Source organism: Cygnus atratus, chromosome 13, assembly GCF_013377495.2.
Source record: "Cygnus atratus isolate AKBS03 ecotype Queensland, Australia chromosome 13, CAtr_DNAZoo_HiC_assembly, whole genome shotgun sequence".
Lineage (NCBI taxonomy): Eukaryota > Metazoa > Chordata > Aves > Anseriformes > Anatidae > Cygnus > Cygnus atratus.
In genome coordinates this window covers 18,569,370-18,857,727 of record NC_066374.1, presented here as the reverse complement: position 1 = coordinate 18,857,727, position 288,358 = coordinate 18,569,370, and the positions used below count along the sequence as shown (strand labels likewise).

Below are 288,358 nucleotides of genomic sequence, written 5' to 3'. Positions count from 1 at the left end.
GATATTCATTAAAAAAAGGCAACAATATGTCACTGAAATTCAAAACTTGGTGAGATCCAAAAAGAAATGGGCTTTTATAGAGAAAGAAAACATCGAAAATATAATAGCAAGTCATTAAGTTAGACACAAGGTCTTGTGTCTTGGGTTTCAAACGAGTATTTCAATAATAATATATATATAGAAATGTTTTTTATATCTGTTTTTCAGAGTATCTCATCTCGCCCGTGTCCATGACTGTATGGATATCAGATCTCCTTTGGTGTGCAATTTTCAGGTGAGGATATCAGATCTCATTTGGTGCGCAGTTTTCAGCTGAATACTTTTTGCATTCCAGACCCTTAATTTGTTCAGCAAGTTCTACTCATTATGTTCCACAGCATGTTGTTGTGTGATCAGCATGACATTATAACCTCTTTTTCCTCTGCTGGGTACATTTATTAGATGAAGATTTCAAAGTAATCAGTTTCTAAATATTTATTGATTTTAAAATTAATTCTATGACAAGGCAAAGTTGCTGAGAATACTCTTTTACCTACTCTAGTAGGAAAGGAATTATAATAATAATAAACAGGATCTGCAGCCAAAATTCAGTCTGTTCAGTGTCAGTAACATGAACTCTAATCATTCAGTTGTCCTTTTTGTAGACCTCACAACTGTGGCCAACTCACAGCATCCATGCGTAGCTTGCTCATTCAGTTTCTCTGAAAGTATCAGTCATACACTTGAAAATATGAAGAACAGATTATTTATGAGTTAAAAATATCCCTGCAAATTTTCTGCAGATGATTCCTAGCAGTACTAGGAATATGCCTTCTCAGAGAAGCATATTACAGAGCTGCAATCCCTCCTAAGTTTTTTGTCAACCTGTGTCAACCTTGTCCCTAAACAGGATTATTTCAGAAGGATCCCACAACCTTTGTGTTCATTCATCCAGCGAGTTTTCCAACAAAGGGAAAGTAAGAATACTATGATCAGGCCAGTTTCTTCTCTTCCCCTCCTCCCGCCAGTTAATGATACTGGAATCCGAACCATGCTAACCATGGCAAGTACAGCACAGCTCCACCCTGGAAAGCAAAGCAGAAAAAGCAGTGTGAATATAGGAATACGTGAAGAGTATCTTGTTCAGCAAGATCTCAGGAAGGAAACTATATATAAAGAAAAGTTTGAGCAAACTGCCCAAGTCAAGACTGAAGATTTATTTTGAATATACTGCAATGGTAAAGCCCCTGAAAGGGAACAAATGCAAATTCAGTTTCTGTAGATTCCGTTCAAGGCAGGATATGAACCCTAGTATCGATTGTGGAGGTGGTCTAGGGGAGGATACAGTTAATTTCTTAGGGCAAGTTTATTCAAATTCTGAATTATTTCACCTTTAATCTTTTGTACAATTCAACAACACTTGCACTGTCTGAGCAGTACAACTCTTTCCTATTGTGTGGCTGAATTTACGTGGGTACAAAGCACGCTTCTATTAGCATGACTCGTTCTCATTCAAGAAGGAAAAAGAACTGTCCTGATGCACAGAAAATGTTTAGTTGTGTGCTTGTGTCTACACCAGAACTGTTCCAGAGCAGGAACTGATGTGCACAAGGGTCAGGCAGTCCAGAGGGTGGGCTCTCACACTGATGTAAGACAGTGCAGTGTTTTCATTCTCAGTCCAGGGTCACGGTTGTAGCTATTAAGCTGTGGAGATAATTTACACACAGCATAAATCGATCTGGTCTTAATAAGGCAAATATTACAGCAAGATTTTCACAATTCTAGAAACTAATATAAAAATACTAAACATTTCTATGTATTTGGATTAAGTTATGGAAGAGTATCCTGAGAAAATCTTCAATCGATATTGAGTTAGTCTTAACACGAAATAGCGATGTGAGAGTCTGTATCCCATCCTGTATATACTGATATTTAAAAAATGTGAATAAAGACAAACTCATGTATGTATTTAGAGAACTGTGGTATAAAATATATTATAAACAGCTTCATGTTGTTAAACAGTTCATTATGTAGTATGCCCCATCCTACTAAGGCAAGAGAAGTCAATTATGTGAAGAAACAGCAAGAAACGCTTTTATATTCATTTATGATTATATGAAGGACAAGTGAAGAGGCCCTTACTGAACTCCTGCTTCAGCATTATGATTGTATTTTTCCATCTACATCTTTTGTACTTTTGTAGCAAGTTTTTAAAAAGCTTGTTTACAGATAAAAAAAGCAGACCAATTTAAGAGATGATGCTCAAGTTCAATGCCTTGAGAAAGATCCTTGATACTTGCTATTTCACTCTCACCATCAAAGCATCACGCTTTTCTCAGGCTATTACAGAATAGTAGCCAGCTAGCCCCACAGGACAAATTTAGCAACAAGTTTTGCCACTTTCATCCAAAATGAGCTAAAAAAGGATCTCGGACAAGCAGAAAACACAATGAATTTAATCTCTGCTGATCAAGTTTCATCAGGAAAAGGGAGTAAAAACTATATAGGCACAGTGAGTGAAACTCCTGCTAGATGTTTTTATGCTTATCTCACTATTTTTTTTTTTTCACTTAACACTTTGGACTTGCTCTTCATTTCAAAATGCATTTTGAATTCAAATACCCTACAACATAATATTTTTGCAGAACTGGATGAATCCTCCAGACCAGCCAACTTACACATCTCAGAAGTTGTATACTGTCAAACCAAAAGCTACTTACAGTGAAGTTAAAGACCCAGTGTCCTGTCTCTTGCCAAGAAAGTGGATGCCAGACAGAAAATACAAACAGGGTAAGCAGTAAATAACAATACTTTTCCAGAATTTGCTTTCAGCCTCCAGCCATTCAGGTTTCCTGAGCCCTGGGTGGTGTCTTGTACTGAATAGTCTTGATGGATATTTCTTCCATGAATCTGCCCAAATCCTCCTGAATCTCTAAATTTTTAGCAGAGATAATATCTCACAAGTTCTTCAACTATGCCTTATTTCAAAAGCTCGCTTTTAGCCTACTCCTTAGTTTTATCCAATGTTCCCCAGCTGCACTTTGCAATAGAGAGGGATTAAGCACCCTCTCCACATCGGTCGTGATTGTATGTATGGTGTATTTCCCACCTGCATCATCCTGTCATCCTCTTTGTTTCCCGGGCTGAGATTCCTGGGCTGTTTAGTCAGTTGTGAACGAAGGGTGGGGAAATTCCAGTTTCTCTTACACATTTTCACTAGCAATGTGGAAGTAAATATTAAATAGCTACCAATAGCGTGCATGAATTACAAAGGGAAAGGTAAGTAATGAGCAGTCATTAGCTATCGAAGTCCTTTGGGGAATGACAGGCGACTCAAAGCAAACTACAGGCATACTACGAGGACTGGGTAGAGAAGCAGTGATCTGGTAAGGAGGGAGTTTGTTTTGCATCCACAAGGGCCACTGCAGAGATGGAGACTGAGGCTTTGTGTACAGTTTTGGAATCTGAGCTTGGCAAAGCGCAGCAGCGAACCACAGAAATACTCCAGCCTCCACCTAAAGATTGCAGTGGAAAACCTAAAGGCCCAGCTATATCAAACCTGATTATAAGTGCTCATCAAACAAGAATCTCATTGGTAGTTCTGTTCTCTTTCCAAAAGCTACAGAAGAAAACCAAAGCAACTATATTTCTCATATAAACACCTCAGCTGAGCCAAGCCAAACACAGGTCAAAAAAGTAATTAAATACTGCAACCAGTTACCACAGCAGTCTGAACACACCAAGAAATAGCAAATTTACCATAAGCAACTGATCCTTTTTTTTTCTTTTTAACTGAATCTCACATACTTTTGCATTTTCCAAAACTTACTCCATTATTTTTCTTCAAACCTGTTTAATCCTTGAAACTGAAATGAAATCAGAGAAATCTGGCTTGAATTTGCTGTGAATTTTGCCTCAGAGCACAGAACAAACCATCATGATGTTCCAACATGCAAATGTATCAACAATGATGAATGCTTAAGGAATTGATTGCATCTAAAATCATCATGATCTCAGTCTCCAGGGAAGTTTTTGTGACAGCAGGGGTGTTACTTTTGAAATGATACAGAACCAAAGCTGTTGCCAGTCCCTAACTTTAGCTAGGAGCCCACATATCATGCCTCAAACTAGTATCCTAATCATCTCAGGTGAAAAATCTTCCCGTTTTGGAAGATTATAATTAACTTCCTACTGAGCCATGCTTAGAAGAATGTCTCAACCTGGAAGATTAAATAGGGACTTAGTATCTGTCAGCAATCATTCAGCAGTAGCTGTTTGTGTCTTGCAGCATAAAGATACTGATTTAACATATTATATTTAGAAAATGTTTTCTCCTTATTGTGGAACAAAAGGACTTGACTGCATGAGTAATAGATGTATTACTGGGAATACAGAGTAGGTCGCTGAACACCACTTCTGCCATATTAGTTTATACCTTTAGATAATTGCTGTAACAGCAGTACTTTCAGAATCCCCACTCCTGGAGAAAGAGAAATCACCATGCCTTCCCAACCCACTGATATTCTCTGAGTTTCTGTGGGTCAACATAACTCGAATTGATTGCTATTTTTTCTCTGCTGTTATCAAGGTTATTTCCAAGCCGTCTTGACTTTGCTTCTGTTCCAATTAGGGCATGACTTGACTCATCAGTTCTTTATTTGGAACACACATCACATTTCTTCACTTCATCACTTTTCCTCCCAGTGAGGTCACTTGTTTGTGGCCATTCAATACTTCATTCAGGTGCCGATTTCTCAATTTAATTCATTTTCATACAATCCTGTGCAGAGTCTTTCTTAAAGCCACAGTTCAGCAAAGTACCTATTATGCAGAAGGATAACTTTGGATTTAGCAGGATATAAACATATGGGAAAAGCTGAGGCCATTCTGAAATAGGTTTCAGAACCAGTATCTGAAGCCCAAATTCTTTTTCCATTAAAAATGGTGAAAATTTTCATAATAATTTCAATGGGAACATGATCATTCTCTAAGTAATTGCTATCAGGAATTTAATTTAAACCTCATTTGACTGACATTTCTTGTTTGCAAGATAGCTATTTTAGGAACAATGTCTTGCTAGTATATCTCTCTTCATCTTAGTCATGACTGATAACAGAATAATCATCTCAACTACTTTCCTTTTCTTTTCCTGCATAATGGCTTCACTGCATTTTCACATACCAAACACACAAGAATAGAAACAATTAGAAAAATAACAGTATTATATGCAGACGAGCAGGTAGGTGAAGAGAACTTGCTTGAAACTATCCTGGCCAGGGCAACAGGCTGAGAACCCTTCATAGTCACATACGGTTTGTTTAAAACACTAAGGGAAGATGCAAGGTTGTCTCTGAAGCATGCCTGTAACTCACATTACTCTAAACTGACGTTACATCCACATATTAAATACAGAGTTCCTGTGTACCGTAACTCCTCCCTGCTCATTCCTTGTCTTTCTGATTTAACATGTTGTTCTGCAAGAGTTAACTGTTTGGTCCTGCCAATGCTATCTGATAACAGGACACCATCAGCAAAGTCAGAACTATTTATCCCAGTCACATTGAGCTTTCCCAGGACGAATCTGAAGCAGCTATCACAATTGTAATTTATTTTTAAACAGCATATTTCATACAGGGAAATGCCACAAAAGGCTTCACCGTTCATTTCATTATCTTGTTTCTTCTACTGCTTTAATAAGAGACAGCGGTCATAGGGCAGCTGAATGCCAAGTTAAAAAAGAACATTACTTGTGACTGTTTCCAGTTCTTTGTAATATTTTCTCATTTGCCATAAATCTATGAGGACAAGAGATTACAGAGAGTTTTCAACGAGTTGACTCTGACACTGAAAGAGCTGCTTCTCCTTTTAATGATGAGTTGTCACAGGCATCGATCAGTAGCCATGGCAGAACAGATGAAAGCAGTAAAAAATGACGGACAAACAGACTTCTTAACGATAAGGAAAAAAATATAGTCCAAACCGTCTGAGAGGCAGATTTTCATTGGTCTTAATGGGAGGGCTGTTTTTTTTTTTTTTCTTTTTCCTTTTTTTTCTTATTTTTTTCCTTTTTTTTTTCTTTTTTTTTCCTTTTTTTTCTTTTTTTTTTTTAGTAAGCGTTGTGTATTGGCTTCAGTGAGAAATGGGAGCACTTAACAAAGGAAGCATCTAATAGAATGAGGTCAGACTTTTAAAGAATGGCTATTACCCAACAAAGCAGAACATCAGCAGGTCACTACAGAGTAAACAATAAATAACTTTCTATTAACAGGAAGAATAATGCTAGGAGGAGGTACCCTGAAAATCCTAATGAAGCTACAAAGATCAGCTTCGGCCTGCTTTAAGTTCACAGCATTTCACCAGCTAGTGGTGCTTCAATGAGAATAAGCAAATTAGAATTAAGCCCTGTAGCTGATATGACAAGGCTAAAAAAAACAGCAGAAAGGAGCTGGATGTAGAGCCTTGCTGCCAAAGCACTGCTGTTACCCAGACAGTCTTAAAGGGAAAGGGAAGGAGGCAAAGGCTGCGTCAAAATTAAATTCTGTAGCAATGATCTGGCAATGTTATTTCTCTTTAAATTTCAGTAACTTCATAAACAGGCTTGCTCCTCTTCTAGCAGTGCAGGCACCATGTGATTACATTACCTTCTTGCAACAATAAAACCCCCAGTTTAGGTCTCTCTGCTACACCCCAGGGAAGTGCTCTGGGGCTGGTGTTGCACCTTTTCCTCTTTTGAGCTACATGGGTAGCTCGGCTGATCCTGACACCATCTCATAAATGGATGGACGCTTAAAACCCTAGAGTTTAGAAACACAAGTGTATCTTATAGCTGGGGAAATAAAATTCTGCTTTTATTAAATGCTGGGCTTTTAAACTTGTAATTCTGAGCATCAACATTTATCTAATAAAAGAAGAGCTGCTGGTATTTTTTCCTGCAACCAACACAACCTAGCACCAACTTTGGAAGGGCAGTGAAGGCAATGAAGCAGGACTCTTAGAAAGAGGAGGAACTGATTTCTTAATACAAAAATTAAAAAAAAAAAAAAAAAAAGACTCACTTTTAAAATATGTTAACTGTAATATAAAGAAAAAAAAAGAAAGAAAGAAAGAATGCTGGGTTTGTGTGGGAAGGAAGCATATTTAAATCTGAAATGAATGATGTACCTTGTAATTATAGGAACCATTGAAAGAGATAGTCAGAATTAAAATGCTTTAAATATCCATATTGAAATATGAATTTAAAAAATTTATGTATGTATAAATGCACACAAACAGAGGTAGATGACAAAGGGCTGAAGTTCAAATCAACTCAGAGAACAAAATCAGCCCCGTTAAGTGAAAGCTGAAGCCGCTGAGCTCAGCAGGAAGGGCTTTAGGAAGGATGCGGCTGGGACAGTGCTTCTGGAACTTGGGATTTAAAGCTAAATTAGGGTCTGTAGAGTACCGTAACTGCCTCCCAGTGATTCTTTTCTACAGTACATGAACTCTGAGAACTCTTAAAAATTAAATCAAAACACCCTTCTAAATTTTGAATTACCAAACAATGGGTGATTAAGCATAATTATTAAGCTTGCAGCAACAGAAGTAACATATTTCTTCTGTTATGACAAAGTTCTCATTGCTTAATGTGCTTTTATAAGACAGTTATAAAGTATCTCATGGTATTACAGACATTTTACATCCGGCTATTAATATTGCTTACTTAGCTCATGGGATGGTACGTATTTTCACTCAGAGATTATTGTATCTGTTTTAACAGCTACAGATAAGCCCGTGTGCCCATTTAACACTGAGAAATGGCATTTTTCAAGCAAGGAGTATGCTTATCTGAGCACAGAACCAGCACAAGGCACCTGCAGAGGCATTACAAAGTTAGATAGGCCTTCAGTGGGACAAACGTGTTGGATTCTCTTTCTGTAGAGGAGAATATTTTGCCGTAAAGTTTTTTTCATAAAAGATTTTTCTTTCATAAAGCATCACGCTGAGTGCTCAGCATTTCCTTCCGACTCCCCTCGAGTCACACTGACAGAGCTGCGTAACCCACAGATAGACACGGAAAGCTCAGGGGAAATGAAAATTGTCCTCCCTTGTTTGTTCGACTGTTCGTTGAACATTAATCCAGCACTCCTGGCTTTTTCCAAAGTTGTTCTGAGACTCTGGGAACACTTGTTTTAATGCTATTGACACGTCAAAGTGACATCTACATTTCATTATACTCAATACAATTTGGAAAAAGAGAGATCACCCGCAAAACACCTTGGCTGCTGAACCAGCATTTTACCAAACAGTGCCTCCAAAGAGGGTGATTAACTTGCACAGGTTGGTGGTTCAGTCTGAACAGCACCTGCCAAAACTGCTGCCAATGCATTTCACTTCAAAATCGTTTAAATATTTGCAAGGAACAAGGGTTTCTCCATGGCATCAGCTTCTCTGTGGCTTGGACACCTCCACCTCTCTCCTTTACCCATCAGTGACGTGAGGGACACCGGGCCAAATCCTGCCTAAGCAGCCCGCCGTGTTCACCACCGAAGTGGATAGGTTTGAGAGACTTCATTTCATTATCAAATCCTTCTCACTTTGGGAAGGGTTAACTTGGAGAACATTTCAGCTTCTTGCTCTGCGTGTGGGTGAGTGTGGGGGTTTCTGTTTTGTTTTTGAGCAGGAAATCATATTTTGAGCTTTTACTGAGGGCCTTAACCCCCCAAACGACAAGCATGTTGATTGGCCCTAATGCAGTCCCAAGCTCTTCTGTGTTTTTTTCTTCATCCCACTCTCTATGTAAATCATCTTTCTTCTGCTTTGTCTCCGTAGACTGCAATGCCTCTCAATTTTTGTTTTAATTTCTTATCGAGTGTGCTGAAAATTATTAAGCACATTGAGTGCTACCGAGTCAGCTGTTTTGCCTCCAGACTGTCCATCTTTCAGCTGGCATCGATTTCACAGAGAGCTGCTAAAACCTTTTTGCATGGCCCTCCAGTTCCTGAGAGATTCAAAGTCTTCAGGGACCTCAAGAGCTCCAGTCTGACACGTGGGTTATTATAATCCTGGTGTGGTGTGTCCAGAAAGCTCTCAGAAACAGCATCTGGGCAAGGTCTGCTTCAGCCAGGCTGTCCCTCTGCAGCAGTCAGCATCGCGCCCGACCAGCACTGCACAACGCCGCTCCGTGGCTCCCAGCTGGTTCTTGCAAGAGCCACTTAGAAGTTAAATTTCTTCCTTTTACTACAAATTAAAAACACACATTTACAAGCTCTCATTATATTTGAATGACTAATACATTGAAGGAGTCACCAAAAAAGTGTAAATTAGAGTTATCAGGTCAGATCTGGATAGAGGAAGTTGGTACAACTCTCTTTATTTCCGAGCATGAGGTGAATTGATTCAAGATCTTTTTCCTTGAAAAAGACATACTTTCAGAAAAAATACTCATCATTTTGAAATTGTTAGGATGTGGAAACCAATATGTAACCCAGCATCAGTACTAGATAAGTGTAAATACAGCCTTTAAAACTCCTCCTGATCAGGAGTTTTACTAACTGATTGAATTTCTACTTTTAATTACTGTATTGCTTTTAATACAAATTATTACTTTGTGCACACGTTTTATTTTTACATGTAATACAGTTCTAAAATGTTTTAATTTTTTTTCCCTTATTGAGCCCCAAATCAACTGTTATTATGTCCCACAGATACACCTACAGGCCACTTCATCAAAGAGGTGTGTACACATACAACACCAGGACTCATATTGAGGATGCTGCACCTCCTTGGTGTGTGCCAGGCTGAATTTGTGCAGTCCTGGGTGACACGCTTATGTTCGGGTGACTTCTCCAATCATATTTCTAATTTACAGTGTGAATTTCACTTCAGCATCAAAACTGACTGGTCCATGTTTTCAGGAATTGCACTGAAGCATTTCGGTGTTACTCAATAGTTTTTCTTAATCCGTCTCAACAACAAGTGCTGGTAAGGGACAGGCAGCAGGTAATGGGTTTGCCACTTAGCTCTTAAATGCTGACTGCTGCCTTTTTTGAAGGCAGCAGTGAAGATGATGCCCCCTGATTCCCTTTGCACATCTCCCCCATTCTCTTCCCTTGCCCCGCTGCCGTAGCCCTTTGGTGCCACCCCAGAAAGGCAGATGGGAGAGGGAAAGGCAGCGATGGCCAAGGTCAGCTTTGACTAAACCCCAGTGAGGAGGCTCCTGCGGTTTGGTTCCAAGTTCCTGCCACTCTTTCTTTCTCCTCCAAGACCTGTACATGTGTCCCTGCCGTCTGGTACATCTGCAACCTTTCTCCATTTGCAGTGAACACTAAGGCAAATGCTTCACCTCCTTTGTGGTGCTCCGTCCTTGCTGTCAATAAGCTGCTCTTCCTTCCACAAGTCCATTCATGTACTCAAACCCTTCCTTAGACTGCATTTGCATGTCTCACGCAGTTGCCCTTTTTTTACAGGCTTCTCTTTCTCATTATGTATTTACACTGATGTCCATCGGTTAAATCTGGTTTTGTTACCCGCAGTTCCCAGCTGGTTTGGCTGTTTGGTTATGGTCCCTGTGTGGTCTCCTGCCGCTGCTTACACCCAAGAGACAGATACGATGAGAGTTTGGGTGATCTTGGAACCAGGCTTTAAATTCAAACCTAAATCACGACGGTCACAAACTTTTGTTTTATCTCCATTCTTAATACACTTGACAACTTGTCTTTGCCTCAGAACAAGGGAGGAAAACTGCGTTGCCTAAGCTTTGCTCATGCCACACCTCAGGATTTCGACAAGGGCGGCTCCTGTATGAGAATGACAAAGCAGGGAGGACAGGAAATCTCCCTTCTTCCAAACTTGTCCTTGCTCCTGCACCAGCAGAGCCAGCTTGAGGAGTGACTGCATCCCCATGACCAACAGCTACCACATCTAAACTGCGTTTGGCACCACATCCTCTGAGGTGGGAGGCCATCCCATCACCGCTAGCAGCCCCTAGGAGAGCCGTGGTGGCCAGTCAGTGACACTGAGCTCTGAACAGTGAGTGTCAGGTGGGAAAGATGCTGAGGCACCACAACGTTTCCCAGAGAAACAGCAAATAATATGTATCTTGCCGAGCTGGTCACTGCCCCTGTATTTTTGAGAAAAATCTGAAACCGATCTTTCATAACTGCATGTGGTCAGGGTGTTAATTTGAGCTCTACCCAAGAAACCCAGTGCAGGAGATAAACCAGCAACTCGAAGGCTGTGCTGAGATGTTGACGGTGCCGTGACTCACAGAGGTGCCACCCACCGAACCTCCAGCAGCCTCCTTGGATGAGATGCAACAGATACACACGCTTCCCTTCCCGTGTACACATTTTCAATTCACACAGAGACCTATGAGTCTGTATATATATATATATACACACACACACACACACATTATACATCGACATTTAAATATAATATACTGCCAGAGTTATGATTTTTTAAATATCTGAAGGATGTGGTATCTTGGAAACCAATTGCTTCGAGCTGCCCAAATCAATTACAGAGTGAATCAACATACTGCCTCAGCGTGGGAGAAGCGAGCAGCCGGCACTGCCGCCATCCCCGTCCCGGGGGCTGCGGGGCTCTGGCAGCCCCCGATGCCCCCGTTCCCCCAGTACTGCACCCAGGGCACCAGCCACGGGGACTGCGGGCACGGAGCCAGCAGCTGCAGCAAGCCTTTGGGTGTCATCATAGGTGGTGGCTTCTTCAGAAAGGTGTAAGGGCCTCACAGCGGGAGCAGACCATTTACACAGGTGGCTTAACTCTTTGCTGTGAGTGCCTGCACAAATGTGGATTTTTTTCATTTCATTTTCAATCATTATCGTTTGATAGTTGAGCAATCAAACTAAAACACACAAAAAAGAGTGAGCATCATTTTCTGTTGTTTTTTTTTTTTTCCCTACATATGCCATTTAGACAAATAAGCAACACACTTTGAAAATTAAGTGGCGTGTGTTCAGCCTGTTTCCCAGTGAGGAAATAGACCATAGCAGGCAGCGAGTGAGCTCATAGCCCACTGATGGCAGCAAGAAACGACATTTTCAGGGAAGCGCTCAGGGTTTGTAAGGAAAAAAAAAAAAAAAAAAAAGATAACATTTTAATGAAACTAAAATCAGAAAAGGATATTTCTGAAGTGCGACTGTGACGTGTGAGGTGTGACGCAACAGGATATCCATCCATTTCTTGTGGCTTTTAGCTCAGCTGGGAGGCAAAAGGCGTGCTCCGAAGGGGACTGGCACTTTGCTACGCAGTGACGGTCACCAACACTTATTGTGATCCTCCAAGTTCTCAGAATTTAGTGTAAAAGAGCGCATTGAGCTAGTTATTGCAAAAAAAGAAAATGGTCAGTGCTTGCTTCGGAAAGAGCGAGCAGTGGAAATTGCAGGGCTCCACTTCCCTGAAGGGTTACAAACAAGGTCCCTGTGCCAGGGGTCCATGCACCCAGGGAGGGGGAAAAGGAGGGACGGGGCTGGCCAGGGCACGGGGCAGGTTAACGGCGCACACAGGCTTCTTGATTTTAGGTTCAGTCCCTGCTGCTTGCTCGTCCAAATTGCATGTGAGCAGTGACTACCACGGTCCACAGATAAGAGCTGACCAAGTTCGTTCGTTTTATTCCTCTCAGATCAGTTTCGCTTCTTTGGCCAGCTCTGTGAAAATGCTGAAATCTTAAATAATGGTCCAAAAATGGGATTATGTAGCTAGGGGAGTGTGGGTTGCTGAGAGAAGAGATTGCTGAGCTAAATATTTGGCAGAATTAAGAAAAGCAGGAAAGACATGTGGGCATAAAGAAATAATTCAATATTACATTTCTGGCAGAATTCATAAAATCTGTTTATAGTTGAGATCACAGTGAGCCATTTACTTACTATTATTGGAAATAAGGCCCAGCATCGGAGGGATTTTGCTCGCAATGGTTTTGCAGATATTAAAGAACAAAAGCATTAAGAGAACATTTAAATACAGGCAAATTCCCTGGCGGTCTCTGCGGTGAGAACCTGCTCGCGGGTGCCGTGGCGGTGCCTCGGCCTTTCGGGACGTGCTCTCCTGGTGCTCGTAGCTGCTCTCGTGCTGCAGGCTCAGGTTGTCTTTTACCAGGGGGGTACTTGCTGGTCGGGGGGTTAATTCACTTTTAAGTGCCTCCATACGGGTTTGTTCTTGATCTCCACCTCCACCGGCTTTTTCTTGAGTCTTGCATAATTTCCCACTTTGTTCAGTCTCTTTTCATTCCCTGTGAAATAGGGAATAGCAAAAGGGGGATAGAAGAGGGCTTCTGCTCACTGCATGCTGTGTAGCACGTCCGGGCGTTTTGCTGGGTAATTATTTAAGCAACATAGGAGAAGCAAGGAGGCAGCAGCCTGGGCAGAAGGATCACCTTCTGTTGGATTCACATGGATCCGACAGATGAAATCCCAGGAACGATGCTGTTTTCTGGGATGGGGCTTTACACACAGCTCCCCTTGCCCTGAAACCCTGCTTCCCTTCAGGAAGGGGCAGATGACACAGCTGGCCTCCTGCCCAAATACTAACAGTGCATTTTTGTTTCCAAGGCCTCCCAGGCCAAGCGACAGGGCTGGTTCAAGCAAGTGCCAGCACAGGATCCTCCCCTCTCCCCCATCCCTGTTCTGTGAGGCCAGCTGTACCCAAAACACTGCTGAAGAAAGAGACCAGTAACAGACCACTAACTGAAATTTCACATTAAACAGAGAAAACGGTTGCAGAAAGATCGGGACTAGGGAAAACTTTACTTTCAAAAAAATTAAAAATCAGATTTTATTTTTTAGAAAAAATAATGTGGCCAAAGATTACTCCAGATTTCCAGTGCGAGGGAAAAATATCTAAAAATTCAGATAAAATCACAGATGAGGTCAGGATATTTTCAGTTCTCTTTGGCAGGAATAACAGCCTCCCTTTCCTCCTTGCTTCTTCCCCACTAAAATGAAACAAACAACTGCAAGTAAATAACCAGAAAACACTTTCTGATTTATTTTTTTTCCCTTATCCACTGCCTGTAGGCAAGGCCAGGGAAGAGCTGCTGGAGAATATTTTGGACGTGGATGAAGCTGCTGCATGAGAAGAACAAACGATTGTGTAAAAGTCCTTGTATGCTCTGTTTGGCCACATCAGAAAGAGCAAACCCAGCACTGCCCACGCCCACGTGAGTATTTTGGTTTGCAGCAGTAGCACAGAGATGGAGTGAGCGGCCCACTTGCTGGGGGGGGGCACAAGAACAGAGGGCACAGGGAGGCTTCTTACCATCCTGAGCAGTATCTGGCATCACAGCTAGAGCTTCCAGGCATCACTTCCTTCCAGAGCAGCTCCCTGGGCACCCTACGCCTGCTTCTTTCCTGGTGAAAAAACCATCCCTCTGCTGAATGCCAGCTTTTATGCAAGTTTTCCAGACCTTTTTCTTGAACAGTACCCGCACTTTACACACACAACTCCTCAGTACTCCTCAGATGACTGCAGATAATATTTTATCTTATTTTTGATAGCTTTTCTTTTACAGGCATTTGCTGTAGAAACACAAGGTTCTGACAGGGAAGACTACAAAATAGCTGGAAGGCTCAGCATCATATTGCAAGTCCCTGGATGCTTGATTTCTGGGAAGAGTTTCCTTCACGTTGGGACAGAACCAGGAAATTTGGTTTACCTGATACACACACATGCTTGTTCTTTACGTGCTCAGCAAAAATACTGCTATCGAGACTCTTTAGATATTATCCTGAAAGTCCTATTTAGTTACTACTTCTGTACTGCACTGGATTTCAAAAACATTGAAGTAGGACTGACTTGGTTACGTTAACGCACTGGCTGAACTTCGGCAGGTGCTTATGAAAAATTAGAAACAACCAAATCTGAAAGTATCCCGAAGGCTCCGGATCTCCACACCAAACCCTCTTCTCTTTCCAGCTACGCGCACGTGGTGCTGAGCAGAACGTCCACGGACGAACGGGGGGCAGAGCTAAGGCTGCACATTCAGCCTGGTCTCGGTCTCCTGATTTTTAAATGCTTGATTCCTCAGTTTAATACTGCATTTATTTTTCATTTAAATTAAGAGTTACTCGTGAAAAATACAGTGCGCGGACAGCTTAAGGCATTTTTTCCCAATTACTAGGTTTTCGCCGCCAGGTGGCAATGCAGCCACAGCCATCGCATCTTTTCCTCTCTTCCGCCCCCCAAACATTCAATTTCAGTCACCGGCAAATTTGTTACTAAAGCTTTTGTGTCTGACATACTTGCTTCCTCTTCATTTATCTGCTTTTCTCTCTCAAACTTTTTTAATCTCCTCCTCTCCATCCTTTTAGCCCCGTAACTGCGCTCCGGCTGCCACCAGGAGCACCAGGCTGCGACGCTCGTGACCTCTACAGCTTTTCGGGGGGGGGGGGGGGGGGGGAATAACTGGAGCTGTGCGGCTGTGTGTCAGTGCCAGAACGCAGGTTTCATCATCTCAGTTTTTGGCTTCCACCTTTCTCAGAGCTGAACTCTCAAGCCTACAAGCCCCCGGTTTGGGTTTGCCCCAGCAGGGAATGGCCACACAAGAGCTGCTGCTGTGGGCACGCTCGGTGCTGAGCCCTGCCCCAGGGTGTGTGGGGACATGGAGAGAGAGGAGAAATGCCTGAAATACTTTTTCCTGAATGTCTAGACCATAACAAGTTAGTCCTTCTAAAGCACGACTTAGCCCCTCTTTGCTACTGGCAGGGGCTTATTTGTAATTTTGAATGTAAAGAGTTTTACCCTTGCAAAGGCCAGTTTTTTGAGATTGGATTGGATCTTAACGCCAAGTTTTGGATGAACTCAGTTGGCTTCAGAGGACTGAGAATTTTACTAACAAAGCCTCTGTAAATGAACAGTAATCAGGCTCACATGCACCTGCAGCTGCAGAAAGAGGTGAGCGCGTGTGCCTACACCCTACAATGCATGCGTATGTACGCAGCTAGACTGCCACCTGGCAGCATTTGTGAACACGAGCCCTCTCAAATAAAACTGATCAGGCGGATGGATGGGTGCTCATGGAGCCTTGTCCCAAACAGCGCCAGCAGGAACTCGTCCTGGAGGGGTTGCGGGCTTGTGCCATGCGTGGAAGCCAGCTCCCAGGAACCAGAGCCCTTTTACACAGCATTTCCTGCAGCTGTTTTTCTCTCTTGCTAGTCCTGGTCTTGAACTCATTTAAGTTTTTCGCCTTAGTCCTGTTTTTTGCAGCACAGCACCACGTAAGCTCTCCAGGACAGCTGTAGTGTTTTATTATACTCATCACCTACACTTGCTCAGACAGCAAACAGTAATTGGCACCTCCAAGTTTTGGCAGATTTCTATCACCGAGTCAAACCAATTATTTAGATTCCCAGCTGAAGTCAGAGGCAAGTGCATTTAACTCTGAAGATTAAGTGCTAAGACCTGGTATCAAGATTAGCAGCAACTTAGAGCTGACATTTATCTTAAAAATAAATAATTTAAAAAGCACTTTAAACATTAATGGTTCACCTGAATTAGCGTGAATTGTTATTTTTTGTATGTTAATAACTAAGCCTGTAGCTCCCTGCTAATTAACGTATAATTTATGGCAATGTGTAATGTAATGGAAAGGGAGAACATTTTAAAAAGGGTTTCAAGACAGAGGTTTGCAAGTTCCGTACAGAATCCCAAAGAGCCTCTCTATAAACTGACAGCGGTTAGCTGAATGCTTCACCACCCAACGGCTAACCCACGGGAAGGGCCGTACCTTTCCAGGCCCTACCACATCCATCCCTCTTCATCTTCACAACGCAGACCTACACGGACATCCGGACTGATTAAGGAATGAGGTTCCACGAACGCAGCGTCCAGTTTTATGCACATGAACAGTAAATATAGAAACTGAGAACTTCATATAGGAAAAGGAGTTAGTTAACCTTTATTTCATTTCTCCATAGTCCCAAACTTGACAGATGTAGAAAAATATCCTTGAGTCTAGTAGACAAATTTACCAATGCTAAATAGCCCTTTGCTCTGACCATTTGGGCCATTCTAGATACATTTTTACAAGCATTACTTCATTTTTTTTTTCAATGAAAGGTTTTGCTAAACTATAAACAATAAGCTACAGAGAAAAAGCTTGTTCTACCAAAGCATGCATATGAAGATATCTTCCAAAACTTTACAAAAAAAAAAAAAAGGAAAAAAAAAAAAAAGAAAAAAGCATCTTGACACACACTTGGAGGAGAAAACAATTTAGAATAATTTTAGGAAAAAAATAATAAAATAAGTCAAAGCAAATTCTGTAAACCAGCTGTGGATAAGTTAAAATACCTATAGCACAACTTTTCACAAAAAAAATAAAAATAAAAAAAATAAGGCAAAGACCAACATTTTATATAAAAATAGCTGAGCAGGCTTCTAAAGAAGGAAATAAGCATTTCTTATGATGACTCTGTTAATACAGATTTATAAATACCCTTATATATACAGAACAAAAATATATATAAATGAATGGAATATTTCACTAGGCATCCATCTCTCAAATAAGCCAAGATCATCCGTCCTGGACTATAGCGGAGGTACTTCAGTTTAGGATTTATAGTAGTTTCTTTGCTACACATACTGTTACAAATAATAAAAATGCAATATAAATACTGATTTTTCACAGAGAGTCATTAATACACTCAGGTTACAAGGCTTGACAGATTGGCCCAGAAAGAAATCATACTAGTTCTAAGCTGGTCAGTTATGTTATGCTTTGTAAGCTGATGAAAACATCCATGATACAGAATAATGTTTAAACTTTGAGAAGAAAAAATAAGTCAAACTAATACCTTTAGGGAAATTAAAACACAAACTATCCTAGCAGGAGATTCATTACCTCTTCATAAATACAGCAGTTTGTTTATATGCCAAGAGCACTTAGAAATACCATTTTTAGGGGCATTTCAACACATTTCCAAGCCTAAAGTTACCGGTTTTGCAGAGTTGAACTCTGTTTTGTACATCCCTATTTGTAGGGATGTATTTTACTCCTTTTTAACCTTTCAGAACTATGTAATCAATATAGTAAAACTTACAAAAATGAGAGCAAATCAAGTATATTTTAAATGAATTACATTAGTATTTTAAGTGAAAATATCTTTGTAGGTGCTAATAGGTTGATCGTGTTCATTATATCTGTGCACATTATAATTATGCATACATATATTCATATACACTCTCAGTAATTCTAAAAATCATAGAAATTACTTCCCGTTAGAGAGCAATATTTTCCCCAACACGATTTAGTGGATTCTCCAATGACTTTATAAGCTGTACTTCACAAAATCAGAGATAAAGTAGAAGCTCATATTGTCCAAGGTGTAGAATTTTTTCTATTTATTTATATATATATATTTTTAATAAAATCCCCAAGACCTTCCTTGCTGCCATTCAGCTGAAATGCCTCCTTGTATCTCATTCCCTCCCCAAAGCCACAGCCTGAAGAGGCTTGTTCATTCTGTCAACCTCCCCCCATATATTTTGTAGAGAGAGATGGGATGGGGAAAATTATAGGGACCTTGTTACAAAACATGATCTACATTTACATATAAGCCTTAGCTTGCTACTGACTCATTTTAACTTAACACTTGCTTACAAGCAAATCAAAATAGTTCCTACAAGATCTTTATGCATGTTGTTATGAAAAAAAAAAAAAGATAATAGCTGGCACTAAAAGAAGAGAACATTCTTATGAAATGTTTTATCTCAGAAAATGTAAAATCTTATTCCTTCTCATTACATTGCTGAGACTTGTTATTTGCCTGATCTCTCTGATAAATTAATCTACGACGTATTAAGAAACATTACGACAATCATTTAGTACCAGAGTATTTCTAAAGTATAATATCCATTTCTTACAACAGCTATACCAAAAATTGTACAGCTACAAAAATTTACTGTATCACCCTTGAACTTTTATATAAATATTTACTACTGTTAACATATGCTAATCTTTTTTCCCCAGTATCACATCTTTATTACTTCCCTGTCCACAGACCGTGTTTAAGACAAGTACATAAAATATACTAAAATTACAAAAAAAAAAAAGAACATACCGCACAACTAAAAAACAAGCACAAAATTGAAGAATGTGTGTTGGAAATAATTTATTGCCTATAAAAACTTTTTTAAATTCACATTTTCTGTGTGGTTTTAAAGGTGGTGTTATGTTTCAGAGGTAGTGTGTGTAAAACGTAATACAGAGTTGGACAAGATTTACTTAGTTCCGTCATACAGTAAAATGTTCACCATAACCCAAGCACTGACCTGAAACCATTTTCCTTACAGAAACATTCTTAAGCATCATTTATTGAAGAGGATTGCTTTTTTGTCTAAAAACAATAACAAACAACCACCACGAGCCCGAGTTTCTGCCTCTTTTCTGTGTTGTCTTCTGACCAAAATGTCAGTCACTATCTTAGAGAGACAAATACTCTTTAGTCAAGAGTAAAAACCCTATTCTACCGCAGAAAGCATTTTGTAGTACCTTTCTTCTTATTTTTTGCTCATAACTTTCAACATTTGGCCAATGTACTGAAGTATTAATTGGTCAGATAAATCAAACGCTGTAAACCAGCTCCTGTTTTCTCTAATAACTAGCTGGAGCTTTCTTACCATCCTCTAACTTTGGCCAGGCACCTCACAATTGATAACTTAAAGTGTTATGATTATTTTTGGGCAGAAAAGGTAGAGTCCTGAAATGAAAATTGAGAGTTAGACAGCTGCTAGTTCCTCCAACAAGGAAAGCAGCCTTGTAATTCACGGGCTGACCTGAAGGATCTGGGCAGCAGGACTGGAGGTAGTAAATTACACTTTTGGTTGCAATATTACAAGTTACTAATTCTTCATGTTTCAGATATTCTGTGTGCTATTCCATTTAAGCATATTATTTTCTTATCTTATTCTATCAGTATCCTGAGACCAACAGTCAGCTACGACTATAGTACCTATGGAAAAGTTAGTGCTGTGCATTATCTTCTTTTTAACATTACTAATACGGTAGTGCAATAGAGACCCCAAATCAGATAGCTGATGAATTTTAACCAGTGATTTCCACAATAAAGGTGTGCATGATCTGGTTGATTTGTCCTATCATTTCAGCTCTATAACCACAACGGTACATATTACTGTCCCCATTTGGTTAATAGACCTGACAAGCTGCTTCCCAAATTTAGAAAATGAAGCTTTTTTTTTTTTTTTAAACCCAGAGGACTGCAAAGCCCATGATCTGCTTGTCATTTTCAGACTTTTTATTGCCTTAGCGAAAAAGAAACACTTGGAAAGATTAAAGTGCAGTGCTGCTTCAAGAGCCAAGTACTCAAGAAAATTGACACTTGTATGGTACATCTGTTCGCGTACTTTTAAATCTGCCAAAATTAACCTATTAGAATATTTACTATTACTCCTGTTAGACCTCTACACTTGACAGAAGCAACATCTGCAGGGAAATGAAAAGAGGCATAGCTTCAGGAAGCAGCTTTCTTAAGAATTAGCAAGCTTGCTAGCAAAGAACTGCACTGCTCCTTAAGAAAGGAGAGCGCCCTCTTTCTGTTGTAAAGAGTCTTTTCCGAACTACCTTTTTCCACTTTGGTTTCTTCAGAAAGATTGGCCGTTCATATTCCAACAGATGCATTAGGAATAAACAACGCCTGCCAAGTCATCTTCCATGGACAAACAAATGAGAGCCTTAGCAGCAAGACAATGAAAACATCAATACACAGCACTTCGGCTGCGGCGGTGATTCAAGTTGAAGATCTAAACCAGGGAAACAGCAAGGGGGACTTATTTCTTTCATCATGACACAACGCGACATCAGCTTTCTCTGTCATGGAAAGTCTGTGCTAATGCTGAACCAGCTAATGCGTGCTTTTGTGCTCATCCTATGAGCAGAGGAAATAAACACAAACCAAAACCCTAAATATGTCATGGGCCCAGAGAGCTATCACTATCATTTTCCATCACCTGAAGAACTCTCGGAATGGAAATGAGCATCCTGATGACTCCACAGTAGAACCTGATGCTTCTCAGCACAATTGCTAAGACAAAGCTGGTCAGGAATACGGATGGCAACAACGCCAAATTCCATCATCCTGTTCCAAGGTCCAGCTGAACTGATACAAGTTACCAGGATCTGGACGTAATCTGCAAATTTGAGGGGCACATTAAGTCTGTTAGGGACACAAGCAAACCCAAAAAAAACGAAATCACAAAGCCATAAAGCATGTGTGGTGCTCGTCTATTCTGCAATACTTCGCTATGTGCTTTCCATAACTCTGAAGGACCGTTACACTTTGTGTTACGAGCGCGTTGCTTTTCAGCCACTGAACTGCAAAACTATCGTTGCTGCAACATTTTAAATAACCAGCAACGGTAATATAGCAATAAGAGTTTTGTTTTACCTATGAGAGGAAATACATACTGATATTGGACAAAGTGCGCAGAACAGCTGTGCAGTATGATCTTACACAGTACGTCATTACGCAGGAATATAATTCATACCTCTTCCTCCTGAATAGCCTCTAATAAAGTAGTCACACGTTTGTGACTACTTCACTGTGTTTTGTCTTGTCACCCTACAGCAGAAAAGGACCAAAGAACAACATGTCCGAAGGGACGACGGAGGTGGTGACTGCAGCTCGTATTTTAGCTGCACATCCTAAAGACGATTCCCACTTCCTTGAGAAAAGGGACTTGCGTAATTGCTTGAATCTGACAGTAGTTCATTCAAAACTATTTACTTCAATTTATTTGGCACATCAAATAAAAGCAAGACAGGGCAAATACCAGTTATTAGCAATGAAAGTTTTCTTGTATAAAGGTGGATAACTTAACTGACCACAAAATCAAGAACTCTCCGTAAGTGTTTCCTGCCCTTTGTCACGGGAATTTAAGCAAAAGCAGCAAGAAAACAGGGTCCAAATAGTGGCAAATCTCAGTACTATTTTTTCATTATTTCAGCAAAGCTCACAGGAAACAAGAGGCTTTATTGTCAGGGGCACAAATTTCCTATCTCAAGAGAACAGTAATAGAGAGCATTGTTAACTCAGTATAAAAAACCCTTTGTAAAATATTTTTTCCACAGTGAGCAGAATTACAGTTGAGCTCTATCTCACATTTGAAGGATAGTATTGTGATCTTTGCTCACGAACCTTAATTAATTTTAGATTGGTGGTCATTTCAGCAGGGATGTAAAATATTGTTCCTCCTTTGAGTAAGGATATGAGGATGTTTCTGGCAGCCAGGATGGGATATTTCAGCTCAGGTAGCGAGAGGGTGAACAATGTGCCCCTTACACACTGGTTACGCAGAGTGCCTTCTCTCCCTCATGGGCTACTACGTTGAGTTTTATTATCTAAACTCAAATACAGGCCCAACAGCATCCTTTTGTGGGGTTACTCTGTATAATAGATGGCAAGAGGTCTTTTGAGGACCAAATACTAACTGAATTGTAGAGTAATCAGAACTGTGAAACCTTTTTTGTTTTTTTCTCTAAAAAAACTTTTAAAACTGCTACTATCCTTTATGCAATTGGCATTTAACAGTACAGTTACAAACTCCCCATGTCCAAGGACAACATGGAAACAGAAGAAAAAAAAAAAAAGAGCTCACTACAGATACTAAGAAGAGAAAATCTGCAGAAGTAATTAGGGAGGGCCAGACCAGACTGAGAAAAAACTGAAGTTGGTGAGTTAATCCCAGTATTAAATAAAAAAAATGTTTTTGTCCCCACTCCCACCCACCCAACACTCTTGAATTTTCTGAGCTACACCTAGGACCTACCACTGAAATTAATGGGATTACTTACTGTACTGCATGAATAGGGATTCACCAGACTAAATCATTATTTGATGTAAGGTATGTTTCAAAAATGCTTGCTGAGGAATATTCACATTAGAAATTATAGAGCATTAATAATAGGAGCATGCACCTACATGCCCTGCGAAGTTTATCTGAATGTGTCTGCACATCCACTTTCAGATGAGTGAAGAGATTCAATGTGAATGACAGCTGGGAAAGGAAGAATTCATTTCAGTCACTGCCTGCAATCAATCTCACATTTTAGAGATGGCAACGGTAACATGGCACTTGCCAAAAAATTCGTCAGACAGGGACACTTATAAACAGGTCACATGAAGATCTGCAATGCTCAGTTCCAAATACTTAAATGCCTTTCAGGACACAATGACAGCTGTGGATTTAAGACAGTGTCTTGATAAAAAAGAGTAAAGTTTGTTGAAAAATAAATAAACGATACTTAAAAACAATGAACTTTAGCATTCAGACTTGAAGAAAATCTGTAACTACATTCATAAACCCCAAGCAGTAGTGTAAACATATCTAAACCCATTGCTATTGTGACAATATCAGAAAGTCACATTCCACAGCTCTCAGGTTTCCCACAATCTAATTTGTTACAACACGTATGGACTGCTTCTGTACATTAATAATTTATTGATGGTAATTCAAATTATTCAGTTAGGCTTTCAAAGTGTTTTCAGCTATTTTGGTCAGAAAATAGAAGATTCAATAATCTGAAGTCATGTAATGAAGAACACTTTAGTTTAATTTCAGATTTTCAAAGGGTTCAAGCACAACTCAAAAAAAAATCATTATTTTATTTGGATTCCCAATTTTTAGTCCGCCTACCTGAGTAAAAATGGAGAAAAATATTAAAACTGGGACTGGTGAGCAAGCTACTCTGAAAAATTAGCTGTCTGTATAATAGGATATTTGTTTTCCATTCTTGGATCCCTGCTCAAAAGGACTTCGCTACAGAGCAAGGGTTATTCTTGAAAGTCAGAAGTTATCCTAATCAAGGCCAAACTGCTAAAAGTGAAACATTTCCTCACACGGTTCTTTCATTTAGCAAAAGCAACACTCGAAACTTCTTGACACTGCAAACTGCAGCCATTACGTACTACAGTCATCCTTCAGGCAGGTCTACTTCACCTTGGGCTTTCTGTTTTGGACTGAAGAACAGTGGATAGCAAAATGCTGTTCTCTTGAAACCTACACGTTACACGGGGTTTCTTTTTGTCAGTTAAAAATAATTGAAAAAAAAATCACAAACTGTCTGAGGCGTTTTTCTCTGATAAAGACGACAAGCTGAATGAGGTATCATCAGGCTCTGGGGACGTGTGATTGAAATCCATTTCTTCTAATTCAGGAGGTAAGTCTGAGAGCAGTGCCTACAATTTAAGAAATATTACAGTGCAGTATTAGGTATATGTTTTATATCAGCAATTAAATATCTTTCAAACATATAGTGAAAAAACTGTTGAGCTTTTGGGTCAGCATTCATATTGGATGGTTTAAAAACAACCAACCAACCCCCGCAAGGTCAGTACTGACAGATACTGAAAAGAAGAACATTGTCCAAGACGAGCATCTTAGAACAACAATCCCATAAGTTACTTAAGTTGTTCTCTAAAGAACTCAAAATATTTTTTCCCCCAAACTGGACAAAACCACATGATCTATATTCATTTATTTTATTCAGATATTTCGGACATGCAAAAGCTTTAATGTACCTATAATCATGCTATACTGTGGGCATGCAAGGGATAGAAATAGATGTTGTGTACAAGATCTTTACTGTTACATTATTTATCTCAAAAGACTTCAAGTTCACTTTTCTTTATATTCAGTTCACGTTGGTTTATGAAAGAATTATAAAAACAACTAGAAGACAAATTTATTTTGGAGGTGTTCTAAGTTTCTTTCTCGCAAATTATAGTTACTATTTTTACACCTGAAAAATTGCAGACTGTAAAGGTGAAGAGAAAAAAAAGGCAACAAAACCCCTTAAAAAAAGAAAAAAGAAGAGAACATTAGTCATACAGGACATGATCCAACCAAATATTACAAGAAGTGCTAGGTATGAAATGCAGTGCAGTAAAACTGAAGAAGTCTGGCTTTTTTTCCTAGACCCATCTCACAACAGATGAATCAAATTCGCTCAGTGTATGCTGTTGCACTGGTTGTCCCTTTGTAAAAGTAATACTTTCCCCATGTCATTGTTTGTGTAGACTGTGAGATGTTTCTTTTATACGTTCAACTTTTCTTTGTCTGCAAGACGTTCAGCACAATGCTGCCCTAATCGTAATTGGAGCCTCTGGGCACTAAGGAATAAAAACAAGGAAATGACAGAACACAAAATGACAAATACCTCCCATTACTAAACTCTACTTTAAGACTCACCTGCTGCTGTTCTTTATCATCTGATTTAATAGCAAGTATCAAACTCCGAGTAAACGTCTGTAATTCAAAATACTTCTGTTTGTGATTCTCCAACTCATTTTCAATGAATCTGACTTCTTCATTCTGTGGGGGAAAATTACATGAAGTTCTGGAAATAATAAATACTGAATAAATAAGTACTGTATCATTGTAATGACACCTAAACATATTTGTATTCAATTATTTTTAGTGAAAATAGGTAAAACTGCATGTTATGATGCCTGCCAAAATCAGTACTAAGTGAAAAAATGGCACATGCCATTTCGCTTCTCACTGCCCTCCAAAACAGATGTGTAATGGCAAATCACATTACAAGCAGACAAGGCATTTCAGAATTACTGCGTTCATTACTAGCATTTTCTAGTGCAGCCCAGCTTTGTATCATGAAGCAGCAGCTTACCAACCTCCCCAGGAACTCTCAGGTTACAGAATAAATAGCAACATATGTACAAAAATGGAGTAATATTAGTAATCTCTATATAGTGTGGATGAAAAGACATTTTTTCCAACCTTCATATAAATATACGTCACTGTGCATGCAAATCACTTCTTTTATACAGAAATAACAAACATCTTGATTAAAAATTCAGATTTGATACATACTTCAGTTTATCACAAGTGTCTCTTTTCCTTCAAACTTACCAACTGATTGGTATGTAAGATTCAAATGCTAAATCTATCTGTTGAGCAGAGTAAAGCTAAAATTAATTTTCTCCCTTTCAATATGAAAAGGAAGTAGGAAAAAAAAAGCAGTCCCTTATTAGGCAACCACATGACTAATTAGGTTGGCAGTGCTGCATATAAAATGTTCCTTGATGGCTGGTTTTGATGGCAGTAAATAGTTACATAAACAGATTCTAATACTGAACTTACAAAAGTTAACATTTTGCTTTAAGAAAAATATTTTTGTCATAATACAGAACGATGCTCTGATAGTCCTGCTTCCATTTGCTAGACTGGCTGTAGTTCAACTTCAGTTGGTAAGAAAAGGTGAAAGTGGGTGATGAATGGTAAGTGTGTAACAAGCCTTCAAATGTAGTTGTTGTTTGTTGTATTTCATCCTGAAAATTCAGGTGTCTTCAATCAAAACATTGCTCACCGTACTGTTTCAGGTCACAACAGCTCTGAGAGTAAGGGATAAATATTTGGGCTCTGATTTTAAGGCATTCATAAGGAAATCAGCTTAATGTCTTTCTTTTAGATAGAAACTCTTCTATCTTTTAGATAGAAACAAGTTGCCTATGTAGCAATAGATTTTGGCCAGCCAAAGATGGGATTCAGATTTATGCGCGAAACACGTCGCCACAAAGACTAATCACCAATGTCAAACAACAAAACAACAAACAAGATTCTGTAGGGCATGCTGTCACAACAAGCCTTTCAGCTTGGTGACAGGTGACATTATGAAAAGGTCATTCCCTATCCATATTCATTCTGCACTGCCCTTACCAGGAAAATCATGCTTGAGGGAGTAATTTTTGTTCTGAACAGATGATCTATTTATTATCTTGATAACCGATTATCATTAGTAGAGCATACCTGTACCTAATGGAAAAATTTAGCTAGATGCATAAAAACCCGCTCAATACACAGTACAGAACTGTGGCAACTCGTCTGAGAGCAGTAACACACACACAACCTTTACCATTTGGCAGAAGACAACAGCTGTCAGGTATCCAACTGATTTTCCTCCAACCCACAACTACCACTTACAGACACGTCCTGCACTACACTGTTAGGATAACTTATTTCTCTGTTCCCTCCATTTTATTAGAGGATTCCAGCTGTTATGTCCCTTTCCAGAGCTGGCAGCAACATGCTGCATTTAAAATCATGCCATAGCGCTCCAAAGAACAATTCTGGCACAGGAAGATAAAGTTTTGTTTTAGATGCTAAGGAAACTGCTGCTTTGTTTTGGGACACGTGGCAGGAGCTGCAGATGGCTGCAGCTCTGGTAGCAGAGCTGCTCCACACAAATGGAGTTTCTCCTGCCTCCCTCTGCACTAAAATTAGGGTAAACTCCCCATAAATGGGACGAGGAGATGTGATTGCGGGGATGATGTGTGGTGCCATGGCTTCCTGACAGGGGAGCTGCAGGCTCCCACAAGCCTCTGCAGAATTCCTCGCAGACGGACCTGTCAGCACCTCCTGTGAAGGACTAGCCTGCTGAGCATCTCGCAGCCCAAATTACTCACCTTATAATCCAGAAGAGAACTCATTTGATCCACTTCAGAATTACTTATCATATCACTTTCTTCATCATCTATAATTTCTATTTTCTGAAACAGAAATAGAGGGTTCATTCCAAATACGCAATGTGTAAATCAGCCAAGCAACCTGCATCTCGAACTGACGGGACAGGATGAGGGGAAGAGGACCTGTTTGCTCATGAACAGTTCTGAATTGTGAAGCACCCATTAGGTGGCAATCATGCACCTCAGCCACAAGAGGAATCCGAGCTGAAGCTGTGCTAAGAGCTGCTGCCGCGGTGACTCGGCCGTGTGCAGAGGAGGAGCTAAGTGCCACCACGATTTTGGCATTAAATCGCATACCGGCTCACTATGGCCTGCATTTTATTCCATAAGCCGTTGATGAAGACTTCCTAGAGAGCAAAAACTATCAAAGTTTATTCCTCTGGAGCAAAAAAGACATTACAGCAAGTGACAGGCAAGTCCTAACTGACCTACTTCTTGCCAAAGAAATAGAAGAGGTGCCCTTTTGGCCTACTTTGGTCATAGGGCAAGTCAAACGCCCTAAAAAGTGTAAGACATTGATAAAGAAGACAGTCCCAAATGCATAAACACGGACATTTTCCCTTAATTTGCAACAATTCTTGTGAGATTTTTATGTTGGGTTTTCTAAAGATATCTAAACTAAAATGTTAAAGGCCAACTTTATGCTGTTTAAAATATAGAAATACAACATAACCGTATCTCAAGTTTTAAAACATTCACTCACTTCTACACATCATGCTTTTTCTCCCCAGAAGACGGACTTCTTATGTGAGAAAATTAAAAAATTATTTCCGTAGGAGAAAACACAAAAATTACATGTTTTTAGTGCACCTGTAAGATTTTTATTTTTATTCATATCTAAATTAGATCTCAAACAGATGGAACAAATTTGAATTAAATAGCAACAAGAGACTGGCATTTCTAGCCGAGAACTCAGAAGGATCACTGCTCAGATAAAACTACAAATTTCACTGGGTCTCTGAGAGGGGAAGCAGTGGCAGTGTAAGAAGAGGGGGTTGGCTGTTTTGTTGTTTTTACTATTTTTCACTGTTTTGGTAGCTGTATGCTTATAATAGAGACTGCATATAATAGATTAAAGTAATTTTATTACGTTATTTAGTATGCTGTGTAATACAATGTGGGTGAGGGCCCACACTGACACAATACCCTCTGATCATTAGTTCTTGAGGTATTATTTCAGAGAAGCTTTCGTCACTACATCATAGATGTGTTTCTTCTACCATCTACCTGCAGACCTGTCATTGGAAATTTCCTTCTCATCGCCTGTGAGAAATCCATAAAGAGAGGTTATCGCTCTCACTAGCAGAGCCCACCAAGCTCACCAGCATGTGCTGAAGGGAGTGAGGGAAAAACACATTTTCTGTCCTTCAGCGTCTGACAACCCAGCTGAAGTGACAGCATTTCAAAGGCTTAATGTCACAAAGATCTGCTGCTGTATCATACACTGAGTAACACTGTGATCTCAATATTTTTGGTTTTAGACTCAGCTTGAAGAAAAAGTTTCTAAATAAATGCCAAACAGTCACACTGTCTTATAATTATACACTTTAAGATAGCAGGGGAAAGAATGGATTAGAATTTCAAATAAGAAAACTCTCTTAGCAATTCCAATTTCAATAGCAAATATTTAAAAAAAACAACTTAGTGTTTTCAAAACAGAGTATGAAAAAAGTAGTCATCTTTTTTGCTCCTCTTATTGTGACAAGTTATATAATGCTGGAGTTTAGGTAGACTGGAGAACTGAGTCTCTTGGACATCACCTTTGCAAACCTTTACCTTTGTCATTTCACATTCTGCATCTCCATAGCAAACACAGCAGCCTGAGTGATTATATCTAGGGTCACAGCAGGCTGCTAAGGTAAACAGAAAGGAAAAAGGCTGCTGCTTCTATTCAGACAAGCCACAGAAAATACAGCTGTGGGATTTCGGTTTATCCAAAAGATGATCTTACAGTAACAAAAAAAAAATTAAACATTCTCCTTAACATATATATATACACACACATGGAGGAAAGAGAAAGGAAAGAGAAGCTCCTGTTCATTTCCCCATTTCAGGTTTTGTGTGATTAAAGTAAAACAAATGTTTTAGTCATGTTCTGAGCTACTGTTGTCTCTGACTGCAATAAGAGTGTTATTGGGAACTGGAACCATCCCCTGTTCATTCTCTAGATAACTTTTTAAGATAAAAAATACCCTACCACTTGGGGTCTTCTCTCCTCTTCCTCCTCTCCTTTCTTCTAATTTGAGAGAAGGCAGGCTAAACAAAGGGACATATTGCATTATTTGCCATGACTCCTCCCTCTGTCTTTCCTTCCTAGTCTCACTGCAGTCAATTAAAAACAGCAAGAACAACTGTGTTTGAATTAAGGCGAATGCAAGTGAGAAAACAACAATCATCTAAGTAATGCCCTATCGAGATTATGGGAACGAAGAGTACATATCACCCTGGTTTATCTCACAGATTCAAGGTTAGGTATAGAGAGGAAGCACTAGCAAATATCTGACTTTCTCAAAGCTACAGAAAACATTTTCAATTTTTATTTTTATTTCATTCTTACTGTTTTACTATGCTATATACTTATAGAACACTACTCAAGCATTGTGCTTTGCACTCCAGAAAAAGAACACCAGACTGTTATAATACAGAAACATCTGCAGTATTCAATTTCTACTGAACGTGCAAAATTCTCTCTTCTAGTACTTTAAGTACAATTTCTTTTAGCACTCGAGCAATAAGGAAGGGTTCTCAGCACACCCAAACGAAGTTTTCACCTAGTGAAAAACACTGGTGTTGGACAGCAACCTCAACATTAGACATTACGGAGGTCTTATTAGTGGAAAAGGAAAGGTATACATACCACATTATCAGCAGATACTGGATTCTGATCATCTTCTTTGTGATGAATTTCTTCATTTTGAAGACCTTCATTTGTCTCTTCTGCAGAAATAAATCATTTTTCAGATTTCATTCAATTTAATGCTTAAGAAACATTAGTAGTCTTTACCACTAAATATGTCACATCTGCTAGATACAAAAAGAAAGTCATTATCAGTATCTACTCAAAAAAAATACCGTATATCTCATTAAACGAGACATCGTATCATAAGTTTTTCAGGCTAGTCATGACAATCTCTGGTTGAAAAGACAGAAAAAGTATCGGTTACTCTCTTGCAACCTTCCAAACTGTTCTTAGTTTTAGGTTCACATTGGAATATTCAAAGTTGATGAAGTGTTTCACATCAGAGGTGCCCAGAACTTTTAAAAAAATAAATTAATACATGAAAATTCCAGCATGCCCTGTAATTACAGGGTACATGTCAGAATCCCACCCCCTTCTCGCAGGCGCTGACTACTTCTGTACAGAAAACCAATCATGCAGATTATTTCATTCTTGTATGGCAAACTGTTAAGTCCTAATAAATGTAGGCTTGTCTCTTATACGTAAAAGTAAAGTACGCACTTGAAGACAGCAAATCTTAACCTTCAGTCCCAGCCACAAGCTGAGATGATTCTATCAGCCCTGACTATGGCCAAGAGGAAAAGTGAGAAAAGCACATTTGTTCCTACGATTAAGTACGTTTCTCAGATTTACTTTAGTTCCTCCCCATTTAATGTGCAGTCCGGAAGAAAGTGGTTCACAGAAACAGCAAATTGGGAAATACACCAAAACACAGAAGTCAGAGTGCTCTGCGAAGAACCTTAAATGCCACCATTCACAGGAAGGCTACTCGGGGGAAATGCACGGCAGAGCTCTCGTCATAGGGCCACTGGCCCAGCTAGCAGGGAGCAGAGGAGAGGCGGCGTGGAGGGCGCCTACAATGCAACCCGAAGTTGTTTCAGCTAAATTTCATCTGCCACTGCCGTAACTTCAAAGCAAAACTTCTGCTAGAAACAAAAGCAAGTGGTGGCAAAAGGGAGAAGTGTGAAGCAGGAGCCACCCACAGCCACATGGCCACCCTCACAGGACGAAGATCACCGAAGAGGCGCTCGCAGGGACTGCAGCAGCCCTAGCACCAGCGGCTCCGTCACCCTGCCTCACCCCTTACTCCATTTGGCTATTGAATCCAGCTCCCTGCAGCACTTCAAAGTCTTTAAAAATTCATCCTCAGCTAATACAAACCGGCAGAGCTGTAATGGCCTCCACAGAGCTGTGTTCATTTACACAAACTATGGATTCAATTAACGTACCTTTAAAAAAGGCAAGGCGTTATGAGAATCTTAGCGCTTAATTTTGCCTCAGAGTACAGCCTTTTTTTTTTTTTGTTCTTCTTCTCTTTTAATATTTACACACTACTCTTTAAAAGCTAGTGTCACCAACACTGGCAACTAAAAATATCCTTTCTTTGAGAGTTGGGGGGGTTGTTTGTTTGTTTTGTTGTTTAATTAGGACCAAAAGTTATATTACAATCAATCACGCATCTGTGGCTGAATAGCATACAAGATTATTGCTGTAAGTATTTTCCAGGAAGTTCAAAACAAACTGAACTGCAGTAGTAAAACCTACTGTTTTCAGCTGCAGGAGCAAACAAACAGTTCTTGTGGTAGAATGAAAGAGGGGTTTCTGGATGCTGTGGAAATCCTATAGGTTTCTTACACTTCCTTATGTCTTGTAGCCATCTATTTATTCATAGCCTTACAGCTCTGCCCTGTTTTAAGAAAGTCTTTCAACAAATATGGTGTTATTTTTCACTTTAAGCTGCAAAAAGCTCAGATTCTTCCCCCACTACCATCTTCTTCCAAACAGATCTGACTACATCAGCTCCTTCTACACCTCAGGCAAATCAAGGACTCAGATTCTGCATCTCACTTGGCTTTCAATCATTTGACCCATTTCTTTATCATATTATTCTCTTTACAGTGCAATATGACAAAGCTATCACAAATTCATTCCCAGCAGTTCTCCATTTTCTAGTTCTTTCCTTTAAATTGTTCGGACAAGATGACAAGATCAAGTCTGGCGTATTAAGCTGAAATAGCATGCGCTCGATCAGACTTTCTTTCAGTTTACAGAGCAAAGGCTTTATTGATCTCTTCTAATCAGAAGCACTGGGAGCAATTAGTTGAGCTTGTGAAGCTAGTGAAACGTGCAGAGCAGCAGTTCCTCGACCCTAGGCCCAGAGCACCAGTGTACAAGAGGGGAAGGGAGAGATTTAGCCAACGTGGTCATGCGGTTCTGAGGTGGAGTAAAAAGGGAATTAAGTTCAAGACACTTATCAGTCGAGATCATGGAATTTACCGTGAATAAACACGCACCCTGTGTGTGCAGTTCTAAGGCTTCCTGAACGGTCCCCTGCTACTGACTTTGATCTTTTCGGCAGATTTGTGTTTGCTTGCCAGAGACCGTACACACGCCTCAGACAGCTTAATGACACCTTCCGCCACGCTCTGACGTAGTCTGAAGCTCTTTCAGTTCAAGCCCAAGTTTGAGCCAATATATTTTCCGAGCATATCTCATCCGCATGAGTTTATTATGGAAACTGTAATTACATAGTTCTGGTCACCTCCGAGCTAGCAGGTTCACACCCATCAGTGCTTGTTAAGACAAGAACTGCTGATGAGGCTCACGCTAACACGAACGGATATTCAAGCCGGCAGAGCAGAACTGGCAAGTTAGCAGAGAGCATTCTTCTTAAAACCCAGCTCCTTAAGGAAGTGAGACCTGTACATTTGTACTGTGTGCATCTCTCAGTTGCTCCAGCAAATTGCGAACTTGGTGATTAACTTCTGATGAATCTGGCAGAAACATAGGTCTTATGAAAAAAGGCTTCTGCAAGCTTTGAGATAAAAATATCAACAAAACTCATACAGAAGTAAAAGAAGAGACCAAACAATACCTTCAGCACAGCCAAGGTACATAACTTGCAACTGTTAGACACTTTTAGACATTTTTGACTGTGTACAACAGAGAATCCAAAGCATGCACACTGCATAAAATTAAAAATATATGCACAGTAGGAACTGCATTGTCAAATACCTTGTGAGCTTCCTTCAGATAAGCAGATTGATACTTCATCATTCCTATCATTATCATCCCCCACTTCAGTAGCAGTTTCCTCTCCTGGATTAAGTGCTGATTTAGAAACAAATTCAGATTGATCAGAGAAATCAGCAGGACCTCCTCTAGGGGGTGGGACCTCAATCCCCATTAAACGGTATTTCCGTCTTCGATTCCCAATCCACGTCTTGCAAGAGAAATAAACATGAATGATATCAGAAACTATAACAAAAGCAACAGGCCCACAACCAAGTGAAATTAGCACATCTGCACTCTAAGAACAAGAGCATAGCCAGCAATCCAAGGGAGGTGATTATTCCCCAGTATTTGACCTTCATGAGGCTGCTTCCTGGAGTACTGCGTTCAGTTTTAGTCCTCCAGGACAAGGGAAAAGGGAAAGTTGTGCAGAGCAAGAGAAGAGAGGCAACAGCTGCAGGTGTCACACAAGGAAAATTCTGATTGGAATTAAGAAAAAAGAAAAAGTTTTACAGTGAGGGTAGTTCAGCACCAGAACACTTTGCCCACAGTTTTGGAATCGCCAACTTTGCATGTACTCAACACCTTACTGGACAAGGTCCTGAAAAACCTGACCTCACTTCGAAGTCAGTCATGCTCTGAATAAAGAGTAGGATTAGGTGACCTTGTAAGGTCCACCCCTACCTAAGTTACTGTATGAATTTAACACACGATCTTTGATTCAGGCTCTCTCACTCCACAACTTCCAGCGGGACTAAAGCATCCAGTGACCCAAATGGCCCATCTATTCTAGGATTTCCTACAGCATACAATAAATTGTCCAAGGTGGTAGCTCTACATCACTCCACTTTGATGAAGGAACACACTTTGGCAGAAGTAAGCCCAAAGCAACATTATCTTTCACTCCTCTTTGACTGGAAGACGAGTCTTTAAGAAAATTTGCTTGCAGTAAGGTATAACAGTAGTGGGAGATGAAACAGGGCCAGGACCAGGCAACTTGGAAACCCCCATTCATGACCAGATAGGTATGCATGCTCTAGGTTCATTTTACACCAATAAATCTGACTTGCTTTCTCTGATAAATTCTAAAGAAAAAAAATTATGCTAAAATTATTAAAGACTCAAAATAGAGTTTAACATGATGAAGGAAGAGTTGCCTGTACCTCTACCGCTTAACTCTCTTCCTTTTGTTGCATTACTCAGGCTTCTGATATCTCATCCAGTTTCAGCTTTACTTATCAGCTCCTGTTCCCCGACACTTTACTCCAAAGTCAATTCTTCACTGGCATCCAAAAGTCCTCTCACAGCCAGGAAACAACTTCTTTGCTTATTTTAACTTCTAGTCTTCTTGACCTGGCTCTCCTCCCCTTCCACAGTGTCTATGAGACGACAGGAGCAGTGCCGAAAAAAATGACATGCTTAGCACATTTTTGCTTTCCCGACTCCAAATTTCCTCAATGATGAATGCAAAACAAGCACACAAAAAGCTAATTCTCATTATACCCCTAAAATATTACCTCCTTAAAAACCTCAAACATCTGTAAAATACATGTAATCAGACTCACTAAGCCTACCTAGAGCAGCCCATCATGAACTCAGCAGCAACTTCCCCTGCTTCATCTGAACAGATGAGCAGCAAGAACTGGGGAAGAAAGGGCAGCGTCCTGGCAGAAGCAGCCAGCAAATGCCCTGTGCAACTGTAAGCGATCAAATCCAGTGGAACTCTGCATGGTGGCAAAGTTTACCTTTCCAGTAATACTGGTATGTTCATAGCACTGGCAATCTTTAAAGCAAGCACGGGGTCATAAGGATCAATCATTTGTACTTCTGGAAAAGCAAAGTTTATCTGGCCAAAACCAATGAATTTCCATTGAAAAAGCTATTGAAAGGGAAAAGTGGAGACGTGCATTTAATTGATTTGAAGCAAGATACAATAGGTATATACAACTATTTTACATAGTTATGTAAATATGAAATGTGTAATATAAATTTATATGAATGTATAAACAATATGTTTCTAATACATACCTTATATATATATATATACTTGTTTTGTGTGTGTGTGTATATATATATATATATATATATATATATATCTATGTTTCTGTGTTTATTACTATTTTTACTTTCATTTTGTTACGTCAGAAATGGAGAAACAGCTGCTAGTTGTACACTACCTACCTAAAACTTAAGGTGCAGGGAAATACACCCAAAGGCAACAAGGCCTGTACCTTTACTGAAAGTGGGGAGCTTTTTTCCAGAAGAGTCTCTTAGTGCAACTCTTCTTGGCTGAGCATGGAGTACAGAGCACAGACTTTATGGCTCTCTCAGGCCTCAGAATACATCACCGCTGCGTCCTGACTATGAGAAAGCAAGCACACTGCACTCTAATCTCCAGACATTCGTGTTCCCTCCTGAAGAAAACCCAGGCTGGCACATAAGGAAAGAGGCATAATATGTTGTGCCTACACAGAGCCCGAGACAAATTTAGGAGAGATTCCACAGCACGTTACGGAAATTTCCTATCCACATCTGGGACGCACAGTGTGCCTTAAGAGGACCAACAACAGGAAGCACTGAAGATCACACATGCCCTGTAGCATAAATTCAGCCCTTAGAAACAAACAAACAAAAAAAGCGCAGCATGATGCAGGACCAACCTAAATCTCACTCTAACTTCTCAAGTCTGTTATAGAGAGGAACCACAGGCAGAGGTAGGTCAGATACTGGTAACAACAATCAGCTACTATGAAGAAAGGAAATCTTTTTCTTTATTCATTCATTCATACACACCATAGACTTTTATGGAGTTATCTGAGCCTGGTACGTCTGCCCTGAAGACAGAAGCATTGAAAGATGTGCACAGAGCTTCGTACTGCCATCCTCTGTGTGCCAGTAAGGATGTTCTTAAGGAAATAAAGTAATGGAGGCTAAGAAAGGGTGTCAATCCTCCTGTCCTATTAGTAAGGTACTATAGAGCTGGGAGTCTATTTTGAGACGTTTTCAGCGGAAACAGGTTCACCTTTCAAAAAACAAAAGCTCGAAAAATATGGAGAAGCTTTGTTCTCTAAAGATAAAAAAAAAATAATACTTCTAAACCTCCAAAAAATGAAATTTAATTTTTTCTTAATTCAGATTCGCTTAGGAAAACACGCAAATAAATAATCAGATCAGTGTTCAATACTGAAACCAACTCTGGTACCAGTTTGATATATCTATCCAACAGAGATGGCCACAAGAGGAGTTTCAAATAAGGGCTCCTACCTCATCTTTTGCTTTGGTAGGTGATTAGGACCTTTTACGTATGACCTTTTATGTATGAAAGCTTTATGTTCTATTAAATAAAATTACCATGCATTTTCCTTATATTCCTCCTATATTTCTGAGTAGTTTACTAGTTGCCATCCTGTCTTTCTCAAATAACGGCTCCTATCTCCTCTTCTGCTTTGATGTCAAAATTTTGAGGGAGAGGTGGAAAAAGACGACAAAGGCTGAAAGGACTAGTCACAATCGTCATGCCCATTATGATGGGAAGGGAAGACTAATGACATTTTTGTACCAACTGCAAAGACAGTCAGACTATTTTCTGAAGAACAGAAGCACTGAGTGAATAAGTCACAGATTCAGAGTGGTGATGTCTGGTAATTGTGAATAGAGTGGCAACAACTGACACTTTAACAAACTTCCCCACCTCTGGAGCAGATGATGTGGAGTGATTCTCAGGAAGCAGGTCATCGACGCTAAAGCTGTAAATCCTAAAACAACCCTTTGTTCTTTTATGTATGTTTATTTTTCCCTATCAGCATTAATGGAAAAATATTTTTCCTGTATTTTTAGAGAGGTTTCTTTGAATCTTAATCACAATAGAAATGATAATGGTTTTAATTCTTCTAGGATATCTCCAAAAACATTTATCACATTTACTCAAAATCTCACTTGAATCTAAAGAGAATGTCAAATGGTTCATAGTGCTACTCCCACTGCTGATCGATAAGGCTCTTACCTGAGGGCTTTTTTCTATATATAGACTGCAGAAAGAACAAGAGAGCACTTCCCAACATGGTCATTCATTATGTAATACATGAAATCTATTTCAAGCTTCCTCATGAAATTTTTAAAAGCTTTCATCTGTCCTATTTTTGCTTCTGCAACAAGATAGGGCAAGACTCCAGATTTCTTACCCGCACTATTTCACAGTCAACATTTAATTCCGCAGCAACAGCTTCAATTTTCTCTCTGCAGACTGAGCCCAGGCTGGTCATGCCATTATCCCAGTATTTCTTCAGGGTAGCTAAGTCTCGGTCACTAAATTGTGTGCGGTCCTGTAACTGTAAGATAAACAAAACAAAAAAAAACACTGTTAGATTTAAAAGAAGTCCTTACACTGTTCATTTAATTTCCAGAGGTCTTGCATACAGTAACACGTTACACTGTCTCCATGGCTCTTCTCTTTTTACTCTCCCTGAAGATTTTTTTTAAGTGCTGTTTCCCATCCAGGCTAGTAGAGAGTTCCCTGGGATTTGCCTGAAAGACAGTGCCAGTGCTAAAGCAAGTCCAAAGCACTTTAGCTTTGTTTCAAACTCCACCTGATTTTTTAAATTTGTTTTATCTCACTCTATAAGGCCTTACTGAAAATAACTGTTTCCCCTTGTGCTGTTTACTCTCTCCACCCAATTTATGCAAATTATTCCTTAAGGCTTTTCAAGTTTCTCACCCTCCCCCCCTAAAGTTCTTTTATCTTACTGCAAACTACAATGCATGCATAATTCAAAGGATTCTGGGTTCCTAAAGGGAATACTTTACTGTTTATTCGGTAAGCTTCAGAGTTTAAATTGGTTCTACAGTTTATTTGCAAGTTCCCCAGCTCTTTGTGTATATTTATCAAAATACGGGATAGTAGATTGCTGATAATAGGCAGTAAAACTGAGAAACGAAGCTAGATTTCCTACTGCTTCTTCCTACCACTTTCATGGGCATACAGTAACATTCTGTTAATAGGACTTAAAAGCTTTTTCAGTAGTTTTTAGCATAGAATTGTAACTAATATTTCCAGTTTCTTTATTATAACCCGTGTTTGTCATCTTTCCTGCTATTAGGCAGGCAATGCAACCACAAAGTGCATCAGTGGTTGCCACGTGCTTAATTTGTCATTATTTCAACAGCTAATTTTGTAAGAAATGATTGTGATTTCATGTCTGAAATCTAGGTTTGCTCATTTAAAAGCTGTTAAGAGTTAGAATGAAGTAACTTTAAAGTGCGGTAAAAAGAAATTTTGCAGAACTAGAATAATTTGGATCATGTACAGTTATCAATTTCAATCTTTGTTAGTCCTCAGAATATGGCAACCGTTACAATATTCTTCTTTCAAAAATTGCATTGTATTTCTCAACACATGAGAAGCACCTGAGTCTCCTTAATACTCTGGTATGGAACAGGGGTGGCAGAACCTTGGCTGCACTTTCACACATTCAAGTAAAGAAGCATAGGAGCCGTCTCCATCCCTCGCACCCAGAAGCTGACACGTTAGGCAGGGGTGCTCAGGCCGGCAGCTCCTCCTACCTACAAGCCACCTTTAAAGAAGGAAAGCAGGGTTATTTCCCGAATCACTGTGACAATCTCTCTTTTTATGGCTGTTGGCAAAACAGACTGCAAATTCTGAAAACGGCTGGGAGAGTTCTCCCTTGTTCTGCATGGAGCAGTCGGGGAGAGGCAGCCGCGCGCTGAAAAAAGGGAAGGCAGGAAGCAATGTCACAGCAATGCTAAACCTACAAGGAGAAACAAGTCACTCTGGCCTCCCCAGCTTTCCTGAACAGGCAGGTAGCTCAGGGCAACTCCACCTTCTAAAGCACATTGAGTGTTTTTTTAAAAATGAACAGCGCTTGTTGCTGCTGCTGGAGAGGTCATTGACAACACTCCTGCTACACTCAAACAGCATCGTATGAGCTTTACTATACTTAATATGCAAAGAGAACTTCGAATTTTTGTTTTACCTCGTTCTCAGAAATACTCCCTAGTGTTTAAGATGACAATATGTTTGTGCTGCTCTTGCAGGGACTGTCACATCGGGTACTTCACCTTTTCTCTCGGTGCTGAAGGACTCGTGCAGCAGCACATGAATCACGCTGATACTGATCATAGGTCACAGAAGGAAATGGAGAACAAGCTTTTTCAGTCAACTGATATGAAAGGACAGACACAAAGCAAAACCAAAAGCCTACGACACATACTACGTGAGAGAGTCCAGACAGCAGAAACAAAACTGAGAGGAAAAAAACAAGTTCAAGTAAGCAGAAGATGGTATTCTTCAAAAATAAATAAATAAACAAAATGTGCAGTAGGGAACAGTTAAAAGCTATAATGAGGAGTCAGTTCCCTCTCAGGGCTGAGGACAGCAGCCTTACTGTGATGCAGGACTCAGCCCACCCCAGCAAACTCAGTGTATTCTCCAATTCCGATCTCTCATCCCGCTTTAACTTTTCAACTCTTGAGTCCGTATCCGATTTGTGCCATTTTTCCCCACCAAGCTCAGCGCTGAACAACCTGCTACAAGCAGCCAAGCAGGTGGGAATCGAGCCTCCTCTGAACAGCCCCAAGCGCTGCCTTCAGAGAGATTCCTTCTGGCAGCCGAAGTAACGGCTTCATACAGCTAGGCGCTCTGCAGCAACGGAAAGCAGCATCCATCACCGGACTTGAAACGTTACCAGTGCCCCAACAGGAAGACTCCTGACGTTTGGGGGCTCAGATTCACCGGCAAGTCAGCGAGAAGGCAGCAGGTTACTGCACATTAAACAGAGCCCAGTAGCTGCCTGCCTGCACTGCTGCTCCCAGCACATGTGCGCTGCGTTACGCTGCTTCAGAGGGAGTAAAGGAGGAACGTCCTTACGCTGCTCTCCCGTGCTGCTGGGATCAGCCCCGACCCCTAGGCACACCAGATGTAAATAACACTTCGGCTTGTCCACAGTTTAGGTCCAGACTAACTCCTCTGCGTGACTGTGCCATACACCTTTTCACGAATTTCTTAGAGGAACTACATTCAGTTACACGATTACGCCCCTGACAAAGATGGTACTTGGACTCCTGCACTCTGTGCTGCTCAAACATTACATAATGCTCTCAAAACAATCAAGGTCTTCTGTAAGAAAACAAAGGGGAGAATCCCTGCATCAGACATATAACAGCACTTCCATCAGTTTAGTTAATATTGATAACCTCTGCAAGCTTCGTATCATCAGAGGAACTGAGGAAACAAAGACCCACAGTCCTACAAATCCTGTAACAGTGATGGTTATGCATCGGTTTCCACAGGGTATGAAAAAATATCAAAAGATAATACTGAAAAGCTTCATATTTAGGATAATACTTTTTGTAGCTCAAGACAAGTCAGGAATTCAGTTCCTATTTTTACTTCGTTATAACAAATATTATGAATACAATTCTCATTTCTTCTCTTCGGACCCCCTACTTGCTGATTTGAGGCTCGGCTTTACCCTTGGGAGCGTTAACTGTCTGCAGAACACTTTACATTTATCACTTCTGTTGCCCATGTTTTGGAAAGCCGAGAGAAGCTCCTTCCAGCAGAAAACAGACCATCAACTCCCAATGAAAAGCAATCCTTGTGAGCAAATTGAATCAGCAGTTCTGCCAAGCTGAGGGTTAAACCCTGCTTATCCCCTGACCTCTCAAGTGTAATGACAACATTCTTAGAAGAGATGACCCAGTTTATTACAGGCACTCCTGGCCCTTGGCCAAGCCCCTCGTAATACCCACTGTGCACGCAGCATTTGTGGTGCAAATCTAGTGGCTGTAATTGGTAGGAATAATTACATTTCAGCGGAATGTCCTTATCCTGTCTGTCATTAAAGCCTGCTTTTAGATCAGTTTTTATGCATCAGTTGAAAGCGTTTCAGGCCACACGTGCAAAAGCTACCCAGAATCTTCAGATTATGAGGCATGTTCTAAACTGAAAGAACTGGAGCTTTAAAATAGATGCAATGACATTTATGCTGCAGCTGAGTTACATACGTTGTTACAGACAAAAAGATGTATTAAAATCCCACTGGAATTATATTAACGAAACCAACAGCTCAGTTGTGATGCTCTGTGATGAAGTATTCTAAGGTCACAGTTATTTCTAGCAAACAAACTTCTCGTGACAAATTTTAGTTGCTACCACTCAGCAGCTCTGTCATGAAGAAACAGCAAGAGAACTCACAGCATGATTCTTTTTTTTTTTTTCATGCTTTCAAGGTTCTTCTCTGGCAGCCAAATCACACAATATCTATCAAATTCTTTACCTAAGCTAATCTAAATAGATCTGCTTTTGAGCCAATCTAACACTAGCTTCATTTGATGCCCATTCTTACGCTGGAATAAATGAGTCTGTACTTGCTCCTCCACACTTCTCATACTTTCAAAGATCTCCATCACGCTCCTCCACCCCCTCCTGGTCACCTATTTTCAGGTCTGAAGAGATGCAGCCCATTTGGCTGTTCACGGCACGGCTATTCCATGCCTTTGATCACTGTCACTTTGATCACCGGTTTGATCACTCTATTATATTTTGGGAAGAACAGGATGATCAGAACCGCAAACAGCCTACGAGGTGTGACCAAATCCCAGATTTTCTGTACTTCTAACATTATTTTGCTTTGTTCCCCGTTCCTAATGATGTCAGCATTCAGCTCTTTGAACTCTGACACTTCTAATTGTCCAGCTGATTTTTTTCCCAGAGAATTATCAAATCATTTGTAAAGATCTTATTAGTAAGTAGGAAGTTATTTCTGAGTTAATCATTCTGTACATATTCCTGCTTTCTCATCTGTACCATTTAATATTACTCTTACTCTTCAGTTTATTATTTCTTAATTTCATTACCCAATAAACATGCCAAGTTTCTTACTCCCTAGCAAACGTCACAATTTCTTCTCCAAAGACTAATATAGTGCATCCCTTTATAGAAAGGATAAGCCAGTCTTCAGTCAGACACGACTCAAGCGATTAGAACTTGTTTTACTGTTACGTCACTCCGTAATTTTGATGGTCTGTATTTTCCCTTAACGCTATCAGCACATTTAACCTTATTAATGCTACGCCAAATTACACGTTCCTTCTACTTGAGGTTTTAAGCTTGGATCTCAAAACTGCCTCCCACTTTGGTGACAGTCCCGTGACTAATCCTGCTGTGCTGGATAGCCACTGATGTGCATACACAGCGCAGCTGCCCACGCACAAACAGTGCAGCCCAAAGCACCCTTGAAGAGCCATGTGTGCTGCAGACAGGTACACTACGCGCACTTCCACCCTGTAAGACCATACACGTTTCTCCCCTGAGAACACAAAAACATAGAAGGCAGCTAGTGGCCATAAATACCAGAACAATCCTGGTTGGTTTCTGGGCACAGCCCTTCCCCAGGACGTGACAGTTCCTTTCTCAACGCATGGGCAGACAGCTACTCATCACAAGACACTTCCAATCTTCTTAGGATGTGGAAACATACCTGAAGGCCCCTAGCAAAACAGCTAGCACGGCGTTGTTACTGCCAGCTTCATTCGGAGCATAACACCTGGAGAAGACTGCAAGCTGCACAGCCTTTAGACAAAAACGTGTCTGAAACAGACGACAAGGAAAAGCAGCATCCAAAGGCACCCTTAAACTATTACAGCTAACGCAGCACTAGCACACAAACATACACTTCCAGAAACGAGACTTTTTGCATCTTTTTCCACTACGTTGGCAAGCTTTCAGTTTGCTCCGAGTGAGGCAGGACTGATAAATATTTTAATATTGGCATGCAGTTTTAAAATAAAAAGGTACAACTGAAGTGCACTTCGACTGCAAGTAGTTTTAATCCCTTGGGGGTGTTCATTTTACTTTAAAAGCTGCTTGAAGACACATTTTCTCCAGTGCATGTTGGCTTACTCTGGCAGTAGGAGTTTTCATGAGGCTTTCAGAGCAGAGCCCAAGGAGGTCCTTTCTTCAGTAGGTGTAGCGATGCACCTACCCCACTTAGTGTGTCCACACATAGCAGCTGTCAGCGCCCTGCGCCCAGACGTGCCAGCATAACTGGTGGCAGGTCTCACAGCGACCTGGAGTTAGATCTGGTCCTCTACTCGATTCAAAGTGCGTTTACCGTGTTCCTTCTGTGACAGGCACGACTCTGAGGGGAGCGTTGTAATGCCTCCATCTCCAGAATTTTATTGAAATAGTCTGTATTAAACCAGGAATTTAAAATCAAAATGCAAATGTTCAGGAGAGGAGCCCTGGGGGACTCCCACATTTTGGGGGAAAATATCTGCACACCAGTCTGAGAGGTCAGAGAATGCCAGCTGAAGCTCTAGGCAGACTCAGCTAACCAACCTCCAGAGGCCTCACCAACCTGAGAAGCACACTATGCAAGGTATCAAAGCCGTCGCTACAATGCAACATTATTCCAGGTGGAAGGGAAATACAAAAATCAGTTCCCTTTTGAGCCTTTTCTACTGAAGGCGATGTCCCCTTGAAACCTTGCATGAGCTAGCCCTGACATTAACATGAAAGGCGATAAATTTCACTGAAAATCCCAGCCAAAATACACATGTGCTGCATACTCGATGATTTACTATGTCTGCTTCTGAAGGATGACGGGCTGAAATAATTCTAAAACCTTAATCTGTTGTCTTAATATGAAGTCTGGAACACAAAGTCACTAATACCACTAGAACTATTTCTAAATAGAAATTGGGGGAAAAAAAAAAAACTCCCTCCCACACACACACAAAAAAGAAAAAAATCCACAGCCCTTGGCTGTCCTCCAGAAACAAAACTCCACAGCTAAGCCAGACACAGCTTACCTAGAGTCAGCACCTGTGAAAAATGGTTTCTGTTGTCAGCACACTAAGTTACAACATGCCTTCCACATTTGATATATTATTAACACTAACCATTCTGTTAAGACATCAGACGACACGACTTAAGAACAGTTAATACACTTAAGACTGAAATGTAAGGAGAAGAACAAGATAAAAGATATTTTCCCCTTTTTTATTTAGCCAGTTATCTTCATCGCTATCTTTGAATCCTCGTCCTTCCACCACACTGTGGGGAAAAAAGAATAAATCAGTGTATTCATACAGGGCAATGCACTGCACGCACCGTAACAGTATATGGAACTCCACATTTTCCAAGGACATTCTCATGAATAACTGAGTGATATTTCTAGACTAATATTCATTAACTGTCAGGATTACATCATCTTAGAGCATAGCTGAGCAGACTAGCAAGTTTCTGCAGACCTGCACTGATAGCTCTTATTTGCCTCTTGATGCAGTTGAAGGACAGGGCAAGGAAAACAAAATATCAAAGCAGAAGATTAAAAAAAAAAATCAGATCATCTAAAAGACAATCTTCTCCATTTTAGATAAAATACAGATCAGCCTTTTCACTGTTTGAATGGCAGTAATTGCTGTAATCGCAGCCCTACAACTCTATCCATTCTAATTCTGTTCCCTCATGCTCTTTCTTCAGAAGAATTTCACGTTTGAAAATAAAGTTTCCTAGGAAGTAGGAGCTTGTTCTCCCTTTTTAGTTTTCTTACACTCATGTTTATACATCAGCTCTGGAGTGCCAACTCCTAAACTTTCCTCCTCAAGAAGAACAGTTATGCATTCAAATTGGAAAAAGCCAATCCACAAATCTGGAAACAGATGCTGTTGAATTGGATTATATTAATCAACAAACCGCAAAAGCTGTTGGTTAAAAAAGACACAGGAGAGAAGGTCTAAGGAAAAAGAAATCCCTAATAATCATCCTTAACAAATAGGCATTCCCAAATCCTCAAAGGTCTATACTTATCCCAGAAATCCCTTCTATAGCTTGTGTCAGATGTCTAGCGTGACCACCACGCCTCAACAACCTATCCAGTGCTGGGAAGAAGAGGACAGTATCACACTGCTCTACGGGACAAGAACGTCACTTACCAAAAAGCTTTTCCAGACAGCTTGCCCTGGGTATGTTACCCATCATAGTATTTAACAGCACAAAGGGTAATGGCCCCAAACACAGCCCCTCAATTTAACACACCACCCAAGCCTCCCATCTTCCCTGCGAAAAACCTACCTGCTCTCTAACCCTACCTGCCCATTATCATTTTCCTGGTCTCTTGTAAAAAAAAATACTCTCACTACCAGCCCACCATAAAGCACAAAGCATCCAGTTCCTCGATCACCAGATATTAAGAAACTCACAACCCTGTCTGGCTCACCTTCTACATAGATTCACCTAACAAGTCAGACATCCAAATGTAAGTCAGATGAGGGTAAACACTGCCCTAAGAAGTAACTTATCTGGAGCGCCTGACAGAAAGGTAGGATCCTTTCTGCCCTACGCAGCAAAGGAGATACACCGTTTGCGATTCACTCTGTGCTGTGAAGACGGCTGCCTTGAAATTCTATCTGTTGCCTTCTCAGTCATAACAACCTCCCTGCAGCAGCCACAGCAATTGCTTACATCTGCATTTTCCAGTTGGGTGCATCCCCATATGGCAACGCAACCTTGGTAGAGCAAAAAGAGGAGAAAGAAATTGAACAAAACCAACCGCCCCCCATAAGTTGCATACTAACTTTCTAAACAATCTAAGTCGGGTGTTGCAGTCTGGCTGGCAGAGGAACAGGAGAAGTAATGAGAAAAAGAAATGATTTCATTTACACAGGGACTTCAGAGCAGAATGGCTTGGAAAAAATAGTTTACACTGTTAAACAGGTGATTAAAGTTATGGTTTAGGGAGAAAAGCGATGCTAATGCAGCTGTTGATGTTAATGGAAAAGTCTTCCCTTAGGTGTTCCAAATATCTAAAGCTCAAGCTAGGGAAGTGTCAAGTTGTAATGCTTACCTCCAAATAAGAGTGGGAGTACTACTGTGGGGAAAGGCAGCTATAATTAAAATGCCAGAAGAAAGCGGAACCACCAGCCCTTTCCCAGGAGACACTACCCCTGGAGAGATTTCACTTGTAAACAGAGAGCAGCCTGGCACAGTAACTTCCCTTACTACAGAAGGAATTAGTCAGCAAATCTGTAGTTCATCAGGAGGTAAAATGCCCCAATTCTCTGCAAAAAGATATGCCAGCTGCAGCTCAGAGGTGCTCCTGTGCCTTCCCAAGCAGCAGAGAATTCCACCCCCACATATACTTTCTCTCACCCTTCCCCACCATACACACACTGAACATACACAGGCCTAAGCGGCCAGCCAATTGCCAACGTTCATAAAATGCTTCGTGACACATTAGTTGGTACACACAGAGAAGTAGAAACTGATAGGAAAAATGTAATATGCTCAATCATTATTCAGTACTGAAAACCATCTGAATTTAATTCAGCCTGAGATGAATACAGAATGTCTCAAAGTCTGAAGGAGCAAAGAACAGATTACTCTGTTCAGAAACATGAACTTCTGAATTACCAGTTTAAATACTGTGAAAAGTTCAAGATGTCCTGCCTAAGCATTATCCACTGATAATAAAAAAAAAAAAACGGAGAGACAACAAGGGATTCGGTGCTATTCTTAACAGTCCTGCAGGGCTCTGCACTAGGCCAGGACAGAATCCGCCACAGACGGCCAGAGCCAGCACCAGGAACTCTGCTGTCAGCCACCAGGTCACTGCTCCCAGCCACAAGCTCCTGCTGCCTACTTGGAGCTGGCTCTGGCACTCACCTGATCCCAAGTACGTTCAGCTCACTAAAAGCAGGGGAAACACAAACTCAGCAGAAGAAAAATAGATCTGACAGGTCAGATGTTCGACCTGGAGTACCTTGCAATTAGATACCAGCACCAGTGCCATGGCTGAGTGTGGGTGGGGGGGAAACTTCCCCTTTCGGCAGTGAAGTGCTGTGAAATCAGCTCAGCCAACTAGCGAAGCTGTACCCTGGGACACTGACCAGCTCGATGTCTTAAATGAGAGCAGGAAGGTGCCTTCCAGAAAAAGGCTACGTTTACAAAAGCTTACTCAAGAAAGCTTGTACTTGGAAGGGACAAAATCGATGGAACGACCAACAGGATTGCTGTCACCTTCACCTCAACGAACAATTTTGTACAGCATTTGTATAAAAGGAAGAGCATCTTCCTCTGGAAAGTGCTCTTCTAAAGTACTCTCTATATAAACAGAAATAAAAATGATACTGTCAAAGTCTGAAGAAACTAGAAATGTGCCACTGTTGAAACCTAGCAGAAGTCTGAGAGAAAACAATTAACATCAACAAACAGCCATGGGTACGCCGCAGGGAAGAGAAGGCAAGGCAAGGCTCTTCCATTACCTAGACATCATTACCAAAGCAATAGACATGACACAGCTCAATGGTTTGTAGTTCGGTTATCATGATAGTCATCTCCCTGACTATTGCTTCTGATATAGTTGGACTAACACGTAAACGCCTCTTGAGAGCTTAGTTTGTACCACCCAAGCTGCAGGTTTTGGGTCCGTTTTCACTGTAAGCAAGCAGATTCTACATGCTCTTCAAAGAGAAGTTCACAGGCTACTCTTGAACCAAAATGCCGAACAGTAACCAAACAGAAGAGTCAGATACAGATATTTTCCTTACGAAAGCTGATTCATACCTTGTATCATGCTTGGAGTAATTTGTGAATTGAAGACACCAACCTGGCTGATTCTGCCTAACGTAAAATGACACACGGATAAAATGAGATTTGAGAAAGTTACTACAGATAGCAGGGACTAATTCTGTGAATGTGCACAGAGTAAGTGAAAAGAGTTACTCGCGGGGGCATTTCATTCTCTCTCAGACAGAAACCATTCCATTTCAGCTAATAGCACAATTCATATACCCGGGCATCACATTACTTGACTTGCTTTTCAAGATCAACATCAGCTTCATGATAACTGAAGCATTGTAGCTGTAGATTATGCTTTGACTAATACAAACATTAAGGGAAAAAAAAACACACCCAAAAAAGCACACAACCTAAACCAAACTGAAATTTTAAAAAATGCATTTGCATGAAATTTTATTCCACTACTTGATACATTACATACTTGAATGGAAATATACTTACTGCTCTTTTTCTGGAACAACCTGTAATCCAAGGCACAGTAAGGTTTCCTGAAATCTGTAGAGGGGAAGGGGAAAAGAACAGAAAACAACAGTTTAGGTTGCTACTATAACAACAGTGAGCAGCTTTCAAAGACTTCAATATTGTGCATTTGGTTCTGACAGCAGTGTATTTAAAACAGTTTAGGATGTAAAAGCAAAACACTCACACTTGCCTTACAAACTTAGTCTTACAAATAAGACTAACAAACAACTGGTTCTTCGGGTGAGAGTGACAACACAACCGCAACTCAGACCCTTCTGTACTTCTGCTATCTCAAAGCATGTATTTTAAAAATTAAAGTTTTCATCTTCTATCTGTCACAAAGCTCGTGAAATTAAGCAAACCGGAGTTAGGCGAAGGCCTAATGTTGACAGAAGTGCTGTAATATATTTTTCAGTTACATCAGTTAAACTTTCAGAAGAAAAATACTAGGACATTAGTAACTGAAATATTTAACATCAAATGTTAAGAATTTGTAGACTATCAGAAAAACGAGGGACATTAGGCTGGAGAAGGATGGGGAATGGGTGTGAAGGTGAAGGTTAGGTTCCTTGATTCCTATTGCTCCCCCACCATTCCCAGAGCCAGGCTTATCACAAATAATCTTGTATTATTTTCCCTGGACATGGGCAATGTTTCATCGCCTGGAATATTTGAGGTTTATTTAGGATTTCATGTTCAGCTTCTGCTGCAGACAAGCAATGCTTCAGACTAAACATAGCTCAAGAGATTAATCAATCTCAAGTTGTTACACACACTATGTATGAGGAAGAAAGACCTACTTGCTTCTGATGACTATATCAAGCTATGCTAATAGTTGTTGTGTTTGGGAAGGGCTCTAATAATGCATCTTTCAGCATGAGTATAACCAAATACAGAATACCTGGTACAGTTTGTCCATTGTACAAGCACATAAGATACTTTTACTCTTCAAGCTTTTAGCTGAAAGCGCTTGAGGGTTACCTCATGTCACACACTTTCCCATTATAGCACAAGGAGGGCTACAAATGAACACCGTCGCCTCCTAAGAGCAAGTCTGCACCAGCTTTCTTGACTAAAATATCAATTTCTTACTTGCACACATTTTAGAAACCAAGCAGAAACAAGGTATGTCTGTTACAATTTCCCACCCCACACAACAGCTTCGCACAACAGAAAAGCAGTGCGAGTATCCACACAATTTGCTCTCCTGAGTCCTCCTGTTTATGTTTTATTTTTTTCCTGCTAAGTTAACCACGAGGTTAAACTGAATTACTTCAGCAATGCATCAGACCCAACGCTGGTTTATATTCTTATTCCTCAGAAGACCAACAAATTTAAAGAGGGGCTATGGAAAAAAAAAATGCTGTTTTGTGTAAATAGAAGGATTGGTCTGGCAGAGCATTAACAGTTGATTGGAACACAAACGTACACCAGTTCTGACAGACATGATGCCAAATACAATAACGGTTAACTATTTGAAAGACTGTATATGTGAAAATATTCTAAACTGGCTCTGTGAAAAGGCAGAAGGTTTTTTCTTCTTTGGTTGTCTTCCTGCAGCAGCGAGAGTCCAGACGCCCGCAGCTGTAACCCCCAGTCCTGCTCCAACGGGAACAGCGACGGTGAGTTGCAAAAATGGCAACCTAAAGCAGCTGTTAAAGAAAATATATTGTGTCTCAGAGGGAACAGAGACTAAGAGGAAACTCTTGCAGATGCTCCAGAAAGCCCCAAAGTACTGCAACACTAGCGTGTTACCAGTTCTGTATCTTCAAGCGATTAGGCAACACAGGTCCCCGCATAACCTCCTCCCAATTCACCGGGACGTCACTGTCCTAGGTTCAGTGCCCTGGGACAATTGCAGAGCCCCAGCCAACACCTGGGTGCTGTTTCCTGGGGCTACGGGAGGCCCCATGCAGTGCTTTAGCAGCCTGCTCACTGCCGCTCTCCTCCCCAGCAGGCCCACGGGTTCGCTCTGCTCGTGCTGCTGGAAGCAGTTCGTCCCAGAAATAAAGGGCAGACACCAACTGTGACAAATGCAGCTCTGCTTCTGTTACAGGAACGAGCGTCAGGAAACACTTTGCCCAAGACTCTGCAGAGAAAACCATGTTGTTGGCCCCGCAAAACGCCGTGCTGCCCAAAATTAACAAGGAAGTCCTCCTCGCGTCTTCAAAAAATCTCTAAGGGAGTAAACGAACCACTCCGACACATTCAATAACACAGAAGAGAGTTTGGGTTCTAGTTCCTTAAATAAAGCAAACTTACAGCTCATTCATATAAAGCAGTATCCTTAAAGTGGATCTCAGTAATAAACAAACACAACTTATATATATCCTCCTCTGCTGCACTGGCTGCAGCGTTTAGGATTTTCCCTAAAAGAAGACAGGACTAAATTAGATTAACCGTCCTTCAGCGTGTAGAACAAAGTAATTAAAAAACCACACATACTTTCCACAGGATTTTTGCCCCTTAGGGTTGCAGGGGGAGGAGACCGAGAATAAATCTGCGTTCAGCCTTGAGGAGCAGTAAGAATAGCCTCCCTCATTCGGGGAGCTGAAAGCCAGCCTAACAGAAGTACGTAGGTTGAACAATTTGCTTAGCAAAACTGCTCAGGCATTAAAATTGATCATTTTATTAAATTTATTCTTAGGTTACACTAACATGAATTTGATTAATTGAACCAGTAAGGAAGCTATAACTAATTGCTAATTAGATGCCCCACCAATGTACAACAGTAATCACTTCATCAAAACACCAATCACGCGTTCCTGCCTTTAAAGAAGCATCTGCTTGGCTGCTTAACTACTCTAACAATCCTGCAAACTCGGGTTTAATCTATTTTTAAATTTAGGAAAATGCCCTTAAGTTTAAGGATCTTCATTCCTAGGCTGATAAATTGGTTAAACATGGGCATTAACAGTAACAGGAACTGACTATGCACAAAAGAAGTGTGATCTTGTACACGTCTACAAGAAGTTAGACAGCACCTGAAAAAAAATAAGCTCTAGAGAAGAAAAAAAAATGAATTAATACAGTCATAAAATACAGTCTCTGGAAGTTTAATATATAGAGGCTATTAAGGTGTAAGTAAAGGGAGTGTCTGCAAGAGATAGCAGTCATACTAGACTTGGGGTTTTTTCTCTGGCTTCCCTTAAATTCTGGGAAGCAAATGAGTACTTAATACACTCTGCCCAACCTGACCTGAGGACCACAGACAACCAAACCACAGCAAAGGAGTGCATTGGGTACGGAGAGCTGTTCTTTCCCCTTTTTCCCTTCTACTTGAGCTGAGAAAGGTCTGCTAAACTCACAGAATCACGGAATCACAGCCAATTCAGCCAACAGAAAAGTCATTCCTCTGAATTCCAGCTTTCAGCCCCAAACTGGAACTACTCTTCAATCCACGTCTAGAGGAAATAATGCCTCAGGGGAGCTGTGTTCCACCGCAGAGCCAGGGGGCAAAAACACAGCAGGAAAGGAAAGGGGAAGCAGTGGGCTTCTTAACTGAAACTCAGTATTTGATCGGAGCAAGCCTTCCTACAGTCCTAAATGGCCAGAAAGGGGCTAAAAGGAGGGCTGACAACTCATAATTTTAAGAGGAACACTTGGGGAAGGAGGGAGTGAAAGCTGCGCAGGCCTGATGATTTCAATAAAATGTGTTATCAGCCTATTGGGGTGCGCTACACTACAGATAACTTTGAAGGTGGCAGGTGAACGTTTCTTGTAAAAGTGAGGTGAGTTTTGGAAGTGAGTCCCTGTCATGCACTGACACGTCCTAAGACACAGACCTCACTGTTGCATTGTTCTGTAACACGCTAAAGACTCTTGTCAAGGAATGCAGTGATGTGGAGAAATCAGCACCACCACTTCCGCAAGGCTGCACGGATCTGCCCAGGCTGTAGGACACTTCTCTGCAGTTGCTACAGAGCCGTGATTCCATACGCCCTAACCCCACAGCTTTTGTCTGCTCTCACAAATTTTCTGATACTGACAAGTATCATCTCAGAGTTTCCCAGCATGGATGCTTACAGCACCAAGTCAATTAACGGCGACCTTCCCAGTTTTTCCAAGGCTTAAGACTGGGAAAGGCAAAGGATGCCACAAGAAACAGAATTTCCCCCAGCCCAAGCTGCATTCCCAAAATCCATAGAACAGGGTTTGTTAACGACAGGCATGGAAGTCAAATGGAGTAAAAAACTCCTTACTTACCAAACAGGTACATCTTTATAACGGGGAAAAACAACAAAGAAACAACGACAACAAAGTAAGTTACAGAGATGTCCTTGTTCTCATCCACACCATACCACTTGGATAAAATGTCACCTGCCATGAACCATTCCATCTATACAGACTCAGCCCCTACACCCCCAAAATATCCCAAATCTAAGTTATTTCAAATTTCTAAAAGAATTAAAATAATAATAATTAAAAAACAGTAATACAGCTCACTGATGCTTTTTTCAAGAGTGAAATAAAGTACCACGAGCACACAGCTGGAGGTATCAATCCTGTATTTCACTATGTGAAGCTTAAGAAAAGTTTCCTGAACTGTACTGTATGTGCTTCTGCAGCGTTACCAACCCTTTATAGAACAGATGCACACATTTACAGCTTTCTTCTCCCATGAAACTGAAATTCCAGAAGTAAGCAGCATTTAATGAATTTTGTAATTCGAGAACAGTAATAGCAAACACTGACAGACCATCTGAGAGCGGATGGGAAAAACAGCTCATCCGAATTATTTGACTTAAAAAAGGCCATAAATAAGAATTGCAGATGTCCCATCTACTACACAGAATCTAGTCCAGAGAATAAATGTTCCTCAAGCCTCAGGTTTGCCAAGAAAAGCAGTAATCCTGATGATTTCTGGTGAAAAGTAGTACGCACTTGGACTCAAAAACTTTCTTTCAAATCCTCACGAGATAGGAACATGTCAGGAAGAAGAGGAAAAAAAAGAAAGAAAAACCACCACAAAGTATTGCTCCCTACACTAGTGAGCAATGTACAAGAAATGATGGTATGTTTTTATATGGTTCATTTTGGGGATAAATTTGAAAATGTAACAGACAAAAGCACAGAAGTAACACGGGTAATATAACATCCTGTCAGCTGTAAGACTTATCTCAGTGTCTATAGATTATGGCATGCCAGACTGCACAAAAATCCATTAAAAAATCAATTTGGATGTTTCCTGCACGATTATCTCTCCCTTGTTTATAAAAAAATAAAAAAGGTAAGTGTATCTGTGTTACAGCTTCTTCTGAAGATCTCGTAGTTGTTCAATTATCTGCATTTAATTTTCCCCTCTCGATATCCTTGAATGGGCTCTGTTGTAGGACGAGGAAATAACAGGACTGAATGTAAAACTGATATTTGAATTAGATGCTGTGGGAGAGGAAGAATATTTGCTTGCTTAGTGTCTTCCATCATCTTATCTAGCTTGAGAGAGATCTAATAACTAACAAAAAAACGGTCCAAGGTATTGGCAACTGCATAGTGGGTAAAGGCAGTGCTGATGGAAGAGCTAATCCAAGCTGACATTAATAAGGGCAAGCAACTGCACAGCACACAAATGGCAGCATGATCCCATGTTGTGCCCTCTGCCACATGCAAAGTATGCCTGCAGAGGAACAACCAAGGGAATAGCTGTGACATGCACTGGCAAGCCAGGTCAGGACAACACAGACTAGCGTGCATCAGCAGTCATAGGTATGAGCCTCTTGTAAACAAACTTTACCTATTAAAACCATAAAGCCCCTACTGATCCTCATTATATGGCTGCCCAGTACAGCCACAGGCTCGGCTACACAGCTAAATGCTACCATACTTTAGTCCTCCCTTCACTTCTGTTTAAGAAGGAATCGTCGCTGCTGAAAGATGTAAATCGAGCACAGCTTGCAGAAATATGAACCTACCCCTTACCAGCTACCAGCTTTCAAAGAATACAGTACTTATCTATGACCTGGTCTTCAAGGTTTGAAGATGAATATATTGACAGATTACCTGGTAATTATTTTGGTTTTGTGACAGCCTCAGTTGACTTGAAGATGTAAAATGAGGAGAAAAAGTACTTCTTGATGGATTAGCACTGCTATATAATGTACTGGATGTTGTATGCAATGAGGTCCGTGCAGGCAAGTGGTAGTCTCTGTTATGATACAGAACATTGTCAGGCACGTCCCTGGCATTCACCATCTGAGAACTACAGCTCATGTTTCTTCCTGGCCCCGGCAAGGCCGCGCTTTGGTTCTCTACTCGAACAGAACTGCTACTTTCACAGTATCTTGAATAGCTTTGTATTTGTGCTCCCATGGATGCCAGTTCTTCTTCTCTAGCATACTCGTCATCCACATCTCCAGTTTCCATCGCAATGGACAGACAGCTGCCTTCCCCCGAGCAGTGCTTCTGTGCCGTGCTTCCTCCCACAATTCTTTGAGGTTGATCTGTAACCGCCAGAGAAAACACTTCACGAATTTCCAGGTTTTGCGTGTTACAAGAAGGGTCCCTAGTATTAGCCCTTTGTCCGGGGGGCACATGCGATGCAAGAGCTGCATGTTCCGGTTTTTGTAACCTTTGACATCCCACGGGTTCAGCTTTACAAGGTCTGTGGCATATCATCGGTTTCTGAGGTAACACCAACTCTGCGGTCTGCACTGACGAGCCACCATAGCTTTTTTTAGTGTGGCTATATATGGAGTTCGCAGAATTCAGTACGCTTGTTTGTCTAGATAAAATAATAGTCTTTTCCCCTACTAATAGGGAAGCATTTTTACAGTGTGGTACTTGTCGTCCTATAGGGATGTGCTGCTGCTGAAAGTCTGTGTCATTTTTTCCCGAGAGTCTTGGAATAGAGGTTTTGTGTATCTCTGCCATTGAAGCATTTGTCTGCTTGGTGGATCCTTGCCTACTGGATGAACTAGCAGGACTGTATATACCAGTAACTATTACATCGTTATTAGAAGAGGTCCAAGAAGACTGCTGACTTTGGGATCGAGCAATATTTACCACATTTCTAACTGCTGCTTCTGGAGGTACTGAGGGAGTAGTAGGGGCAGTCCCTGGGGGAGTGCCTCCAGATTCTACAGCACTCTTGCTGCTCATCTTCCTTCTTTTATTGCCAACCCACGTCTGCAAACAACAAACAACAACGACAACAAACACAAAACAAAGCATTAAATAAGCAGAAAAAAATAGGCATTTTTTTAATCTTTAAGCAGATCTGATGAAATGTTAAGTGTTCAAGTTGAGACCTAAGTTTACAAGCGTGTAAGTCATTTGCTGATTATGCAGAGTCTGAACAATGCAGGGTGGAAATCCATGTCTTTCATGCTTGGGATTCACACGGTAATACACATGAGAATCCCAGTCTCAATTCCAAATCCCTAGTTTCTCAAAAACCCTAATAGACTGTATCATGCTTCCTATCCCAAAGCTATCCTTAGGATTTATTTCATTGGCACCCCTGGATTAGTTCCCCCAAATTTTAGTTTTTATATTTAGCACCGTGGGATCCCAAACCATCGCTGAAATATATGGATAAATTTCTAAAAGATGTAAGATTCCTCAAACAAATAACTTGACAGACTCAACTTTCAATACTGCCTTGAACAGAAACTGCTAATTCTTGATTTTAGATGAGAGGAAGAAAACAAGAACAGGAACATTTCTTTCTGTTAGAAAATTATAAAACAATTTTGTGAAGTATTTAAACCTATGGACTAATTCCTCTTCTGCCAGCTACATGAGTCAAGATCTGATGTCAAAAACTGCTCTTGAGAGACAAGATTAGGACTACCAGGGTTGGATTCCAACAGAAGTTTCCTATTATGGACATTTCTGAAAGTGACAATGACAATATACGGATTTGTGTAAAAGACGGTATTCCTTTTTTCAGGCAGGTATTTTTTTCCCCCTGCTATGGGGGTTATACACATGACAAAATATACTGCTGTTTATTTTAAATAGACAGGAAAGCCTGTCCAGCAAGTAATAAATTAAGATATAGCTAAAAGAACTTAAGGGGAAATATTAGCTTCAGTGTTTCAAGATAAAGAGAATTAATCTGGTGGAAGCATCAGCTCTAGCACTGGAAGTGTAAGCACTGCCTAACTGCTCCTGGGAACTTACAGGATCCGTGAGACAAGACTTGCTAAATTCTGTCACCACAATACGTTTGTACTGAATGTGACAGCATATGGGAACAAGACACAAGCACCAAAGAACTAAAAATAAGCTTTTGCATCAGCTTATGTTGGTTACTGAAAAGAATCAGACATGCATATATAAATATAGTGAAACAGTTTTCTGTACCACTATGGATATCATCTGCTGCACACCTAAAACCAAACCAACACAAGATCTCAACACTGAGCAAGCCAAACCAGTTGATTTAATCAATAAACCACCTCACCCCACAAGAACCAACTGCACCAAGTACCTGTCTTGGATTTCCATCTCATCGCATGAAAGAAGGCAAGCTTTCTTCACATACTGACACCTACTAAGGAAGTAAATAGATTTTCTAACGCAAAATATGCACTCCTGTCATACAGAAATATCTTGAAGTCTCCAATCCATTCTACTCATTTTCATTGTCAAATTTTACAAAGCGCCTAATCTGAGGCATGATTCATTGTATGCAAAAAAACCCTCAGTTACTAGTGATAGAATTTAGCTTCACAAAACCAAGTTTAAATACACAAAATTACAGCCACAGGTCTCAAGTTATTGTCTTTTGTTGCATAAAACAAATTTAAATGATCAAATTTGTTTTTCATTATTTCTTCTCAGTCAGTAAACTTTCAAGATAGAAATTATAACTAGAGACACTGCAAATTTTGGGCCGGGAAGAAAGGTCTCCCACCCCTAACTTCTCCAACCGTATTAAAATAAAACCTGAAGTTTATCTCATAACTTTCCTAAAAAGGAATCAATGAAATAAAGAAATGCAAATAACTAACTAGTACTACTATTCACTTGGGACTGAAGTAAAGTTTCGTAAGACATCCCAAGTCAGATTTGCCACTGCTCAGAGTCCCATTCTACTGACTCTGTCCCCAGGTTCTTGCTCACACCATATAACCTAAAGCACCCACCTGAATGATCTGTGGGTGTAACTCCCCAAAAGGGTATAACACATGCTCCTCAGCATTCGGTGATAACTACGAAAAATCGTCAGAGAACTTCAACGAGACATACTGCTTATACTTACTGCAAACACAAAAAGCAACCAAGAGCAGAAGTATGCTAATATTAATCAACAAAAACATACTATTCAAACCCTATATAGCTCAAATGCATCTCTATCAAATTTGAAGAGGGTTAGGTGATTTTCCCAGAACTCACTTTTCCACATTTCCTAATTTTAAAAGGGATAGGCATAGTTTATGTATTGTGGTAAAAAAAAAAAATCTGTAGATGTTTACACCAAATCATAAATAAGACTCTTCAATCCATCTAAAGATTAGAAAGACTGGATGTAGTTCTATGGGATAAGGTTATAGAAATCCCATTTTGGGAAATTATTTATCTGTAGAGTTATGACATTTCAATTATAACACACATTTAGGTAATTCACGTTCCTATTACAGTCTTATCTACAAGTGTCAGCTGCAACCTATGCATCACTTCGTTAGACACTGTACAAACTACTAATCCCTGCCCAACAGTTCTACAAAAAAAGAGAGGGGTGGGAATTCAGAGGCAGAAAGGAGAGGTATGAAAAAGAGAAAGGTAAGATCATTAAAAGTAAGACAAGCGCAGGACAAATACTCAGTCTGTTTCCATTGCGTTTCACAAGCAGGAAGAGCGTATGTTTTGCAAAGAAGGGCACGATAAAGGAAGAGAACTAAAGAAAAAGGCTATGACACATTATTGCAGTAAGGGAAAGAGAAAAGGGAAGAGTAATAAGGTGGATAATGAATGAGGACTGCAAGCAGAGCAGACTAGCTGCCTCCTCTAGGTCCTTCAATCAGAATAAAAATAGAAAAATAGGCCCGACTGCATCATCAGCATCCAGATTTCTGTGACAACTGTTTGTCCCAGGGAGTCTGAATTTCTGGCTGACTTTCAGAACTTGCTGAGCTGAGAAAGTTAAGTTTAGTATTTCCAGAGCCTTTTGAGGGAGGGGAATCAAGAATTAAGGGGCAGGAGGAGTTGTCATTTTCAATATACCACACGCAGATACCTAAGAACTAGACTGGTCTTACTTCTTGCTCCTTTATGCCCAGTGTCACAGTAACTCCTAGCTCCACTCCCACTGTTATTTTTTCAGTTAATGCTTCATGATTTCTATTTCTGCTCTAAGACAACAGCCATTTTATTGTCTAGAGTTTCATAAAGAGATTATTCTTTCCCTTCACATTGAATTCACAGACTTTGGAAAAGCTCATGTTAGCACTATTGACATTCTTCTTCTCTAAGAAAAGAATGTACTCCCTGTAAATAACCACGCGTGAGCATAATATTTATGATTGTGACATGGAATACAAATGTGGCAGTGTGTTAAAAAGAAAGACTTCCACATTTTTTCCCAAATACATTAGGTTACAGAAATTGGCTTAACTTAAGAATAGTTTCCTAATAACATGACCTTTCTTTGATACAAGACATTGCGCAAAGCTTCTATAGGGCAATTCTATTTGCAGTTCAATTGAAAAAAAACAAAACAAAAAACCACAACAAAATACAAACACAACACCACCAACAAAAGACAAACAAAAAGAACAAAATAAAAAAGAAACAAAAACAAAACAAATACTCCCTGTGCAATCCAGGCTCCTGCTTAATACAGCAACCATGTGATGACATTTCAGAGCAAACAGACTATGAAAAGGCTCACTGGAAAAAAGCGAACATTATACAAGCGTGAAGTCTGATTTAGAGACATGTATGAAGTTAAAGACTTCAGCCCTCTGAAGATATTTTATGTAAAGAAATGAACGTGTACAACTTTAACATACAAATTTGGAAGGCCTCAGTACTTACCCTGACTACACTGAAGTCCAGCTTAGTTTCTTGTGCACACTGTAATATGAGCTGAAAGCAATTTTTACTTTGATTTGTCATTCCATTTTCATAATAACGCTGTAATATCCTTTGTTGTTCTACAGTAAATACAGAACGCAGATTCATCTAAAAATAAAAGAAGATACTCTGAAAGTTGGAATAAAAACTGTAATGCTCGTAGAATGCACAGGCTCTTATTTATGCTTGTGGTAATGCTAAGTGCTGACATCTTTAAGGAATCCTTTACCCATACTTTTACTTACTTTCAAAAAAACTAAAAAGACAATACTGGTACAGTCAGCATTAGTGACTCCTTTGTGAGGGACTCAAGTTGAGCAGGTGAACTACATGTTTGGAACAACACTGACAGCCTTTCATAAGCAAGTATTACATTGAATCGCTAAGCCCAAGAGCCTCTGGTTTCAGACAAAGAAAAAAGTTTCTCACTTGAAAAAAGGAAAAAAAAAGGCATTAGGCAAAACAGAGTAACACCAGCTGTTCCAACAATATTGGCAGATTTGCGTCCCCTCCCCTTACAAAAAAAAAAAAAAAGAGACAATCTGAGATAAAATGAAGGTTACAGTCTGGCACGAGTAGTTTCCACCGTCTCTGACTTCAGCAAATCCTACACTCCATTACGGCCAGTCAATCCCACTCCTCCTGCTGTGTCAGCACCCGTACTTTGCAGCTGCAAGGTTGAAAAGATCAAGGACCAGAACTGAAGACCAACTCGAAAGACAAAAACAAAAAAGCAAACAGAAAGGCTTTGGGGGTTCAGTCCAGCCCACCGCAATGCTAACGCAGTAACATTAACACAAAGGAGGGACCACACGAACCACAGCCTGCATTTGGAAAGGTGAAAGATACCATGAAACTGTACCCTAAAGCAATATCTTTTTATTTTTTTAAAAAGAATGCCTAAGGATTGTTTTACAGTGGTATAAACCAGTGCTGGATGCAGAACGGAGCCCAGCACCACAGCCCTCAGGAAGTGTTTCTGCCCCATGGCTTTATCCAAAGCGGTGCCGAGTTTTCCAGCCCACTCAGCCAGAACCAAGACCCCCCCCCCCCCCGCTCCCTCCAGAGCTCATGGGAACCTGGCAGCGCTTTCGGGTCTTGCCTCCAGCACTGGGTCTCCCCCATGAGAGACCCTTTGCAGCCGCACAGGGCCTGGGCCACCCGGGGCAGCTGCCCCAGGAGCGTGCCCACAGCCCCCCAGGCTCCGTGGCGCGGGTGCTGAGGCAGCCTCCTCGGCTGCGGCCTGGTGGAAGCGTCAGGCCAGGCGCAGCCTCCTTACGAGTGAAATTCACACCCGGGACTGCAAAAGGCAGACAGCTGGATGTTGCCAAGTGCGAGCAAATTACTACAGAAGGGACTCCATACCAGCAAAGTCGGGTTTCGCACTTGCTATACGCTCTACACAGGCAAATAACATACAATCCACTGGCTATCTAGCTCCAATTAGTATTACCAAAACTGGTAGGAAAAGCCCCATCACCACAAGATTTCCAAAATGAGGCCTTTATTTTGTCTCACACAGAAAGCTGCCAGCTGAGACAAATCAAGGCACTGTCCAGGAACGGCCTGCATCTGACTCAGTGCTTCAGAAAAGGAAAATGGCACCAGCCACAAGTTACTTTTAATACTTTCAGTATTTACATAAAAATAATGCAGAACAAACTAAAGAATAAGAAACCACACTGTCACCTTGCAGGAAAATAAAGCTATGGGGGGAACCCTTTGTAGCTACCAAGTTTTAATTATTGTTTTTGGAAATCTCAGACGGAAAGGAGAAGAAGGGAAACATACATAATCTTCACAGAACATCTAACAGCAAATAAAGAAAATCATTAAGGGGTCACAAGCAGGAGCAAACACCCAACACCTTTCATGTTATTAAGATAATTATGCTATTTAATGGTAATGGACACTTGAGTTCGCCAGGCCTCCAAGAAAAAACACTGAAGATGACAGGACAAGATCCAGTTTCTGTCCCAGTACCAGTGGTCCTGTTTTATTTAGCTGAGATCAGCACCCAGGAATGACCTCATCAGAAATAGTTATGAACCTTCTGTCTTTCCTGATGCAGAAGATGAAGCCTGTCATCCAATAATAATCCAAAATACACACTGCATGACAGACTTCGCCTACCTACACTGAGAAGAGGTCACAGCCTGGTTTATTAACCATCACATTTTTGTGGTGCCTTTCAATTGCTTGGACATTACACCTGCCACTAAAACATTGGTAAGATTCCTTAGCTCCTTTTGCCTTCGAGTCTGATCAAGTACAGCTCAGAGTATCTGTGCAGAGGCAATCAGGAATGGATTTAAATAAATAGATTGCAGGACACTACCAATACAGAGTTATGGAAGCTGAGTCATAACTTTATTGTCAGAATGTAAGCTCAACTTTCAAAGGAGCACGCAATAATTTATTAATGCTTTTTGCATTTTATACTGAACCCGAGGTCAACAGAGAGCCCTGTACTGCCTCCCACTGCCCAACCCATCCACACACATTTACCGAAACTACAGAAAGGACAAGAAAATACTCTTATTTCCAGTTCCAACTGATAAAAAACCTCACTAGCTATCCTACTCTGTAAGACAATCTTATTCATTCTGTTCTGCCAATTAATTCACTGCATATCCTGAGTTGGAAGGGACCCACGAGGATCATTGAGTCCAACCCCTGGCTCCACACAGGACCACCCAAATCCCACACCATGTGTCTGAGCGCGGTGTCCAAACGCTTCTCGAACTCCAGCAGGCTTGGTGCTGTGACTGGGGAACAGGGAGCCTGTTCAAGGAAGTTTTTAAAAACTGCCTGTTATCAGGCGCAACAAAAATGTAGGGCTAAATAGCAGAATAGTGGGCTTGTGCTGGCAGCTGTACCTGCCCAACAGAAAATGAGGTTCAAATTCTACCCAAAGCCAACCGACCAATTCCGTGGTGCTCCACTGCAGCATTTCTCTTACACCCCACAGTACCGTCACCTAAACTATAGTTGTTCAGCATAACACCATCACTAACAAGCAGGTGTTAAGCTCTAGAGTGTACAAGGGATAGATAACCTCAACATACACCACTGATGTCTGGGATGATGCCCAAGAAACCCACTCCGTCTCCCCAAGAAGCTGCAGTGGTTTTTGCTGTTTGGATTGCAGACGTAGCAAACCTCGCAAGATGTTCATAGCTGGGCAGGAAATGCAACTTCTCGTGAAGATCTCAAATTACAAAGAACAAGAGGAAGGAAATCAGGAATCACCTTAATTTCAGATGGTAAATTGTTGGGCTTTTTTGTTTCTTTGCTTGTTTTGATTGCCTACATAGTTTCTAACTAGGAATAAGAAATCACAAGATTATTACTACTATTTCTACTATGACTAATAGTAAACTTTCGAGTACTCCACCTCAATAGCATAGGACAAAATAACTTTCATGCTGTCTTCACACAAGAATGCAGGGCATTTAGCAATACTTCTTCTCTTCAAGCCTTAAAAAAACCACCACCACACTGATAGCACATTATCTGTAAAGTCTAGATGGAAATCAGTTTGCCATCAGCAGCTCTTAAGCACTTATTTAGGATATCTTGAACAGTACCCTGTGCTGAATAACCCAATTACTGAATGTTTGGAAACTCCATTAGAAAGCCATATATACTCCCAAAGCATCAAACAGACAGCAAGCTGAGCGGTGCAGTTGATAAAGCAGAAGGTAGGTTTAGACTAGATAATGGGAAGAAATTCTTCACTCTGTGAGCAGTGAGGCCATGACCCAGGCCGCCCAGGAGCTGTGGCTGCCTCAACCCTGGCAGTGGCCAAGGCCAGGCTGGGTGGGATTTGGGCAGCCTGGGCTGGCAGGAGGGGTCCCTGCCCATGGCACTGGGGACTGGGTGGGCTTCAAGGTCCCTTCCAACCCAAACCATTCTGTGATGATCATGTTAATTCACGAGGTGTTGCCCCTGCACATCCCATCTTCACAGGCAGGTTTTGCTTATTCCCATACGTGTCAGACCTACCACTTATCTACACTGAGTACACTGAGCATCCGCAAAGGGAAAACGTGACTTGGAGACTAAAACCATACAGGGTATATTCATCAAAGTATTACACTGAGGCTTTTTTGAGAAGTATTACTGATTTTGCATCAGTTTCCATAGCTATTCAGAACTGGATATTAATTCTTACACTTCCTCACTGGAGATCCCCGGCTGCCAATGGAAATATGCACAGACTGGAGATAACTTACAAAGTGCCGACGTCGCTAAGCAGTAACGCAGCCCCACTAGTATCAAGGTAATCAGAAGTTCACATGCCTTCACAATGAACTCAGTATCATTCAGGAGAATCTCAGTAACTTCAAAGAGAATAATCTCCTTTTCCCAAATCGTGTATCCACAAAGCACTGCAGTTTCTTCAGATCTCTCACCTCTATCCTGAACCTCAGACTCTGAGTTAGAAATCCACATGGGTTCTTATCAGGATTTAATTTTTGATGTTTGACTTGCCAAGTTTAGAAAACACACATTGGAGCTTTTCGGAAAAACAGGTGTCCAGCTGGTGGGCAATACACTGAAACTGAAGAGAGATTGTTACAGAACTGAAATTGCATGAACCTTCAGCAAAAGGTAGGGGTAACAAAGCAGTATTTTTGGAGACTCGACATCCACCTGCTCTGCTAATAAAATAAGGCAGCTTTGGCAAGTATGCTGACGTCTAAGCGACAGTGCTGAGAATAACCTATGACAAGTGAAAAAACAGGTTTCCTCTGAGTATTTCCTTCACAACTGCTAGATGTCCTAAGCCAACAAACATCATTCAGCTTCCCAGTCTGGTTGTCTCCCACTCCTCAGTCTTTGGTGAACCCATCAAGATGAAGATGTTGATCCTCATTCCCCTTCTAAACTGAAAACTAATTGAAAAAAAAAAAAAAAATATATATATATATATATATATATATATATATATATATATATATAATAGCACCAGAAGAACCCCTTCTGTATATGCGGCAGTTAGGGAGATGTAAATAGCCCAAGTGCTGAAGTCGGGCCCTGGGGATGTAAGGCTTGTGAGAGGTAAGGACCAAGATGGGAACTCCATGCCCTTCAGTTTCTCCAAGACAGCTGAATAGAAGCCTCAGGAAGGACGATCCTAACACACTTCAGCCTGTCACGCTGGCTCCTCGTCAGATGAGATCAAGGTTATTCTCATGGCTGAACTTCTGTAGACAGCATTTGAGCAACTTTTCCCAAAGTATCCATCTTTTTGCCCTTTCTGTGGCAAGAGAGCACAAGGGGAGAAGGGAGAATTAAAGCCAAGCTGGCTTCTGAAGTTTGCTTCATGCAACTTTGCATTTGCTTTATGAAACAAGTACTTAACGTAATGACAATCCCAGTTTGCCACAACTGCCTAGTTCTTCCGCTCTAGCTGCTTTATTCAGCTTCCAGAATTAAAAATCTCTCCAGGGAGACCTGGTGAAGGCCAGAGATGTATTTTTAGAAACTACTGAAAACAACTTGGTGTCAAGGAGCATCACAAGAGAAGGAACAACTGTAAGAAAAAGGGAATATTCCTGTACTGATGATTCCTTATTAAAAAAAACGAAGCAAAGTGCTCTGCAATGACTACTTGAAAGGTCTGGGGGAAAAAAGTAAATGTAAAAAGAGAAGCAGCAGCAGAAGGAAAAAAAATAAATATATGTCTATGGTCTGAAGTGAGTCTACAATGTGTAGCATTATAGACATCAACAAGTCTCGGAATGTTAAGATTGCTGAGCCAAGTAAACTTACAAGGTAAGTCTTTGTAAGATGCTACGTTAAAAATACCAATTCATTTGAAAGATGGGAAATAAAAACTTCAGGATATCCTTCTCATTTCAAGCAGTAACAGAAATCAGTCTTGGAGTTGAAATTACGCTTAAGAAGATTTTTACTCAGAGTACGAGCCACCACAAATAACTGTAAATTTTTCTTACACTATAAACCATTATAAAACTGTCAGGGATTAACACAGTGATAAAAGGGAACAAACAGTTTTGTTTTGTTGTTGTTGCTTTGTTTTCTAACCTCAGCACCATACAAGAATTTGTTTGGAAAAAAAAAAGTCACCTTGTAAAAGCCTCTAAGCCTACTGCTCTTCCAGTCTGCCCATCCTCAACAGGCGCAGTAAGAAAATCAGCACTTTCCTCATTTCATTTCTCCTTTCCATCCACAGAACTCCAGTGGTACAAAATAACAAGACTCAGTGCCAATACAAACCCGAGACAGAACTGCAACTATAATAAGGAAGCTACTATATATATAAATAAAACAAGACCGCGGTAGAGACACTATTAACTAGCTTCAGAAACCTGACCTGTACTAGCAATCGGTTCATTCACTTCCCATGTCCGGCAAAAACTGAGTTTTTTCGCACGTCCCAAGGAGAAAGTTAAGAAACAAAACAAAAACACAACAATGAACCTCCCCCACACACACACAATCGCACAGTGTGCGTGAAGGTAGCAGACATCCAGCACGCAGCAGCAATGTTTAATACCCTGCACTTGTAGGTTACTGGTCCTTTCCCATGCAGGCCATACCAGCTGCAACTACCTGACCGCGTGGCAGATCACGCTGATCCACGGGTGAGAGCAATACACTGCCTGTCCCACAAAGCTACTTTAAGTCTCCATGACTTCCAGCACAACTGCTTCCTTATCCACTAAGTACAGCATTTGCAATCTGGTATTAGAGTTCTGCTTATAAAACTCAGCCCTTCGTTAGGGACAAATTAGCTCTCAGAAACTTGGTAACATCATGACCTATGCCATCTGCTCTGCAGGTTTATGCATCCCATCCAACTTCACGCATGCAGATGAGACTTTGGGCTTCAGCTGCATTAGCTACGTTTTAAATCAACCGCGTACACCAGCATTTGTAAGGCCCTTATCAGAAAAGGAGTCACTTTTACCCTGGGGACATCAGTTGCTTCAAGACTCCAGTTTGGAGGATGTTGCACTACTTCTGGTTGCCACTTAGTAAAAACTTTGTAAGGCATAGGGCTTTTTGAGTAGACCTCATGGATTATTATTTGAGTACTCAATTATTATTTGGGTAGACTTGGGTGGATTATTTCTAGTAAGACAGAACAAGAGCACGAAAGGCCCTTGCAGCACTAACTTAGGCAACCGTACCGAACCCAGGGAACTCTCGAAGACGGTTTTACTCCACGACAACACACTCGGTGTAGGACACCTCCATCCTTCAAGTGCTTGCTCCAACCACCCTCCACGGGGCGCGGGTGCCGAGCGCCGCTGGCGCAGCCGTGACACGGGCGGGAAGGGCTCCGTGCGCCGCGCTGGTTGCGCTCACCGGGCGTCGTGGAGCCGATGCCCACGCGCACTCAGCGCGCAGAAGCATCCGACTCCAAACCCGTCTCGGTGCTTCGTCAGCAGCGCGTGCCCCAAAGCGCAGCGCTCCTTCACCACACGCCAGAGGAAGGGGGAAAACCCCCAACACCCACCGCCACGCTAGCGAGCTGAGTTGGGCTGAGCGGCACAGCGCTCTTTAATTCACACGTGTGGTATTTTTGTACGTGCGGAGGCTCCGAAGCGCTCAGTACAACCCAGCCCGGGCGCAGCTCCGGGAGCCGAGGCCCCCCGCGGCTCCGAGCCGCCCCCACAGCCCGCGCCCCCCCCTCCCCCCCAGGCCCGGCCCGGGGCCGCTGCCCGCGGATCCGGGGCAACGCAACCCGGCGGCGGGGGAAGAACGCGCTCTCTGCGCATGCGCCCAGCCCGCCCCGGAGCCGCACGGCGCACGCGCAGCCGCCCTCCCTCCGCCTGCCGCGGCTTTTCCCCCCCCTCTCACGCGGCGGCGCGGAGCATGCGCGCGCGGCCCCCTCCCGGCGGCGCGGCGGGTGCGGGCCCGCCGGGGGAGGCGCAGTGCGCGTGCGCGCCCGAGGCGGGTCTGCGCGCGCCAGCCCGCGCGGCGCCCCCCCCGCGGCCCCCCCTCTCCCGCCGGCCCCGCGCCGCCTCCCGCCCGCCCGCCCCGCGCCGCCCGGCCCGGCCCGGCCGCAGAGCCCCCGGGGGGGCCCGGGCCGCCCCCGCCCTTTGCCCGCCGCCCCCCCCGGGCGTCGCCCGGCCGCCGGCCCCTCGGCGGGCTCACCGTGCTGCGCGGGGCTGCGGCTGCAGGCGGCCGGGGCTGGGCGGGTCCCGGCGTCACACAATGAAATCAGCGGCCCCGATCAGCCATTCTCAGCATGATCGTGACGTCAGCGCAGACAGCGGCCAATGGCGGCGCGAGATCAGCGCCGGCCGGGACAGCGCGCACCCGCCCCCCGCCCGGGGGGGGGGGCCCGCGGCCGGGCTCGCTGCGCGGGCACGGCGCGGGGCGCGCGCACGGCGCGCGGGCACGCGCCCTGCGGCCTCCCCTGGAGCGGCGCGTCGCGCCCGGCGGCACCGAGCGCGTGCGGGGCGAGCCGTGCCCTGGGCCCCCCCCTGCCCCTGCCCCTGCCCCTGCCCCTGCCCGGCCGCGGGGAGCTCGGCGCCGGGCTGCGCGACAGCGAGCCTCGAAGTCACACAGAGCCCTTACCTGGCACGGAGTCGCCTCGTGGCCGGGCGGGAAGGAGCTCTGGAGATCGCCCCGTCCAACCCACCAAGCACCCCGAGCGCAGTGCGCGGGATGGCGGCCAGGCGGGCTTTGGATGTCTCCAGAGGAGGAGGCTCCACAACCTCCCTGGGCAGCCTGGCCCAGCGCTCTGTCACCTCACAGGAAAGTCTCAGGTGGATGTGAGGCCCCGTTGTGTTCACCACAAAACCTCCAGGCACGCCGTGTTCCTATCCTGAACAGTTCACGCCACAATTCCCCACATTATCAGACACGGTTAATCGCGTGCCATGGTGTTGGGCAATCTGGCCTTGTCCAACATCTCCGTAGGACTGAAATACAAGAATGTCACTGGTAGGCAGCAAAAAAGCGGTCAATATGCGCGTATACTCAACTTACAATAAGTTATTAGTCATGTTGAAAGACCTTAAAACCAATTTTAGACGTACTCAACTTCCACCGTCTTGCCTATGGGTTCCCATGCAGCAGCAGGATGCGCTGCGTGTTCGCTCGCTCACAACTGAAGTACATCCTTCGCGAGTAGCCTTTCGTAGTTGAATAGTAGTTTGTGTTCTGTCCACGTTTTAATTACATTTCCTCCGCCGCATCGGAAAATCGATCAATCAATTAATAAAGCTTAATTTAGCTAAAGATTTTATGTTACTGATACTGTTTTCAGCGAAGTGCCAGACTTTACTTAGTTTTACCGCTTTATATGGCAGAAGATGGACCAAGGCAGCTGATGAGCCTCCAAGAATTCCCCCTGGTACTGCACATCTCCCCTGGGGTAGCTGATGCTGACCGCTCTGCGCCTCCTGACCAAGAGCCACGGAAACCCCAGCCGCCAGCTGCGGGTGAGGAGCCCACCAGTAGGACCATGAACAGGCTGAGGCACGACGGGGCAGGTCCCCTCAGGCCTGGGTGCTGGCTCTCATTTTCTTCTCACATTATCTGGGGTTTGGGAAAAAAATGGTTAAGACCGTCTCTCAAAAATCCTCTGAAAAAGATAGTGATATTTGGTAAAATGCAGCTTATTAAACTTTTTAAATGCTGAATAATAGAAAGTAATACTTCAAGGGCTCTTGTCTGACTAACAATGGGCTCACAGGTGCTCTTTCTACAGCTTATATCAAAAAGTCACAGAACCATTCTTAAAGGAGACATCAGCTGTGTACTTACATTATCAAAGAATCTAATATGCAGACGTGGGACCACATAAAAGATTTATGGATCACAGTAACAGGAATTTGTCTCGGTATAAAAGGTAAGACTGAGCTTAAGCAGAAAAGTCTATATTCAGCAAGGAGAAGAGGAAAGGAAAAAAGGATAGTTGAAAAATACTGTAATGCTAGTGGTAGGAGTGGGGTAGAGGAGGTGCGCTCCATAATACATAGGAATTACTTTAAAATATAGAGGAGTAAACTGAACATACAGGCTAAAAAAAGGTAGGAGACAGACAAGCAAGTCAAAGGGTTCCTGCTCTGAAAGTGCTGGGACAGGCTGGAAGCCAGGAGCTGTATCTTGGGGACTTTCGCTCAGAACATCACGTCAATGCTTTTAGCAGAAAGCCTTAAAACCACGCGGTGCCTGAGGTCGCTGTTTACGGCAGCTGAGTGACAAGCTCCCAAAGAACTTCACACTAGCTACTTCCTTCCCTGGTAGCGCCTCTCAGTGAGACAAACCTTGAGGGAAAAGCTCTGACAGGATGAAATAAAACAAATATTCTTCTATTGCAACCAGATCCACATGCTTTCTCTTTCATTAATAACAGATTTAAATTAACAGAGGCTGGCAAATTGGTCCAGTGGTTTAAACAGTAGCCCGGGACATAAAAGGACTCCGCACACGAGGGAATTAGCATCAAAGAGAGACTCTCTGATGTAGCTACTTTGTATTAGCTCATTAAACTAATTAGCTCAGCTTACTATTAGTTACTTGGCTCAATACGGGTTGCTACTTCTACACGGTGGAGAAAGAATTCCTCAGAAGGACGGCACTGGGCTGAGTCTCCAGGCGCTGTGGCTGCGCATTCCCTGCCTTCAGGGCAGCCACTGGGCGCTACTCTCACGCTGTTCCCATGAACAGATCAAAAGCCCATTTTGTATTCCACAGCCAGGAACCAAACTGTAAAATCACACCAATCTTCCCACCCCCCATCCCATGCTCTTCTCCCTTTTCCCAGCAGCTCATGCCACGTTCAGATTCCTAACAGATCATGCAGGTCTCTGTAGGGATGCAGAAGAAGCATCCCATGCGGAGGGGCTGATGTGTGGCCCCAGCAGCTACACCAGCTGCTCCACACCTGGACACATGTGGCCACACGCTTTAGAACAACTGCTACCACCATTTCTTGGCTTTCTGTTGAATCTGGAAAAGAACAGGAAAGCCAAGTGAAAAGGAACAGTAAAATGTACCACCACTAATTTGGGTTGCAGTTTGGTATAATGATTCCTGATTGCAAATGAGTAATTTGCCTTTTACCTTGAAGTAAGGCATAAAATCTTGCAGTTACGTAGCATCAGCCCAAAAAGGGACCTGATCCTGTCATTAAATTTGTCCTCTTGTCCCCCCAAAAAAGTGTCAAACTTGTGCTTGGGAAACTGTATCCAAGAATCAACAGTGAAAAGTGCAGTTATCCCAGTGCTTGACAGTCCTTCCCATTAGAAAAAAAATTGCTAACATTCATCCTGAATTTTCGATTAAGTTACATTGAACCCACAGAGCAGATTTATTAAACTTCAGACTGGTCACGGTAAAAAACTCATTCACGCCTTTCATTTTGTCAGAAAACTATTCTAACAGTTTTCTGAGCAGTCCTTCAACCAGTTTGGAGGCTTTGTTTCCCCAGCTTCACTGTAAGAACACTGACAATGCCAAAAGCCTGGCTAGAGTCAAGATATATGACATTCACTGCTTCATGTCTCCACAAGGCTCATTACTCTGTCAAAGAGGAGACTTGGATTGTTTTGACATGATTTATTTTGGAGAAATCCAAGTTGCCTGCTATTTATTTACTTGTTTCCATCAAAATGTGCGTGCTGTTCTTTTTGTATCAATGCAATCAGCTTTGCACAGGTGGGAGCAGCTCAGAAAAACAGGCCTTGGGGGTTGGTTGCCTGCCTTATCATGGATTTCCTTCTTGATGAGCAGTCACTTGAAATGACAACGGTGGTAGCTGTCTGTTTTACAGATACGTTGTAAAGGCACACTAAAAATTGGGGGGCATAGGGGTGGAATTAAAGAACTGCTAAATCAGGGGGTTCCTCGTGAAATAGTGATGGAGAAATGATTACAGTGTGTGAAACTTTGTAAAAATGTTGATGTGGAAAATTCCATACAGCACCTTGTCTTGCATCTACAAACACAGCCAGAAGTAGTGGTCCACTGAGATTTACAAATTTTCCATCTTCTTTGAACTTGGTTTTGCCACATTAATTAAAATTAACTGTTAATCCTCACCCAGTGCATAAACAAAGCTCCCATAAACTGAATCTGCAAATATGTCCCTTATGCTCATATGCAAAAAACAGCTGGTGCTTGAGGAAAAAAAAAAACACACAGAGGAGCCTGTCTGTGTATATACTTTACAGATTTGTTCCACTTTTTTACTTCTTGGGATATTTTTTATGAAGATCAAGAATGCGGTTTCTTTTTATTTTTATTACCTTTAAGTATTTTTCTTGCGATGAGCCATGCAAATTATCAACTTGTGGAACACATAAAAATGCTATGCACCAAAAGTGAAGAGAGAGAGAATTATTGAATACTGGCTTCCCACACATTAGTATTAATAGCATAGATGTTTTAATAGCACAGAATTTAAAATAAATAAATAAATAAAATATTTAAAAATAAAAATGAAAACCAAACCAGTGGGGGCAGGAGGAAGAAAAGACCTGGGGAGGGACCCTATTTTTTTTTTCCTGCCTTTGATTCCTGTGCAATTGACCTGTTTTAAAAAGCCTTTACAAACGAATCCCATATTCTTCTGGACTGTGTGGCACAGAATCCGCCAGTCTACTGTCTCAGACTTCATTACTACAGACTTCCCAAAAAGAGGGGCATTTGTTTTCCAAAGTAATAAAAAATTGTACCCCACAACCAGTAAATCTTCTTGAAGCCAATCACTCTCCTTTGGATGCCTCCATTTCTTTGCTTTCCAGGCCAGGCCGCAGCTGTACGTTTCCAGTTTAAAGGAACTCTTCAGAGTCTCCCTGCTTTTCAGACCATTACCGAAACTTGCTCCATTCCAGGTTAACCACACTACCACTCTCACAATTTTTCCTTCCAGTACGTAAAGTATCGTAAGTCCAATCTACTGATGCATGGGACAAAATGAAATGGGTTCTTCTCCTATCTTGCTCACACACAAGTTTATTTGTGATATCAATAACAGCGAATGTCAGTCCGTACAGGCCCCCTGGCAATCCATACGTTCCCCCTTTTTGGTAATGTAACACCTCACTGCGATCCCCTACTCAACTGGGAAGTTGAATCATCTAAGAGCAAAGCAGAAGAAATACTTATTGCCCATGATTTTTGAAAAAATGAACTGAGGAAATTTTGAAATGCATTCCTCAGAGCATTTATTAGGTTAAGCAGCAGTTTAGTTTTGTTTGATTTATATTTCTCCAGAGATTAAGAAGGTTTTCCTTAATTCAGTTTTTCTTAATTTAGGTCTCCCACACACGTGTTCCTCTCTTGCTTCTTTTCTAACTGTGGACCCACACTTTTGTGTGTCCAGAAAAGCTCACGGCTATCCCCGTTGTCACCAGCTCCTCACCTTTATTCTGTACCCCTGACCAGCCTGAAAGGGCCTGCAAAGAGGTTTTCCCCCTAATAACAGGATAAGTACAAGTGTTGTTCTAAGTCCTTGAGAATAAAGGAGATAGCCATCACCCACCAGTTTATTCAATTATTTCTTCTTGGCTTTGTTGTCTCGTTTGAATTAGTGAAGCTAACTCTTCGCCCCTGTCATAGCATGCCAAAGTAAGGGAAAGCAACAAAACCACAGAATATAGAGTAGATTTAATTCTAAAAGATAGAGTATTATAAAAGCAAAGATGAAGACAAGAGCCATCAAGTATGCAGATAATACAGCACTACAAAGCGTCTCATGCTCCTCGACAGCTCCACGTTTATGTTGAATAAGGGTGAGGGATTCGGAGGAAATTCTTTGAAGTAGAAATGGTGAACATTTCTACCATAGGCATGGAAAGCATGGAACTGCTAAAACAATATAAACACTGCTCTTGCTAAACCCACAGCCTTCACATGACCTTCCTGGGTTTCCAAAAGGACAAGACCAGCTAAACATCCTACTTCTGTCACCACAGAATCCAAGAAGCTAAAGAAATCATAGACGCAGCTTCCATCCATGTTCAGTTGATCCAGCTATCAATTTGCAGGTGGAAGTTCAAGAGAAGTCAAAGAGTTGCCATCTTTACTGCATAATCCTGCAATTCTTAGTGTACTTGAAGCAAAACCATCCTACACAGCGGGCATTCTGCGCTAAGAAGGAGTGCTACTGTCTAAAAACTTTTAGGCTGCAAACTTAAAGTGTTTAAATTCGTCCTCACCTTTCATTCAGTATCTTTACAAACTCCACCATATGCCATTTTCAAAAGGCTGGCTGTATGTCACACTGAAATGCCTCTTGACGTTTTTGGAAGTGGAAAATCAGCTGCGTTCCTGAACTGTTCCTCGGTTTACTGTCTTTTCTTCTTTATTTTTTTAATGTGAGAGTAGCAGGGGTTTGTGTTTTTTGTTTGTTTGTTTGTTTATTTGTTTGTTTTTTTGGTCTACAGTAAAAGACATTTTCACCCTTAACTATTTCATAAAAAATTATTTTCTTATGTATATTTCTAAAAGCACAGGCTGGTTCCTAAAGTTTGGTGAGACCAAGTATACCTGGTGAAATGTCCTCCTTGGGAGAGAACCCTTGTCTTTTGTAGATAAAATATCCTACTTTGTTTAATCCCATAGCATCGCATGCATTTTGCAAAAGGACTGTAAGATTAAATCTCATCACAAACTGCTATCACTCATTAGAAACTTATCTTCATAAGAAATATGTTTACAAAATAATCTTCCATTTCTGTCTTTGAGATAACAATGACATTGAAGTATTGATGGTTTGATGGCAAATAATTTTCCCCCTTCTCCTAACCCTGTGATTTTACTTTATCTACATTAAAAGGAAAGCGTTGCAGGCACTTTCGTATGAATCACTATTTGTTTAAGCAATTTCTTTAAAAGAAGTCCCACTTGTGGCAGGACTACATTCTTGATTCCAATCTGTTTTACTTCATGCGTATAATCTTGTTTAATCTCAGTCCAGATAAAATGGAATGATGGAACACTACAGGGAAGATTTTTAAGAGGAGGAGGCGGTTATACTTCTCCCAATCGCTGCAGCTATCTACTGGCAATAGAGTTTGTACTCTTGGGTTCCTAATAGATGCTTCTTCTTGAACAACCCTATCTAGAAAATGCCCTTTTATCTCTCTTTAGTCAAGACAGGATGCCAAATCTTTTTTAGATACCGGCTTAGCCGCTGTCACCAATGCTCGTTATCATAAGGCAATGCTGCTCTGGTGATGCACTTGAAAGCAGCATTTGGTGCAGAAATAGAGTTGTCTCCTTGTAAAAGAAAGATAAGAATACAGGAGCACAGGACAAACATGTTGGATAATATCAAAAGCCTTTTTAGCCTAATATCCTGTCTCTGACAATGGCTGACCGTAGATGTTTTGGGTTAAAGACCATGAGTAAGTCACACGTAGAGTGATCCACTCATTTGTAATTCAAGCAATCAGTGTTTTAGATAATAGAAATACTGTTTTTATCATATTTTTATTGCAGCAAAGATGAGCCGTTGGAATTTGAATTTCCTGACAGTATCAACATATTGCTATTTGCCACATGCCTGCTGGCACAGCGGGAACTTCCAGCTATGAAACCTAGGATATTTATGAAACAGGTTTTCTGTTGCTACTTTAGGCTTGTAAAGTGCATCAGTTTCATGCTGTTGGGTCACTTGCAGTTTTCTTAATTAATATTAATCATCAGTGTTCATCAGCATCAGTAGCTAATTTTGATCCTTCTATTTCCAAAGAAAAAATGGTATTTTATATGCTATCATTTAAAAATAATAATATACTACACACTCACACGGACATTTTGATCCATTTTGTCTCCAATGTCTTCTGTTGCAGGAATCCTGTTGCTTCATCCAGTACAACATTTCATCACTCGTCTTCATTCCACCTTATTTTTATCATGTACTAAATAGAATCAAAGATCAAAACAGCATTGTTAGACTTTAAAAGTAAGTCCCTATTTAAAGGTTCATATTTCAATAATCTCATTCACATGCCCTTTTCATTATCAGATGTATTTTAGGAGTATATTTTATATTACTTGGAATGACTGTAGGTAAAAAATAGCAGTATTACATTAGTGGATATATCAGTTTCAGCAAAGGTATGAGTTATTCTCTTTTATTCTGTAGGGAATAAAATCAGGGAAAATCTGCATTGCATTAGAGTCTTATTTACCATTGTTCTGAAAGCTGGCTTTTCCTAAAGAGATGCAAAACTGCCAAAAAAAAATCTACACTAACACATAAAGATAATAATACCTGGTGAATGATGTGTAAACTGCTTGCTCTATAGTGGCATACAGAGTGACGCATACAGTCATGCCACTGTTAAAAACGCAACTGAGACTTGGGGTTTGGAATATGTTGCCCTTCCAGCATACGATCAAATGCAACAATTTTGAGTCAGAGTAAGGTCTGCACCACCAACACATGATCTGCTCTTTAGTCAGCTTGTCTCTTGGGTTCCTCTAAAAATCCTGGTAGAAAACTCAAATGTGCATTGATATCCAACCATCCAACAACTTAGGTTATGTTTAAGCAGCTACAGTAGGAGTACATGTACGGGTAGCTGGACAGCACTGATTCACAAGAGAGTCTTAGCTCATCTGGAATGACTCCAAGAATCATTCAAATTAAAAAATTTGAACTGGAAAAGGTGCAGTCAGTGGCATCTGGAAGGACAGCCAGACATGCTTGTGTCTTTCTAACGGGATGGTTAAGGTACCAGTGGCCCAGAGCAGCCTCACCGGGGGCTCCACGCACCCTCTGTAAGCCCCTGGTACGCCTCGGTCCTGGTGTGACACCCTGCCCCATGGGAGCAGCCACCTCTGCTGTGCCCTGCAATTACGTGAAGAGTAAAACAATATATATATATATTTTTGTTGGTATAATATGGAAAAAAAGCTGTTAGTAGTCTATTTCAATAAATACCCCAAAGGAAAACCAGCAGCAACCTGTCACGCTACGCAGTTGATGGATTTGCTTGGCTGACTTAAATCACAGTGATTATCTTGGATTCACAGCTAACAAGAAAGGTGCAGCATGCTGCAACACATCAAGCTTAAGCTTCCATTAACTAATCAATTTCTAACTGTGGGAATTAAAAAAATGGAGAGTCAAGCAGTGGTCAACACGTCATTCTTGTACAATTTCAGAGGAAGCATTGCTTCAAAGCTCAGGTTTTTAACAGCCTACTGGAAACGGGACTACAAAGGAGGTGCCAAATGCCACTTTGCTTGCTAAGGGAAAACAGCTCCATGAAACAGGCCCGTGAACGGGCCATGAAGAACTAATGTGCTTTTGTAAGTATAAAGTATGGAAATAAATAAATTAATCATATTTTCCATCCGTTGGATGTTGTAGGTACAGCACAGCAAACTGCATGTCTCTGATGCTTTGCGGTAGGAGAGAGATCCTTTGTGCGTCTTAGAGAGGGGAGAGAAAGGTGGCTTTGTGCCATACCACAAACATATTTTTCCCTGAGCTACTTGATACATCTACAGACACGGTTCAGTGTTATGCAGGTATGTCATTGTAGTTTGCAAAAGCAGCAGCGTAGCACTGTTCCCAGGTTAATTAGCTATGCCCTTCAGCAAGGATTAGAAAAGATTTGAAAGCATCCAAAGCCAGGGAGGATTCAAGAAAAGCAAATAGCCCAACTTCTGTGGCAGACTCTGTTGCCTGAGATTGCGTGTCAGCAGGATCTGTGTCAGCTGCATCGACAGGACTTAATGCAAGCCATTTTATTTTAAGCAAACATTTTGCAAATTAACTTTTTGTATTTGTTGTGTCATTTGGGAAAGGAAAAAAAGGAGTATCTTACCAGCAGTGTTGTTATCTGTACCGCACAGAAACATTTAGACCTTTCAAACTAAATGTCAAGTTGTTCCTATTGAGTCAAATCCCTGCAAATTTAAGATAATTAGCATAACTACTTTCCAACCGAAACCAGGCCCTCACGCCTTGCTTAAGTGGTATTAATACATGAATGAATTCTGATTGACACAGCCCATTGTTTTTATTCCTGTAGGAAGGAAAAGGGAGCTTATAAACCCAAAGGACTTTTTACTCCAGGCAACAAAATTCCTCATGGACATAAATATGTCAGAGAAATTCTGATGAATGTTTCTTTCATAGGAATTTGCTAGTTTAACCAAGAAAATTCAATACAGAGGAAATTCTGATGAAAGCCAGCAAACATCCACAAGACTGCTACAACAGACCCATCAAGGAGCAGACCCAAGTTCTAGAAAATGGAAATTTAATTCTGTGTTGTTTTGTGTACAAACTTCAGTCCTCTCGCTGTCAGATCTGTATGTTGCAGAAATGGCCCTGTGAAACGTTCACCTTTGTGCTCTGGATAAAACATTTGCATTTTAGCCACTGGTCACTGAACGGGAAGCTCCCAGAGTTACTAACCCAGGCAGAGGATCAAGCTCAGGCTCTGGGTAAGCAGGTGTGCTGCCAGGAAAGTTTGCCCCGAGTTTGCATCAGCATCACTGTCTCAGTGCTACTCAGTAGCAAAGCATGAAATGTAAGATTAAAATCAAATATTTGAGAGCTATTAACTTGATACTGCTAAAATTGTTCAAAGGGGAATGCTTATAAGAAGCATGAAAAAAATGATTTGCCTGGGGAGCATTTTGTTGTCAAAGACACACATTTGTGGTAAGTTAAAGAAAGAATTTGAAAATGCTGTCTCAACAAAGCAAGTCACAGCCTATGCCTGCAGTGCCACATCCTAAATTTAATCAACAATAAAAATCTGGATTTGGTATTAAAAAAATAAAAATCTGTCATTTAACAATATGAATGGATGCTAAAAGAACCCTCCAGTTCAGGAAAGATCCTGTAAGACACTCCTTAAGGTTTAAAAAAAGTATGAAATTTATTCATAAAATTATGTATATAAAATTTATATGAGTAAATATAACATTTATATAAATTTATATAAAATTTATTTATAAAATTAATTGCCATATGTAGTTGTGCTTTTCATAAGGTAACTCCAGCTCCTAGCTCTCACATACTTTTTTATTTCTTTTGGTCACAGGATGACTTCATTTAGTGAGGTGATGGGCTGAAGTACCGCCAAGGAGCCTCTCCAGACAAACAGCCAGACTCACCCAACTTTTGGGTTTATAATGATCTGAAATTCAGTTATTAATGTGAAGAGTTCTTTGGGGAAATTTCAACTGTATTTTATTTGGAAATGTTGAGTTTAAACAAAGGTTTCATGTTAGAGGTCTAAACAATTTATTTAAACATTTGAATGAATGTGAAACAAGCCCAGACTAAATATCTCCAGCTGAATTTTTTCCTTGCAAAAAGCCAGATGTGCAAAGAAAATCTGAGCCTATGGAGTCAAAGGTATAGCAAATGAGAAACCAGGAAGCTGTAAAATCATTAAAGCATCCTTTTTTCTTGAGATCAAAACTGGAAAGATAGCAAAAACACAAGTCACAATTCCTGGAAAGTTCTGATGCCAGTGGCATTTTAATAGCAAAAGAATTAACTTTTTCCTTCGATGTATATTACAATTATACAGTCCTACCTGAAAACTTCATCAAAGGTGTATTAGCAATTGGTTCACATGACTCTTTGCAATAAATTAACATATTTCAAAATCAATCTCTTTTTCTGTCACCTCTTCCTGTCTCAAAATGCTGTACGTTATTGTTTACGTGCGTACTAATATAATTTAGAATTTTAGGGAGAAAAGCTTTCCACAAAGTTCAGCCTAAACTGGTTTTTATCTTAGCATTTTCTGTGAATAATTAGAAATATGAAAATGAACTGTGCTTTAAAAATACACTAAAATAGCTTTTCCCCCAAGGAAATTATGAATATCTGTGTATATGGGCATAACATTTAATTAACATGAAAAATGTTAAGTTTCGTGATGATGTAGTGTGAGAAGCAGCAACCCAACAAAATTAGTGAGCTACAAAAAGGTGTAAGAACTTTCTTAGGAAGATACATGATTATAGAAACGTAGACGTTTATTAGAAAGATCGGATGCAGAAGTGCTGAGAACGTGGCACTCCATCAGTAAAACATGCAGCCAGCACTAAGCAAAAGCAACGGTGTTGTGTTTTAGTTTAGAATGCAAAATGAATTTGTAAATAATAGATGTATTCATAGTTTCATAGATAGATGAATGAAATCCATATTATTTCTAACTCTTTCACATGAATTTAGGTCAGGTGCATGGCTACTCCCCTTCACCAAAGAGGTGAGAAAAAGTTACACGGGTAGCTTATAGGATGAAAAGTTATTAACCCGAGATTAGCCTTGGAGGAACGATTACAAAGAGTCAAATAATACTGAAATATATGGCTTAGATTTTTATTTAAACTTGAAGTAGGAGCTGCCTGTGTGAGTGACCATGCCTTTAGCCAGCACCTGTTGCTACTCTGTGCTTGCAAACTGCAGCACCGTACCCATCCCAAATAGAAGAGGAAACTGGCACCGAGGTCAAAGTGAGGGAGGAGGGAGAAATGGGCTGAGGAATCGAGCAGGAGCAGCCCTCCTCTCAGCTAAACCCAGGGAGAAGTTTTCAGCTACATTTTGGACATCCTAATTTAATTCCTTAATAATGAAAAGCAAACCCAAGAAGGCATGAGGACTGGAATCTGAATCTGGTCTGAAAGCAGGGTGAAATCACTAAAATCCGAGCTCTTCCAGACAGAAGGCCCAGGGCCTTCTCTACGGGGACCAATAAATAGGGTCAAGTTCTTACCAGGATTCTTGTTTGTCTCACCTTTTCACAGCACTGGCTCACTGGCTAACCACCTGCAGAGAGGTTTTATAGCCAAAAATTGCTGCTGCTGCTGCTGCTGCACTGAACTAAAAAACAACGACAAGAAACCAACCCCAATGGCAGGAGATGTTTTCCTTCAGAGAAAACCTTTGTTCTGCAGCTGGTGGACTGAATGCTACTGGGGAATGAACACAAGCCTGAGGAATAAAAATAGCAAAAGTCAGTGACACGGGAAATTGCTGATGGACATGTAGCAGGACTCCAAGGGCAAGGCTAAGTCTCAGGCATATCCGTGTTAAAAGTGTCTTGGCTCCTTTTGTAGGATCATGTATTTCGATACTTGCCGACATTAGGGTGCGTTTCTAATTATTCTCCTAGGCCAGGGACAAGCTCTGTTAAGAGCAGAGCTTAAAACAGAGGTTTCTATCACTCTGAAGAGCCTGTGAAAGAGAAGACAAACTCCTTGTGCAGAGCTGAAAAGAGAGTAGCTCTTGCAAGGACGTGGAGGACGCAGGTCCTAAGGAAACACTCAGCAGTTGGCTATCATCAGAAGTCAGAGAGCATTTCAAGGATTGCTGTAACTACTGGAAACTCCTGAAACAAAGAAAGATGAAAAGACTGTTCCCAGGTTTTAACGCCAGGGCTGTGGTTGCTCTTTGTTGGCCAAAGAACACGTCACCAAGACGGTCCCTCTCCGCCAGGGCACACAAGGACTGCTTCGGGCTGGCGAGCTGCCGAGACGCCCGGCAGAAGGGAGGAATCGCCCCAGGTCGGGAGGAGGAAGGGCGAGGAGGAGCTGCAGACGGCCGGGGTCTCAGACACTGCTGTTTGTACAGGCAGGGCTCCTGGAGGGCAGGCCTTTATTGTGGAGCTGAGCTCGTGCATTTGTGGCTACAGGAGAGTGGGAGAGAAATGAAAGCTGACTGAACCACAGCTACCAGCCTCTCAGGTCTCGATAATTAGTTTAAATCCACCTCCACTTGATCGGAGCACGTATTGTCACCATCTAAAGGGCTTAAGGTTGTCCAAGTGAATTTTTAAGAGAAAAGGAAAACATGATGTTGTTTGCTCCCCAAGCTCTTTAAAAACAAAGCTACCATTGCACGTAAGGCAGAGCAGAGCTGTGTGAAATGAAAAGAGCAAAGGAAGAGTCCTGACAAATGAATTACGAGGGGAAAAAACAAGTTGCTAATGTGAAGGCTCCTGGTTAAGAGCAAAGAGCAGGCTGCTGGGATGTACTAGAAACCACAGCAGGAAATATCACCATCATCTTCTTGGGCTCTTTCTGCGTTAAAGAAATATCATTCGGGAAGACAGGTTGAAGGGCAGAGAGCTTTTCACTCTGCAGCCTTCTTTTGTGCCTGTGTTACTCGTGTTACTACGGAGAGGACCAAGAAATTGTAGCTCTGCATTTAAACCTGATGTTTTATCCACGTCATTCACAGACGTGAAGACCAGGATAGGAAGCCTCATATGTTAAATTCTCTGAAGTACACATGGTGAAAGCTGAAGGGAATGTTTGATGGTTGGCTAGTCTGGGAGGTAGCAGCAGCCTGCACAAAGTTTTTTTTGTTTTTTTTTCAGCTTCCAGATTATTGTGTCTCTTTTTTCTGTTCACAGTATTAAGGCAACGAAAAATTGGCTCTAGTCACGTGCTGGGAATATCTCGGTAGTCGCTGCACAGCCAGTCCTCCAGGCAAATATTTAGTCTAACTAAACATCATGAATGAAGAGGCTATTGGAGTATAAAGTAGGAGCATAATCTCTGAGGTTTTAACCAAGGCATTAGAAAGACCTAATAATAGCAGGGCTTTGCAGAGATGCTAAGATAAAGCAAAGGCCATCTTGAGAATGCCTTCGAGAAAAGCTTTGCCTGTCACCAGTCACTTGGCAACATGAAAGACAAGCCTGGATTGAGACTCACACAGGAAAATGAAGATGACCTAATAATAATTGTTATAATTTTATGAATCTGACATCCTGCTTGCCAGCACATCCTGAGTGACCCCATCAGATATCTCTGCGAGGCAAAAATGACTCTTTTAATATTTAAGCCCATGTTCAAATATTTCTTTAAGGCAAATTTTACCATAGAATGACAGAGAAGAAGATGATGCCGAAGAGCAAAAGAATAAAGTGTCTTTTCTCGGTGCAATACTTCTCCACATCGTTGTGCTCCAGTGCTCTCCTGTTTGCTTCAGCTGGAGCTTTTCGCTCCTCTACCACCAGAGCGAGTGGCCCTCGACGGCAAATAAGGCCCACGTGCAGTGCTGCTGGACTGTTTTCTTCTAACCACAAAGGATGCAGAAAATATACAGACCGTGTTCCCTGAAGGCATTAGGAAAATCTTCGGGCAATTTTATTTCAAAGCCTGCTTTCCAGCTAACAAATAATGAATAACAAGGGAATCTGGTATCAATAGTTTGGAAGTTTTATTACTGGTGTCAACTTTCCTGTTATTGCTGGTTTTTTCCAAAGCAATACGGTTTACCTAATGTAGTAAGAGGCAGATGTTTTATTGCTTATAAATGGTTCTGTGATTCTTGCAAAGGAAGTGTAATAAACACTTTTCTGTTTCTAGCAAAGAAATATTTTCCATTTATTTCCTAGAAGAAGGGGAAAGGCAAAAATTGTATACGAATGAATATGAAAATGTATACGAATGAATAGGAAATAAAAAAATACCTTAGTAATAAATATTCTAATATTCTGTTTTCTTAAAATAAGCTGAGGTTAAAGGCCACTCAATTTAAAAATTCATACATGCAAAGGCTTTAGACCCCAAAATAGGAGTTATGTAGTCTGATCTAAATAATACCTACGTAGTAAAGGCTATTGACCATATGTAATAATTTTGGCATCACGCTGTCAATTTGCTTTGAGCTGGAACATTTCTGGAAAGAGATTGTCCAGTTTTGACTTCAGAAATTCTCATGTTGACCCTGTGACTTTGGTGCTACAAGCCCTATGTTTTGGACAACTTCGGAGAGTGAATCCATTCTGAGCTTAGAATGGCAGAAAACAGCGGCGGGAGGAACCCCGAGAGGTCCCTTTTCCTACTGCAAGGTACAGGGAGGCTGCCTTTGGAGATTAAGCATTAGCTGACTCAGAAGAGGACTTCCATTGCCTGTCCCCTTTGCCAACATAATGCTTCAGACACATGAGGCTGGCAACAAAGCTGGGTTCAATCAGTCGGGGGTCCTTCAGGAAGTTTACAAACACTTTACAATCTATATTTTCATTTGAAAATGCATATTCCCTATTGCTACATCCCTTCCCTCCTCGCATGCCACTACACCACGCTCACTATTGCGCCTTGGTGGGTAGCACAGCACCGGATCCCTGACCTGCAGGTCCTGAGGCTCTGCCATATAATTGAGGCATCATGATGTTGGCTTTAGTAAGAAACATCTGTACGGGATGGATCTTAACCAGCTCTGCTGCTGCCCTCTGCATCGTCTACCCCGTGTCTCCCTAATGCAGCTGGATCCCCTCTGAAGGAACAAGTTGCGTGTGAGACTCACATAGACTTTGGTGCAAGGTACTCCTGTTTTGGAATTTAGTTACACTATCCAGCCCATTCTGAATTTAGCAAAACTTTGTAGTTATTTCCTGAGGAATTCTGTGCAGAAGCATTACAAGAAAGGATCTTTCTGTACTTGTTCCCTCTTTATGAAACATGACAGCAAGCTGAAGAGATTAATTACACAGGCTGAAAAGAGAAATTATGCAGATGAGGTGCCTGTATAACCAATCCTCTCTGTTTTCCAGCAGCAGAAAGATTTCCCAAATACCTGTATCCTCATGAAGTTTACTCTTCCACAGGAAGAAATGACTAGTTCCAGTGGTACAAGTCTCTGTATAAAAGCCTCGTCTTCCCCAACTAGGTAGATGCAGATTTGACAAATGCACTTCTTCAAGGTACCTTCTTTTTGTGTCTGTGCTTTGAAGATTGTCGCAGTGATTCACAGGTTTGAGTGCCCACTTAGAGGAGCTGTTTAGAAGACTGTAAACATGTTGATGATATTATCAAGCAGACTAAAAATAAAGCAGACGATCCCGTTTCCTTTAATATGAAAATATTTCAGTATTCCCTGCTCAGAAAACCATTCGCAATCCTAGTCAAAGCAGCAGCAACTAGTTCATCTTCTATGGGAAAAATGTATTCCTGCTGTAACTTCACAGTGTCTTCACCAAGATCAAGGTATTTACGTTAGCGAGGAACTATATTATTTCTGTTAATATTTTTTGGGTGAATAGTTTTAGATACCTTTGCCATTAACATACTCAGAGTATGTTCAAAACCCTGAATATGTGTGCAAAAAGTGTTTTATTTTTTTCCCCAGAAATGTATAATCTAGGAAATCCATCTTATATAAACCACTACTGATGTCAAGGCATCATAACATACCTAAAGGGCAATTCCTGAAAAAAATAGATGATGATAAAAGTGATGGCAAGATAGGATGAAGTTTGCACTGCCTCCGTCCATACAATATACCTGTTTGTGGCTAAATAGAGGACTTCAGTCTCAAGAGATGTCAGAGCGGGAGCTTTCATGAACTCTAAAATATATTAGGAAAAAAGCACTGCACAAAAATGTCAGAAATGTCAAGACCTATTTTAGCGAGTGATTATAAAATACTTTTCCTATAATGCTGAAAAAGTGAGTATTTCTTGCATTTTTGCAATGCTACTCCTGATTTCCAAGCCATTTTAAGGGTGTTTTAATACCAAGTTAATGTAAGGTATCATTTATTATCACTAACACACATTAATAAAAGAGTTATACCATCTAATGGAGCATGAAAAATATAAATGTCTAATGAAGCTCCATGTAAAAGCTGGAATGCTAATACCATACCTCTGACTGAATGTCAGACTGGAGTGGGTTCCTATAAAAATAGTGGAAAATGCTAGAGCAATGAACATTCGCAGTCAACAGTAACTGCTTGAATCCCACTTCAGAAGGCAAAAAGATTCCTTGCTGTCAGAGTTTGCAGGAACTTTGTGTTGGTGACGCCTCTGCATGGAAGGGGAAGGGGAAGGGGAAGGGGAAGGGGAAGGGGAAGGGGAAGGGGAAGGGGAAGGGGAAGGGGAAGGGGAAGGGGAAGGGGAAGGGGAAGGGGAAGGGGAAGGGGAAGGGGAAGGGGAAGGGGAAGGGGAAGGGGAAGGGGAAGGGGAAGAGGAGGTCTGGGCCAGCAGAGGGCGCGGCGGAGCAGGCGGAGCAGGCCCGAAAGGCCTCCGGGGCGGCTGCAGCGGGCGGGGAGGCGCCGTGCGGGGTCCGGGCCGGTCTCCGTGCTGCGGGGCCGGGGCCTGCCGCCCCCGAGAGGCTGCGGGGCGCTGTCCGCACGCACCCAGGGCCGTTTGCTTGCCCCCCGTCTTCAAAACGCGAGAGCCTCCGGGGCTCGGGTGCGGAGATTTGTGAAAGAGGCGTCAGGGAGAAGCCAGCTCAGAGCTGGGCGAAACGAATCGCTTGGCTGCGTTCTGCCTGGCTTTGTTTGGGTTCTACAGAAGCGTTCATTTCAGCAAAATGTAGCTGTGCGGGACCGAACGGTACACGGTGAGGAACTGTAACGACAGCCGGGAGTTCAACAGGCACTTCCACGGGGCTTTTGCTATGTATGTCCATTGATAACGGAACTTGTAAACGTCCTAAGCTATAAAGCTGCACACCGCTTTTTTAGGGCATTCATGACTTAACCTGAAACTGCAGGCTTATGTTTTCCGTAATAGCTATCAAATGCTCTGCCAAGGTTTTTGTAAGCTTACTTGCTTATAAAGAGCTTGCTTCACAACATACAGGTTACTGCAACAAAATAAATAAATAAATACGAATGCGAGAAGAATAGTTACCGAATGAAAAATGTAGGAAATATAAATGATTGCCCCGTGCGTTCCGCCAACTACGCTGCTGTGTTTGGGCACAGTCATTAACTGGAAAGTCATCAGCGGCCCCGAAATACACAGGAACATGTAACAGCCTCCCTGGTGACCAGGAAGATGCAGAGGACGAGGGTTTAATTAGGGATCCCGGAGATGCCAGGCAATGCTCAAAAGCTCCAGAACGACTGGAGTTACTGTGGTGAAGGCGGAGCGACCTGAAAGCTTTCAGCCGGCCCGTTCGGTCTCAGGCCGTGGCTGTCAGAGCCGAGAGCAGTGCCAGTGACCCGAGATGACCAGATGACTTTATGTAGGCCTCCGACAACAACTGTGCGCCACGCAGGGAGAGGTCTGTCTCCTTCCCCGTTTCAAATGCTGTACTTTGCTCCAGTGCCTATGCAGACTTCAGTCACGAAGTATTTCTCATTTACATGACCTAGATAGAAGCATAGTGAGAAAGATGTTCCTTGATCTTTTTTCTGTTGGCTTGCTGTACTCAGCCTGGAAGAAAAACGCAATCATGGGAGCGCATTGTTTCTCCTACGCTGCTATTAGGAAGCAATGCAGGAGCGCCTGGGGGAGACGTCCAGGCAGAAGCCTGGCAATAAATGGACAGAAAACCACATGGAATAACTTCAGGGACTTTACAGATCTTGCCAAGGTCTTCCCATGTTCCTGTGACATTCCCATAAGGCAGGGTGTCAGAAATAAATCTTTTTGGAATAAGAAAACAAAAAGCAGAGGAAGTACCCAGGTACAATCTTCCATGGACTGTCATGATGGACATATCCATGAAGTAAGTTGGAGGAGCCTTTTTCTGGGTTTAGAATGGTTACTGACAAGCTACAGCTCCGCGTACTGATCTGTGCAACAGATAATGAAGCTGAATGTAGGAATAAATCATCTGCTTAGGAAGTTCCTACTTTTCACAACTTTAAATATTTCAGTCCAGTAAGTAGTACAAAAAGTAGATGGTTGCCCAAAAGTTTGCAGAATCCCAAAATACAGAGAAACTGTGGCTAGTAATAAGAAAGAAAAACACAGGAGATGAACTATCAACATGGTGGTGAATAACACTGCAAGTAAATGAAAATGCACACCGTCTTTGTGGTGGGGGTGCTCGGGAACAGGATACGAAAAAGATTAAAAAAAAAATCTCATTCTGAAAATGGAAGTAATGATTCTAAAATAATGGTTTTTGAGCTTCTTTTGTCATCCAAACACAATTAAAATGAATGGAAGTATGCCCACTGACACTGATGAGCTTTGAATTCAGGCTCCATCCTCTTGCAAAACTATGTCAAAATATACAAAAAATGTCTGCCCAGTCAAGCATGGGTGGGAAATGTGAGACAAAAGGACATTGACAGAGCGTCTGTCAAATTACAGGAATTAAGGAAGTAGTCCAAGCAATCATGAATGAAGATACTTTCCTGTAATTATGCCCAAATACCAAATTCATACACAACATAGTTTATCCCAAATTCTTCTACGCTTGTATTAAACTCAAAAGAATTCAAGGGAGATGATCATTTTGTAAAAATAATTTTAAGAAAGAATAGCCCTAAACCAAACAGCTTGCACAGCTTCCAATAGCTAACAAATATTTATTCTGCATATCTCAATTTCAGTCCACTATTACCTAAAAAGAGAAGTATTGTGTGTTTGAAATCTTTGTCATTATTATGTCCATTGTAAACAGCTATTTAGACACAACTAAAGCTACTGAAAGTGGTCTCCCAAAACTCATAGAGGAAGCTGACATGCTGTTCAGCTGGAAACAGCAAACAGCCTTCTTGAAGGAGAATTGATGTGAATCCTTTTGAATAGGAGATCTGTGCTCTGAGCACTCAAAATACATCACAGAATACTAATCACACTACTTTCCAAAGCAAAAGAAAAATAAAAAAGGACAGAGCGCATCACTGAACTGAGAATGGTACATCTCTGGAGACGTTTCAGGGGGGAAAAGGATGCCTGTCTGCATCCTTGTCTATGTAGACTTAAAGAAGGTCCCTGAAACAGCACAGCATAAATATTCCATTTGTATTTTATGTTCCCCCACATGAGAAAGAGAGGAGAGATCTCAGCCTGGGTAAATTAACACAGCCCTAGTGGAGTGAGGGAGACATGGTAACAATATCATTTTCTTATTCCAATATGCTGGTGGAACTTGAAACAGTACAGGAAGAAAAGGCACAGATGAAAGATTGCTGGAAAGAAAGGTGGAACTGCTTTGTTCTGCCTTTTTTTTTTTTTTTTGGAGTCTGAGTTTTCCCCTCTAAGATAAAATAGGGGGGCTGCATATCTCAGACAATGGGTTGAACAGAACGCACGCACCTCTCCAACCACATGATGCAGAACACATGCTGCGTGAGGTGCAAAGAATCACCAAAGGGTCCAGAAAGTGCTGCTTAGCACATCTTATTAGAATGCTTCACCCTCATCTTTTGGAAGGGTAGTAAACTTCAGTATTAGGAATACTTAAAACATTTTTGTCCCTAACAAAAGGGAGAGATTGTCTAATAGTCCCAGTGCCTTGAATCAAAATACTTGCTACACTTGTCTGTGTTAGGGTGCTGTAGCAGGAAGAATTGACTCCAACCTTCTACGCTGTCATTTTTCACCACAAAATGAGAAGCTCTTAGGAGGAAATATACTGACTCTGAATGTGGCCAGGGAAAAAGAAAAAAAAAAAAAAAGAGTTTCCTTCCAATAGTTTTATCTTGGGTGAGACTTCTGTGTTTGACATTCTGATTACATGATTATATAGGATAACACTCCAGCAACATTTTGCATTGTAAAGACGGAGATGCTCAGCATTTTGCCAGATGCCAAGTGATATTCTGATATTTCTATCTTCTTTTTAAATTGAGTGACAGTCAGCATATTCACAATGAAGCCAAGACAATCTGCTATCAAGTTACAGTAGTGATATTTTCCCTGATGAAGATCCCAGAGCTTGTTGGAATAAAGCTCCTTAAAACTCAGTGCCTGGAATAGCTCCAGCTCAAATTGCTTTCTGTGTAATATAATTTTATATTTGTGCCAGTCTAATAAGTAGATCACTGGGTAGAGGCTTTTGTAAGTCTATACGTACTGCACCATTTCCTGGCTCCGTGTGCTCCAGTGTGTTGCAGGCTGTGTGCAGTGGGGGAGGTGCCAGAGCTGATCAAGCAGTGTAATTTTATACATTACTGAATCAGTGCAGGAGAAACCTGGAGGGACAAAGCATCATCTTGTCTTTGGACTGCACTGTAAAATCCTCCAGCTCTCTTATCCCAGCCATGCTCTGATACGTTTTTTGCTCTCCTTTTTCTGATTTTGGTGTGAATGATAAAGTGATCCGATGATGGCTCTCGTTATGGAACCTATTAGCAAGTGGACGCCCAAGCAAGTAGTGGATTGGATGAAAGGTACGATCCTTTATTACCATGTATTGTCTGTACTTCGGATCCTTGCAATTTACATGTCTGCTCCTGCGTTCTTTGTTTTGGGACGAGTTTATGCAGTTCTAATCACCCATATGCTGCTTTGCACAGTAGTTTTCAGAGGCACGGCTGAAGAGCGAGGCGGTTTAAGCCGTACAGCATGTTGTCGGAATTTCTGCCCAGCCCTGAGCAGGGCTCTGATGCATTTGTTGGGAAACGCAGACATAAAGTGTTTGTGTCTCATGACTCCATCATGCCTTGCACAGCGTAGTGTTATTATGTTTGGCTGCTTTAAATTTGCCCTGGTTAGGTCTGTTTTGCTCATATCAGGTGATCTGATGCAGTGGCTGTGCAGCACTCGTGTGTAGTTTAGGGTAACGCCAGGAGCGTGAAGTGCCGGTGGCTGGACGGAGGAATTCTGATCCTTTGGTGACAGGTCCCGGTTTGCTCGGGCTTCCCGGCGCCTCCTGCCCGTGCCGCCGCTCTGCCCAACGCCCCCACGGTCCCCGGCACCGCGACCAGTGCAGCCCGGCCGCGTGTGGGGCGTGCGAGGGGGAACGCGCAGGGCTGAGCACAGCCTCGCCGGGGAAACTCTCCCGGATAACTTGGCAGAACGACGATTTCCCGGCACATTTGCAGTTTCACAACACAGCCATAAGCTGTGACATGTTTTGCTTTATAACGCTCAGCTGTGCTACACACCGCTTGCTTCGGAGGGGAGGGCGAGGAATCGCTCACGATGTTAAGTGCTTTGAATTTCTCCTGAGTGGGGGAAAATGTATTGACACGGTAGAAAGCACTGCTGTTATATGCTGCTTCTGATGAGCTGTCTGTCTCGGAGACAAATGATTTCTGCTGTAAGGGATCTCCATTATATAAGGAAAAGAGGTGCAAATTTGGCTTGTATGTTACTCACAGAAATGATTTCTGTAATGTGATTACTGAACTTGTTGGAGGGATGAGCTGGATGCCCACTATAATGTCCTTAAGGCTTTCGGTGCGTTGTCCTTAACGAGGGAATGGCTCACATTTCCTTTTGCTGGGGTACAGCTCCATCCTTAACTGGATTTGGGCTGCTGAGGTGCTCATCGGGAACATCGCAGTTACGAGCAAACTATTCTTTTACCAGCACGCAGTATTGGGAAGTGAATGCTATCTGAGGGAATGTATGTGGCTTGTACCCCAGGTGTTTGTCAGCTCGGGTTAATTGGGAGGTCTAAAGCAGGTCGTCAGGATGGATCCGAAAGCCATTAGATGTAGGATTGATTCCCATACTCCAATGCCATTACTTGAAATCAATACCTAATGTATGGGCAGAGCAGAGTTTGCTGATCCACGCCTTTATTTTCAGTATGTAAAAGATTTTAAAAGTAGACAGATTGTTATGGTATTTTAACTTATGAGTTAAATTATAATGTAAATTAAACGTCAAAGTATGTGTAATACTTGTTGCTAAATTTAAAAATACTCCCTGCTTCTTTTTTATCCTTTTTGGTGTAAACTAATTTCATCTTGGGTAACACTGGCCATAGCATGTGTAGTACATACCAGAGGAAGCAAGAAGATCATTCAAACTAAAGGGTTTTAAATACATTGACTGGTCTGACAGTTACATTTCTATACAAAGACTGCATCCTGCACCCATAAGGAAGTCAGGAGCAGACAGGATTGTCAGTTTTTTGCCTCTGGGCTTAAGCACAAATATAATGCAATGAACACATTTAAGTAGTCACAGGATAGGTATTTTCCTTGGTAACGTGAGTGCTACAAATCCACGACCAGTAAAGTTGCACATCTACCCATTTTCACCATGCCAATATTAGAAGCCTCAGTTTTATCCCAATGGTTACTTTAAAACTCATTCTTCAATTGTAGGCAAAGAAAAGACCTAACAAACTCGAATGGAAGTGTGCCTAAATTAGTTTAAAACTATTTGGAAATCCCTAACTTCACAAAAATTGCCCAATTGTGGCCAGTGTTTCCCTGTAATTCATGTACGTTCTGTAGGTCAGCTCCATTTGTATTCTGTATGTCAGCTCCATTAGCTGTAGTCATTCCTCTAAATAGCTACGAATGCATCAGAGAGGTCGAAGTCCTGCCCAGGTAGTAATATCCAAGTGATAATATTGCTTTTGCATATGTCATCTATACTGAAAGGTACACTTCTTTAGCAGGATTACAGTGAAGACATTTTAGGGAAATTGCCACACTATAAATGTGGCATATGATCTTTACTATAGAAAGCAACATGTTAATAAACAATGCATCTAATATTGCAAGCATAATGTACCTTTTTGTTCCTTAAAAATATGTAGGCAGTTAGCTTTATAGGTAAAAGGTTGCAAATTATATCGTATTTCACTGAAAAATCTCTTTTTTTTTATTTGCATTTATCAGAATTATTTAAGCTATTATAACTTAGTTTTAAAAGCTGTTAGTACGGTACACAGCTTGAAAGCTTGAAATTAACTAGTAGTGAGTGCCAGCAGCATCTAGTAACTGGGGAGAAGATGGGAGAAAGACAGCAATGATGCTAATAGCTTGAGACCTGGCTACCCACAGTGCATCCTGGTCACGGGGTGCTATTATCAGCCCAAGCTCCAACCAAGAGGAGACACCCTTCTGTTCTGTTCCTTAAGGAAATGTTACTTGCCAAAAAAAAGTAAAACTTACTAGGCTCTAAGAAACATTATTATGACAAGCTGGCATCTTGTATTTACCCGTGGTTCCTATCTCAAGAACGCATTCATCTGGAATTAAACTTGGGCGCGGCATCTGGTGTGCTGGACAACCTGGAAAGGCCATGCGAGTCTTCGGAAATTGATTCTTGAGGCTTATAGAGGATCTGGAAATTAAGGGTCGGGGTACCTTTGTACTAAAGAAATTGTCTTGAGAGTGTACAAAAATATTCTGTACAGGTTAGTAAATACACAGCAGAAGGCACTGTGGTAAAAAGGAAGTTTTCAAAGGGGCCGATAACATGAATTGTGAAGTTACTTTTAACAAACATTTTCAGCCTATTCCTTTTTTTTTTTTCCCCAAAATTTTAAATTTCTGTAAATGGTTTTCACTTCAGTATATGTGCCAGTATATCTCCTGGTTTATATCCATTTTTGTACATAAATGTTTTCCTGGGGATATGTACTATGGCCTCAAAAATTACTTTAAGAGAAAGAACGTTACATTGCCTTGCTCAAGTTCCATTTTGGCACAGCTGGGAAAACACATAGTACCTGTAAAGTTTGCAAGTGTATTCATAATCGCGGTGTTTTTCAAGCTGGTTCTGTTTTACCTCTGATTATCGTGTGAGTGTGATTAAATGACAAAAAACACATCAATGTTTACATCTGTAATGCTTTGACCTGCAGACTTGGAATACTTCTTGGCCTATGAACCCCTGCACTTGCTATGAAACTCAAAGACACTCTGCAGTTGCTAGCACATTACCAGGGAGCACTCCTGAACCAGAGGCCATCTGTTTTAACATGTATGTGTGCCCTACGGAAGGTAACCCTTCCGAATTTGGGGGGGGATGGAGGGGGAGAGGGGAGCTATGCTACCTTGCTCCTGGCTCTCTCTTGCACCTACAGTTACTAAGTGCATGCCGGTTTGTGTTTTCATTGCGAGCAGAATCTACAAGGCTTGCTCTGTACGTTTACGAATAACAGCATTTAAAGATTTTGTACTTCCTAAATGAAGCAGTTTACAAGTAGGTCATTTAATGCGTGAACTCTTTTACAGTGAGGTGACGCCTGTGTACAAATAAACACTAACTTTCCAAAACAATCCAATGAAACAAAATGAAATACGATGCAATGAAATACAGCTGTGACTTTCAGAGAATAGAGTGTTATTAAACAGCTAAAAATTAAAATAGGAAACCAGTTATTTCTCCAGTACCTGTAAGTATCAATTCCACATGCAGTCCTTTATTCAAAGTCTTGGGGACTGGCTGTGAGGTTTGCCTGCCCAAGCCTCCAAGCCTGCAGTGGAGGTTTCTCTCATAATGCTTCAGATGCTCATTTCACAACTGCAACCAGTTTTTTCTCCTTAAACCTAGAATTTCTCCACTCTCAACAGGAGATGCAGACATGTAAAAAATAAAAATTAATTCAGTTGGTAAACTGATTAACTGTGCTGCACTGATCCTGTGCGGAATAATTATATGTTTAGCTGAAGGGTTTTCCTTAGCATGTAATTCCCTGATTTCAAGCTGGCTCATAAAAGAGAAAGGAAGGGGAGGGGGGGGGAGCTGAAAGCAGGGAAGCTGATGACGTGAGAGGACTTGTTAGCATTCATATCACACAGGGCTCCGGCAAACCCCTTCGCAGTCTCCTTTTGCTTCTCGTTAGATCACTACCTGTTCTGGAGCAGTATGTCATGAACAGGGAGTCTCCTCTGTTTACAGAATGTAATATATAAAATCTTAGATAGTACTGGAGGCACAGCTAAATATTGTGATCTGCTGCAAAGGCAGCCTTACAGGAACTGAGCTGGATGATACTTAGCTGCCTTGATCCCCCTTCGTGACCTTCGAATCCCGTAATGCAAGAACTCCACTTCACAAGATACAATTTGAAGCTTGAGCAGATAACCCAGGTCATACCTTATTTAGAAAAATGTAGGTTTGATAGCATCCTTTTGGTTCTTTCTATAGACAAATAGGATTGGAGGAGAACTGACAGAGAGCCACAAATAGAGATGTCCTCAGAATTAGCACTGAATTTTCAAGCACTGCTAAAGCAAAGGTTTCATCGTTTTCCTCCTACTCTCACCAATTTCAAAACAGAAACAAACAATCCACTGCTGTGGCTCCCCGGTGGATTTCTGTGTTCTACTAGTACCACATTTCCCATTGTCACTAGGAAGTCATCGAATCAGAGTTGTCTGCAATTCTTCTCCAGTTCCTCTTGAAAGTTTCAAACTGTAATACTTTTAGTAATAAAATTTGGCAACAATTACTGTGATGAACATTGTATTTTGCCAATGAAAAATTATGGTATCTTAAAAAATAAACAGGCAGAGTTGGTGCTAATAAATACCTGGCTGACGAGTCGAGCTCCAGGATTCTCAATAATTAGCCACAAAAGCTAACTTCTGCAGTGATGAGGGAGTGGCACAGAAATGGAGAGAAAGAAAGAGAAGAGCGAGGCTGGAAGGCTGGATCGCTGGGACCCTGGGGAGTCGGGGTTTCTGTTCCAGCTGCCGCCCTCCTTCCAGCAGCAGCCACTGCACCGCACGTTTTGGGCCCTCTCTAGGGCAGCACCAACAACGTGTGATTCCAGAGCTTTGCCGTGCCCGAAGTGGGGACCTGCCTGCCTGCCGCCTGCAGCAGCTTGCTGCCAAAGGCACTGGCTATTTTCGCTCTGCTCGGTCTTAATCCGTGCTCACCAGTGATCTGTGCAGCTAAAATCTCAGGTCTCTAGGACCAGTTATATTTCTGAATGATCTTTATATTAACCATCACTGCTTTCTCTTTTTTAGCAGTTCCCTCACAGACTGTTAACTGTAGATGTGTTCTTACACACACGTATGGAGCTGTACGGACAGCAGGCACGAGAACGAACTCGGTCTCTCAGCTTTCTGTTGTGGGAACTGCCACAGAAATGTAATACCGAGCGAGAGGAAATGCCCATTAGACCACACTGGTATCGTAGCACCTGGTTCAGCCTACTGTACGTTTAGTTTCTGCCATTAACCTGAGTCAATGACCTCACCCAAAACTGAAATAGAATAGGAGTAGCAAATGAGAAGGAACTTCAAAGAAGCTGGGATAAGGTGTGCAGTCGATAACACAGACCCAAAGGGATAATCAACAGCTACCGAGTCAGTGAGTACAGTGTAAAAACAATGCTTCTACCCACATCGAAAAGACAGCTACATGCTAAGGTATTTGATCTAAGACGGCCAGCAGAGCACACCTCTACTTGACAGCTTTGCAATGTGAGTGATCAAGACCAGACTTCAAGAATCAGTTTCCTAACGCAGGTACAGCTAAGGGTTGGAATAGGCTGCTGGGCAGGTTTGGACATTTCCTCTGCAGGAGGTTTTGAACACAGCTAAGAGTGCTGAGACAAATACCCTTCTGCAACAGTTTCTGTACCTGGCCTGTCTGCAGAACAGCCTAACGCCTCTCAAGGCTTCTGCCAGGTCAGACAAGAGCTTGTGATGGTTTCTTGCGTATGTATGACTCTCATCTTTGAAACATGTGAAGTAGTCTCAAAGAGACCATGGCTCTAGCTTCTTTCTGGGTATTTCGTGGTCTGTACTTTCCAGAACACCTGTGGAAGAAGAGTATCCTACCTGCAGACATAGGTAGGTGCCTGGGATGAGTCTGCATTTCAAATATTCTGAGAGGGCCTGTCGATGGGAAGACTGGGTTGGGGAGCAGTTGCACATTGCTTAGGAGAGAACATGAAAAAAATCATACAGCAACTGCCATCTAAAAGTTCAGGATCTCAGCTCATTGTCTCTCAGAAAGGAAGTCTGGCCAGGTGAGTTCGTGATGAACAAGGATGGTATGAGAATACACTGGTGTTATCTTTAGCATCCTTCCTTTAATTTTTAAATCTCTCTTTCATTGCCTTGATTTTCTTTAAATGCATTTTAATTCTCATTTTCTTCTAAAACTTTGCATATCACTAGGTATTTATAAAAGCCACTGGCAAAAAGACCTGGCAAGCATGGCACGGCTCCATCATCACATACTGCCTACATGGAATCTGAAGAAAGATGCGGTCAATACTGACACAATCAGAATCACAGAATCGTCTAGGTTGGAAGAGACCTCCAAGATCACCTAGTCCAACCTCTGACCTAACACTAACAAGTCCTTCACTAAACCACATCACTAAGCTCAACACCTAAACGTCTTTTAAAGACCTCCAGGGATGGTGACTCAACCACTTCCCTGGGCAGCCCATTCCAATGCCTAACAACCCTTTCGGTAAAGAAGTTTTTCCTAATATCCAACCTAAACCTCCCCTATACATTGCAACTAGGCAGTCAGTCCATCCATCTGGTTTTGACAGGTTTAATCTTTCTTACATTTCTATTTATAATGAAGGAAAAAAAGTCATGAGGCACAATAAATATTACAACACTTTCAAATGCCAGAAAAGCAAAAAGTATGTTACAATTTGTCCTGAGGTGTTTTGAGCAATAGTTTTAACACCTAGAAGGGTTTAAAAGCAAAAAAAAAAAAAAAAGGAAAGAAGTTCTGCTGGTGAAGTAAGTGACATTGATGATACTAAATGAAGCACTGCACTACTAAACTGTTAAGTTTAGTAGTTTATGGCATGGAATATTGCTGAACAACGATGTACATTCATTGTCTCCATCCAGCTTAATTTTGTGGATATCTTCTAAATGCTGCTTCTGCATTTTACCTTTCTGAATCAATCTGAACTGTTCCAGTGATACCCTGACGCTATGTACTGCTGACAGGAGTTGGAAAGACGGAGCATAGCGAGTTATCATTATAAGAGTCAGAGGAAAAAATTGTAAGGTTGTATTTGAAGAGCTCTAGTGATGATTCAAAATGAAATTATTCCTGATTAACTAATGTTGGGAGGCATTTGAGCAAGTATCCTTGTTGACCTTCTATAGTGATGCACTCAGAAAAATTCAAGGCCAATGCAAATTTGGTTTTCCCTACTCGAAGTCTTCAACAGCTGTTTTCCAGTAAACATGAATTATAAAAATGCTGTGGTGCATTTTAGTTATCGCGTGGGTGAGGTTTAAGATAAAAATGTAGCAGATGCTAATTTTACAAAATACACTCGGCTCTATACCCTGGAAACATATCCACCATTTTCATTCTAAACATCATGCAAAGGCTACAGCAAATCTACAGATTTTAGGAGGCAGTAATTGTGTCTTCTGTAACCGTACTGAAACTACTACAACTACAGAAAGGATTAATTTGACACATCTGCTTTTTAGTTTATATGGAAAACTACCTGTTTGAGTTCAGACAGACAGTAGTGTCATCAGCCTGACAACTCAGACATAGCAATTATCACTTGAATGAAAAGCATGTTATAGCTCTCTCTCTTCACCAGCTTCCCCTGCTCTCTTTTATTCTCCCTCCCCCTGTTTATTCATATTATTCTCTAGCAGTATGTTTCTTGCCTCTTTCATAATCAGATGGAGAGTAAGCATCAGATTGTGAAGTACTTCATTCTTTTCACACTGAAAAATACTGGCTCTGGGCTTACAGATCTTAGGGAGTAGGGGGCTGCAGTGATCTGGAAGTGAAAAATCCAGAGGAGAGCAACGAAGGGAGAACAAAGGGAGAAAAGAATGGAAGACACAATGTGGGGATGATAAAATCCTTTTCTCCCCTCTCCCCAGTATTCACCAACCTGTGTCTGGACCTGCATGGGAGTTTTTACAGTCCTGTAGGACAGAGTTCTGGCGGTTTACTAAAAAACACAAACCTCAGCTGCTGTGCTCTGCTGCCTGTCCTGAAATGCAAATACTTCTACTCTTCCAAAACAACAGAGACGTGTCCATACTAAGCATTAGCAGATAACAAAAAACAAATGACATCAGCAAGTTTTGATCTCAGGCTTGGCAAAGCAAAGATGGTTCTGTCTATTGCAAATGTGGGCAATTCCATCCAAGTATTCTTTTATAACCGGAGGTCTACCGATTTGACAGCCTCATATTGCTTACAGAAAGTTAAAACTTCCTACTTGAGTAAGAAAAACCTGCCTAAAGAGCCCTAGTGCAACTGCTGGTAGCCTTAAGGTGGAGCTGGAAGAAATCCTATGTTACAGTTTCATTAGCTGTACGTTAAAATCCACGGTGAATGCTAAGGATCTTCTCACTTCTCTTTCAGACTGTGAACTTTTGCGTCCCTGGGAGGTGGTTCAACAACAATACCAACTTCCCAAATTCTCTGCAATGGGTGGAGACATCTCTTGTACGAAGCAGGGATGTGCTGCAGTGGGCACGTTCCTAACACCAGGAAGGACACACGTAGGCAGCTGTTATTGATCGCTCAGCATGAACAATGAGCTCATATTGAAAATGTCCTAAATTACAGAACACTAAGGAGAGATTTTAATTGCCCTTTGTCAAGAGTTTTTAATTGTTCATTGCCAAGCCACACTGAGAATCTTCCTTAGTTATGCAGAAAACAACTTCATGATTTACAGAGGAAAAAGGCATGCAAAGCAGAGAAGAAACACTTTGAACCCTGCATTTGAACCATATAATTGGAAGAAGCTAGTAGATAGATGTACGAGAAATTCAGAACTAATAGAGAAGTTTAGAATATTCACTAATTAAATTTCCTATAAAAAGAAATGGATCCACTTAGTGCAGTAGTTCAGAGATGATGCATTTCCAGAAAGAAATTTTGGAGAATGAAGAGAACTAGCGAATAATGCATCAAAAATACAGCAAAGAATTCACTGAAATAATAAAACAGAGAAATTATACCCATAAATAGAGAAAGAGGAAATTTTCATATAGGTAATAAAAAGACACTTAGGGGATTAGTTTAGATCATTTTAATTTTCTTATAAAAATGGAGTAAAACACTTCTTGAGACTTTCAAAAGTGGACTTAAAAACACTAGGAAATGTGCTAAGGAAACCATCATCCATTGAAAGAAAGATGGACTGGGATATCTTATTTGCTATTTCTTGTTTCTCTGATGATCCTCAGGAAAAAATTATCAATAGCTTTTGTGGTGACAGCAGAAGTAATGACTTGCATACCAGCAATGAGGAAATGTTTTAACCAGAAAAGAAATTGCTCAAGTGATCATTAAAAAGAGTGGTCTAATTCAATCTCTGATTCATTCCAAAAAGCCATCAAGATTACTTAAAACATGGAAAAAAAGCTTTCCTAACCCCTATTATTGTCAGCTGCTCCCAGATTGTTCTCTCCATTGCTAAGTGCCACAAATTTTACATATCTAAAGGTAGTTCTGTAGTTCTTTCTTTAGTAGGGCTTCCTTTATGAGCTCCTTTAGCAGCAAAATATTTAGCAACTTTATTCTTAAAATATTTTGTACTGTTACATTTCTTTCATGAACAACTTTTGCAATAAAAGTATGTTGATATATAAGGAAACTTGGCATTTCTTATAAATTAATTCCACATAACCCTTGGCATTTTTGAAGACATTGGTTTTCAAAGGTATTTAAGTATCTCCTGATGCCTTTGACAGGTCTCAGCTTCCATGTCATATGTCCAGGCAGAAATTCCATGTGAACCAAAACTGTTTGGTTCTTCTGTGTAATGTCAGTCTGTCCTGCTGATTGCAGGGCATATGAAATTATTCACTCCTGTGCCTTTTTTTTTTTTCCCATTTAATGCCATACTTAATTTGAGTTGCTGGAATTCTCATAAAATTTGTTCTTTCAGATCTCGTTAATATCCCATATTTGAGGTGAAACGATGGACAGTATTTCAAATTTTTGTTTGCAAACTGGTAAGCTGTCACATAAAAGGACAATGTCACCAGCAAAATTAAACCTCGCAGAACGCCGTTAAGCTATGTAATGCCATCCTGGAAGAGTCTGCGTTTGTCCTTATAATGAAGCCATGACAATGGTGAAAGAGCAGAGGCAAATAATCTGCATCTATGGTTAAGCTTAGTAGGCATTCATGCAAGCTGGAGTTAACTTTATCTGTGCAAGCCACATCCTGGATTACTGTCTTAATGCTGTTGAGAATGTTTAATGAAAATGATTAAGAGCAGGTCACTATTATATACAAAATTCATAAATTACATAAAATACTGAAATATGCAGTATATCTTCACAGCAGTTCAAGAAACACCAGAATGAATCATGATGGTCTAATCAGACCATCACTATTAAATAGGGATCCGATGGATTTCTGTACTCCACAGCTGCTATCTCCAAAACAGGGTACTGAAGCTCCGTATCTAAGCATTGCCTAAATGATATCTGAATCTGCATTTATGAGTTTTGTGCAGATAAAGAACAGAGAAGGTTTCTCAGAAAACAAACCAAACCAAAAAAAAACCAAAAACCAGCAAACAAACAAAACCAGTGAATATGCTAAAATACTGGCCAACTTCTTACTCTAAATATGTACATTTTGAAAAGGGAACTGTGATTCACCGCGGAGTGGAAAATGAACAAGGCTTCCAAACTACATACAAAAAGTACAGAGGGGATTGAAGGTAAACTTATTTTGTGTTGTTTTGATCTGAAGGTCATTTCACCACTTTCTGTAGGCAAGATTATTCAATAAACTTGATTTACAAGTCTAGATAGCCAGTTGAGCTCCGTGATAAATTCACATGACGCCCCAAAATTACTGCAAGCTGCCTATGTGTACTTAAGAAAAGCATGCGGTCTTCCTTAAAGTTGATCCCACAGTCTTTTTATCTGTAGAAATCTCAGGAAAGGGGCATTATCTGAGATTTTTACTGAAAAACTAGAAATTCTATTGTATTCACATACTACTGATGCACTACCATCTGCGTTGCTTTCAGTCCAAATGACTGTCAATAGCACTTGATGACTAAAACAGCATAAGAAGAGAATGTTTTGTTGTTAAGTTTTCTGTAGTAGATCATCCTAAAGCTAACTGACATTGAGTTCATATCAGTGAAACTTGCATACAGTGAGACATGGCCCACAAAAATCAGGCTAGTAAATGAGAGACAACTATGCACAATGAAATCAGTTATTACAGCGTAGCGTTCCTTTTACAGTAACGTCGGTATATCTTGCACACTGGCTGCTCTGGGGAAGGTGATAAAACTGATCAAGCAATATAATTAAGAAATGCTCTCAAGGGACACTTTAGTTCACAGTACCATCATGCACTGGTGTATTCTCTTTTCTTATTTAAAAGGTATAGTGATCTGTCAAGAATTCTTCTGATGTATCCAACTAGCAACTAGTAAAGAAGCAATGCTTATTAAAGCCGTACCTACTTTCAGTGTTCATTGTCTTCTGTTTTGCTCCTGCGCAATTTCCGTTTCCAGCTCCTGTGTTTTAACTCATTGGTTTGACTCTAAAAATCAATAAATGCTAACAGACAAGGAGTATAATGACAAGAGCTGAAAAAAACCTGTGTAGAAAACCATTTAAAGAAGGTGTAGTAGTCTAGTGCAGCTATGGGCAAGTGCACATTTGACTTTTGATAAAGCACACATCCCCAGTTGCACAATTACAATGGTTACTGAAAGTCAAAAGCATTGCTTGTGTTCAGATGCACTTGCACTGGTTTGCAGATATATCAGATTGGAAATGAATATTCTAGCCTAATAAAGATGATGTTTATGATTCAGAAAATGACCATTTTTCTCAATCCATATTAACCGAAGTCATCACGGTGGCTTTTGCACATCTATGCTGATGAAAGTACATGCTCACGCGATCTAAACTGAGATTCCAGCAGCCTGAGGTAATAAAAAGCAGTCAAAATGCTTTTGAAAATGGTGTTAAAATGAGAACCTTTGACTACTTCTGTTGAAAACTAGAAGGTAGATTGCGGTGTCTATTCTTACTGTCTGTATTGTGTGGTTCACTTCTGTCCTAAACAGCAATCACAGGTTGGTCCACAACTGGCATTTCACTTAAGGATAAGATTGTTCCTGTACAGCTTTTATGACAGAGCTTAACGCTTTTGAGATGAGAGGCACTATGCAAACGTAGGATCATTATTAGCATCCTGCTGCTTGTTAGGTTCTTCTCTTTTTCAGATCAAGTAACCTAGGTCAAGGCAGTATTTACTATCAAAGAGTAATGGTAGCGTTATACACAGTGCTGTTTGGGGACTACTAGAGCTTTTTTGGGCTCTGGTATATCCCATAGTTCGAGACATTTTCAGATTGCTAAAAAATGCCCACAATGACAGGTAGAGTTGGTAGGGACTGAAAGAGATACGAGAAGTTCAAACTAAGTATGATGCAGATAAAGGTTCTGAGCTCGACGGGTAATAAGTATTTCAAGAGCAACAATTCTAAATAGTGACAGGGAGACATGGTGAAATGCAGGGAAATGGCAGGTATTACCATTAGCCTCTGTAGCACACAAAAGTTATAACATTTCGTTTTGGGTGCTTGTACTTCAGAGCCACGATCGTTGCTCCATAGTGCAGGGAAACTGCTTCAGGAAGTAAGACCTGGCCGGCAGCTGCTTCACTGGGGAAAGCACAGCTTCAGGACTGACATGGTTTTCTGCACACATCCAGCCCATTAATCAAGGGAAAAATCTGAAGCATATTGTTCATCATACTTGCTGTGTTTGGACTTGAAGTGATGAGAATTAAAATAATGATCTTGACTATTGTTATTAAGTAATATGAAATGGTTTCTCTGAAGGAAAAAATATGATTGGGTCTGTGAAGGTTCAGACAGCTGGTACAAGCATATGGGTTGGGAATCATTAGCTAATTGTTACAAAAATAAAACAAAAATGTCTTTTTAATGATAGAATTGAGGCTTTCAGGAAGACTAGCTGCATGTGCTTTCTTCTTGAATGAAGGCTCCTTACGATCCCTGTTATGCCTCGCAGCCCTCCAAAAGCATATGAACAATTCAACTACAGTGCTTGTCAAGTTAGAGGTTACTATTTTGAAACATATTCAAAGTAGAAAATAACTTACATATCTGTTGTCAAAACTAATTTTCAAAAAAATTTACGCTGCCCTGATTTTTGTGTGGTGAACTGTCTTCTCTTCTAACTGTGGGTATGTTCTGGGTTTGTATTGCATGGCAATGTGAAGTCTTAGTACAAACGTACCTAGTGTGAATGTATTAATATAAGACTTGGTACAAATGTTCAGGTGTGTTATTAGAAGAAGTAAATGGGTATGTGTCTTAAGGTAAGCTAGGGAAAGCACAACAGCTGTATTCTGTATGGCCCAGCAAGAAGCCTGGTGAACTAGGGAAAAGGAAAATGAGGAGACAGTTCTGGCACAGCTCCTGAGTGTCTCTGGTACCTGGAGAGAGTCTCTCCTGTGGCCATTCTCTCCTGTCCTTGTGCATTTAGAAAGCAACCCATTATGCTAAAGAGACGACCTCTTATTACGGATGTGTGCAGCATGAGCATAAGGAAACTTGATTCAGTAATATCTGCCGATTCTTCACCTAATGATACTGTGCTAAGTTACCTCTAAGTCGTAACGGAGAACCTTTTTCTTGCTGAAGCCCAAAGAACCCTTCCAGACATCTCTGACAGGGCACATACTAATCCATGCCTCAGCATTAAACAGGAATCATACAGAGAAACAAAATCACATAGTCCGGTCATCATAAGCCAAGTACTTTGTGGACCACTGCCTCTGGGAAAATATATTATTTCTCTGTTCCTTTTTTAATGCCTTTTGATTTCATCTTTGATTCCGTTAAGCTAAAACATCTTCACAATTTATTCAACAAATATGACTTGCTGCAATCTTCTATATTCTAGTAATTTAAGAAAAAAAGCCTTGGGCTGCATAGCATTATTAACATTGAGAATGCCTGCTGTTTCTCAGGTATCTGTCAGCTCAGCATAAGGAAAAAGCTAATTATGTTAAGCAGGTCAGTCAGGAAGAAATCTGGAATTCTACATAGCGGTTACAAATCAGTGTCCATTGACTTCAGCTGAAATTTGCCACTGCAGAGGTACATGGCCAAAAAAAGAATACACTGTTTAAAAAAAAATAATTCTATTTAACAATGTAATCTCATCAGACTTGAAATTTAAGTATTGCATGCAAATCAAGGAGTTGATTTGCATAGGATGAGAAGGATGGTGAGGGAAAAAAGATGTGAATAAGAGAAAATAAATGGGAAGTACATGGGTAGGTATCTATCCTCTTTCTTGATACAAGGTTTTTCTATTTAAAAGGTGGATAAGAATTAAAGAAAAATTTCCAGATACTGGACAAAAAATCTTAAGTAATTATATTATGATATATTCTGTATTTTTATAAAATATTTATTAATTTTAAAAGGCTTAAATTACACTTGGGTTTGTCAAATCCCTTGGAATTCAAAAGCATTTAAATACTACAGTCAAATTACTTTAAAAGAAAATTCAGAAAATTCTATAAAAGTATTAATTTCCAGCGTCATGTGGTACCAACACAAATTTTAATGAAGTGAAATATTTTAGTATCCATTTATTGCCATTGTATTTATTTTGAAGGATTCAGCAGGTTACGTGATTTTACTTTACAGCACTGCTTAGTTTAGAAATGACACAGGATGAATACTTGAATGCAAAACAATTTCCCATTTGAAATAAAAAACAGAAGCCTTGTTTCAATGCACTGAAATGACCTGAGAGTAATAGAAACTTTCGTTTACATAGTTGAGTAGGCTACATGAAAAGTATTCCTAATAGGCTTATATGGTTACTATTTGCATTGCAGATTAGTCCAAAAGACAAAAGTCTGTTTACAGCAACTTCCTCCTGTATTAGTATTTGGGATCCACTTATCCCATCAGTAAATGGCTGCAAGACAGCAAGAGATTTCTAGAAACTCCCATATGAACTGACTGATTTCTCTCTGACCGTTTAGTAGTGAATTTGGTTTTGGACCATCCCTAAATACACACGAATAGAAATAGAGGCGCAACCTTCTGTTACAGTAGTCACGGTAGAAAAGAGCAAAGATACTAGCAAAACAAAGCAGAGCCTCAGATAAAATGTGTAGTGAAGGGAAAACTACTCCAGTCTATGGCAAAGTGCAGCATCAAATTAAATCAGCAGTTTGGATAATATCTGTAGATGCTAATAAGTATATTGCCATGGACTATTTAGTAACCAGAGTACATATTTGTGAAAAAGCGCTTACAGGGATAAGATGCCTCACTGTCCTACCACTGGAAATCACTGGTATATTTTTACTGTAAACCATTGCATCAAGCTGCCAATGGATTTCTGCGGCATTGTTTATAAAAACTGCTTACAAAAATCTTTGCTTTAGAAACAGAGGGAATCCTTTCTTGTTCAATGTAAAGGAAATTCCACTTCAGTTTCTGATGTCAGATAATTAAAACTGCTTTAATCAACAACATCAACATCACCTGTATTGAATGGACCTTTTAAATCAACGGGATCACCTGCAGCACGTTCTACTAGTGAGTATATTACTGTGTCTGTGAACAAGCACACTTAACAAATGGACAGTTTGCTGGCAGTGAAGTGCCCCAATGGCGAAGGCACTTTTTATCTTTTCAAAGAAGACTTAATGTAGAATTTGTAAACTTACTGAGCCAAGAAAATATTGGCTCTGTGAACCTATAAAGCTCTTGTGGTGATCATTTGTCTGTTCCTGTGTACCTTCAGACACCTATAGGCTTAGCTTGGCTGTAATCCCATAACTAATTCGAGCAGAAATTCCTTGACTCCAGCAAACTCATTTAATAGTGGTTTTACAGTATTACTAATTTGTTTTCAGCTGCATTAGTTCATATTTTCAGTGCTTGAAGAGAAGAATCAGATCTTCAGAGCTAAACTTGCACGTTAAATGATGCATTAGACATACTCTTTTTTATTTAAATATATTTTACCTGAACATTTCTATTAGGAAAAATAACCTTGTGTTTATTTTTGGGTGCAAGCAAAGTTTTCCAAATGCAACAACATTCTAAATATGCCTTACATTGCTCCAATCCCAAAAGAGATGCAGAAACAGCAAAAAAGAAAAGCTAATTCAGTTAATAAAAATGATTAACTGTGCTGCATTGATTGTGGCTGGACTGATTATACATTTAGTTTCAGGTTTTCCCTAGCAGGCAGTCCCCGTATTCAAGCTGCCTTGAAAAAGGAGGGAGAATAGCAAGTGCAGCAGGGAAGCTGATGACGCCAATGGGCTTCTTAACATTCACATCACACAGGGCTCCGGCAAACCCCTTTCAATCTCCGTGCTTTTCATTAAATCACTACCTGCTTTGTAGCCGCTTCTCTCAAGCAGCGATTCTCTGCCATTTACATAACATAAACGCTAGCAATGTGCTAAGTATCTGTGGGATTGACATGCATCCGGGCTCCTTTGATGTTATCCTTAAAAAAAATTCATGGCAGGAAATTCAGAAAGGAGGAGGAGCAGCCTGAGGAAGACATCAAAAAAGACAGACAATTCTGGAACGTCGTGTTTGGACAGCCAACTCTTTTGGAAAGATGTAGCTGGCTCTTTGCAATATACTTCGTTACCCTGTGGAAAGCATTGGCCTAGAATGCTGATAATTTTCACAAGGAGAAGATGCAAAGATCAAACAAACATCAAAACAAACAAAGAAAATCTCTCCTCAACCAGTATGTACACTAAGCCAATAATGTAGGCACCACAAAGGAGAACTACAGCAAAATGAAAAATCCTTTGCCACAGAGGACGACAAGAAAGTTCTGACTGTCCTCATCTCCAGCAAAACACTTCAGTCTTCTCTTTTTATATACCCTTTTTCACCAGGAAGTACGGATTTTTTTTTAGGCAGAAAGTTATTCTAACAGCACAGCGCACAAACACACAGAAGTGGAGAATTATATCCTCACAACCAGTCCTATGCGCAAAAATATTTGGTTTAGTAATTTAATAGAGTAAAAAACCTTTGCTTACTTTCCTGCCAATTATGCACTGCATAGGCTTTAAGAGGTAAAAATAAAAGTATACTCAGTGTAGGCCATTAACTGAGTAGGAAAAGTTTGTCATATCTATCTTGGTACTCTCTGCGTTGTAGATTTTAATTAGTTTATGAATCTGGAGGAGGCACTCTTTGCATTTCAGTTCAAAACAGGCTACTCAGCCTAACTCTCTTTATTGAACAAGCATGTAAACTATTTTTTTCCTGAATTCAATCTCCTACAGAATTCAGCTGAAGCTGAATCAGCTCTTGTAATCACAAATTTCATACAGGCCTTCAGAAGTACAAAAGGCTGGAGAAAAGCCTGCTCAAAGTCACAATTTTTCCATTTTCTTGGACCATGGGAAGAATCTCATCCAAGGCAAGGTTTGCATGAGAACAGAACCTAATAAACACATGTGATTGCTCAGATAGGTAAATATATAAAATATAAATGGGATCTACACTTTGCAAAAGAGGATTGCTATTACAAGCATCATAAAAGTGATACCACAAAGCTATAGGGAACAACTAGAGCAGAAATCGATATATACAGCAAGTGGGCTTTTAGGAATCAAGCTGCTAAAAGAAATGACAGAAGGGTCACGAGGGGAAGCACAGATGAACAACTGCTATGCAAAATAACTTCTCTGTATTGAGAATCACAAAACTGCATTTCAACTATCAGAGATCAACACCCCTCAGAACTGTACAGTATCTGGGATCCCAGTGCACGATTTCTCTGATGGTTCCTGCAGGCTCTGATGCAGGCACCTGCGGTTGTCCCTTCTGACAGATGACAACTACATGGAAGGTCAGTTCAGAAAAGATGACAGAATGTACTTTTCTTTATAGGTTCGATAGATACATCTTTTCCTAAATCTTACAGGCTCCCGACTGACCACATCATTTGTCAATTCCAGAAGAAAAAATAACAGATTTAAAGGTAACCTTCTGTACGATTATAATCCAGCTGTATGCTTTTCTGTGAAACACTGGCTTAGAAAACAGTACTGTTTACTTCAGACACATCTGTTGCACCGTTGTGGTCAGTAGCTCTTACTGTGTATCTACATTGTCTTCACTGTGGTGCTAGTTCAAAGCCAGGCTCATTTAGGAACATTTACAACTCAAAAAAGTACTCGAGTAGCACAGAGGAACTGTGTTACCAGAACCCACTGCATTACTAACGTGACCGTCACCAACTTTCCAGTGCCAAACCTAGTACCAAACTGGGAGCATCTGGTTATCACAGTATTTTCAGCAACTGTGGAATAAGCACGGTTCTTATTTAGTAATACACTTACTACTAAATTTGAATGGTGAGATCCTCAAAGAAGGCTAGGATCATTGAAGAGAACACTTTGCAGAAGGTGTTACAGCTGCAGTCATAATGTAAACTGGATCTTTAGTTGCTTCCTGTTTTGATATTTGGTCAAGAACAGCACAAGAATTTGTGGAACTGAGGACTTTCATATATTGTGCAGAGGAGTCTGTATCAAATTGACCCATAACTAACAAAAATCATCAAACTTTTTTTCTCCCTAGCAGTTAACTTTTAGCATTTTACAGACTCAATATTTCTTGTTCACATTTAATTCCACAAGTACAATTTGAACGATTTTCAGAACACAGACTGTATCTTTTGGATCAAAAGTTACCTTTTCCATGAAGAGGACTTCAGTCTGAAGAAATATCTGTGATACAATACTTTCTGTTGGCATTTGGCTCATCTGCCTGGAAAATTAAAATTGATTTTGCTTACAATTGCTTAAATTACCACAGTCATCACATTACTAGTTTGGCAGTTATGATAACTTTTACTGAATTCATTTTCATCTCAAAAAGAGTACTTTTTTCTTTATTTCCTAACCTGGTTGTTTAGAAAGACTTTTGAATCAGGCTGCTGGCAAAAATGAAGTAATGCTTCAGCCATCAGTATTTATTTTTTAGCTAAATTTATCCTTTAGAAAAAAAAAAAAAAAAAGATGGTACAGCTCACTGCTTAAACACTGTAGGTCTAAATGTTAAGTATGAAAGCTGAAAGACCTCCTTTTCGGTTTTACTCACTTTAAATTTCAAACTTGCTTAGATGGTTCTTGACCAGTTAATCTGTCTCATCCACTTTCCTTAGATTCCCTTATTTGTGTAAATAACTTCAAAATCATAAAAATAGTAAGAAATAGTCTTAAATAAAATAAAATGCTTGTACCTCCCTAAGTGTTGACTTGATGGTCAAAAGGACCATTGAGTATACACATAATTATCTTTGCCACAAAAAGTGAGACTAAGTTAAGGGCACAGTAAAACTCTGAGCCAATGATATTTCTATAATTTGCCACTCTGATAAATGGATTTATGAAAATCATTAAAAGAAATTAGTCCTAAAAAGTCATATTCAATTTAAAAATAATAAAATAATTAAGTCCTCTAACATAACATTCCTTTTCTGAATTCTTTTTTCTTTACAACGAGCTATTTATTCCTACAGTGTTCAAATGTTTTATTTTTTTGCCTTTAAACTAGGCCAATTCAATTACAGACATCCTAGCACAATATGAGTTGACCCAAAAGCAAATATGTTTATATTTATCCAAGTTGTCCACCATGGTCTTTAGTATGCAAGAGTAATAACTATTTTCAGTTTTTAATTCTCTCTTTCCAGTACAATACTTCCACTTCAGAGGTGGGATGCTATAGGTGTATATATGGGTGTATAGGTCTCTATCTTATTTGCCTAGCTTTATTTTCTGCCTCGTATTACACATTCTTATGTGCTTAAACTGTATTCCAGAAGTCTAGGAAAAAGAAAATCCATGTCAAGAGTCTGATAACGTTTCTGCACCGGGCTGAGGTAGGTTGCTGAATAGTACTTGCCTACCAGCCATTAAACTTCCATAAATCTATCTATAGTATCTACCTAGTTCGTTGCAATTGTTAGCATTGCACAAAATGTAATTATGAAGGCCTGCTAATTTCATTGGTATTTACTTTTTTCTCAAAAACAGATTTTGATTTGCTCCTTTCAGGCAATTGAACAGGATATGTCTCTGTGCAAATAGCACTATTTTAAATATACAACCAAAATTACCTGGCTCTAAGAAGCCATATTTTAATGATTATGTTTGCAAAATAGGTCCCAAACTAACACTGAACTACACTCAGGAAATAAAAGCAATCTGCTGTTGAGGTATACATTCGATATCCTGAGCATATAGAAACATCTTCGCTGTAAGAGCAGAAGAGATCCTGACGGTTACAAACCGGTGCTCCCTGTAGCTTCCAGAAAGCTGCTCTGAAAAGATTTGGCCTTCCTTTTGCTCTCTAGCAAACTGAGAAATCTGTGAGGGGACGGTTCAATAAAACTCTTCTTTTCACTGCCATCTCAAGGTCCTTTTACCAAAGCAACAGCCGTGATCAACACTGATGAACTTCATGGTATAACTAGCTTACCTGGTGCATATATAAATGAGACTTCAGGAAACCAACATCAGTTTCAGGTAAGTGCTGCATGTATCAATAAAAACAGTGCCACCTTGTACTACTTTCTTACTATTTTTTTTTTTACAAACTCTGTTTAACAGAAGATGTATTTTGTTCCCAGATAAAGTACATGTTCCGATGCAACCTGCTGCACTTGAAATTACAGATCAATTTCTGCACTTGAAAATGGAAGGAACGGAGATTTCAGCAAAACAGGGACACGAACAAGCTATATAAAGCTGTAGTGCATTATCTCTGTTTCTTTTGTGCCATTTGCACTTATTTATACCATATAAAAATAACAGATGGTGGGCATGAAACCTGTGGTAGAGCACAGAAATCGCTGCAGCAGGCTTCTCCCTGCCCATTGTCCCCAGTGCCCGGCTGTGACGGGATGCTGGGACCACAGCCCCAGGGTCTGCTGGAGCACCGGCACCACTGGGATGCCTGAGGCTCCCATGAGATTACTTCTGTACCCAAGAAAATGTATATGTGAGTTCAGCAGAAATCGCCTGTTTATTTCACCTTATATGCTTTTCCATAATCACATTCATTGTTAATAATTATGTAATAAAACCATTGAAGTATGCACGAGTATTGAGTAACTGGGACTAAACTTTTCTGTCCCTCCCCTGCTCCTCATGACTGAAGGTGGCAGGGCCTGGAAATTGTGTAAAACACACTCGACAGAAAACACACACGGACATATGTGATATAAAACACACGTGGACATTCAGTTAATTGCCCAGATCTCCAGGACAAACAAAAGCTCTTAGGTAAAACTTGGTCCTGATTTTCTTATGGACATCAGGTGCATAATAGACTGGGCATTTTTGATGGATAAAAAAGCTTATTCTCATTAAATAATTTACTATATATATATATAAAATAGTATTGCACACTAAATAATGCTGGTATATTTACAGCAACAAGATCATGTCAGGAAAAGACACTTTGAACTAATGAAACTCATATGAAACCGTATGGCCTGAGCACGATTTTCCTTAAGATTTCTGTTCCTATATAATCTATTAATGGGCACAACCTCTACATATTTTGTTGTGCTAAAGTATACTGTATTGGATATGCAAAATACAACAGAGAGTATAGTTAAAACATAATATGCTTTAGAAATTGGATCGCTCAGTAAGCAATTCCTGCCTCTACAGTTAATTTCATTTTCCCCATTCGGAGAGAAGGGACTAATGAAGCAATTCCACAGCCAAACACACAGCAATATTTCTGTATTTTATCCAGTTTGGGATGGGAAAAACCAAGGCCGCAGCTTTAACAGCTGGACCGCAGGCAGGGAGAGACAGAGGTGAAATTCGGAACTCCCTCACCTCAGAGCTGTCCCCGAAGGTGTGACATGGATGTCCCCAGCCACCAAGGCATCGCAGGGACCCTGCAAAGAGCATTGCAGCTGCACTTCAGCGCCTTGAAGGGCACCTTGGAAGCCCAGCAGCGCCTTCCTCCATGAGGAGGCTGAAGGCGGGGCTTCCCCTCAGACCTTCCTCTGCGGTGCCCCACCCCAGGGACCCCTGCCCACTCCTCAGAAGATGGCTGCTCAGCATTAGGGTCAAACTGGCTGCTAAAGGTAGGCCCAAGGGGATGCAGGTGGGGCAGTGGCTGGGCCTCGGGGGGACTGGTGCCAGGTGGGGAAGGTGAAGGGTACAGCAATTGTGGTGTAGAAATAGAGCCCTGATGCTGTGGAAGGTAGATATGTTTTTGGTGATGATGTGGACCCACTGGGCAATAAAGCTAGGAGAAAGGGTAGTGGGATGGTAAAGGAAAACAGGAATGTGAGCAAGAATGGGCCTGGAGGGCTTTGGGGTGAGTGGATAGGGGACTCCCATGCTTCTCCAGAGCTTACCTGCGGCTTTCCTCGCCGCGGTTTGAGGTTTAGGGGAAGAAATTCAGGCTTGTGTCTGAGGAAGAGAACGACAGATACATTAACAGAAAGAATGGCCACAAAGTGTAAGGGCACAAACTGTGCACAAAATGAACGGGGAGAGCAGCGTAATGAGCAGCTGTGTGGAGAGGGTTTGGGCCTGGAGCGAGAGGATGAGCCACCGCTGTGAGCAATTTGTCCATCCGCGCCCAGGTACCTGGATACTGTGCTAAACAGGTTGGTGATAGAGCTGCTTAGGATGAAATAATTCTAGCAAGTGGTTGTGTGCTATGAATGCTCGCTGAAGGGAGTGGGTGGGAGTAGGACAAACAGGCAACGTGGTGAGACTAAATGCGTACTTGTGCAGCTATGTGTGAACTAGATACTGTTGTTGTTTTCCAAATATTGATGAGGAGCTACTAAAAACATCGCAGTCAGTCACATCTTTTTGTCTGTTTTGTTTCTTATATTGAGCAAAGAATAGACAGAGTAAATACCAGCTGTTAAACAAAAAAGAAACCCACGCAAACTTCTAACCTCATGTGCACCTTGATTTCCTGCTATTGTCTTCTTCCAAGCAGCTTTATACTCCTAAAAGGCACGGCTCACTGAAATACTTGTGATTTCTCCATTGGATATTATTGACTTTAAAAATGCCTACATTCAGCCATGGTCTAGTCAGTATGTGTCTGTCTGCTCATATGTAAAGTACCAATAACTCCATAATTATCTAAAGTCCTAAGAGAATGCAATGCAATAAAAATCCAAATCACATTTTAAATTCAGTGTTTGTTGTAAATTTGTGTGTATATAATTTTCTAGAAAGTGATGAGGTATATTCAAGTTAAAATTATATTATTTTTAGCTGTTGAGGAAAGCACTAGTCCATTATTTTCCCTTCCTTTTCTAGTTTCTTACAATCTATATACACTGCAGTTAGGCTTTTGTGATAAATAGCTCTGCAGAGAGTAAAAGCTTGCTCATTTTCTTTGATTTCATCAGCAATCACCTCACAGTCATTCAGGCTGCAGGTGCAGAAACGTGGAGCTGGTTCCCCTTGAGCTGCGTGGGTGTGAAAGCGGCGGAGCTGTACTTGCTGCAGTGCTGCGATACACGACTTTCGTGACTTAGGTCAGTGCTCGCTGCAGGATCTCTGCCTTCGCAGCCCACCACGTTCCTGATTCTGCTGTGCTCTCTGCAGCTTAATATGCGTGTGTTTGTGTAACTAATGAGTTTTTGCTTCATTTATGTTATCAGAACTCTCAATTACTTTGGGTAATTGAAAGGTGATTGTTTTTGGTGTTCTGGCAACTTGGTGTGATTTTTGGAACAGATTTTACAGTCATGGAAAACTAATGACAGTTCTTGCAAATGTATGAACTATTGTAGGTTTGAGGAAATTGAGCTAGAACCTATGTCAGAAGCAGGTCGGCAGTTGTTTCAACCTATATTTCAGTTTGATTGTTTAGCTCAGATGAATTTTAATCACATTCAGTCAATGTACATTATCAGTTTTGCTTCACAGATAGGTTCTTGGTTCCAAGACAGTATTTTCTTTTTTTCCTTAAAAAGAAATTAAATGTATATTGAACATCAGAATTTAGGAAATAGTCATGTAGAAAAACAAATATTTTTAAAAAGTGTTTTGGGTATTAACGGTCAGACATGAATCTCATTTTAACTGTAACAAGTAGTGTAAATGTTCCAGGACTGACTCATACTTTGTACGTGTGCCAAGAATGACGTGAGTAAATACATCCCAAAGCCAACTCATTTTCAGTAGACTATTGTTTACTGGCATTTGATATATTATAGCAGAATTTGTCACAACTCTTCAGATAAGGTTCAGTCAGAAGGCCAGTTATGTTTGTTATTTTTCTTTTTTTTTTTCATTAGTTTTTTTCAGACTGTCTCATTCAGGTTTGTTTACAATCTGGAACACTTGACATGAAATAAAATAGTGCCACAAAATTTCAGGAGAAAGTGCTTACTATAGGTATCCACTTGAAGTGTATAGGTTTTAATATTTTCCAGCCTCAGTGGCGGTGAGGTTTTGAAGCTCTGAATACCAATAAAGGTTGAATGTAAGTCCTATTCATATTTAAGATCCAGAATAAGATCAGGAGCACTTGTACTACTGTTCTTACATGTATTTGGCTTCCAGGAGCTAATTCTGGGGTGGGATTTAAAACAAGGTCTGGGTAAGATGTCAGGCTACTGCACCACAGAGACTTTTGGAGAAAAATGAAGTTGTCTATTTTATGTTCTGGTCATCACATAGAATTAAAATCAAAGCAACACACCTGGATGTTTCAATGTTAGTTAAAATGTTTTCAATGTTAGTTAGACACAGTTTCTAAAGCACTTCAGTTACAGCTTCACCATTCCTAGCATATTATAGGTAACAAAATGCTCCAGTAATTTTTTTTTTTAATTTTATGATATCACTAACAAGCATCTGATAACAAAGTAAAATCAAGTTCCTTATGATTCAGGATTGTAATTTTTTTTTTGCGTGTTTAATTTGAAAATAGGCAGTGTTTTTATTTTAAGCAATCATTACTTGTAAAAAAAATAAAGGCAACAAAATTTCAATGTGAAAAAAAAATGTTTGAGTATTATATAAAATTATTTTAAATTTCTGTTATTTTTTTCACAAGAGAACGAGATGGTAAATCCTACTGAGCCCTGCAAGCCATGATGTCAGTTTCTGACTCCCACAGTTACTACAGCAGGTTTTCAGATCTCCGGGCACCAGACAAGGAGCTCTTCTTTGAATCTCAGTCGAGAGAGCTTTACAACAGAGATGTGCCTTGAAGCTGGAACATTTATTCATGGATCAATGGGTGGCATTGCTTGAGAGAAGCTAGCAGCCTTGCAGTCTTATTCCTGTCAGTATGTTTTGATGTTAGACTGGAGGAGATTTGTCTAACACTTGAAAGGAGTCTTGGGATGGGGGGAAAAAAAAAAAGAGAGAGAGAGAGATCAAACAAAGGCCTGATTATATATTGTTTAAATAGGAGCTTCCAGGGCATAAATAAGTCAATTTTTAAATATTAATCTTATACCGGTTACTTCTCTTTGTAAGTGAAAAGATGATACTTCTGTAAGTAAACAAACACACAACGGTCAAACTGAGTTAAGGTGGAGAGGCCTGCTAGGCTAGCTATTAATCTGATATGCATGTGGGTTACAAAAGGGGCTGGTTTACCAAATGCCTTGGGTTTCAAAGGAACATTGGCCCCGTTTACAGGGCCTGTTAGATCTGGAAGCTCCTGGTTAGACCTCTAAGTGTTCCTTTTTGGAGGGACAATGTTACCTGGATGTCATTTGTTGTTGTTATATTGCTATGGAAAGAGGAATATGGAAATAAGTGTGAGCACTTTTGTAGGAAAGTAACCCACTTCAAGGGCTTGTACTATCAGAAAAGGTTCCAGCATAAAATCATGCTCTTAGCTGAAATTGGTACGTTAAAGCAAAAGCTGTGCCTTTATCAGAGCCCGTGTCAGCGTCTTGCCAAGATTTATTTTGGGATATTTTTTTTTTAATTGGAGAGAGTGTATAATATTTAGCTGGTCAGATTTCGTTTGTAAATATTCACTGATATTTGGTCTAAATGAGTGTTAAATAGGATTAAATATTGCCCAGAATGTACTTCCAGATTTTGCTGTGGTAAAAATCTTCCAAATGTAACATAAGGCAGTACTCTTACTGAATCCCTAACCATGCTGCTCAAACAGCTCTTACAAAATCATTCTTAAATGGAGTACAAACTCTAAAACTAAGCCAGGGAAATTTAACATTTTAAAATGCTATAAAGAGTGTTGTTAACTGTATCTACTTCTGATTATTTTAGCTTTGAATGTACATTTTTTTTTCTGAGAGCAGTGTTGGCATCTTCTTTTAGTTATTTAATTTATTTTTTTAGCATTCAGAAAGGAGTCAGTGTATTGCAAATAAATGAAAAGTCTGTACTGAAAACTGCAGCATAGTGAACACAAATGCAGAATAACTTCAGATAAACAGGCAGCCAGCAAAGTTAACTGACCCACAACAGCTAAGTCGGTTCTGTTCTTCTACTGGGTGTTCTGTTTTTAAGCTCTCATTGTATTTCTAGGCTACAATGAAGACATCAGTGCAACAGTTTCCACAAATACATTAACTATGAATGTACAGAGGTAGGGAATTAAGACTGCAGCCTTGATTTCTTTAGTCCTGAAGTACGGTTCTCTACCACCTGGAGTAAAGGAAAGCTTCCTATCCTACAGTGGTAGAACTTTCCTGTCTTCCCTATGGGTTTATCCCCTGGGAACAGTTTCAGTTTTTATACTCAGAAAGCCATTGCATTGCTCCTTGGCCACTCTTCGTCTCAGCTCTGAGGAATGACAACCAGCACAGGGAGACCAAGGAGTAGCGTTGTTCCAGTCTTGCCTCTGTAAAAAACGACTGTATATGGTCTCTCATGTGGAATGAAAACCTGCTTCAAACAGCATGTTGGTACCACGTTTCTCTTTCTTATTTGCTTGGCATGCTATGCTTACATTTTTGCAGTCATATTTAACGGTACAAAAAGCAACTTATTCAGAGGTTCTGAGCTAAGAGTCTCAATGCTAAGAGACTCAAATTTAGGTTTGGAAGCCTGAAACTTATTATTATTATTATTTTTATTAAGGACCAAATGCATACAGTGATTAGCATTTGGTTATTAACACTTTGTAAAACTTCCTACTTTTATAGAGTAACCAGTTACGTCCAATTTATTCCTTCACAGTGAATAAGGATCACCACCTTGGCTCAGAAATCAAATACATAGAGCTGAGCAAAACTCCTTCCCAAGTAGCAAACAAAACTGTATTCCTGCTGACTGATTCTTGTGTTATTTTGGAGGGTGGGACGGAGGGGGAAAATCTGCAATGGTCACAAGTGAAGGGTGATTTACCTGCGTGTAAATACAGGCTTCGTGCTGCTTGATCCGTAGAGCACCAGTCCCAGATGACAGACCAGTTTTAAAACATGAACTGATACCAACTTCATCAAGTAGGACTCTGAATGACAGCTGCTGACCTATATATTTTCTAAAAGATCTCTAAAACTTGCTCCCAGTTAGTAGATGGTGGTAGTGCCTTAATGGCTTTGTGATTCTAAGAGTTATTCATGCTCCAGTTTTTTCTTCTGTGTTCATGCCAGCAGAGTGGCACTAGTATTCTCTGAAGGGGGGGGGTTGAACAACAAAATGTGTATAAATGTAGGTTTGAAGCAGAGCTCTATTGCAAGACCTTAAACAAGAGGAACTATGTAATCTTTATAGAGTTTTCTGGTTTCTCAATAGCTATGAACAAAGTCATCCTGAAATTTAAATTCATTTTTCATGGATTATGGTATTTTCTCTATAAATATATTAAAGTAACAAGGGGAAGGGTTGAGCTTTGAGTAGTTACGCAATTGTTCTATTTGTTGTATTTATAGAGATAATTACAGAGACATTCTACATTAAATGCAACTTTTCTCTTTTTTTTTTTTTTTACTTTTAGCTTCCTATTTTACAACATTTTCAAGCTATGCTAAATTCTGTGATCTGGTTGAGGAGAAACTCGATTTTAAAGTATACTGCAAGGCACTTCAAATACATGTTGGCTTGAATCTGAAAGGCTAGAAAGGGGAGTGACTGGTGCTCATTTGAATGCATTTTCTGAACGTGGATTTATCCAGAACATAAAATATGAATACAATTTTATTATTTTTTTTTACTGAAGTGTGCAGAATATGAAATAGAATGAATCTACCACTATAGGAATTAAAATAATTCCAGCCATTTCTGGCAAAACTGTGGAAGACTACTGAGTTTTTTTTTGAATAAAGCAAAGTACCTGAGTAGTTGTTGAAGGCAAACTAAACAAGTAGTACTTCTGTTTAAATGCTGCAAGTACTGTGGGCATAGTAAGACTTTCTTATATCTTAGTTATGATAGCTTCACATATTTTCAGCATTACGTGAGTTCTTGAATAATATGTAATCGGTATAAGGGAAAATTAACTGAGCACCCATTGTATATTTTTGCCCCCAAAGGAAAAAATATTCCTGAACTACATCTATTTGCTACATTTTTTCTATATACCTACAGTGTACTTTTACCAACATGAACAAGTATTCATCCTGTGTATTACTCATTTCACCTGCCTATTGATACAGTCTTTAAATATTTTTTCAGAGTTTAGATTGTTTGTCAGGGCTGAATGGAGGACTGTGTATTTACTACTGCTGGAAATAACCATAGATTTCTTTTTCTGATAATAGTTTTAATTCTAGCCATTTGTCAGTGTCTGCTCCCAATTTGGAAGTGTTGCTAGTTAAAAATGTATGTTTAAGATCTCCTGGCTACTTTCATTTTAGAAGCTGGGGCAGAAACCTTCTTGCTCTATAAATATGAGTCTTGTCTTGCAAGTAGACTCATTTACTATACCTCTTTATTTTTTTAAATAAAATTTCAGGATACAAGACTTATTTTGCACACTTTTATATTGGGGCTGATACAGTTGGAGAATTCTGGTCAGATATAATGAATGGATTTAAGAACAAATAGCTTTTCACGAGGCTAATGGGAAGTTATGAGTGAAAATAACAAAATGGTGTAGGGAACCAGGCCATCTTTTAAAAAGCAGAGAAACACAGGGGTCCTGTGTAATTGATTTTCATGGCTGCATTAAATACCATTTTGGTGCTGACTTACTGCCTGATTGCATGGCCAGCAGACATCTGCAGACAATTTTGGCAAATTCTACTGACATTTATGTCCCATATCTGAGGAATTCTGCTGGACATTAGTTTTAATGCACGCGCTGTAAAGCATCATACTTTGGAGAATTATATGATTGTGTTTATGCAACATTTCCCTCCAAAATTGGGAGCACTATGTATAATTTACCAAGTGCCCCATTAGGTATTATATTACTCTTTTCTGTGCTCGTTCAGACATGGCACTGAGCCTTGATTTGTTTTGAACACTGCAAACTCTCTTTCATGTTCCTGCTGAGCTAGCGACTATTTTTGTTTTTTTAAGAAAAAGCTGACATGAAGTTACCTTTGAGGATGTGGCTAGGAGCATTGCAGATGACGAACGCAGAGAGCTGGTTTTAGATCTCCTTGTTAACAGGAAAATGTATTCAGGAAGTGTCAATAATGAGCTTGCTAATAATGTAACGGGAAGCTGATGCGCAGGTTGATGTACCCACTTCTATTAAAAGTTTCAACGTAATTTTTGAAATCCTGTTTAATTATGAAAGATGAATTGCTAATGATAACGTCTTCCTATCAGATCTGCTCGAGAAATCTTAGATGGAAGAGAAATGAAGGCTTGACCTTGCTCAGGTGCAGACTTCTGTCTCCATTATGTGGTTCTGCCTGATCTCTTTTTGAGAGGATAAATTCAGGCAGCTTCTCTCCGAAGGTGTGAAAAGTGTGGTCATTGGTGATCATTGGAACTGCCCAGCTGTTACCTGCTCAACTACGAGGATGCTTAGTTAGATTTAGACCAGGGTATGCAGGGACTTGGAGTATCAAGTGCTGAATGCTTATGTTATAGCAATTTTCATTTTTAAGTTGGTTTAAGCACAAAGCTACCTTAGGTGCCCAAAAAGCTATTTTGTAAAGCAGTTCAAGAGTTATTTTTTTAAGGAATGCTTTATCAAAATTACCCGTTTCATTTCCAGTAGAGTACTACATTGCATACATGACTATAAGGATAGCACTGTTTAGTTTTAAGGCGATGGTGAATTAATTTTATTTTCAGTGGATACTACAATGAGCTCATAAACAGGACACCTATGCTACATTTTCTCTGATCAGAAGCACATAGCTCTTGTGATGTTTAAAAGAAGAAAAGTAGTATGTCTTAGTCTTATATGAGATATTCACTAGAATTGTCCCTTTCAAATGCTTTCAGGTATGTTTGAGAGTCCCAGCTAACGAATAGAGCATTCCAACAAATATTTTGGAAAAACTATGAAAATACCAGTTTAATTTTGGTTGATCAAAACATCAGAGTCGAGTATTTTTACAGCCGGGATGGATTTTGGTCATTTTAATGCAGGGAAACAATACATAATTCTTTGTAATTGTTTTGTATCTCTTCAGTGGTTTTGACTAGCAACTTTTAGAAGTGCTTTTTCAATATGCATACCTTCACATATTTCTGCCACAGTATATGTTATAATGGAAAAAAATGTTCCATAATTTTTGAGGTGTGAAGGGGGTAATTGTTCTTGACAACTGTGTTTTTGGCGTCTGTATGTTACTGCATATCTTCCATCTAGTAGTATCCTTAAGTAAAATCTAGCCTTAATAAATATAGAAGATCATCGTGTTGCTGTTCCAAAACCTCCTAAACTTCCAGTTTTCCATTTAAAAACTGTTCCCTGCTGCTTTGTAGTTCAGTGGCAGCAAAACGTTAATTAACTTTAACTCATCACTGCTAAGTATGGGCTTGTAAGATCTGTTCTTTTGATATTTATGATAACGCTTTGATGTTACTGAAACTTCAGCTTTTGCAGGGAAGATATGTTAAATAACAACTTATCTTTCTAAGTTCCATTGAAAACATCAGTTTTCAGACCAGAGTGACTGCTGGTTTAATTAGAAATGGAGGCTTCATCGCACCCTGAGCTACGTGCCACTTGCATCAGAATGCCCCTTCGAGCTCAGCAACCGATAGAGCATCCAGCTCTGTGCAGAGGCCTTTTGCTTCGGTGTGTTAGGTTTTGTTTGTCCTGTAGGAAGACGTAAAGAAGAGGTAAGAGTGTACCTTACAGTCACCTGCCGTGGGAGTCTGCGGGTTCATGCCCCAGTTAGTGGAAACAAAGTACGCTGTGGCTGAAATATTAAACACTCGGCTACTGCCCTTCTCGGGTATTTGTCACTATCCTTTTAGAGTGTATGACAGAAGTTTTGTTGTAACTTTGGTTTAAAGTTTTGGATGGAGCTTGTTTTGTGTATGTGTGGATGGAAAGGGAATTAAAGCTCTGCCTGGTGGTGCTTATGAAAAGACATCTCAAAATATCTCGCTAGTCTACTACAGTCTTCTAGCTGTATACGTTCTCTCTGGAGTGCCACAGCTTTTTAATGCATTTCATTATTTGGGAAGTCCCTCTGCAGATCTGGAACCCAATGCTAACTTCACTGTAGTGTGTGCTGAGTATCCATGTCCACGTACAGCTTCTGCTGAAGCCTTACACATCTCACTTTGGACGTTTAGGGAAGCTGAGGGCTGGGGGTTTAAATGTCGCTGTGACATTGGTGCAACCCGTCCCCCTGGGGTCACTTCGTAAAACCTTTTCCTACTGTTAGCCACTTGAGGAAAAAATTGAAAATCATTGCCTCAGAATAAACTATTAATTATATGAAAAGCAAAGCAGTCCGATAGAGAGAACGTGAGCCCAAGGAGGAAGAATCACTGTGTGGAATGATAAGAGCAAGTACAGACACAAATTCCTTCTTATAGGCCGTGTGTCTATATTTAGAGTTTCATAGCTGTGACAGGTCAGTTGGTTTCGTATCTTCCACTGTTTTGTTTTTAGGGCTCGATCTAATGCTTGATTTACTCACTGGCAAATCTTCTTTCTGATCTCAGTGGGGTCAAATTCAGGATATAAAGAGATAAAAGATATATTTGATCCCAAACAAAACTGCCTGCAAATATTTACTTTGTGTTTTTTTATTGCATTTTTATCTCGTTCGCAAATACGTACAATTTATTTCTAGCACCAAAGCTAATGAACGTAAACAACTGAACAACGAAGATAAAAGAGTTAGGCTGTAGGAATACCGAGGCTGTAACTGGAGAGAATTCAGCTCGAGAAAATGAGTGTGGGACTTTTCCTGCTTTTTGTCTTTCATTTAGACAATTTTGATGCTTTTCATTGAAATTTGTTTTTGTATGTTCACTTGTACAACCTAGATAATTGTAGCACTGCTAGTTCTTCCAGCCTTCTCCTGCATCTTACTTGTGACATAATGGGGACTTTTACTGACAGTATTTCAGGTGGAGACAATATTATTGATGCTTTAATTAGGCAGCTCACATAGTAAATGATTTTATCACATACTAAACATCAGTCAGCCACGTTTTCACACAATATTAATAGATATGATGTAGTTAAATGGAATAGTTAGTCCCATAATCCAAAACAAAAAGCTCAGCTGTTGAGCAAAAATAATCTCATTCAGTAACAAAGGTGTTGCCATGTTCCGTTTTTCTCAAATTTACTACTTACTGTACTGCATCGATTTTACCATGTACATAAGTGAATCTCTGCTCAAGAGTAAAGATCGTTATTTTACTGCTCAGTGAACACATAAAATACGTTTTCTCTTCTGATTAGATGAATTAAAATTTAGGTTACATGAATTAAATTCAGATTAATTGAATTCAGAAGGTCCCTGTCTCCCTGATTGCACTGGTAACAAGTGAATGTAGAGTTTGCTGTGAATGGAATCATTGAAATTCTGTGCTAAAAATGCCTCTCTGTCCTCCTTTTCTTTCTTCAGGGTTGATTTTAAGCTAGATCTTGTCATTAAGCCTGCTTACAGCATGGCTCCACGCACACTCTTACAAGCTCAACAGACGGGGCACAGATCCTGCAGGGAGGGCACGGACCCTTCTGCGTGCTTCCCCTGATGGAGCAGGGGAGGAAGCTACGTGCAGTCTCACGTTGGAGAAGTACCATGAAATGAAATGCTCTGAAAGATGATAATAGCCGTTAAAAAGGAAAAAAACAAACAAAATACTCTTTTCTTGTTTTGTTCTGTGTGTGAGTTGTGGGACTATAAGCAGCTATGTGCAGCTCTGGCTCGTACAGATTCCCAGCTGTTGGGGCAAAGGGGTAGCATAGCATAAAGCTGTCAGAAAGTCGAGGTAACTGACTCAAATAATAAAATACCTATCAACTTTTTTAAATCCTAAATTTCTTGTGTGGATAGATTGGTATGGTCTGTACTCCTCTCAGAAATGTTTGCCGTAGAGAAGAATTTGCTCTGATCCCATACCACTGTAATGTTTGCTTCCTTTTGCCAAGGATGTGAATTGCCTTGCATAGTTCTGCTTGTCAGCTTGATTTCTGCAGAATACCTGCAGCCTTAATTAGAACACAGTCAACACATTTTAAGAACTCTGAATTCTGTAAAATCTTGTGCTTCATCAGCAAATGAAAATTCAAGCCACAGTCTGTTTTTAAAAATCAAGCCACCGTCCTCACCTGGTGGAAAATTCTCTCTGGAAGTGTTGTGGACCTGCATCACTCTAAGTGATGACTGGATTTACAGTGATCCCTTCTTGATTAAAAAAAGAAAAAGAAAATTAAGGGAAACAACAACAAAAACTGTTTTCCTCATTCTAGATTCTTGAAACAATTGTTTATCATTTCAGTGACAGGGAAATGTATTTAAGTGGGAGAAAAAATATTCCTAGGATCATAGAATAATCCAGATTGTATTGGAAAGCAATGATGAGAGTGTTAGTTTTATAATACTAGGCAAATCTTATACACACACATACCCCACACACTTTAACACTATGATGTTTTATAAAAAAATCATTATTGTTATTTTTCCTTTTTCTACTCTTTCATTTTTTTTCTCCAAAAGCAGATGACAGATGGAGTATATTGAGTTGAAGCTGGATTGTCCTGATTCTTTAGCTAACCTTATAAAACATGCTAACCTGGAATCACGTGTACATGGACACAAAAACCCCACAGTCTGTTTGTATGTGAACAGCATAAATACATTGCTTAGAGTCCAAATAGTTATTCTGGCATTTGAAAATAATCTGAGCTGGTAGTGATGGATACGGTGGAGTACTCTGGTCCCTCCGATGCTCCCCTTTTCAAGCCAGGGAGCTGCCTTTTGACATTCAGGGCTCCCGCGGGGTTTACCTGACTACCTGACCATGATGTGTGTTTTGCACAGTTCAGAGGCTACTACCCATGGTGAGATTTTATTTATGTGGAATGGCATTGCTGGAAGTGCAGATCACAATCAACAAAAAGATTGCATAGTAAGTCAGGGAAGAAAAAGTAACGGTTCTTGACTGGGTGAAGTAGCATTCAGGAAAATAAAACCAGAACCCCCCAGAACCTCTACAGTGCTGGTGAGAGTACAGCAACTACTGTCTGGCTCTTATACGCCTGGTAAAATCTCCAACTTTTTTTTTTTCCCACTCAATATCTTCTAAGGATTTTTTCCTGAGGCTTTCAATAGCTGTCTGCTTCTTCTTGCAGGTCTGCAGTGAGTAAAACTGATAACTCCACGTATTATTTAAAAATAGTAATGGTGGTAATGAAATTATAATTATGTGATCAATAAATTATGAAAAGTAGAGCTGATGGACTAAGAGCTAGAGTAAAGGTATTCCAAGGTGACTGGTAAGGCTCGTGTGCTACATAAAATCTTGTACGCATTTACGAAGCACTGTGCGTAGCACCTTACTGTACTAAAGCAGAATTTTCCAGAAAGATACATTTGAAAATATTGAAAAACAGAATATCCATCATTTTTCTAGGGCACCTGTTCGTCTGTTTAGTGATGGCTTTTCTGTGTTCTGCTGGGGTTTTTGTTGGTTTGTTTTTTAAAGAACCTAACTTCCATCTTTTTGTCTGGCTTTAAATTTCAACCAGTTTTTCTCTGCAAAATTAAAGCCCTTTAGTTGCTGATATTTCCTTTCTTTGGACATATACCCATAAATTGTAGGTGTATCACCTCACTCTTGTTTTTGAGAAGTTAAATACAGTGAGGAGATCATCTCATGATTGTCCTCTAAATTCTGTACCATTGTTGCCTATTTTCTGCATCCTGTTGGATTTTTTTTTAATGTCCTATTGTTATAAGCATCAAATTTGGAGGCAGTACCACTTTACTAGTGGTACATCTGGAGGTGGAATCACTTCCCTTTCCCGTCATTACATTCTTACGTATTTATCTAAGGCTCACATTACGTCTTTCCCCATAGGACTGTATCCTGGGGCTCGTATTAAGTTAGTGGACCATCTCAAGTCTTGTTCAGAGTATCTGATTTGCCTGATGTGTGCCCCCATTCTGCAACTATGCCCTACAGTCTTCATTCCCCAATGTGTAAAATGTAGTTGGCTGTTTAAAAAATGCCCTTCTTTGAAGGGGCCAAACGTGTTACATGATCTAGATTGTGCTGTAAATTGCCTGAACTTCATCATTATTTACAGTTGTACTGATCTTCCTGTAGTCTGTCCATCTTATTCGCAGAGTTCTTACATTTAGTGCCAGCTGAGATTTTTAATGAAGGACAGAATGAAATTGTGATAATTGCTCGTCGAAAATGAACCACCTGCCAATGGATGGGAATAATGAAGATATACAAAAACTTGGTTCAAAAGAAGCAATGAAAAAAAAAAAAGATTGATGATATAATGATGCAAGAAAGGAATTAAATGTGGTTCAAGAATGGCTTGCAAGGTGAAAATGAGGCTTTTTACTCTGTTGCAAAAGCAGACAAGGTGTAAATATAGGGTATTGGAACTGGATAGGAGAGGTAGAAGGAACTGCAGAGTTTCTTATGTAGTTAAGAGATCAAAAACCGAAGAAAGACATAATAAGTGAACTTAGACATCTTTTGGCCTGCTTCTCTGTTAAAGATTAATTTCAATACCACTCCCGTACGTATTTAAATATTATTTATTATTTAAATAAAAATATTCTTCAGGGATCAGAGTTTGGATTTTTTTCGTTGTTTGTTTTGCTTCGTTGTTATTGTTGTTTTTTTCCCAGTGATGTGCACTATTTCCATGCCTTTGTGTAACATAATTTGTGTGAGACGCTTCTTCCCCCCTATTAGCAGAGGCAGACTCTTGGTGACTGCAGCCTCAGCAGCGCTAGGTTTCAGGGGCGTACAGTCACTGGCTTCCTCTTTTGGTAATTGAATATATAGTGTGTAGGTTCAAAGCGTTTAACATAGGATCCAGCTTTATTTATGGCATTTTGTCAATCATTTTTCTGGATATCTTTTCATTTTAAAAAAGAAAAAAAAAGAATCTTCCCTGACTCTTGCTAACAGATTGATTATATTCTCCTCATGACCAAATTAGAAAGCTTTCTGCTTTGTTGGTGAGATGCAATCACAGTTAGACAAGATCGTTTCCTAGAGGTGAAGTTTTGCATAATGTCTCAATAGCATTATTACTCTAACAGGAATCCCCTGGCTTTCCTTCGGAAGTTAATTAGAGGCTGTGCAGGGAATGAGTCAGACTGAATTGTGTGGCTGAGAGTGTGTGGTGATTACAGAACCGAAATCATACTAATGGCTTCTCTTAGTCTGCTGGTAAAAGCAATTACTGGGGGGTATTTTTACAATAAATCTGAAGCTGTGTAATGTGATTTTAAGAAATACTTTGTCTAAAATACCATTAAGAAAACAGCCTACACAAAGAAAGGGTTGCCTTCCTGCTCTGCCATATGCAGCTGCACGTGTTTTGGAGACAATGACTTCGGGACCTGCACTTGGGCAAGGTTTAAAAAATCCTTTACATGGGGAGTGGTGAACGTACTTTCTAATATTATAGATCACAGAAACCAGTTCAAAAACAGAACTTGCAGTGTCAAAACAGAAGGACACACTTCTTAGAGATTCTGACGTGAAGTTGTTTGTGTCCTCCCCTACTGAGGTAAGCATCACATTTTGATTCATGTATTTTGACTCCCAAGAAAAAGAGCAAATTCAGGGATAAAGTGAGCCATGAATGAAAAGGATTTTTGTGGTTTCCTTTCTTTCTATCTAAGAAAAGCCAAGCAAAAGAAAGACTTCATAGACTACTGCGTGGCTTTGACTTGCAAAAGTTATCCATAGGAGATGGTGACGGAAAGCTGAATATAGAGGACTTTGTAGCTTTGCTTATGGCATGCAGTGTATGTTGCAGGAAGATGAAGATAATCTTCCTGTGAAGATACTGCTCACGCTACTAATACTTTGAATAATGGTGTGATGGCTTCAGGGTTCTCCGAGATGCTATCAGAGCATTTATTATTCCATTGATACCTGTGTATTTTACTTCCCATTGTGTGGTGACTTTTCCAATTTGTCAGCTCCTTCCTTTTATATACCCGTTGTCAGCTGTGGTTCAACAACATGGTGCTTATGACAGCTCAGGCACTATGTAGCTTTGTAGCACAGCCCAAGTTTAGTGCTCAGACAGACAATATTCCTTGTTTCCCAGAGAATGTAGCCCTTGTGCTTAATGACTGATTAAATCTGTATTAGAGGAGAACCAAGATTTAGCCTTCCTGTTTTAAAACTGGAATACCTGACGCAGCACCAGCTGTAACCACCGCCCCCTCACAGAGGGCTCTGAGGGTGCTAATAAGCTTTAATTGCCCTGACCAGCTCACCTGGGGCTTCCACCACCCACCCACTGCCCAAGAGCCCCATGCGGGCCCAGCCTGGGGATTGAGTCCTGCTACGTGGAGGTGTGCTGGATTTGCTACTCTCCAGCCCGGCTCCACGGATGGGCCTTGGACCTGGGAGGGAGGTAGGCTGTCCTCTGGCTGGAGCTGCTCTGGATGATGTGCGTTGGATGATGTATGTTGGATCTTGTCCCCAGTTCTGTCTCTGGCCCTGGCTCTGTTTCTTCCTGGCCTCCCAGCACCTGTTTTCTGACTCACCTTGTCTGTGGCTGCCGGAGCTCCACTGGGTCTGCACCCAGCCACGAGATCTGTGGTACACATCTGGGGGAGGAAGCAGCTTGAGTTTTGTAGCGCTTGTGCAGTTATGGTTTAAAGGCATGAAGATTACCGAATGGTATTTCAGACGGGCTGTTTAAAGTCGTCACAACATAGCAGAAGAGAAACGAATACAACTGACATCCGTGTTTTCTTCCCAGTGCCGTGATTCATATAAATGTCAGTCAAAGAGGAAAAGGGCGCTTTAAGTGCTTTCTCCTTTTTAGAAAAGCATTCTTTTCTTAAACCAGCACTTCAAGGATTGTCACAGATTCATGTCAGTGGCAGACCGCTCCCTCTGAAGTTTAACTTTCCTAGTCCCCGTGCTGTGTGATGTTGCTGCTGTCTAAACTTTCCATTTCCTTTAAGAAAGGAAGGATCTTAGTGTAGGGATCTCTTACGCCTTCTTTCAAAGTGCCACGCACTGCGGTGTGCCTTCGCTTCTGCTGTGGTTGTTCTTGCAGCAAGTGACGCGGTGCGGTTACGCAGCCACCGTGCACCCTGCTGCCTGCACCGCCCTTTTCTGTTGCACTTGCTGTACCGCGGAGATGCCAGATCTCTAGGAAAAGTTGAGTAACCCGTATAGGGAAATTATAGTTTATAAATGAAGTATCTGTGAGAGATTTGATTTTTAAATCATACTCATGGTTCTGCAATGACCGCATCTTCATACACGTGCGGAGTTGGAGGTGTTTCTCTTGTCTGCAGAGGCCTTTGCTGCCAACGCGTTAACTGGGGTAACGGAGAGGCAGAGCCTCAAACCTCCAATGCCTTTGTGCTGAGCGTGCCCCCTTTGACTCATGGGTTTGTCCCCTTCCCCCTTTGACTCACGGGTTCCACACTCTCTTGCATTTCATATCTCTTCAGAATATTACATGCAAAACCTCTGAGGACCGAGAAAGCTTTGTACTTTGTTTTGCAAAATTTCAGCTTAAAAGTAGGATTCTCTCCTTGCTTGTTGGAAAACCCAAACTTCAAGAGACTGCTGAAATAGCAAGTTGAACACAGCGCTAGATGGGTTTGCTGCAGGTTGACTTGCTCCCTACCAGGTATTGATACAAGGCATACATGTCTCAATAGTTAAAGTAAAGCTTAACAACCTTTTAACAGCTGAGATCTTTGAAGGAAATGGGTGATATGGAGAACATGTGTGTTACTGCTTTGGTCTGTCTGTCTCCTTGGTCTTTCTTGGTTCTGTCATTAGGACAGAGAATTTATAATAAGCTCAGCATAGATGGGGGAACTTCTTGGCTTGGTTTCAGACTCTCCTTCTTTTCCTCTATCATTTCATGTTCAAACCTTGCAAGCACCTATCTTGTGCTTGGCCAAGAAGGTTCCCAGCTTCCCTCTTCCCCCATTTTCTACACCCTGATAGCACGCTCTCTGCTAGCCGCTAATGCAGAAATATCCCTGCACCACTAATGCAGAAATATCCCTGAACCACTAATTCAGAAATTAAGTTGCGTAGCTTAATCCTGAAATTACTTTAGAGATACAAAAATACAAGCAGGTACAAAATAATTGGTGAGTATCTGTTACCCTGAATTAAGTGCTGTGGCAGGAGCTGACAGGTCACGGATGAGCTGTTATTAGATTTTCCTGCTGCCGTCATTTGATCTACTCATTTTTCATCTGCTAACAATAGAGTTGCATTTTGATAACAAGTTTAATTTATCTGCTAATGATTCATTTCACTGCTTGGATATCTACATCCATTTAGAAAGCTTTGGCCTGTGCATGCTGCGGAGAAAAAAAAAGAAAAAAAAGAGCATGATTGAGTTTAAGTGCAGTATTCATCACAACTATTTTACAAGTAATTGCCTAATTTGAGCATTATAAGCTCCTCTGTTAAACTGTATTTTACATAACATCATTTGTCTTTTGTCTGCTGAGTTGAAAATATAATGTAGAATAACTCTGTCACTAGAGGAGATCAGAGCTATTCTTTACAGGGAGCGTGTCTGGAGCACTGTCTGAAATGGAAGCGGACAATTTATATAACAAATTGCTAGGTGACAATAAGGAACTGTTGCAAGCTGTTATTATGCTGAAATAATTCTAAAAAGCCTACCTGAAAACAAACCAAAACAAACCCAACAAAGCCACCATATAACTTCAAATGTGAGGCAACTGCTATGTAACCTTTTATTGAAATCAGCCTCAGTATGAGAGGGGTAGGAGATTGCAAATAAGATACAAACATTTAAAAGGTTGAAAAGGCAGACGACCCTTGTGCTGTTGCAGTGGTTGTGCTGGTTGGGTGTGGAGGACATTTAAAATGAAGATCTGTTTGCTTCTTGGACGTCTTCGAAGACCTCCGACTTGGTTTGCTGTTAGATGGTTGTTGCTTGCCACCTATGAATGACTTCAGAAGGTTTTAGAAAAAATGGAAGGATGCAGGATGTGTTTAGTAAAGTGCCCCTTTCCCATAGCTGATGGGAGATTGCTATAAAGATGGTATTTTGGATGAAATCAATCTGATGTGGCTGCCATAAAATCAGAGGAGCATTTATGAACATTCCCTTTTTTGTCCAGCAGGATGTCTTTGCTGCGTGATGGTCTCTGCAAGTAGTGCTTTGCAGGCTTCTCAACACTATAGTCCTTTGCTTTGCTCCTTCTGAAATTCCTCTGGGCATTCTGTCTTAATCTTACAGCTCTAAATATCTGCTATTAAATTAATTTGTGTAAAGGGAGAAAAAAAAAAAGGCAAAAAAAAGTTAAATAATCCAGTAGCCAAATCGACAAGTGTTTGTGGGGCGATTGCTTTTTAATGTGAAAGACCTGCTGACTTTTACTAAATTTTGAAATCACTTTTCCATAGCTTCTAATATCTGTTGTCATAAAAGAAGGATTTTCCATCTAATTATTAACATAAACACTCGGTTACTTTTCCCAATTCTTGTTTTTAAACGTTGGAGACTTAGAGATGTTTTTCCTTGCGTGACAGAACTGCGTGCCTGAGCGAGTGGTTTTGCACTAACACATCTGCTTCTGTCAATGCCTTTGTGGTATTTATAGTCTTAATTGTTTTGCACAAAGTTTCACAAAGCATTAAAGTTAACTTCAGCATGAGGCTACAGCAGACAATTTTGTGCATGTAACAAACATTGCAAGTTTGCTGGGGACATGTGATAACTTTGTTACATTTAACAAATCTCTCAGATTGCCAGTGCTCAATTTTCATGTCGTGTTATATTAATGCAGTGTAAAAAAGCCTGGTTAACCCAGCATTTCTGCTAGCAGCTTAGACTCGTAGTTGCATATATGCTAAATTCAGTGGCAGGGAATTGAATATTTCCGAAGGCGCTTGAAACTCAACAAAGCAAGGGATAATTCCTATGAAAGCTTGTAGGAGCAGATGCAGCCAGAAAAGAGCACTGTCCCTGCGGGCTACCTCACTTGTTCTATGTAACTCCACTTTATTATTTTCGTATGTGTAGGTCTGTCATAAAGGAAAACCTGTTGATCAGGAATGCTTGAGATTCTGTCATCGCCTCCTCAGTGCTAGTATTTCACCTTCTTTCAGAGGAAAAAAAAAAAGCTCCTTGGATGTAAAGCCAGCAGTTTCTAATCAACCTTGAATTGAATCAGAATTGCAGTGAGTTGAGCAGAAAATGAGAGCACCCCAAAACGCTCATGTAAATGTTGTGAAGTTTTCTCTCTGAAAAGTCCTCACTGAGCACGGCATAAAGCACCTGGAAGCAGTCCGTGCCATTTTTGAGTGGTGCTGTGATGTTGTTCTACCAATTTTGAATTTCAAGATCCTCTTTGTCAAAAAGGGGATGGAATTTTGCAGCATTTCAGAAAAATCAATTAGGCGGCGTGGTTCTGTGGCAGTCTGCTCTGTCTCAGGGTGGGTGAGACCCGTTTCTCTCTCTGCTCTGGCTGCTCGGGCTGCCAGGATTGTCTCGGGAAAGCAGCTACAGAATAAGCAAAAAAAAAAAAATGGGGACGTGGGCTTGGAGGCTTTGGGGTTTGAGAAAATCCAGTGTGGTATTCCAGGCTTTTAAAACAAAAAGGGAAAATATGAAATACTGAAGAAAACCAGCCTTTAGAGTGTAGTGTAAGTTATTTATATTTGTGGTAAAATCTAAGAACCAGGGTCGTGCTTAGCAGCAATAAAGCTTGTCAGTAAGGAGACTTTGACAGATTTACAATAGAAAAGGAGAAATTACCGCATCTTTGACTAATTTTAGTATGAGTAAGTTAAAATGGGGAAAATACATCTTCCACTGCACTTGAGATTTATATTTGCCTTCCTTGCAGCCCTACCACGTTGCTGTCTGGAAGTCTCTCGGCCACTGGCGTGCTCGGCTCCTTCCCTTCCGTCCTTTCTTTCCCAGTACTGATGACTTTCCTCACAGTAGCAGTAATCTGTTAATAGTCCCAGACGGCGTGACCTTTTATATTACTGTATTTCATTCAATTTCCAGTGGTCTCGTTCACAGTCATACAGTTCTTTTCAGACAATATTTCAGTCTATTGACACAGCCTTTTAAGTATATTGTTAATCTGTTTCGTGAGCACGCTGACTGCCACGACTATAGAAATGAAAGGAGCAGTTTGGACGGAGTGTGAAAGAAGCCAGCTTAAAAAGGCAGCAGAAAGGAAATGTGTGCAGGAAGAAGAGAAACTACGCCGCGAGACCCGGGAGGTGCTGTGGTGGAGGAGCTACAAAGAGTTTGGAGGTGGATTCCCAGAGAGACTGGATGCTTTGCAAAAGAGGGAAGGAAGAGTGCTTAAGATCAAAAAAAAAGAACAGAGTAATTAAAGGATAATGAGAGTAAGAGTGAAAGAAAAAAGGTACTTGTGTGTGTGAGAGATAACTAGACTCTACAAAATGGAACTGGGAAATGCAGGTAAATTTGAGAGCTACCATAAATTCATGGAATTTATTGTTTTTATTTTATTAACTTGTTAATAAAGCTTCTGAAGGGGATGAATTTTGACCTAGCAAAGCATGCGGATTTCTTGGGGGAGACGACAAGAATGTCACAAACTTGCCGAGCTGAATTAAAGTTGTTTAGGAGGGAATACAGCGGACTGCAAAAAGAGATGGACTGCAAATTGTAATACGTCTGAACCATTACAGTGCTCTCAGCAGCCACTCAGCTGCACATTACTAGGAGCAGTGATAGAAATTGCAGGCTAGGAAATAGCAGGGAGCGCTGACGCTGCAGGATGGGAGTAAAATAAACAGGGGAAGGGGAGGCTGAAACCAGAGGTACTGAGATTAAGAAACGGGAGCACAGACAACTAAAACAAGGCAGAGTTGTTCAGGCAGCATTTGTAAAATGAACAAGAGCTGTGTGGGAAAAGAAGCAGAGTTAAAGAGCAAGCACCAGAATGTGTGAAGACATGATGCATAGTCATTGGGTTGGTTGGCATCAAGAATGTGGTGAAGATGTGATAGACCAAGTGGATGTAACTTTCCGTGTCTCATTCACAATACTTGGCTGAATTTATTTTGCTTATGAACACTTGTGGACTGAAATGCATTAGAGGAAAATGTAGCTTGAGCAGCGCTTACAGCGAATATTGACACGTTTTCAGAAAACAAAGGGCAAAGTGTATGTTACAAGCTTTCCTTTGCTCCGAGACAGCAAAGATTTGGGTGGCTGACGGGGTCCTCTGCCTGCTCCCTTGCACTTCTGGTTAGAGAAAATTCTAATTTTTCCCAGCTAATCAAACCCTTGCATGAAAACTGAAGAGGCATGGTGCCTATTTCTAGTTTTCCCACTGCTCTTGGGTGTGATCTCATGGAAATTGCTTTACATCTCCTTGGTTCGCTTTTCCAACCTGTGAAAGAGGGAATTGTAATGAGCTGTGAGCTTTGCTACCACAAAGTGCCACAGAAGAATAAAGCGTTATTATTTTAATAATACGTATGTGTAATAATAATACTGCAGATAACGGGTTTATACATCTGGGCTCTTGGCGGGTTGGTGTGCTGGGCAGGCAGAGCTGACCTTGGAGCACCTCCGGGAAGCATCCTGCAGCTCCGCACCAGCGGTGCAGGCTCCCCATCAGCTGAAGCTGATCTCACGCCGTGCTGTCATGGATAGCCTTGTTCTTGTCGTTATCCTCACAATCTGCTGTCCTGTAACGGGGTGGGAAAAAATATTTTGATTCCCAGCAGTGAGCTGTTGCGAGTCAGTGCACAGCTCCACAGGTGTGAGCGCGGGTGCAAGAGCTGGGGCCCAGAGCGCCTGTCGGAGGAAGGTGCCTGGCACTGGGGAAGTGCCTTCCACTCGAGGAGCTGAGTTGTCCTGCTCTCCTGAGGTGAATTTGAACTCTCCCAATGCTTTTCGTCTGTTGGACAGGCCTCAAAGAAGAGAGTTGTTGTTTTTGCTGGCTTTAACAAGATTAACAAAAGAGCTGCACCTGAAGTTTGGTCAGAATTGTCTTGAAGAAGTTCTGAAGTATTGGGAATACTTTGATTATTATTAAACAATGAATAGAAACGGTTTTCTGAGAAGCTACGTAGTTAGGTTGCTGGAAGTTCATATGGTGTATACACGGTCATTGTAAGCTTCAACGTAAGAAATGGGATCGTTAATAAGGGGTGAGCTCTGAATTCTGGCCATGAACAGCTTGGTTCATTAAGCATTTTTTAAACTAAAATTCTAATATGTTCTCTAAAATAAATTGATGTTTTCTCAAACAGAATTGTACTTCAGTCTGAAAAAACTCCCCATAGCACACTTAAACATCTCCATGTAGGAGCAATTGGTGGTTTAGTGTAGCTTTGGAACACGTGCCTGGCCACAGGAGCCGATATTAAATCCCCCAAACTCGAGCAAACTCAGAGATTCACTTTTTCCTTCATAAGCAATGGCTAAATTCAGCTCTTTGGGTTAAAAACGAATAGTGGGAGAACATGGCATATGGCCGTTTGCCTAAGAAACTCTGGCTTGTGTTTACTGAAAGAAATCGCAATGTGTTGGCGTTCGCTGTAATTCAGCTGAACTGGGAGCCTGCCAGAACCGAAGCAAAATGCGTTCACAGTATACCCAAAATACAGCCGAGGTGCCAAGTCTGTAGTAGCAAGTGTAACAACCTGTTTCAGAACGAAACATGAAAATTTCCCAATATGCAAAATAAACTCATTACGCACTGGGTTTGGTCTACTTATCACACCCTTTTATTTTAATAAATTATCTGAGTAGACCTTAAGTGACGTAGTGATAGTCCTCAGATGATCACTTCAGCAGAATTGAGAAATGCGTTAGGGATTTATAGCGGGAAAGGGGACAAATTAGGGCATTGTTTTCCTCTGATAGGCTACAACATTGGAGAGTTGTTCAAATGTGTGGTTGCCACTTCCATGGATCTCCCAGGTGACTTTGAGGAGATGAAAATTCCTAATGCGATAAAGCTGATGTTAGAAGCCTGTGTGTGTGTGCAGTTTTGGTGGCAATAACCCCTGGTGTTCATAAAAAGGGTGTTTTCCTGGCTCTTGAAGGAGAGGTGGGTATAGTTCCTCACCTCAGCTGGGAAATCTAAATGGGCTTAATAATAAAATGGACAAGAATATTCATTTAAGTCCCATCAGTTATCACTCTGATCTATTCTATTCTTATCTTCTTTTTGTCTCCTGAATTTTTCTTAGTCAACTGAAAAGCTGTGAGTTTGGATTTCTAAAAGGTTACATAGCATTTTCTTGGTCAAACTAGCATTTACACACAACTTTAAAGGGTTTTATAATTAAGTTCTCAAAGTCTTATTAAAAAGCTAAGACAAAGGAAGACAACTTATGAATGATGAGAAAACTTGTTTAGTGCATCTCTCTTTTTCTGAAAGCCAAACCTATCAGTATTTGAAGGAATGTGACCTTCTGCCAGCAGGCATTGTTCAGCTCTGCCGCTGCCTGTCCTGGAGTGGAGAACACCTCGAGTGGTGCATTGTAAGCATTGGAAAACGTAATTACGCTACCAAAATCCATCTTTACTGAGGAAATTAGGGCACATACCAGAAGTATCATGGGAAAAGTGAATTCCCGCAGAGGATTTTTCAAGCTGGGGGAGGATTTAAGTGAGGTATAAATTTTCTGTGCGACGTCCTTCCACAGAGACGTGAATTTCGATCCGTGAAGTTGAATGGGACAATCTGCAAACCTTTGGCCATCGCGGGCTCAATCATGCAATGTTCAGCGCTCTCTGGCTCTGCTCCAGCAATGCACTTAAGTTTAATTTGAATCATGTGAATATTTCTGCACAAATCAATTGGAGGATTAGCAATACACACGGAAGTGAGGCAGGCACTTAAGATCTTAGTTGGATCGAGGCCAGACTCGCAAAATAATCTCTGAAGTGCTTCCTATATTAAATAATGACTGGTAGCAAGAATAGGGCCCTCTGAGATCAGACCAGAATTTTTTTAAAAAAATGTTTTTCAAATAGCCGTGTGTGCCCAGTGATTCTGGGGGGAATCTTCTGGGAAAGTCAGTACTACTATTTTTACAGACCTCAAATATCTATCAAACATCAAACTACAGCTAAGTCCAGTTAATTAGATTGGTATTTTAAAAGGAAATGTGCTTAATTTGTCAAGCTATGTAGTCTAACTGTGGTTGCAATTATTAAATTAAATATAAGATGCATCTTAAGATTTCCTGTAATTGTCAAGGACTTAATTGATCTCTTAGGACAACGTATCAAAATTAACTTCCTACCATCTTACGGTTTTGTTGACCTCTTCTTCAGTTTCCTCCTTGATGTATTTATATAAATTGACCACCAGCTCTATCGGAGATGGGTTGGGCTAAAACCAGCTGTGCCTGGTAGAAAAGGGCCCGTTTGTTGCACTCCGTATTGCTCACACATTTTGAAAAATTTGCTGTCATAACTTGTAGCAGCTTTGTCCATCTTAATCATCTTTCAAAAGCTTGCTCACAAGGGGTGGTCGATCAAGGAGCACTCTTTGGGGCTGTCCTGCTGTACGCCGGGGCTGTTCCTGCCCCTTGCTCTACCCCTGCACCGCTTGTGCCCCTCGAGCTCTTCTTGCCCTTTCCCCTGCCGAGGCTGGCTCTGGTTTGTGTGTCTGTACTGTAAACTGGGTTGGAGCACGTTCACCTGCCAAACAATAACCTTTTCTGCTTGGGCTTTTGCCGGGCTATTGTTCAGATGGAGCAGTTCCCCAGTTTAGCTCAACATGCAGCCACCGAGACATCTGGAGGTAGCAGCAAGTGGCGAGAGGCAAAGCGCAGAAAACACCAGCGTTACTGCTCAGTGGTCAGACTGGAGCTCTGTCAGGTGCTGTTGACAAAAATGAGGAAGGGGGAGTTAAAAAAAAGGCTAAGCTTTGCTTCACAGTTTGCGTGCTTCACCTTTAGTTTGCTGAAACAAGCTGAGCTGATCCCCTCTGCTGCCAGAAAATGACGAAGGCCAGCGCAGGGGGAGAGGAGAGAGTTGTTTCCTCACTTGGCAGCAGCATCGGCTCAAACTGGCTTAAGTCCTTTATGGGACTGCACCTTTAGTGGCGTTTTTATACCTGAAAAAGATAAGAAATATATAATCTCTAGAAGTACAGTTGATACATCAGATACTTGAAAAGTAAAAGTTGCCGAGAGGCAGTGAATGAGGTGGTGGCTGAGGGGTAAGGCAGGCATGCCGAGTACGAGCCTTGCAGAAGAACAGAGGAACAAGGACTGAACGCAGCACAAACCTATCTTGGCTGATCAGGCGTGGCATTTCTGGTGGAATCAGGAACTTCTTTAGCAAGATTATCACAATAGTTAGTTAGAGAAAAGTCAAAATAGTAGTTTTAGTATATGGGTTTGGTGTATTTGGGTTTAGAATGTCTTATTAAATTATGAACCACTGTTAGTATAGTGTTAGCAGAAAGTTTAAAGAAAAGACTCGTCCTGCATAGGGAGGAATATTCCAAGAAAGTATAGAATCAAATTGCATTAACTTCAGCATTTCTAGTAAAAACAACCATATAGCTAGTCCCTGTCCCATTTTTTTGGTTACTCATATTGGAAAGGGAGGCACTGCTTACAGTAGCATCCTTGTTATCTTCTCACTGAGCTAATTGTGATTTCTTTCAAAGCAGGAGCAGTCAGAATAGCAATAAGCCTTTCTGACCCTCAGTGAAACGTAACTGAGACGGCTTGTGCAATCATAGAGATCCTGAAGCCCTCTAGAGGAAATACATTTTTTTTTTTTTTTTGGTCCAGTGTCTGAAAATGACTAAAGTAAATCAAGGACATTTAATTTTTGTAAATCATTTTTAATGTGATTACAGGTAACTGGTTTGATTTTTAAGTTAGAATTTGCAAGCGGATAGTAGTGAGCAAATAGCATCACTAGCTGTGCCTTAAAGGACATCATAAATTGAGTTTTCCTGGTTCCAATTATACATTTTTAGGGAAAAGAACCACTGTGAACAGCACTGTCAATTAATCTACATTATCAAGTTACGTATAAACTACATCTAAGAATGTAACTTTATCTTCCTAAAGGACAGCCAGGGAAAAATCCTGATTCAGTCCTATACAGCTGCTGTGTTTGAGATCAAAATGGCATTATCGTTTAGTTTCTGAAAGGCTTTGAATTATTTCTTACAGAGATTGTGAAATAGGGGGATGTGATGGTAGAGATGTCTTATGTAGAAAGCTGATAACTTTAAAACATTTAAAAGCAAGAATCACATCTTGCATGTAGAACAAAATAATTGTATGCATTTTCAAACTGAAAATTACCAGTAGTTCGTGTTTGTTTCAGTGAAATTATGTGCTTACTATTTAATTTCTAAAAGCTAAAAAATAATTATTTTTTTTAAGTAGTGGAAATGAAATAGTGCAATTTGAAATGGTTTCACACAACTGAATCTATTTCCATCTATTTTTTATGTACTTGTTTTGCTCTTTGGACTGAGCTAAGGTTAAAGTTACAAGAATAGTTTCTGCTGGTGTATTTTTATTTTTTTTTTTAATCCATGATGATCCAAATATCTATGGCACCTGGAAAAGCATACAGTTCTAGCACAACTGTAACTAAAACTACTAATCAAATCCTCTTATCCCATAAAAATGTGCCTGCTTCTGGCTGAAACGAAGGCAGAAGTTGCCACCTTTCCCCGTGCAATCCACTTACGCAGGTGTTCTGGGCTTCCACTTCCAGATGGGTAGGGAGCAAATTGTAACTCGCTGTTTGCTAAATCCTCTTACTGATTAAGCAGCCTGAAATTCTGCTGTGGTCTGTAGAATCAGCAACCAAGTTGCATTTGCTCTTTGCCTTCTTTTGACTGAGTATGCCATGGGCATCTTGTGGCACGAACCGCCCCGAGGAGCAGCCAGCGCTGGGAGCCTGCAGCAGCTCTGCCCGTTTGTAAGCAGCTCTACACCAGCTGGGGGCTGAAATCCCCCGCTGTAAGTGGTGTTATAACTCGTGTAAATGCTTATCAAGTTGAGTTTTTGTTTGTACTATTGCATAAGACAAGGCAAGAGACTGCCCCTCGGAGCCTGGATGGACCGAGCTGTAGCCAGCTGGCTGTGAGCAGCCACGTTGCCCTGAGAAATTGCTGGGTGGCGGCACCAGAAACACTGATAGCAGTGACACGTGGCACAAGGATCAGTCATGTCCTATGAACTGAAGTTATCGTTGTTTCAGACCGTATTTCTAGAAGGTCAGAAAAAATGATGTTTTAGAAAACACATAATTTAGAGAAAAAACACTTTGTAAACATGAAAGCCGTGTCTTGTTCACTTTTCTCGCCTTTTCAGGTCATCTCAGGCTTGCTTCCCTGCTTTTTTCTTGTCATACCTGTTTTATTTTCTACAGAAACCTATAATTCTTAAATTTATTTGCATACTCTCTCTTCCCAGTAACCGTTTCTGTGTTATCTTTGCATAGCTTGGTCCTGCGTGAGCTTCCCAGCCACATGTCGGGGTTTGCTCCAAGACACCTTGAGGAGATCAAAGCACGTCTGTCTGTCAGCCTCCTGCCCGCAACTGGGAAGGCGTGGTGACCAGAGCAGGCCTCTTCCTAAGCGTGACTTAAGGAGCTGCCTAACCTCAATCAAGCCCCATTAATCCTCTAATGGCTTTCCCTGTTCGCTTCTCTGGCAGAGCTGGAAAATAGCGCGGTGAGCCAGAGGAGGCTGTTTGAGGATGTCCCTGGGAAACGACTGCTGGAGTACTACAGCAGGCTGCTCCCTGAGAAGCCACGAGGAATGTCCCCAGAAATGTTATGTTGTGCTGCTTTTGCTTACATTGGAATTAATTTCTCCTGCTCTGTTAATGCAGTTCGTTGCTCTGGGTTGTTGGCTCAGTGTTCTTAGCGAGGTAAACGTTTGCCTTTTCACCGGCAGCTGGTTAGAGGTTTTATGGACAGCTCTTGCTACTTACATTGCTATTACAGATCTTCTACTCCTTGCCTGATGTTTTAAGTCAGCAGCTGTAACTGTTCTCAGGAAGAACACAAAAATAACTAGAAATGGCTCGGAATCTGTTTGAGTTCTCGTTTGTTTCTTTTTGGCAGCCACAGTCTGTAGAGCTGCAGCAGTAGTTAGCTCTAGATGGGAATTTTGCAGTACTTCCACTCTGATGCTGCTTTGTCAGGTGCTGGTCCTGTCCTGAGTCCCCTTTTTTTTTTTTTTTTTGCATGCTGCCATATGAAAAAATAATAATAATAAAAAAAAAAGTAAGCATCCAAAGCATTTGAAAAAGTAGTAGTTAGCATATCTCTGTGTGTGATCTCCTGTGGTTTTTAGCTGTTCTGTAATCACTTGCTTTTGCTTTTTTTTTTTTTTTTCCTTTTGGTACTGAATTACCAGTAACTTTACTCTTTCAGTGAGCAGATGAGAATTTTTTATATATTAAGCTGTAATCATATTTTATTCATGGCCTTTTGGCGATATATTTCTTTCTAGATATGATAAAATTATTGCCAGTTTCATGTTCACAGAAGTATTTTATTTTGAACAAGCCATGGCCAGATCAAATAGCAAAATATTTAGAATTCAGAATTAAAATACAAAATAACTGATTTAAAATGTAGTAATATTTTTCATCATGTAGTTGAAGCCAGAGACTTAATCTGTCTTAATCTGGTGCTGCATGAAAAGTGGTAGTAAATAAAAATGCCCAGCCCTCATCCTGTTCAAAACCAATCATAATACATTTGTCTGGCACTGTCATATAACATAAATAAGTAGAATAAAAATAAGTAAATGCAGGGAAAAAGAAAACGTTTTCTTTAGTAGGATTTATGGTTTGATTTTTGTGTGTGTGTGTGTGATTTGTTCCCATTTGGCTAGTGTTGCTAGTGTTACACCATGTGTAACAACAATAATAATATTCCTAGTTTGGGAATTTCCTGACAATTAATTGACAGTTCCTGCCAATTACCTGACTCCTAGCTGAGCTAGTCACTGATTTGGAGCTAATTCCTCCAAAGCGCTTATGAGCCTGATTTAAGGTCACCCGGATCTTCACTGCCACCAGGACGGCACAACCGAGAGGCCTCGTGCCTTGAGGTGGAGGATGAGAGGCGCGTGTGAAAGCCCGGCTCACAAGCAGTTGGCCAACAGATGCTGCCAACGAAGCTGCTGAACATCCCTGAAAAAAACCCCTCGAGTCGCAGCCTTCTCTTTACCTCCTGCAGCCATCTGAAAGCAGCTTCCCCATGCTTTTGGCAACTACGGGAAGAGCTTTGGGAGGAATTACCAAGCCCGTGTTATGCTTCTAAGATTTGTACCTTGCAGGTGTTTGAACTACGACTTGTGAATTGGGTCCTAGAGTCATAGTTGCTGGAGAGATTGTGCAGAGCAGAAACCTAATTTCATTGTGCTTTTTACTATAAATGCATACGCTGGGATTGCCTTTCTTTTGGCATCTAGAAGTTTTAGTGAAATGTGTCAGTGAAGTCAAACCAAGAATTAATGTATTTTGGCACTGAGACATCTGTAGCACATCTGATTCTTCCGTGTCAGCTCTCTTATCATCACTTGCGTTGCAAGTGTTAGCATTTGCTGACAAAATGCGACTTGGGGCTTCTGGCTATCCTGTTACAAGTTTACTTTGCTTTGTTGGTAGAGTTTTGTAGCGGTATATAATTTCCAAATTATTATAATATAATATATTATAATATAATTTTCCTCAAATTTCCAGTTTGTTTTTCCACGCTTTGTCTGAAGTTGTTCTGGAGCCTCTGTGACATTTTGCCTGGATGTTTTTGAATATGATGTGAATTTAATGTAGAGCCCTATTGCAGGCTTATCGGAGATCCTTTTAGGGCAGGATTCATCGCACCCAACTTTAAATGTCTGCCCTATTTATTTATGGCGTTCTCAGTTAAGAACTACATAAAAAGACTACATAAAATTAGTTTTTATAGTTTCAATATGTCTGGAATGACGGCTGGAATGGCGATCCTACATTTGCTGTCTCATCAAATAGGAATGACAGCAAAGTAAAGAATTGTCTAACGGGGCTTTCTTACGGTGCAGCTTCTGAAAAGCCGGGGTTTTGGCAGCGGTGCCAGCTTTAGCAGCTGCCCTTTCACCCAGCGACGTTTGCCACCCCCTTTGTGGCAGCTCCCTAGCTGCTGAGGGCACGGGGTGAGGTCCCTGGGGAGCAGTCTGACCCAGCTCCCTGCGCAGCCCCCATGGAGCTGGGTGAGACGCGAGGAGCGGTGAGCGGCACCGCGCTCTCTGCAGCTGCGCTTCTGCCAGCGGTGGGCAGCAGACCCTGCCCCTTGAAAGCAAAGCCATGTGTTACGTGAGTCCAGCGCTGGAAATAGATGCAACTACTTGTCTTGCGTTTGGCCAACGCGTTTCTCTTTAAAATAAATGTAATGAGACGGGTTCAGCATCCAAGTGTTCTCGGCTTCGACTGCAATATGGAGGCACGCAATCAAGCAAAGAGGAGGTTTGGATGCAAGGCTGCTCCAGCCTTGCTGGTTCTTCCCGGTCCTTCAGCCATGGTGCTTCAAAAATGACCAGAGGCTGCAGTTGTGTCTATGTCAAGGAGAAAAAGCACAGGGAAACTTGTATTAGCACAGAGTTAGCAAAACTGCTTGGGTATTTTATCACTTTTATGGGAAGTTCATCAGTGACAGCATTAGTGACATTTCTCGAGTTTAATGTTGCTGTGAAGGAGTGTGGTCTTGCTTTGAAAATGTGATACATTCTCTAAGCTTGACACTTTTCTTCCAGAAACATCTTTAAGGTCAGGTCTAGTTCCAGCAAGCTGGTTGAAAATGCCGTTTATTACTCCTGTGATTATACCACAGCTCGGCAATGCCTGTCACTTCATGGGGAAGAAGCAGAATGTCTTCACTTGCTCTTTTCCCTCATAGGTAATGAAGGCAGAACTATATTAAGTCATTTACTTCATACATACAAATGTCAATTTAAGGGTGACGGCATAATGTTAAATCAAATTTTGTAAGTGGAGCAGTTTGTTCATTTGTTATTAATATTGCCTGACACCTCTGCTTATAAAACCCTCTTTTCAGGTGTTCTGAACCCTTAAAATATTAATATTCCAGCACTGCTTTTGTCTTGATACTATAGTTATCTTGGGAAATTGCTGCCAAAAGGAGCAGGCAATTAGAGATGCTGAATTACGGGAAAGCCTGTTGCTTTGGCCAGGCTAGAAAGAAAAAAAGTTACGGTAGTGACGTATTCCCTGGGATTTGCATATGGGATAGGATTTATGAGGATGCCTTGTGTTGCAGAGTGGTGCCGTGTGTGCCCACAGTGACACTGGGGGACATGGGGGGACCAGTCAGTCCCTGGGAGACACACACCCCTTCCGAGTGCCCGTCCCGCTGTGGTTCCTGCTCGTGGCACTCAGGCAGCGGAAGGCTGCCTGGATTTGCATCGAAAGCACCCGTCTGTGTGAACGGTGCTGTAATGGCACGGAGGAAACGTATCCTGGAAGCACCATTTCAGCATGTTATACGTGCACAGTCAAGCATCTAGAGGTCATATAATCCAGAACTGAGATTTTTTTAAAGAATATTCATAATTTTCTTTTATGTCTATTCCTGCATTCATGTATTGTGATTTTTAATGCAGTTTTTGTATATAATTTTGTGATCTAAATGCTATGTTATAGGTCAGGCTTGTAACAAGTAGGCTTATTAATGGTGTAAAAGGCATGAGACTCTAGTTTTTCGATAGGCTTTAAAGTTTAGGCCTGAAATGTTCCAGGGCTGGTGTTTCAGGGTGTCTCAAAGATGTTCCCTTTGTCTCTTTTTGAATTGTGGGGTCATAAAGAACACTTTTCCAGGCACTCTAAACAATTTTTTCCTCCTGGTAGGGCTTAAGAACAAGCAGCCGGTATTTGGGAGTGAGCTTAGCGTCAACATGGTCCTGAGGATTATGCCTTTCCTCTTATTTGGACCGACTAATTCTTACAGAGGTTGTAATGTCACGGACAGAAAATACCCACCTGATGGTCTGCATTGTCAGAAGTTACGTAAGGACTGGAAAAGATGCACTGTGCCTAAGCCCAGCGTAATAAATCCCAGGTATTTCTGATCAAGAACCCCCACGAATTGCTGGGTGTTAATAAGGTTACACTTAGCAAGGTGCCTGCGTTCTCCACCTACTTCTCTCTGTTAGCCAACCAGTCCATTTCTTCCAGATCTTTCTAGTTTGCTGCTAAAAGTTGCTTTATGTAGAAAATATCAATTGATTTAAAAAAAAAAAAAACCTTTTTGCTTTCTGTAACTGCTGCTGCTTGGGCTGAGCCGTTAGATGCTCTTGGGCCCTGGCTACAATTAAGCAGATCCGCATGTGCTCACTGCGGTTTGTGAAAGGAGAAGTGTGTGATGCCTTCCCCTGCTAATTAGCTAACTTTCAGCACAGAAACGAGCGTTCCCTTTCTTCCAAATAAAGAACAGCTAATTTTCTGGGCTTGTGAGCTGTTTTGCCTTGGAAGAGAAGCCTTTAATGGCAGCAGGCGGGTGGTCTCGGTGCAGTCCTGTTTATCTGGAACGTCTGAAGTCACTCACAAAAACAGGGAATTGAAAACATGTTTTTTTCCTTACGGCTGCCAACCTGCCCCAGCAGGATCCTCTCAAAGCATGTGCTCCTTCTGGTCCTCTGCCTTTTCCTCCTTTCTTTGCAGTTTGTCCTTTGTGATCCGTGTCACCCAAGGAGGCTGAGTCCAGCCCGTGCCCTGTGGAAGGACAGGGTGACCCCGCTGGCGCACAGCTGGCTCCGCAGCCTGCTGGGGGTTGCTGTCCTGTTACAAAAGGGGCCGCCTTTGCAGACAAACCTGGTCACCACTTGCATTTGTCTTGACTGAAGGACACAGAAGCTTTAATGGATTCCTTCCAGTATCTAGCACAACCGTACTTTAAAGTCGAATCTGTCCCTGTTTCCCTTTTTGTTGATTTTTTTTTTCCACAAGCCACCGTCCTGTACTGATGGATATGATTGTTTAGTTTTATTAGCCTAGTGAGATACCTTCGTAGGAATATTAATTTGCTCTTTCCAGGTCAAAGGCAGAGCAGAGTGCAATCCCTCTGAAGAAACTGAGATCGTTCCATCAATCCCAGGCTCTGTCCTTTAGAGCCTGATTCCACAAACAGCAGTGTCTGTACTTCACGTCTGCTGTCATACGTAAGCATTTGTGCAGACGTGGTTTCACTGTTCTGCTATGTGCTTTTCACTTGATTTTTTTTTTTTAATTGGGAAAAGTGCTAAATATTGTCAGACTTTTATTCAAAATATTTCTGATTTCTTTGCCAAACTAGCTGTAACCGTACTTCATAATTTCATTGCATAAACTGGTCACGGAGCTGTTCTCCTTCTCTTTCATGCTAGACCCTCAAAGCAGAATGAGCAACCTTGCATTTTTGTAAGAGGGCGTATCGTTTTGTATACCCTCTTCTGTCAGAAGAATCAGCTCAGGAGAGCAGTCATGTCTGTGACAAGCTGAACTGGCAGGGACCTCTCCTGTGTGCCCTGCCTGTAACCCCTCCGTTTCACAGCCAGCGTTTTGTTGTGCCAGCCAGCTGTCTTACATTCTCCCCTGGGAATAATGGTGTAGTATGAACAAAACCATCATTCGGTCAGGAATCTTTAGGATAGATGAGAAAAACAACATAATCTACAGTAAGCAACAACAATCCATTAGCATATATGAAAAGGAGAGGAGAATAAATGTAATTTACGGAGACACATGAAAAATTGAAATCCCACATTTTTAACTTAGAAATGACTTTTCTTTTGTGATGGCTCACGCTCGACTAGGTTATTTTTACCACACTTCTCCCCTGTGAGAGCTGCCCTGTCTCCATAATTTGACTTCCTACATAGAAGGCAATAATTTGTGCTTTTCCTCAGCTTAGTTTTGTACTGTTTTTTTCAGTGTCGCTCTCTAAGCCAGAGAGAAAGGGACAGACCTTTACATAACATGCGAACTATGTTTGTGCTTTTAATGTAAAACAACCCTGATGTTTGCTGACATCAATGGGAAGATTCATTTTAATCTCGCTGGGCCTTGATGCCCGTAATATGCAGCATCTCTTTTGTAACATTGGCTTGGAGTTAATACCTAAATCTGATTTGAGCTAGCTCTATGCAGAACTTTTTTTCTTTTAATACATGCTGCCTTGCATTGTTGTTTTAATGATTTTTTTTTTTAATTGTGCAGATCAGGAAATAAATGTTTTAAAGCTCACCGGCTTTTCTTTTCCCCAGCCCTTTCTCCCTACCTTTTTTCCCCTCCTTTCTCTTGACGTTTCCTTGATTTAGGCACTCTGCTCGCCTAATTTTCAAGATCACAGTTCGCAGTAAACATGTCAAAGTTTATCCTCTATTTCTTGGATCCAGAGGTCAAGTTTTCCTAGTCCATCTGGATAGAATAAGTTGTCTTTTAATTATAAATTCAAAGAGACAATGTAACAAATTTCCATTCATGGAGGTTAAATTTCAGCCTTAAATTAAATCGTGCACGTTTAAGCCATTTCCCTTGAATTATTGTACTGCACTGTGAAGGATATGTTGGGTATTTACATTTTTGGGGTACGGTTTGTAAGAACGTGCAGAACTGCAAGCCGCTGTGTTCCCTGCCTAACTCTGATGTGATGTAACTTGGGAATAGAGATTTAATTTTATTTACCTACATATAAAACAGGGTTAATGCCCCTTACCACTTTGTAGTTATGAATATTAACTAATGTAAGTCTTATTTGTAAACAGAAATTACATTGAGAAAATTGCATAAAGAGCACTAATGAGGCCTAAGTAGCTTGAGGAAGTAAATACTCCGTTTGGCTCTGGTGAGTCAAAGCAAGCTCATTTTATACTCTTTCTAATTGAATCTTTGCTATTTTCATGCTAAAAATAATCACGACCATGATCAGAAAGGATGAAAGTACTGTTAGCCAAGTTCTTGCTTTGTAAGGCCTCACCCCGAGCGCAAAGCTCTGTATCACGAGGCGAGGAGCGATGGGGTCCAACGCATGGCTCCAGGCAGGGCCGGGCGCGGCGGGGCCGATGTCTCCTGGTGCAGGTGTTCCTGAGGTGCTGTCACGCTACGAGGCGGCTGTGTCCTTTAAGGATGTATTTCTGGATTCTGCTGTCAGCTGCCATACTGCTTGCACCATTGAGTCAACGCCTTCGGAAGGTGCCCTGGGGAGCCATTACAGAGCAGTCTGCATAACACAGCTTTCATATTTTGCTTCTGTCACACGTTGTCTCTGGCGTAAAGGCGCACTTCATACGTCTGGCTACACGCTTTTCATAGGATGTCACGTTCATCTGGTATTTTTTAAATCTTTCTGACTACTACAAATGTTTATTTGTAGCTAACGGCACTTTACAAATTAATTTGCTTCATTTCTATTCAAAACAGTCACTGAAAGTGCTATCAGAAATTAAACTTTTTCTGATGAGTTTGTTTACAGAAAGGAGTTTTAGGCAAGTGTTCACTAAAAGCAAACCTGAAGTACATGGCTTTGGGGTTTTGCTCTGAAATTTTCTGAGGACTGTTCTTGAGGAAGCAGGGAACAGAACCATGTAACAGCTCCGAGTTTCAGATGTTAAATGATGAATGCAGAAGTTGCAGTGACCAATTTTCAACCAGTGCAAATTGAAACACGCTTATGTAAAACCATTCATTAAATCATTTACAACCACGAGCAGATGCGGAGAAGTCGTCTCCCATTTCCAGGCTGTTCTGCAATAGCCCAAAGGCTTGGATGGCTGTTAGAAACAGGCTGCTGGTTTGGGTGCTAAGGTCAGCAACGGCGTAACGAGGAAACCTTTCCTTTTTCTGGACAAAAGACAGCTAGATAATGCAAGTCTTATTCATGACCACTGGATAATGACCTCCTGATTTCCAAAAGCTTTCACTCCCCTAAAAAGTGGTTTGGTTATTCTAAGTCATCCTATAACTTTCTTTTTAGAACTTTATCACTGGATGCTAAATAATCCTAGCACTCGATAAGGCTCTGGTGTTGCATATTAGTAACGTGTTTAGCTCATATTTTCTATTACAATGAAATAGGCTAATTGCATTTTATCTAATTAAATCACTTTATTAGCTAAGGAGTGTACCTGTAAATAGAATAATGGATAGCAATGCATTTCTCAGATATTTTTGGTGAACTTTTTTCATCCTCATAATTCATTTGGCATTCTTGTACTAATTGAGACAAATATATTTCTGGTTATCATTACCAATATGTATCATCTGGTTACTTAAAAGGACCTGTGCAAGGACCTTAAAATGGACCATGTGAAGAGTACTACAAGAGGAATATCAACAAGAATGTGCTTGCAATCGTAAGCTAAATATATACTTAGGTCTTCACAGCATCGTAAGAAGAAAGTTTTCTATAATGTCCCTCTGAGCATCTTTGTCCTTCCCCTTATCTCCCTAATACCTACCACGCAGGCTATAAATTAGTGTTAAAATGTTTAAGGATGTTGAAAATAAAGTGAGTAGCACAAATTTGGGGGTTTAGAAGTCTGAGGTGTGCTACTATGTGAGTTGAATTATATTTTTCTCTTTTCCATAATAGATCAAAACAAGGAATTATACTTGTATTCTGCACAAATTTCTGTATTTGTAGATTATAGAATTATTACTGCTTGTCTTCATTCTCTGAATATGCACTGTTGGCCTTGTGTTTTTCAATAGGCCTTGATGATTGCCTCCAACAATACATAAAAAATTTTGAAAGGGAAAAGATCAATGGTGAACAGCTGCTACACATCACTCATCAAGAGCTTGAGGAACTGGGAGTCACTCGCATTGGCCACCAAGAACTGATACTGGAAGCTGTTGATTTGCTGTGTGCATTGGTAAGTGATTTCTTGCATCACTCATCTTAATGACCTGGGTTTATAAATTTCCAAGCCAAAATCAAAATAATGTATACTAAACTCTATTGCTATATCCTTGGACAGAGGCAGTGGCTTTGCCAGATTAAAAGGCAGACCTTAGAGGCTTCTTTCAGCTATGAAGAAACTATACGTATCCATTTTATGATTATGTATGATTGTCTTTTATTGCTCTTCCTCTAACTTCCCAGGTCCTGTATTCAAATGCTGTTGACTATTACTACTGGCATCCATATGGTTCTGTAATTATATCCCATATGCCCTTGTATTCCACTGACATTTGCCACTCTATCCTAAACCAAGTAGACTTGAATGTTTTAACCATGCCAATATTCAAAAAGATTGTACTAAAGAGCCAGAAAGTAATTTTAATTAGACAGGAAGATTGTTTAAAATGAGCTTTAAGACAAGATAGGAATGGTAAAATTGGCTTTATCCAAAGTACAGACAGGTGTCGATTTAAAGGTTTTTTTTTAACAACCTGAAAGAATTCAGATTTTGAAGAAAACTGTGGTTTGTTTTTTTTTTTTCTCATGTAACAGGTTATTATTTGTTAGCCTCTGAACAAAATATTTGATATCAGAAAGTATCTTTTTTCCTTTTTATTTAACTTCTACCAGCTAATAAAATAGACTTAACTTAATTCTAAGGAGGAAAAAAAAAACAAAAAAAAACTTGCCTTTGTTAAAGTGAACAGGTTATTGAAAATATAATTAAAAGAGAAAAAAGTAAAATTAAGTAGGTAAATTATATGTGACAGTTCCAGTATTTTACCTCTTTATCAGGAGTCCTGCTTTTGCACAAAGTAGCTTATCTTGTGGAATTTTGATAAGATAAATTGTCTCCAGCAGAGAAACTGTCACTTAGCAATAAAATAGAGAACAATTGCCTCAACAATGCACTTGATGTTATAGAATTAAAAACAGTATGAAGTACCTTTTATTGTATGTGTGCTTCTTGCAAGTACCTCTAATTACATTATATACTTAATGTAACTTGACATGAAATTCTACAAATTAAATAATTTGTATGTCATAATACATTAAAAAAAAACGCATAAAAATGTCAAAACCAGAAAAATGCTTATGGCCCTGATGCAGACATACCCCTAAACCGGTGTGCACTGCATAGCCCAACAATTTTTTTGTTTGTTTTGGAAGCCTTTAGAATCAAACTTAGAACTTTTTCATCTAAATCATTGCTTTCCACATAGAAGGAACCTAAATACCCCACAGTGTTACATTATTTTATCTAAAGAACAATCCAGTGCTCTTGCCTGTCAGACATAGCAAACCCAAGAAATTTCCTCTGGAAAAAGAAAATTTCAGCCAAATGTACCATTAGGAGGACCCTAGCTGATTTCTTACCTTTTTTTTTTTTTCTTTTTTTCTTTAAATAACGACAAAACCCACCCCATACCTCCTAAATGCTGGCCCCACTGCGGGTCAGCAGGGCAGCTCTTCTCTTACTGTGCCGCCTCATGACCTTGTTATTTTTTCTATTAAAGCAGGGATGGGGATTTTCCAGCTCCTGGTATCATTTATGTAGCCTCCTGCCTTTAAGTCCTCATCCTTTCTGCCTTTTACTCTCTAAAACTCCTACTTTTTTTTCTATTTTTTTCTCTGCTTCTAAATTTTTATCTTCCTGCCCGTTCTGTGTCTTTCTGCTGAGTGAATCTAAGCTGCCTGCGGCTCTGCTCTTGGGGCTATTCTCTTGCCTCTGACATCTATTCCTTGCTGCTATGCACAACACGTTCCTCAGTCCTTGCAGCTTCCTACTGAACAAGGATCACAAGTTTTACAGGATTAAGTAATATGTCTATTTTTATTCTATAATAACTTATCAGAATTTAAATCTTAAAAGCATGATGAAAAGAAGTCTTTTAATTCTTTTAAATGATAGCAATAATTGAATGGCAGGATATCTGATGCTGCCTGTATTACCACCTGAAATACACGTCTGAAATATTGCAGTAGTGTGCTCCATCTTGAAATGTTCATGCGTTATTGTAGTAGAATTTGCTGGTTTAGGTGATCAATGAGAATCATGGATTGGAGTTTGTCACTGTAATGGATATTTAATATGCTGGGTAGTCTTGGGAAAAAAAAAGCAAAACTTATAAAAACTTATAAAAAATACAGGGAGCTGTGTCTTGCTAATGGAACAAGCACTATACAGGAACGAGCATAATTTCTGGAAATTTGAAGACGTTATTTGAATCAAAATGTCTTAAGGAGCCCTAATTGTCTGAGTTAATGGTAAGCAAACTTAAGGTAGCTTAAGTGCAGCCAGGGACCAGCCCCAGCCAGTGAGATATTAGTGCATTAATGAACTGTGTGTCTGTTTTTATGTATGGACCTTATGTACCAAGTAAGTGTATTTGCAGATTTATGTATGCACATCTTCAAAAACTTATTTTTTCAAAACTTATGAAAAAATGGAAAGGAAATGTCAATTTCAGCCATCTGGTGTAAAACGCCATGCGCGGAGGGGCAGTTGCAGCAGGAGCAGTGAGCAGCTCGCTCTCTCCTCTCTGCCTCGGCCAGCATCACCCAGCAGGGCAGGCGCTGCCAGCCGCATGCTGGCTGAGCATCCGCAAGGCTGTGCACACTGCTTGCTCCCTGTCTCGCCCACAGATAGCTGCACTCCTGGCTACATCAATACTTGTCAGTACTGCTTTGTGCTCTGCGGATCATCCACTCGCTGGGCCATGTCAATGAGCATTGATTTTTATTTTTTTTCTCTACATGGAATTCTAAATTGATTTCTATTTGGCAATTGGCAGCGTCCAAGTTACGTGACCTATTTCTTACGGGCAGTAATAGCGGGATGTTCCACTCCATCTTAGCTAGATGGGTTGCATAATGCTTCAAACAGAAGCTACATGTACTGTAGAAATCTCCCAGGTAAGCTTAGGCTCAGCGATGCATCAGAACTTCAGCTGCACGTTGGTCATGAGTTTAGCTGCGGAACAGCTACGTTGCTTCAGGAAGCCAAGAGAAATTTGACTGTCTTGTCTCAGGCTCTTGGAACACGCTGGAAGTGCGTGTTGCGAAGCCGTGCTCCCATATGCACTCCCTAAGGGTCTGGCTGTCAGCCCACTGGCTTTTGGAGAAAGGGGGGGGAGCACTCGTTTGGCTGGGGTTACACGTTAAAGAGCAGTACCTCTGCTTCTGTCTGTGTGATGCAAACCATTACACAGCATATACACAACTAAACGCTCATCAGAGCAGGCTCATCAATAATGAGGGCTTCTAAGAGCAAAAGTAAAACAAAAAATAAAGGAGGCACCTCTGTTTTTCTTCCCTGTCCTAAACGCATATTAACTAGACTCAAATGCAAGCTATTGAAGGCAAATAAAATATTGTAAAAATATAAAGTAATATTATGTCTTGGTTAACTGATTCAAACCATATTATTATTTCTGAGTAAAATCAGAAGAGAGGTTAGTAATATATACTAAGTAATATATCAAGGATAGTAATTTTTCTTCTGAAAGCTGAATTCAGAGCTTTCTCTATTCAGACTTATGAGAATCATGCATACAGAAAATTCTCTTTTGGAAGATGAGCTGCAGAATGAAAGAAGGCAACACAAGAAATGTAAACAGGGAAAAATACAAGTATTTGATACATCCAAGCATAGCAGAAGTAACAATATGATGATATCGAAGTATACGTATTTACCTTAAAAATTAAATAATTAAAAATGTTAGAATCTGTTGGTTTTTTGAAAGGGTAACATCGAGGGGCAAAAGATGAGAGCATCTTTCACTACAGGACAGTGTTGGCATTTTCTGGGGATTACTCAGGGTTGAATTTATGTATTATGGAAGGAAAAGTCATAGGTAAGCCATATTTCCTTTCAATTATTTGACTATTCTAGAAAGATGATTTTGAGTACTGTTTTAATTATGAAGATAATTGGAAATGATGGATGTGGTGAAAAAAATCATCTTAAAGTCCTTTCACACTATTGTGGTCAGAAGCTGCTCTGCAATTATTTATTTGAAGTGCCCTAAATAACTTCTGTGAACTAAAACATGCACGCCATTTAGGATTGGGATTGTAATGGTATTAACGCTGAAATGCTAAATCAGGCTGTGTATTGGAGGACCAGTTGCACAAAGGCATTGGCTACCTGAAGTAGTAGTAGTAGGGCCTGGGGAAAATAATTATTTGAGAGACAGTAAAATATTTTGGAAAGAAGAAAAAGGAGTAATTTGGGGGGTCAACATGGGTTGTTGTTGAAATCTATGCATTTAAATTTAATTAGGACGGTTGGAGTTGCTATGTTGTAAAAGGCCATACAAATTAAAATATAAACGGTCTGGTAGGAAGAAATACTTTGGTAATGAATGGAAGCAAGATGCTTTTCTTCTTTTTCACATTCATGCTCAAAGATAGATTGTATCTAAAGTAATTAAAAATGCTCTTAATTCATAGGCATTCAGCTAGTGAAATTACGTGCTGTGGTAACGTTTAAGGAGAAATAAAGATTAGAAAAATTCTCTCTGCAGTTCCTGCAAAGGCTAGCAGCCCAAGCATGACAGTTTTTCTGCTAGAAGGCAAAACACTCACCTGTGCATCAACGTGGCTGTAACAGCTGGCGTAGCTTTAATTTGCTCGTATATTTACTGCTCTTTTAAAACTACGTATGGGATGTAGCTACCAAATCAATATGATTTTTTCTAACAGATTATTAAGCTTATCTTTGACAAAATAACAGCAATACTAGTATTTTATGTTGGTCAGACTGAAAGCGGTTGGCAGGAGTTTATTGTGAGATACACCATGCTGAAGGTGACACAGCCGGCCTTTCATAGCTGTCTCTGCGTCTATCAATGAGGTTTCTTCTGAATTAAAATTACTCAAGTTTTGCTTAAAGTAATGCTACTTTTCAGTGGCCATGTGTACAGCGATCTCTCCTTATATCCTTTTCCTCTTTTCTTCAGCTGATATATATATATATATATATATTTTTTTTTAGTTTGTCAATGCTATGAGTATACTGGGAAGCATTTTTTCTTCCTTTGTCTGATGTGTAATCAAATTTCGTCTTTAAGTCATTGGATATGTCAGATGCTCATTCTCCCCTCTACCCGCCCCTCAATATTTCAAAGGTTAATACAATTATTCTAGAGTGAATTATTCATTTTATATATTGATGCTTAAATAGATGGAAATAAGTCATCTTTCTTCTTCCAAGAGAGATGGAGATATTCTCTCTCCTCAGTATAATGAGGAAAATGGCACATACATTATTTCTGTCTATACGCACACATACGCATCCAGAAAGCTTTATTAATTTCACTTGGAAGAGAAGTTCAACTTCTGGCAGCCCTGTGGTGTTTGCTATGTTGTGCCAAACTATTGAATTAATGCTATTGAATGAGTTAGCTAAGTATTCCACATATTAGAAAGGATGTATCATCTTTTGCTTAGTCTAATTAGCTGCTTCATTCTTCTTTAGGCTTTCAAGTCAAGCAGTTTGGGTGATTTTAAAGATTGCATGTTGATCTGTAATTTTTTTTGTCATTTCAAAGTGTGTTGCCAATTCTTGCGTTTCTAAAACATCTATTGTGATCAAGACGCTGACAAAAGGTAATTAAGTTTCTACAGACGGTTCGCAGCAGGCTAAAAATATCTTTGTTCATAGGTATTTTACACATGCACACACGTGCATGCATAGTAGCTTTGTCTTACTGGCAAGAAGAAGGAAAATCAGGGGTTTGCTATCCTGGTGTGCTGGAAAAGGAAAAACCCTGAGTGCAATTGTGTTACTTGTGTTGACTACTCAGCACAAACAAAACCCTTTAATTTGAAAATCACCCAGTGTTCCCTTACCAGAGGTAAATGCAGCTACATGAATTGATCTAAACAGAGGGCAAGGGGGGAGAGTAGTCTTCCTTGTGGCTACTCGGCGCTTCCAAGACTACAGCTGCACCAGTTGTTCCGGAACAGAAACTAGTTGTACATGGTTTCCAAGGCTATCGCTTGCACAGAAAGAATGTTTTGGAGTACTGTAACAGTACCACCACCAATATCAAATTTTAGTAAGTAAAAGTTTCAACTCCAAACTGAATTAAAATGAAAGGCCCTTGTAATATTTGTGTCCTACGTAGTTTCTTGTCTCATGATAAAACACTTTGCTAAATTTCTACAGTGCTTTTAACAATGTTAGAGTGTATTTGATTAAAGCTTTCCACAAAAAGAAATCTTTTGAGAGATTTCCATCAATGCTGCCGCAAACATTAATCTGAGATAAAATAGTGCTTTACACCTCTTTTTTCATTTCTGCATATTTATGGGGGACTTCTTACTGAGAATGCATTTATGTATTTACACAAGGGCCTGAGGAAATTGTGCATTTAGTTTTTTGTAAATACAGACCGAGTACAGGAATAAGAGCCAAGCGTGGACAAGCTTGAAGGGTTGAAGCTCTAATTCAAGTTGCAGCGAGGGAGTTTGTTGGGTTATCCTGTTTAGGTCTCTTGGGTTTTTGTTATGTCGTTTTTTTATGTTACAATACAAGTAGCAATCCTGTCATACGAAACTGGTCAGCTGTCATAGCCTCTGTTTTTTACAAGTTCCTCCTTTTATATAGAACTCCATAGACTACAGAACATAATTTCTTTAGTAAATGTGCTTTCCACAACAGCATTGTGTTACATGGTATTTAACACTTAGCAAGTGTTTCTTTCATTTGTGTACATGGGGGCCTTGATTTGGCATTTTTAGAGCTTTATACACAACATGTACTGATTCATATAAATGTATATAGCAAAGGCAAGTAATGTTAAACTTTTCATAAAAGTGGCATAGTTAGCTGAATCTTGGCCAAGGGCACTTTGTGAGTACTCCAGCTCTGGAGAGCTATGGAAATACCATTGGTCCTGGACAGCGCAGAAACACCGACTGAATACAGAACTTTAAATCTAGTCAGACGTTTTGTTTTGAGATTGGCTGTGGACTGTATTTAAGGCTTGTTTCTTTTTGGTAGGTGCACTAAATTTTGGACTAATAAAAAACTTTTCCGTAGTTGAATATAGTGCAGCTTTGACAGTGGGAGCCCATCATTCTTCTGCTCTTTATTGGCTGATGTAGAATGTAATTATTGTTTGGTGATGTGTGTCCACGTTAATTTACTGAGCTCAGATGTCCATATGTGCACTGGCTTATAAAAACAAGACTGATGTCCCTGGCTTCAGATGGTCTTTATCCTTATTTCATTTTATGTGTGAGAGGGAGAAGACTAGCAATAACCAAGGGTCGTTTCAGAACTGGTAGCTTCAGTTTCATGTTCCATTGGCTTGTGTGCTATGCATACCTATTTGACCCTTACAGATATATGCTCAATATTAAATAATGCTTACTACTGACATCACTGTTGCAATAAAAATGGCTGGAAATTGTTGGCCTGTTGCCACTGCAAGACTTCGAAAAGTTCATGCTCCCTTTAGTGAAGTATGAAAGTATGGATCTTGCTGAGTACGCTGTGATTTCATGAAAACGCCACTGAAACTCCCTCCTTATGCACAAAAGAGTTAAACTCTAATTAAGGGGATCAACTGCTGCAGACAGAGGCAAGGCAATCACAGAAACCTCATCTGCTTTGACAATTATGTGCACTTGGGTGTTTCCCACTCCCAAGCTTTGGTAAAGTCTTTCAATACAATGTGCTAAGTTCACAATTTCAGCAGGATAATGGATTTAAGTTATTTATCAGAATGTGTTATGTAATAGCATACAATTGTTATGCAGCAATACCAAAAAAAAAATGCAAATTTCTGACAGAAAGCAAGAAAGCCCTCTATTCTAGAATCCATGATTTTAGAAAAACCATTCATTTCCTTCATACAACCTATTTAAAAATAGCATTTCTGTGTTTGCAGTGAAGCTCAAAAGAGAAGAGATGCCATCATTGAGCACTCCAGAACCAAGAACTCTAATTAGAGTTAAACTCTTTTGTATGTAAGGATGGAGTATGCAATTGCAGTAACTTATGCTTGTGGTGTGCCAGCACTGAAAACCTTAGAGCTAGAATATGCAGGTGGTGAAAGTCAGTTCATTGACTGAATCCAGCTAATGGAATATCGATTCAGACCTAGGTAATTACATTAAATAGTTGGGAGAAAGTATATTGGATTAAGGGGGTACAGGGTGCTATTTTGGGAGCATAAAGTGAGGATAACACAGACTGTTGCAGGAAGAGAGAAACTTTTCCCCATTAAATGAAAAGGATACTATTCCACTAACATAAAATTTAATTTAATTTTCTTTAAAATAACATAAAAGCTTAGCAATGTGTTCAGAGTCTTAAATGTCAAACAAATTGTTGTCTCAGCATTGGTCCATGTGAAACACATGAATTGGTAATTGTTAGTCTTCTAATGAAAAATAACTGAGCTACTACTTATGTGATGCTTAAAATAATTGTTTAAAAACAGTATTATGAATATTTAAAATTATTTTTATTTTTTTCTAAGGCTGTAGCTTTCTTCATGGGGAAGGATTAGTTCTTATTTATTGCTTATGTATCTCAATTGCAAAACTTTTTCCCTTGCAGAAAGCAATAGATTTTTTTTTCCTTAGGGTCCTGATTTGAAAGTCATACTGAATGATGCAATGCATGTTACATTGCACAGGTAGCAATATACCACAGAAATTTGCAGTGGGAAGAAAGTACAGGGAATACATGTAAGTCAAGAATGATTGTTTTACATGATGGGGAAAAAAAATGAAAAATTGCTTTTCTCACTCACAAGAAGCAATTTTTTTCACAAATACAATTTCACAATATTTTTGGTACTAGTCTGTTACAATATGATTTGCAATAAGCTGCCTGAATTCCTGACTAATTTTCTGATCAGTTTTGCATAAATTCATATACATACATGTATATACACATATACATGAAGTTGTTGGGTGGAGTTGCTTGAGTGGCCTTCAAATTTATGACAAAAAAATAATTTTTATCGTATCATTGACATTAGTCCAAAGGAATCTTGTTACTAATTTAATTTCTTGTATGATTCTCTTTGTCATATGTAACATAATTTCCTTGATGGATAAAACTTTTACATGGAACTACCAGTTTTGCAAAAACCTAAGATAAAATCTTTGAAAATACTAAGTGAAACGTTCAGTTCTGACGTTATATTTCCAAAAGACAAACCTGTCATTTGTTCTTTGAACTTTGAACATTTCACTGCTGTTCAGAATTGTCAATTTGTGTGATGTACTGCATCTCTTATCCTCTGTAGTCTTGCACTTGTCTTATAATTAATTTTAAGAGATACTTAAAGAATTTTAAGAAACCCAATAACTTCCCATTATTGGGTGGTTGATTCTTCCACAAAACTATGGTTATTGCTAAATAAATACCTAAGGTTAATTGGTCACAAGATTTTAGTGAAAAAATAACGGTTTGTGGTTATCGAACAGCATGCTCCACATTTGTGCCTTCATTAGGTTTTGCTGAGAGGGATGGTGAACACGTATAAGGGTCAGGGAGTGCTGGAAAGGCATGGTATAGTCTTGAAACATTCTGTCCGAGAAATAAAGCCAGTGGAATTTCATGGATTTGCAACAGGAAATTTAAAGAAGGATTTGGGTGTAGTTTAAATATTCCTAAAAAAAGATGTAACATATTGGCAGGAACACGCAGCACGGCACGTGCTGGGACACAACCGTTGCAAGCATGGTAACCACTAATGCAGGCAATACTTAGTTCTCATTTCTAAAATCCTTTGGTCTTGTTTATTTACCACTGTATCCCCAGTCACCTTATTGTGCATAGCACATATGGCAGAGGTCAAGCCATCACAGAGCTCTGGCTTACATATGGTTTTTAATTGAAACCATATGCAGATCAGGCCTTACTTAATACTGAAGTAAAGTAATTGGAGTCAATTTATCTTGTGACGTGAAAAGAAGCCGCGAAACAGACTAACTTTCCCTCATCCTCTTTGGTCTTGATTTTGTGCATATCAGAAAAGAAGTGCTGCCACAGCTTTATTTTCTTGCTGGTGTATTTTCTGAGAGTCAACATTAAGCTGTTAAATATGCACAAATATCAGCTTGACATGGGACAATGATGTATGGATGGTGCAGAACAGTCAGTTTTATGTCAGTGTGTTTATGAGAAAGTTTCATTATTTCGAACTGTTGTAATAGTGTTTCGCTCAAAAAATGAGAATATATTAAATGCATTTTAAAATGGAGATTTTTTTTTTAAATGCAAATTCACTTCCAGGGAGTTTAGATCCCAGCCCTTTGTGAAGTTGGAGCAGAGCAGAAAATGTGAATTAAAGTACAGCAGAAGAGCAGTGAAGAACTGCTCAGAGGCATGCTGCTGAAGTTCAAAGAAAAAGTAGTAAAAGCATCCTCTCTTTGAGATAAACTAAAGTACTATTTTAAGCATAGGTGAGGTTCAGTCTCTTCTGGTCCTGAAAGTGAAGGTTCATTGCCTGCAGAGGAATAACTCTGGTGATGGTTCAGAAGGAAATGTCCATGCTCCTCTTCTCAAATGAGATGAGAACCTTCCCTCAAGAAGCTTTCTTTTTCAAAGTTTTTGTGAAAGCGTACATATAGATAAGTAGCAGTTTCAATGTTTTAGAAGATGATTCCAAGCAAGTGATATAGTGCAACTGACACTCAATATATCTTTAGTCCTATCCTCTTGTTCCATTTGTAATGCCAAACCATTTCATTGTAACAAATATCCAAGATTTTTTTATCTAGAAAATAAAAAAGTTGGTTTTAACTACATCTTGCTTAACAAAATCTTCAAACACCATTCTTTCCAACTATTGTTCTATAGTCCCTGCTACATACCTCCAGTGAAGGTAATAGTTTTAAATATTTATTAAACAAATATATACATTTATGATAAATAGCAGGGCATAGCTCTTTAATTATTGATAAACAGAAAAAAAAAAATCAAGTTCTTCCTAAATGTGTAATCTAAAGATGCAAATTAAAATATAAGAAAAAAATGCATTTTAAAAAAACGAAAATACTTTTCACACTGATTAGTCTGGTATACTTGTGTATTTTAGTTGTATAATGTAGGGTATTTTTAAATCTAATGTAACAAACTTCATTTTCTAATGCCTTTCTGTTTCAGATATTTGTACCATAGTAATATATTCTTACCCTCTCCCTGTAGATATGTATATGGATATGAACAGAAAAATTAAGATGTTCCAGTTTATTCAAGCTTATCCAAGTAGAGAGTATTTGGATATTACAGAATTAAAATCATGTTGTCTTCATTAGGATTAAGCAGAGCAAGAAGGCTTTATGCAGTTCAGAGATCTGCAGCAAGAGCTATGATGTAAAAGCTACTTTAAAATCTTTAGGCAAGAGATAAGATAAGAACACTGGTTAATTCTTGATCATCCTAACCAGTCCACAATAGAAACAAGTATACTTGCAGTTTTAACCTGGTATATAGCGAGCCGAGTCTGGGCACAACTAGCGGCCCTTCTGAGATCTGTGAAGAACATATTTGTGTACTGTGTCAGTGCTCTTGTCTTGACCATCTCTTTTCCCTACTCATAGCAAGGCCCGTTCTACCTGTACCCTTTTCATGTCTTCAGAGGAGGTATCCACAGCAATACACCCGCATCTGCTTTTCTCATGCTTGGCTGCTCTGAGCAGGTGTCCAGCCATTTGACTGTCTTAGCACTTAAAACTTTATCAACTTTATTTAAATTCTATCTATGTTCTGAATGACTCTGCTTCAGGGGCTGGTCTTACGGTCTTTTTCCAGACAGATTGTTAAAGGAATGACTATCATGCGTTCTAATTCTGGAATCAGCAATGCATGGCGCTCCCAGTAAAATGACTTTTTAAAGGTACCTTAATTACGGTTGATTACATTATACATATCAATGACAATGGAGATGCTAAAGCTTCCTCTGGAAGTTAAAAATATAATGCAAACATTGCATTTTTAAATAGGGTTAAAATATTTAATCTTAATTAACGTATCTATTACAAGATAATAGGAAGGTACATGAAGTGCTTAGAAGCACTGTGACAAGCTCCAAATTATAGGCTTAGGAGGCAAGAAAGAACTGTGACACAATTTGCTTCAGAAAGGTAGGATAATTATAATGGAAGGGAGCACAAGGGGGAGGAAAGCTTTGCACAGGAAAGAATTGAGGGGTTTCAGATAATATACTCTAATTTGTATTATGATGTTGCATATTTGCATAGTATTACCATAGTTAAATTAATAAATTCCATACTTTTATGAAATATCATTGTGTTCTGTGTACATAAACTAGGTTATAATACTGGAGTTTAACAGCCATAATAAACTGATAGTCAAATATTATTAAAGAAGGTGATAAGGATTGTTTTCATTATATTGTTGTTAATTTACTGATTTAGAATGAGTTCTTTCAAAGAAAATGCTGAAACATGTTCAGGCAATATTCTTGAACTGCTGTCCCCAGCCACGAACGTGTATTTTTTGAATAGGGGAATTTATTTCTAGTTTGTAAAACAGCAGGTGCTAGGATTTTATGTATTTTCAAAAATACATGAAATTATTGAATATTTTAGTTTAAGTAGCACATACCCAGAGGTGAGCTATATTTTTGCTTGCCATAACTCAGAGCAAAGCACACTCTATTTAGTAAGCTAGGTATCTTTTGTAATCCAGGAAAGTGATCTGAATGTAATTTCAGAATAGGTATCATTTTGTGTGCTAATACATTTAGGTGTGCAGTATGGCATCTCCTTGCTATAAAGTAACGGGAAAAGCTATTATAATAGTAATTCCACGAGACATTTCTACAGACAGAGAAGTTAAACTGTGCAGAAGTGGAGGTTTGTGATAAGACATTCTGAGAATTAGGTCATGTTGGGTTCAATTGCCTATTATTCAGAAATCTCATTCCTTTGCTCACCAAGTGTGTGATCATGATCATTACCCAATTAAAATACTACTGCAGCGACAAGTCTGACACTGTGTGAACTACATCTGACACAGATTTGCTAACAGGGTGTTTCTTTTATATATATATATATATATATATATATATGTATATTTAACTTTCACTAACTTTCATGTTATATATATATTTATTATAAGCATTGCCCCATTTTTGCCATTCAGGAAATGTGTTAAGTTTTAGGTTCCAGTCTCTAGACCTGAATTTGTATCCTGGCTCACATGGTCACTAATGGATTTTGCCGGCTGGTTTTAGACAGAGGAGTTCTTAGGCCTCATGCTACAAGCTCCCAGGCAGGCAGCTCTGCTCAGCTCTGAGCCTTCAGACTCAAACGGTCACAGGTAATGCAACGCTTGGTTTTCCCCAGATCCCCAGGATCAGGTATACCATATTTAGTACAATGCGTCAAAAATGAAGTGGTGGACTCCAGTATGCCCTAAGAACTGGTGATGCCAAAGGAGTAGCTGTCAGCAGGCTGCAAGTCAAGTAATGCTTTTTTCTATCTGCATACAGCTCCAGCAGAATTTTAACACTACCAAGTTTAATATGCTAATTACAGGGTATAATTTATTCTTCCCTTCAGCTCAATTTACGTCACCTCTGTTCACATAAAATACCAATCTTTTAGCACTTTAAGTATTTATTATAATTTCAGGTAAAGTAGGCCATATTCTGTGGAACCGAGGTTTTATACATACTTTTAATTTAGTGTTTGAATGCAATAGTAAAACTTGTTTATTTGTTCAGATAATTTTAAGAGAATGTCCTCTGTGATTTACATGAAAAATTTATTTTACCTCCTTTGATTTTCTATTTACATAAAGGAGATTAAGCATGTAAATTTTTCTTAGAGAGGAAAAATGACATGCGTGACTGAAATACAGTGGCCAACGGGCTTTGACCTCGCAATAGTTTGATAACTTCGGCTTTCGTTTGTATCATAAACATACGATTAAAAAAAAAATCTTAACATTGGGTCTACCTGATGACATCAAAGAACTTTTTACAAATACAAGTATTTTAGAATAAGCTAATACTGTGTATTTAACCTTTAAGAGTATACAACCAGAAAGGAAATGGAAAAACAAAACAAAACCACTACGCAACCCCACCTAGTTTTTCATTGTTTTCAACTGTCAGAACTTTATGCTACAATTATAGCGTGTGGGTTTGGATTTATGCTTTTAAAGAGGCTGGTTTTGCCCATTTTCTGTAGGCGCTAACTGCATACACGCCCTCGTGGGCGCTGCAGTTTCCGTTGCGCGGATGCAGCACGTCGCGCTGCAGCCTGCAGGGAGCCGTGGGATCCCATCAGGCACGTCGCGCCTTCCCAAAGGACTCCAGAAGCCCAGAGCTGCCTTTGGGGACTTCAGTTCCTCATCGGCTCCAAGCCCCACGTGCTGCTACGTGCCCTGGGGAGGCAGGTGGGGCCAGGGCTCGTGGTGGCAGCCGCAGAGCCCCCGGGGAGCAGGGGGCTGGTGGGGGCCAGCAGGCAGCCGGGACGGGACCAGGGCATCCCCGCAGAGCTGCTTCAGAGGTTGTGCGTCCACAGCAATTTTAAGTCGATTGTGTAATCTGAGAATGGGTCTGGTCGAAAACCTGTCTGTAGCGGGGAAGATGTGCCTGAAGGTTGAGCTTTTAAATTAAATTCCCTGTCCAGCTCACTGCGGGTCCGGGCTGGGACTTGAGGAGGGCACGGCAATGTCTCGCTGTGGTGGTTCGCAAATACATCACTTCAAAGCAACTGGGAAATGGAGCCCCGAGGAGGAGTAGAGCATGTCATGAGTCCAGATGTGTTGCTGCCAGGGCTGGCAATGTGCTGAGCGTGTTTTCCTGTGTTCGGGCAGGCTGGGACCGACGGGGGCGGAGGCAGAGCTACATGTGGGTGGATTAAGGGCCCGCTGCCCCCTGCAACTCAGACCTGGCACCTACGGCGACCACTGCTGGACTGTGTTGATGAATTGGGTGCCGATTGTGTCACAAAAAAGAACATGAGCATAGCACAGTATTGAGGCTGTGGCATTTTAAATGCCTGAACATGGTGAGCTTCACAGAAGGTGCTTGATTTTCACTCAGGGTTGTTTCCTTTAACCTCTTCTGTCAGATCTCCTGCTCCGTGCTTTTATTTCTCTACACCTTCTAGTCCCGTGAAAAATGTAACATTCACAAAACATCACCTACAGAAAAAGCTTTACATGCATCCATGAGGTGATTTACACGTTTATCACACCCCCTACTTACTTCCATGAATGACGACATCAGACAACCCTACTATAATTAAAAATAAATCTGCTTTTAAGTATGTCATAGTCATTACGTATGCAGTATAAACTAGCTAAAATTATATGCTGAAAAATTTCAGTGTGCATGCTTATTTAATCTACGTCACTATAGCAAAAAAAAATGCATTTATTAATAGTATCTTTAAGTACATAACTCTTATATTGCAGTTATTTCTCACTCTGTTTTGATCTCCAGGTATGAGTGATTACAAGAAATTGCTTAACACTTTTTTCTTCCATTGTAGTAGTTATTTTTTACCTTAATGTTTGCTAAAAAAGATTGTGCTATTTTATCCTAGTAGCAAAAATCATCACAGATCATGTTATTAGCGTTACATACTAATTTCTCATGTTATTCCATATGTGCAATAAGATCTGAAAACACTTGAAGTGTAGCTGAAGATTTTTTTGTTTCATTCTACTTTAACACGTAAACAAATGAGTCACATTGTCAGATGGATGAAGAAAAATCAATTTTCCACTGTTAAAAATGGAACTTTCATACCAGAATGTGTGTACACAACAAGCAGGTTTCAGCTATAATTGTGCTATGGACACAGAGCGGGAGGGTTCCTTGTCACAGTGTACTTAGCCATTCATTCATTTGGGATTTAAAATGTAAAAAGGAAGAAATATCTGTTTGGATACAGATTTCCTATTTTTCCGTATAGTTAAAAGGGCATATTGGACACTGAATATTCACCAACTTAGATCTTATTCCTTCTACTCTGCTTTAAAAGGAAATAAAAATAAAATCTCACTGGTAAAAACAACAGTTTATTTCGGGCTGTTCAAACAACCTGGTATTCTCTCCTGTCTCCTGCTATGCTAAGGCTTCTGACAACAGCCACGTTTTTGTTTTTATTATTATTATTCTGGACTTCAAAAAAACAATCAACTGCAAAACCCGTGGAGGCTATCTGTCCTGTCTCCTCCCTCTTCCCACCCTCCAGTAACCCCCGTCACTGGGAATAACGCTGGAGCAAGCGTCTGGGACTCAACAGGAGCAGGGGGATGGTGAGAAAACCTCATGAACGGTTCAAAAATCAGCAAATTTTCTTAGAGGGTGTAATAGCTAAAACTGAAAAATGTTTTACAGACAGCAAGCAGACTTCAGTCTCAGTTGTACAGCTCACTGTCAAGCATCACTTTAAGCACAGTTTCATCTTGGCATCATTACTAATTATATTCTTCCATAATAAGCCCGTCTGGCTCTGATCTCACATTTGCATTTAATTTCTACTTCTTGAAATCCTTCTCTCCAACTCCGATCATTGAATTTGGCACCAGGAATTGCTGAGCTCTGATGTAAAATATACTACTGAGTCAGTCTGTCACTGAGCAAACCACATCATCTTCATGTAAGGTAATCATCATCTTACGTGAAGGTACTAACACTGCCATATACTATATTCAGTGGATGTAAAAAATCCTACTGTTTGTACAGTGCTTTTACTTGAAAAACATGAAGTAAACCTCTGGTAGATCTGCCAGTCACACCTCTGTGTTCCAGATTCACTCTTATTTTAATCCTTTTTTAGAGGTTGTCCTTTCTGCAACGCACCTATCAGGCCTGCTTTGCCTCCTTTTGCCTGCTTTACTGCCATGGTCAAAACTCAAGTTTTTAGGGTAATTTGACAAAGTGCATGGCTGTGTAACTCTTCTAGTCAGACAGTGCTTGGGGTCACTTTAATAGTCAGTATTTGCTGTCTAAACCTGTATGTCCATTGCCACTAATCAAGTAAATTGAACAACAACAACAAAAAAAGACAACGTAACAACCTTAAGTGTCATGAAATAGAAACAGGGAACCAAGCAAACCTTGTTTTTTTTTCTGACTTGTTATTAGGAATAATCCTGGTTATGCTAGTGGCACTCTCCTGAACCCTTTCAGATGTTGTGTATGTGTTTTTCTGTTGCTCTTCTCTTTTGTTTGGTTGGTTTTTTTAAGCAGGATTTACATCTAGGATTTACGTGCAAGAAGAAAATCACCTGCAAGAGATAGAATTTTACAAGCTCAAGAACAACATTTCTACATTGTCTTTCACAATAATAGTACATATTTAACACTGAGAGAAGAATATATAGCTGTGAAAACTGAGGTCTGATATGGTAGCCATGATAATGATTTAGTTTGGCAGGTCTGAGTCTATCTGTGAGCATCATGCAGATGAGATGCCTACGGGAATTAGAAGAGATCTGAATACTTGCTGTGTCATATATAGAGAACAGGGCTACCACCTACTTATTCATTATCATAAACTGCAACTTCTCCATCCTTGTTTTTAAGTACCTTCACCAAATCATAATGGATGCAGTTCAAAGTTGTGTGTGTGACCACCTGTTTGTTCTTGTCTCCTCTGAGACAATCTCTTTTATATCCCTTCACCTTGGTTAGTGGCTAGGGCAGGTTGAAAGGAGCCCTGGCTTCTTTTGATGGTTTCCTAACACAATGCCACAGTGGGTCTTGTAGGGCTTCACGGCATCAGGCATGCAGCCAGGCAAACTTGTCACAAAGGAGGTTGGCAGCAGGGAGAGAAACGTGCAGGTGGCATGAGGTGAGCTGTGATGCAGCAAAGGAGGAGGACGTGCTTGGGGAAGATACTTTCAAGGATTATTTTTAACCTTTCTTTTTCCAATTTTATAGTTGTTTATGGTTGTTTCATTTATTTGAACATCTCAGGTGTTCAATCTTAAATTTAGTGCAATTTACTTTGTCTTCTACAGAGATGTTGAGTCATTGTTGTTTCTGTAATATTTTATCTTTTCCCCTTTATTGTACCTAAATCTCAGCTAAATCACTACTTTGCATCAGCACTCTTACTTTGCTGAAAAATTTCCTGTAATCTTCTGATCATCTTTATGGACATATTTTATCTACGCTTTGCTATATTTAAAATTTTATATTGACATTAATTAAGGCTCCCATTGGTATGCTAATTAATAAACTTACGATAAAACAACCTTGTTTATTAGGTGGATTTCCTCAGACACATTTTGTATTTTCTGGTGACTTGAGCAAATCTATAAAATTCAGTCCAGCTGACTGCACTGGTAGTGTCTAGCCCTCTTTCTTCAAGACTCAGACTTTTACTCCGGTGAAAGCATACTGACTTTTCGGAGATTCACTGGTCAAGCTTTTTCCTTTCCTACGTGCCCTTCCTTGAAAGCAAACTGACAGATTCCCTGAGCTTTTAAGCAGTAATTAATTACTAGGAGAAACATTTTGTGTTTGTTACCACAGGGATAATCAAGGTTGGACTGGGAAATAAAAACAGGAGGATCTGATTTATCATCGTTATAAAATGCTGTTGAGTATGCAAAATCAAACTTTTCCCGAGGGGAAACGGGACGCTGCTTAGTACAGTTTGCTAGCTGGTGAAGACGTTGCAATACACCCACTTACTCATCATCTTTGCATGAGGAGAAGTGACAGAAAAAGGGGAGGGAAATAGCAGAGGGAATTCCTTCAGTGTTTTAACAAAAGAAAGATTAGTTACAAATATCAAACAGATTGTATGCTAATACTAATATCAAATACAGTATTCTTTTTAACTATAAACTTTTCTAAAATAGAGTGCTTTACTTCAGTGAAGCTGTAGTTAACTGTACAATGTTTTGGAAAAAAGATTAAGAGAATTGTTCTTGTCTGTAACTAAGGCAATGTAATTTTCATTTGCTTCCCTGTTCAGTCTTAAATGTGATGCTTCCAAACCTCATTGACTGACTGGGATGCTCTAGGCATGATATGTATATAATACTGAAATTAATTCTGTTATAATTAATTAATTAAATAATTTAAAAGTATTTTAAAAAGTAAGCTCTTTGTAGTGAATTAACTTAGAAGTACCAAAGCGTTTCCATGCCTTGTAGGTTTCCTCAGAGTTGAGGTGGAGGGCTTCCTTCATTTTTCAGGGTGAACTTTGAGAGGGAGAACGGCTGGCAGAGAAGGCAGGGGCCTATGCACCGGCCAGAACTGGTCCAAACTCAGAAAACAACTTTACCTACTATTTGTTTGTATTTTGTTTGACTTCCATATATTTTTCCCTTTTTGGTGTTGGAAATATTTAATCTTTGCACATATATCCACGTTAGCATTCAGCAAGATAGCGTATTTGTTTGTTGTTCATTATCCTCAGTTTCAAGGAAGAAGTTGAGGCAGAAAAATTAACATGCAATATTGATGAACAGTCATCCTCTATAAGATATGCATAGTTGAAAATAATAGTGGGCAATCAATTCATACTGTGAAAGCTGATTTTATTTAAGTGCTCATTAAAATCTTTCCCATGCTACATCCTGTTGTGGCAGCAAGAGATCCTGTTTCAATTCAGCCTGAGACTTTCTATGTGAATCTGAGTTAATTAGTTACTCTGTTTGAGCTGAAGTCCCTTCATAAAGGGAAAAAATTAAAAAATGTGAAAAGTTGTAAGTTAAAAACAAACAAAAACCATGAGAATGAGAACAGTGGAAGAAAATCCATTAAGAACTATTAAGTATGAAGGCACTGTCATTGCCTGAAGACTCTGAACCACTCACACGTTGACTACACGCCTGCTCTTTTCTCAGATTTGTCCCTAGGCATTCACTGGCGACAGGAGTACCACATCTTTGGTCTGACGTGACCTGACCATTCACATGTTATGTTATCTGTGGTGTGACAGCTGTTCACCAACAGCAGCAGAGTTCAGCAAGGAACTACCCCGTAAAAGCCTGTCTCTAGGACTCCCTGAGGTTTTTTACCTTATTAACGGCATAAGCAGTAGTGGAGCTCTGCTAAGGTGAAGTCGTTACAAGTTAGTAGGGGGACTAATACAAATCTGAGCGAGACCGTGTGTGGTGGGACCAAGAGGCTTGGGGTCTGTAGCACCATGGGTGGGCTTTAAACAAAGCGGCCTGTTGCTGCTCTGACACCAGGCATCCGTAGATCTGTGATCCTTTCAGCCACGTACCGGTTAGAACGTTTCACCTCATGGTTCCGTTCACATAGTTTACAACACCCTGCTTCATTTGATTGTCTGCTTTCTTCTTTTCCCACAGAATTATGGTTTGGAGACCGAAAACCTGAGAACTCTCTCTCACAAGCTGAATGCCTCAGCCAAAAATCTTCAGAACTTCATAACGGGTAGAAGGAGGAGTGGCCATTATGATGGCAGGGCCTCCAGACGACTGCCAAATGATTTTCTTACCTCTGTAGTTGACCTGATAGGTGCTGCCAAGAACTTACTAGCCTGGCTGGACAGGTAATTTACTCTTCCTTGATCCTCTATCCATGAGAATAATTCCTCATTTTTATTTTTTAGTTTGTTCTTGTACCCTTTTATCCTAATATTAAAATATCAGTTCTGCTAATTCTAGCTGTAAATTTTGATGTGCAAATTTCAAAAATTTTGCAGGCAAAATGTAGTACTCTTTTCTCTTAGGAGGCTGCTAAATTATTCTCTAGTTATTTGTTCATACTCCTTTCAGTTTGATAGTATTTTCTGCAAAAATTGGTATCTTACTGCCATAAATGGTAGCCCATTATTGGTAATTTCAGAAAGGAGGATGAGGAAGAAAAGATCATAGAATTTGAACTGTCTTTCTTTCATCAAAAAGATACAAAATAAGCTGGAGTTAAGTTAATCAATTAAGAATATTAAAAGTAAATTATCTTACTTGCTTAGTCGGGAAAGAAAAAGTTTCTTATTGGAGTTTTTAGCAAGAATTTGAGAATTTGAACTGATTACCATTAATGCTCCAGATAAACGTAGTTAAAATTTTGGCTGTAGGAAGACAAAAACCAAAACATAAAATGATATCATGGAATTTATGTTTTGTTTCAGTTTTCTAGAGTTATAGTAATGGAGAGATTTATCTGGAATCTGACTGCTCTTGAATGTATAAATGGCACGTTAGAAATCATAGTGAGAGTGAATCACCCTCCTTCACAGGATTTATATAATCCTGGTGACATCTTCCTAACCTGATGCCAGCAGTCATATTCTTTTGGGCTACGACCTTGTCAGTTCTTATAAATTCAAATGAGGTCAGATTCAGCTAGAATTTGGAAAGCCTGCAGAAAATCCTAGTGTGCAGGAAACTGTTAGTGACTAAGTATGCATTACTTTGCTCTCTGAATTAAGGTGCTAACTGCTGCTGAAGAGTGAGTGATGTCATTCTAGAAATGTTGTCTTTTTAATGAACCATACACGAGAAATCTTGACTACTTTTTTTTTTTGGAAGCTCGTGTTTCACCATCCTTAAGAATGATAACTTCTGGTGTTCTGGCCAAAATCCACTTTACATCCTTCCTGCCAACATTGTTTCTTGTTTCAAAGGCATATTTTAAAAAAGTTGTGTGATTTGCTGCTGGAGATTGTCGTGGTTAGGTGATTCACAATTCTGTGTTGTAGACCTGATCTCAGTATTACATATATCTTCTAAATGCCCACAGAGACTCCAAAAAACAGTAGGCTGTACTATAGAAAAATACATTCATTATTTCAAGACTTTTTTGGACTAAACCATAGAACAATTAACTGACCTGATTACATTTGCCTTTATGAAAATAAATTTGCTAACCGTTAGTCTGTTATACTATATACCATTGCTTATACTGTAAACATGATTTATCCTTAACATTATGTAAACCTATTCTTTCCTTCTCACAGGTCTCCATTTGTCAGCGTGACAGAATACTCACTGCTGAAAAACAACATTGTTCAACTGTGCCTGGAATTAACAACCATTGTGCAACAGGTAGGAGTGGTTATCTTCCACTATTTCTGAGTCCCATTGCTTAAAAATCGACATAGTAAAAGCATTGCCAAGCTTTTTCTTCACCAGAAAAAAAATGTTTTAGCCTTATCTTTCCGTTCCTTGTATAGTCTCTTTTTGCGGGAGTGATGGGAAGACTTTAGAGTGTAGGAGGGGAAGCAAGACGAAAGAAGGGCTCCATTGCCTCCCTCTGTTGTATGCTGGCAAACTTTTCCATGTAGCCTCACCGTAGAGTAGTCATAGAACTCGTTTAGTTACAAAGGCTTCCAGAGGTAGTAGCGTTCTGCAGACTATTTTTTTTCTCAGTTTTGTTTTAGTTCTTACAGGAAAAAAAAAAAATATTTTGCATTTGTATTTTCTAACTGAGGCTGAGAAAAAAATAGCAGTCTTTGTCTTTTACAATATTATCCTTAATTTCTAATATTCAGCTTTCTTTCCTTTTAAGAATTTTTGTCCTTTATGCATTTTTGCAGTGGAAAACAAAGATCCTTCTTCTGTTTTCCTGGTTTACAAATTCCTATGTAGGCATTTAATTATTTATATATCTTTATTAAGCTTTCTCTTACAAGGTGTTTATAACACTAGGCTATTTTTGATTTACAGACTAAGCAAAATGAACTTCTCTACAGTACAAAAAGTTTGGATTTTGATTTCACCCTTCAGCTGATATTGCACTTTGTTTGAGTTTGATTTTTCCCTATAGTCTTGGTGGAAATCATATAATTTTGAATTGCTGTCTTCATTTCTGCCATTCGTTTGATTGGTTTTGGCAGATGAAATTCAGTTTTCTGCTAGCAATAGTTTGGGGTTTGTTTTTTCCTTCAATTCTTCTACTCCACTGCAAAAGCTGTCTTTCTTTTGACAACTTAAAAACAATCTGTCTTCTACCGTAAATTCCAATACATTCCAAAATGAAAAATGTTTAGTTACTACTTCAGGTCAGTTACAAGTCAAGTCAAGTTTTGTCTTTTCCTTATCTTATTTTCAGATCTTTATTGTTTAATAGCCATCTATTAACTTGTTTTTACAGTATATTAAACTTAGCACCAAAAAGTGTAGATAAAGCAGTATCATTTTTAGGGAGACAGTTTTGTTGCTACTAAATCTGAGGAAAATTTATCTTAATGTGTGAAAGCAAAGGTGTCTCACCTAAACCAAAACTGTGGTCTTAACTGTAGGATAAAATATGAATTCAAAGGCATAACTAATTGAAAGGCATAACTAACAGAAACCTAGATCTCAGGTCCTTTCTAATACTCTTATCCTTTCTAATAGTCCTTTTTTTTTTAATGAATGAGTTAAGTTTTAGATATCTAATCAGCGTGAAAGCAGCAGCAAAGGCCATGCATTTAGCACATTAAGTGAGTGAAGAATGTTTTCAACCTGAAGATATATTTTGTGCAAAATTAACATGCTTTGTGTGTATTATTTACAGCTGCCACTCAAGGTGAACGTCCTTTTAAACAGGGGACATTACTGTGTGATCTCAGTTTAATACAGACAATCCTTATGTATTTTCTTGCTAGGATGTACTGTAGGTATCTTAGTGGCATAATCTTAGATGTAAAAAGGAAATAAATTTTCTAGCTGTTAGGTCATAATCTTTGAGTAAGTGTGAAATAAGATCTTCATTCAAAGTTTAAACAAAATACATGCATTGCAACATTGGGTATTATTATTTACATGCCATGTAAATGCTATGATGAGTCATCAGCCATTTGTTCGTCTGTAAATAGTGTCTTCTCATACTGGCTATAAGAAAATGGATCTTTATTCTCTAGTTTTACACCTGTCCAGTTTTCTTATCCCTCACAATCCCCCTTTCACTAAAATAAGGAGGAAAAAGAATAGCATTATGTAAAAAACTACATAAACTTTGAGGCATAGATTTTGAGGTCCAATGATCCATTAAAATGTGTTGAAGATAATGTACATAAAAGCATGATGAGTATTTTAAAATTTCAGTTCTCTGTAGACTTAGTTGTGAAGTATAACTTCAGTGTTAAAGCAGAATAACTTATTTTTGTTCTGAAAATGAATCCATCAGATTAATTTAACAGAGTTTGGATTTGGTTTTGATACAGAATTGTGGCTACGTTGGAGGAATGGTAAGTGGAGTAACTGGGAGATAACAGGTTAGGGATTTTGTTCTTAAAATGTAGCCAGTGGTTAATTTTTCCTTGAGTAGAAAGTGTTCACTTGTTCTAGTGGAAGCTGTTTTCAGATTATTTTTTCCTGATAATTTCAAAGATGTTTAAATCTGTGATAAATGCTTCAATAGAAGCAAGCATTCTATAAACAAAAAAAAATTCTTACCAAAGAACATCAGCACAACTCGAGCTATTTTTTTTCAATAACAGCCAAACACTTTTTGTTTGTTTTCCACATCAGTCATGTTTAATCAACCTCTCTGAGATAAATTAAGAGATCATATCACAGATTTTTTCCCTGTTTTTACTCAAATACTTTGTGTTTAGGATGATGCGTATGTTTTAAAAGCTATCTAGTTCACATTGCAATTGATGGAAAATTGGTTTTTAGAAGTTTCCTGTACCTGGTCTAACTTTGAAATTAGCTCTTCTTTGAGCAGGTGGTTGGACTAGATAACCTTCAGAGTCCCTTCCACCTGAATTATTCTGTGATTCAGCAGCTGCCCTTAAAAACATGAGTGTTATTTTCAGTTTGAACTTCACAGACTTGAGCTTTCAGCCCCTCAGTCTTGTTATGCTTGTGCTTGCAGAAGAACGTTCTGTTATCAAACATCTGTTCACCATTTTCTAAATGTAGATTATGATAAAGTCTTTACCTTAATTAAACCAGGTAAAATGAGTTACTCTAGTGTCTTCACCAGGCTCTATTTTCCTAATTTAAGAGCAGTCTCATTCTTTTTAATGTGTGGATTCCAGAAATGTTCAATGTTATGTATGCAAGCAACATATTTTAAATATCATTTTGTCATGTCCACCATTCAAAGGCTGCAGTAGGTCTCTACTGAAGTGTGATATTGGGAAGTGGCATTCAACTGGCAAATACAAAGTTTTAAGTTCTTTTCAGACCTGCTCCATCATAGGGGTTCTTTTGTTTCTTGACTTAACTCATGCTGCTTTATTGTGCTAAGATAATGAACTAAATATTTTACATGTATAAGTACTTCTATGTGTTAACTGTCCCCAAGACTTGTCATAAAATATTCTTTACAGTATCTGAAAATTTCAGCAGTACTTGCAATCACTTTCAGAATTGTAAACTAAAATTATGAATGTTGTATCCAAGTCCTATTAATCTTTTTTTTTCTTTATCAGTATTCAGAAACATGCTCTTTTACCTTATCAGAGTTGTGAAGGTGTCCTGTACCTTTGAAAGATAGGATGTTCTGGATAGTGCAGAAGCTGGCTTTTATGTAATACTGTTGCTGTGACTATTTTGAAGCTCCTTTATTTTACTGTTTCACATAAAGAAATAGAATGCAGCTAATAGAGAAATATAATGCAGCTACTATTTTTTAAAAGTTTTAAACTCTAAATAAAATAAAAATAATATAAAAAACCACATTTTTTTAACCTCTTCTTGTTTATGCAGGACAGAGAAAGAATATCACTAGAAGTATTATTTATTTTCTAAATATATATATATTTTTAAATAAAAATAAAATTTTAAATATATACATATTTTCTAAATATATATATATATATATATTCTATAAATGTTAGTCCTGGAAGAATATATATATATATCTATAATTTTTATTTTTTTAAAATGAGATCCCCAGTGCATTGCTATGTATCAAGAAAAAAAAACAACATAGGAGAATATTGTCCTACATATCATAATATTTTTAGTATAATACTGCAAGTGCTTTTAACCTCTCAGTTAAAATAGTCTGATGTATAAAAAAAAAAAAAAGTCAATATGCATATAATTTGGAAGGAATCCCAAAACCATTAACATTTTTAATGCTAATGTAATCTTGAATGTGCAACCTAAGTATAGCTAACATTAATTCTGCTCTACAAAACAGTAAAATTTCAGTTTTACTGTACAAGTCTTTGACCTGAACTAATTAAGCTCATTCAGAATTAAGCTCATATTGTGTTTCTAGCACAGAAATTAAAGGAATAATTTAGATAGGACCATTAGCTCTGAAGTCAAGCTGTAAGCTGTCCTGTGATCATTTGTTTCTCTTGGTACTTGAAGGGTTAAAGGTATGCTGTTTGAAGTGTGTACAAGTTGTAGGGAAAACTGCCTTGGGCAATGCCAACCAAACTGACTAATTGAAATCTTTTTTTGTGCTGAAGAAAATAACAGTATGAATACAGAAGAAACATCAAAGGGATGCTTGACCATGAAATGCTAATATAAATTCTGTGTTCCTTGGCACTCACAATCTGGTTTTAACTTTTATTCCGTGACAGTATTTTGAAAACAGTCTTCACTCAGAAATTAATTTCTCTACAGAAGTGCCAGTCCTCCAAAATGAACTTGATGCTTAGATTTGAGGCTGAGACAGTCGGTTGTGCTCCAGGCCTGTGCGCGGGGCTGCGGGGCTCGCTCAGGCTGAAGCTGCCCTGCAGCAGCCTCGGGCGCACCGAGGGACACCTTCCTTGATGCGGTGCCCCACGGGAGCAGGCTAATGAGCTGGATGTGGCCTCAGCACTTAACTGCGTTTATTTTGTCACATAAAAGCACCCCATTGACACAGCAGGTAGGCATCACAGGCGGGCGCCCACCATATAGGAGCCTGGTGGGCTGCATGCCTCAGGCACATGGCGGAAGGTTCTGGAGCTGGGGCCGCCAGGGCCACGGGCTTGGCTGTGGCTGCCCTCAGAGGTGACCAGGTTTGTGGGGAGTTCCAGGCGTTTCTATTTTCTTCTCACACTGCCTGGCCAACTTGTGTTTTCTTTATGCTCCTTTTAATTTTTTACTAAAACATCTTGAGGGCTGGGGTGGCTGTTCGGGGTGCTGACGGGCAGGAGAAAGGTGAATTAGAGCTGCCTCAGAGCACTTGGCCCTCTTCTGTAGCAAAGGGTTGAATACTGTCTTGCCGTGACTCTGTCTTGCAATATAGGATCTTTCTGAAAAAATCATCAAACATTAAATAACAGTAGGGATGGTAGATCTCTTTTAGGAAAAAGCTTCAAAAAAGCAAGTAGTGTTCTAGCCACCTGAAATTCTGTTAAATAAAAATGTGAGTTAAGGGACTAATAAGTTGTGGATTGCTAGGATTTATTATCCTTAAAAAAACTTGCAAAGTGGACACACTATGTTTAGTAACTTTAACATTGTATTTTTCAATATATTTATTTTCTCTTCCTTCCCATGCCTTATAGTAACACAGCCTACCTTGCTGTACTTCTGACGTGACTGCATCCCACACAACCTGTACAACAGCTAGCAAGCGTTCTGCCTGGCAAGGCCAGGCAATGTCTCTCTTGCTCTGATTATCAGTGAATTTCCAGCATGCCAGATAAATTATATTCAGTTATTTTTTTCTTGCTGTCACAAATCTGTCCCCCTGGTTTACATGTATATTATTGTTGGTATTGAGCACAGGATTTTCCTTACTATAAATGGAAAAATAGATCCTGGAGCTTAGACAACCACAAGAGAAGTATGGATACTTTTATGAAATAATCCTTTGGGCATGACAACTAAAGAGCTCATTTGTCTTTACAGGTAAATCTGTAAGAGAGAGCTATCAGCATAAAGTATGCTTTTCTTTCTCAATAGGAGATTTAAAATAAATTTAATTAATTGTTGTTTTAATTATTTATTTTTTATTTTATTTTATTTTACCACAGGATTGTACAGTGTATGAAACAGAAAATAAAATTCTTCATGTGGTAAGTAATCTATGTATTCTACTATGGTATTCTCTAGTCGTACTAACCTACTGGATACTCCCTTTCTAGCCCCCCTCCACACAGTTCCCTGGAGTAATGCTCTCTCTGTCATACCTGCAGTTAGTTGCAAATAATTATTGTTCTCAGGTTGTTTTAGAAGCTTCATGGTACTATGAGATGATACATTCTTAAAAGTGTAGTACTCTTACTAGGATTGCTGATGTGGAATTCCATCAATGGATCCATCACCTATTGCATTACTAATTTCATTGGTTGTCAGACTGAGAACACTGTAAGAGCCTTCAGCACTCTAAAAATCTAATGACTCAAGGGAAATGGAAGAATCTCATGCAAAGTTATTGATTGGATATTGGCCTTTAAGTGCAAATACTTTATATTTTCATGGTACCAGCACAGAAAGCTTATACTGACAGTGAGATAGAGTTAAAATGTATTGTTAAAGGGAAATCTCAAAGGATTTACAAGTTCAGATAAGCTTTTGACAAGCTCTAACCAAGTTCCTGACTTTTTTTTTTTTAAAGCCTTTTACACATACTCTGCTTCCAGCAGGGATTAAAATTTGCCATAAAACATTGATGTGCTGTTAAATTCTGAAAGCCTGCAGTGACTGTCACAAAAAAAAGCTTACTATTGCAAACCTGATTCTGAAAAGAACTTCTAAAAGCACCTGAAATCTTCTGGGATTTGGAATGTATATATATATACAAACATCTTTTAACCCATGACTTGTAATTCTAACTGTATACAACTTCTAGAACTCCATTTTATCAGGAATGTTACTTTTGACTTTTCTACCTGTTCTGGATAGAAGCATGAAAAGGTAGAAAAGGAGAGAAATGTTTCAGTTATAAGTCTTTTCTAGGCTTAGCAATGAAAGTGTGATGAGCCCTAAGGAGCCTGGATCCGAAGACAATAGAACTCGCCACAGCCTGATCAAAATCACCTGGAGCTACCCAATGCAGAGCATCCAGGCTCTGAAAATCATGTTCATTATCATAACTCTGAAGTGGAGTGAGAAGAATCACCGTCTTTCTCACAGCATCTTAAAAAATAAAATAAAAATTAAGGATACTGAATTAGAGAATGAGCTTTGTAAATTATTAATTCCCTTTATGGTCTTATTTTATTTCTTAAAAATAATCAAAAACATTAAATAAAAGAAAATGCTCCAGAAAAATAATTGTGATACTCTAAAGTAAAATTTTACATTTATGAGACTAAGGATCTCTAACTCCACACCACATGGAACTTTGTTTTAAATCTGAAAGATATTATGAAAGATATAGTAGAGTAGTGAAGGCAGATGTATAAAACAATGATTCAGGATTGACTTTCTTCATCGGTTACCAGAGAGCTACAGTGAGGTGTAGATTTGTTTGGAGGAGCTCCACACTAGGCATGTGTATCCTCAGATGATGTGATTGCATGAGTCATATGAGTAGACTGTATCTACTCTGCAACTCGGGTGTTACAGGAAAAGATAAATTATGAAGGAGTAGTTTTCAGGATCAATTAACAAACAACAGCACATGTCTGAGAGTCAGATTTCTTTTGTCTGGATGTCTGGTCAGCAAAATATGTTTTATAGGACTCTCGGTTCTGTATATATATATACATATATATATACAGTACACCTATGATAATTAAAAATGCCAACCTGCTAGTCGCTCTTTCTCTCTGCAGTAAATGCAGATCATGAACTTAAATTCATTGTACAGACCTAGCAGTAGCTGCCATAGTAAAATATTTTTGTGACATACAAGTTTCTGTGGTTTGTTAAAGACTTAGTGCTGTCTTAGAGATTCTGTTCTTGTCACGGCACATTTCAGGAGCGTAATAAATAGTTTTAGACAGCCTGTAGAAATGTATGTAGAGTTCCACTGCATCAGGTACTGAACTTCATGAAGCACCCATTTTTGTTTGAGATTTTCTTAAGTTCAGTGGTATTGCACAATCTAGAGAGCACGAACATAGTTAGTTTCACAGTGTTTTTGGAACTAGTACATAGGATTTCAGTGCTTTCTATTTTTTTATGCTAAAAATACTTTAGCATATGCTAATGTGTTTCCTCATATTGACAGTGTTAGATCAAATGTTAGTTCCAATCCCTGTGCTGTTATTCATGAATTCTCCTCAGTTGTTCCCATCAATACTGTCTCAGCCTTTGCATTATTTGTAACTGATGTCAGGTCTGTCTTGTATCTGCTGTACTACTTTTACGGCAAACTGGTATTTTTAATTATTCCAATATATTATTATTGAGTATTTTCCTGCTGCTAATCTCCTACATCAACTTTCAATAACTTTCAACTTTAAATAACTTTCTGAATTGTAGTGAGATCTTAAAGATTCATAAGATTAAGTTTGTTTGAAAACTTTTTTATTTAGTTCCAAAGTTTATTTACTGAGAAAGTATTTGCAGGTGACAACTGTAAAATTATAAAGCATAAGAAAGTAGATTGTGTTGTCTGTGGATTTAGTCTGTACCTCATCTGTGTGTATGATCTTAAAAAGATGTCAAAGCCTAAGAGGGTGCCTTAGTTTGAAATCAAAATAGTATTTTGATATGATAGTAATTCAAAAGCTGGCTGAAAGTATATACACACAGCCAGAACAGCCATCAGGCGGTATGTAGACTAGCAGTAAAATACAGTTTTTGAGCCATCCAGTTTCCATATCTGTGGTGGGAGAAGACAAGACCTAAAGTTTTGTTTACGGTTTCTGGCCCAAAGCTGAAACTGCTAGAAGTGTTCCTGTTATTTTGGTGACCTTTAGCTGTAGTCATGCATACCTGAATGTGAGGCTTTGCATTTTGCATCTGGTACAAAATGCCAATGCCACATCCGGTACTGCAGAGCTGTACTTAACTTTCCAGATGAGTACTATACAGTGAGTTGAAATATTATCTATAAATTCAGTCAGTTAATTTATTCATTGTGACAACTTTATTTGTTTAACTTATATGTATAGTGTCAAATGAGATATTAGAAATCCTCATGGTTTTGCAAATGCCTGAAACAAAACTTCCCTTAAGGGATTTCACTACCATTTGCAATAATTAGTGAAAATGAGAGTATAGCCCCCAAAGGAAAATAGATGCATACAGTGTAACTTTGACGGGAAGACCATTCTAGAATTCATCTAAATTAATGCTTTCAAATTAGGTTCAAATATTTTTAGGCATATTCTTTTTGAAGGAACACTTTAAGGAACACATGCAAACATGGGAATAAATCTTTACACATGAAAATTCTCTGAGAGTCCAGATCAGTTTCTTTCTGATCCACAGACTTGCTGTTTGGCTTTGATGAATAGTTTTAATCTGTCACTATCACTGTTACCATTGATGCACTATGGTTCTTACTTGGAAGGTGTTTGTGTGGATTCACATTAAGGTTTTGAGATCTTTAGCTGGAAGGCATTGTAACATAAAATTATTATGTTGTTATATTGACCTAGAATACCAGTTAAAGGATGTGTTCGAAGATGCATAAGAATTTTATTTCAGGCACTGTTTCTGCCAGTGTTATTTTTAACAAAGGAAAGACCCAAGTTGTATAATGCAAAATTCACTGAGTTACCATTGTTCGTGGAATTTCTCTGATTATTTGGTAACCGAAATAGGTTATTAAGTTGGTGTATAAGGCATTTATTTTGCCTGTTTCACTCTACTTCCATTGTATTTGTACTGGTACATCATAATAACAGATGAGTTGAAGTTCATCAGGCTTTTTGTGTTTTTTTTTTGTTTTTTTTTTTTTTTTCAAAGTGCATATAATCAGGGTGGAGAAATTAATTCAGGTACTTAGGTGTTCTCAGTGAATAATAAAATATTTTGGTCAAAAGAGCTGTACATGCATGTATATTTTATTGACATGGATGTTTTCTGTTCACTTAAGCTCTCATTCTTGACTTTCCAGCTCCTTGACAACCTGTAGGTTTCACAATGCTAAGAGATAAATGATCTGTTTATTCTCAGATAGTTCTCAGAAGAAGAACTTCTTTGCCAGTAGTTGCAGTTGAATATGAGTAATTATATTGACTTGTTTTTCTTCATAGTGTAAAACCTTGTCTGGAATTTGTGACCACATCATTTCACTCTCATCTGATTCTCTGGTGTCACAGTCAGCACATCTTGAGGTAGTTCATCTCACCAGCATTATGCCCAGTGAGGGTTTGGTAAGTAGCAAAGCAGTTTAACTGTTAGAATACAGAATACAAGCATCAGTTCCTGAAAATGATTTCTTTTTTTAATTTGTCAAGAAATCAAAATGTATTTTCATGCAGTGTCCTACTATTTCTTTTTGTAAGCTGAATCTGATTTCTGAAAGTGGTTTCATTAGCATTAATGTAAATAAAAGGATTGTAATTAAAAAAAAAAAAAAAGCCTGTTTTACCTAGGGCTTCATGTGCAACTGGTAAACATATGAGCATATAATTAATTACCATTAGTTAATGTGCTTTGAAAATGATTAGTGGAAGGTATGTTTCTTGGTCTTGTACTGAAAGAGTTATATGCCTCCCTTATGATTCAGTTCAAATAAAACTTTAATTAATATCATCCAAGAAACAAAACACATCCCTTACATTCATAAATTATTGTTCACTGAGCAGACTAGGTAGGTATCTTCTGAACATCCTGGCTGCCTTGCAGTAGCAATTATTCATACCATTAAAATTTTCCCTTGAGTTGATAATGTAATAATTATTTGGCTACCCTTTGTTAGTGCTAATGTACTGTTATATTTGAACAAGGGCTTTTTATGAGGTTCTAGGTGTCCATGGGCAAAGGTTTCCATCTCCTCTCCCTAGTCCCCCACTTCACAATCATTCTGACATCAGTAGGATGTAAGATTCATAGGGATAGTGCCTGGGAACCTAACATCCTGCTAATACTAGAACTTTGGAACAAGATGATCTTTAAGATCCCTTTCAACTCAAACCATTCAATAAAATCTAGAGTGTATGGTAGCACTTCAGGCACTTGGATGTTCTTGCACGGGCTCATCTGCAGAAAATTCTGGTACTGACAATTTAAAATATGTTTTAGTGTCATTATATGCATTGTGATATGTTTCTTATTTGTAACCGAGAGTGATTTACAGATTTGTTGTAATTCCTGTTAGTTGAGATGTTTTGTATTATTTCACCGTGTTATTCTTTGCTCTGACACTGAATAGTAATGAACAGCATGTGCAAGTTCCATCAAAGTTACAAGAGCATAATTATTGATGTATGCGTATTAATTTGAGACTGCTGTATTTTAATAACAAGTAATTTTTTGTATGACTAGATACATTACTTTAGTCTTTATAGTTAACAAAGAACACTACAGCATCATAAAATGCATTTAATTTTAATTCTGTGGCATCATAGACACTTAGCCCAGTACATACTCCTAAAGACAGACAAACTGCTTGCTGTGCTGCTGCATCCTAATTGCCAGATCTGCTCTACTTGTGGCTTGGCCTCTCTTGGTCTAAGTTCTGGGTTAATGCAGGGATATCCAGGAAATGCCAGATCAGTGTCATTTACACCTTGTCCAGTATATATATTGTAAAACCGTCAGTGCTTTTGACTTGCATTAAGACTACTACATCCTGCCCACTAGCAGTCTGGATCTCTGTGACTTTCCTTTCTATCCAGAAATGTGCAATATTAGGCAGGTGGCTTTCAGGAGTTCTCGGGTATGAATGGTATACTTTCTGAGCAGCTTATGCAACCTCAGAGTACGATTTAATCCTTTAAGGCATAGGTGGCGGAGGTAAGACTTGTTGGCTGCATTGTCGTGGCCAGTCATGTGGCCTGCAGTTTCCGCCAGACTGCCCTCTTTTCCAGCAGAACGTCAAGCAGACAGGGCCTGTGTTGTACCACTGCTGTAGGCTGGGCTCCATCACTAAGTGGAAGAGCTGTGGTGTACTTCTCCATCTGCAGCGTACCGATAAGTTTGTAGCCAACACAACTGCAGTAACTGGGTACTGCTGACAGAGGACATGAGACAAATACTGCAATCAAAATTGCCCATTTAAATTTTTTTTTTTAGATGAAGTGAAATCACCGTGAATGACTGAGTTTTCTATGCCTAATTGTGAAGGCACTATAACATGGTAGGTTGGAAAGTTCTTTATAATCAATTTTGCTGACATTATGTTCTGCTTAGGAAAAAAAATATGAAAAAAGGACTATAAATGGGAATAAAAGAAAAATCATGTGAATAGGAAAAGAAAACATTAATCAGAATCAAATATAGAACAGAGTAATGAATTACAAATGGCTTTCTCATGATTGTATAGCAGTTTTTTTCCACAGGATCTCTACTCCATTCAAGAGAAAAATGAATGCTATTCACTGAATGGAAAGTATTCAGAGTTCCATTTTTATCCTTATCATTCATTGTAGGGTTTGATGTCGTATTTACCACACTTCAGCTAAACTCTGTGTTCCTTTGAGATACTAATTTCATCATGAGATTTTTTTTATGGCCTTACTGGGTGCTTCACAGACACTAATTAATTTATCCTCAAAACACACTTGTGAAAATGATACTGCAATTCTAGTTGTATAGATAAGAATCTAATGTACAGAGAAATTTGGGCCAAAATCACCAAAAATCTATTTTTTGGGGCTCAACTGGAAGTACTTACCATGTGATTTTTCAGAATGCTTGTTACTTTTATAGACTCAGTTTAAAACAGTCTCTCTTGATTTTAAGTATAGCTGAGGTTTTCAGAGCTATTGAGAACTCTAGCTACAGCTTCATACAGGGCTGGCACCTAGAAAATGAACACAATTATTTGCCTTTGGTGAAAAATCTATTGTAAATTATTTGCTCAGATTTATATAAGAATTCAGTTATCTGGAATAATATTCAGTTGCCTTAATTATGAGTCTTTCTCTATTTGCAGAACTTCATTTGCAAAATTGCTTTTATTATATATCTTCTAATTTCTTCAGCAAATGAGCCAGAAATCCTACAGATACTGCATAAACTTACACATAAACTGAATTAATTTCCAGGTCCAAGTCCATGCAGTTACTACACTGAGTCAGTACTCCTGCGGGGGTGTGTCTGTGTGTTTAATTGTTTATATAAATTCTGTATCCTTACATTTTCACAAAGAGATTATTTAATTTGAATGTGTACCTTGAGTTCTAGCATCTTCGAGCTTTCTATACATGCATTTATGAGCTTAATAGTCTTTCTTTCTTGGCCTCTAAAGTGTCTTCTTTTTCAGTCTGCTTTGTCAAAAAACAGTCTCATCTCACGCATTCCTCAGAAGACGCTCTCTGCTGATAGTTTCAAGGCTGTTTGCTGGACAAAATAATTTCCATTGGGAAGCACACCTTAGAAACATGCTACTTTTTTTGTCTCTTTCTATTCCTTCCCAGCCTGTACCAGTCAAATGCCAAAACACTCTCCATATATTCGCTATTACATTTCAAAGTAACTCTCAACATTGTCAAACTCCGTCTCTCTTGAATTGTCTTACTAGACATGGTAATCCAATTTACCATTCTTTCTGCTTAGACAAAGACAGGTTTCCATTCATTTGCGTAATAAACTTCCTTTTGAAGTTACAATAACTTGCAGTAAATGTAACTGCAGTGTGATTTTAATTTCTAAACACTGCACACAACTCAGTACAAGATCAGCATGATCTCTCAGATCAGCATGATTTTTCAGAATATCATATCTGACTGGTATATCAGAATATATGGTATCTGATATGATATCTTATATGTAGAGAGAGAATATCTGATATGATGCTATCATATCAGAATGTCATAACCAGTTAAGAAAGAGCAACTGTTTACTTCTATCCCAGAAAAGGCAAAAAAGCCACCTCCCACTGAAAGTCTCCCATCCAGAGGCTAGGATGTGTTTCAGTATTTACAAGTTCCCTCCTCTGAGTGTTTTTTTTTTTTTTTTTCTGTGAAATACGCTGGCAAAATATCCATCTTACTTAGTTGTAGCCTGCTGGTTTTGGTGTGTTTTTACTTTGACAGTTCATATGGCTAGCATATATGGAACAGTTCACATGCAGTTTGCATAAAGACCTACGAAGTTTAAGCAGCCAATAAAAATATTTTTGTTTCTATCGGATTTTGTTACATAAAGTAATAAGATCAAAATAATGGATATTTAGGTCCTATAATAATGTATTAGCTAAGAGTTAATTGAAGATTAAGGCTTCTATAACAATATTAAAAGAAGAATATTAAGAATATTAAAAGAAATTAAAGAAGAATATGACTGTTCTGAATAAGCTGAATCAATACGCATGCTTTAAGTCACAGGTACAATAGAAAATAATGGTAAACAAAATAACTATTTCTAGCAGTTTCAGGAGTGTTTGCAGTTGCTACAATTGGATCTACTTAGTTATTCATATCTGGGCTTGGGAAAAGCAGCCTTGATGCTTCAGATCAACTGCAGGATTAAGTCAGTATTTGTCTGGAACTCACATTATCTGACTGAATATTTTTCAGAATGTATTTCCATTTCTTTAGGCTTATTAATCATTTAAAAATGCTTATATTAGTAGAAATGGAATGAAGCAGAGATGAACAAAAAGATGGACAATAGCCCATTCAGTTGAAAGCAAAGCCCAGCTCTAACCTAATTCAGGTTGTGAATACTTGTGTGCTTTTTTTTGGTTCACAGAATGAAAGCTGTCTACTTGACTAAATTTTGCAGTTTTGGACATTTACTTATAATGCAGAATGGATTATTTTATTTTTTGACTAGAAGTTTGATGAAAATGATCCCTTTAAAGCCTTTCATTTATATCCATAATGTGACTTTGTATACATATATGAGCAACTTGAAAATTTGAAGGCTTCTGCTAAACTGTGCCAGAGTTGCTTACAATATGCCTGGGAGGTTCTAGTTGTGCTTTTCACAAATGATGATTTAAAAAATGAGTACCAAAAGTAGCATTGACATATATTGTCCTTCAGAAACAACATTTTTCTGACTGTGTCTTTTCTTGCTGAAGGATAAATTATCCTTTAAAAACCTTCATACCACAGAAGGCAGTTGAGAGCTGGATTCAACTTACACACTGCATTGTCTGTTAAGAAGGGTAGGCAAGTGCTGACAGGTGGCATATCAAGGATATGTCTTTTAGGGAAAAACATTTACAGGGTTGGAAAGAGGGATTTGAAGTGTTGTCTTTCAAGCAGGGAACATATCTGGCCTCTAGAACACCCAGCACAGACTAAAGAAAGCAGTTTTCAGAATTGGTATGTGTTTCTCAGGGGGTTCTTTTTAAGAATATTTTCAGTCTTATTTTCATAATTATACTCAAAGCTTTCTCCTCTGTGGAAAAATATTTTTGGAGCTATTACTCTATACATGATGGGTATGTGTATATAAGTATTTATGTTATTATGTTTAATATATAAATATTTGATAAATAGCCTGCATTCTGAACTATATAGAGGAATAACTGAATGTAACTTTTTTTTATTTTTTAGATAAAATACAATCTTTCAGAGTTCTCAGGTAATGTATCTCCTCCCGTAAAGGAGATACAGTGCTACCGTAGCGGTCAACGAAAAACAACTGACATTTTTCTTTAAGGGGATACAAGGATGAAAGCTTTATCTAGAACAATTTGAATCGTTCACAAAAATACTTTATTGTAATGTATTTTGTTGTTAAACTTTAATAGCTGAGGTGAAAGAGCAGATAGCAAACTGTAGGATAATTCTTAGTTGATTAGTCAGTTTTTCTGTTTCTCAGATGTCATATGTTAAAGGACAGAATCGGTGGTTTTTTGTTTTGTTTTGTTTTGTTTTCCCCAAAAAATACATATAACTTAACAAGAGGCTAGGAACTTTGAAGAAATACTTTGAATTATGAAGAAATATATGATAAAACTTAGTGAAAAGTTACCACTGTGTTTTGTTTTCACCTTAAAAATCTATTAATCTATTGATCCATTAGGTGAGGAATTAATCTTGTCAACAAGTAAAGTGTTAAAATTGTGATGTTAAGTTTGATAATAAAAGTGTGGCTGGAAATGCGACTGAATGTCACGATGTGTTACGATGTGTTAAAGTAACAGACGTCTGTGATGGGTGTGGTGATGTTGTTTAACATTCTGGCAAAAAGTTCATTGTGGAAATGCAGCATACTAGGTGGATTTTAATCTCTGTGTGAGATTCTTAACAGAGACTCAGTATCCCATTTCTAATGAGGATGTTCAGGGTTTTTCATGATCTCTTGTGTATGTCTTCTAGTTGGCAAAGAGAGAATCAGATGTTTGTCAGTAACAGTTGAAGGTACTATAGAGACAGTAAAATAGCAAACACTGATAAAATTAAGCCAACTGCAGAGAAGGAAATAGTGGAAGACTCACCACTAAACTTTCTTGCAACTAACTGTATTTCATGAAAATGATTTCAAAACTGCCAAGACTTAACTTGACCACCTCTGTTATGAACAAATGAAATAACTTATAAAGCAGTCTCTTACAAGAACAAGTAGTCAGTGTGTGTAATATATGTAATGGAGTTTCCTAAGAAGCAGGGTTAAGCAATATGATCAGTTTTAGCTAGTCTTTATTTTTAAGATTTAAATAAGGTTTAAACTTGCTGAAATTAAATTAGTTTGCACAAAGGTAGAAGCCACATTTTGTCATGATGAAAAGTAAAAGCAGATTTTCGGGCTTCATCCAGTTAATTTTGGTCATCTGCAATGTCAGAGATTTCACAACCTGTCCAGGCAACTAGTTCCAGTGTTTTATCACCATCATTATTTTTAAAAATAATAGTAATAAATAAATAAATAAATAAAAATCTGTCAAGTTCCAACTTGTGTCTGTTGCTCTTCATGTTCCCACTGTGTTCTCCCAAGAAGAGTTTGGGTCTGTCTTCTCTACACCCTTACAATTAAGGTAGTTGTATAAAGCAATAGGATTTTACCTCTGTAGTATTTATTTATTTATTTATTTATTTATTTTAGGTTAACAGCTAGCCTGCAGATCTTCATTAATGCTCAGGAATCTTGAAGTTGGTTTCTGTGAACAAAATGTTCTTTCTTATTTGCTGGGGCCTCTAAACTTCCATTTTGGCAATACAAAGTGATGCAGAATTATTGAAAGGATAATGAATCAGCAGTGCAATGTATCAATTAGATTAATTAGATTTCAAAATTTGATGGATAACCGTAGTATATGGAGAGATGACCTTACTCCTGAAGAAGAATGCAGCAATTGAGTCTCACTGACATTCAAGGCTCTGTGTGTTTGTGTGTGTGTGTGTGTACACATAGATACCCATTTAGGTTGTCTCTCTGTATCTCATCAATCACCTCCTTCAAGCACAATTCATGCTGGACTAATTATAAAGCTCCTGTTAGCTCACCAAGATCATTTTTCTCTACAAATTGGCAATATGAGCACTGGCTTACGTACTTTCTAAGTTAGACCATGAACCAGTAACTCTCTGAAGATGGGGCATATAATTTTAAAGACTATTCTTGTTCATTGTTTCAGTTTTGTTGCTTCTTTTATGACATTAGTAATAAAAAGAGATTAAGTTAAATATTTCAAATACTGCATTGTAACAAGCTTTTATGCTGATGCTTGGTGTTGAATTCTTTCAAAAAATTTATATTGGAATTATAAATGCAATAAGTGAGAAAACTGTTTATCGTGGGTCTTGATACACATTTGTTTAACTTTTAAAAATGTTATTCAAGCATGGTTTATGCCAGTTTGTTGAAATAGTATTGTCCTTAAACTGGAATATGCATACTTATTTTATCATCATGCAAACATCATTTGTTTGTTTTCTACAAGAATTAATTACTCTTCTTGCTCTTTTTTCAGGGGATGTATATCAAATCAACATATGACGGGCTGCATGTAATCACGGGAACAACTGAAAATGTAAGCTTCCTTATCCTAAAAGACTTCTATCATGTATGCAAATATCTTCTGTAGATCTGCAGCGTATTTTGTAATGTCAAAACTTGCTATGAAACAAGCTATTTTTATCTTTTTTTTTTTCATATATCATGTTACTTTAAAAATTCAGAACCATTAAAAATAGATATGGAAAAATATCTGTGATGAAGTGACCAACTAATGTTATAATAAAATGAAAATCTTTAACTTCTATCTTCCAATACACCCTTCTAATTACGTATGTTTTCTCTGTCACAAAAGTATTTTGGTTTATATTGAGTATTTTTTTCTTATGCAAGAGCATCATCATTAGTCTTAAATAAAATTTGTTGTATTTAATTTTGTTATCTCCTTCAGATAAACCTCTCAAAACATAGGACAATTCAAGTTCATATTAAAAAAAATAAATAAATAAAACTTTCAACAGATCAGTAATAGAAAACAATCTGCCTTGTATGGTTATATTGACCAGACTAGTTAAAGCATTGCAGAGTTGGTGATAAGTGTGGTTGTCATTTGACCAGCCTTTAATATGTACAGGGAGATTCCTTTTTGCAGTGAGTATATTATCATACAATGATGAATACTTTTCTGCTGTTTTTTTTCTTTTTAAAATGGATAGTATTGTTTTAAAAGCCTTTTCCTAATTAGTAAATGAATTTTCTTGAAAAGTAGAATGCTAGAAAAATTAAACTTGTGGAGATGATACCTGTCCTAAGATTGCCTCATAGGAAATGAATAGGTTCTGCGTGTCTAAGCAATTCTGTAAAACAGATCGTAAAATAATAAATTCTAAAGCATTTACAGTATCAGCAGTATTGGTGGCTGTAAAAAAGAAGTGGGTAACACAGAAAAATAACTTAAAATATTATATTCAGGTTGTAGAATAATCTTTGATAAACCAGAAGGTTTTCAAGCTAGCAGTAATCACTGACAAGACTATCAGTAAGAAGGGAGAAATTGTGAAAAGGAGCAAATGAAAGAGAAGGGGGTGACTTGACAATGTTAGGGGAAAAAAGAAAAGTTAAGAATCTAAATGACTTTTGTCTGAGGACATACAAAAAGTTCTTCTATAAAAATAATTATTCCTGAATGAATTGTATTAGGAGGAGTTAACCACCACTAAATTTTCATAGTTTCCAGTACCTGTAGCAAAGATAGAAGATACCACGAATGTATTAACCATACTTTTCATTGTAGTCCCAGAAATTAGGCAATATCTGGATTGAAAGTACACAGAAATGCTGTAGCATGTAAATCAGTATGACTGATTGTTATTCTTGTCACACTGTTTAGTTTTTCTGTGAAGCAGCTTCTTGTTACTTAACTTGCAATTCATAATTACAAATTTGAAAAAAAATAATTTTACTTCAACTGCTGCAATGTAATTATTATGACAGACTTCAAAATAGGACCTATCCCTTCTGTTTTTCAAATAGTCCATGTTTTAGTCACATTGTTTTCATTCTTTTTAAGACAGTATAACTGGATAAATTACAAGTTCAAATTTTATAAAGGTAATGTTGAAACTGTGCAATGCTCACACCCAAGAAACATGAAATTTGCACTGTGCAGCTAGCTGAAAATGTACATATTTACTGGCATACATCAGTGGTATTCTGCACTGTGTGGCTGAGCTTCATGTGTGATATTTTGTTCTGCTTGTTTGTACGTATTGAGATAGTTTTGATCGTTTTTGTCACCCATTTTTAGGTATTACAGACCCAGGGAAAGCCTTATGTTTTGTGTGTAAAAATTTGTGAGTCATAAGACAAGTCTAATGCAAGTTAAGCTTAACATTTGTATGCTTACATATATTAACACTACTGGCAGCATTTAGAAGTCTTAATATAACTACATGTACCTGTAAATATAAATATAAAAAACACTTTAATTGAGTCCCAAAACTTATGAACCAACCATCTTATGTTACAACCATAGATTGAATTACCCATGCAATAATTAATATAATTTTTTCACTGTAATTTTAATTTATTTTAGAAATATAATACAATTTGTAGGGAAAATATATAACTGAAATTCATGTGAAAAGATACGAAGTTCACCAGCCACTAAAACTTGCATTTTTATTTTGACTGAACTGTACACATCAAAACTTTTTGATAAGACAACACTAAGAAGTTCCTTTTTTTTTTTTTTTTACTTTCTTTTTTCTAAAAGTGTAATCACATGTGCAGATAAAAAAGCTTCAAAGATGTTTAATTTCTGGCATTTCAGCAAATTGATTTTTCATTCCTTTTGAAGGTATAATTGACCTCAGAGCCAGTGTTTAATTTTGAAAGATAATAATTAGCTCAGCCTCATCAAAGTCAGGAAAGGAGCTAAAAAGAGAAAGAGCCAGGCCTGTGCTTTTTCAGCTAATATCAACTCAAGTTAAACCCATTACGAATAGTGGAGTTTACTTCAGTTTCCTGCTTACCTTTTATTCACTGTTTAAAGCAACCAACTTTATATTCCCATTGCATTCTATAAATGGAAACAGAATATCTTTCTGGTTTACGTTTAGTCCTGTATATAGGTAAAATCCTGTCCTTATCTCAGCCCATGTGCTTTTTCATCATATTTTCTCCCTGTTCTGCTGAGGAAGAGGAGTAAGCAACCACCTGTGCGATGCTTGCCTACCTATCGAGGTTAAACTGTAACAGTCTCTTTGGCATTTTGTTTAGAAGCGATTGCAGCCATTTTTTGCCCAGTGGCTGTTTGGGCTTTTGTTGTATTGTTTCCTGTTGTCTTTACTCCTCCTATTTGTTTATAATATGCATCCACATAATGGATGGAAATAACAGGTGGGATTTGTGGTTGAAGAAGTCTGTCCAGCAGAAGGGCTATTGACAGTTTCCTGGAATTTTTGATTGGTACTCAGTGAGGTGATGAATATAAGCTGCAAGTCACCTTTAGCTCCTGTAAATCTTGTATTCTGACACATTCGTTGACATGCAGTTGACCGTGTACAAGTGGCTTGCAAGGCAATGGGGTTTGATCCATTCCAATGTGATCAGAAGCAGCTATATTTAGAATAAGGAAGGTTTTTGACTCAGAGATCCCAAAATTATGGTGGTGGAATAGTATGTGTGCGTATGTATGTATATATTCTATACCGAATAGCCAGCCTGTCAAGGACTTTATCCTTTTTTAAATTACCACTGTGCGTTCACATGGTTAATCTAGTGCTGTCTTGGAAGTGCTGGAGCTGTAGTATATTTGCAGAGTATCTGCCATGAACTTGAGCAGTAAACCTGCTATGTAAAGGACTGCATTAGGCCTACTTTTCTGTTATATGCATTTTTTTTCCAGCCCTGACCCCGCACATGTAGTAAGTTCGGTATTAGTTGGCTTAGCAGCTTTACTGCTATGTGATGTTAATTCACTCAGTGAATTCCCAGCAAGACTGTGACAGCTCATGGCCCAGTACTCCCCTCTGAGAGGTAAAGAAACTAAAATAGCTCAACCAGTCAAAAAGGTTGTTCATCACCACAGGAAGAAGGATTTGAATTCATCTTTGAATTGTCATTGGTTACCAGAAAAACATTGTTCCGTATAAATGCAATTTTTTTTGGTAAATAAAGTTATTGTTATTTGATAATAATGCTTCTTTGGGCAGAGCTTTCTTGCCTCTTTCCTCATTCGTAGTTTTCATTCCTGCTCTTCCGTTGTGGTCCCCCCTAAAATGTAAAGTTAATTGTTATCTCCTGTCCTTAGTCTCCTGCTGACCAGTGTAAGAAAATCCATGCTGGCGATGAGGTGATCCAGGTCAACCATCAGACTGTGGTAAGTACTCCAGAAGTTCTGGTCTGGAGGCTTTGACTGTTCCCACTGATAAAAAGACAATAATTCTTACTAGGTAACTTTAGCAATCTAGATCACTCTTTATGCCTTTTAAAATATAATCATTGCTTACACTTAATTTGTGCCTTTTTATTTTTTTTTAATTGTCATTAATTAGCCCAGAAGGATTAAGCCAAACATATTTTCCATAGCTGCTGTTCAACATTATACTCTTTATATAAGGAGATCCCAGAATATTTTATCGACAATTTACAGTGATTTTACTGGTTGTTGTTCTTAGATTTCCTGTTATGGATATGCCAGTAAGTTTAACTTTTTCTCTTAAATAGAAATATGCATTTCTTTAATATGGGATTCGAATTCAAAATGCAGGAATTCTGCAACAGCCATATATTTCTTTTCATATTTATTTTTAAGCTGATGAACAGTTTTATAAAGTTGGTGAAACTGTTAAGCATAAGCATGTGTATGGGGAAGCATATGCTAAGTCTAAGATACTGTGGTACCTGATCTGTGCACATTTAAGTGCGCCATTGTATTTGTCACAGCGTATGCAGTTATTGTTTATGCATACCAACCTACATTTCATTTTATATACAAAACCAGAAAAATAAAGAAACCTCTTTGGCATTTGTGGGAGTTGAAAATTATTAGAGAGCAAATATTTTCTTTTCAAAAGAAGTATAACTTCTTCACTTATAATTTTAATGCAACATCAAGCTCTTACTTACATTACAGAGGATCTGTGAGTTGTCACAGTACAAGCTGAAATATGCATAAGACTGGCTTTCTCCATCAGACATACTCTTCAAGTGACAAACCTGATTTAATCTTTACTCCCAGAGGTGAAACCCCACTCATTCAACTCCTCAAGAATTGGCTTTCTGGGTTGCATCTTCCCATGTGTGTTATAACGAGCCCAAAGTGTTTGATGCTTGTAATCCCTCTCTATCTAAGGGCAGGCACACTGCCAACAGCTGAGTCAAGTGGCAGAGAATACCTTTTTCAAAAAACCAAACCTCACTGTTAATTATTCATTCTGAAGTCTATAACAAGCTACGAAAAGGGATAAATGGCAAGCAGTTTCTTTCAGAAACGTATTCTTCCTTAGCAAATGCTGAGCAAGCTTTATTCTGTCTTCCTTGTGACTGTGTAAAGTCAGCCAGTAATTTTTAGTGCTTGTGTTTCAGAGGTGTGTGTCCAACTGCGAACTACACTTTGCTTCTTCACCCAAGCTATCACAAGTTGTGACAATTGATATCATGTTTATAATTACTATTATTTCCATTAGTGGGCTAGAATAATTCAAAGGTTTCTGTTCATTAAATTTCCACATGATCAATATCTTTACACTAGCAAGGCCAGCTCACAGAATGCGGTACAACCCACCTGAAAAGAACAGTCTTGGGGGCAGTTGGCAAACTGTACAAAACAAGTCTTGCATTTCTGTGGTGGTCTTGCAGGTCTTCCAGAGCTACAGACTGTCTTGCTCACCCAGCACTGGAACGTGTAGGCACAAAGCACTCCATGCTTTCACAAAATGTATACACAGGACAAAAATGCAAAAAATTATACAATATAAAAATGGAGAAATACACTTTCCTCTGAAATTTGTGTGTTTCAGAGGATTTGCATCACAGAATGTTTATCTTTGTTATCCTAACAAAGGCATTTTCTTAAGATTGATGTTTCTTTTATATTTTGATAATATAAATCCTGTTTTGAAAAGGTCTGCTCTGAAGATGATTGGATATAGTCATTTTGTTTTACCATCAGTGAAAATACTTTCCTGATTAAAGAAAGTGTAGGTTTCTTTCATTAGATGCTAATCCTGTAGCTGATTATTGGCATCATCTCATCTGATTTAGACTAAAATAGGCCAGTGTATTTTCTGGATAAATTGATGTTTGCTCATTTACTAAGATAATTTGATTTTTTCTAAACACTCAGTGACGTTCCCACAACCTGTTCTGTTAGCTAATTATTCTCATTTCGGGGGGGGGGGGGGGGGGGGGGTGTCTTTTTGTTTGTAGTATGCATTTGTCTGGCATATACTTCCAGTCCTTTGATCTTGATCTATTTTTATCTATTACACTGGAGATCCAGTTTCTCATTTAGGTATTTTCAGGATGTAATCAAACTACCTCTTCACCTTTTCTTTGGTAATCGAAATAATTGGAACACTCTCAGTTTTTCATCCTAATGCATGACCCTTCTTGACAACCTCTTTATATTCCCAACTGTGATACTTTGCATACTTAACATTGAGCTGCAGAGCTGTACAGTAAAAACATATTCATTCATAGGTAAAGCAGTACTCCTGTGCTAATATAGTAAAAATAAGACTGTGCTTTTTAAAAGGCTAATGTTCATTTTCATCCTATGTAGGCAAAAATGAATCTAAAAGGATACTGATTTTTTTCCTTAAGTAATAAAAACTAATTTCAATTTCAATTTGAAATTCATGAGGAGGTCCATTTTAAGAGAAGAATCATTACCCGTTTCGTAACTGTGAGAGGAGTAAGCTCTTAAATGGGTTTAAGATGTGGAGTTGAAAATAGTTGTACTGTCCCTGCATTCCAGTGCAGTCAGCACAGATAACAGCACTTTTAATCTTGGAGGCATTTCTCTGGGGTTGTAAAGCTATAGCAGAGGATTAAGTATGCTGACAATGTCAGTCCATTGGATTGCTGGATGTGTGGAGTTAAGTATTTTGGTATTGATGGGGCTAGAATATTTTGGCTGTATGTCTTCAAAATAATTGTTATTACTTAAAATTCATATGCTAATTTTATATAAAGCATAATTTGAATTAAGTAAGAAATGATCAGATAACTAAAGGTAGCTATATTCATACTCTTACTGAAATCATTTATATTAACAAATATATTAACATTATTAACAAAAAAAAAAGAACACATTTTAATTCTTCAGTGTAGTTGAAAGTTTTAAAAAACGAGTTTTTCTAAAGTATCAAAGGGAAACAGCTTAAAACTTATATAATGCAACAGTTGAAGGAGTTAGAAATAAAAGATTTACTACGTGGAATCTGGTCAAGCCAAGGAGCCCTCTGTTATACAATTATGAACATCAAAGTAAAAATAATAGTAATTTAGGCAATAAATTAATTAAATCAGTTGATTCACCACTAGCTGTTAAGATCATTTAATCATTATCCAATGTCCTTATTTGCTTTTCTGCTTATCCTTCTTGCTTATTAGATTTTAATAAAACAGCACAAGAAACTTGGTAAATAAGTCACACGTTCTAAAATACCATGACATTAACTCTTTTTTTTTTCCTACCAGTAACAACAGGCACTAGTTCTCGCCTGTTGGCAAGAAATCAAATGCCTTGTGGAGTTTTTCTTTCCTCTCCTATAAAATTAAACAGAAGTGCTGAATATACCACTGTGCATTCATTTGCTTACAAAAATAATAATTACACCTCAGGTTCTGTGAATAGTATTTTCTGCTGCTTAGTTGAAATAAAAGGAAAGTAAATTTCATTTTGCCTTAACTTTAACTAAAGTTGTTTTACGGATGGGATGTGATTCTTTAGTCAAAGAATTGGGACTGTCATGCAGTGAAAATAGGGTAAAATTAAAGATAAGTTTGTCTGTGGCCAAGAAATATTTGTTCCTTTCAAATTTCCGTAATTAGAACAGTATAGAATATAGGACAAAGAGAAGAAAACCAGTCATAACAAATATATAGGTACATCCATTCTCAGGATGGAAGCAAAGCTGATAAATTAAAGCCAAATCATCTGCATATGTTTACTGAAGGGACTGACACTTTCAATTGCAACTCCCTAAGCAAGGATTTTTAATGAGTTGTCTTTTAATGGGTTGCTTTAGGATAACATTGTATGCTGTGGAAGCGTAAGGAGACAAACTTACTAGTCAATACTATGCAAGGTTTTACAGGTGATTTAGAGGATTATAAAGGATAACTAAAGACTTTAGGAAAATGGAATGTTAGATGAAATACAGTATAAGTTTATGAAAATAAATTATGTTAATGTTCTACCTTTGATAATTTTTTCAGACAACAAAAATCTTACTGATCCAAACACGTATTGATCTAGCTGTCTGAACAGATGTAGATATTAGATCTACTTTTGTATACAAAAGTGTTAGATAAACTAGGGAAAATAGTTCAGAAATCCGAAAACCTTTTTTTCTTTTTTTTTTTTTTTGAGGATTAGAATTTGAAGGTCATTTGATAGAACAGAGAGCAATAATAATGCTTTTAGTAACTCATGTTGAAAGCTAAATGTTACTCAGGAGCAGCTGGCAAGAATCCTGAAGTCAGAATGTAGTAATTAATCCCAAATCGACTCATCACCATGGAGGTGATGTGACTGAAAATGGCAAAGATGAACTTGGAATTAATCAGGAACATGTTTCCAGGAGAAATAGTTTTAATGCCATTGTCTTGACATTGGTAATATCTACTCTGAAATACTGTGTAATGTTCAGGTCATTTGCAGTCATCAAAGGTGAATTTGCATAAGAACATTTGCAAATGTAATGGGGTAAAAAGGAAAATGTATTGAATGATTTTTTATTTTTTTAAAAGATTTAAATTTTAGTTACCCAGCCAGCTAGGTCTATAGGCTATACAGACCAGGAAGGGAAAGAACTGTTTAAGGAAGAGAACAACACTGTGGAAGAGCAAGCATCCATATGAACATCTGTAAGAAAATTTGTAGTGAAATTTGAAAGAGGTCTGACTAGGATGGTGATTGAAGAACTGATGAAAACAATTAAGTTATAGTTGCCTACAACTGTGTAGAAGGGGTAACAAAAGGATGTAGTAGCCTAGAACAGCTCTTTCAGTGCAAACACATTTGCTTTGTTGTGTAAGGTGTTTGTTATGTTATGTCTAAATAGCTGTTATTTTAAAATAATAGGGATGCATTTTCGTACTTGATAGGTTTATTCTTTGGAATGAAGGATGCTCTGTAAATACATGAGCCACAGCCTAATGGCCTTTCATACTGCTCATTGTCTGTCAAATTGTGTACTTTGAAATTAGCATGAACACTGTTTGGATTTATATAAATGTCTAAATCCCTGTTGCTGGTAGATTGTATTCTGAATCCCATTCATACAAATCTGAGTCTTCTAAAAGAGAAGGTACAACGTCAAGAGCCCTGCAACAATTAATAATTTCCAGCACTAATTTATTGGTGTTAAGATATTTATTGAATTAATATTCCAGATGTCTGTGTGTTGAATTGGAAATCTGAGTTTTAATGGGTGCTCACTTTAGATGGAGGTAAATTTGTAACTGTAGTGACAGGTCATACGATCTGTGTTTCAGCACACTGCGTTGTGAAATGCAAGTAGGAAAAGGAAAGATGAAAACTAAACAAGAGATGTCATGACAATTACAACTTCTTCCGCCCCAAAAAGTCATTTGGTTTGGAAAGAAGTTTCCACGTATCACTGAATCTCAGGATTCTGCCTTTCAAAAAGGCTTAGTAATATGTGTCTTCCAGTAGCACATCTTGCATCATCTTGGAATCTTGCTGTATTTCTCTGTTATTCAATGAAAATAACTATGTAAGATAATAGATAACTGTTGGTATTTCCACCATCAATTATTTTTAGTAACACTTAGAATATTAATGAGGAGAGTGAATCAGCTACAGGTGTTAATGATGAGCTTTCCATTCAGTGACAGAAAGTCTTATGATCTTGCAGCACATTTTTGTTTAATAACAATTTCTGATTTCCACGTTAATGAAACTAATTCCCTTGATAAATTCCCTAGCCTGGGCAGTATTGTAAGGCAAAGTGAATTACAGACAGACTTAACATACAAAAGATGACTGTTTCTTTAACAAAAAGTTGAGTTTGCTCATCTCTCCCTCCTCCCCCCTCCCCCCTTCCCCCCCCCCCTTTTTTGTTTTTGTTTTTTTTTAGTGAAAATATGAAGAAAGGTCATACTGTTAAGATTCAAGTAAATATCCAGATGGGTTTGCTTATGTATTGAAAGAGCCTTGAGGGGAAACATCTGTCCTGGTTCATGTAAGGGTTAGGTCCTACTGGAGACAAAGCAAAATTACTTGTTTGCAGGTGGTGTGCAATGTCATATGTTCTAGTTATTTAGTAAATACCATTCTGTACAATTGATTTCCAGATCAAATGCCCAGCAATGCAGTTCTTAAACTCATTTTTAGTTTACGCTCTGTCTCTTTCCATCCTAGGTAAGATTAAAGCTGGGCAAATGATATAGTGAGTTTAATATGCATAACTCTCAGAAACACATGGAGGTTTAGCCTACCTTCCTTCTGGCAGGTGCACTATATATTTTTGTATTTCTTGGAAGTTTTTCTTTTTTTCAGAGTCCCAAGCAATGTTTACGGTTTGATAAAACAGTGAAGGAATTGAAGAATCACATTTATGCTTTATCCCCAGAATTTTCAGGAAAAACAAAGAAAGGAATATACATATTCTGTCCACTAAGCACTCTAGTTCCACTCTGAGTTGTTTTCTAAATTTGCACCATGACAAATACACATAATGAGTTTTGAGGAAATCAGCAGAGGTAAATAACTGTGGTGGTGGTTTTAACCACTGGAATCCTTTAATAAGCCTCATTGTGTTCAACAGTCCAGCTGTTTTTTCAGTTCCTTTTACAGGTGAATATATCATGGACTTAATGCCTATGCACTCACCCACAAATGCAGTGTTTAGTCTTTTCTTCAGATTTTTTGTTGTTGTTGGCCATAATGTTAGGAATTTTTTATGTTAGTTTATTTTTCATACAGATCATCAGTCAATCATCATCAGCCAGATAGCCTTTATTTTAAAAAAGGAGAAAAGGTGCTTGTCCAGCATGAACATGGTTTGGATGTATAAAAATGCCCAAACCCCTACTGCTGGTGGGATGTGTTCTGAATCACATTCACACAAATCTAGATCTTCTAAATGAGAAGGAAAAAGTCAATACTGGGAGACTCTAAAGAAGATATTGAAGAACAAGAAGACAAACTAGTTTACTGCAGGTTAATGAGCAAGCTTTGTTTTTCTGCACATACTACTTAAGCAGTCCCAACTACAAAATCATCAGTTTTAGGTATACAAAATTACTACAGCATTCTGGATATTTATATCAGTATAATTTTAGTCCCTATGGTGCTAAATTTCTTTACCATAAATTTTTTTAGCTATTGTTTTCAAAGTTACCATACATTGCACTTTCCACTAATTAACTTGCTTGTACTTTCTATGAGAAAATTAATCCTTTAAAATAGACTACAGTAATACATTTTTTCCCCTGGAGCCCTTTTTTCCACACTGCTGATGTACAAAGCAATAAAAATTATCGATTGAACAATCCTAAATGTAAACCACCAAAAAAAATTAAACTTCTGCCTGCCTCTTACCTTATTCAGTGAGTTATATTCATCTATGTTTCTTCTATGTTTAACATCTAAATCAAAGAGAATTTTCTTTGGACTAACATTAAGTCAACCGTATTTTTAGCCAGCGAGTATCAATTTCCTGTGATCCTCATCTTTTCTCTTTACAAACTGTGTATCACTCTGGTGGCAATTTTCATTGCTGGCATCTGACAGTATTTTTCACACTCTTTGGGTTATGAACTAGGAGTACAGCAGCCGTGTGACTTTCCATGCTCTACTTTGTAGGTCTGATTTATAAAGAGAACAAATATATGGAAATAGTGTGTTGTATTACAATATGCAAGTATGTTTAGCAGAGAACATGCACCATGACTAGACCTTTACTGTGCCGTGCAAAGAGAACATAACAATGCCCTGAATTTGTTGATTTGAGTGTAATGGCTATCCTAATTGCTCCAATTTCATTTATTCAGGAAAATAAAGCACCATGCTAGTCTTTTTTTCCTTCATTACTCTAATTTACATGTTAACTTTTATTACCGAGTGAAATATCTTAACCCATATTGTAGACCCTGATTAACTGAATGGTAAAAAACTTAAAGGAGCAAAAAACACTTTTGCTGAACACATCTCACCACAGCTAGAAGCTAGTAATTGCAATTAAAGACTGTTTAAGAATAAATGTCAAAATCTGTCTGAAGGACTGGTTTTCAACTAAGATTTTTAATCCACTGTAATGACTTCTGTTTTCACAAAGATATTTTTAGTAATACAATTTATAATAACATGTCCAAATTCCTAAGAGCATTTTATCATAGCCTAGTAGTAATGATTGCAGACTGCTCTTTAATAGATCTTGCTATTTAATGGTTTTGTCATTAAGGTTCTCATTGGAATAATTTATCATTAACTTAATTATTTATCATTCTTATCTAAAAGGAGCTCATGGAATTCCAAAGGTTTCAGCATTCTGAAAATTAAAGCAATCTATAAAAATCAAAAATAGTCCATCCAATTTTAAATTTAAAATTCAGTAAAATATATGTGTGTATTTATATATAAATGTCCTGTCATGTTATAAGCAAAGTGCAAACCAGAAGCGTTTGTATGGAATGGAAGTTGAGATATTTGTGTTTAGTTGTGGTCTGTTTGTGACCAGTGCATTTTTAGAAATTTTTCAGTAAACCAGCAACATTAAAAATAGAATAGAACTGTAAAAAGCTATTAAAATGCTTTTTAGCACTATGAGACATACAGTGCTTTCCAAGCCAAATGTTCACACTGGGATCCTGGCTTCGGCCCACTGTCGAGACCAGGTATAAACTGTAAGGTTCTAGCAAAACTTCTCTCAGGCCCTTGTGAGAGGACTTGAACCTCCACCTTCATGTATAATCGATTATCTTCCTCTAAAAGGAAGTAGTTATAAATGGTACGTGATATAATATGCCGATACATGTAGACTGCACTGATTCTGAACACTTAAATCTTTTTTTTTTTTAATATTTTATTTTTAATAGTAATGGGAATACACATATTGGTCAGAAGAGCAACGATAAAACTGTTACCATGAACTTGCCAGTTAAGCATAGTCAAAGGGCATAGCAAATATAATGGCACCGAAGGCTTGCATACACTTGCTTGTACAGCTCCAGCTCTTGGATTCCCTAAAGCTTTTCATTCGTAATAGCTCACTTCAAGGCTGCCACAATTCGGCCTCGGTAAGGTTGTCATTGCAGAAATGCTGTTCACGCACAGTGCTCTGATTCCTAAGAGCCGTGGTAGTTATAACTAACCATGAGTAACCTACAACAGGTCTTTACTATGGTCCTTTATTACCACAATAAAAATCTGCTGTGTTTGGAACAGAAAATGGTGGGAAGAGTTTAATACAGGCTACTTTTAGAGCTGCTGAGAGCTCAGGTTTTCTGTGAAAGAAAACGACTTTTGCAGGACATATTCTGTGCAGGATTTGATCCATGCTGCTTTGTTTAGCAGAACTGGGGGGAGAAGGTGACCATCAGTGTTTGGGTTAAGGTAACATCCTGCACCTATTCACTTTTCTTCAGTAGCAAACCTAGAAATCAAGTCTGAATTGGAGAAAATGTGAATAAAAAAAGGCTAGGAAAGTCCTCCAGAGTCCTCCCTATAAATATTTCTGCAGGCTCTGCTGTTTCACAGAGCTAAATGCGAACCAGTAACCTCATGTCACTTACAAGAGGTCATTTTTTCTAGTAACTCCTTTCTATATAGGCTTGCTCTTGTAATATGAGTTATTTCCTGGTAATAACAAGGTGAGACTAAGTGGAGGAGATAGCTGTACTATAGAAGAGAAACAGGGATGACTTTTCATATATTTTTTCTGGGTTTTGTGTGTGTGCACCTGTGTGTTTATTGGCATGTCCCCTAGCCACGACCTGTGGCTTTGGGCCAAGCTCTCAGGTTATATGTGAGTAACTATGAGACTACTTTAGTCATACCATTTTTCTCATGTCAGTGGAAGAGAGACAAATTTCAAAAATTTTGGTGTAAGTGTGATTATCTAGATAAGGTCACAAGTATATTGACAAAAAATACAAAAGTCAGAAGGGAATGTTAACAAATCCTTTAAGCATTGCAATGCTTAAGTAAGTCGGTACTAATTTGGTTATTGCTTTGGGTACATTGTTTTGAGTCTAATCTTAAAGAAACTTCAATAATACAGTTACTCAAGTTGAATGATAATTCATTGTGAAATGCTAAGTGATAGGAATTTCTTAATTTCTTCCTAGTGGACAAGCTAAAACATCAGTTGCAGATAGGGAGGGCAAAAAGACTGCTGAACTTGTAGAGCCAAATTTATTCTCTTATTTAAACTAGTACAATTTCGCTGATTTTAGTGGTGTAATCAGGAAGAAAGATTGGTTAAATTTTAGAAAAATGTGAATTTGCATTAATTTTGCTTTCTCTTCTGAATGTATGTATCTGGCTGTTTTGATAGATATTTTTCCTATTGTATGCTCATGCACATGAGAAAAATGTGTTCAGGAGCATATAAATGTGTAAAACTAGCTTTAGTGTAAACATCATTACATACTCCTTTATATTATTCAGTTTTAAAACCTCTTCAATCATTCAGGATAATAGGAGAGTGTAAATATTAATGAATAAAAAAATCCCATAAAATTTTAATTTTTGTTTTCATGTATAACCATTTCATGGCTAATTCACATTCAAATAATCAAGAAGATCAAGAAATGTCTCTAAATAGCTTTTAGTGAAAGACATGTATAAAATCCTTTCAGTGTTATGATGTTCTTTTTTTATGGCTATGTTTAGAGTTTATGGTAACTTGAAGTATTCAGCTCTATCCAGGGTCTGTTTGGATAAATCAAGTAAACAATAATTTATCCTCAGTTCAGATCTTAAATATGTTATTTATGTTGATATAGCGTAGTCTTTCTAGTCAACAGTGAGGGCTTGAACTAAGGATCCAGACTGAAATTATTCCATGACTGTTAGTCTCCAGCTAACAGAGAATTCAAAGTTTTCTGTCTCCAAGGTCATGAAAAATATTCTTTCTATTTGTCTATAATGGTCACTTTGAAATGTTATGAGATTTATTTTATTTTTTTTTCACTGATAGTTGTTAGGAATAAAATCAAATTTATCTCACAAGGTGCTCTGAGAGAAGTGGAACTACAAAATCCTTTAGGGAAGGAGAGATTATATGTTTGGTCTTTGTCCATTGGTTCATCATCATGTCTTCCTGTAAAATATCTGCCTCCTCTTATTCCTTGTCCTGTCTCCCTGCCCTGTTTTCCATCAATGCTTTCACTACCTGGAATAATAATAATAATAATAATAATAATAATAATAATAATGTGTCTGTGTTCAGGAGCAAAATGCACATGGAATGGCTATCCAGTGAACCACTATGTGTAAAATAGGAGTTTTGCTTGTCTTTCTCTGAGGGTATTAATTTGGGCCTTTGCAAAATCACATGCTGAAATCTGTGTGGCACTTGTTATGCCCTAACTATTTTTGAAACATCAGTTCTACTTGCAAACCTGGTTTAAAATGTACGATGACCTCACAGATTATCTAAAGGGAGACAGTGTTCACTTATGCCTTATTTTGTTGAGAAACCTAGCTAAAAGAAATAACAAAAATAACCCAGCTTCTGCAGCATCATTTCAGTCCAACAGAATTAATCAGAAACTCTTTATAAAAACTGCTTATGTTCAGAAAGAGCAGGCTGTAATACACCTTTCCAGCTAATAGAAGACTTCCTTCACATGTAAAGTTAAATGGAAAGCTTACAAAATTCAGTTATGGAATTTTTTCTTAGGTTGGATGGCAGCTGAAGAACCTAGTAAATGCATTGCGGGAAGACCCAAATGGAGTGATTTTAACCTTGAAAAAACGTCCTCAGAATACTCTGGTTTCTGCTCCTGCCCTTCTGAAAAACGTGAGGTGGAAGCCTCTTGCGCTTCAGGTAAGAAGGCTGTTGCAACTCTCGTGTCATGGCAAATTATTTCCACTAATCAAAGGAAATCTCTAGAATTGTTCCTTCCAATGGAATGAACAGGAACCTCTTCTAAAAGCCCTATTTCCTTTGAAATACAGTGCTAAGTTTGTATGGCAATAATATGTGCCAATAAGGCTGTTTTCCTCTGTTTTTCCCTGAAGTTGGGAACCACAGGAATTCACAGAAGGAAAGAACATCCATGAATAATATTGCTAAGAAAGTAAGCAGCCAAAGATTCAACAGTTTTCTTTGGCTAGCAAAGGCAACGTTGCCTCTCTTTCTTTCCATTATTTCACAACCTATCGCAACTACTTGTTTTCATCAAGAGTGGTAGTCCTTTTGAACTTCAGGAAAAGGCTGCTTCTATCCTACATTCCTCCTCAATTTGTTTTTGGTAGCAATGCTAATAGACCCTCTGATATTTCTGCATAAACATACCTTGAAAACCTGTTGACATTAAAAAAAAAGTGAACATCACAGCTGGTTCTTCCTACAACATCAACATATGTTGTAGAAACAACAATAAAACAGACTGACCTTAAACATGCATAGTCACTAACTTAAAAGCTTGCCTTCAGTAATGACATTTTATCTTTAATACTCTATAACATTCTGTAATAAGTGTATGCACTTTCGTAACATGGAAGCTTTGTTGTTTTGCTTGGTTTGCAAGATATATGGATGTTTCTGAATACTTTCTAAATGAATGAAACAAAGCAAACCCTACAACCCTATGCAGACAAATTTTCTTACTGCCTGCCACTTCCTGAATCTTTCATTCCTCAAAGTGCCTGCACATCCTACACAGCTGCTTCACTTAAGCCCTTTGTGCAGTCTGTGCAGCTCAGGAGTGCTGACACTTTGTTTCACTGCCATCTTTCCTTTCTCTGTGCTGCCTTTTATGGGTGATCTACTTGTGAACTTCATATGAAGTCTCCAGAGGTAGCAAAATGAAAATTGCATTTGCAACAGGGCTTCCACAGAGATCCTCTCCTTGTATTACTACATTAAAGAATCTGAATTCACAAGAATCACAAATTCAGGAAGCTTTATCAGTATGAAACCATTATCTGTTGTATACATGACTTGGTATTTTCCACAAAACTTGTCATCCTTTGTCATGGTAGACAGATAAATGAAAGTGCACCAAGCTATTTTGTGGAATTATCAACAATTTCTATTTTCGTGATGTGTCCTTTCCTGATGGCCCAGAACTCAAGAGCCTCTGAGGAACAAAGTGTGCTTTAAGTGTGATTCTCACTAGGATGTTTCTTCTATGCCAAAAAACAGTAGTAAGGGATTTCAATAAACATATAAATCACCTCAGGAAATAAAAAGAACACTGCCAATATTATTTCTTAACATTAGATATTGTAATAAGTTGTAAACTAACTTCAGGGTTTTGGCATCTTGTGGTCTTCTTTAGTCTTCATGCCATAGAAGTGAGCTCAAGTGATGGGACCTAGAAAAAAAATCCAAATGCAGTTCTTGGTTTTACCAGTTTCTTATCTGGATCTGGTATTATTTATTATTGTCATTAATGGCTTGGAACTAGCATGATTAGATTTCAAGATGATACCAAAGCTTGTGTTTCCTGGACAGCTGACCTAACAGCTTGATGCTGCTGAAAAACAGTGATCTCACTTCCCTCACCCTGTTCTTGGCTGCCAAATGTCCTTGCCTTTGTCTGACTTTGGCATTGTTTAGACTCTCCAGATCAGTTTAATTCATTGAATTGGTAGGGAGGCTTCTGGTTTTGTTTGTTTTTCTGGAGCTTTCTATCACTAATGGATTAAATTGGCACTCAGAGCATCAGAGGCTGACAGACTCTCAAAAATAAGTGGAATACACTCCACGTAGACAGAAAGTTTTTTACTTTAGCCAAAAGTAACCAGCTGCATGAATGTAGGGTATGGAATGACTGGCTAAGTAACAATCTGTCAAAAAAGTCTGAGTTAAAAAAGTTCATTTTCAAAAACTGAAAATAATTCAGCAAATGTCAGACTGTCACAAAAAAGGGTAACGTAACACACCATGAAATAGAACACATGCAAAGCAATTTTTCCATCCTGATGTAGGATTGGTAAGGTTTAAACAGAAAATCTCTGAACAGTTTTTGACTACAAACTTTCTTCTCTTACTGGCAGTTGTCTGATTTTCTTCTGTATTTTCCTTGTAGCTTTACTGCTTAAGATGTAAGAAAAGAAATATAGATATATCGTATCAAGATGAAAAAAACTTAAATCTTTTAGAAAAACAGAGAGAAATATTTGCTTTCCTTTCCTTCCCTCCCCTGACATACTGTAGAAAGCAGGACCCTACAGGAATCAGGCTGTTAGCTACATTACCTAGGAAGTGACAGTCCTTTTTCTGAAGTCACAGACGTTGCATAGTCATTGACGGGAGATGTATAAAGTTCTTCTTTAGAATAGTTAGAAATAGAAGAATTTTAGAATAAATTTATTTAGAAGAAATCATGCAAACGCTTTTGTACATAGCTACATGAAGTATTGTATGTGTACTATTTACAAATATGATGAATTCTTTCACAAAATGCTAAAATGTAACTCATTTCTCATACAAAGCCATTACATAGTTTGGGAAGGAATACAGGCAGTAGGATTTCAGAACTTGAAATTCAGAGGCCTGAAATATTTGTTAGCTCAGGCTGGTATTCAGCAGAAAGTTTTAAAAATAAGTTGTTATGTTTTTTATTATTGCCTAAGGTTCTTATAGGTGTTATTAATGATTTTTTCACAATATTTATGTTAAAAAGCATACCGAGTAGTTAATTTATGAATTATTAGTGATACAGAATCTGTGAATGTAATTTTTGGTCTAACCGTAGTATTTCTGAGCTGTATATAGTTTCCCTTGACGGTTAAGTAACAGCAGACTATTAAAATAGGCTGAAGTTCTGTAACAGTTATCTTTCAGTGAGACATGTCAGTCATACCATTTTCTCATTTTGTCTCTAGTTGGCATTATGTGATAATAGAAATCTATTTTCATTTTTAAACTCAATCATGATTGTCTTCCCACTCAACACTTCTTTTATCTACAATGGCAAATAGTACTCTTGTGTTTTGTTTTTTAAAAGTAAGCACACCAGCAACTTCATTCAATGAAAGTACATTTATTGTATTTTTTATTTCTAGAAATATTTAATGAGAATATTTCTTCCTGTTACAAGTACTTGACCTGGAACATTAAACTTTTTATTATTTTGCTTGAACTATAGAATCTGCCATTTGGTGACATGACTAGCAAAACTTGTCAACAGTGACAGTTTTCTAATAATTCTTACATAACAGAAAATGCATGTTATGCCCTGAAACTTTTAAAGTAACTTCAGAATAATTCTACTTAAGTAGCTCATTTCAGATATAGAAATCTATATACATTTGGAGAGATGTTACTTTATACAATATAATTATTTATAAATTCTATAACATTATGAGAACAGATGCTTGTAGAGCAAAAGAAGGAAAATAACAAATCTGTTTAGATGAACTTGGAAATTAGGGTGCTGCCCATGTACTTTCATGTCTCAGTGAGAAATGTCTTGGGCAAGGTAACTCTTGAAACACTTCACACAAAGAAAATGTGGCAAATAAAGTTGTGTTTTGTTCTCTTAAATCTCTTCTTTTAGAGGAAATGATGAACAGTGAATCCCTTTGCTTCTTAGTGCCACTCACGATTTTTCCGTCATATTCATATATGTTTCATTGTATTCTCTTGCTCTGAGGACAAAAATTATTTACACATTAAAAAAGGTGTGTATTTCAAGTTTCAAAAGTTTATAATCCAGAAGACTTGAACACACTGTAAATGTACCAGTTCTTTTACAGCACAGCTGTAGCAATTTGCCAGTATGTGAGAAATACTCACGTATTGTGAGTAATAATATTGACATTTCTGTTTCTTAGTTGTAAGTAGAAGTATTTTTATTGTTGAACATTCAGCCTTTCTGAATAGCAGCTTGTCCAATAGGCAATTAGCTGTCTGTATCACTAGCATGAATGAATCTGTTCTGACAAAAATGCCACACTGTAGGAATTCATAGGGTGATACGCAGTTACAAAGCCCCATTTTCCCTTACCGCAGGCAATCCATGTAGAAGAGTGACGCCTGTGTATTTTCTGTGAATTCACCCATCAGGGGAATTCTGGGGATTGAGTTTATTCCTTCAAAGGAGAAAGCAGAGACTCAGTACCCCATCCTTAATCTTCATATCCCCTCAAAAGGTAAGGGATGTCCATGTTCAAGCCTATTGTTGCTGTATTAATGGGCTTTAGCAGCTTCCTGTATCTTGTCCTGCTGTTTTTTGCAGGATGCACTGGGGCCATATGTTTGTTGTTTTGAACAGCACTTTTAAATAGATACACTGTTTAATTATCCCCAATATTTGCAAAACACACTCAGGATCATAGCAATATATTTTGTTTCCAAAACAGTTTTAGTTTTTTTCCATTTGGCAAACAATTGTTTATTTCTGATGAGGGTTGAATTTACCATTTATGTTTCAATTTTATTCTAGTATTGAAGCATTGCTTAATTATTTTCAGGTTTTTCAAGCTTGCTAGCCAAAATAAGGGGAAACAGTATTCAGAATGTTAAAAGTAACTAAAAAGATAAAGAAGAGTGGAAAGGAAAGATCTAATTTTCTGGGAATTATTCATAAGAGACTTGGTATAGGTACTTTCTCTCTGAAATTGAGTTTCTGCTTGTCTGTTGGTGACGGTGATAATTTATGTTTTGACCGGTGGGAAACTGGGTATCCAACTGCAGGTAAGTTGGGGGTTTACTAGAATATGTTCTGTTTAGTCTTTTTACTATTACTGCCACTAGAAAATTGTTGAAATCGTGATTGTATACTAAATGCAGTAGTTAATGCTGTGTATAATGTACTAGGCCTTAATTTCCAGACCAGGTATGAGAAAGCCAGTCATGTATGATGCTTGTCATTGGCAGTGACTTTTTATCTATTTGTACTGATGAAAGAAACCCAAAACACTTGATCAGAGTAAGAGAGGCTTAACAGTAAAGCAGGGAAGACTATAATTTGGACCCCTATGCAGACTGATATTCTCAAGGAAAAATATCCTTTGCTGCTATTTAAAATCGCTTGTACTTGTTGAACCGCATAAAAGCATTCTCAACGTTTATCTCTAGAAGACAGAAAGCCTTGCATTTCAAAAAAGATTACAATTGGTCTTCGTAGTCTTCATCCAAAAATGGCTAATCCAAAAAGAGGTCATGATTTGTAAAATGGTGCATGTTGATCTAAGTGTTGCTTGTAGCACAGAAAACGTTAATTTGTTCTTCATGTGCTTGGGTTTTGTTTGTTTTACAGCCTGTAATTCCAACCAGTCCAACAAGCAGTTCTACAACACCAACAAGTACAATGGGCATGTCCTCCAAAATGGAGAACTCAGCACTCCAAGATGTTTACATTCTTTCTCCTATGTCAGGACTTTATGGCCCCAGGTATTTACTTCCTAATGAATGTGAAGTTTTGAAAAAAAAAAAAAAAGAAAAAAAAAAGAAAATTTACATTTTAATTTCACTAGACCAACAAAAGTGAACAAAATAAAAACAACCAAACCTATATATTTAGTAAAATTAAGCGTTAGAATTGCATTAAGCAATGTATCATTGTTTTGAGACATTTTTTACCTTTGATTTAGCTAGGTAGAGGTTGAGCAAAATCTGGTTTGGGTCCTAAACTAGAAAACCACTTAAAGAAGTCTTTACTCATTTACTTTGACTTACTCTTTTGTGACCACTTGTAGCCTATTCTCAGGCATGCATTTTTGCAACAGAAATCCTTGCCATCTCATGTTACACCAATTACTTATGCTCCGTTTCAAATACTAGAAAACTCCTGAATAGCTATGTTTATCTTGCAGTTAAAATGAAATCTAATGTTGATTTCATTAATTTATATTTGTTGAAATTGAAACACTTTTATGAAAGTTCTCGTATATAGCAATTCAATTACATGACTTTTTTCATTTGTAGTGCTTAGGTTAGATTGTTGGTACACTTTCGTTTTTTCATAAAATGCTTAATTTCCCCATGATCTTCTGGCTTACGATTTTTAGGGATGAAATTGGAATAATGTCTTGTGATGACATCAGCAAATTTGGGAAATCTGGATTGAAAGGCTCTGAGTCTCCAAGTTATTTTCTGGAACATGAAAGTGGTAAATACTACACCTTAATTGAAGGTGAAGGCCATCCTTTGGGCTCTGAGTATGAGAGAAGCAGAGCTACAGGAGTGCGGAGAAGAGAAAAAACACCCACTCATGGTAGGCTTGGTTTAACATTTTTTGATTGACTGGATTTAGAAATTGTACTGTGAATGCTACAGCGCCCCCAAATATCTGTCATTTTTTGTTAGATCATAATCTGTTGGCTCTGAATATCAGACAAAAGTTTATGTGAGGGAATAATTAATATAAATACAATCTAATGTTCAGGATCAGGATTATAGAAGTTATAAATAAATTTATTGTGCAGTTCTTACTTAAAATTTGGAATTATATTTGACTTCACAGTACTTGGATAGATAGCATCTTGATTTACCAGCTTTTATTCTGAAGCTCTTGGAGATTATTCTGGTTGCAACAGTCTAGGCTGTTATGCTTTAATGTAGGGCCTGAAAAGACATGTGGTATTAAAGTATCTATAAGATATAAGGTCTACCAAATTCAGCACTGTGTTAAATAGACATACCAGTGTATTCTCCATGTATTTGGGTGGTGTTATTTTTGAGGCAGTAAGTTATTTTTCTAAAGTTTACCGAATTTTAAGGTAAAAGATTTATTATAAAACTGTAATAACGTGATTTTGGTGGTGCAAATGGCATTTCTGTGCCTCAGAGAAAGGCATAACGGCTCCTTTTGGTCATAATGTTCTCTAAGACTAGGTTCTGTCTTCTGATCAATTTATATGTTGTCATCAGCAAGTACTTCATTCACCTACTCTGAAGCTAAAGGTTCTTTCCTTTCTCTTGTTTTGTTAAAGATATATATATATTTGGTCCTTGATAGCTTGAAAAGGGAAAATATTTCACAAGCTCAGAGTAGTAAAGAAAAATGTGTCTGTGAAGAACACAGGTAATGAAAACATGCTGCAGTTCAACAGCGATAACACCAGAGGCAGTTAATAGTGGAAGATTCAGTAACAGCTGAAATGGAACAGCTGGGGAGGGGATTTTTAAGCACTCTGGACACTGCTTCTCTTGGTCTGTCTTAAAACTGGTTTAGTCTGGTGCAGGATTTGATACCATGATGTTATTAAATGTGGGTTCCCTGCTCTTTCAATTGTTAGCACTTAGAGACTGTGGCTTTTTCTTCCTGTTCTCAGACTGAGGTGTTCTTTCCACCATAAATGTTAGAAGAGAGTGCAACTGAGAGCCACAGGTGCAAGAAGAGATTTTAAGTTAAGATGTACAAGTATGTTGTTCCGCTGTCAATAAATCTGTTTGCTGAGGTTTTCTTATTACTTTCATATGTATTTTGAATGTATTACATACATACATCTATGGCACAGTTTACTTAATCTATCTGGGTTAAGCTCTAAACTGCATTACCTTTTGGCTAAGATCAACATATGAGTGATACTTACATCATTTCACCTGCTGTTCTGGGAGGTGAGAGGGTAGATTCCAGTCTAAGAATGTGGCAGCTACAAGCATACATAAAATTATGTCAAGCTGCAGTGATTATTCACTGTAGAGTTCCCTAGCAAATGACATCCAGTTTCTTAAGTGTTGCAGTGTTCTTTTCATTTTAATAGTTTGAAAGCAATCCTGGCTTGTGCGTGGCCAGGATCATGTTTATATACATGATCATGTTTATATATATGATTGTACTTCTTCAGAATAGGGAAATTTTAACAGATTTTTGTTACAAGTAAAATATTTTTAGTAACTTGTACAGCCATATACTTGATGCTTGAAAGAGCTGGTGTTAACCAGGTTAACACCAAAGAGTAGGACTCCATCTTATGTACAGTAACATTGTCTTTATCTCCCTGATATGCAACATAGTTTTAGAATAAAATTAGAACAAAAGAGAAATATTAACAGTGATGGAAATTAGAGCCAGATGGATGTATTTGGCTTGCTTAAAATCATGCTGCATAATGATTTCAAATTTAAGACATTGGGCTATGTAACTAATCCCAATAATATGCAAGTGTCTTGTGTTTATGATGGAGAGTTCTGTGTGATTTTCCCTAGGTGACACTGAAAATCTAGAAGGAATTTGATTTACAAATCTGAGAAATACACTTTAGTTGCTTTTAAAACAACAGTTAAACCAGATTTATTTATTTTTTTAACTACAGATTACATTGATCTGATAATTAACAGATTTCCAAATCCAAATTCTGTTCTACTATATTGTACATTTTTACTTTTTGACTTTAAAATGTACATTTGAATCATGAAAGTGACTGTATGTCTCTGGAAAGACACGATTTCTGGTGGGTCTAAGAAACACGCATCTGATGCTGGAGCCGGATAGCCATGGGCTAAGTAGGAAAAATAAGAGTTCTGAAGTCTTTCATGGTTGAACAGATGCTTTCATTATTGCTAGGACTCACACAAACTGCAGCTCAAAAATTCCTGCCAGGGATTTGCCAGAATTAAAGTGATTATTACAAACCAGTTTCTGTTGCAGCTGGTGGTAAGTGGAAGAATATTGAGGAAAATGAGACCCTCAGTACTGATAATATATGCAAAATCTATGGAGGCAAATAAGCCCATTTTTTCCAAACATTTGTCAAAATTAAGTCTTTGTTTATCATGGCTGCCGTGCATTTTGTTTTTTTCCAAGGCTTATCATCTCATATTAGTCTTGACTCCAACATGCTCTGGTATTTAGAATTCTTGTGGCAATGCATATCAAATCTCCTCTGTTTGTGTTACAGGCAAAAACATCATAAATCAGTATTTTTTCTTTCAATTTCTGCTATTATACACAATGATTTTCCAGTTCTCTGATTAATATTCAAGTTGCACTGTTAAAAACAGTTTATGTATAGGCTACAGGTATTTGGGAAAGAATTTGCAATTAAAAATAATATGTAAAATGACTTTTTTTCTTTGTTCAACTTCTGTTTCCCATCCAAAATTCCTATCTTTAATGTTGATCATGCTGCGGCATCTCAGATTTGTGTGTAACAAATCTCATCAGGGTTTCAGACTTTCCTCCTCTTGAACAGAAATACTGCTAAGCTTTTTTGTTGATCTCTATTTGTTATGTGCATTTCTAGTTTCATATTGTTTTGTTGTTGCTTTTTCTTTTAATTTTAAATCTTTACTTGTCACTTATTCTTTTTTGTATTACCGAGTCTTACTTTTGTTTGATTTGTTGTTTTTTAATTATTTTTTTCTTGTCCATATTGTTCCTCTAAAACCAGTTTTTAGATTAAGAGTTGAGTAATAAATTTGTAGTTAAAGGTTGTATCGACTTTTAGGCACATAGGGAAACTACATATATATCCATACACTTAGTTATGTGCTAACTTTTGTGGCAGTAGTGAAAGTATAATATGGGAAAATCTCAGTCCTCTAGGTATATGCTATCCCCTCAGTTTTCAGAAAATCGTCTTATCCAGAAACATACTTGTCTTGTATGACTGTTTGTTCTTAAATCCTCCTGTTATTTTAGTAGCTGAAAACGTTGTTTTTGGGAGATAGATGAATTAAACCTGTATTAACTCAGGAATAACCCACAGAAAATACTTAGTCGTTCTAAGCAACCTGAAGAAATTGACAGTGAGAAAGAAACAGCTGTTGACATTTAAATTCTATAATTATCTCAGAAACAAGTCAGTGGCAAGCTACTTGAGGAATCAAGCAATTTATTATTATTATTATTTTAAAGAAGCACTATACATTTAGTCAGCTGGCATATGGGAAAAGGAATCTTTGGCTTTATGGTTCAAAAAGACCTTAACCCATAATTGAGAGGTTGTGTGTCTTTGTTTTGTGATACTAATGCACACAGACAAGGACAAAGTGCTTATGCTTTATAGTCGGTTTTGCAGTGTTCCAAGTTTAATGGCCTGCTCTCACTGTTCTGCTGATACAATAGTAGGGAATGAATAATGCACAAGAATATCTCACAACTGCAGTGCCATAGAATCACATTAATTAAAACCCTAATGACTGAATCTTTATTTTGTTGTTGTTGTTGTTGTTGTTAGCAAACTTTACTCCATCTTTTGTTTTTAAGGCAATTGATAACCTTCCTTGAAACTGTAAGATCTCCTTGTTACTCACCATGTGCTTTTCCAAATCAGATAGGTTCTACTGGTTAGCTAATAGGTATGTAATGTACCTGTAGTAATCATCTTTCTAGTTTTACTAAAGCATATTAGTCACTTTAAAAAAAAGATTATTTCTTTATTCTAAAACACCTATTTAATAAGCGAGCAAGTTTTTTTTTTTTTTTTTTCAGAAAATAGTTAAAAACTCCTTTATATTTACAAAAAATTTCACTGAAGCCAGTGGTACTTTCCTTCAGGTTGGTATAATGAAGAGGAGAATCTGGCATATGTGGTATTCAATTAATTCTGAATGCGGCTGCTTTCGTAATGTATAGGTGCTAATAAAGAGGATTGCTTTGAAGGGTTATGTCATGCCTCTAATTTACGTGCATTACTTACTCTACAGTCTTTTATTTTTAATCTTCAAAAATTTTATTTGTTCTTCTTGAATTGTTTCCAGGTGATTTAAGACCTGTTTCTATGCCTACTGACTACAGCTGGATAGGGGAGTCAAAAGAACAAAACGTGTACAAGAGGGGAAGCCGAGGTGAGTTTTTTTTTTTTTTTTTTCCTCTGCTGTTCTCCAAGATTTCTCTTTCTTTGTCACTTAAGAACCATGAAAATGTCATCACAGGGACCAAATCAAGTTTTCTTGACTGTCACAGAAAATATAAAAGGGTCTTTTTAGTATCTGGGTTGTTTGTATTTCTGAAAATTAGAGTTTGTATCAGTAGCAGTGTTTCACTTTGATTCTGGTATGGAGACAGATAAACACCAAAGGGAAAAAAAAAAAAAGACTAAAAGATTTACATATATGCTAATAGCAACGGTTCTTGATCCTTGCAGTTCTGTAAAGCAATAAATGATGTTATAAGTACAAGGTATCAATCAAACTTTTTTTTACATAGAATATTATTTCAGTCCTAAGCTTTTTGCAACTGTAAAATTAATTTCAGAAAGAGCTTGAAATATTAACACAGGATATTTTCTAATTAATGATACTTGATTATTTTTGAATTTAACTGTCTTCTTCTAGAAAGGTTCAAAGAATTTCATTTTTAAAGCAGCTTTGATTTGAACACTTTTAATTATATTGTGGAATCCACCTTTGAAACTTCAAAATCCAAGATAACCATTCTGCTGATTAAAAGCTAATTTTTAGTTAAAACTTCTTCTGTAAAGTTTGCTTAGATTAAAGAAGTCACCTTTACAAATGGCATTGTTGTGGCTGACAGCTGAACATAAATCATGAACAATGCATTGAAAAAGTCCATTCAAATTTTAACACCATGGTAGAGGAAACACATACTTATGCAAGTTATCTGTAGGAGCAAGTAACCTGTAGGAGATGAAAAGCATAGGATATCTAGAAAGATTAAGACGATATGAGAATTAGTTTATTAAACAAAATAATAATAATAAATTGAAGTAAATGTTAAACTATTAGAAGTACAGTCTCCATCTGATGTTACCAGGAGATTGATGCTTCATTCTGCTTTGTGGCTGAATAACTGGGATATATTTGAGAACACGGCTGTGGAAACATTGCAAAAGGTTTGTGGAGTTTGTCCAGCACAGGAGACACTTGCTTTTAAATGCAAAACTTTAATTGGAAATGGCACATAAAATTCTGTAAAGATGCATTGACTCAGGAATTAGGTACATAAAGATTAGAATTGTGTATGCTTATAAATTAATAAAAAGGATATGCGATATGCATATGATGTGTCCTGGAAAACATTCCCAATAATCATGCTGTGTGTTTTAAAGATTGCAAAGCATGTAAAAGTACTGTCTTTTTATTAAAAAAGAGTTGAGGATGGCATACATAATTCTATTATAACTCAACTCCACTTGCTATATGTGTAAATATCTCTAACTGAATGGGACATTAAACACGCTGTAAATCGTTTTGTGTGTTTAAGTACTGTTGAAGACTTTAATGATAATGGTAAGTTAGATGTTACTTCTGTCTGTGAGTACCAGCCCACATGTACGTTCTAAATTTGGGTGATTAAATACCACATGCAATGAAGACCAGAAGTTTTGTTTGACTTTTTTTTTTTAAAACCAAATTTAAATGTAAATGGCTCCCCTGTAAACTGTTCCATAATCCTGAATTCACAGTGTTGTTTAGCAAGTGTATCACTGAGATGAGAGAATGATTTAAAATTTGAGGAAGTATGCACCAACTGGTCTGTTGGGCAGATTTAGATTTGAATTCCTAGACTCCAAGGTTCTGTTAACAAATTAAAAATAATTTTGTTTTCAAGGTTCATTTTAATGTCTCATCTCTATCTGTTTTTGTTGGAAAAAAAAAGCAAAAAACACAAAGTATTATACATTTGCATTTCTTATTATTGTGTTCTTTTATAGTGTTGGTGGACAACTATATATTTAATAAGAGTTGTTTTTCATGGCAGTCAGTACTTTATATACGTAAAACTGAAAAATCAGCTATGCTGTATTTCCCTTTTGTTCAAGCACACTTCAGATAACATCCAGTCAAAGCAAGCTGTATGTTTCAAACATCATAGCACGCAGTTGTCGTAAACTTACATAAGATTAAAGTAAACTTGTAATAAAACAAAACGAGGTTTTCTTTTTAGCTGGTAGTAAGCTTTACGACTGTAGGAATGAAACACAGATTCTCTGTTTTGTCTTACTGATATTTCTTTTTTCTTTTTGTTCCATCCAACCACTGACTCTGAGAATTCCCTCCTGCGGTATCTGAGTGATGAGAAGATATTGGTTATCCAAGAAGAACCTCTGACACAGAAAGACAGCAAAAGGGACACAGGTCATAGGTCAAGGAAAAAGGGCAAAAATGCAAGCAGTCCAAACTACCCCATTAGTTCATCTATGTTGACATCAACTGTTAACATTAGGCTTGAACCTGGACAGCAAGATATCTTGAATTTCTCACTCCCAGAAAACAATACAGTTCCACTTTATCATGTAAGTACATAACAAAAAATGTTACTACATTTTTATTTATTATGTTATTACATGGAAAGAACATTAAAATCATTTCCTTTTAGGATTGATACAGGTACTAAGGCATATTTTGTACTTTACATTTTAATACCGTATTTTATGGTCCAAGAAATATTCTTAATGTCCCTTTAAAGATAGATTTCACATAAGAATAGTCTAGACAGATGAAAAAATGCAGGGCAAGCACCATTTGGTATCAGATGCTTTAAGTAAAGTAGTGTTGTTAATTAATCTCACCGAGTTTAGTCAAATTCAACCATATTTTTTTTCAAAGGTTCATAAGGATCTCTTGCTCTGATAATAATTATAGATTATTTTAAAATTTATTATATATCTAATTTAGTCACTGTGTCTTCTAAAAATATACTTAAGCTTAATGGAGTTACTGTTTATTTATATTGCGGTACCATGGTCACAGTCCAGTAATGTGAATTTGTTCATTCTGATAATGCAGGAAATATTCTGGAGTAAAAACTGTGGAGAAAGTATAATTCAGTGGATTATCACTAACATAGAAATAAAAAATCTCTAATAATTGTAACTGCAATAGGAACAGGCAGTTCGTGTAACTACCATGAAAAATCATTAGGTTCTCATGACTGTCAGCTGGTACAGAATTTCGCTGTATTGATTTGGATGCCCAGAAATAATGAATAGCCTTCCAGAGATCGATTTTCACTGTTCATGCTTTTATAGTGTATCTTGTCCTCTTAGAGGCCTTCTTAAGTTTTGCTCATGGCCTACAGCTTAGGAGCAGACTGTTCCATTCTCATGATGTGGAGTAGTATCTTCAAAGTGTTTGGGGCTCAAACATTAGTATCTTCGTAATTCCTCCCCGCAGTCAGTATGGAAGCTTTTCAAGGTGTATTTATTTTCTAATCATGCTGAGATTCCTGTTAGAAGTAGAATGTAAATGGCTCCCTTGTAAACAGTTCCATAACAGTTCCATAGAAGATGTAAGAGGAAAAAGCAGGACTTGTAACAAGTTTCTTCATACTCTTGCATTTGAGGCTTCTACTGAGCATTTCTCTCCCTGAGTAAAAGCTTCAGAGATGATTGTATTTGCATCAAGTGTGAGAGCTGAGTAAGGTCTGCCTAAGGGGATACATTCAGAACATAGCCTGCCATTCATCTTTGTTTCCTGCAATCTGCCAGCATTTGGTAGTCTGAAGATCAGATACTTTCCTTCTGTCTTCAGGAAAATTTAAATTTCCCTTTCCTATGCCACCAGGACTTAGTATTTTTGGAAAACGTGGAAGGTCTTTTTCCTCAGTCTCAGAGAATGTCAAGTACTTTATCAGTCAAGTTGTGTGACTGCTTAGTTGCAGGTGTTTCTTCCATCCGTAAACTCTTACACAGATTATCAGGATCACAAAGAAAAGGATTTCAAATCCAGAGTGAAAACTATTAGCTACCTTGCTAGGGTGAGTGAAAAAATCATTATGCAAGTCTGAAGAAAAAAATAAAATCATAACTGTGTAGATAAATCAACTGGTTTTCATGAGGTTTTGGAAGAGTGGTGATTGTTGACTCACCTGATTTCTGAAGAATGGGAAATGGGTCATAAAGGGTAAAGTGCTAGTTGTGCCATTTAAATAATGATAGTTGTTGGTTCAGTTCCCAGATGCGGGGCTGTTGTCACCAGTATTCTACAGACTGACATACAGTGGTGTTAATTCTTCTATTGGCAGAAGTGTTCCAAACAGCATTTGAGACAGGACTTTGCAGTCCTTCAAGAGAGAGTCAAAGGAATCAAAATATCTCAAGCACACAGTCAACTGCCTTATAAATATATAAGAGGAACTGAGTTGACAAATGTACAGGAGTTGCTGACACAGGTTTTCCGGGTTCTTGCCAGTATAGGATCATTTGTATTAATGACATCTTTCTACTTTGAATACTGAAAGAATTCTGAAAAGCAAAGCAAAAAAATGTGAAAAACAGCTAGTCAGAATGAAACTTTTAAATATCAAAGAGCATTTAATGTCATTTTGACATCAAAAAGAAAAAGAAAAATGATTTATATTTCTAGATAGAAATTTTGGTTTTAAGTAGATCATCTCATTTCCTTAAGACATATATTATATATATTTGTAAGCAAACAAATACAGCATGATGAAAGGAGAAACTGAGACATGGTGTCATTTAGCCATCGCTTTCTTCTTTAAGCAATGTATTTCTTACATAAATACATATTTAAAAGAAAAAAAAAGTTTAGATTTACCAGACACAGATATAAAAAGTTTTACAAAATTGGTAATTGCATAGCTTCGGTACTAGATTAATGCTTTGGAAGGAATGTGGATTTGGAACCTAGAATTAAAGAATTAGACTGATTTCATAAATTGAAGTGAGGATGCAGAGTTACTATATAAAATGGATATTTAGGTAGTGCAATATTGGCAGTTTGCCCAGCATATAAAGTGATCCACAAAGCCATGATGCAGTAAAATATTTCATATAAGAAACACTGCCCATTCAGTATATATTTATGATTAATTTAGTTGATAGGCAATTTCGTGATGCTTGTCACTGAATCTGACATAGAGTGAATTGCAATTAAAAATTCTGTTATAATTAATAGATTGTTTCGTAGAATATAGCTGTGCATGTATACTGATCCTTCTCTTCTGTAGCGACATTTTTAGCTTAAGCCTAAGTATTGAGACAGATCTAAATATCACAAAAGTATATACATTATAATATTGCTGAAATATATTATTGAAATAGTCTATGGACTTAAAAGAACAGAGGTGAAATATTTTGTATTTTTATAATAATAAAAATAATTTTATTTTGTTTTTGTTTTGTACTATCAGATCTCTTTCTGAAGAAAATTGATTTATCAAGTAGGACCCCTGCACAATACACCAAATATACTTGAGAAAATTTTCCTTCAGTGTTTTTCCCCATAAAAAAACAAAAGGCAAAACATCTTGAATGGAAAACACTTTCCATCTTTAAAGTGCTGTTCGGGATTTTTAAAATCTCTAGCAAATTGTAGATTTTCTGCTGCTCAGTTTCATTTTGCACCACGTGAACCAGCTTTTGTCTATACTGGAGTTCTTATTCCAGATTCAATTTGAAAATCCACAAAATGTGCAACTTCATGGTTTTAATGTCTCAAATTCAGCTTCTGAAGCTCAAATTCAGTCAAGTGGTTATTACATTAAATTCTCAGATAAACTAATGGTTGCTCATCTGGTGTTACTTGATGATTGATCTTCTGGATTATTATCTACAAAGTAACTGTGTTGGCTTTTTTTGTTGTTGTTTGGTTGTTTTTGTGGGGTTTCTTTTGGTAGCATATATTAAGAAATTGGATTATAAAATTGTTAGATCATCTAAATTTTCTGTGAATTAAAATTCAGTATGTAAAAGAGATTTAATTTTTAGTACATATTAAGATGTATTTGTGTCGTAAACCAAATAACAGCTGCTGTAGGGCACTCAGTGAGAATGCTACAGCAGTAGACCTGTTTGTTTTATTTTAAAGATAATTTGAAGCATTATATTAGTTTAGGGCTATTCATTGTTTCACAGTGATTGCTTAACTTGCTATTTATTTTCTTGCTGCTGATCACACAAGTTGGTAGTACATGCCTGTCAGCACTGAATGATGTAAACGCTATCTAATAGTTCTTGGAGCTGCAGAAGACAGCTCAACAAATGACACACAGTTTAGTGATACATGCTGAGAACTAAAATGTATGCAGGAACAATGTTTTTGTCTTTTTCTATAATGTATGCATGCTGGGATGTGCCAGATGTTCCAGATGCTTTTTTTAGATGATGATCAATTTGAGTACTACTATGATAAGTATAATAATCGAGGGAATCTGGGAGAATCATATGTATTCAGCTCCATATAACTGAAGGAGGTATTTTTCATTGCCAGTTTTGTAGGAAAAGTGCTTATATTTTATTTCTTGCTTTCTGTTACTGCAGGAAGAAAAAAAAAACACACTTAACTGTCAAGCAGAGTTTCTTCAGAGCTTTGTTTCCTTTCTGAATTACTGGATAACTTCTATCTTTTCTTTTTATTTATTTTATTCCCATCTGTAACATGGAAAACATTCTTTCCGTACCTCCTAGGTATGTTGTGCAATCACTGTGAGAATGATTATGAGAAACCTAGTAGCTCAGAGTAGATAAAATAAGTTTTTCTAGGTTCTGTAGCCTTGAACTGATTCTGTCTAGTTTTATTGATTGCAAGATAAGATTATTTTGCATCTGTACTGTACCTTAAGTGGGTACATCAAAACTTGAGCTGACAAGTATCTGGCTGTGACCTTACAGTACGAACGTCCAAAAATATATTTCTTTACAGTTCTCTTCAGACATAATTCTGTAAACGACACTCTACATTAATCTATAAACACAGCTCAAAAGAGAATATCCAGGAAAATAAGGGAAATAAATTCTGTCAGTTGGGCTGAAAAGTTTTGCCTTTAAGTTCCACTGCACTAAAGAAGTGAAATTGTCAACCGTCATTGAATCTGAATTTTTGGTACCCTTTGTATTCTATCTGTGCTCCAATGTGAAGACAGTGTGTAGAATTCCCTAAGACCAAATTTAGCTGATGTATCTGCACAATGTAAACCAGCATTTGTTTCAGAGATACTTTTTACAGTTCCAGAAGTAGCTTAGAAAAATGGTTGAGCTTTCCCCTGAAATAGTATAGTACATCTGGGTCCGAGCTCAGTATCTCCATCTGTCTCCATAGAGCAATGTGCAGTTGTGAAGCTCAGGTGAGGTACAGGCACCTCCACCGTTTGGTGTAGACCTGCCTTGGGATCCAGCCATGCAGTATTTCACAAGAGACGTCCTGAAATTTTGCTTTGAACACAACTACAGTGGTTATAACTGATATATTTGCAGTGGCCTGTGATACCTGCTTCACCAATTCTACCGTAATACAGGCTGTGTGTTACTGCTTGCTTCCAAATGGTTATGCTTCCTTTTTTGTTTTGAACTCTTTAAACTGATAATTATATTATGATGCTTCACAGCAAAACAAATATGACAGTATGTACAAACATACACCATGCTTTCATAAATAATTCTACTGTATTGGCACATATTTAAATTGTTATTCAATTGTTGTTTCTTCAAATGAGCTAAGTACTAAGTGTCAATAAAAGGTCGCAAATGAAGCATTCATTAACTTACTTTATTCTCATATGTAAACTGCAATTTGTAAAGCATTCTAGAGTCCTCTGACTCCAGAAAATCACAATAGAGCTAAAATTTACTGTATTCTATTATTCTAGAAAATGAATTTCAAGCTTATTTTTATTAATTTTTTTGTAGCCTGAAGAAATATTTCTGATTTTGTTGATACACTCTAAAGATAAATTAAGAGCCATTTGGATTGATCTGATTCAGCATTTGTTAATAAATATTAGCAACAACTGATATTACTGCTACCAGAATTGCAATATTTATCAACCAGAAGAATGCGCCAAATAGAAATATGCAACTCATCTTCCTTGTAGTACAGATTTCATCTCCTGCTGTTACTGACCAAGGGATCAGTGTGCAGAAAGCCAGCTGTAGTACTCTGAAGACAGTCCTCGTAGTCTTCCTCGCTACACACTGACTTGGGTCTTGGCCCCCATCCTTTCCCTCTTTACCTTCTCAGGAGGCTTCCTAGGGAGAGAATGAGCAAGGGGGTTGGGAGGTCGAGAGAAAGCACTGTTGGCATTATAGCAAAGCAGGTCAGTCCTCTATGGGGCAGGGGCTTGGGTAGCCTCTACCTTGAGGAATGGGAAAGACGAGAAAAAGGAAGAGAAAGGAATTGTCTGTTTTCTTGACCTGTATAACTTCTTGAAGCTGCACTGCACCCTTCCCACCTGAGCCACTTTCCTTCTTCCACTTCCCTTACCTTTCCCATAGAATCCTGTGCAGCAAAATCACTGCTGAATTGTGGGCTTTATGTAAATCTTTTTTTTAGTTTCTCTCTCTCTTTTTTTTTTTTTTATTACATGAGAAATTGTTAGTCACAGGGCAGCCTTCTTTTAGATGTTCTTTTAGAACACTTTTTAAATCTCATGCATGATCTGGAATATCTTCTCTTCCCCCTCCTTCCCCTATCCCCCCAAATGGTTGAAAGAATGCTCTGCTATTACCTACTATTCACTGACTTAATATTGATAACGTAGAAAATAATTAAAAATTCTGAGTGGATATTTTCCTTCTGTCCTTAGCTAATTTTTTCACCTGTCACAGTTTTTTCAGCTTAAAAATTGAGTATGATTTGGAATTGTACACGCATGTAGCTTGCATAAGATTATTTCCTGTGTCTATTATCTCTCCCCTCAACGAGAGTGGAAGAAAAACCTCAAAGGCAGCTTTCATTTTTAGCAGAGCATAATAATTTTGCAAGCGTTACATCTTGAATGGCTTAGGCTTCAGCTCACTGAGCTAGAGAGATAAATAAAGCCCCTGGCAGCAAGGCTACTGTTTCACTTCTGATGAAGCATAGTGTAAAGAAATGCTTAGGATAATGAATATGTGAGTTAAGGAAGCAGCCGAAGAAATATTTTTTGTCAAGCATTAAATATCTAAGTACAGGAAAACAGTATTTATAATGAAGATAAAAAAAAAAACTATTTTGCATCTGAATATATGACATATCCAGATGGAATATATTTCATTTGATCATTGCAATTAGTGACTCTCATTATCAAACTATTCTAGTCTCATTACCAACGGTTCTAGTCTCCCACTTTTAACAAGTAAACAATGACTTTTAAACATCTTTACACTCTCTGCAATTCAGAGGTTTTTCGCTTTCTGTGATTTTATATGATTTACTTAGTTATCGATTATTTATAGAACCTTCAGGTAAATAAGAGTTTCTCCAGATGGGAGAGGATCATCAGATCTGCTTGGTAGAATGTATGAGCTTTATTCACCTTCTGAATTCCGTGAGTGGAAATGGAAATAGATCCAGTGAAATTGCTGGAGCCACATAAACGTGAAGCTTACTTGAAAGAAGGCTGATAGGTGCCAGTGACCTGAATTTCACTGAATTTGTGCTTTATGGTCTGTGACAGCATAGCAAGACTTGTGCTTCATGAGCCTCCCACATGTCTACTCGTCATGAACGTGACATTTAGTAAGATGAAGTAAAGTTTTAGTTTGAGAACTAGGATAAGGCAATTTGTTCTCTACATATCAGGAGCATAACAATGTAAGAATCAACTGCTCATAAAAATGACATGCAAGTTGCTGAAAGAAGCCTGCTAAATCCTTTAGTTAATTTGATTACATTATTCAATATTTTTGAAAATTAGTGGTCATTAATGCACTATTAAAATAGTGGTGTTGAAAGAAAAGACTATTAGAAAAATACATTTTATGAGCAGAAGCATATTTCACTAATTTCTTTTTCAGTCTAATGTATATGAGTTCACAACATCCAAACAAGCGTTTGCAGTTGTACTAATGGAATCTGTTTGATCAAAAGGAATCTTGGAACACTGATCCAAGATGATCACCCATGGTATAGGTGTATTTTGTAGTGGTAGTGAAAGTTTGTAATGTAAGTGATGAAAAGAAGTAGGCCAGCAGAGTGTGAACAGGGGGAAGTATCTTAGCTTTGTCAGGGAAGGAGAGTATGGGATGAGTCCCATTTGGAGAGAAAGTGAATAAACCTTGGTTTGGAAACACTTTAATTTGGAAGCAGTGCTAGAAAAGCAAGACCTCTACCTGTTAAGAATTAGTACACTTAAACTGATGAAATTACTTTCCTAGTCACTAGAGGTAGTAACATGAGAAGGCAGAGGGACATGAGAAGAAAACCCCTGAGCCTTTTAGTATGAATAAACTTTACTTTGGTAACAATAGTATGGGTAGTACTGCTGTCAGAGTTCTTTTACTTGGTTGGCCGCACAATATATTTTACTGTGCTGTCCATGGTATTTTCAGGGATGATCGGTTCGTTCATGTTTAATAGTGTGTTAAGAGCAGCAGAAATCTGACATTTATTGTGCAGGATTTTACTGAAGCTCTTCAAACAGCTATTTTGCTATAGATGTATGCTGTTATCTCTCAGGCTCTTTCAAGAAAATTTGATGAATATTTCTGGATAGTATATTTTCATTTTTGTATGTTCTTTACGCTTTAGATTTCAGGTATACTCTAAGAAGGGTTAAGTCATTTATAGCACTCAGGTTAAACAGGAAAGCCTGTTAGAGCTCAGTTACTCTATGGGGATCTCCTATCATCACCTGAATTCCAAAAGGAATGTGGGAGAACTCCCTGCTTCTAAGCGTGAGGGCACCATTTCAATACTCTTCCTCAGTTGCCTTATTTGAATGGTCTTCCACATTGTCTGTAATAAATACTTAACTCGGTAAGGAGATCCAACTGCTGTAGCTGCTCCTACATCCTGTAGAAAACTTAGGTTTGGTCTATTGTAAGGTCTATCATAAATTTATTTATTTAATTTTATAGAGAAAGCAGGAACATGAGGGGCATCATAGGTAATTGGGATGCTAGCATGCTCTGATGATTGACACACGGACTGTCGTACTTTAAGGTTTTTTGGCTGCTTCCAGTGGCAAACCATCTACTGTCCACAGTAGAAAAGGCATGGTAAAGGGTGATAAATGATTCTTTGCATGGATACACCAGAGGAATATGTGAAGGAAGGAGGTGGAAAAATTAATGCTTGTCCCCTGAACATTTTAAAACTTTACTAGAAATCCTTATGTGTTGGAATATACGTTTTATGGTCTATGTAGTTAAATACAGAACAGGCCGGCTTAAAAATAGAACCAGCAGACTTCCTGTCTTTCACGTGTGAAGTATGCAGTTATGTTTCGTGACTGCTTGCTGAGGTCGTGTGTGATTAAATATCTTTACAGTGTACCTAAAGTAGTGATGTTAAAACACAAGCACTAGAATTCCAAAAATAAATCTGTTTCCTATTTGGTTATTCAGAAAGGATTTAAAGTCTTAAGATATTTCAAGCGTCAGTTTCTGTATTTCATGATGAGAAACTGCTTTTTTTACTGTGGGAAAATTTCTCCATCAAAAAGTTTGGTTTTAAATAATAAAAGCAGTCTGAAGACTTTATTTTTAATGCTGAATCACTCCTAAAAGACATGTTCATCTCCAAACCTTAGATGAATAACTTCAGTGTAGGAAATCAAATTATGTAAATCTAGGTAAGTATGATATTGAAGAAGGTTTTGATGACAGGTTCCTCATTGTTCTTAAAATCCTCTACAGTTTTCTTGTGATATCTATATTGCAATATTCATCCTTTACATCTAACACAGTCTAGAGCTCTCTTTCACATTTTAACATTTTTGCAAACGTTGACATGCTAACCTTTTAGCTTCCTTTCTTATTTTGAAGAGCTTTGGTTACAATGCTACAGCAGCTGAGATTATTTGCAAGTGTAGATTTAAGTTGCCTTATACATGATCTTCATTGTGAAATAACATTTAGTTTGAAATTAAAATTTTCCATTTCCTTTTCCTTAGAGTTACAGAATGACTACTGTGGTTTGCTTCTGTGTCTTTCACTGCAGTTGAAGTTACCACAACCTTGAGTGCAGCAAGGAAGTGTACTTTTTAGTCTTGCTTAATTTTATTTGTTTTTCTCTACAGAGAGCAGGGGACACAGTCAGTGGAGATACTGAAAGGTAATTACTTCTGTTAATTTTGTATTTAAATAGCTATATAATCTATCTATGAATTACATGTAATTATTGTAGAAATTTAGTTGCAATATTTGAGGAATAAATTTTCAGGTCTTAGTGAGAAAAGCATTAATACCATTTAGTAAATGACACAACTGTTTCACCTGCTAACTACGTCAAATATGAAGATAGATTACAAAGGTTGAATTTCCTTCAAAACACATCAGATGTAAAATTATTAAAAATTACGAGGGTAAAAAAATGATCCTACTACAAAGTAGCAGATGTCTCCCACCCCAGCTTTTTTTTTTTAAAATTATTTTTTCAGAATCAGTTTGAGGATGAAAATGCATGACTCACCTAATTTTTGAAATAACATGCAGAATTTTCCAATGAACACGTAATTCAGTATGTACAAAAGTTACTGTTTATAATTGTCTCATATTTGATAACTGCTAAGAATGAGGACTTAAGTTTCTCTTACACTTGAATTTAATCAACTAATTCTAATGAATACCATAGTAATTTTGTCTTCATTTCCTTTGCTGTTACCTGGTGGTATGTACCGAATACTTCAGTTGCATCCAATATATCATATTTAAAGAAAAAGTTTGAAGTAACAGATACTTCGGTATCATGGAATGCCATAATTAAGGTTTATTGCAGTGTGTTCATATGGATAATTATTCTTTTTTGATCTTTTCATCATATATGGCCTAAACTTGTTTACAAAGCTAAGCCATGCACTGAATACAAAAAAAAAAATTCTTTACAACGCTTTCATCAATTGAAAGGATTTACAATTGGCAGTTTTCTTCAGTATTATAAATTTTACTGCATTACAGTTAAAACCCTGAGGTACAACAAAAGTAGTTGTTCGTCACTAAACACAAGTGACCTGGTGCCTGGTTTTTCAGGAGTGTCAGCATTCTTATGTCTGTGTATTAAACATTGTAGTTTGCATGTTTAAAATGGCATTCAACTCAACTGAGTAGTAGTATTACCTCAGATGAAGGTGATGTAAAGATAGAGTTAAAATGAGTTTATCTTGGGTAAAATTCTATTTTATCTTATAAGGACAGTCGTGTCTCTCTATTGACACCATGTAGTAGTCCATTATCTCAACATCTAAGTATAGGTTCTTATTTTTGCAATAAATTAAGTATAGTCTGACTTAGTATTTAGACCCAATTCAGAGCCAAAGCAGCATCCATCTTGTAAAACAGGAATTATTGTATGAGAAGAAAAAAAGTGTCTTTTTTTTTTTTAATAGCAATTAGATTTCATCTTTCGCCCTTCTTACATTGGAATTTTCAGAAGTTAAGGGTTTCTGGAAATCTCACCTACTTACTGTTTGGACTTGGTCTTCTATTCCAACTCTGTCATGCCAGATGATGATATCCTATTCTTCCCTCACATTTGTTTCTTGTTGCTTTTTGTTACTCCCTTTTACATCCTTCCTCATCCCAGTATGGCTGCTCAGATGCCTCCTACCTGACTTTCCACAGCCCCGTTTTTTTGTTTTTCTTCTCCACTCCCACAGTTTCTTGCAGTCACAGGGAAGAGTTGCAAAGAAATTTTGCTCTTCCCAGAGCAAAACATGCCTAATTACTCTGAGAGGATCGCACATGCTCAGTTTGGCAGGGGCATTACAATCCAGATGGAGCATCCTTGGTGGACAGGACATAAATCTCTACTGGACTTCTGCCATATTTTCCATGGACATATGGCTTAATGAAATTTTGGAAAACTTACATGGGCCTAGCAAATCATGTTCTTTTATAGAGTGACTCCCTTTTCTAATCTTTCTCCCACACATTTTATATTTTAGGTCCAAAACATGATCGTTTTGTATCTTCTCAAAACTTTGAAAAATATTTTAAAAGAAGCAGAAAAATATCTTCTTGCTCCTAATCACCTCCTTTTAAGGGCTCAAATAATTTTAAATGAAAATATTTCAGCTTAAAATCAGCTGAGATAACAATACACACATAATAACGTTTTGGGATGCTGGAGACAAACACTGGGTAGCTTCACATATATGGATAAAATAACTGTACAGTCAATGAAAATAAGACTATTTATGCAGTTTTCATGATATGATTGCATTATTTGTCTAAAAAGAAGTTGTCAAAAGCTGTAAGAAAGATGCTTTTTGCTTGTAGTAGAATATACATCATTCTGCAGGGAATATTTACCATAAACCTTAGCCAAAAACAAACACTAGCCAAACACCAAAAAACAGATGAGTGAGAAATATGAGACTACAGAATGTTTCTAGCTTATAAAATCTAGCTTATAAAACAATTCAGAGTAGTAGAATGTAAAGCTGACGTAGTAGCTTTTCTTAGACTTGAGCAGAAAAAAATGGAGATATTTGTACATTAAAACTCTCTTCAGAACATTTCTGGATGTGTTTGGCCCTGCCCTATGCATAGGGATAGCTAAATTTCCACTGTCTATGCAGAGCATCGACGCTCCTCATTGTAAGATACTGGCCATTCACACATTAAACTCTACCCCTTTCTGACCAATGTAGAAAATTTGAGCTGTACTTTTAAGCAATATTGTGTATAGAAAAGTAGGTCACCCCTGGAGAATTTGAGACTCACTTCTGAGCAGGTGTCATGATTTAGGAAATTACCCTCTGCAATTGCAGGTAGGATCACTAAATGTGTGAGTGCTCCTAGGTTTTAAGAAGACAAGCTGAATTAAATGGTTCCCGAAGAAGCAGCTAATTTGTTTTCCTTTCTACCAGAAGCAGTTCACCCCGTTTGTTATTGTTTCAGGGCTGAGAAAGTGGTAATAGGCATCTAACATGTAGCTGCTGCTGCAGCTGTTCTGTGCACAGACCTCTGACTGTGCTTAGTGTTCATTGTGTTCTTTGATCTTAATTTTACTTCAGGAAAAAAAATCTAGTAAGAGGAAGCCTTGACATCTGTGAATTCTAGATGTGCGTCTGTAACGTAAACCATGACATAATTACAATGACCTTGGGTTTTGAAGATCTTACTAACTTGCTAACCACAGAGGCCTGCCAGGAAAAGAAGGCAAAAAGAATGGTATCATTCATGCATTGCCCAACTGCTAGCTGAATAAATGGTTTTTAAAACTATTACTTTATGACTGCTTGCATGTAGAAGTACTGCTCAGCTCCTTTTTCATAACAGGCTATGTCTTTGTAAATATTAATACCTAAAAATGTTTACCATCTCAGTGGCTGTGATATGCCATTTTCTTGTTCTCAGCTGCTGTGGATTAATGGAGGTGTTAACTCAAACTCTGTGTTTTGGATCCCCATATGCTTCTAGATATCCAGCTGACAGCAGGGACTATCTTCAAATGCTGGCTTCACTATAGCCCCTAATGCTTAAGCAGCAGCTTCAAAATTTTCTCTTGAATCTTCTGTGCAAGGATCTTGAGATCCTACGTTTAGGTAACTTTATGAAACAGGGACTATCTTACAGCAGACTTGCAACAAAAGCTCTGAAAGTAGTCTGTGCATCGAGTGGGACATTCCAGATAGGTCCCCAGTCAGAATGATCAGAGAAGGTTATATCGCTGCAGTAGTGAAATGCACTACTTAACAGTTTATACCCTGTTAAGTTATTTCTGTCCCAAGAGTAAACTCTGCTAAATGCTTGTCTTTTTTTTTTTTTTTTTAATTTAATTTAAGCATACTGGAAATTTTCACAGACTACAAAATTCTTAAAAATTTGTATAATCAGAAGACAAATTTGGGTTGCTCTGTTTGGTCAAATATTAAATATAAATCAAAGAAGTGATTAGTATCTAAAATGATTTTCAAATCAATGGAAAATATTATTAGCAGCTTGTTATAATTAGAATCGTTTTATATTGCTTCTAGTTTATAATCCCTTACTGCCAGAGCTCCCTTAATCAGGGGCTTAAGAAAGTAAACAATATAGATTGTAACTATTCTAGATACCAAAGACAAGGTAAAAGGTAAGGAATATTTAAAATAATTATTCTTGTTTCTAGACTGTATTCATGGCCATCATTTGGGGATTTATTATCTGTATCCTATCACCTGTGGAGAAGCCAAAATGATAGTAATCTAGCAAGATATGCCAGTTTGTTCTGATAGAGTTATAACTTTCATTTAATGGTGGACTTAGTGACCCTGAAGGTAATACAAAGAGAATTGGGATATTATAATTAAGAGGACTGATAACGTGTAAGAGTGATTTTATCTGATCTTTTTGAGCATTGCTTATGTGATCAAGGGATACTTCATTTATATGCAGCTGATTTAATCAGTCCTTGCTTTCAGTAGATATTCTATGAATTTTACAAGCAAAAACACTATTCCTTGCTCGAGATTATGGGACACTTGAAGATGTGTTGTTATCTTTATATGGTAGAAAATGAAAACATGTTCCTGGAAGGGAAAATAGGAATGAGTGTCACAGTTGCGCTTTGTTTAGTAATGCTTAATAAATGAAGAAGTAACAAGTCACTTCTGTTCACAAAAAGAAGAAGGTTTTTTTTTTATTAGTAGAAAATGCAGGATACTCATGATTTTGGTGATGCTTTTAAATGGCTATAACTGCTCTGATAGCAAATGTGCAGAGAGGTGTACATCTCTTCTGTTGATTTCATGTATTCAGTGTTTGATAGGTGACAATTCTCAGCATTTATTACAAATAATTCAACAGGTGTGCCTGTACTTTCAGATTCTTACAGCTTTTATCAAATACAGTGAACTGGACTATATAGTACTGCTATCCCTCGTCCTTTTGCTTTTTTTATCGTAATTCACTATCTCTATTTTCTAACCATATAGCACTATTTCTCATTTGAAATACTGATTACAAATCTTATCAATAGATTGCACTTTGATTTGTATGTCCTTTAAGATGCAAGTCAAAAGTCACAACACTTACTCGAGTCCTCTAAATTCGGTGTTTTGGTTCCACCTATGTCAGTTACTTCAATCTTGTCTTAGCTCATTCTTAGCCTTTCTACTTTAGCTCTATGTTCAGCACTATTCTGATTGAATACTGAGTCAGTATGCCGGTAATACTGAGACTGGAGATAGACTGCATTTAACCTTGAGTTTTTATGTCATATTATGCAATGACTGATTTTGCAAATATCCTAAAATAATCTGTTTGATTTGTTGCTCTTGTATTAGATTGGTACAAGTTACTCATAAGTGATTGGTCCTCCTTTTTCTAGCTTCTGGAGTTTGTTTCAAAAATAGTATTATACGTGGACATGAAAACAAGCATTTACAAGATCAACTGACCTAATTGATTTAGAAAATATCAGTCTAGGCCATTATAGCTATAAAACTCCATATGCCTTTTCGCCCCTCTTCATTCGTTTCCCTTTCACTTCTGTAACAACTGCTTACATAAAAGGAAAGGTGAGGAATAGCTCAACCAAGTATGATACAGACAAATTGGACAGATGACATACTAGGGTTCCTTTATGTATAAATTAATTGGTTCTGTCACTACCATGTAGAGAATTTACTTGTCTGAAGAGAAGGAAAGGTCAGCATGTCTTCTATCATCTGTGGATCTGAATATCTGGGGAATAACTTAATTTTGGAAACAGTATTTGAGAGACATAAAACCTTTTAAAAAATTTTCTTCCAGACTGTTGAAAATGTACCCAAATGAAAAGTTATGCTCATTGTACATTAGACCACATATTCCTGACCTTTCATAAGATAACTTTTGAACAGTTTTCAGAATGCTGAGTGCAGGCTATTTCTATAACTACCAGATTTTTGCTGGTAAGAGTCTATGATTACTGTAAGGAGACACATTGTTGGGTTTGCATGGAAGCAAATAAAACTTGACCAAGGACTTTTCAGATAAAAAAGCAGATGTATTATTCATATTGTATATTGGCTGAGAGAAAGAATGGAAGCATTGAAACTGACACTTTCCAGATGGGTCAAAGCTGTGATTAAAGAAACAGACCAGAAATCAGGGGAAAAATGCCCAGCGGGATTGAAGTGCATTTATGGCATTCCCATGGGTAGACAGAAATGGAGCATTAATGACAAAATCTGCCTTGCAGTGGTTTGGGCTTCTGTCCGTTCCTTTACCAAATGTTGTAAATTGAACATTTTTGTTTTTCAGTCGTTTCTTTTAATCCGTGTAATCTACAGGCAGCTCAGAACTTCTAAGAATTACCTATTAACTTTTATAATTTTAATTCAGTGCCAATGTTATGCATCTTCTTATGCATCTATCAGTGTTATCCCATCTTTTCACTGCAGTCTAGAAATTTCCTTTGATTCAGGACCGATAGATGTTTTTAGCTGACAATGCAGTAGTTGTTTATACTGGTAAATTTAATTTCTCTTAATAATGGAAATCATTATATGAAAAATACCATTTCCTGTCTTGCTGACTGAAGCTAGCCTATTGTTTACTGTCAATTGGCTGACAGATTTTGGGGAATATGTTAAAATGTCTGTAGTCCTTTTAATTCTTTTTAAAAAGATTTCTTTCGGTTTCTTTTCCATTCTTGCACTTTTTCTATTTATATGACGTATGGAAAAGCATTCACATTTTTAAGGCTTTCCCACCTCTGTTTTTTCTTACTTTTTAAAGCACAAGTGGAAAAGAAGAGAATAAGAAATTCTGTGATGGATCAGATAAAGTTGACTCAGACTCAGCACCATGTTTCCATCAGTGCCCAATACTTGTGATTGTATATGGGTAGCTTCTGGTGATGCTTCCCTGCTTTGTTAGCCTTTAGAGAACTCCAGGAGAAAGCTAATAGATAATAATTTAATAATAATAATTAAGAAATAATTTTAATTTAAAATAATTAATAAATTTAATTTTAATAATAGAGTTAATAATAAGTAATAAAAGTTAATAGATAATAATTTTGCACCTAACATCCGTATGAATTTTTGGTATCCACGGCATCCTGTAGCAAAATGATATGGAACATTGCTGCAGGATGCCGTGGATACCAAAAATGTTAATTGTGTTCATGAATGAAGGTTCAAAACAAAAGAAGCTAACTGCTGATCTTCTATAACTTAGGGGCTTATATAGCCCCTTTATTGAAGGAGACATTGGCTATCTGTTTCCTCAGAAATCTCTTGAGTTCATAAACCTCCATAACATTCCCCTTCGTTGCCTTGGGAGACAGATGAGTTCCTTTTCAGCTTTCCTCTATCCTCATTGATATTGAGGAATCAGAACTGTATGCTATTAAAAATGTTGGTGCACCACTGCCGTATGTGTACTGACCTAACAGCCTTCATTATTGCAGTGTATCAAAGGGATTTAGGAATACAACTGCTGCTAAACATCTAGAGAGAGATTTTTGTGCACATAGTATTTATATGAGAAACTTATGCAGAAGATGTCCCCTTTTCTTAACAAGAGAAAAATTAACAAACAGGGCTGCTGAACTGGGGCTGTCTCAGGCATTTCCCGTTCTACCCTGACATGGCGTGCACTACCGTTGTGTCAGGATGCTAATCATTCATCCTCAGAAAACTGAGACTTTCCTGGACCTTCTCCAGGGATAAAGAAGTCAAACTGCACTCTACTCTACAGTTGCCTTTCTGAGAAGTAAGCAGCATACCAGTTTCTCTAACAAGCACAATGTTTCTGTTAACAAGCACAATGACTAAACTGTAGCAGCAGTTGGAGCCTACATCATGCTTAGTTTGGGACAGTTTACTTGGTTGTTCTCTTACTAAGAATCGGTTTCTATTCTTTACATCAAGATTGCTTCTGGGTGCATGAAAAGTGATCACTAGACTTCCTTCCAGCAGCAAATGGAACTGTTGCATCCCATGTTTGCCAACCAAGAAGGCAATGTTAGGATATCAGTACTGCAAAAATGTTACTGTTTTTCTGATTATCTAAATAATCTTTCTTTAGTTAACTGCTAAATTGCTGTGGTCTTCATGAATTTCCTGTTTTGAAGTGCTTCCAGGGCATCAAAGAGGAGGTGGCAGGGAAAGAACTGTATAGACTTCCTTTATGTGCAAACATCTGACAGTCACGTCGGATTTGGCCCGACAGTTACATGCTCGTTAATGTCTTAGTGCTTATAAATCTGCTTACGTATTGCTAAAGTTAAGATACCCAGAAAATAACTCAAAGGAAGATACATATTTATCAAACCAAGGATAATTCAAATTGCTTCTGTAATGACAAGGGAGGGAACCAAATTTGCAGTATATGGAACATGTGTAGGTCTTTCCTAAATGTCAGACTATCAGTTCAAATACCTTTCCATGAGCTGTTACATTTTAAAATATGAATAACTCCTAAGATGACAGTCCTACATATTTATTTGCATTTCTGTTTTTTTTTTTTTTTTTTCCTGTTTAAAAATATTTATTCTTTCCTAGTTTATTGTGAACTCTAGGTAGGAGTCCGTTATACCTGTGGTAGATGTTGTCGCTGCTGTATGAAATGCACAGATAACAGCTAGCCTTGCAACTAAAAACCTATGATTTATTTCTCCTAAGATTCACTGAATTCTTTTGGTTACTTTTGAATCTTGGCTGATTTGGTTACTTTTAGGCCAATAATCAAACTAGATATTTTCAGATGAATCTTTTAAATCAGAATATTGAGAATGATTTTGTGCTTTTTTTAATAACATTAAAACCATTCATTGAAAACAATGTGTAAAACATCATGTTTTAGGTGCTGCATTTTACATAACTTTGAAATGTGTTTATATCTAAAGGCATACATTTGGAAATGCATCTCGTGTTTGTGTGTTTATTATTAATCAGACGATTTTTTTCTGTAGTTATTTGACACCTTTCCCCTTTTCTGTCCCAGATATGCTAGTTCTGCCATTGACCGTCAAGGAAGCACATCCATGAGGAAGGTAATGATTTATAAAAATACTTTTAAAAAAACTATCAATTAAATTGGCATACTTTAGAAGATACTAGAGATATTCAATTTTTTCTATATTATGAAAAATCTGAAAACAAAAACCTAGCAATAATTCCCATATTCAGCAAAGTATCTACTGCAACCACAGCAGGTTGGTGTGTATGCAGTACTTTTAGTTAAGTTTAGTTGGATCCTTATTATGTGTTCTAAGGTGTGTACTAGTTTGGGGAGGAGGGACATCTGGGGAGAATGTCGCCCGAAAGGAAGAGAAAATTTTAAAGACTCTTAAGACATTTAAATAGCACTCATACTATGTCAGAGACACATACAGAATCTAGATTTTCAATGATATGGGATTTTGATTTTCAAAGAGTTTTATAGTGCCAATTTTGAAGGTCTTTAACACAAAATATATAGACGTCTTTATCATTTCATATTTTGGCAATTACTTCAAAGAAAGGACAAGCAGTGGGAACTTCATTTATAGAAGGCCTGTTTCTTCATTCTGACTTAGTACTTGGTTTGCCTAAGTAGGCACTAAGTAACTTTTGAAAGCTACCAGATGTCGTTCTGCCTCCCAGGGATTTATGCAGTGATGCTAAAGACCAGTGACAGCAGCGGAAGGTGTATGACTATATTTTCTGAAGTCTGTGAAAACCTGTGGTTGTGTTTATTGATATATTGACTCTACCTGCCAATCCCTACCTTGCCTGCTGCCTCCCCTGGCAAGCACTCGAACCTGTTGCTGTTCCTCAGGATCGTGGTACTTCACATAATATGCTACATGTAATCTGAGGAGATCAGCACTGTGTACCCTCTGATTTGTGTACTTTACTAGTGAATGCACTGATTGCTGTGTTTTGAACATGTTTATGTTCTTCACTAAAAATTCCCGTCTCAAACTAGCAGAGGTATTTGCAAGCAGCCTCGCATTAATAGGCTTGGTTCCCTTCATCCTGACAGGTAACTGAACCTCTAGTCTCCAGGGCATTTCGTAAACGAAGCCTAACTTTTCATGTGGTGGTTCTGTGACACCTAAACAGCACTCCTACTGCTTCACTGTGATTATGTTGATGTCTCATTAATTTAGCTTCATGTAGCACAGATTCAGTTCTATCACTTTTTTTTTTTTCTGTGGTGTGCTTCTGTTGGGGGTGAGGTGGGGGTGGGGACATGCATTTTGTTTAATACTCTGCTTTGTGTTGTGGTTTTAAGATGAGAACTTAAATGCTGACAACCACAGTATGTTCTCCTATCATCAATCTGTTTCCCATAGCAACTCTGACTTGTTTTAAGTTGCAAGTTCTGACTGTTTTCCTACAGTTTTTACCACAACGTTAATTATATGGTAGTTGCTTTATCTCTCAGAATACGAGGCTTGAATTCTCTAAGTTAGCAGTGCTAATTAAGCTTTTGTTCCCAAGATATAGCAAACCTTTCACTTTCTCTAGTTTTCTTGCTTTGAATGCATTTTGTGTATGCATAAACAAAGCATAGTAGGATTATTTAACTTATGTTTTTGGAAGAGCTGATTTTTCAGCTCTCGTTGATTTGTTGTACTTGCATTTTCGTTCCTTTTAAAACTGCTATTCTGAATGATCCATGCCGGTTTCTGGTGAGTGTCCTAATGCGTATATCCTCCAGCTGTTCAATTTCTTGCAGCTCTTTAATTAAATTACAGTTTTCAGATGTGATTAAATGTACAGAGTTCTATTTCATCACTGTATTTTTTAGCCTAAATTGTGGAAAAATGTGGTGATTTCTTATTCACAAACAGACACCTGCTCTGTCCTAACGCATTGCTATGCAGAAAGAGGAGCACTGACCAGGTTCTTTCAGCCACGGTCACCACAGAACTCCTCTTGGCACGCTATGGCTAGTTCTACTGCTGCAGCTTATAGTACATCAGTAAAACATCAGTGGTGCTGTGCAACTTTTAACACTTTCTCATAGCTTTAGTTTTGTTCTTTCATCTTCTGACGTTTTTTTTTACTATGTTTCCTGTAGCAGAGGAACAAACATTAATCTTTGCCTTCTCTGATGCTCAAAACAAGCAGATAAATTCGCAGCTATCAAGTCAATGGAGAATATGTACTGTCTTAGCGATACAATGCATGTACACTTACAGAGCTTGTCACCTGTCAGAATTACAGTATTTTTTGTGTGAAGCGTTCATACTGCGACTGACTGGGAGAACAACCTGAGATAAACAGAACACAGGATGGAGTTGAGACAGTTTGTCTATGGATGTGCAAGCTGGCGTTCCCTGAGCCAGCTCTCTCCGGAATAAATTACTGATCTCTGCAAGACAATAGAAAATGTCTGTGGTGTTCGATACTGTAAACTGGCAATTGTTACACACAGGTTAAAAATAGGCCTGAGCATGGGCAAAACCACTCCTTCCTCCTCCACCTTTATTTGAAACTAAACTTTGCCTCAGCCTCTCGGGTAGCTTGGGTCCCCTTTTCAGATGTTGGCTTTTAATAGTGCTTAAAGTGCTTAAGTTGGAATCCTCCATTATCCTAAATACTAATGTAAAAAAAATCTTAATGTTAATTTTTATTTGAGTAATATGGTATTTATACTCTTACATAATACATGGTTTCACAGTTGCTAACAAGGACTTCTGTGGTATGCATTTGCTTTTGGGGCATGGCGATTCATGAGTTTATATCATCAGTTTTCAAATTACTGCATGCCCATTCTTAATGATTTGATTGCAAGAAGTGTAATTAATAAATGAAAAAAAATGAGATTTTAATTTGTATGTTTAGCACTGTGTTGTTTTCTTTATGATGTTTATAATAGTAAAAAGAGAAAAACAACAAAAGTAAGATCCTACGATAACTAACCCTAGGATAACCATGGAGATGATGGTGAAAACTAACTGTTTCTTGTTTCTACTACTACCTGCATTGTTTTTTCATAGTTCCTTTTTGTTTGTTTGTTTCTTACAGTCATTCCATTACGCTTCCCTCAGGGTAAAATCCAGAAAATGGTCAAAAGGTAACTTGTTTGAGTTAACATTTTGAAAGCAGAGAATGAGAGTTCTTTACTGATAGTGGTGGTCAGGATCAAATCACAAAGTTCAACTTAATTCATCTAATTCTAAATTTGATAGTAAATACCAGAGTAGATTACCAAATAAATGTTTTAAAGTAGCACGGATATTATACTGCTAGACTCAGTGGTAAACTTTCCTCTGACTTAGGTAGCAGAAAGGTAGTGCCTACATATTTTGCCGTTTCCTTCTGCTTTGTTTCTTTTTCCTTTTGTGGCCTGTTTGAGACTGTTAAAACAATGAACCTAAGAAAAGTGGTTAGAGCATAATAAATTCATATGAATGTATATGCCCAGCGATCTTTTTTTTTTGTTGTTATTATTATTCTATTATTCTTTCAGTCTCCTAGGAAAATTTCCTTTACTTTTACTATATGTTTTTAATATTTCTAAACCTGACCAGGACACAGCACAGTATGTTACTCTAAAAAGAGCAAAATGTTAAGAGGTTGGTTGAGGAATGTTGCAGAACAAAGCACTATGTTTTGAGGTCATCTAAACTACTTCACTGTTTCAAACCTGTAGAACAAATATAATTATTGTAGCAATATAAACTTGATTTTTCATAGAAAAATGTCTGATATTTTAATGGCATTTCCTACAGGCTCTTTTTCAGGAAAAATGATACCATAATTAAGAGCACTGTTTTTATTAATGTTCACAGAGGACACTGAAGTGTTAAGCCTTGTGATTTGGGTCTATTGAAATAACTGAAAAAAGAAAAGAAAAACTACAACAGCAACAAAAAGACACTATCTTTTCCTGGTGCTGTGCCTTTGAACAGGATTCAAAGAGTTTAAAATGTTATTCTTCAATTAAATTCAGTATAGGAGAAATGTACACATGTGCATTTTAATGGAAATGGATTATTTTTCTTCTTTATTGACTATAAAAATTGACTTTTAAAACTTCCAGAATTTGACAGGCCTACTAGTGATAAAAGTAGCAACAGAAGATAGATGGAAGAAGTAGTGTTTATATCAATATACAGATTATGTTTATGTCATTCTCTGAGTTTCAAATTGAAGGCTAAATGAAAAATGTTTTTACTTTGGAATGATGATACAAATCTTAATCAGATAAAAATGCAGCCCTAAAAGGAATGGTCCCTCTAGAGACTAAATAAGCCTCTGCATAAAAAAGGCCATTCTGTTTCTTATTCATCCAGAAAGCAAAACTGCAGAACATTGTGGAATTTAGAAACTGTTCATTCAATCTACTCTCTGAAATTGGAGAGGATTTGGCTTGAAGGATTTTAAATTGATTTATCATTAAAAATTAGTAACGTGCTCGTATTGAGAAGAATAGCATTCAGAGAGATGTCTTACACTATCGTCACGTTCTCAGGGAGCTCTCTAACGAGTGGGAGCAGAAGACGGATTTCCTGCAAAGACTTGGGGCATGGAGATTGTGAAGGCTGGCTGTGGAAGAAAAAAGATGCCAAAGGTTATTTCACACAGAAATGGAAGAAGTACTGGTTTATTCTGAAGGACTCTTCCTTGTACTGGTACACAAACCAGAATGTAAGTATATTCTGTGTTTGGAGAAAGACAAAATTAAACCTTAAGCTTTAGCATTCTTTTGAATAAAGTCTATTTTTAATATTTGATAAAATATTAGAGAACTGTTACTTTAATTACCAGGTCTCAGTCACTCAAGCTGGAAGTGCCTCACTTGGAAATATTTTTAAAGTCTCCAAAGTTGAAGTCTAAGCCTAATAAAATAACAGAAGTTCATGGTACTCTTAAAGTAATGAATATGTCAATAGTTAATATTTTTCCACAGACAGTATTTGTTTGCAATAATAGAGTGTTCGCATTCAGCTGTCCTTAGTTTCAGTTGTATGGGGGGATGTGTAAAGTTTTGCCATTCATGTCAGTTAACCATTAAAGCAGGTATGAAAATTGGAATTAGCCAATCTTTCTCTGAAAGTTGTTATTATGTAGATGTTCCTCTTGCTTTTTGCTGAATTATTCTGGAGTTTGCAACTTCTCATGTGTAACACACTCTGCTTGGTGACATGTTATTGAAAACCAGTGGACCTACACTTGTGCAATCTGGATATCTGTGGGAATGAAGTAATTGAGGGAGGGCAGGGCAAAGATCATTACAAGGGTATTCTCCTGTTTGCATTGAGCCTCACTGCCTATTCTAAGCTGTCTGTGTACAGCCTGATTTGATTTTCTGGTGTTTAGTCTATACTTTCAATTTTCTTCAAGAGGACAATTAGAATAGCATTGTTATCCTCAGTTTTAGTATTTTCTCTGCAGCTCAAAACAGGATTGTTGCAGGCTGTGAATGACAAAGGCCTTCAGGGTTAGTGTTGTAAATTTTGTTTGACACTGTTACATGCAAGGTGGTATTTGTGTGTCCCACTGATTTTCAGTCCATTTATGGCCAAGCTATAATTCATAGTACACTTACTAATACTTCCAAAATCTGACTGGTGTTACTGTATCTCCTTGCTTTTTCTGGCAATTTAATTCAAAAGAAGTAAAAAGTGACAAGAAATATTTTCTAGTTATTACTCTTCCATTTAAACAGTGGTGAGCTCACTGTAGGAACCTCCTCAGCTATGGTCTGTCTGCACAATCATGGCTTTAAAAGGAGACATCCACATGACTGTTTTAAAGTGTAGACTATATGATGAAAAAACTGGCAGTTTTCCTCTGTAGCTGTTAATGACCTGGATGCTATATTAGGTGCTGAAAAGTTTTGTGTAACCTTCTGCAAAGGGAATTAGGATAACTGCAACTCCTTTAAGGAACGTAAATCTTAGAAGTTTCTGACATTCTGTGATCGAGTAAACTGAATGCTTAAGTAAAACCATTATGTAGAAAATATGCTCAGTATTTTAATTGATTGGATAGTTGTTCTTAGTATAAGACCTAAATGGCTACTGTTTATTTCTCTCTTGAACTGTATGTTATTCTTCACCATCACTTCCTCTTCTCTTTTGATAGGATGAAAAAGCAGAAGGATTCATTAGCTTACCTGAGTTCAGGATCGATAGAGCAATTGAATGCAGAAAAAAACAGTAAGTAATATGTCAATTATGTTTATAAATCAAATGATTATTCTTGGAAGTATATTATACATATAGTACTGAAAACTTGCAGAGAAAACCTTGAAATTTGTAAATAACACATTATAAGACTGCTTAAGTTTTAGTTTTTCTATTTACTTCAAAAGATGCCACTTAATGTAAATTCCATAAGCTGTCTTCCAAAGAATTGGATAACCCTTTGGTCAGTCCCTTTGGTCAGTTTTCCAGATAGACCAGTTCCAAATTCAGTTAAATAAGTAAAGCAAAATAAATAAATAAATAAATAAATTAGCCAACAAACAAAACTTTCTCAGGTACCTTGTTGTCTTCTAGATAAGAATCAAATGTGCAAGAAACAGTTACCATAGGAAATATCTTAAATATCAACAAGGGATGGTGAATATAATTTTCATTTTCTCATTTATGGAGGAAGTTTATATACCCAATACTGAGTTATTCTCAACTGCTGAAATATTTAGGTTCCAAATACAAAGCCAACACTGTGTTTTTAAGTCTGTTTCTTGTGCACATACTGCTGCTACTGCATTACGCTCCCAGTAAAAAGCATATGTTAAGCTTTGCCACATATTTAATAACAGACACTCATTGGAAATTGTTTGCAGGCAGTGCTGGAATTGGAAGTCATAGCTGTAAAACAGTAGGTTTAACAATTCTAATGCTTGGAGACTAGCAATTCACCAGTATCTCCTGAATTATTTGCAGGTTTCATCTAGATTTTAAGACTTGCTGCCATCAGGAGCTATATAGAACAGCATATAAGATACTGTTACTAAAGCTTTCCTATTTGTAACTAAGCGTCCTGAATTTTTGTCATGCTTTTCCAAGGACTAAACATGGTTTTGCTCTGAGGAATACGTTCCACAACTATGAACATACATACAAGAAAATACTGAAGGTGTGAATTACAGTAGAGACTGCTGATTAGAAAATAAAACCTCTTCAATTGCTTGTTCTTGTCTGAAGGTGTTATTACTGTCTGCCTGAGAAGAAGACAGTGCAATTTATACTTCCATTACTCCTTTCAACTGAGAGTATCACTGCAGAAATTAAACATGAACTGAGCACTATAAATTCCTCTGTGGAACAAGTAGATATTAATAATGATATTGAACAAAAATACAGGAGAAAATAATATCCTTTTGTTAGAATATAAAACACTTAGCAAATTTCAGTGCATTAACGAAGATCAAACAGCAGGTCATTGTGCACAGCTAGAAATACCTTCCAGAGCTTTACTCTAAGCATTAGAACACATTTTCTCAGAACACTTCTCACAGGACAATTTCTGCAGGGTATATGCAAAGAAAAACTCTGATTAACTAAAACTTTGCATACTACTGAAAGCTTCAGGCTTTGAATACTTTCAAAAAGAGGTAGGTCCAGGGGTAAAAGTATAATGAAGATGTTAATAGTATTCCCTTTTTTCCCTGACCAGAATTTCCCTTTGATTTCTTCCTTCATGGACTACCATTTACGTATTTCCTGCATCATAAAAACTATGCTTTACATTTGCTGCTATTTTACCTGCTCCTCCAAAACTGCAGAGAAAGTAAATCCAGTGTTACGTTCATTTACATTTCAGTATATCAAGCATATGTGAATGGAGGGCCCTGCTTGTGTTACAGCTCTACTCTACAGCCTCTATAAGTGCGCATATCGATCCTCTTCTATGTTGTCTTACCAAGGACAGGACTGAGCATGACTGATATTGCCTGATTCCACTGAAAGGCTAATGATCCTTGTGAGCTTAGCAACAACTTTCTATGGTCTGATTCTTCTGCATTCCTTTTACAAATAAGGTGGTGGTGACCCATTCTGAACAAACATAGTCTGGAAAAGCTCTAATTCACACTTCATTCTTCTCTCTGCTAGACTACAAGAAACATTGCAGCTAGGATCTTCTCGCCTCATTTTAAAGAGGACTAGTGAAAGACAGATTTTACAGGATCTGTTCTCACTTCTTTCCACTTTAGGATATATTTGTCATTTAATAGTGGGTTTTCTGTAGGCATTGAAAGTCATTGCAAGCTTGAAATCTGAAAATATTAGTCTGATTGGGTTCTTACTTCTATATGATTGAGTCCATTTTAACACCAGTGCAAAAGTTAGTAAAGCAGTTATCTTGACAGTTAATAAGGGTGGGGAAAGACACCTAATTCTTTCTTTTTTTTTTCTTATTGGTAGGTCCGTATGTTTTTACATAAATTAAAATTGTCTGAAAGAGCACTTAGTATCTTAGTGCATAAAAGTAGTCCAGCAAAATCACATTAGTTTTCTTATTTTCAGAGCCATCAATGTGAAATGTTCCAAACAGAAGACTTACCTTATTGAACAAAGGAATTTGAAGTCTTACTAGAATAACGTCTTTTATTTTTAGATTTTAGACTTGTGTTTTCCAGTGTTCTGTCAGATGGGAAATGCTGTTTTATAGTGGGACTGTTACTGATGTTCATAGGATACATTGACTGAAATAGTGTTAAAAAAGCTTTGACAAGAATTTATAGTCATTGAATGCATTATTCTGTACGGTTTGATGATTTGCCTCATTAATGCATTTAATGAAGGTACCCTGATTATTAAATGAATCATGGCATTATCTCAGACTGGTTTAACTCTCCAGGCTATATTTGGATGTAGGATGACCTTGTCCCTGCTAGCGGCAGTTTCTTGCTTTCACACTGCAAAACTTTCCATTGCTTTTAGGGAACGCTTGAATCTTCTTCTGAATGAAGATTTAGGATGTTGTTCTCAGAGTAGCATTCCTAAAAATTGAAATACACTCCTGGTCCCACATTAGCGGTTTAGATGACAGCAAACTGGGGACACACTCAAGGGCAGGGCTGTCATTCAGGAGGATCTACACAGTCCGGGCGTATGGGCTGACCGAGGGCCTTTTGAAGTTCATCAGGGACAATGCAAAGTTCTGCCCTTGTGAATGAGCCAAGCCCCTGCTGGGAGCTGACTGGCTGGGGAGCAGCTCTTCTGAAATGGGCCTGACAGACTTTGTAGACAGCAAACCAAACAGCATCCAGTTTGGAATGCTCCAAAACAAGTCAAAGGTAAAATTATGTGTATCATTCTTCCGCATTATTCATTTTTATTTACACATATAAAATTATTTCCCTGGAGATTTCTCTGCAGTTCTTAATGCTATTGTATCTAAAAGCTTCTCTATTAATAATCTTTGTGACACTTCGGGAAAGTGAAGATGGATTTATTGTTGCGTTTTACAGCTCAGAAACAGAACTGCAAAACACTTAAAGGTATCCACAGATCTGGGATACCCATTTAATAAACATAAAGACCCGTTTTTCTTCAGAGTACATAAATAACAGTATATTATTGCACATATATTCACCATGTAAGTAAATTTCAGTATATCAAGCAAAAAGATATTAAGGAACATTTATATAGTGACTGATTATTAAGTCTGCTGCTGTGTCTTGGAGTACATGAGAACTCCTTTACATAAGCAGGAAGAACTGCAGCATGTAGCTGATTTATCCTTGAAACAATTCTTGTTCTGTCTCTATTTTATGACACATTCACAATTTCTGTAACAACTAAAACAGGAGTCCTACAGAAAGTAGACTTATCTGTTGTATAATCATGATTTAGATCACAAGCAAGTTCATTCTGCACCTTAACTGAGGAAGAGTTCCTGTGAGAATGTAGGATTCAAATATATAATTACGGATTGTATCACAATATATGAGCATAGCGGAGCGCAAATTTAAGGTCTGTTTATCGGACATATTCTGACTATTAAAAGGTGAACTTTGAAATTCTATTATTGGCATCTTAATGCTTTTATGTACGTAAATTTCCTGTCTAGGAAAATAATCCTGTTTACAAGCAGAAACTCCATCATGTGATATTCTAACAGGATTAATCAAGAGGATTAGAATCTCTAGATCCACTACATAGTCCTCTCCAATTCAAGCCAATTCTTAAATCTCAGGGCTGGGAGATGGTTGGTCAAATGGAAGACTAGAAGCTGGAGATGTTGCATAGAGTTTCCAACCAACTGAAAAGACTACTGACATCAGGGAAAAGAATATACCGGTAAAAGAAGATACGATGCTTAGATCAAAATCTCTTGCATTAAAATCTTAAAATTCAGTATATATAATTAGCAAGTGTATGCCATCTAGTGGGCATCAAAAAAAAATTCCTTCCTATTCAGGGATTTCCCCTGTAATCGCTATTTTCATTTGCCAAAATACAAACTGTCTGTTGTTTCAAAATTCTGCAGTAGTATTTACAGTACATGCAAGAACATCCAGCCTTTTCTGCTTGCTTATTTCTTGCCAGCTGGTATTAACTAGTGAAGTCTGTCTGTTTTGATGACCTTTTTACTTCAATAGAATATCATATTCTTATAATAAAGGTCTTAGGACATGCTTTTAATCAGAAGACGTAGCTAGTAAGATTAAGATCTGCAGTTGAAATTATCAATTTCCAGATGCTAAAACAATACTTAAATGTTTCTTACATCTTCTTTTTATGGATGTAAGATGTTTTATGATGATCCTCAGTGCAAAGGTAAACTTACCCTTTTAATATATGTCTAATTTCATGGAAGCTACAGAGAAACACAACTCTGCTATCTCATTCTTCTGTAGAACTTTTGTTAGTAAAGTCTGTTACTGTACGCATTTGTATTACCAATACGTATAAGAAAGTAGGTGTGCCCAAGTGAAGCTTCTTCAGCCTTCATTTCTTGTTTCTGAAAACTGGAATATATCATAGTCATTAAAAAAAAATCATTTGCATTTAAGCTATTAATAGTGGAAAACATGCATTACATGTTTTTCTTAATGCCACATGTAATGATTCCTAATCTAATTCTTACATCTAGTAATTACTGTATAAATGTCAGTATTTTAACTTAAATTCTACATATGATAGTTGTTGGTTTTTAACAGTTGCCAACTAATAAAATAATACTCTTTATTGGTCTGAGTCTGTAGTTTCTTCGATACTCCTTTTAATTATATTCACACAAAAAAATCATAAGAAATATGATTACTGTTGTTAGTATTTTTCAAATAAATGCTCAGCTGAGGAGAGAGAGCTTGGGAATTACACAATATAAAAATGCTTTTCATTAATGCTATTCTATGAACTGCAATCGCTCATGCTGTAACATGTGAGCTTGATTATCCCATGCATGTACTCCGTTCAGCAATGTAATGGTTTCTGTATATAGCCAGCCTAAAGTGAAAATCAGAATTTATCTCATGAAATCAGCTGTATGGAATTGAATTGCACTGACCAGAGGAGTGGTGAAGGAATTGACCTTTGAGAAAGGAGAAGGTATGTTAGCTGTGCAGAGAACAATGTCAGTCTAACAGCTACTTTCCGTCATGCTGCTATTCAGTACCACAGGTCAGTGCTGTCAGTAGTGAAGCGTACTACTAATATTGTGCTAGTTACACAAGTAAAAGAGTGCATAAATTAATTTAAACCTGTTGCAATATGCTTTTGGAACTACTTCAGTGATTTATAATTTAACTAGCACTTTTCAAAGAACTTCACTCTGTAAATTAACCTCTGCATAGATTGGAAATCAGCAAATGGGGAAAAAAATAAAAAAAATCTGTCTTTTAAACCCAAAACTAGCTGTGAGAATGGACTGTGCTATAAAAAATCGTGAAATACATATAATTGACCATAAATTATAATGCAACAATAAACATAAGGGTTTAGTCTAAATAATGTCAGCTCTGTTGCTAGATGGCAGATGAACTGTTAACTATTATTGACTCGTGTTGATCAGAGAAAAAATACAGTAGAGGTTAATAGATTAAGATGAAAAGTACCTGGAATACAGTTGATTTTAGAGTAACTTGACAAAGCAATTGCTGGAGTTAGAAGCTACTGCTTAGATGAAGACTTTTTAAGGAACTTTGTTGTTGTTATCAGCTTCCAAACAAAGTAAACCCACCACTAATATTCCCTAGAACTTTCCGTTAAGCATAGATTACCTGAAGACTGTAATTAGGAATCTTTAATAATACATCTCAATTGGGAAACGTTCATTTCAGAGGTCTTAGAGTCATATGACTCAGTAAAGAAAATTTGAAAATGCTGCGTTTTTAATGCTGTCTCCAGTTGAATGCAATTACCAACTGGTTATTTATCTTTATATTCCTTCTCTTCCTTTTTTATTAATGTAAAATAAAATCTTGGATAAATTCACATATATCTTCAGTAATGAATCTGAAGTTACAGTAAAGATATGAGAAAGTTAGAGCAAGTTGGCCATCCTTTATATTTCTTTGAGTAGAACACAAACCACAGTCCTATAAATATGTGCGAACAGGTGGTGGGATCAAACTCTTAGTTCTTTAGAATAGTTTATGTTTGGGATACGACTAATATGTACTTAAATTTATTCATGAAGATTTTCAGATTGACGTAACAAGTTTTTAATGTATAACATCAGCATCAGTAAACAGATCAGTAGGAATCCATTGGTAAGTTTATTCAGCAAGAGACTCAAACTGAGCATTCAAAATGCCCATTAGACCTGTAACATGCTGAAGAATTATTAGAGCAGGTCTGTCTGTCAGCCTTTTGTGTCTATAGACAAGTTGTTTGAAATAAAGATTGTTGTTTCATCTTTGTGTTTATTTTCTAGTGCCTTCAAAGCATGTCACCCCAAAATAAAGAGTTTCTACTTTGCAACAGACTGTCTTGAAGAAATGAATAGGTAAGTTACATGTTCTTTATCACGATACTCCAATAATATAAACTAATATTCAGTCTCACATAGAAATATGCTCCTAAGCATGATGTAATGCTGACAGTGATCTCAATACAGCCCACTCTAGCTCTCCACTGACTTTAGTACATACAGCATTACATTGCATGGCTTATCTTGTTTGCTGGAATTTTTTTGTCATGCCACATGGCACAATTCCACAAAGGCGTGTTAGGAAAGTCAGTTGTGTTGGTCACATCTATGTTCATTATTAATGTCATGGGCTAAGTGTTTCTGGTACATACAAACAATACAGGCATACCAAAGCTCATACTGAGAGTATACCCACATGATGGGATTAGATAGTTTTAAGTTGGCTGTAATGGTAATCCACAGGAACATAACACCTAAAACCAATGAAAAGCAATTTGAAGTATTTTTTAAACAGAAATGGGACTGAACTAATGAGATGCATTTGTTTTTCATGACAGAATACTTTTAAAAAGATACATAAATGTGATCCATTCTATCACTCTCCTATCAAGGCTAGCAAAGTTCTATTGGTGGTGTTGCTGTGCTTAGTTATATGTCCTTGGTTGCGCTGGGAGGGCATTCACGGCCCTGAACAACCTGATCCAAAATTAAAGTTGGCCCTGCAGTGGGTAGGCTGTGGGAACAGATGACCTCCTGAGATCTCTTCCAACCTAAATTACTCTGTGCTTCTATTCTGTGATTCAGTGATGAAGACAGAGGTTAGATAAAGGTGGGAAGGTGCCTTTGAGGATCAAAGGCAGAGTCAAATGTTCTACCTCCTCCTGTTACTTTAGGAATTTGTTTATTCAAAGCTGTGGTAAAAAGCAAGGACACATGGGACAATGTTGCCCTACTTTGAAGACTTAAATCTTTCATTGCATATACCACCGAAACTTTGAGATTTAGTTAATTCTTTCTGTTTGAAAACTTAGATTGAATCACCTTCAGGATACAGCTGGATTTTTTTCTTTGGAACAATAACGTTGAGAGGCTATTTTTAAACTTTATTGATGTATAAAATTAGCTGTATTGAAACAGTTCAAGCCAGTTCATCATCCACTGATGATGATGATGAGGAGGTTCAGTTCTCAGGAGTATCTCACTGTATCACTGCTAGCTATATCACTTTTAGGATGAAAATTTGCAAAATATTTTTTTTTTACCAATGTTAACACTGTTTTATTGTTCAGTTATGTAATCTAGCTGAGATTTGTTTTGTACAAAACTGAAGTAAGGATCTTCAGCTATTTTTAAATATGCATGGTTTCTACATTAATTTTAGCTACTTTGATGGCTATCATTTGTTGAAGTGCCATTGATCCTCTCTCTCTGTTATACCATAAAGTGTTCTGACTCAAGGAAAACCAGGAAGTCTTGATGTACATTCAATAAAACATCCATTGATTTTCTTACACTAGGGAGACAAGGAAACTGTCTTTATGACAGTTTACAGTCGTCGTGGAGCGTAACACTTGAAAAGGTGCCAGGATCTGTTTTCATATACTGCCACATTAGTTTGGAATTTACTAGAGCATTTTTTCTGACTTTTTGCGTCTGTTTCCCATGAGAGAGGACAAAGAAGGGTAAAGTTCCCCTTGAACTCTTTTCTGCAGTATTTTTCCATCAGAAGTGCTTTTCCTGTGGAGTAATTGTAATTCACTCAGCAACCCAAATGATGGATTACAATGCTACCTCTGTGAAATCCCTCTGCATCCTCTGCAGCCTTCACATACTTCCTGGAATTCCTTGTCCCAGATATATCCTGTCTGAAATTTGAAATGAATAAGCAAGATTCATCGATGAAAAATGCACCTAAAATACTAATTTCACAAATCACTAAATCGCTACCTTTCCACCAAATTGCTAACCATGTAATCTAAGGAAATATGGCAAATGCTCTCTCTCTGTTGTATCTTATACTTCTGCTGTCACCAAAAAAATTTAACTGGATTTTCCACGGTGTTACACTGAAAAGTAAAGGCAATTTAATATGAAGTTGAGAAAGAGCATTTCTTCATTCATGGTGTGGAGAACGTTTACCCTTTTTTCAACTGTATTTACCACCACCTTTTGTTTTAACAGATGTTTTTATTTAATTTCTGACTTAAGATTCATTGTTTACTAGGTTGTTTTTTTTTTACACTCCAGAATATTGTAATGTCTTTAATACTTTAATACACTGCTTTTGAAAGTGCTAGGCACCGATGGGTAGTAATTGATTTGTGTGTAGCAGATAGTGTTATTCTGTTGCAGCTCAATTTTGCCTGCTGTGTAGCATGTTGCAGACAGACTTTGCTTTGGAAAATTAATGCTCATGCTGTTTTCTCAGGTCGACATGAGCATAGCTGTGTTATTAGAAATGAATTAATAATGAAATTGATGAACTCATATTTTGCTTGCCATGGTCATGTGGTATTCCAAGCTTGTTAAATGCCTTATTTAACAGAAGTGCTTCATCTATTACCAGACCATGTATTACCTGTTTACGGCTTTAATACTTCTAAGGAAATTAGCACTGAATTTAATATTCAGTTGTTTTACAATATCTACCTTATTTAAAAATTTCTTGTGATTGAAGTGTGCAGTTCATTTGCAATCTCATCATAGACTCCAAATGTTAAATAAAGAAAAAAAAAAGCTCCTGTTATAGGCTGAATAATTTTATCACGCTTGATTTGAATAACTGAGTTAACTTAATGATTTTAATAATTCCCATAAATCTTTGGCATTCATTCAAATATATAACCAATATCTCCTACCCACTGAAACCTAAAATGATGATAAATTGATTTTGTAGGGGTTGTTTCCAATATTTTCCAGGTAAAGATATGAAAGTTTGTAATACCATATTTCTCTTAAAAAGAAACTGCTTGAAGGTTGGAGTATTTTGAATTCAATTGCTATTGAATATAAGCAAATTTCAGGGTTCATATCCTGTTTATTTTTATGTTATGTATGTAACAAGCAAGTTAGTCAAGGCTTTCCTAAACCATCCTGTTTTTTACTGAAGAACATTCAACTGTTTTACTTAAATTTGGGGCGTGTTAGTCTCCTTGACAGATCTTTGCCAGCTCATATGGTAGGTTAGTATTACAGTTTTAAATTACTTTTAATCTTGTCTTATGAGTAAACTAAAACCTAAGAAAAGATCTTGGCAAGTAAAAAATCCAGACATATGCCCCTGTTAGATGCTGCCGTTCTTAAACAACAGTTGCTGGGCAAGTGAGCAGAAGACTAACCCAGTCAGATTTGCCTGTCCTAATTTAACAGTTCTTCAGGAAACTGCGCTGAGTATGTTATTAAAGATTTTTTACTCTTCAGACTCTAACCGAATAAAAAGCAATAAGAAAGCAAGTCTGGGGAATGTGAAAGGTACTTTTCAAGCAGAAATCCCTGAAGTTAACAGGAACAGTGGCTCTTCCCCTTCTTTTTTAACTTTCCTATAAACTTTTTTCAAACTCAGGAAAGATACAGTCACTCCGAAGGCCACTGCAATCCTCTAACCTATTGTGCTCACATAGAAGCACATAAGTTGCAGCACAAACAAAACATTTTTCTGATGAGAATTAGCTGCAGGCCCCAGGGGCTGGATGAAACCATGATGCATGTGGGAGTGAGCAGTTACAGCTACAGTGCTCAGCCTGGGGAAAATGCTGCACTAGGAAGTGCTAGGACAGAGCTGCAAGTCTTCAGAGTCTCCTTTTTTTTGGCTAGCCACATAACTCCTCCTTTCAACCATCTACGGACTACTTTCCATAGATTTGTGAACTACCATTTCCCCCTAATACAGTTAGAGAACCATTGGCCTATAGCATTACATTAGAGGATTTTAAAGGTGTTTGCAATACACAATTGCAATTATCCAATACACAATCCAAATTAGCATTCATGTGTGAATTTATTCCTAATGCACAGGAGCTAGGATTTACATTGGCTTTCTGTACTAGCTTAAATTACAGAATTAACTTAATCAAATTCTGCTGGAAATAATACCACTGTGAATTGATATAGTTGTTCAGGGAGTCAAACAGTTCGTCTGCATTTAAAAGAGCAGATTTTTTGAGAACAGCGCTGTACCTCTCAGTGGTGAATGAAGATCCATTCCAGTCACATTATAATCTTATACTGGACATACTAAGTTAACACTGCAAAAAATGTTTTTTCCTAATAGAAATACTGTTTATAAATACATAAATTGGGCCTTTAACTGTATTGTGTAGCTTGTTTCATCTGATTTCTCTAAGAGTGTGTGGGAATAAAATTACACAATTTCAGAAGTAAATCGTCCTTAAAAAAAAAAAAAAAAAAAAAAAAAAAACCCACCCCCACCTCCAAACCCTCAGACTCCACCCATACCTTTTCAGGCCATAAGAAACGCAGCTCTCTTGCTCATAAAGGATCCTAGAATGGTTTGGGTTGGTAGAGACCTTACAGATCATGTAGTGCCAACCCCCTTGCCGTGGGCAGGGATGCCTCCCACTAGACCAGATTGCTCAAAGCCCCATCCCTGGCCTTGAAGAATCTTTCCTGAGGAGTGCCCTTCCACCGAGACTCTCCAAAGCTTTTCTGGGCCAGTCATTATTACTAGGATAAAAGCTTGTATAACTGAGTAAAATTACATAATGTATTAGAAGTTAAGAAATCGTGGCTTGGATTTTTACAGATTTCCATCCCTTACCTGTACCATGACAAAATTAGAAAGGTAGAAATGAACACAACGTGGCTGCACATGCTGGAGCATATCCGATGTCATAGTTAGTAAAGGAAGTGGCAGATGCAGGCAGCTAATAGTATTTGCCTGTGCATGGATAGCCAGAAACTCTGGTGAATTAGCCAGAGTAATTTGGTAAATCGATAGGACAGGGCTGCATTATGTAGCTGCATTTCACTAATGAAGAAAATATCTTACTGTCTTCTTAATTAATTCCTTTAGGTATCAGTGGGGCAGTCCAACCCTGACTTAGCAATGACTACTCCTTTTGTTTTGCTGAGGCAGCGTTAGAGCTACTGCAAATGTGTTTGGAAATGTATTTGCAATTTGGCTAAAGGAGTTCCAGTTGAGTGAGTTTCTGTGACAGTTCTGGTAGATTTCCTTAGGGTTTTATTTGAAATCATAGTCTGTCAGAAAGTTATTGTGTGTATATTCTCTGTGTTACACAGTTATATTTGTATAATAAGATGCTATTTCATTTATTACTGGAAGCATAATTTATTTTCTACAGGGGTTGTGAACTTCATTTTCTATCATCCACCAGGAAAACAACAGCAACAAAACCACCAAAGTTCCTCCCTCCCCCAAACAAAACAAAACAAAAACCAAGCAACCCAAACAACACAGGCTTCAGACTACAAAGGCCTAGTTGTGCATTCAGTTGACAGAATGAAGATTACAAAAAATAAAATAAAACAAATTCCCATTAGGTGCATGAAGTAGGTGCACATGCAAAGAGGACATAAATTGCTATGGTTCACTTGTCAAGTCTTAGAGTGTCTAGGGCTTTTTTCATATTTTTTCCAGCCTGACAAATCTAAGAAGACAATGCATGAAACGAGATCAACAGAGTCATGTCAAATTATCGAATAAGAGAGTACTTACAGTTTATCCCTTCAATGATTTTACCTAACAAATTCCAGCAACTGTGACAAATAAAATAGTAAAAATACAGGCTGCTGAGATTTGACGTATTTGGAGAGATGAGCTCATTGAGAAGACTGTTCAGTGTTATATTTTGATGTGAGGCATCGGTTATGTGTTTGGGTTTCATTTTTGTTGAGAAAAATAAAGGAATCATTTTAGCCATACCTATTACAGGAACTTTTAGTCTGTTAAATGAGTGCATTACCCACACAGCCTTAGCAATAGTGAAAATAATGTACCCCATGAACTTAAAAGGGAAACATATTGATTTTTCAGATGTCAATTAAGAAAGGCTGGTCAGGAAGAAGCCAGCATATGAAATACAAAATTGATTTTAAAATATAATTCTATATTGAAAAGAATTTTGCAGTGAACTCTGGAATCCAATTATCTCAGTGATGTAAGAGGTTATAATACAAAGTTTATAACCTGAAATTAAATACAAATTGCACTAAATAAATTGTATGTATGAAATAGATGGTTCAAGGGAATCTATATTTTAATAAACTTAAAGATAACTTGATTAAGTCACATTTAACTTCCATTTCAGTTCTGTTTTTTCTTTTAGCCAAATAACCTGTAGTGTAGATGCAGTCTCAAAAACAAAGATATATTCCTACTCTGAAACATTTACAATACAAACCTGGGATGACTTACAAGTATTAATTGATGAAAGAGGTGAGAAATCTAGGAAGTGGGTTTTAAATATATAACTGTGTATTTATTTATTGTGTGCATTAATGTCTTGGTGTTTCATTGGTTTCATTTTAAGGGAATATTTAATAAAAAGAAATAGTTAAAGTGAAGAGACTATTTCTTGAATTTAAATGTTTTCAGGATATATCAATTATTTACTTTTTCACCTGAATTAGTTTCTTGCCTTTGCAAAAAGTGTATACAACATTGAGGGTATTAGCAAATAAATTCATTTGAATCACAGCAACTCACTACTTCCTGACCTGTTCTCCATGGAATTATGGAGCAGTTTTAACTATAACCCTAAAATTAACTGCCTTGTACACATTTCTTTAAAAAAAAAAAAAAAAAAAAGAGAGAGAGATTATCAAAGGCGTTTTTTTCACTTGTGTAATTTTTTTCTCAACTGTTAGACAGAAATAGTCAAGTGGTTGAAGAGTGGTTCAAAAACCAGATAATTATTCTCCTTTATCGTAAATACAGGCATTAACATTTTGTGCAACTGCGTCATACTGATAGCTCTTTCAGCTTTTTTTAGGAATCTACAAGATTCCTAACTGCATTTGTACAATGAGTGATTGCATGTTGTTGTTTTTTTAATATAGTATTCTAGGATGCCGATGCTGTATGAAAACGTTTCCCTGCTTGTTTGGCCCATTTTTTCCAGTGTTTTTTATTAAACGATCAGTAAGAGAACATGTTGCTGACTCCTGACAATTCAGGGCATTTCAAGCATGACTCACTCTTCAGTATCAAGTTTTGATCATTGTCACAGCTACTTAGTCCAAGGCTGCCCTCAGTAAACATCCCTTTCCAGGCCGTAGGGTAGAATCAGACTCGCAGAACAGACCTTGGGCTGTAATCCCCTGGTACTAACCAGAATTATCTCAGTAAATTTAACTTAGCTTCCTACCATGCAGCTCTATTTTATCCTGAAGGAATGCCAACATTGCCTAGTTGTAATCAACAGAATTAATTAAAACAAAATCTGATTTATTTAGAATTTAAGCCATTGAGACAAAATACAAAACTTAGCCATGTGTTTACGTGACTTTTCCTGAGACTTACAATTCCCTCCATTTGGTTTGCTAAAGTAAAAAATAAAAATAAATAAATAAATAAAGATAAATAATAGGTGTTTCTTTGCTGTAGGTGCTTGACAGGTGTAGCACACAGTCTTGCATTGCATGGCCTTCCATTAAAACATTGTTATCTATCCCTTAAAGAGTCTACTTTTGCCATGCAGCTCCCTCTGCCTTTCTGAAACCTGACGTTAGCCTACAAGGCATTCAACACAAATTTCTGAACCGGGAGGCTGAGTTCCAAGCTTTCCAGAGAGAACTTTTTTGTAACTTTGCCAGTCTGTTTTCTTAATAAAAAAGAAAGTAGTTTGCTCATCAGGCAAATTCATCAGGTTTACACAGCTTTTCTTTTGATTTGAGTTTGCATTTCCTCCTATGTTAACTGTAAGAAAAGGATCTGTAATCTCAGCATTTCTATAACTCCTGATTAACCTCAAAAACATTCACCCATGCTTTTCTTAAAAAATACAAAACCTAAGATTGAGATTCTTTTTCTTTTATCAGACGAGATTTTATCATTATAAGCCAGTGAATGTCATCAGATATCCTTTTCATTGGCTTGACAAAGAGCTAACTCTAAATTGTGGTAAATGAGGTAAGAATGTACTTGTAACTATACTGGGGATCTTCTTGCTTTCTGAAGGGAAAAAAAAAAGAAAAAGAAAAAAAAAAAAAGCAGTCTTGTAGAAGGCAGTTTACCTTCTGCTAATTCCAGATTTGGACATGGAGGCCATACGAGTAAAGCTGATACTCTGTCTAAGAAAATCTGTGTTCTTTTGAAGGTTAATATCAACAATGAGCAACAACATAAAATAGGCAAGAAATTTAAGACAACATAAATTTCAGTGCACTGGCCACCAAAATGGCTGAGTTTGCTTTGAGTCTGAAGATGGTAGAGTCCTAGTTTATCACTGGTGCTGAAGCAGAACTGTAGTTAAAGTCACTGAGGTATTCTGCTTAATTGCCAAAGGCATATGGCAAAGTATGACTAAAACTATTTTTCTCCAATGCTAATGAGTTTAGAAATTCAGGAATAGCTGTTGAAAAATAGTAAATATCAATGCTTAATAATGAGCAAAGGTATGATGTCGTTTCAATTACTGCAATAAATAGCATGCCTTTAAAAAGGAGCAAATGTCAAGTGATCAGCATGCCCTTTCTTGAACAAAATTATGCTGGTGAGCACTGTAGAAAATTAGCTTTTCAGTAAACCTGTTAATCCATTTGAAATTTACTTCCTTTGTGATAAAGATGAGTTATTGGCATGTTGATGCAAGCAGTATCTCTCTTAGCAGTTCTAAGCCTGTGGTTGATACTTGTGAAAAATAATCACTTTTAATTTTTATTTCCAGTTTGAGGACTTCTGTTTTAATGCTGAAAGGCAAATAATATTACAGTACAGTTCTTTGTATTTTCATAGTTTTGTGATTGAGTTAATCCTTATAACAATTCCCTGTAAGAAGTAAATGTTGTTATCCCCTTTGGATACTTCTGTAAGGCGTAAGATATGTAGAATGATTTGCTGAGGGCTGTACAATGAGTCAGTGATATATCAAATATTACAGATGAAGACCGTTGCTCTGAGCAGTGGCACAGCATTGCTTAGACTAGTAGATGAATCCATGCTGAACTGTGTTCTATTTTCAGTGGAGTTCGCTCTTCCTTCATTTCCTGTCTCCTTGACATGTATACTATCTTTCATATACTATGCTATTAGACAAATAATACATTCACAAATGCCCTTAGAAGTTTATTTTGTTCTAAGTACACTGAATAGCTTTCTTGTTTAAATCTGGAAAAAAAAAAAAGCCCTTAAGGTAGAGCACATGTTGTTTACTAACAACTTTCCTGAGAAGTCTGTGAAAGGTGTTTTTGTCATGATACTGATTTAGTGTTCCATTGTTAGAAAGAAAACAGAGCTGCTTCCAGAAATCACTAATGTGAAGTATACTAGAAAATTAATGGCATAATAAATAATTAGGTAATACTTAAGAATACATCGCTGTCATTACAGATGTCAATAAATCGGCCTTTTTTATTTCATTATATTTCTTTGTAAACATCCAGTCATGTTAGGTAAAGAAAAACTTTAAAAGAACTTTCCTAAAAATAAGCTGTAATATTCTTCTAGTGGAAAAAACTTATTTTTGAACAAGTGAATTTATTTGGGGACAAAATAGAAACTAGAACATCCAATGTACAATACAAATATTGAAGCACCTTCAATTTACCAAGTCTTGTTTTAGAAACCTAAGATTCTGTATTGAAAAAAAAAATCAAAGTAAAAGAATTTTGATTTTGCATGACAAGCCTTAATATTTATATCACCATTGTCATAAATCTAGATTAGCAAATAGCTAGTGGTATACCGTCATAGTTTGTTTCAGCTTTTTAAGCATGTAAACTTAATACAACTTATTTCCTAGCATAGGTTTTCATACAGTTACCATCATCATTCTAGTTAATTTTATAGTATTTTGGTAGCATTTTCAGGAGAGTTCTTGAAGTAGCTATCAGAATAAATGTAGTATATTCTTTTACACAATGTCTCAGGAAACCATTCCACACAAATAGGTTGCAGACGAAGATTAGAGAGGATTTTATTCTACTTAGGTGGGGACAGAGTTGGACATTCTCTGTATTACACAGAAGATTCTAAGTAAGTGCTCATGTTAAGCCATTGCCAAAGCTAGCATATTAGCATGTATGTTTCACATTTTCCTTATGACTTAATTCTTTAGTTTTCTAGGCAGCAGAATAAAATGTAATGAGTCTGATACTCCACTAGGCAAATTTGCTCCAGCAAATATGAACAGAAGTCCACATCTGCACTGTACATGAACTGTAACAACCTTCGCTTGGAATTATTAACCACTGAATACACCTGAATCATGATTTTAACAGCCTGAACAGTGTTCAGTTTTTGGACTAACAGTTACTTCTGACTTTTCTACAGAATAAGAAATCAGTATGACTTCATGTTTACACTAGATGTTGCTTTTAAGTATCCCTCTTCCTCATTTTCTTTTATTCTATTAGGTGGATGAATCGTTTGGGTCTTGCAGCAATTGGTTACACACCTGATGACAAGGACATTCACCCAGATGAAGGTAATGTTTCAGAGATGATAAGCAGGAGAAGAAAGCAGAGAGTACACCTGTTCACTACATGGTTGAAACTGGAGATGTCATATTAGCATGCGTGCTGTGTCTTTTAAAACACAGATTGTCATAAGAATATCTATCCTTGAAGAACCAGATTTAGTAGTGCCACCAACAAATAAAATCCAGAATAGTAATTTTAAGAAATATTAAAAACAAATGATATATAGAATTCCAAGTCCAGGCTGATGTATGACCTCCCAGAGCAGAGCTATCAGGTATGCTTGTCACTCTAGAGCAAGTGAAGACATCACGGTCACAGGTCAACAAGTGTTTTAGATCCATTCTTCATCTGCTGAGCTCGGGTGCCAGCCTTGCCTTTTTGGTCATGGCCAGGGTTATTAGGCAATGGTGTATTAGGTGTTTAGTCTCGGCTGTAGTTTGGCACCTAGAAGGAAATTTCCTTCTGTGACCAGAAGCTGCTTTTTTATTGTACACTGGGAGTTAGGTATCTAATCTGCTTTCCGTAACACTAGCCTAAAACATTCAAAGGTTCTTCATACCTGTGTATCTAAGTACAAGACGTTTTCACAAAGTCTGCTCTTCAATAATTGCCAAGCCACCTACATGACTGAAATGTTTACCCTTGCAAGTTAGTAATGTTTTGAAAACGTGGGAACCGCTTTCTTGTGGAAAAGCACATGACTGAAACCCAGAATGCTTTGTTAGCAGATTACTGGAGTGAAAGCGACCAGGATGATGTTGATGGCTCTTTAACCCTGAAGCAGGAAGGTTCTTCAACACTGTGTGACTCCTATCACCGAACACCCTCAGTGAGTTATAAATGCTGCATTTGACAGTAGGTCACCAAACAATGTGTGCCTTGATTTGCATTTTGCTTGGTTTAGAAAATTTAGTTGTTATAAAGGCAGAACAAAGACGGATCTCATTGTAAGAATGAAATTAGTGCTGTTCCTTGTGATCTAAGAACTGAATGTTTTCTGGTAGTGTCATAAGACGTTAAGAAGCTGATAAAATAAAATACTTCTACTATATTGTATAGGGAAAAGTTTTGATAAATGAGATAAAAATATTTTGTATACAAACAGGTTCTAGTATCAAATACCATTTCTAACATACAGAACATAGGCTGTGATATTTAATCTGTTTCTAAGCACAGATAGGACTGTTCTTTATTTTTCTTTCAGATTTTTCTTCAACGTGAATGACACGATCCTCACACAACCAGAACCAAAGAAAGAGTGACTGAGGCAACAGCATCACATGGGTGAAGTTCAGACTGATTTTCACCCATGTGATGCTGTTTTATCAACCAGGATACAGGTTAAGCCTCTCCCTTTCTGTTTTTTCACTTTTTTGCCTCTTTGTTTTTGAAGTAAAATGACACACAGACCCAGCAGAATTAAAATGATTTGATGAGCTCAGCAGTCCCCCAAAATTCAAAAATCTTCCTGGGTGCTGAAGTTTTTTTGTTGTTTGGCTGATGTTTATCACCTAAAAAAAAAAAAAAAAAAAAAGGAAATCCAATTATGGTTTCTTTTGGGGGCTTTCATGTCTTCACAGCACACTGCTGGACTGAGCGCAAACTGGACTTCTCTTCAGGAAACCTTTGTTTTCCAGCAGTTCTTTCCAGCAGTAGTTGCTCATGGGCAGAGAATGTGCAAAACAAGAATAGGGAGTGGTTAAAACATAGCACTTGCATAAAAGATTTCACTGCTAATTATATTGTTTACAAAGGTTCATATTATGCCATATCAAAACACACATATAAGTCCATTTTATTAATATGTATTGTGTAATGTTCTACACTATAGTGATTTTCTTGGGTTTGTTTTAAACCTTGTCTTATAGTCAGATACTTTTGTTTCTTTTCAGGTGACTTCTACAAGTCCGTTCCCTGAAACCAAACATGGACGACACTTTTCAAGTGAATCAACATATTCTCATTCCTCTGCCGAAGATTCTCGACAAGATGTAGCAGGAAGCACACACTCGTCAGGATGCAGACCTCCCTACCGAGAAAGACGCTCATGGCAGGATCTGATAGAGACTCCATTAACCAGTTCAGGGCTCCATTTTCTCCAAACTGTTCCTCCTGATCCGGAATACATGAGTGGCCGGCCTGGAATGTCACCAGACAGACGAAAACAAGCAACATTACCAGTACAAAGACGTCATAATTATGAACAGGATGGGCCTTTCCCCTTGGCGGAATGTCAGAGAGGACATAGCTCTCACAGCAGGCCACAGAAGCAACGTAGTCAAAGCCTTCCACGAAACAGAGATGTCAGGGGTAAGGGGCGTCTGAAGTCCATAGAAGGAACAGATGACAAGCTGGAAGAGAAAGTTCCTATTAGAAGGCATAATAGTTTTTGTGTAGAAGGTAAGCTTTTGGAGATATTCTGATTCTCCTTACTGCATTGAAAACCAAAGCAATACTGCCACTATTCTCAGGGAGATTTTTGCTTAGCAAAGTTATATTTTGGCAAATTCTTCAGTTGCTACTCAGGACTTTGCATTTAAAATGCTCAGATGTAGTGCTTAAGAACATAGCTTTATGGCTGATCAAAATGTTATTGTTTCATCAAAATGAAAATGGGAAGACCATGTTATAAGTTATTTTATGCAGTAATTTGCAGAATTATTTGCTGTTTTTATGCACTAATTTGCAGTATTGTTTGCTGTTTTTAGAAACTTTGTCTGAATTGCTGGATTTGTTCTTAGGTTTCTTTATTTTCTCTCAGAAAACTTAAAAGAAATTGGAGAAAATTCAGATGGTCTGCAAGAGCTGTACAAGTCTCTGGAACAAGCTAGTTTGTCAGCTTTTGGAGAGCAGCGCCCTTCCACCAAGCAGGAGTTCCGCAAGTCTTTTGTAAAGCGATGTAATGATCCAGTTATCAATGAGAAGCTTCACCACATCAGAGTACTCAAGAGCACTTTAAAAGTAAGGCTTTATCATTCATATTGTGTATGAGCAATATAAACTTGTAAAAGTATAATCTCTTAGTGTTCTCCCATGGATGAGGCTTTCTTTGTAGCTTTAGAACAAACGCTTCTTCAGAGCAAAGGTGTTCTGGCCTCAAAACAAAACAAAGCCAAAACAAACCAACCAAACATTACTTGTTGCTCTTTCTAGGCCTGTTATAGAAAGTGCCGAGGAATGAGCTGTCAGACAGTTTAAGCTGTAGTAGTTCCTGAGTATAGGTAAAAAATTCAAGCGTAGTTTGAACAGTAGTTTGCCTAGCACTTTGCATTGAAATGGAAGAAGAAATAAAATGCCAAGATACAAAGTGTGGCATACATTTCATTTTGACATGTACTGTGTCTTTCTGGAATTTGATAGGCAAAGGAAGGGGACCTCACAGTTATCAACAGCCTGCTGGATGATCCCAACTTAACATCAAAGAAGTTTAAAGATTGGAAACTAAAGAACTATGAGTTTTTCCTGGACATTTGTGAGTACAGTGCTGCTTTGAAATCACAAAATGGAGCCTCTGAACTTGCAACCTCAGCACCAATGCTGACACATACACATTCATTCATTGAAACTCACGTGTGACAGGACTTGTATCGTGAATAACTGCTGGGTGCCGTGAAAAATCCAATAAGACAAACACTGTAATATTTATAAATAATGTACTCAGCAGTATTGTAAATAAGTTGGATAAGAGAATAGTGCCACAGGATGCCTACTACATTGCATGATAAGACAATAATATTCTTTACAAATTTTTTGTTTGCTATTATCAACCGGTGTCCGTATCAAGCTCTGCATTAGAAAGAAGCAGTGCAGAAGTGTAACTGAAAACAAACACCAGTGTATTTAAAGTACTGTACTGAAACTAAGCTTCTAGTATGAGCTCCTACAATCATTTTATATATTTAGATATACATAAACACATATCTATGTATATAAAATGTAACACAGTACTTGATATTTACTTTCTAAATGCCCTAAAGTTAACATTTTCACACATTTTTCTTCAGAAAAATGCAAAATAAAAACACAAATACATTGGATGCTCTTAGAGATGAACGATTATTTTTCTACATTTCCAGGTAGTGACCATCTTTGCAAATAAAAGGACAGAGTTATCAAAAAGTAAACTCAATCCCTATAGTGTGCCTTAAAATGTACACTGTACATCTAGCAAATAGATCCCAATCTGGCCCTATGGGCATACTGTACATGCCATTAGATACTGTGTTTGTAAAGTACTGTGCCTGCCTTTAAAATGAATGAAAATAAGCGAGCAGGTGTGGCACAGAAGTTAAGATATGAGTAGAACAATGTCGGTTGTTCACTAATGCTGCAACTTATGCTGATTTTAACATAATTTGAAATATTTCATGGTGGAAGAAAAATGTCTGCACTGAATATGGCACATACTGCAGGTTTTCATACTTTCTTCACTGTGAATTTAAGTGACGCATGTGAGTCATAAAATTCAAAAAAGTTCTGATGCTTCAAGGGTGAGAATTTAGTAAAAAAAATCCTGAACTAATCAATTAAGTTCTGTAATAGACTGGCATATAGAGCTAAGTAAATTATTCAAAATTATATCATGTCCGGCAATAATTTTTAACTGTTAGTAGTACATCAGCAAGTGAGTGAAGTTATTCAGTACATCACTAGAAAACCAATCTGTATTGATTGGATTTGAGAAGACACGCACATCACATCACGTATTTCACTTCCTTGCCTGGATGAGAATGATTTCTAAGAACCAGATTTTGGAGAAAATACTTGTATTCTTGAAAAAAAAAAAAAAAAAGATTGCTCTGAATGTTACTGAACTTAATTTTCCAACACACATTCACAATTTTCTTTGACTGTGCTTGCTAGAATATTTCTAGAAAGCGCAACAAAGGAGTTGTGAATTCAGTTAATATCATCTGACTTAAACACAGGTGTTCACTGATAATTTTTCACAATATAAACCTAATTGTCTCTCATATGTCAAGAATTGAAAAATTCATACAATTCCATATAATATGGGCAAAAATATTATCTCAAAGTCCTAGTATCCTGGAAGAGATTTAAGTATTCACAAAGCCAAAAACAGACTCAGTTTGTGAAAAATTATTTTTTTGTTGTTGTTGATTAAAAATAGAGAAGGCTAATGAGAAACAAAGACAAAGCTAAAATCACCCACACTGACTTCCTTCTACCTAGGCTCAACTTCACTCCTTCCTTCCTTCCTGACTCTTGCATCTCTTCCAATTCTGTGCAGCACGGGGATGCGGTCAGTCCATAACACTCCATCTATGCCACTCCTTCTTCCTCACACTATATTCCCCTGCTCCAGCGTGGTGTAACTCCCACAGGATACAGTCCTTAGTGAGCTTCCAGTGTGGGTCCTTCCCACAGGCTGCAGTTCTTCCAGAACTCCTCCAGCACGGGTCCTTTCTATGGGGTGCAGTCCTTCAGGAGCACACCGCTCCAGCACAGGTCCCTCACAGTCCCCAGTTCCTGCCAGACCTCCTGCTCTCAGGCTGCCCTCAGGCTGCAGCCTCCTTCAGGGCATATCCACCTGCTGCTCCAGTGCGGTCCTCTGCGGGCTGCAGAGGGACAGCCTGCTTCACCATGGTCCTCTCCACAGGCTGCAGGGGAATCTCTGCTCTGGCACCTTGAGAATATCCCCATCCTCCTCCTCCTTTTGTATTGCTGTCTGCAGAGCTGTTTCTCTTATATTTTTCTCACTTCTCTCTCTCACAGCTGCTGCACAGCAATTTCATCCTTTCTTAAATACTAATGACAGAGGCAGCGCCAGCTTGGCTGATGGGTTCATCTTTGGTCAAGGGAGGGTCCATTTTTGAGCTGACTAGAAAGGGCTCTCTCTGACGTGAGGGCAGCCCCTGCTCTGTTCTCATAAAGGTCACCCGTGCAGCCTGTCTGCTCCCAAACTTTGTAATGTAGACCCAATACAGCAGCTGGAGAAACACAACTCAGATTTGGTTTTTATTCTCATTTCCACTGGCATTTATTGGAACCACAGTGGATGCAGTAGTAGCCTATAACAGTAAAAGGTATTAGAGTAAGGATGTATTATTACTTGACAGCTGTTTTGAGTTCTTTACATCACACAAGCAGTTGAATCACAGCATGATTGTAACAAATACATCACAACATTTGGATAGAACATACAACATGAAGGCATATTTTACCTGCTTTAGCAAATTGACTATGTACTTAAGAGTCACTGAAGACAATGGCTCCTTAAATGCATGCATCAGAGTGGACCAGGATCACATTGTACCTGTTTTGCTTGAATATTAAGCATACACTTAATCTTCTAAGCACCTGAGATAATAAAAAACATACAGGAAATAGAGGATAATTTGTCACCAGAGGTTTCACCAAGATTGAAGTTGAGTATTCATGCAAAACGTAAAACTCAATTTAAATGTATTTACTATGTGAACATTGTAGTTATTGGACAACTGAATAGCAGAAGCATTAATAGAGGGAATTTGTCCAATTTTTTTCCCTAGATCTCTAAAAGATGTATTTCACTATTTGTAATGTTATCCTTCATACAGTGTGGGAGAAATATTATGCAGTGAAACAAGCAGAACGGTAAATTATAGAATCCATTTATAAACCAGTTCATACTGTATGTGCAAGCAGTGATAGATAGACACAGAATTAAATGGATTAAATTTTCTATATTCATAAAGAAATTTAAACTTACCTTTCATTTCAAACCCAAAAGATGATCTGTGCTTTCATATTAAACAGATTTATATGATTTTAAAATAGTTTTCAAAAAGAATTTCAAATGCTACTGTATAGCAACCCAAGAGAAATGACAATTCCCTGCTGAGCTTGTTCAGTAGTCCTTAGTAAACAAAGAAACCAGCTATTTCTTTTCTAAAATGCTACTTATAGATACAGCTGAAAGTGGCAAACATCATTAGGAAGATGTTTTTCAAAAATAACACAAATAGTAAGGAAAACAGATAGAATCTCAATATTAATTTCTCAGTGTTCACTAAAATAATAAAAAAAAACCTTCTGAAATAGGAGTAAATGACAAAAAATTGAGAGATCATACTGTTGGTCAGATTATTTTTTAAATCTTTCAGTGTCATGGGTTCATCTGTGTTGAAATTCTCATAGTCATGAATTAGTATTTTGCTCTTCTTTGTTGAAGTAACTGAAATGCAAAGTGCAATATAGATACTGTATTTAAAATCCATGCACCAAATTCAAATAAGTCAAATTCTCCTGGTCCAAAAGGTACTCTAACACTGTACAATGCAGCTGAAATTATTAAGGTAGTTCACCAGGTATATAAAACTGAATTAATGCTCCCCCTAAACTACTGATCCCCCTCCTTTTTTAATACACTATTCTGTATTCACTGAATTCTTTGATTGTTAAAAAATATCTTAGTAGCTATCTCTGTATCACTTCCTCAGAAAGCTGAGGCTTTTTTCTTGTTTTCATAGATTTCAGGTGACAACTTCCCTGACCTTACTCTAATTGTTATGAACAAGAAGTAGTCAAAGGAGGAGGAGGAGGTTCTCATCAGTCTGTATGTACAAATCCTTTAATAAAAACAAAGCTGAGAGAATGCTGGCTCCATGCTTGGGGGCAGCACAGGTAGGAGTACATTTCCCCTCACAGAAATCAGCCTGCATTAGACCTGGGGTCTTTACCCTCCCCAAAGCAAGTTGCTTTACTTCATTGGCAAAAACTACCCTCCTGTTTCATCAGCTTCTGATACAGCTCTGCTTTCTCAAACACGTCATAAGCACTTTACATTTTAGCACCATAAGGAGAAACTAATCAATTGCTACTAAACTATATTGGAGAATGAGATTTGATACCTTTTCCAAGCAGGGAATTCTGAATATGATCAGTCAGTTAATGTTCAGACACAGACTGCTATCTTTTAAGCTAGAAATGTGCTGCACCACTTGCTTTTTTCAAGGAAAAAAAATGAGTGTCACAGAGAATTGCTAGATGTATGTGGCAACTTAGCTTTATTTTTACCGTCATCAGCAATTACAGCTTTCCAGGCCAAATTAATTATTCTTCAATTCAAAGTTTGGTGAAGACTATAGCAAAGGTACCTTCAAAAGGGTTACTTCACAGAGGGAATTGCTAAGCTTCACTAAAATGTGTAGAATTTTACTGTTGACCTTTACTGAGGCTTTACTTTGACTATTAATAGAACAGGCACCTCAGGCACTTTTTATTTTTTTTTTGAGAGAGAGCGCTGATATACTACTGGGACCTAGTCTTAATAAAAGTATAGATTTTTTCAGGAAGATACTGCCCACCATTGTTTTCAAGAACCATATTCATCTTACTGCAGGCCAGATAAATAAAACATGTTTATTTTTATCACGCTTACAAGTGTTTAATGTGACAATTAGGGATTTTACTGTATTCATTAATGCCACTGTATGAGCAGTATTTGAAAGAAAGCAATGCTGAAGAAATATGTCAACAAACTGCTGTTTGACCAGAAAGGTCAAACCTGCTGGCTTCTGTCCTCACATTTCTAGAATATTACTCATTCTCAGGCATTGGTGAGGGTATCAATACAGATCTTTTTACTAACTGTAAATGCATCTGTCTGAATGCTGCAGATTAAATAAGTATGCCACATTATACATATTTGCTCTATTGCATTTTTTCACTAGCAACCACAAAGCAAATGTCTTAACAAATCTTGTTCACTGGCTAAACAGTAAGACCTTACCAGTTAAGGTACCAGTTAAGACTTCTGTTTTATTGAGAAACAAGGATTTCAACTTAAAAATCTGAAATGGGAACAGGTTAGGATATAGGAGAAATGCACTAGTATTAATAAACTTTTTACATTTGACACATACTGTATTACAAAGAAAATATCCTTGCAAGACCATTAATTGCTGGGCCATAGGTGACTTCTGTCTAGTTTACTAAAGTAGCTAATAAAACTTGTATAGAGAGCCTTTTTTAGATAATGCTTACATGTATGAAAATGTATGACACCCTTGTACTATGGCTTGCACTTTACTTGCATTAAACTGTGAAGTAGGCTGTAGTAATGTCTTTGTATATTCAGGGGTTGAAATACCAAAGCAGTAGATGGTGTTCAACCTGTACTGTTAATTAAATCTGAACTTGCTGATAATGTGTATTTTGAAAACCCCGCTAACTTAAAGTCTTTAGCAAATAATGATATGGGGTCTCCATGGTCTTTGTTTCTTTGTAAATATAAACATTCTTACTGTTTCTGTAGCAATAGGAGGTTATAAACCAAACTTTCACTAGGACTGTTTTCAATAACAAAAAAAAATCTATAGCGCCTTGTATAAAAATCATGGAGACTCCATGACCCGTGGGCATTTTTTGTTTACAAGCAGTATGTATATATGTATTAGAGGCAGAACTGTTATTTATCACAAAATTATGTTGTGGTTGATTCTTTCTAAAGTAAATATATGTTTTATGTCATTATGAAAAATAAGTATTTTTAGTAAGAGCCATCTTGAAAAGTTTGAAGTGTCAAAACTTCAAATACTAGTAATCTTCCATGTTTCAGCCTTGTTTTTCTAATCAACTGTGAGATGAACTGAGAGGTCACGGTGAACCATCTGTCTATGCCAGGGAAAATGTCTGAGTTATATCACAGTTTCCGACATTCTGCAACTTTTCTCCAATTACCATCTTGCTTAAGCGCTTTTATGAGCAGATGCTCTACCACTACTGTGGTAAAGTCCCTCAGCTCACTCATGCTACAGAGATAGAAAAGTAACTGCTCTAACTGGACTAATACAGGTAAACTAGGTTTCAACCCCTGGATAATACAGTATTTCTTCAGTTTCACAACAGTATTTTTAATTTTATACTCATCTATGTTGAGAGATGATCCAATAGTTTATATAGGCAGTGAATGTTAGGTTTCTTTTTTTTCCTCTTTTCAGATGAGTTCTGTGTGAATTACTGTAACTGGCTGCGTTTTTTCTATCACAGAATTAACTTGTTAACTTTTTGTGTGTCTACAATGAAAATTTATGAATGGAAAACTTCACTGTGTGTTGCTCACTGGGCATATACCTCATGGTACATTGCACAGACGTGTAAGTTGTAAGTTGCACTGCAACATTAAAAAAGGAACATATTGCTCTTTTTTCAAAGATATTAACTTATTTAAGAGATATAGTCTGTACATTATTAAAAAGAACATTTATTCTTCCTAAATTCAAACAAAGCTTTTGTTTTGGGGAAAAAAAAGTTGTAAACTTCAGTTGTAAATTTGGACTTCAATAAACTGAATTATCTGCACTTAAATTTTCTGCTTGCGATGTTTTAGTGTGTGTGTTCTGTAATAAGTGTAATTAGAAAAAGAGTAATCAAAGTCAGGCCTCAGGCCTGGGTCCAACGCGGGCAGCAGCTGATGCACTCCCTCAGGTCCTCCAGCTGTTTGAACAACGAACCGTGGCTGCTTCCCATGAACAGTCCTGAGAAAATCGTTTTATGTTTCCTCGGTTAAAGCAAATGCAGTTTACACGGTTTTTTTCTCTCATGTTTTGAAATGGGGACACTTGGGATTTGTGCTTTGGAACTGCAGCAGTATCAGTGACCACATACCCTGACTAGAACGTTTCTAGACAGAACGTTTCCCGCAGCCAGAGGACGTAACGGTGACAGAGACACAGCTCGGTTATCAGCTCGCCACAGGCCCGACCCCTGCGCTGCTCGGCTATCTGAGCGCTCAAGGCGCTGTGGGCCCGGCCAGCACCCGGCACAGGGAGCGCAGCTGAGGGAGCACCGCAGGTGGCAACAACCTTGCAGCCTCCCCCGCCCCGTCTGCTCGACACGTCGGCGGCGGGCTCCCGGGCCTCTGCCGCCTCAGGGGCCTCGGCGCCCCGCCCGGCGCGGGAGGAGCCCGGGGCCGCGTCCGAGTGCCCGGCCCGCCCCGCGGCCGCCAGGGGCTGTCGCTAAGATGGCGACCAAGGTGAGTGCCGCCTGGCGGGGGGAGGGCGCTGCCGCGGCGGCTCCCCGGGTCCGGGTCTCCCCGCTTTCCGCCGGGAGGCACCCGCGGCCCGGGGGGAAGCTTGAGGGCACCCCGGGGCCTCCTGCGGCCCTCGAGGGCTCCCGGCAGAGCGCTCCCCGCCGGCCCCGCGCCGCTTTTCGCCAGCGGCGCCGCTCCCGGCCAGGAGGCGGCCCCAGCCCCAGCCCCGGGACGCGCCGGAGGCTGCACGGGTCGGGCGCCGCTTGGCTGGGGAGGCGCAGGGGGGAGGCCGCGGGGTGTGCTGTGGGCAGGCCGCCGTGCCGCTCGTGTGGCCCCATGCGGCTCCTGCGCGGCTTCTCCACTCCGGGGGTGGGAGCAGGAGGCTGGAGCGCGGGGCAGCTGAGGTGAAGGGGCAGTGGGAGTTAGGAGGCCTCGGCATCGCGCTTCTCCGTTACGGAACGGGTGCCAGAAAGAGCTGGCTGCAGAGCTGGTGCGTTGTGCCCAGGGAATAAAAGGAGTGTTTCTCTTCTGGCTGTTCTCCGTCTACCTACGGCTTTCTGAGATGCCTTCCGCTCCTTACTCAAGAGATGAAATATCGTCGTAACTTGCTTGTTACTAGAATTGTAAGGGTAGTACATCACTGAAGCTCGCTGTTACAAACTAACTTGGTCACAAGTACCTAAAATGTTTTTAATTGTGGATAATATAGTGTGTTTTAACAGGGCAAAATGTGCCTGTAGAGATCAAGGCTTTCTCTCATATATGTACGTGGGTTTTCCAGTCTTCACAGTTCAGTTGAGGAATAGGTTGCTCACACGTGAATCTTCATACTTCTACGAAGTGTTTACAATGCCTGTATGTCTGCAGGGAGAGACATGATGCAAAGGAGGACAGCCGAGAGAATGGAAACAGAGCCTTTTACCTTAGGCTGTACCTGAAAAAGGAAGCCATTTGGCTTCACCATATGGTTGGTGATCCTGAAGTAATATCGTTGAGTACATAGATTTGAATGATTCAGTACCTTTGGATAAGTGACACAAATTTGTGTGTTGTTAATTACTGTGAAAAAAAATAATAGATTTCCATTGTCATTGTTTTCCCTCTCCATGGGTTACCCTCTGGCAGACAAAGATCAAAAACAAATCCAGAGTTTAAGTTAAGTTGAGTTGAAGTAGAAGGACACTTTGTTGCACCTGTGTGAGATTTTTTTTAGTTGTCTTTAGAGACTTGTAAATAAATACATATATGAACTAAAGCTTCTTACGATCTTCCTGTCTCGATTAACTTCTGGGAAAAATAAAAAGGATCAGAGACAGTTTTCTGCTCCAAATCAAGACATCTAAGCGATAGCAGAAAACTATAAGCCTATGCCTATCATTCGTTTAATAACACCTCTCCAATGAAAAAGTGGCATGAAGCAGCTGCTAAAATTTTAATCTCATTTTAATCTGGCTAGTAGATTCTGGTTTTGTGACAGAGAAGGCGTACGTAAGATAGACACATGCATCAGGCTTTTGCATATAGCCCACTTCTTTGATTTCCTCTGGTCATTTGGAAGTTAGCACCTGCCTTCAGGAGAAGTTCCTTTGTTTGTGCACCAATTCTTGAAGCAGAATTGTGCATTTGTGGAATTTCAGTGAGAAACTACTTATGTCTGGGAGATTAGCATAAATGGAATATGTGGTTTTATTGGCCTTTCATTTGTATTCTGCATCTTTTGAGTTGAAGGTAGGGAGTTCTTTACAGAGATGAAGCTTTTTAGCTTTTTTAAATATAAAATGTATTTTTGATCTTTGATAAGATTCTAACACTTTGAAGTAGACTGTTTGAAATGTACAGAGACTTAAAGCCAAAATTATCCAGATATATTTGACAGCTTTATTGCTATATTTTGATCAGTTTTACTCTAGTTCTACTACTAAAATGCATAGCTGTAACAATGTTCTGCTAGAGAGCATATTTTTCATCATAGCATATGTTTTACCAGCAAATAATTGCTCTTCAGTCTTCTCATGAAAAATAGTGCCATGTCTGTTAGGTTGTGCAGTTCAGTGCTTTGAACCAACCGATGGGCTTTTTATACCTGTGAAGAAACAACTTATTGGTATGTGTTGCAGCATGGTAGGAGGATTACAGGAAATCTTTTGACCATTACCATTCCCTTTTTTTTTTTGTTTGCTTGTTTTTTCCTTTTTTTCCTATCTAGGGCATGAAGGCGTGTAACTGGTGATATCTGTAATTCTGATGGTGTTTAGATCTATCTTCATGTTGAATTTATCTCCAGAAAGTGTCATCTGGGCTCATGGTTTTTATAACTTCTGGTGTTCAGCTCTGTTGCCATTAGGGACTGAGTCATTTTCTTCTGTTATTTTCATAGGGCTTAGGTCAGAGCATTAATTCAGATAACAGAAGAACTATTATTAAAATGCAGAGCAGATGTTGAGCTAAAGTCTTTCAATTTTGTTTTTTTAAAGGCAAATTCAAATATTTCCCAAGTTTATTAGCGAGAGTTTTTTTGTTGTTTTGAATCTGTAATTGACAGAAATTCTGGAGTTGTTTTACTGATTGACTGTGCAATTCCAGCATGTTTACAGCCTGCAGATGTTTTTTTTTTTTCTTTCCTAGCCTTTGATAGGACTACATGATCCTGTAGTTTCTTAGTTCTCTTAGTAAGTAAGTTCTTAGTAAGTAAGTAAGTAAGTAAGTACTTAGTAAGTTCTCTAAGTAGTCTCTTAGTCTTGAAGATATCATAGGTAAATTATCTTATTTTAATAAAATATTTTTAAGAAATTCATAATAAATTAAAAATACCTTAGCTAATTTACGTCTTTTTAATATATGTAGTAATTCAACAAAGAAGAGGATAACTCACTGTAGTGAAGCCCACTGAATGTAGGTGAAGTTCTCCTCGGTTCTTTGTGACTTCCATGGAAAAGAGTGAAACCTTCTTGGAGTGGTTGTGCCAACAGAAGCGTTAGGTGGTAGAGCTGGTTTTTAAACATTTATGCATTTGTCTTCAGGCACCCAAAAGTAAAGCAGTTAGTGTCAGTCAGGAATTGGACTGCTTTCAGCATTCATATTTTGTCTTCCTGTGTTACACTTAGAAAGTCACAGCAGAGTTTGTAGTGCTAAAACGACTTAATCAGGTTTAAGTGAACAACATAACTTTTTTGTGCTTTCTCACTTTTAAATTGTACTTTCCTTCTTGTATCTACTGAAAACTGATATGCTGGCTTGGTAGCACCTTGTACTGAAATAGGTTATCTGAATTACAGTACATCTGAAATAGTTTTCTTTAATAATATAAAAGCCAGGCCTTTCCTTGAGGACTGTTGTACCTCATGGAGCATCTTCTGTAGGCTGTGCCATTTCGCTCCCTGCAATATTATCTCAAGGACAGTTATTGTGTTAATTGCTTCATACTGTGACTATTGCCATCCTCTTCCACCTATTTGCTGCATTCTGGGGGTTTCCAGTGCTAGGAAAGCTCCTGAGCACCCCCAGGGCCTCCTGGGGACGTTCTGGGGTTGCCTGGGGTGTGGTGAGATGGCAGTGGTGAGCGCAGCGTGCTTAGTGCACCTCCAATTGGAAAGTTAAGGCAGTGAGGTAAAAAAAAAAAAAAAAAAAAAAAAAAAAGTTTATATGGAGCTGTATTTGAATTTAAGCTTTGTGTAACATAAGCTATTTTTTTCCAACTTTAATGTTCGAAGTAGACTTGAAGCTATCGTGACCAAGCTTAATGTTGGTAAATTGCATTGCAAGTGACATGATTTGAAAGGTTAAGGAGACAGTTCTTTATTCCAGTTCTTGCATTGTATTTTTGCTTATTGTTGACGTGCAGTTTTTCCAAAGAGACAACAGTTGAACCATTCTCTGACTTGGAAAGGAGATGACATATTGGCTGACATCATGGGGAATTCCTGTAAATAAAATTGAGGTGTTTTTTGCTGCAATAAAGATGTCATTCATTGACTTGGAGTACTTATACATTGACTAGATTAGAAATTAATTTATCATAATGGATGACGAAAGCATTAAAGTTGCGTTGATCATAAAATCCTCCCCCGTATTTTAGATAGAACTGTTGTTCTGGGTGATTCCTAGCTTTTTCTTTACCACTGGTATTTCAGAAAGTGTTCGTAATATGGGGAGGTTTTTGAAAGTATGCCATTTTAAAAAGATTTTGAAAGTGACTAATTTAATCCCATATTTGATCAAGCACAATACTATAGTAAAATTCAGATTGTATTGGAGTGAAGTTTTTATTTCTACATTGACTCCCTTTTTTCATCTGTCTCAGGTGGTAAAGCTGGCAGCTGTTTCTTCTGGTCTACCATTTGCATGTACTGTATATGCAGCAACAGAAAAGGAATCCAAAAGTCAGCTGGTGAAGCCAAATCAAGTAAGAGTTTGTCATTCTTGAAAAGGATGCTAGAAAAATCTACAAATATCTTTTCACTGATTTTTATTACCCAGTAAATAAAATACATACTTGAGTGTTATGTGATACTATACATTACCTCCTAAATAATTGGCCTCTACAGCACAAATAAAACAGAGTGTAAGTTAGTGAGGTTTTATCTCATTTTGATTATTACATTATTTCCAGACTGAAGCCAGGTAAAGTAAAAGAGTATAATACTTGCTCGTAAGTCTTTTCCTATTGTACAGTTTCTAGCAATAAATTACATGCATCTTACAACTCTTCTGGCTTATGCTTTTTATGAATAAAATATATTTTTATCATACTCAGTAATTCTACTTCTTGGAACCTGTACAATACTTCCTGTTTTTATTGTTGAAGAATTAACCTGTAGTCACACTTGTGTAATGCAATTTTCTGAATGTAAAAGAGCATGCTTTAATATGCAGACATTGCTGTAATTGGAAGACTAAAGATTTGTGGTCTTGAAAAACACTATTCAGTGTAAATAAATACTAGTCAGTGTACGAAACAGTCTCCCTGCAGTCCAGTGATGCTTTTCTTTCCAGCTTCCAATTTACAGCTCACCACTTCTGAAATTGAAATACATTGAAGAACAGCCTGGTCACCTGCAGAAGCAATTCTCTTCAGTAAGACAGGCAACTGGCCGCTACATTGGATGGTGTAAGGTAAGAAGTACCTGCATCCAAGGTTTCCTATAATTTCTGACAGCACTAGACTAAAACCTTCAAACAACATCATACTTAACTGTGTTTTTTTTGTGTTTTTTTTTCCTCAGTTTCTTGTATTAGGAAAGACCTGTAATTTAGGATGCAAAAATGAACCCTTCTCTCATTGTTCTCTACTGTTCTTTTAATAGGGAACCTGTGCATTCTCCCTGTTTTCCGAATCAAAAGGCAGGGAGATCAAATAGGTCCCTTTCAGTCAATACTCAAGTGGATCTAGACCAACCCACAGCGTCAAGTTCAGAAATACCTATTGCTTGACTTCTGCAGCAAGAATTACATAGGTTACTTCTCGCCAGCATAACTCTATTGCATTTGGGATTCTGAAATCCCAGGTACAGTCTCCATGGAGAGAGATTGCTGCTTTCAAAGGAGGGGTTAAAAGACCTGATTCAGGTACTTTAGGAAAGACAAACTGAGTGAATCCAGTATTACAGCTAAAGCAGGATATTACTAACTGTTCGTCAAAAATATGTCACGACTCTATTACTGAATATTCTAGTCGCAGAAGAAGATGTGATACCTGTCACCGTTCTCTTGATTGCTAGTCAATGGCAGCCTCTTACCCTGACTGCTGTTATATATGAAATGTTATGCTTGTATTTTCCTATTACAAACAAAATAGACCTGAGCAGAAAAAGACAGAAACCAAAATGTGTATGTGTATTTTCTGTCAATTCCACTTCCATTGGTCTCTGAAAATTCTGTTAGTGACTACATAACTGAAACCAGTTAGTTACAAGTCTGTATCAAACTTTTCCATGCTCTTAATTGGGAAGTGTCAGAGGTTGACTAGCAGGGACCTCTGGTGGCACAAATTCAGTGTTACTACAAATACTTTTTCAGTGATAAAACTCATGATTCTTTTTATTAATCTCATAAAGAACATGTATTTACTTGATTTGTGTAGCAATCTGAGGACAAATATACTAATAATAGGATAAGGAAAAACTTGTAATTAAGTTGACTGATTTGAAAGGAGTAACGCAAACTAGTTGAGTGCGCTTCTTAAACCAAATGAGTATTGCATATCTTCAGCGAAACTGAGCACCATTTTCACAATCTAAAAGACGAAGTCAGAGAAACTTATCCAATAAAGCAGGGAAAGAGGAGATTGTATTTTATAATTGAATTTTCTTATGTTACACAGCTGGCGTCCAGATGTTTTCCTGCACTACAGTCTTGTTGGTTAAACACAAAGATGTTAATTTTGAAAATGCTCTCATTATATTAAAGAGAAATTGTTTAATTACATATGGATGGAAGTTTTTAAAAAAAATACGAGTTTGGTAGTCAAACAGAATAATCTCAATATAGCTACTGTAGAAGTTCACTAATCTGTTCTATTGGTTTTTTTGTTTGTTTTTTTTGAAAAGTTACATTATGTTTATTTATCTCACCGTTTTGAGCCTTATGTACCTACTGGCTAGTTCTATACTGAAAACGTCTACTTTTGCAAAGTATTGACGTTTATTTTATTTTACTTTTTTATAGGATGCTTTTTTGTGTGTTAAAAATGGAATAATGGATTCAATTCAGTTTGGGAAAGGTAGGCCTGTCGCATAGTTCTGAATTGAACATTTTCTGTTGATTCTTCTAGCAACTTAGAAAATCGGTCAAAACAGTAAATTGTACTTAAAGAGGAAAAAAAGGGATGGAAGGAGACCGCGCTGGGATATTTTTGAGAGGTGTAAAAAAAGGTTACTAGAGCCACTGCTAATTCATTATATCACTGTGGAGTTTCACTTCTGTCCTCAAGTGAGAGAATTGACCAACTAAGTAGTATTTCTTATTCCTTTGATTTTTCTTATTCCTTTGTTTTTTCCATGTTTTGAGATCTTGTGATATATTTTGTTTTTGCAGATTTAGAATTTTGTGTGGACTGTCAAAACATTAGATTTTATTGTGATTGTGATGAGAGAAGGTACAGAGAATATCTCCTGTTGCCTTGCACTCTGCAGAATGTTTTTTGAAGTTTGAGGAAGGGAGTGACTCTCGAGTAGGTAGCACATAGGCCGTGCTAACTCTTATTTTAATTTGTAAACTTTTGAGTATAGAGTTAAATAATTGCACAAGTCTGAAACTACAGATAAGAGTAATTTTCTGTAACAGTGATATACTGGGCAATTCAAAAATATTTATTGTCTTAATTCATCTGTATTAACTCACAGTAAAATCCCAACTTAAAGCTGTTTTCCTTTTTGTTTCTTAAGGATTAACATTGTATAAAAAGTAAAGTACCTAAGGAGGAAAATTGATGAGTTTACTGCTGTGCTTTGAGGACTGGGATTCTGGTCCTGGCTAACGCAGACTTCAGATTGTGCATCTGGAAAATAAGGCATCTTCATTCGTTAACACAAACTCCAGTGTTGGACTGTTTTCAGTTTTGGATATTTATAATTGTACTTCCACCTTTATTTCCTAAGTTGGAAATAAAAGATAAAGAGTAATGTTGAATTACTATACTTTTTTTTTTTTCCTAAGATACTTATGTTTACCTGAAGAATCCACCACCAGAATTTCTTCCCAAAGTTGGCATAATTACAATATCAGGCCTAGCTGGTATAGTGCTGGCGAGAAAAGGTAGGATTGGGGTTTTGGTTTTGCTTATTTTCATCATTGATGTGTTGACTATTTAGCATGTACTAATTTTAATGGTCAAAAGGTTTTTCTAAAATTGAGGAAAAAGCTAACTAGTACTTACATAAAATCCTTCCTGATAAATTCACAGGACATCATTAAATGTTTCTTTAAGATGCTGAGACCCACTAGAGCAAGATTATATAGCCGGTTTTGATGCTGGAATTGACAGCAATTCACTTGATTTGAGTTTGTTCATTATTGGTTTTCAATGTGTGTGTGTATGGGAAGGAATTTGGAGACAAATTAATAAGTAAGATTGTTGAGTATAGTGAAAACAAAGAGAATCTAAAGAGAAGTACGTACTACAGATTGTTGGCGTTTGGCTACCAGGTATGAGAGAATATACATCAGGAGGCATGACTTCAGCAACTTTGAAGTCAAAAGGGGAATTTCGGACTTAGAGCATCCTCTTTTTTCAAGATAAATATTAAAGGAATAATACTTACCCTGCTAGAAAATACTGCTCAGAAAATGTTCATCTGTAATACCTGAGTGCACATGTGTTTTCTGAATATTTTGCAAAGCAAATGAGTTCATCAAGATTTTGGCAGATTACTAAAGGGGTTCTTATTGTATCCCTATTGCTTTTCAGTGGACAGGCATTAAAAAAAAAAAAAAAGGATTTAAGAATCTGCTATCAGGGCTTCTCTTCTTGTCAGCAAACAAATTCCTGAGAATGGCCCAGCCATTCTGACGTTGGAATAAAGAGGCCCAAGTTTTCAGGTTTCTGTCTTCTCCAAATTCTACATACAGTCTGCGTCCTTGAGAGAGTGTGCATGGAACTACTGAAGAACCACTGCAGCTCCTAACTGACACAGACATTCTTCTCATTTTTCACGGTTTCGGAAAATCTGGTCTGGGATTGCTTCATATTCAGGAAACCAACTTTGAGAGTACCAGTTCTTTCTTGCAAACCTGGCAGTTTACTGAACCGTAATCACTTTCTGCATTCCCTCCTTCTGCCATAGAGGGGATAAATTGGATATAAACAATTGTTAGGGGGTTAAACAATTGTGTTTAATTGATACTACCACTTAGCTTTATGTTACCTTAGTGTCTAATTATTTGAAATATTTGGTTTTACACAGATTCTAGATTTAAGAAAATTGCTTATCCATTGGGACTTACTACTTTAGGAATTTCAGTTTGCTACCCAGCTCAGTCAGTACTAATTGCTAAGGTAAGTTTCCTCGTGTTTTAATATTGAATATTGAATTAACAGTGAATTTAGTGACAGCATTACAATTTCACTTGATTTAAGTGTCAGTCTTTGGGCACCCTTACATTACTAAACTGCTAAGAGTTTTCATTTGTTTGTTTGTTTTTCTTATATACAAATCAATGAGGATTACAGTTTCTCAAGAGTCATTGGGGGACTTCCTTGACTCATTGTTTTAAAACTTACATGTCAGGGTTGGAAGACTCAGAAATGAATAGGAATGCTACAGTGTACATCATAACCTAGCTCTGGAAGCTAAGTCCTTGTTTCCTGTCTGCTTACATTATGCTTCAACACTTTTTTTTGTGGTTTTAGCTGTGAAATACTCTGTATCTACAGAACAATTCTAACATTTCCCCTTATTCAATGCAGTATTATAAAATTACTTTTCTAAAATGTGAAAGATTGAAGGGTTTGGACATTTTAAAGCAAAGAATTGTTTGCTTCCATGGGCCAGGTCATCTTTTGAAGTTTTTTTCCCTTTTGTATTACTGTCTTTGATCATGTCCAAAATAGTGAGGCAAGTCTGGATTCCTTTAAAGCTGGTGTTCCAGTCTGTTGTGCTAACATTTACAGAACACTGTTCTCTGACAGGGTTTTGATTTTATTTGGAGTAGATGTATATATCTTTATTTTGAATAGATAAGTATATATATGAATGCTTCCTGTGGATTTCTAACAGCGATGTAAATGCTATTTAGGATTTGCTTGACGTAAGAGAAATAGGGACTAGATTTTGAAAAGCAGATGATTACAATATGTCTTAACTCAGTATGGTGTTGAGCATGTTCTCATCGAAATAAGATGTTGCATTTGAATGGTTAGAGCTGCTATTAAATTGCGGGTTGTTTTTTTTTTTTTTCAAATAGGTAACAGGGAAAAAGGTATTTTCTGCAGGCCATCAAATCTATGGGGCAGTACGATCACTGTGGGCAAAGAAGGAGGATGTCTCCAAGGTAGGCTTTCTGAAGTAATGACCATAACTCATAAATGCAAAGGGAGAAAAAAGTAAATGAGAAGGTCAAGTACCATTCTGCTGGTAAGTATAATCAGTAAGATTACTGATAGCGTTAAGGGAGGCGCAAAAACTCTTCTGATATTTTTGTAATTTCAGTGTTTAGTTAATGTAAGATTTGTTACACCTTTCGGACCAATATACGCTCAGATCCTCTGTATGCTTCCACAAGCACACAGGTGCACAAGAGAAGAGTGAGTTTCTCTTAGAGCTCATTTTGAGCTTGGCAAAAGTTAACCCATTCTGTTTCAAGGTTTGGTCCTAAGGAGACCACTGAATTTAAGATAGAGAAGATACATAGAATTAGCACAGATATGACTAATTTGTTTTTAAACATATCAGTGAAGGTAATTCCACAATCCTTTCAGGAAGTCTGTTTAAATTACCCTGTGATTTAAATTGTGTTTGTCTCAGATTGAGCTTATTTTTTTTCTTGTCCTGTTCTTGTTGCAGCCATAGTGAGTAAATGGTCGTTATCCTCTTTATATTGATCTATTGCATATGGAAAATTTGTCTCTTTTTGTTTGACATTATCTTCTCCATAGAATAACCTATTACTTTATGTTACTAGGGAGATATTATTTGTCTTTCTATCTTCTGTTAACTAAGGGTAGTAAGTGTTCTGTAAGATCTAAATATTTTTTCTGTCTCGTGTAAGATTATAGATTCTTCATGTGTAAAGAACAGTGACTTCTTTGTGAAGTAATTTGAGGGTCTCAAGTATAAACAGTATCAGACTGAAGTATGCACTCATGAAATTGCTTAGATGTGAATTTGAAGTTATGGTATCTGAACTGGGGGGGGTGGTTTATGCAGGTTTCTTCATGTTTGTTTTTGTTTTACAGCTGTATCCACTGTATGCAACTGACTAATATTACCAGCTGTATGTCATTGTATGATCTCATATCTGAAAATAATAACAGATAAGGTTTCAGATAACTTAATTTTGCAGTAACGTATTAAGCATTTTATTCATGTTTGGTTCACAGCTGCAGCAAGAGTCAAAATCAGTTACGCAAGAAGATAAGAAAAAGAAAGAAATTTCTAATACAAAACCTGAATCTGCTATTGAGTCAAGATCATTTAATAGAACAGAATCTTCTCCAGTAGAGTCTTGGAGTACTAAAGATCCAGTGCCTTCATCAGGTGAATTAAAAATTCAAACTGTAATCTCAGTTACAACGTGCAAATCCAAGGCAGGTTCCAAATTCCTTGGATTTGTTTTGTAGTTACCCTTGCTTTAAAATGGAACAGGCTGTCATAGTGTATTATTCTTGAAAATATATTAAAGACAGAATCATTTAATAACTATATCACAGCCTCAGGGAGATAATTTTCTCACTGTGGAACCTGTCAGAGTTTGAAAATTATTATATATTTTTTGTTCTTCCTCAGTAATGTTTTCTGTCATTCCATACGGTGTGGACCATATTGCTAGCAATGAGATCATGTCATCAAGTACTTCTGTAAAATACCTACTTGACATTATCTTTCTATGCCAGAATTTAAGGATTGATTCTGGGTTTTTATTTGTGGAAACAGCTAATTTGAATTAATGCTCATTTTTCTCTGTGTTCTTTATCTTCAGATGTTGGTAAAAGAGGAATATGTAAATGACAGCTGAAGCACTGGATTTTATTTTGCTAGTTTTCTGCAGTGGTGCTTCCCATGCATCTTGAGTGTCTGGGATAATTGACTAGAACATGTCACAGCATATTTAATGTACAAGTATTTTGATAGGCCAGTTGCTAAGAGTAATAGTAGTAGAATTGCCTATTAAAGTAGAGTTGAACTTACTTCAAAATATTGTCAGATTTTGTAAGGGTGGGTTGAAAATTTTAGTTGACATGCTTGCTTGCTTCTTTCTGTTGTGCTCTTTACAAGAATGCTTTTTTTCTGGAAAGCAAAGAGAATATATTTGGATTATTCTTTTTCCCTTTCTTTTCACCATTAATACAATCACATTTTTCTTTGCTTTGCCCCTTCATTTTTTCTCATGTAGTTTGTGGAATGTTTTGATCTAAAGCTGTCTTAGATCTCTTTCACAGGTGGAATTAGTTCACATCCCTAATACAGATGTTCCCTAAATTAATTTGGTTTGTCAGTGACCTTTATTTTCATTTGTCCAAACAAAGCAAAGTTTTTAGGGGAATATAGCGCCGTTTGTTAAACCAACTGATCATGTAGCTGGACAAGATGTGGAGCAGTGTTAAGTGGCACAGTCCTAGATAAACCTGGCATTATATACACAAAGATCCTCCATAATGACAGTATCAGTAAATGTGTCAGTGTTTGTGCCTTGACATTCAGGTTGAGTGTGAGGGCTACGCATTTTACTAATCTTAGTCTTTTTGAAGTCATAAAGTGAAACTATGTAAGTGTGTTTTTCTTGATTTGGAATCCTTACCCTCTGGCTGTGAGCAGCTGTGCAGCAGCTTCAAGGAAGATTCAGCTGTGCTGGGGGGTCAGCTGTGCTCCTGGGAGCAGTGTGGGCAGAAAGAATCAAGACTTCTTCCACATCTTAAGCTTTCCCTTCCTTTCCATCTGTAGGGCAAAGCATCACTAGTTCTTCTCTCACCCTGTGGTGTTCAGGAACTCCGTCTGCAGTTGTATGCTAATAATTACAACATTACAGAATCACAGAAAGGCCGAGGTTTGAAGGGGCCTCTGAAGATCATCTAGTCCAGCCCCCCTGCCGTTACTTCATCGGTCTGTGACACAGTTTTAACCAGAATACCTGCGGTTTTGGTCATTCATAAGAGCTTAATAATTCAGTAATTCTCAAAATGTGTCAATAAGCTTTTTTTCTAGAGCTCAAAAAATTACTTAATATATTTTGTTAATATGTTTCTTTCATGTTTCTAACAGGAACAGGGAAGACGACAAAATTTAAACCTGACCCAAAACTTACGGACCATGGTCAGTCCAGCCCAGAAGATGTGGATATGTACAGTACAAGAAGCTAAGATGTCTGCTTATAAATCTTCGCAAAGTATTACAGATAAGGGGGAGGGAAGAAGGGAAGGAATGATCCTTGTGACTCATGCTTTGTGAGGTATAATTTAATCAGGTATTTTCTTATATCCCATATTGTATTATTGACTCATGATTCTGTTTAATGAATATTTAGTTTCTCACTACCAATGAGCAGTGAGAATTCACTCGTATTCAGTGTTACTAGTGTGACACTGAGAAAATGAGATTTGTCAGTGTCTTCTCACAGTGAGGTTTCTCTGTGCCAAACTTGTTAATAAATGACATTTCACAAAGGAGATTTGAAAATGTAAACGTATTTCTATACTTGAGCTCGGATTTGCACTGATAGAAGAATGTGATGGATGGGGTTAGAGAGGCTTCTTTGTTTCTTTTTCACTTTCAGCTCTGGAATGAAGTGCAACTTCTTATTGGTCTGAGTAGCCTTAAAAAATTAGTTGTTTTATCATATGATTAGCGTTATCTCTAATGCTTGTATAAACAAGTCACTTCTTTTCATTGCAAAGTCGTTTGTTATTTGCCTCTTTCACAAAGGTAAATGGAAACTGAACTTCTTGTCTTGCGTGCTTGTTTTGTGTTTAAATGTCACTTAAGTTGGGAAGCACACAACTGATCTCTAAAACATCATAGACTACGCATTAGTTTCTGCCTACTTGTAATATTTTGAAGAACTGTATGCAAATTGCTTAATCCATGAGAATGGTACTGCTTCAGTTTATATAGAGTGAATTAGCAATGTTTAGGAAATGGAAACCTGCTATAGTTTGGAGGTTTAAAGTAAGAAATGCATAAATGGTTAAAAGTGCTGACAAATCTGTAAAAACGATGAAGTAGTAGGCAGTGAGAACAGAAAGTGAGAACACCACTATGCAGACAGATGGTTTGGTTGGAAGTCTTAAACCCCAAAGAAGCACTGCTCAAATGAACATATTTTCAGCACTGGGGTATGAAGGGATATTTGTTCCTGTTCTCAATAAGAATAGGTTTCACAACCTGATTCCTTCTTCTCAGGCTGCTGCTGCAAAGGGAGGTGATTTAATACAGGCAAACAGTGTTCCTAGTGTTACTGTGGAACTAGCAAAAGTACTGAGGGGATATTGTATGATGGGATGTGCACAAAGCACAAATGATGAATAAGCAAATCACAAGCAAGGCTTTTACGGTGGCTCAGAAACAGATCTGATACTTTGGAATCCAAATTTGGGCCTATACAGAGTCCAACACAAAGTAAAGTCAGTAAATGTGAGGTTTAAAAAAGAAGATTTCAATTAGTTAAACTTGCTTGAGACACCTGAGTTAGAATGTCATGTGTTTTGTTTCTTTAATCACTTCGTAAGGCCCAGGAAACTGTCAGAGTTCAGGCAGCAATCAGAGGATATTAAGTCAGTCTTCACAGAACCGGACAAGATGCATACAGTGTTCCATCACAGAGAGAGCAGTAGAAAAATTAGATGGCTGGTTTCATATGCCATTTTCAGGGAAACATTTGAAGACATAAGGCAGGAAATGAAAGTGATGAAGAGATGGTCATTTTCAAGTGCAAGACTGGATGGCAGGTATTATCTATCTCCCTCTCTGGCCCCTTGGTCAGATTCTGGATTAAAAAAAGGCAAAACCATCTGCTCTACACCTAGATTCTATTTAAATTCTAACTTACGTCCGTCAAGTGATGTGCTAACACAAGAAGTCAACAGGAAAGGTAAGAGATGATGCAGATTTGCATTGTTTACTGTGATGACATTTTTCAGGATGCAGAGGGAAACCTTGCATAGGAATTAGTTTTCTGGGAGCAGGGGAAGAAGCTCCCTTAGATAGCTGTTAAGGAACGGGCATAGGCAGCGTGCAAAAAGCTTCCCTGTTGATTTTTTTTTCCCCAGGTTCTCTGGGATTTCTCTGTTGTTCCACATTCTCTTCTACGTGAGACAGTGATTTTGTGTGTTTGTTTTTTTTTCTATCAAGAGTTTTTGTTCAATATCCCACAGTCAAAAGCCTGGGATTAAAATTAGGGGCTTGGGTTTCTGCACTCAAATACAGCCACAGAGGATCTGCAGCCAAAGAAAACAGGACAAAAAAGTGAAAAGCTTTGCATCCTGGCTGGGTGTGTTGTCTCCTTTCAGAAAGACCATTGGTGTTTCTGTATCCTGGAAAATAGATAAGGAGTGGAATTTGTTAGTAAAACCTGGAAAATAATAGAGCATAATAGTTATTTACTAACATAAACTTCTGTTGGAGTTATTTGTCTATCTATGAGACACATGAGAAAAATTTCTAGACGTGACAAAAAAAAGATGCAGATTATTAAAGGGAAATTTGGAATATATTTGCTAGAAGGAAAGCAGCCCAAATCAGATTACTAACTTGGTTTTGTATTGGAATGATGACTGTAAATATTCGTTACTCATTCTTCTGAAAAGCGTTTATTTGTCAACTGTGAAAAGATGTCAACCCTCTTCAGATCTGGAGTTCCACATTTTATATGGCTTGTTCCAGATAACTAGAAGGAATTGTAGCCACGTCTCTGTATTAATTATGGTAAAGGTGCTGCACAATGGCTTTAAAAATGCAAATTCAAATGTACGTTTTGCCATGCTTTTGGGTCCTAATTTCAAATACGTGTTCCTCGCAATCTGCTTGTGGTGTTCATATTCTGTATGAAACCTGTTAAACAATGAAAAATTAACATAGGTACACCTGAAAAGATGTATTGGAAAATGTGGTTTTATTACTTTTTACTAAAAACACTTTTAATGATACATTTGAGAGGCTTCCATAGTAACTTAAACTTACAGCTTAACCTAAAAGTTTGATAGTTTCTGTCATATTAGAATTAGACAGTACCACAATAGAAGTAAGAATATACATTCTATTTTTTATATGATGTAAATGATATATTTCTGAAAAGTCTGTCTCTTAAAGAACTGAGTCACATGATAATATTTTATAAATATTTTTAAATTAATGCATGCTCTTTTATTTAAGATTTATTTTATTAATTACATAGAGATTTGCAATTTGTTGATTCTTATTTTTCTTTATTTACATAAAACCAATTGTGGTACTTTACTTTGTGATATCGTTGTGAAGCACCTGAAAATAAAAGGTGATAAGATGCTTTTAAACATTAAGTTTAACTTCCATGTGTTTCCTCAATTGTAGAGCAAATATTCCGTTCCTTTTCTTTAAAGTACATTGTAAATGTTAATTGATAAACATGACTAAGTCACACCCGCGTCACCAATGCTCGGAAGAAAATAACTTCATCTGTGAAGTGCTGAAACATGCATTCCTGGGACAAATCGTCAAAGCAACGTGCAGGACGTACTAATACACAGTACTCAGTTGTTTGTGCGTATGTGTTAAATTTTGAGAAGTGCTTCCATCATCTTTTCTTGATAATTTCAAGAATGCTGAAGCTCAGAACTGACAAAAAATGGCTTTTATCCATATTGGAGGAGTGGCACATATTGTTTAAGGAATGAGACAGATAGCAAATGTATTTACCTCCGTATGGCTCCATGATAATCTTCCAGGTAAAGTAATCTGCCAATCTAAGGGTTATAAATAATGTTACGCATGGTGTAAACTACAATGTAACTACCTAGACAAATTAAAAATGTGTGAACAAGTAATGGACCTGTTTTAAATGGCAGATTGTCGTTACGACTCTTGAATAACTTAGTAAATATTTTACAGATTAATTCATCGATACACCTATCTTGTAGTGACGGAGTATTTCTGAATAACATTAAATTACATGAATGTATATTCTAAATCTAAAAAGAAAGCGGGGTACTACAAAGTCTATGCTTTTAAAAAGGAGCATTACAGTGCACTAGATTGCATGTAGCTTTTATTTTAAATTGCAGGGGTTCTAGGAAGAAAAGCTCAGATAGGTGCTGATAGGAAGCTACAGTCAAGCAGATAGAGTATAACCAAAACCATTTGAGAAGTTAGCATATTATTTATATTGCCACAGTACTGATGACCTCTTCCTGTAGACCAGAGGAAATGTACAAACCAAACAAATGCTAAGGAGAAGGAAATCTAAAAGGTGGAAAATCCTGTTAGTATACTCGTTTTTTTTTTACTTGAAGAAACTTCTTTACATTTTCAAGTC

The 288,358-nt window shown here is 38.3% G+C and overlaps 3 protein-coding genes and 1 long non-coding RNA gene across 10 annotated transcripts; 2 read left to right on the top strand and 2 right to left on the bottom strand.

Moving 5' to 3' along the window:
- Positions 1 to 13,879: 13,879 nt before the first annotated feature.
- LOC126913470 (uncharacterized) lies at positions 13,880 to 15,236 on the bottom strand. Its single transcript, XR_007708825.1, has 3 exons — positions 15,216 to 15,236; positions 14,233 to 14,324; positions 13,880 to 13,909 (listed from the first exon to the last, which is right to left on the bottom strand). It is a non-coding gene; the product is annotated as an uncharacterized LOC126913470 (long non-coding RNA).
- An 8,287-nt stretch (positions 15,237 to 23,523) lies between these two features.
- On the bottom strand, positions 23,524 to 67,776 carry HDX (highly divergent homeobox). Of its 4 annotated transcripts, XM_050713494.1 has the most exons (11): positions 67,664 to 67,765; positions 59,489 to 59,635; positions 57,598 to 57,663; positions 54,506 to 55,630; positions 48,485 to 48,538; positions 37,626 to 37,772; positions 33,448 to 33,655; positions 30,331 to 30,410; positions 27,414 to 27,497; positions 25,180 to 25,302; positions 23,524 to 24,167 (listed from the first exon to the last, which is right to left on the bottom strand). In XM_050713494.1, exons 2-11 carry the CDS (start codon positions 59,633 to 59,635, stop codon positions 24,042 to 24,044), a joined length of 2,160 nt encoding a protein of 719 aa, XP_050569451.1. In that variant the 5' UTR covers positions 67,664 to 67,765; the 3' UTR covers positions 23,524 to 24,041. The 4 variants fall into 4 exon arrangements, with proteins under 4 accessions (XP_050569451.1, XP_035397782.1, XP_035397783.1 ...); XM_035541889.2 differs by lacking the exon at positions 57,598 to 57,663 and having other exon boundaries at positions 67,664 to 67,776; XM_035541890.2 differs by lacking the exons at positions 57,598 to 57,663; positions 67,664 to 67,765 and adding an exon at positions 66,694 to 67,058.
- A 21,709-nt stretch (positions 67,777 to 89,485) lies between these two features.
- LOC118245408 (connector enhancer of kinase suppressor of ras 2-like) lies at positions 89,486 to 263,802 on the top strand. The gene is made up of 23 exons (XM_035541600.1): positions 89,486 to 89,549; positions 149,339 to 149,502; positions 169,834 to 170,036; positions 171,447 to 171,534; positions 177,351 to 177,392; positions 181,473 to 181,592; positions 189,254 to 189,313; positions 193,052 to 193,120; positions 204,846 to 204,992; positions 210,382 to 210,515; positions 211,133 to 211,338; positions 215,772 to 215,862; position 215,989; positions 218,024 to 218,269; positions 239,794 to 239,855; positions 241,260 to 241,419; positions 242,860 to 242,933; positions 249,610 to 249,681; positions 260,161 to 260,231; positions 260,955 to 261,055; positions 262,119 to 262,626; positions 262,988 to 263,187; positions 263,587 to 263,802. The coding sequence occupies exons 1-23, from the start codon at positions 89,486 to 89,488 to the stop codon at positions 263,800 to 263,802; spliced, it is 3,099 nt and encodes a 1,032-aa protein (XP_035397493.1).
- Positions 263,803 to 271,119: 7,317 nt separating this feature from the next.
- Positions 271,120 to 287,868, top strand: APOOL (apolipoprotein O like). 4 transcript variants are annotated; one of them, XM_035541150.2, is made up of 10 exons: positions 271,284 to 271,452; positions 272,069 to 272,168; positions 275,502 to 275,603; positions 276,194 to 276,313; positions 277,865 to 277,919; positions 278,855 to 278,953; positions 280,102 to 280,193; positions 281,102 to 281,188; positions 282,237 to 282,393; positions 284,116 to 287,763. In XM_035541150.2, exons 2-10 carry the CDS (start codon positions 272,166 to 272,168, stop codon positions 284,211 to 284,213), a joined length of 813 nt encoding a protein of 270 aa, XP_035397043.1. In that variant the 5' UTR covers positions 271,284 to 271,452; positions 272,069 to 272,165; the 3' UTR covers positions 284,214 to 287,763. The 4 variants fall into 4 exon arrangements, with proteins under 4 accessions (XP_035397042.1, XP_035397043.1, XP_035397041.1 ...); XM_035541149.2 differs by lacking the exons at positions 271,284 to 271,452; positions 272,069 to 272,168 and adding an exon at positions 271,120 to 271,204 and having other exon boundaries at positions 284,116 to 287,760; XM_035541148.2 differs by lacking the exons at positions 271,284 to 271,452; positions 272,069 to 272,168 and adding an exon at positions 271,720 to 271,824 and having other exon boundaries at positions 284,116 to 287,761.
- Positions 287,869 to 288,358: the final 490 nt, after the last annotated feature.

Excerpts from the sequence above, each read along its gene's own strand:
- HDX (XM_050713494.1), bottom strand. The coding sequence starts at position 59,635 with ATGAATCTGCGTTCTGTATTTACTGTAGAACAACAAAGGATATTACAG. Across the intron at positions 55,631-57,597 it reads TACACCCACAGATCATTCAG|ACGTGGGTTGGCAATAAAAG; the intron begins GTGGGTGCTTTA and ends TGTTGTTTGCAG. Across the intron at positions 33,656-37,625 it reads TTGACTGTGAAATAGTGCGG|ACGTGGATTGGGAATCGAAG; the intron begins GTAAGAAATCTG and ends TTCTCTTGCAAG.
- LOC118245408 (XM_035541600.1), top strand. The coding sequence starts at position 89,486 with ATGGCTCTCGTTATGGAACCTATTAGCAAGTGGACGCCCAAGCAAGTA. Across the intron at positions 170,037-171,446 it reads TTACTAGCCTGGCTGGACAG|GTCTCCATTTGTCAGCGTGA; the intron begins GTAATTTACTCT and ends TCCTTCTCACAG. Across the intron at positions 218,270-239,793 it reads ATACAGTTCCACTTTATCAT|TCATTCCATTACGCTTCCCT; the intron begins GTAAGTACATAA and ends TGTTTCTTACAG.
- APOOL (XM_035541147.2), top strand. The coding sequence starts at position 271,789 with ATGAAATATCGTCGTAACTTGCTTGTTACTAGAATTGTAAGG. Across the intron at positions 275,604-276,193 it reads AGCTGGTGAAGCCAAATCAA|CTTCCAATTTACAGCTCACC; the intron begins GTAAGAGTTTGT and ends TTTTCTTTCCAG. Across the intron at positions 281,189-282,236 it reads AGAAGGAGGATGTCTCCAAG|CTGCAGCAAGAGTCAAAATC; the intron begins GTAGGCTTTCTG and ends TTTGGTTCACAG.